This window comes from Vitis vinifera, chromosome 7, assembly GCF_030704535.1.
Source record: "Vitis vinifera cultivar Pinot Noir 40024 chromosome 7, ASM3070453v1".
NCBI lineage: Eukaryota > Viridiplantae > Streptophyta > Magnoliopsida > Vitales > Vitaceae > Vitis > Vitis vinifera.
In genome coordinates, this window is record NC_081811.1 from 3410253 (window position 1) to 3682328 (window position 272076).

The 272076-nt window shown below is 35.1% G+C and overlaps 30 protein-coding genes, 1 long non-coding RNA gene, 1 other non-coding gene and 1 pseudogene across 54 annotated transcripts; 19 read left to right on the forward strand and 14 right to left on the reverse strand.

The window, feature by feature from the left end:
* The first annotated feature begins 3362 nt into the window (after window positions 1-3362).
* Window positions 3363-10763, forward strand: LOC100253698 (ABC transporter C family member 4). Of its 4 annotated transcripts, none has more exons than XM_010653878.3 (12): window positions 3363-3563; window positions 4554-6736; window positions 6900-7220; window positions 7303-7389; window positions 7483-8115; window positions 8208-8372; window positions 8477-8771; window positions 8896-9110; window positions 9222-9527; window positions 9629-9692; window positions 9776-10015; window positions 10298-10763. In XM_010653878.3, the coding sequence occupies exons 2-12, from the start codon at window positions 4634-4636 to the stop codon at window positions 10396-10398; spliced, it is 4530 nt and encodes a 1509-aa protein (XP_010652180.1). In that variant the 5' UTR covers window positions 3363-3563; window positions 4554-4633; the 3' UTR covers window positions 10399-10763. The 4 variants fall into 4 exon arrangements, with proteins under 4 accessions (XP_010652180.1, XP_002265012.1, XP_059593861.1 ...); XM_002264976.4 differs by having other exon boundaries at window positions 3421-3611; XM_059737878.1 differs by lacking the exon at window positions 3363-3563 and adding an exon at window positions 3612-4068.
* A 1363-nt stretch (window positions 10764-12126) lies between these two features.
* On the forward strand, window positions 12127-16533 carry LOC100248599 (nucleolar protein 16). Its single transcript, XM_002265330.4, has 3 exons — window positions 12127-12576; window positions 15953-16074; window positions 16159-16533. Exons 1-3 carry the CDS (start codon window positions 12222-12224, stop codon window positions 16273-16275), a joined length of 594 nt encoding a protein of 197 aa, XP_002265366.1. The 5' UTR covers window positions 12127-12221; the 3' UTR covers window positions 16276-16533.
* A 3455-nt stretch (window positions 16534-19988) lies between these two features.
* Window positions 19989-23125, reverse strand: LOC100243466 (probable E3 ubiquitin-protein ligase BAH1-like 1). The gene is made up of 6 exons (XM_002265400.5): window positions 22699-23125; window positions 21630-21874; window positions 21268-21522; window positions 20590-20727; window positions 20448-20506; window positions 19989-20324 (listed from the first exon to the last, which is right to left on the reverse strand). The coding sequence occupies exons 1-6, from the start codon at window positions 22868-22870 to the stop codon at window positions 20219-20221; spliced, it is 975 nt and encodes a 324-aa protein (XP_002265436.1). The 5' UTR covers window positions 22871-23125; the 3' UTR covers window positions 19989-20218.
* Window positions 23126-29515: 6390 nt separating this feature from the next.
* LOC100260568 (uncharacterized) lies at window positions 29516-38026 on the forward strand. The gene is made up of 8 exons (XM_059738802.1): window positions 29516-29820; window positions 30171-30265; window positions 30803-30924; window positions 31272-31352; window positions 36474-36685; window positions 37021-37115; window positions 37405-37526; window positions 37717-38026. The coding sequence occupies exons 1-8, from the start codon at window positions 29640-29642 to the stop codon at window positions 37802-37804; spliced, it is 996 nt and encodes a 331-aa protein (XP_059594785.1). The 5' UTR covers window positions 29516-29639; the 3' UTR covers window positions 37805-38026.
* Window positions 38027-38871: 845 nt separating this feature from the next.
* Window positions 38872-58107, reverse strand: LOC100250411 (DExH-box ATP-dependent RNA helicase DExH8). The gene is made up of 14 exons (XM_010653879.3): window positions 57697-58107; window positions 54812-54989; window positions 52528-52701; window positions 52168-52315; window positions 48259-48570; window positions 44292-44438; window positions 44037-44217; window positions 42164-42444; window positions 41947-42069; window positions 41691-41841; window positions 41283-41536; window positions 41020-41205; window positions 39977-40507; window positions 38872-39459 (listed from the first exon to the last, which is right to left on the reverse strand). The coding sequence occupies exons 1-14, from the start codon at window positions 57836-57838 to the stop codon at window positions 39244-39246; spliced, it is 3024 nt and encodes a 1007-aa protein (XP_010652181.1). The 5' UTR covers window positions 57839-58107; the 3' UTR covers window positions 38872-39243.
* An 8817-nt stretch (window positions 58108-66924) lies between these two features.
* LOC100255499 (serine/arginine-rich-splicing factor SR34) lies at window positions 66925-73440 on the forward strand. Of its 5 annotated transcripts, none has more exons than XM_003632377.3 (14): window positions 66925-67049; window positions 67526-67623; window positions 67911-67976; window positions 68053-68127; window positions 68236-68344; window positions 68438-68484; window positions 68610-68667; window positions 69789-69838; window positions 69985-70041; window positions 70149-70264; window positions 70348-70440; window positions 72276-72309; window positions 72833-72927; window positions 73115-73440. In XM_003632377.3, exons 2-14 carry the CDS (start codon window positions 67537-67539, stop codon window positions 73116-73118), a joined length of 891 nt encoding a protein of 296 aa, XP_003632425.1. In that variant the 5' UTR covers window positions 66925-67049; window positions 67526-67536; the 3' UTR covers window positions 73119-73440. The 5 variants fall into 5 exon arrangements, 4 of the variants coding, with proteins under 4 accessions (XP_003632425.1, XP_059593864.1, XP_002265998.1 ...); XM_002265962.4 differs by having other exon boundaries at window positions 66962-67081; XM_059737880.1 differs by having other exon boundaries at window positions 66976-67098.
* A 175-nt stretch (window positions 73441-73615) lies between these two features.
* On the forward strand, window positions 73616-75802 carry LOC100250321 (phytochrome A-associated F-box protein). The gene has a single exon (XM_002266123.5). It carries the CDS (start codon window positions 74455-74457, stop codon window positions 75601-75603), a length of 1149 nt encoding a protein of 382 aa, XP_002266159.2. The 5' UTR covers window positions 73616-74454; the 3' UTR covers window positions 75604-75802.
* LOC100267588 (beta-glucosidase 11) lies at window positions 75608-87928 on the forward strand. Of its 3 annotated transcripts, XM_019220978.2 has the most exons (14): window positions 76691-76802; window positions 76879-83763; window positions 83927-83990; window positions 84394-84449; window positions 84809-84884; window positions 84976-85047; window positions 85219-85306; window positions 85420-85672; window positions 85855-85970; window positions 86136-86356; window positions 86639-86667; window positions 86750-86837; window positions 87071-87161; window positions 87529-87928. In XM_019220978.2, the coding sequence occupies exons 2-14, from the start codon at window positions 83629-83631 to the stop codon at window positions 87761-87763; spliced, it is 1524 nt and encodes a 507-aa protein (XP_019076523.1). In that variant the 5' UTR covers window positions 76691-76802; window positions 76879-83628; the 3' UTR covers window positions 87764-87928. The 3 variants fall into 3 exon arrangements, with proteins under 3 accessions (XP_019076526.1, XP_059593862.1, XP_019076523.1); XM_019220981.2 differs by lacking the exons at window positions 76691-76802; window positions 76879-83763 and adding an exon at window positions 75608-75711; XM_059737879.1 differs by lacking the exon at window positions 87529-87928 and having other exon boundaries at window positions 76683-76802; window positions 86750-86950; window positions 87071-87160.
* Window positions 87929-88442: 514 nt separating this feature from the next.
* Window positions 88443-93188, forward strand: LOC100262435 (beta-glucosidase 11-like; annotated as a pseudogene).
* On the reverse strand, window positions 93159-93705 carry LOC132254057 (uncharacterized). Its single transcript, XR_009466006.1, has 2 exons — window positions 93470-93705; window positions 93159-93370 (listed from the first exon to the last, which is right to left on the reverse strand). It is a non-coding gene; the product is annotated as an uncharacterized LOC132254057 (long non-coding RNA).
* A 51-nt stretch (window positions 93706-93756) lies between these two features.
* Window positions 93757-98284, forward strand: LOC100257320 (beta-glucosidase 11). Its single transcript, XM_002267559.5, has 13 exons — window positions 93757-94084; window positions 94174-94237; window positions 94764-94819; window positions 95163-95238; window positions 95333-95404; window positions 95589-95676; window positions 95787-96039; window positions 96261-96376; window positions 96597-96817; window positions 97031-97059; window positions 97142-97229; window positions 97485-97575; window positions 97888-98284. Exons 1-13 carry the CDS (start codon window positions 93863-93865, stop codon window positions 98132-98134), a joined length of 1623 nt encoding a protein of 540 aa, XP_002267595.3. The 5' UTR covers window positions 93757-93862; the 3' UTR covers window positions 98135-98284.
* A 42-nt stretch (window positions 98285-98326) lies between these two features.
* Window positions 98327-101053, forward strand: LOC109122876 (beta-glucosidase 11-like). Its single transcript, XM_059738803.1, has 8 exons — window positions 98327-98927; window positions 99061-99124; window positions 99471-99526; window positions 99798-99873; window positions 99968-100039; window positions 100225-100295; window positions 100473-100540; window positions 100636-101053. The coding sequence occupies exons 1-8, from the start codon at window positions 98793-98795 to the stop codon at window positions 100892-100894; spliced, it is 801 nt and encodes a 266-aa protein (XP_059594786.1). The 5' UTR covers window positions 98327-98792; the 3' UTR covers window positions 100895-101053.
* Window positions 101054-107192: 6139 nt separating this feature from the next.
* Window positions 107193-111268, forward strand: LOC100252190 (beta-glucosidase 11). The gene is made up of 13 exons (XM_010653884.3): window positions 107193-107366; window positions 107487-107550; window positions 107779-107834; window positions 108137-108212; window positions 108306-108377; window positions 108579-108666; window positions 108776-109034; window positions 109221-109336; window positions 109559-109779; window positions 110023-110045; window positions 110128-110215; window positions 110640-110730; window positions 110904-111268. The coding sequence occupies exons 1-13, from the start codon at window positions 107232-107234 to the stop codon at window positions 111148-111150; spliced, it is 1536 nt and encodes a 511-aa protein (XP_010652186.1). The 5' UTR covers window positions 107193-107231; the 3' UTR covers window positions 111151-111268.
* A 616-nt stretch (window positions 111269-111884) lies between these two features.
* Window positions 111885-116639, forward strand: LOC100245197 (beta-glucosidase 11). Of its 2 annotated transcripts, XM_002268111.4 has the most exons (13): window positions 111885-112220; window positions 112371-112434; window positions 113619-113674; window positions 113956-114031; window positions 114122-114193; window positions 114404-114491; window positions 114598-114856; window positions 114959-115074; window positions 115242-115462; window positions 115699-115730; window positions 115813-115900; window positions 115990-116080; window positions 116226-116639. In XM_002268111.4, exons 1-13 carry the CDS (start codon window positions 112044-112046, stop codon window positions 116467-116469), a joined length of 1584 nt encoding a protein of 527 aa, XP_002268147.1. In that variant the 5' UTR covers window positions 111885-112043; the 3' UTR covers window positions 116470-116639. The 2 variants fall into 2 exon arrangements, with proteins under 2 accessions (XP_002268147.1, XP_010652184.1); XM_010653882.3 differs by having other exon boundaries at window positions 111942-112220; window positions 114598-115074.
* Window positions 116640-117211: 572 nt separating this feature from the next.
* Window positions 117212-131166, reverse strand: LOC100267498 (E3 ubiquitin-protein ligase RFI2). Of its 3 annotated transcripts, XM_010653886.3 has the most exons (7): window positions 130788-131107; window positions 130538-130693; window positions 122277-122449; window positions 119690-119748; window positions 118772-118797; window positions 118299-118680; window positions 117212-117906 (listed from the first exon to the last, which is right to left on the reverse strand). In XM_010653886.3, exons 2-7 carry the CDS (start codon window positions 130680-130682, stop codon window positions 117498-117500), a joined length of 1194 nt encoding a protein of 397 aa, XP_010652188.1. In that variant the 5' UTR covers window positions 130683-130693; window positions 130788-131107; the 3' UTR covers window positions 117212-117497. The 3 variants fall into 3 exon arrangements, with proteins under 3 accessions (XP_010652188.1, XP_002268579.1, XP_019076528.1); XM_002268543.4 differs by having other exon boundaries at window positions 130538-131166; XM_019220983.2 differs by having other exon boundaries at window positions 118299-118620; window positions 130538-131153.
* A 3514-nt stretch (window positions 131167-134680) lies between these two features.
* Window positions 134681-145060, forward strand: LOC132254114 (pyruvate kinase isozyme A, chloroplastic-like). The gene is made up of 3 exons (XM_059738804.1): window positions 134681-134783; window positions 144453-144569; window positions 144657-145060. Exons 1-3 carry the CDS (start codon window positions 134681-134683, stop codon window positions 145058-145060), a joined length of 624 nt encoding a protein of 207 aa, XP_059594787.1.
* Window positions 145061-148316: 3256 nt separating this feature from the next.
* Window positions 148317-154593, forward strand: LOC100241933 (uncharacterized). Its single transcript, XM_002268622.5, has 2 exons — window positions 148317-149219; window positions 154185-154593. The coding sequence occupies exons 1-2, from the start codon at window positions 148523-148525 to the stop codon at window positions 154295-154297; spliced, it is 810 nt and encodes a 269-aa protein (XP_002268658.1). The 5' UTR covers window positions 148317-148522; the 3' UTR covers window positions 154298-154593.
* Window positions 154594-155865: 1272 nt separating this feature from the next.
* Window positions 155866-157987, forward strand: LOC100262341 (complex 1-LYR domain-containing protein-like). Its single transcript, XM_002268708.5, has 2 exons — window positions 155866-156226; window positions 157579-157987. Exons 1-2 carry the CDS (start codon window positions 155989-155991, stop codon window positions 157656-157658), a joined length of 318 nt encoding a protein of 105 aa, XP_002268744.1. The 5' UTR covers window positions 155866-155988; the 3' UTR covers window positions 157659-157987.
* Window positions 157988-158833: 846 nt separating this feature from the next.
* LOC100252111 (peter Pan-like protein) lies at window positions 158834-162958 on the reverse strand. Its single transcript, XM_002269122.5, has 7 exons — window positions 162779-162958; window positions 162278-162457; window positions 161519-161749; window positions 160605-160697; window positions 160327-160514; window positions 159389-159582; window positions 158834-159227 (listed from the first exon to the last, which is right to left on the reverse strand). The coding sequence occupies exons 1-7, from the start codon at window positions 162794-162796 to the stop codon at window positions 159139-159141; spliced, it is 993 nt and encodes a 330-aa protein (XP_002269158.1). The 5' UTR covers window positions 162797-162958; the 3' UTR covers window positions 158834-159138.
* A 1614-nt stretch (window positions 162959-164572) lies between these two features.
* Window positions 164573-165794, forward strand: LOC100263994 (pectinesterase inhibitor 6). Its single transcript, XM_002267750.4, has one exon. The coding sequence runs from the start codon at window positions 164872-164874 to the stop codon at window positions 165460-165462; it is 591 nt and encodes a 196-aa protein (XP_002267786.1). The 5' UTR covers window positions 164573-164871; the 3' UTR covers window positions 165463-165794.
* Window positions 165795-171440: 5646 nt separating this feature from the next.
* On the forward strand, window positions 171441-175386 carry LOC100257232 (UDP-glucuronic acid decarboxylase 2). The gene is made up of 7 exons (XM_002268751.5): window positions 171441-172339; window positions 172467-172614; window positions 173014-173093; window positions 173426-173509; window positions 173598-173672; window positions 174573-174665; window positions 174920-175386. The coding sequence occupies exons 1-7, from the start codon at window positions 171722-171724 to the stop codon at window positions 175154-175156; spliced, it is 1335 nt and encodes a 444-aa protein (XP_002268787.1). The 5' UTR covers window positions 171441-171721; the 3' UTR covers window positions 175157-175386.
* Window positions 175387-175994: 608 nt separating this feature from the next.
* LOC100258827 (uncharacterized) lies at window positions 175995-179861 on the reverse strand. The gene is made up of 5 exons (XM_002268909.4): window positions 179666-179861; window positions 178547-178571; window positions 176847-176921; window positions 176451-176555; window positions 175995-176340 (listed from the first exon to the last, which is right to left on the reverse strand). The coding sequence occupies exons 1-5, from the start codon at window positions 179854-179856 to the stop codon at window positions 176224-176226; spliced, it is 513 nt and encodes a 170-aa protein (XP_002268945.2). The 5' UTR covers window positions 179857-179861; the 3' UTR covers window positions 175995-176223.
* Window positions 179862-180724: 863 nt separating this feature from the next.
* On the reverse strand, window positions 180725-184458 carry LOC100246971 (caffeoylshikimate esterase). The gene is made up of 8 exons (XM_002268868.4): window positions 184011-184458; window positions 183797-183887; window positions 183671-183703; window positions 182071-182217; window positions 181856-181986; window positions 181571-181708; window positions 181370-181468; window positions 180725-181234 (listed from the first exon to the last, which is right to left on the reverse strand). Exons 1-8 carry the CDS (start codon window positions 184029-184031, stop codon window positions 180845-180847), a joined length of 1050 nt encoding a protein of 349 aa, XP_002268904.1. The 5' UTR covers window positions 184032-184458; the 3' UTR covers window positions 180725-180844.
* Window positions 184459-187726: 3268 nt separating this feature from the next.
* On the reverse strand, window positions 187727-190364 carry LOC100253678 (outer envelope pore protein 16-4, chloroplastic). Its single transcript, XM_010653888.3, has 6 exons — window positions 190077-190364; window positions 189942-189993; window positions 189778-189809; window positions 189647-189680; window positions 188653-188720; window positions 187727-188272 (listed from the first exon to the last, which is right to left on the reverse strand). The coding sequence occupies exons 1-6, from the start codon at window positions 190146-190148 to the stop codon at window positions 188138-188140; spliced, it is 393 nt and encodes a 130-aa protein (XP_010652190.1). The 5' UTR covers window positions 190149-190364; the 3' UTR covers window positions 187727-188137.
* An 11170-nt stretch (window positions 190365-201534) lies between these two features.
* LOC100248573 (glutamate synthase 1 [NADH], chloroplastic) lies at window positions 201535-202209 on the reverse strand. Its single transcript, XM_010653891.3, has 2 exons — window positions 201966-202209; window positions 201535-201782 (listed from the first exon to the last, which is right to left on the reverse strand). Exons 1-2 carry the CDS (start codon window positions 202084-202086, stop codon window positions 201625-201627), a joined length of 279 nt encoding a protein of 92 aa, XP_010652193.1. The 5' UTR covers window positions 202087-202209; the 3' UTR covers window positions 201535-201624.
* Window positions 202210-210514: 8305 nt separating this feature from the next.
* LOC100258955 (large ribosomal subunit protein eL22z) lies at window positions 210515-212023 on the forward strand. Its single transcript, XM_002269809.5, has 2 exons — window positions 210515-211047; window positions 211638-212023. Exons 1-2 carry the CDS (start codon window positions 210818-210820, stop codon window positions 211780-211782), a joined length of 375 nt encoding a protein of 124 aa, XP_002269845.1. The 5' UTR covers window positions 210515-210817; the 3' UTR covers window positions 211783-212023.
* A 1626-nt stretch (window positions 212024-213649) lies between these two features.
* On the forward strand, window positions 213650-229174 carry LOC100250295 (uncharacterized). Its single transcript, XM_019221078.2, has 11 exons — window positions 213650-215404; window positions 217686-217876; window positions 218379-218466; window positions 218606-219063; window positions 221471-221646; window positions 223224-223342; window positions 223453-223601; window positions 226499-226623; window positions 228238-228454; window positions 228576-228705; window positions 228860-229174. The coding sequence occupies exons 1-11, from the start codon at window positions 213690-213692 to the stop codon at window positions 229155-229157; spliced, it is 3666 nt and encodes a 1221-aa protein (XP_019076623.2). The 5' UTR covers window positions 213650-213689; the 3' UTR covers window positions 229158-229174.
* Window positions 229175-230582: 1408 nt separating this feature from the next.
* Window positions 230583-233565, reverse strand: LOC100253809 (blue-light photoreceptor PHR2). The gene is made up of 4 exons (XM_002270212.5): window positions 232349-233565; window positions 231206-231426; window positions 230996-231094; window positions 230583-230832 (listed from the first exon to the last, which is right to left on the reverse strand). The coding sequence occupies exons 1-4, from the start codon at window positions 233309-233311 to the stop codon at window positions 230751-230753; spliced, it is 1365 nt and encodes a 454-aa protein (XP_002270248.1). The 5' UTR covers window positions 233312-233565; the 3' UTR covers window positions 230583-230750.
* A 1147-nt stretch (window positions 233566-234712) lies between these two features.
* LOC100245173 (O-methyltransferase 1, chloroplastic) lies at window positions 234713-237236 on the forward strand. Of its 2 annotated transcripts, XM_010653892.3 has the most exons (7): window positions 234713-235191; window positions 235565-235716; window positions 235806-235926; window positions 236062-236186; window positions 236299-236427; window positions 236519-236683; window positions 236937-237236. In XM_010653892.3, the coding sequence occupies exons 1-7, from the start codon at window positions 234999-235001 to the stop codon at window positions 237006-237008; spliced, it is 957 nt and encodes a 318-aa protein (XP_010652194.1). In that variant the 5' UTR covers window positions 234713-234998; the 3' UTR covers window positions 237009-237236. The 2 variants fall into 2 exon arrangements, with proteins under 2 accessions (XP_010652194.1, XP_059593865.1); XM_059737882.1 differs by lacking the exon at window positions 236937-237236 and having other exon boundaries at window positions 236524-236680.
* Window positions 237237-237324: 88 nt separating this feature from the next.
* On the reverse strand, window positions 237325-248925 carry LOC100248708 (gamma-tubulin complex component 4). Of its 9 annotated transcripts, none has more exons than XR_002030520.2 (17): window positions 248491-248925; window positions 247798-248089; window positions 246560-246696; window positions 246243-246341; window positions 245775-245895; window positions 244950-245222; window positions 244623-244703; window positions 244468-244551; window positions 243353-243439; window positions 241839-241894; window positions 241552-241731; window positions 241122-241347; window positions 240527-240615; window positions 239032-239185; window positions 238156-238231; window positions 237901-238065; window positions 237325-237822 (listed from the first exon to the last, which is right to left on the reverse strand). XR_002030520.2 is itself a non-coding variant. In XM_002270282.4 (16 exons), exons 1-16 carry the CDS (start codon window positions 248658-248660, stop codon window positions 238006-238008), a joined length of 2232 nt encoding a protein of 743 aa, XP_002270318.1. In that variant the 5' UTR covers window positions 248661-248925; the 3' UTR covers window positions 237325-238005. The 9 variants fall into 9 exon arrangements, 1 of the variants encoding a protein (XP_002270318.1); XR_002030519.2 differs by having other exon boundaries at window positions 238156-238234; XR_786202.3 differs by having other exon boundaries at window positions 237325-237740; window positions 237934-238065; window positions 238156-238278.
* Window positions 248926-249515: 590 nt separating this feature from the next.
* LOC100267476 (uncharacterized) lies at window positions 249516-255182 on the reverse strand. Its single transcript, XM_002268195.4, has 11 exons — window positions 254710-255182; window positions 254117-254282; window positions 253218-253696; window positions 252885-253106; window positions 252433-252756; window positions 251858-252202; window positions 251696-251776; window positions 251523-251606; window positions 251066-251437; window positions 250258-250389; window positions 249516-250094 (listed from the first exon to the last, which is right to left on the reverse strand). Exons 1-11 carry the CDS (start codon window positions 255025-255027, stop codon window positions 249930-249932), a joined length of 2688 nt encoding a protein of 895 aa, XP_002268231.1. The 5' UTR covers window positions 255028-255182; the 3' UTR covers window positions 249516-249929.
* A 2996-nt stretch (window positions 255183-258178) lies between these two features.
* Window positions 258179-258299, reverse strand: MIR164A (microRNA MIR164a). Its single transcript, NR_127749.1, has one exon. It is a non-coding gene; the product is annotated as a microRNA MIR164a (primary transcript).
* Window positions 258300-261847: 3548 nt separating this feature from the next.
* On the reverse strand, window positions 261848-269933 carry LOC100257212 (poly [ADP-ribose] polymerase 2). 2 transcript variants are annotated; one of them, XM_010653896.3, is made up of 18 exons: window positions 269793-269933; window positions 269541-269715; window positions 269248-269354; window positions 268947-269028; window positions 268373-268608; window positions 267968-268088; window positions 267646-267701; window positions 266127-266200; window positions 265901-265947; window positions 265701-265750; window positions 265356-265418; window positions 264607-264687; window positions 264274-264384; window positions 264044-264119; window positions 263814-263956; window positions 263302-263375; window positions 262706-262811; window positions 261848-262582 (listed from the first exon to the last, which is right to left on the reverse strand). In XM_010653896.3, exons 1-18 carry the CDS (start codon window positions 269874-269876, stop codon window positions 262490-262492), a joined length of 1779 nt encoding a protein of 592 aa, XP_010652198.1. In that variant the 5' UTR covers window positions 269877-269933; the 3' UTR covers window positions 261848-262489. The 2 variants fall into 2 exon arrangements, with proteins under 2 accessions (XP_010652198.1, XP_010652197.1); XM_010653895.3 differs by having other exon boundaries at window positions 267968-268106.
* Between the last annotated feature and the right edge of the window lie 2143 nt (window positions 269934-272076).

Below are 272076 nucleotides of genomic sequence, written 5' to 3' on the forward strand. Positions count from 1 at the left end.
AAAATATATTTATAAAATTAAAAATAATTAATATGTGATAAATAATAATAATAATAATAATAAAAGAATATTGAACCTGATTGAGTCAAAAAAGTTTCTTGTTGCATGTTAAGGCATGGCACCCAAATGACAAATTTCCTCGAGGTCATAGCCCTTTCCATGGAGGGGCCCTCTATGCAGACGGTAAGCTTTAAGTTTTGTACTCTTCTTATTTTAAAATATAGTCTTGCATGGCCATGCCCAATGACCAATATGTGGGGAAATTAAAATATGTAAAGCAACTAGCTCTTGTCTGCCTTGTCAGTTATGGGCTTAGGACAATTATGAAAAAATAAAAAAAAATAAAAATAAAATATATATATATATATATATATTAATTATTATTATTTTATTTTTTATTTTTTATTTTAAAGATTATACTATGTTATTAGAGGTCAGATTTTATTATTATTATTATTATTTTTTTAATGCTTTTCAACCTTTTAAAAGATGTGAAGATCTTGTGCATGGACTTTTCTCTCTGTTTAAAGATCGGTCTGGATGATCACGTGGAGACTTGGAATACTGTGCAGATGAAGTTACGTAACATATCTGACTTCCGGTGCACCATATCAGCTTTTTTCTTAAATTAAATATATAGCAATAATTCTCCCTTTAAAAAGTAACTTTTTTTTTATAACAAAAATTAGGAATTTAGTAATTTTTTAAAATATAGAGTATGAAGTAATTTTTGAACGAGATAATAACTCAAAATATTTTTATTTTGTTATAAGATAAATTGTCGGTATTAATAGTATGTTTGGATGCATTTGAAAAATAAAAAATAAAAAATAATAATACATTCTATATAAAAATTAAATCTTGCATGGAATTATAGATTTATCTTATGTTTTTAAAAATTTAAAATATGGGATATTTAAACTTTTTTAGACCTTAATTCTTCTAAATATATTTTAAAACTATTAAATTTTTGTTTTTAAAAGTTTTTATATATTATATAAAACTATTATTATTTTTTATTTTTAAAAACAAAAATAGGAAATCTCATTGCATTTGATGAAGTTTTTATTAGAAAAAATTTTAGGCAATGTTTAGTTCTCATAAAATATTAAGAAAAATGGTTTTTTCATATTTTTTTTTACTATAAAAAAAATCAAATATAATTAAAATTAATTTAAAATTTATATATATTTTAAATTTATTCAATGTTACAATCAAAATAATAAGTAAAAATATATATATAAAAATAATTTATTAGATTTAAAAAATTTAGACTTATATTTTTATTTATTTATTTTACTTTTTATATCCTTCTATTTTTTCTTTTCTTTTATTTTATTTTTTTCATTTTTTCTTTAAGTTTTTTATAAGTCAAACATAGGTATTTTTTGTTTTTTGGCCGAATAAAAAAAGTTAAAATATTTGAAATTTTTTATTCAGTTAAAAATAATTTGTTAACATCATCCAACATAATTAAAGTGAGATTTTTATCAATAGGTTCAATTTACTTATATTGGATAATGTCAATAGATTGCTTTTAACTTAATATAAAAAATCAAATATTTTAATTTTTTATATTAAATCAAAAAACAAATACCATCATAGTCTAGTCTTAGTGAAAGTGTTTTATTCAAAAAGAGTTTTTGGAACAGTGACCTATCAAATGGCACTACAAGTGATTTTTAATATTTTAAAAATATTTTTCTAAATTTGATCAAATGTATGACTTTTCTTTGAAAATGGTTTTACAATGCATTTGAATGTGTTTCTATTCAAATTGTTTTGAATAATTTTTTTTTAATATTAAAAAAAAACGTTAAAAGTGATTTTTCAAAAGTTTTAAAAATATTTTAAATTGTCTTTAAAAAAACATTTATAGCAAAGGTGTTGCCTAAGGATGACAATATACCGAGTTTTTTCGGGTACCCGCTTCGTCTTGTCTATAATGGGACGAGGTTCAATTTTAATAAACGGGTTTGAGATTTTTTTTAAAAACCTGGGGTGGGTTTGGGTATTGTCCCGTCCCACTCCACCTCAACCCAACCGACCCGATTATATATAAAATTAAATTTAATTTAAAATTTAAAATTAATTTAATTTAAAATTAATTTAATTCAAAATTAATTTAATTTAAAATTTTATTTTACTATTTTTAATGCATAAATTGTTTTGAATAACTAAGGTGGTTTGAATAAATAAGGTGGGGTTAGGATGTGGACGATCCATCTCGAACCTACTCGATTATCATTCCTAATATTGCCAATAAAACAATAGGTAACAAAACACGCGTCATCTTTGAATGACTCCCAGGTGAAAAACATTTAAAATTTGATTCAATGATTTGAAAAATCCGAGATATTTATTTGGTATGGATTACATCATTCAAAATTGCTTCAACGTTCATTTGATTATTAGCCTGAAAGTTCGGGCCTCCTTCGCCTAGTTCCAAAATATTTCCCTGGTGACCTTTATATAAGTCCATGGCAAATTATTTCCACAAAGATGATGTTGTCGTTGAACCAAATCCCAAAGACCAATTTTAATAGAAATTGGACATGTTGGTAATTTTAATAGAATTTTTTTTATACTATTAAAATTTTATTAAGATATTTGGAAAGAGACTTTCCATATAATAATAATATTTTTTTCTTTATTTGTTACACCATGAGATAATAGACCACGCAACATGAGGTGGAGAATTAAATTGCCGAGTTTCGTGGCGGCTATCCTTGGCATTAGTAACTATACTCGTCTAAATAGTTAATAACATAATATACTATGTACAAGTTTGCATACCCGTTCACACTCGCCGCCAAGGAATTCATTGATGAAACAAGGACAAGCTGACAATGTCACTATTGGGCCCCACTTCTGTGTCTATTACTTCTGGTTGACTCCCTTTCACCACGCGCTTTTCCGCGCTATATCCGAACTACGCATATTTTAGCTGACGTGGTTTAGGAGAGCGATCCACGATACACAGAGCGCGTGGAGTTGGCAGAGCTTTTTTACAAACAGCCGTCCATTACTGGCTCACGGGTCAATATTAACCACGTGTTACGAATAAATTTAATAAAAATTAAATATTTAATCAAAGTTTAAAAATTATATTAAAAATATTGAAAATCACTTGAAATTATTTAAATAGCTTCAATTTTAATTTTAATTTTTTTTATTGTATAACATATTACTAAAAAGTGGATTTAAATAATTTAATTTATGAAAAACAGTAGATTTTGCTAAATTTGCCTAATTTGTTAAGAGAAATAATATTAAATATTTGATTAAAAATAATATTATTGACAACCCATTTTCCCTGAATGCTACAAATTTGTATGCTGCCTCAATAGTCAATAGAAATGCGTTGATTGTTCATAAAAATATAAGATAAAATAATGAATCCATTTTTTTCCATTGCCGTCACTGTCCCTCCGTTATCTTTCCTACAAAGCTCGCCATTCCTATGGCCGATATTCCAGTTCTCTCCACATTCTCTCCTTTTCCTCCCCGCTCTCTTGCGGAAGCCCAGTGATTTTCTCGGAGGAGAGAGAGAGTACAGGGAGGTAGGGGCGCCACGTTTCCATTTCAATGCTCTACGTAGTTACACGTTTGTACGTGAATGAAGAATCCTTTTCTCAGCTTTTCTGCTTCTGCTTGCTGCTCTGGCTTTATTGATCTTCTTTGTGTTACCATTCTCTTAAATGTTTTCGTCTTTTTTGGTTTGTTTTTTGAGTTTTTTCTTGCTGCAGTACAGTTTTTGTTTACTTTTTCTCTTTTTTGGTAGTTTTTTTTCATTAATTTCCTGATTCTTGCCCGACACAAGCTTTCTTCTACTGGGTTGAACTTCTTTGACTGTGAAAACCCAATTGATATTGTTTTTTGAACGTCCGATCAATTCCCAGTTGGTGTATTGAACTCCTGGTGTGCCTCTTCTTTTTTCTTTTTCCCTTTTTTCTCAGAGCTTTCGTGGCTCTTTTGAGTTGAAGAAGAAGATTGTGGCAACCACAAAAGTCTAAACCAAAAGGGAAATTGATTTCTCTTTTCTCTACCCGGAGAAAAGTAGTATAGGTTGGTCTTTTTCTCCCCCATCATAGCTGGATTTAGCATTATCTTTTTAAATTTTTTAAAAATAAAAACTTTTCCTTTTTCAAATTTCGTAAAAGTCCTCATTACGTTCTTGATTATGATTCATTCTAGTATTATTTCTTCAAATTTAATGCTCCCCCTGGCTTTCCATATCGAAAGGATGCAATCCTTCATGGGGTTGGTTCAATCAAAGTGACTATTTACCATTTTTTTTTTCTAAATTCATTTATCTATTGGGTTTTGTTTATGGGGTTGCTTAAATGGAGTTGAATCATATTTTGCTGGTATGCCTTTTGAAATCTTTTTGTTTTTTTTGTTTTGGTTTTTTGTAAGAGGAGGTTGGTTGAGTCACGATGATGTCTTTTTTTTTTTTTTTTTTATCATGTGCGGTGGGTTCTTGTATTATGGCTGTGCTACTTTTTTCTTTTCTTGTGGGTTAACATGAATATTTTCCATCATTTTCTCAGGAATTGGGGGAATGGAGATTGGTGAGAACCAAAAATAAATCAAGGATTGTATTGTTTGGTTTCATTTCAAGTTCGTGAAGATGTCTTCTGCTTCTTGGATCACCACCCTCTCATGTTCCAGTTCAGTGATAGCATCCTCAGGGGAAACACCTTTTTCATTGATACTTCAATGGCTGAGATTCATCTTCCTCTCTCCATGTCCTCAGAGAGCTCTTTTATCTTCCATTGATCTCCTCTTCTTGCTCACCCTCATTGCATTTTCCGTTCAAAAGCTCTATTCTAGATTCATCTCCAATGGCCGCTCCAGCTCCGCCATTAACAAGCCCCTCATCAGAAATAACAGAGCTCGTCTTAGAACTACTCTTTGGTTTAAACTCACTCTCACTGCAACAGCTCTTCTAGCTGTCTGCCATGGATTTCTATGCATTTTGGCCTTTGCTAGAGGTGCCCAGATGCCATGGAAGTTAATTGATGCCCTCTTCTGGTTGGTTGAAGCTATAACCCATTTTCTCATTACCATCTTAATTGCCCACGGGAAGAGATTCCAAGCTGTCACCTATCCATTATCGCTTCGGATTTTCTGGGTTGTAAGCTTCATCATCAGTTCATTGTTTACCACTTCTGGGATTATTCGAATCTTCTTCGTGGAAGGATTCGAGGCTTCCAATTTGAGATTGGATGATATTGTCACTTTGGTTACTTTTCCATTATCAGTTGTTCTTCTACTTGTTGGTATCAGAGGATCAACTGGGATTACAGTTGACAGAGAATCTGAACCAGTAATGGATGTGGAAGAGAAATTGTATGAACCTCTTCTGGGAAAATCCAACGTAACTGGCTTTGCTTCAGCTTCTATTTTGTCTAAAGCTTTATGGCTTTGGATGAATCCTTTACTGGGTAAAGGCTACAAATCCCCACTCAAGATTGATGAAATCCCATCCCTTTCGCCAGAACATCGAGCTGAAAGAATGTCAGAGCTCTTTGAATCGAACTGGCCTAAGCCGCATGAAAAATTGAATCACCCGGTCAGAACCACACTGTTCCGGTGTTTCTGGAGGGAGGTTGCTTTCACTGCCTTTCTGGCAATTGTTCGTCTCTGTGTTATATATGTGGGGCCTCTTCTCATCCAAAGATTTGTTGATTTCACGTCAGGGAAAAGAAGCTCCCCTTATGAAGGATACTACCTTGTATTGATTCTCCTCATTGCGAAAACCGTGGAGGTTTTAACATCTCACCATTTTAATTTCAACTCTCAGAAGCTCGGTATGCTTATCCGATCCACTCTCATCACTTCATTATACAGGAAAGGCCTGAGGCTATCATGCTCTGCTCGGCAGGATCATGGGGTTGGACAAATTGTGAATTATATGGCTGTTGATGCTCAGCAGCTCTCTGATATGATGCTTCAGCTACATGCCATATGGTTGATGCCTTTGCAAGTGACTGTTGCCTTAGTGCTTCTTTATAATGAACTTGGTGGTGCCATGATCACAGCAGTAATCGGAATTTTTGCGGTTCTTTTGTTTGTTCTGATGGGCACTCGAAGGAACAACAGATTCCAACACAATGTGATGAAAAATCGTGATTTGAGAATGAAGGCAACTAATGAGATGCTCAATTACATGCGCGTTATCAAGTTCCAGGCGTGGGAAGAGCACTTCAATAAGAGAATTCAATCTTTTCGCGAATCTGAATTTGGATGGCTTACCAAGTTTATGTACTCGATCTCAGGCAATATTATTGTAATGTGGTCAACACCATTAATGATATCGGCTTTCACATTTGCTACTGCGATCATGTTGGGCGTCCAGCTTGATGCAGGGACAGTGTTCACGACAACTTCAATCTTTAAAATCTTGCAGGAGCCAATCAGGGCCTTCCCACAGTCTATGATCTCAATTTCACAAGCAATGATCTCACTGGCCAGGTTGGATAAGTACATGACAAGTAGGGAATTGGTGGAGAGTTCAGTGGAGAGGGAGGAGAGTTGTGATGGTAGAATTGCTGTGGAGGTGAAAGATGGGGTGTTTAGTTGGGATGATGAAGGGAAAGAGGAAGTTTTGAGAAATTTGAATTTTGAGATCAAGAAAGGGGAGCTTGCAGCTATTGTTGGGACAGTTGGGTCGGGGAAATCTTCTCTTCTGGCCTCAGTTCTTGGTGAGATGCATAAAATATCGGGACAGGTATGAATTCCAAATTGTTGAGTGTCCATTGTCTTTTCCTTTCCTCAGTTACCTTTTTCTGTCAATAACTGGTTTGTATTGATGATCATTCACAAAATGTTGATGGTTACATGCCTCTATTTGATGGTTCTATCATTGAATTGATCTCCCTTTTCTTTAACAGGTCAGGCTTTGTGGGACAACTGCCTATGTGGCACAGACATCATGGATCCAGAACGGGACCATTCAGGAGAACATCCTGTTTGGTTTGCCAATGAACACAGAGAAATACAGGGAAGTTATCAGGGTCTGTTGCTTGGAGAAAGACTTGGAAATGATGGAGTATGGAGATCAAACTGAGATTGGAGAGCGTGGCATCAACCTCAGTGGCGGCCAGAAGCAGCGCATTCAACTTGCAAGAGCTGTTTATCAGGATTGTGATGTCTATCTTCTCGATGATGTCTTTAGCGCTGTGGATGCTCACACTGGGACCGATATATTCAAGGTGACAACGTTTACAAATAGAAACAAATTGGTTGCTTCTTGTAAATCATGAAATGTAACCAACTTCTTCATACCCTTTGCAGGAATGTGTTAGGGGAGCTCTCAGAAACAAGACCATCTTGCTCGTCACCCATCAAGTCGACTTCCTGCACAATGTTGATCTTATCTTAGTGAGTGTGATTTTGTTTTCAAATATCCATTTTATTGTTCAATCTTACAGGAAAAAAATGACGTAATTTTCTAAATTTGCTACTCAAACCCAGGTGATGAGAGATGGGATGATCGTCCAATCAGGAAAGTACAACGATCTACTAGAATCTGGCATGGATTTTAAAGCACTAGTAGCTGCCCATGAAACCTCCATGGAACTTGTAGAAGAAGCAGGCCCTGCCATCACCAGTGAGAATTCACCCAAACTACCACAATCTCCTCAACCCTTTTCCAACCATGGGGAAGCCAATGGTGTAGACAAGTCTGGAGACCAATCCAAGTCCAATAAAGAATCTTCTAAGCTAATCAAAGATGAGGAGAGGGAAACCGGAAAAGTCAGCTTTCAAGTGTACAAGCAATACTGTACTGAGGCTTATGGGTGGTCGGGATTAGCAGGAGTGTTGCTACTGTCTCTGGCATGGCAGGGGTCTCTCATGGCCAGTGATTACTGGCTAGCATATGAAACTTCAGAAAAGCATGCTAAGTCATTCAACGCATCTTTGTTCATCACCAACTATTCAATTATTGCTGCTGTTTCTGTCCTGTTGATAGTGATCAGATCATTTACTGTCACAAAGCTGGGGCTTAAGACAGCACAGATTTTCTTCTCGCAAATTCTTCACAGCATTCTGCATGCACCCATGTCGTTCTTTGACACAACACCTTCGGGAAGAATCCTTAGTCGGGTAAGAATTTGGAGGCTGAATTAGAATATGAACTTCTGATTATGTTAATTGAGGAAGTTTAGACTTATGAAATGTGTATTTTTCCATTGCAGGCATCGACAGATCAAACCAATGTCGATCTCTTTGTACCCTTTTTTATGGCCGTAACCCTTGCCATGTACATCACGCTGCTCAGTATCATCATCATCACTTGTCAATATGCCTGGCCAACGATATTCCTATTAATTCCACTTGGTTGGCTGAATGTTTGGTACCGGGTACGAGCAATTTTCTTGGTTTGCCACTAGTTCTATTGGAATCTTGGAGTGATGAAACATATAAAAGGACCCATCATCAAAATTTCTGTTTCTTTAACTTGCAGGGATACTTTATTGCATCATCTCGGGAAATAACTCGCCTTGACTCAATCACGAAAGCGCCTGTTATCCATCATTTCTCAGAAAGCATCTCTGGAGTTACGACAATCCGCTGTTTCAGGAAGCAGATTGGGTTCACACAGGAAAATGTTCACCGGGTGGATAAGAATTTGCGCATGGATTTCCACAACAATGGATCCAACGAGTGGCTTGGCTTCCGTTTAGAACTGATTGGAAGCTTCATCATGTGTCTTTCAACCATGTTCATGATCTTGTTGCCTAGCAGTATTATAAAGCCAGGTATACGCTTATGCTACCATTATGGGAATTATATTATTCTCATTAGCTGAAAGAAAATCTCTGAATCACTTCCCAATGGTTTCGGTTTTTCTATAATGGGAACTGACACATACTAATGACACAGAGAACGTTGGCTTGTCACTCTCCTACGGGTTGTCCCTCAACAGTGTGCTGTTCTGGGCCATTTACATGAGCTGCTTTGTGGAAAACAAGATGGTTTCTGTTGAGAGGATAAAACAATTCACAAACATTCCATCAGAAGCAGCTTGGCAGATCAAAGACCGTCTTCCTCCTCCAAATTGGCCCACCCATGGCAATGTGGAGCTCAAGGACTTGCAGGTAACTAGCTAAGATCATCATTCTGATTATATATTTAGCAAAATCTGGACTTGTCATTAGTTTATGAAAGGTGTTGGGGTGTTAAAAGTTTCTTGAATTTTCCGGGAACAGGTTAGATATCGTCCAAACAGTCCTCTGGTGCTCAAAGGCATTACTCTGAACATTCGAGGGAAAGAGAAGATCGGGGTTGTTGGTCGAACAGGGAGTGGGAAGTCCACTTTAGTCCAGGTGTTCTTTAGGTTGGTGGAGCCTTCAGGGGGGAAGATTATCATTGATGGCATTGATATCGGCATGCTTGGGCTTCATGATCTAAGGTCTCGCTTTGGCATCATTCCTCAAGAACCCGTTCTTTTCGAAGGAACTGTGAGAAGCAACGTGGACCCAGTTGGGCAGTACTCAGATGAAGAAATATGGCAGGTAAACATACCATGCCCTTCTTCTAACAATGACCATGTACAGCCTATTTTACGATACTTGATGCATGAGTTCATCTGTTCCTGTGATTCATCCTTTTGCAGAGCCTTGAACACTGTCAATTGAAAGAAGTGGTGGCTGGAAAACCCGATAAACTTGATTCACTAGGTACTTGTATTTCTACTCTAATTTTACCTCAACATTTCTTTTCAATGATTGATAGTTACCAAAACGCTTCTACTTCTTCTCAGTGGTCGACAATGGAGATAACTGGAGTGTGGGGCAGAGGCAGCTTCTCTGCTTGGGGCGTGTAATGCTGAAGCGCAGCCGGATTTTGTTCTTGGATGAGGCAACTGCTTCTGTTGATTCACAAACAGATGCTGTGATTCAAAGGATCATCCGAGAAGACTTTGCAAACTGCACAATCATCAGCATCGCTCACAGGATACCCACAGTCATGGACTGCGACAGGGTCTTAGTCATAGATGCAGGTGTGTGCTTTTTTCCCTTACCCTTCTTCTTCACGTAAATTTTATAACCAAGATTGTCATGCCCTAAGACCCATTCTGAGGGCATGATATGCTCATTTCATGCCTTAAGCATGGAGACTCGATATCATGATGAACTCCCATGCAGAACAACATCCGCAGGATTTGAAGTTGTGTCAGGAAAACTCCTTAAACTTAAAACGCACAATATCTACACAGTTAAGAACGGATCCTAACAAAAATTGTAGCTGATGGCCCTTTATTTCTTCATTTTTTTCTGAACAGGTAGAGCCAAAGAATTCGACAAACCATCTCGCCTGCTGGAGAGGCATTCCCTGTTTGGGGCACTGGTTCAGGAGTATGCAAACCGCTCAGCAGGAATGTAAGCAAACAAGCATTCAGGCTGTCCAGACATCTTCATGGGGATTCCTTCCATGGGAACTCTGTGTACCAGCATGTGGATCAATTACTAATTAGGTGGAAAATACCAGTCTCTGATTCTTGGAATTTGGCTCTGAGCATCCCATTATTCAAAGCTACAGAAATTTTATATGATCCATGTTCGAAGTCAAACTACGTAGCTTTGTTATTAATTAGTGATGTTGTACCATATTGATATCTATAAGATACTTTAGTATCATCAGTTGAAATGGTTCTGATGAGTTACGGTATTATTGTGAGCTTGTTTCCAGAATTGGGTGTCTGCTAACGAGCTAATTAATAATAACAATGTTGTTGTCACCAGTTTAAATCTGTTTGCTTCTCATGAAAACCATGATTCCTGGGAAAATTCGTGATGATGGAATAAGCAAAAGCAGTGCTTCCATTGGAGACATAGTAGTTGATTGCAGAGTACAAATTGTTTGGATCCTATCAAAGACCATGAACCTGTTTTTAAAAAAGATTAATGTGATAAAAAAATTGTAAATAATATTTTTAAAATTTAATTTTTAGAATGCAATGGATACAAGGTTGATTATAATGTTTAATATATATATATATATATATATATATATATATATATATATATATATATATTTTATCAAATTAGAAAATGAAAGTTCTAAGGTGCTGTTTGGAGTTTCAAAGTCTTTAACAAAGAAGATAGCAAGGAATTTTTTTTTTTTTTTTTTTTAAGTGAAGGTAAATAATATATTTATTCAAACTTAATCAACTTTTGAGAAATAAAGGGTTTGAAAATGTCTAATTATATTTAATTTTTTCTTTGTAGTTTTAACCATGGGTCAAAAATTCAGGGAATTGTTAAACCCAAAAGAGTTGAATCTAATAAAACTTATTTAAGTCCGTTCTCTTAAAAAAATTAGAAATTTATTGATTCAATATGAGTCCCAAAAGGAATGAATGAATTAAATCAAACTTATTTTGTAATAACACATACTCAATCATGTAGATAAGATCAAAGGGGCTCTATTGTAACCCGTGGAACTACACTCAAATCTGTAACCAAAGGTGTAGATAGGATCAAAGGGGCACTCAAACTTATTTTGTAATGACTCACACTCAAACTTACTAAACTTATTTTATAGGAACTGCACTCAAATTTGTAACCAAAGGTGTAGATAGGATCAAATGTGCATTCAAATCTATAACTAAAGGTGTAGATAGGATCAAAGGGGCCTTCACGGCTTTTCCTCATCCAACTTTATAAATATTATTTACTTTGAATCTAAAGGGATTCTTACGATTTTAAAACACATGTAAAAAGCCCATATTTGTACAACATTATGAATTTTCTTCTTATCCGATGTGGGACATCACACACTATATGTTGGTTTAATTATTCAATTAATTATAATTTAATAATAATTCTCAAAAATTGGTTTTAAAAATAATTGATAATCATAAAATGTTGTTAAGAACAAGTCTCATACATAGCCTTACATAGCGGTTTTTTTCCTAATATTTATGAATCAAAGACATTCTTATTATAATTAATTTTAGTTGGTATCTATTAAAATTATTTTAGTTATATAAGCTTCTAATTTTAACATTTTGTAACTAACCGGAAAATAATTTTATAAGACATGCTCTTAACCAAATAATTTGATTAAAAAATCTAATTAAAGTAATTTTTGTTCCCTATTATGTAATAAGAAAAGAAAAATGGCCTGATAAATATCTGAAAGCCTTAAACCCTGCTAAAGCCCTCGTCTTCGCGCTTGCCCAAGAGAGAGTTTGAGAGAGGGAGATGGCAGGGTCACGGAGAAAGTACAAGAGATCGAAGTCCAAGGTGCAAGTGGCCCTGCCGAGGAAGAACCCTAGAATATTCAAGCCAGCCTTCTCTGTCCCGCCTAAGCTCCGTGCCCTAATCGGTGATTCCTCCGATCCCAAATGGGACGACCAAGGCACTGTCATTCGCAACTACAAGTCATACGGCGTCGTCTCGAACCCCAATTTGCTCGGCGTCCGATCTCGCACTCCTCAGATTATCGAAACTGACTCTCTCCAAGTCCCTCAGCCGCCGCCGCCGCCGTCAGATTCCACCGATGCGGCCGTCTCGGAGTTCGAGCCTCTCGATTCTGGCAGCGATCAGGAAGAGGATGGTGAGTTTCTTATCTAAGTGTTGCTATAATGGGTATTACTATTTAGGGCTTCGAATGTTTCTGGGTTTATGGTTCTGATGGAAAACTTCTGGAATTTGTTGAAAATAATCTGGGTCTGGGTTTGTTTCGAGGGGAAATAGTTTTCAAATAATTATTTTTTTAGGAATTCATTGTTTGTTTTACATATATGAAACAAAAATTTTGTAGAAATTGGTTTTCTCGGATAATAATGGAGCCAAAGAAAAATTCTGATTTGATACCATTGGAATTCAACTTATTGGGATAGAATAGTATGAAATTCAGCTTACTTTTCACCCTTTGGTTAGTCTCACCTTTTCTTATTACTATAATCCTTATTGTAGTTTGTTTCGAACGTATGGTAGCTTGTTTCAAACGTATGGGTTACAGAACGCCTGATTCTCAATTTTACTATATTCCGAACTGATTATTCTAACATGAGAAGCTAAGTTGAAGCTCAACTCCCATCTCTTTGGCTCATATTTGAGATGCTGAGATTCAATCTGTCAGTAAAAGTGTGGTGTGCCTTTTCTTGGTTAGTGCTTCATTTGCATTTAGGAATTAGGGTGTCCGAGAAAAGACTGTCTAAACATTAGAATAAAATGAAGAATCACTTTCTGTCTCCTCATTTCTGATTAAACCAAGTCTGTGGACAAGCATTCTCTGTTTCATGTGATTGAAGAATTTTTTGAAGAATGGTTGCAGAGGGAAATATTTGCTTTTTTACTTAACTAATTTGTTGAGTTACCACACACACATACAAACACACACATATTGATAGGTAAGCCAAATAAATATATATTATAAGTGCTAGTTGAAGGTGCACCAAAGTTATACAGTCTGGAAAGCAACAAGAAAAGGGCAACAAAAAACAATAGCCCCTTCAAGACAAATCTAACCTGTCTATAAAATCTAACATTGTTAAGGAGCCTCCATCTATGTATGCCCGCACCCATAACAAAAGATTATAAAGAAATGAGAATTTTAGTGAAATAACAGACATTTCTTTACTTTTAAAAGATTTTTGGTTCCTCTTCTTACACATTGTCCAAAAAATATACAATGCAATAACCCTCTAAACCTTCTTCGATGCTTTACCCACAAAGGATCCACACCACTTTAATAGTCTCTTTTACCAAACATCATTACCCATGTAATCCCAAACAAGGAGAATTCCAAACTCCATATGCCTTGTGCTTGGGCACAATGAAGGAGAATGTGGCTAACCATGTCTTTCTATTCCATAAAAAGAAAACATCGGTTCACTAGAGATCATCCTCTTCTTTACAGCTGGTTCAACGTCAAAACCTTTCCTCGAGAAGCTTCCTATACTAAAACACTAACTTTGGCCAGGACCATCGGGTTCCAAATAGCCTTCAAAGGGAAAGTAGCCGTTTTTTCTTGCTCTAGAAAAGAGTGGAAGGATTTTAGTATAAGCTTCCCTTTCTTATTATCCTTCCAATCTAGCTTATCATTTTCATTCCTTCTCACCACCTTTCCGTGGAGCCTTGAGATAAACTCCTTAATCCTTTCCAACTCCCAATCATTTAGATTCCTTGAGAAATGAGGATTCCAAAGCCCACCCTCTTTGTGATGGTCCCAATCATCCACTACCCAAGTTGTCTTTCTCAAGGATATGGAATATAATAAGAAAGATTCTCTTAGAGTTGAATCATGACACCAGATGTCTTTCTAAAACCTCCCTTCTACCATTGCCCACACTGAAAGAGGTTCTTTTGCTAATGATGCCTTACCCACTTCTGATGGCCTTCCACAACCTTACCCTAAAACTCTTCCTACTTTCCTTAGAACACCAACCCTCCTCCTCATCCCCATACTTCCCAACATAATCCTTTTCCAAGGAGTCTCGTTTTCGAATGCAAGCCTCCACAACCACTTTCCCAATAGCGCCTTATTAGGATCGAAAGCTTTCTACTTACTACCAACTACTCTATCACTTTTCTCCATACAAACAACATCTCATCTCATTGGATGCGGCTTTTTCTCTAAAGAACCCCCATCTCGCAAGAAGTCCCTTTGAATCCTCTCAAGCCTTAAGCTTACTCTTTTGGACATGACATGAAAAGACATTTGATGTATGGGTAGACTTGAAAGAGTGCTTTTGATAAGAGGAAGCCTCCCACCTTTAGAGAGATATTGTCTTTTCCACATGAACAAAACCTCTTGTGGACTCTCTCCTCCCTCAAATGCCAACAAGTCATCGATTTACAAGATGCCCCTAAAAGGAGGCCCTAATATATATTAGGTGGCTTCCCTTTCCCAAAACCCATTTGAGACGCAAATTCCTTCACATTAGGAATATTGCTTGCCGAAATTAATTCCCTCTTTTGCGGATTAATCTTTAAACTTGATAACGCTCCAAACCACATACATAAAGATCTAACTAAGATAAATCACTTGTTCTTGATTCTTTTCGCAAAAAATAAGCTTATTTTCTATGAACTCACTTTTGCCTCTTTTCTTTGCCCCTCTTCTACAAACAACTGAGCCCCTCCATAGCTAAAACAAAAATATAAGGGGATTTGGGATTCCCTTGCCTTAAACCCCTAAAACTTTGAAGAAACTTGTGCAAGTTTCGTTCACCAATACCAAAAATCTCACTATAGATACCAATTGATTCAACTGATCCATTTTTTTACCAAACCCCATTTTGTCAAGAATTTCTAGCAAATAGGCCCAATTCACATGGTCATAGGCCTTTTCTATATCTAACTTGTATATTATGCCATTCAAATCATTCTTTGTTTGAGTTACATTATATTTTATCATGCTTTTGAATTTAGATGAGCATGAATCTATTGAGTACCACTTAAACTTTAAAATGGAATGCCATAAGCAACGTCCTATTTTTATATTTAGTTCCCAAAAAATACTAAGAAAAGAAAAAAAAAATGTTAAAGAAAATGATTTTCTTATATTTGATTGTACTATGAAAAATACAAAAGAAAGTCAAATATAATTAAAATCAGTTAGAAATTTATGCATTTTCAAATTATTAATCTTTATATACAAAAATTAAAATAAGTGAAATGGGTTTGAAGTAGCATGTAAAATTAATTTATTGACTTCAATCTCTTTTTCTTTACTTTTCTTTTTCCTTCCTATTTTCTTTCCTTCGCATTTTTCGTCAAATTTTTGGGGAACCAAACATAACCTAAATCTTTGGATTAAATCTAGAGCAATGCTCCCTGGCTATTGGCCGCACTCTAATATCCTTATGCTGGATAGAAGTGGGAGGGTCAGTGTTGTGTTGACTATACAGTCACCTCTTTTGTGAAACTGTGTCTTCCTGGCCTTTCTTGCTCATTGTTGATAACATTATACTTGGGATGTATAGATTTGAAGTCGGCACTTGGGAAGAAGAGAAGAGATGGAAAAAATGCGGCTTTGAAACCACTAACCACCATACAACGTCTTCATGTCCTTAAGCTGGTTGAGAAATATGGGGATGACTACCAGGTAGGCTGTGAGTTGTTTATTTCAGAGCTCCTGACCCCTTGGGAGGTTTTAGCTTCGGAATCTCATGTACTCATTGTTTTGCAGAGCATGTTTATGGACACAAAGCTGAATTCAATGCAGCATTCAGTTGGAACTCTGGAGAAACTATGCAAAAGATACCACTTGCATAAGGATAAAAACCCCTTAATCTTGACAGGATGAGCACGGTGCAGCTTCAGGCAGGGGTCATTTCAGGACACACCAGAACTGTGATGCTATATGTTTGATTTTGTGGCATAATTACATTATTTTTTGCCAACTTGGGATTAGTAGAACTGCATTTTTGTTGAGTTATGACTGGGATTGTTTAGATGAGGATGTGTTTTCTCTACCAGTTTTGGCACTCTATGGTGTTTTTTAGTTAGAAGTATGTAGTTGATTCCTCAGGAATGAAATGAAAGCAGTCATCTCCATTCATTATATTAATTAATATTAATATAATGAAATTAAAAATTAATGATATGTTCTTCAAAAATAAAAGCATATTGATATATTAAATTACATGATTGACATACATTAAGACTTATTTGATTATCAAATTTTATACACTTGTAGTTGAAATTTTGTTTTAGTTGTATAAGCCTGACATTCTTGCATGGTCAAAATGTAAGTCATTCTCAGTCTTTACAAAAGTTATAATTCTGTCGATTTTTAAATTCTTGATTCTGATTTCTTCTATTTCATATTCTTCTCATATATTTTCCCTTCATATTTTTTATTTTATTTTTTAGTTTTATAAAAAGGTTTAGTAAACATGTGATTAGTGAAATACCATACAAGGTTTCCTATTGGGAAATGTGTGAAGGGAAGAGGAACACAAGAATTTATGAGGATGTTTGCTTGTCTAAATATTCCAAAATACCAAAATTTATTATAATAATAAATATTTTATAATGATTAATTATGTAAGTGTTAGAATTTGATAATTAGATAGTAATTAGGGTTTTAGTTATGCTTAGTTAAATAAGAAAATATTAGAAAATTTCCAAGTTTCATTGAATACTCCCTGGTTTATATGTGGTGTATCTTTGCATTTTCCTCTGTAATTCAAGTTCAACCCCTAACTCAGGTTGAAGTTCTAGCTCAAGCCACACTCTAGCTGTAGTCGTCCTTTGGCTGGGAACTCCTCTAATTTCTACTCAAGCCACACTCTAGCGCTAATCGTCCTTTGGATAGGTACTCCTCTAAGTTTTCCATCTTTCTAATTCAAGCTCTAGTTTAAACCACATTTTTGCTCTTATCGAGTCCTTTGGATAGGGACTCCCCTAATTTCTCCTCCTTTTTGTTCAAGTTCAACATATAGCTTTGGTTCAAGCTTTAAATCCAACCCCACTCTAGCTTTAGTCGTCCTACAATGAGAACTTTTGCTTCGAGCTCTAGTTCAAGCCTCATGCCCCTCGTTTAGTTTTGAGTGTTTGGTAAAACTTAATTTTTATTATTTAATGATTTAAATTCAATTAAAATTTATTACTTATTTTTATTATTTTAAGTGTTAAAATCATTTGATAAAATTAGCATATTTACCCTTATTAGTTATAATTAATATTTATTATTAAAATTTTTAATTAATATTTATTTTTATTAATCTTAAACAATAAATTTATTTATTAAACAGTCATATTTAAAATATTATATATTTACAAGATAATTTTAAAATAGAGTCATGAAGGTAAAATTATAATTGTTAAATATATTTTTATTAAATGTGCGCAAATAAGATTAACCAAAAAATGAGATTAATAAAAATAAATTAATTTTTTTAAAATATTTAAAGTAATTTTTAACTTTAAATGATGATATTAAATTACTTTAACAAACATATTTAATAAATTTAATAAAGTTTTTAATTCACTTTTAAGTCATGAAGTTGATTTATAAGGTACCCTCTGAGCGTTGGTTCAAGTCATTCTCTAGATCTTGTACAAGTTCAATCTATAGTTCAAGCCCCACTTTAACTCTAGTCGTTCCTTGAGGTAGGTGCAAGTTCACTTGTAGCTCTCGATCAATCTTTAGTCCCAGCCCCACTTTAACTCTAATAATCTTTCGAGGTAGGTACCCCCCTAGTTGCTCCTATCCATTAAGTACTTCTCAGTTCAACTTATAGCTCTTTCTCAATCTCTAGGTCAAGCCCCACTTCAACTCTAGTCATCCTTTGAGGTAACTCTAATCATCCACTTGGTGGGTATCCTAACTTTGGCTTTTTTTAAAGGTACCCCACCCTTACATTATATTTGGTTTTTGAAAAATATTAAAGAAAAAAGAATGTTAAGGAAATAATTTTTTTATGTTTAGTTTTATTATGAAAAAAATAAAAAATAATTAAAATGATTTTAAAATGTATATATTTTTAAATTATTTAATTTTTATATAAAATATGAAAAATAAGTAAAAATGAGTTTGAAGAAAGTAAAAATTTATGTATTTTCAAATTATTTAAAATAAGTATTTTTATTTTCCTCCTACCCGAATTCAAATCAAATGTTCAGATGCATGTATGAATGAGAGGCATTCAATCTGCCAACTGTAGTAGAAGTAAGCTTGAAGACTAACCAGACCCTGTCATTTAAAAACAACAATGGTGCTGATGATAATGGCATTATGGCAGCTTTTAAGGCAGTTTTTCTGGATTATGAATCTAAAGCAATCCACCACAGCTGGCATCACCACCAACCATAGTATTGCTTCTGCTTTGGAACTCCTTAGTACACCTGGACCAAGTCAATCCAAATTATGTCCAAATTTTTTTATTAGATTTAGTAAGGTTTAATAATATTTTAATATCTAAGTGGTAAGAGAAATAGTTTCTAAAGTCAGAATCTAAAAAATGGGCTACAAGTTTCAAAACTTTCATATTTTATCCTAAACAAACCATATAAAGCTCCAAACTTTAAATTGGTCTTTTTCCCACAAATAGTCTTGAGAGTTATCCAAATAATCCCATAAAGAAAGATAAGAAAAGTTGACATTTTCCCACAATGGATGAGAAGTTTTTCATCATTTTTTGGACAAACAAACATCAATTCACTGGAGAATGACCCCTCTTCTTTACCTTCTCTCATACTGCTTTCCAACCCAAAAAAACAAAACAAAAAAAAAAGCAACCTTTAGGACCCCACACCTCCTCTGAGAGAGACTGCAAAGAAGCTCCCATGGAAATAAGTTCTAATAGGGGGAAAAAAATCCCTTTACCTCCACCTAGCCACACCATTTCTACTAGGGAATGCTTATTGACCCTCACCAACGACCATCCAAGCATCCTCTGAGAAGCCAGAAAACAGCCTTAAAGCCTTTATGGTGCCTCTACAGCTCTTGCAAGAAAATAACCTAGAACTGCCATCACTAATGTGAAACAGATAAGAAGAAATAGAACCTCCCGGAGAGGAACCCAGTTGGAGATCCATTCACTAAAACTGAAATTCTAACTGTTGGAGTCATAAAGATTGAATATATGTGACCTTAGGCATTTCAATGCAAAAGTTCAACCAAGACATCCAACTTATTTGAAGTAATCCCACTCTATGGCAAACTATTGGTTTCTTAAAGAAAGAAAAACGAAAAAAAATGCAGTCTAATCCTCTGTACCAAAGCAGTTGTCGATTCCATAATCTTACATTCTACTGAAACAACGACAATGAGCAACAAACAAACAAATCTTCCTCCTTACAACCCTTTTGCCATGTGAGTAGCCTTCTTAAATCACTAAACCCCTAAATTTTGACATACCCTACTTAAAACTTGAATGATAACAGCCAAACTCTTCATTTACCTCTTTGTTGAGACATACATGATCCTAAGAAATGCTTCACCAAAAAAATGGGACAAATGTAGGCCCTGATCCTTGGTACAGGTCTACCTAGAATTTAAAGTCTTCATAAACAAAAATTTTGAAGTTGTAATGGTATTTCAACTCAACCAAGCTACAGAATCACAAACGGGTTTTTGTATCAACAATACATCATAAACTTGGAATACAAAATGCATATATACAATTTTCTACAGGGAGAAGATATGTTCCTGAAACAAACATTGAGAAACCTCAAAATACATGAAATGAATTTCCACAGGTACCTAGTAATAGGCACTACCGAAGAAAGATATTTCCTGTTCAGACACCCATGAATGCTCGACATTGGGATTCCCAGTGCTCCTTTGCTTGTCGAATCCTCTCTGTTCTCTCTGTTTGAAGCCTCTGCTCCCAATATTCATGGCAGCTGTCAAAGTATCAAGAATAGAAAACTTACATAAGTCAGAAGAAAGAAAAGATTTTCGGGTATGTGGTAGGACTATGAATCTCAGCAGACATGAAGTGAAAGATGTCATAGATTGAGATATACCTCCGACTTAATAGAATGTTTAACTCCTCCAAATGTACAGCACCTTCATAAACTCCTGCCTGAAATCAATGCAAAGCATTTTGAAATACTGAAGTTCAATAAAAATGAAAGTAATTTGATCATGACAAAGATATAAATTTACCTCTCGACAGAGTGGGCATTTTTCTTTAGGTTCGGCTATCTTCAATCCATCCACAATAGTCACTGATGCAGCAGAGCAAGCACACATGTAGCAGAAGATATGGCCACACGTGAGAGATACTGGGTCAAAGACTGTGTCCTGTTACAAAAAGATTCCCTGTTGGCTTTAAATAGTTGAGATGATCCTAAACCAAACATAAGCTTTGCCATTCATCGCATTAATGCTACCCTCCATTAAAATTCAGTATTGCATAAACAGAACTCTGACTTTTAATATCACAATCAACTTTTTTCTACTGTTCAGATTGTGGGCTGGGGATCTTTAGTTCAGAGCATCCTTCACCATGATTAAAAAAGAAAAACCTAATTCTTATTGCTACATGTGGGAGCTCATTTCAGTCTCCAGTATTGACCCCCAAATTCCAAGAGAAAAAAAACTTGAAATATTTCCCAACCTAGTTACAGAGAGGTTCATAGTAAGCAAACTATAAGAACATCCAAGCAATAAGAGTGCCACCAAATAAATTCCCACAAAAAAAATGAAAAGAATCGGCACCCAAAATCCATCTGGTCTTCTACTTGTTTGTAGTGCTTGTTTTGTAGTTATTTATCCCTGTAAGCTACGTGTAAAAAATATACAAGGCTTCTTTGCTTAACAATATAAAATATGGCAAATTACCAAGCATATAGAACAAGTCAAGTCAATATCGAGCTTGACTGAATCAAAGAGTTCACAAGAGAGTGATGGTTTGCCATCGTTGAATGTGAGGGAGCATCCATCAAACAAGGCAGGGGCCTTTCTCGACTTGGCTTTGGATTCCCGTAAATTGATATGAAAAGCCATAAGTTCACATAGCCAAGGGGACTGAAGGATCTCCATATGCATGCTTTGAGCTTGTGACTTGAATGCCTGCCCTTGCTTAGAGTAATGAACCTGTCTTCAACAGAAAAATAAAAAGGGTAAAAACCGGCATATTTCCCTTCAACCATTCACCAAAACGAATAAAGATCTACAAACCATAAGGTGTGTGATGGACATACTTTATCATACTTCTTTAGTATTTTTCGAATTGCAGTGGCATTGATCATTGCATAAGTGACCAGGTCTTTGCCTTCTTGAATTAAGGCAACATGGTTTCCTTGCAGCTTCCCTTTGAACCATATGTAGTACTTCCTAACACCCGATGCCAAATGCAGATCCAGCAATTTCTGTGCTCGCTCATTGAAGCAGCCTACTATTTCAGACATTTCCTTGAGAAGTGAAGGGAAGAAGGTTCCATCACAAACTGTAAAAAAATTTTCTATTAGAATTCAACTAAAAATCCATAAAAATTAAAGCTAGAAAACGTAATGCAGGATGGTTCTATCCTATATGTAGCTTTAAGAAATTTCAAAGTGCATCTATAGGCAAAAATGGGTTTCTATTGAATCAAAAATTATAGCTATTCAGCTGCCCAAACCTGTAGTTCATTGCCGTGAGGAAGGAAAAACTGGAAATCACAGACGGTTACAAACACAGAATAATTCAAGACACGTACAAAGGGACAGTAAGAAAACTGTATAAAAAGAAAAAAAAAAAAAAAAGGAAAGAAATTATGAACTAGAGAATGTTCGATTACCAAAAACACAGCAGAGGGCCAAGAGACAAGTATATCAGAAATGATCAAATCCTGGAAGTTACTATTAAGATTTCAGATTCAATAAAAAGGAAACGTGATTTGCAGAGGAAAATTAGAAATGAGAATTCAAAAAGGAACAAAAAGCAAATACAATTATGATGCTGCTTCAGACAGAAAGAGGGAAAGGTTCATGGAAAAAACAGAGACCATACACATTCCTGGGGTTTTACCAATGGAATCAATGGTCGGAATTTGAAAACTAATACAAAAAAACCCAGAAAATATGATCCCATATCCAACCCAAAAAATTGAATCAAACAACACTTCTCCAAAGGAAATACACATTCTTGGGGTTTTATCAATGGAACCAATGGTCAGAATTTGAAAACAAAAAAAAAAGAACCCAAAAAATATGAACCCATATCTAGCCCAAAAATTGAATCAAACAACACCAAAAACACTAAAAATAAATTATTTTTTGTTCTTTCTACCTTGGCAATGGTGGGGGCAAGTGGGGATATCAACAACACCCTCGAGGCCTTTCTGGATTTGAAGGTCTCTCCTACACCTCTTCAAAATCTTCTTGAGCTTCTTGAACCCAACCCCAGGAAGTTTCTTCTCCTGGGCCTGCATGTACTCCTGATATTTCTTGCAAAACTTCATCTTCCACACCCACCACCTTTGATCATATACAATGCAGAAAGGTCTCTCCCCGTACAGATGCTCTGCTGATAAAACCTCAACAAAAAGGCCCTGAATCCTAAGACCTCTACGTTTCTACGCCTTTTGCTATAACGGTTTTTTAGCAACCAAAGGCGAATTTAACTCAAAACTCTGAAACCACAGAGAAAAGGTCAATTTATGGGAAGTTTCCCCAAGAGGGAGACACCCCTTGGCTGGATCTCTTCACCTTTGCTTTGTATAATTAAAAATATTTTTTAATTTTTCTATAAAAAAAAAATCAAATATAATTAAAAACTTTTATATTTTAATTATTTAATCTTTATGTAAAAAAGTCAAAATAATAATAATAAAAAAAAAGTTTAAAATAGTATATAAAAACAATTTAATTTTTTTATTTTTAAATATATAAAAATAATATATAAATTACTTAAATACCCTCGTCTCCTTTCCGCGAATCAACCAAATCATGGTCTATATAATTCATCTCTATCCACTCTACCTCTACCCCTCTCAGTCAATTCCCATATCTTTCTCTTTTTCACATGATTTTGATTTAAAGTTATTATAAAGTCTGATGTGTCACCATTGACGTGAAGATCCATGTGAATTGTCAGCCAAACTTTCTCAACTTTTTGGGAATACCCATCTATGGTTTTAAAAAATTCACGTATTATATCTTTTTTTTTTTTAATTATTTGTATAAATTTCAGCAAAATTCATCAAAAATTTAAAAATTAAATTTCAATTTTAATCTAATAAGAAAACGTTATTTAGAAGATTTATGATAATGACCTATAATTTAATGAATAAAATTCCTTTCATGCGGGAGGTGACGTGGGCTGGTTTGAAATTCTGGCCCTTGCCACGTGGATATTAATATCATGCCACGTCATCCGATAAGCTTCGGTGAAAACAACGTGCCGTGTCGAGGCTTGTGGCGGGAGTTAAAAGGGGAAGATCGTGGGCAACTCGCTCTCTTTTTGCTCAAAACTACCAAGATGCCACCTCAACACTACAAACGGAGCAAGACATAGATGGGCAAAAACGTAATTTTGGGGTGCCGCACTAAAAAAAGTTGCTTGTCGTCTACGAAAGTGGCGTGAATGGCACTTTAGTTTTGAGGTTCCTTGGTGAATGGTTATTTTAGAGATTATTTGGAGTTTTTGCAAATTTTAACTTTTAGTGTTTAACTTTTTCTTTTCAATATACAGCAATGCAATGATTTTTGTATTGTCACTTGTGGATTCCATTCTCGTAACCTCCAATCGGTTTGATATGATTTTAAGAAATGTTTTTAATATTTAAAAATTTTTATCATTTAAATATTAAAAATATTTTTTAAAGCGACTTTCAAACACATTTTTAATTTCGATATAATCTGATTTAATATTTTTATAATATTTATAATTCATATATAATAATATTTTTTAATTTTTTTAAATATCAAATTATACATATATTTTTATAGATATAAATCTATTTTTATATATTTTAAATATATAACCCAATTAACCAAACAAATCCAATCAACTCAAATTTAATTTATACTTAAAATAAATAAATTTATGTTGGACCTAGATGGAACTCAACTGAAAAATTGGGTTAGATTGGATTTTACTTTATTGTTTTTTAATTCGGGTTAATATCCAACTCAATTACAATCCCCAATCTTATACTTTAAGGTTAAAGTTTAATAAATCAAATATCTTTCACCCTAAATCCTAGACTTTCAAGTTAAAGTTTAATAAATCAAATATTTTTTTGCTTAATATGGTAATGCATATGGAAGGATCTTTAAGTAATTTTTTTTTCACCTGGAAAATAAAATTTTATTTTAATTAAAAATTTACTTAATTTTAATATAGTAATTTCAGAAATAGTTTATAGTAAGTAAAAATAATATATTACTTAATTTTATTTCATCAGCATTATTTTTTTTTTATCACAATCACTAAAAGAAATATAATAATGATTTTTTATTTATTTTTACCTTTTAATAAAAAATTAGTTTTTTATAAATAAATTAAATAGACTTTATTTGGAATTTTAATTTTGTTATGTTAAATAATTAAAAATAAAATATTTTATTCTAAAGGAAATTCAAATTTAAAATAAATAAATTAAAAATCAAATTTTATTTAGTATAATTTCTAGAATAGCTAAAAAAAAATTTCTTTATATGAAATAATGAATTAGAAAAAAGTTTGATTTAAAATAAGATATATTTTAGTATAAAATTATTTAATAATAAAAATATTAATTTAAAATGGATAAATATGAAATAAAAAAAAAATTTAAAATTCACTTACTATATTTTATTATAATTACAATAAAAAGTAAGCACCACTATTTTTCACTTATAAGTGATTAACTCTTTTATCAAAACACTCCCTACATCAACAAAATTATTTTTCATATTTAAAATCCCCAAACATAATTTTATTCTTAAAAACAATTGACTAATTTTTTTTTCAAAAAAAATTATTTTTTAAAAACATTATATAACAACAAATTTTGAGTTTTGAAAATTTATTTTATAATTTTTTTATATAAAATAAATATATTTTATAAAAATTAAAATATTATAATTTTTAATAACTTATTTGATTAAAAAGTATTTATTATTATTATTATCGTTATTATATATTAAAAATAGATAAAATAAAAATTTTAATTTAATTTAATTTAATTTTATATATAATCGAGATGGAGCGGGAGAAAGCAAGATGAGACGGCACAAGATAATACTTGAACCTACCCTTCACTCGTGCTAAACTCGCTTGTCCCATTAAGGATATGACGGGGTGTCAGTAAAAACCAACCCCATTATCATCCTTAAGAACGACCTAAGAATGCCTACATATTTTTAGCCCAAATTTAAATTGATTTGGTCATTGAACAAACTCACACTCACCAATGGTCTCTAAGAGTGAATGTGATGATGACGGCACACTACAATGCTGATGCCAATACATTTATCAAACAATTTTGTGAGCCCTTCAAAAGCAAGTCAAATTGCAATTTGCTCCTCCCACATTCCTTTTTTCTTCTTTGGTCTGTCCAATTGCCCATTTTTTAAGGTCAATATTTTGCTAATTTCAAAGTTTGTGCCATATCCACATTACTACATTTGACCATATTACATTGCCATCTTTCCCTATTGAATTGGTATGTGGCTCTGAAATCTTTCAAAAGAACACACTCCATCTCTCCTTTCAAATACACCATCATTGGGGGACAAGAAATCTTGCAATTCCATTTTTCTTATCATCACTTTTGAAAGGCTTGAATTGCAGCCACTCTAAATGGAGTACCCACCATCACCATGCTTTGTCCATGTTTCAATGTAAAGCTTTTGAATTATTTCTTCAACTAATATAATAATATATTAAATCTTTTCCTTTCGGAGGGTTATTCAAACGGGGCTTTATGTTTTCTTTTTTAATTATTAATAATTATATCACAAAATAATATAAAGAATTAAATAAAAATCATATCCCATTTAGTTCTTTTATTATCCAGGTTAACCCCAATCAACTTCAAATTATTGCTAATTAAAATAATAATGAATAATTAGACTTGGCCTCATGATTCAAGACATACCTTCGAGTGCTTTAATTATTTTGTGATTTAACCTTCATGATTAAAATCACAAAATAATATAAAAAATTAAATAAAATCATATCCCAATTATTATTATTATTATATATATATATATTTACTATCTAGACTAACTCCAATTCAAGCTATTGCTCGTTAAAATCATATTGAATCATTAGACTTATTGCCCTTATGATTAAAGACGTGCCTTCAAATGCTTTGTGCTGAAAATATCATACAACATGCTGTTAGGAACAACATGGCTTCATGATTAATGGGTGACTCCTTTTGTTCTTTACAATAAAAAATTTTAAGTCTTAAAAATTTTAGTAATGTAGTTTAAAAGTTTGTTTGACGGTATTTATAATCATTTATCCAACTCTCCTAAAAATAATTATAATTAAAAATGATGCATATATCATAAACTTATAATGCATTACCAAAGTGTTCACGATATTCGAATACAAGAAGAGATGGACACGGTTAGTCAACTCTGATTCGTCAAGAATCTCCTGCCAGTGACACTCCTAGGGACAGGACAAATGACCTCGATTTTAATACCACATGTGGGACCTTAGACACTATCAACTTTCTTAAAAGCAATTACTGTTAGGAAAAACGCATACTCTAACCCTATAATGCATTCATCCAAGCACCCGTGATATTTGAAGATAAGGGGGTTGATGGATGCAGTTACCTCCGATCTATCCATACAAGTGATTTTTTATATTTTTAAAATTGTTTCCTAAATTTTACAAAAACAATTCATTTAAATATATATATATATTTTGGGTTAAAAGTATTTAACACATTGTAGACCCTCGTTTTGGTCTATAAGTTTTTAGGATATTTTGAGAGCATATTTTCACCACTTTGAGGACTTTTTGGCCGCTGATATGAGAGAGTGGCATGGGAGGAGTGATTTTTTAAGTAAGAAATCAGAGGTTAACACGTTGCATGGGGATATTCTGGCCGTTAAGAAGGAGCGGATGGGTGCAGGAGAGGGGGTAGTGTTTTTGAGAGGCAATGAGAGGTCGACACGTGGCAAAGAGATTCCAGAGAAAGGCTGCAAGCCGATAGGGTGGAGCGGATGCTGCATGGGCAGGGGGAAAAAAGAGATATTGGAAGGTGATTTGGGCAAGTGAGAGAGGGTGCTTTTGTGACCCTTTTTGGTAGGATCTTTTTGCTTTTTGGGGGGGGGAGCCAGAGGAGAAGACTACTGAGGAGCTTTCTTTGGGCAAAGGGAGGTGCGTTTTGGGGAAGGGTTGCTCTGGAGATATTACGAATTAGGTACGCATTCATTCTGGTCATTCTCTATGCTTGTTTTGATTCTCATATATGCATGATAGTTCCATATATTTATTGATTTTCTCATCAATTACTACGTCAACTTCATTTTATTAGTAGAGACCCATTTTTAAGGATTTAGAGGGGTGCTACGGTTTTTACCGTACTTTCCCGATAAATAACCTGACTCTCGAACTCGATCCGATTTTTTATAGACCACTTTTTTCAAAATAAGGAGTCACACTTAGGGTTTTCTTTCTTATTTTGTTTACCATTTAAAAATAAAACAAAAATAAGTGACGATTCCAAGTCATTTTCTAAAAATAAAATCATTTTTCAAAATAAAAATCGAACTTACCATCGACTGGAAAACACATGAGTCGAAATACGGAGTCCACACATATATTCTTAATTTATTCATTTAGTTTGAAAAATACTTTTTTCAAAAACTGAGAACAACTTGCACTCTGAAAGTGAAAGTACATTTTTTTCTTTTTTTTTCTTTTAAAAAAAAAATCATAAAAGCATTTTAATTTTGATATTATAATATGTATGAGTGCACTTTAGGTTGGCATTCCATGTAGATGGAGGGCACTGAATACGCCAGTGGATTTGAGTGCCCGCTGAATTAAGTTAGTGGATTGAACTGCCCACTGAAATTTCCATCCATCGAAGCCCAGTATATTATTCATCCTCTTTTCCATGTATTACATACTTTCTCTTAACTTTATATATATATATATATTGCAACATTTGGAGTTGCTATTGGCCACTGAATAAGTTTATGTTTTGATTGCTTTATTGTTATTAACTTCTATTTGCATTTTATTTATTATTATTTTATTCATGTGTTTGGAAGTGATTTATGTTTATAATATTTTAATTTTTAATTTTGACGTTCTAAATTATATGTAATTGATTTATTTTTATTTTTTTTTAAAAATACCAACATGCCAAACAAATAAAAAAATTATTCTAAAAAAATAGTTTTTTCAAATTTATTCTAATAGCAAATTGTAGTTTGTATTTTTAATTTTTTTTTATAGATTTTTTTTAAAGTAATTATAAAAAAAGCAAATTAAAACTTTTGTACATGTAAATGTATGATAGATATTTGGTTTATTTTATTAAGAAAAAAAACAAACACCATTAATTTTATCTATTAAAGCACTCCAATTTTTTAAAATAAAAAAGTTATTTAATATATAAAACATTTTAAAATTCTAAAAATAATGATTTTATAGGTTAATGGTAAAAATTATGCTACATTTTTCATAATTTTATATCTTAATTTTAGTACAAATTATGTTACAAATATAAAAATATAAATTTTAATATTTTGATAAAATCTTTCATGGCTTTTCCACATCATATATTCATATTTTAGGTGACGTTTTTCATTTGATGCACTAAAACATTCATGCTAGACGTTTAGATGTTGAATACAAAAAATATATTTGAAAATAATTTCTGTTAATAATGTTTTAAATTATTATTTTTATTTTATTTACTAGACCTACAAAATAAATTATATTATCAAATTAAATTTATTTATTTGGATAATGTGTTGTTTGTGACACCGACCATCGACGTGGCCATCGACACTCCCGAGGCGGTTGACGGCTCGACTCTCCCACACGCTTCTAAAAGCTTCCAAGGAGAGCCAATCATTTTGCGATCATAAAACGACGACGTTTTTACGAAGGAACTTAACAATTATAAAGTTGTGATTATCGATTATCCATTCGATTTCCATTTCCAGAAGAGCATCCAATAAATAGAAACGGTTATCCTCTGATTAAGCATTGCAAAAACAAAAGCCCTCTCAATCGTTGACATTGAAAAACGAATCGGAGTTCCAATGGCGACGGAGGAGAAGTCGGTGATGGTTGTCGGGGTCGACGACAGTGAGCACAGCTTTTATGCTCTTCAGTGGACTCTCGATCACTTCTTTGCTCCTTTCCCTGGTACCGCTCCTTTCAAGCTCGTTATTGTTCACGCTAAACCCTCTCCCACCACCGCAATCGGACTCGCCGGACCTGGTAGTAACCTGATTCCGATCGTTTTTCTTTCTTGCCTTGTGGATTTTAAACGGTTTGATTTTGTGAGGTTTTCAGTTGTTTGTTCGCTAGGGAGTACTGTTTGGTCTGAAATTTTGATTTCCTGCCTCCTAACTTAGTATTCTTGCCAATTTTGCTTTCAAAAGCGAGTTAACGCGTCTCTTATTTGCTTGATTTGAAGTGGTGATATTGATGAGGTTCATAGTAGTTCTGCTTGTTTGCTCGGAAAGTTTGAAAGTGAAATTTTTCTGCTGAAAGTTAGAAGTTTTCTAATAACTTTGTGGTCAATTTGTCCTGGAGGAAGAAATTAACTGATGTTTAATTGTTTGCAGGAGCCGCTGATGTTTTACCATATGTGGAGGCGGATTTGAAGAAGATAGCTGGTAGAGTTGTAGGAAAGGCTCACGAGATCTGCGCCAGCAAATCGGTAACTGCCATATATATCAATTTGATTGTGATTACAGCAAAAAAAAAATTAAAAAATATATATATAGAGAGAGAGAGAGAGAAAGAGAGAGAGAGCGATAGAGAGATATCTCTACATGCGTATAAGCTTGAACCATTATTCCTTCAGTCATGTCTATATATTATGATTTAGGAAAAACAAATCTGCATAAGTACCTTATTTTTATTCAAAATCAAAATTTAAATCAAAGCACTTAAGATTCCGTTCGAGTGATTCAAGAGGTGTTTTAAGCCTCAAAGGTATTTGAGATGTTTTGAAAAATCATTTGAAGTGTTTTTTAGAAAAACATTTTATATGTGATTATTTTATATATATATATATATATATATATTTAGAGAAAATACCTTCATTTAAAGGAGTGTTAGACTAATCCTTAAACTAAAATTCCAATTAGGCCATGCGAATTTCTAAATTAGTTTAAAATATGTTATTGAACGTCTTTTTCATAAAGCAAATGCAGATCAGATTGCTTTTCTGATGATTCTATTTCCAATGCAGGTTACGGATGTAATTTTAGAGGTGGTGGAAGGCGATGCTAGGAACGTTATGTGTGAGGCTGTGGAGAAACACCATGCATCCATTTTGGTTGTGGGTAGTCATGGCTACGGTGCTATCAAAAGGTATTCACTCTCATCCTATTTTCCAAATTTCACACATAATCACGCATAAAAGCGTAGAATCGCTGTCTTTATTGTAACTATAGATTGTGAAACTGCCTATTTTTTCTGCCGTCGTGATATTTTTCATGTTATTTTATTTTGTTTTTAACTCCAATCCAACGATATTGAAGTTTGTGCCTTTAGTAACCTTAGTTTATTGGTAGGTTATATCGAAATTAACCATAAAGAATCTTTTAGTATAGTATATAGCTTTGATCTGACAACAAACTGAATGATTTCAAGAAATTTTATTATTTCTTTTTTAAAAATTTATTTATTTCTGATGGTGGCGCCAACTTCCGTTGCAGGGCGGTTCTAGGGAGTGTAAGTGACTACTGTGCCCACCATGCTCACTGCACTGTGATGATTGTGAAGAAGCCTAAAATTAAGCACTAAGGCTGCTACTTCTAAATAAGTGAATAAATATAGCAGTTGTACCAAACAGGTTAGCTCAGCGCACCATTGTTCCATCTGCATCTTGTGTCTATGTTTATTAATTGTTATGGCAAATGCTACACATGTTTCCAGTAAATTCTTCATTTCTGATTAAGGAGTGCTGTGTTGTTATTTCTTTTCTGCTTTATTTGATCAAGTTTATTCAAACCTAATGATCATAAATATTCTTCACCCTTTTTTATTAGTGTTTCTTTTGGACTGTAATTGTTGGGATTGAATGACCCAGTGTGTGTGATTGTAAAAAGTGTTTTTAGTATTTTTAATATTTAAAAATATTTTATTTTTAAATATTAAAAACACTTTTAAGAATCACTGTAAAACGAATTTTAATCTCTAAATATCCTTATTTAAAATCTTGGAAACCCTTGCATTCTCGGAAATTTCATGATTGTGATAAAAAAAAAAAGTCATAATCAGATCTCTTCTTGGAAAATAAAAAGAAATGAGAAATGACTTATTTAAAAATAATTTTAAAAACAATTCTATGATATTTTCTAAAACAAGTGTTTGTTAAAAGCTTAGAATATTTTCAACTAGATCATTTTCAAATATTTCTTAAAAATAATATTTATTTATCTTATTTTTAATTGTTTTCCATAATTTTATATTATTTTTAAGAGCAATACAAAAATTGTTTTTAAACATCACGGAAAAAATTACTAAAATTTGAAAACACCTTATTGAACAAATTCTTAAAGAATTATTTATTGGAAAAAAAATTATCAAACATGTTATTGAGCTTGAATAATAGTTTTTTTGCATTTTAGAAAAAAAAATTATTTTTAAAAATTAGTTCACCGAAGAAGCTATTAAGAAAGAAACGAGGAAAACAATGGATATAGTTTACATTTTGCGAAAAAAGAAAAAAGGCACAGGCCCAAAGAATATGGTATGAAGACCCAAACAACGGATATAATTATTATTTTTTTAATTTATTTAATAATTATTTACAAAAAATAAAAAAATCGTTTTGGAAAAAACAAAAGAAAGATGACTTGTAAATAAAATTAATTTAAAAATTAACACAATAACAAAATTATTTATTTTAAAATTTTAAAAAATAAATTGATTATAAATTTGTTTTTTTTTTTTCTAAACTTAATTTTCACATAAAATTGATAATTTTTTTTTCTTTTTTAAAAACAAACAAAAAGTAAGAGATAAAATTTAAAACTTAAAAATATTTATTATTCATCTTATACGTAAAAAAAATAATATTAAACTAAGTATGTTTAATTTATAGTCATAATTAATTAAATTAATTTAAAGATAAAATTAAAAATAAAGACCAAAATATTTTTTAAATCAATATCTAATTTAATATAAAATAATATTTTTTCATATCAAATTCTAAACATAATTTATACTTTTATAAATATTATTATTGAAAAAAATATATTCCAATAATTATAATTATTTTTATATATTAAATTTAGTAGATAAAAGTAATTAATTTTATAATACATATATTTATAATAATTATATCATTGTATAAATCCTACATGTTTTTTAATTTTTTAGGATGAGCAAAAAATGAATAGAAAGAAGAACACTTCGATATGAAAATCAATAAAGACTTTGAAGAAATCCCCCAGTTAAATCTGGAGTAGTCACAATGGTCTCGCTTAAAACTCATATAACTTTAACAGAACTTCTAGAAAGCACATAGACTTTCAAAGAGGCTTTTTTTATATGTACAATAAAAACTTAATGCACAATTGAATTTGAAATCTAAAATTTCATTCAAAACAGTTAAACTTTACAAAAACTTTGAAAGAAATAAAACTTACAATCTTTAAAGCAAGCTTTACAACAAAACTTTGAGCTTTTTCAATACAAGGCTATCTTTCAGAGGGAAATCTCACTTTTCTCTCACTAGAATTCTCTCTAAAACTTGTAATGTCTTACCAAGAGAAGTGGAGTCCTTTTATAGACTTTTTGAATGGATTTGAAGATTTTTGAAATCCACGGATTTGAAATCTTTCGAATCCATCGAAAGTTAATTGTCTTTTTGTGCAGTTGTCTTTGAATTTAAAAGTTGGTTTTGAAGCCCACCGTTTTAGTCCACCGAATTGGAGAGCGGTTTTACTGACTCATCAGTCTCACACCCACTGATTTGATCCATGGTTTTGAAGAGCGGTTTGAATTATGGATTTGAATGGTTTATGAACATGTCACTTTCATTAACCCATGTGATCCCTTTCGGATTTAAAAAAATTTGAAAGCCGCAAATAGTTGACATAATTGGAAACACCTGAGGTCTGCAAGTAGTTAAGACTTCGTGCTTTAAGTTCTTTGAGGAGGAGAAGATCCTTTGAAAAACTAGGATGCGAGTAACCCATGTCTCTGGTAACATCATCATATGCCAGATCACGAACAGAGCATTTGATCGGTAATCCGAGTTGTCGTTTTTGAAGAACTTTGAAGACTGAGTTTGAAGAGGTCTTGGATGCATCAACCCAAGGGTGTGTATGGGAGTCCATGGCACATGTCTTCGTTGACATCCCCTAAGAAAGCAAAGGATGCAGTATCATCATCAGAACCAGAGTCAAAAAACCAAGACAAAGTTTCTGAAGCTTTTTCCTTTAAAAGTTTGAGATGCTTCTTATACTCCTTATTAGAAGGAAAAGAAGTTTGTGACAAATGAATAGCATCAGGAGGGATTGGCATTGAAACCTTTGAAGAAGAAGGCTTTGAAGGAGACTTCTTTGAAGATATCCATTGACAGATATTAGGAATCTATTGTGAATTTGAAGGGACAAAGTTTGTCCACCATTTGACTTTGAATTCCCTTGTCAAATGCGTGGGAAAAACAATACTTTGGAACAAGAAGTCGTAACCAAGTGACTACCATGTTCATCAAAGTAGTTATATCCATCAAGAATTTGAGGACATAAAATATCTTTAATGGAGCCAAAAAATAGCCACCATTCTTGGAACCAATTTGGAAAATCAATTTGATTTTTGATTTTGAACATCCTTTTGAAGGATTTCTTTTGCACTTTTGCAATCAACACGAAGAATAAATTTTTTATTGAAAACATCTTCTTGAAATTTTTGAATGCATAAGACAATTGCTAAGATTTCTTTTTTGATGGTTGAATAATTTTCTTAGGGTCCACTCTATATTCCAGAATGAAATCGGACAATGGAGATTTGATTTTGAAATTCTTGTTTGAGTATACCACCATATCCTATATTAGAGGCATCTGTGTATAATAGGAAAGGCTTCTGGGTTAAGAATACCTAAACAAGGAAGACTCTTAACTTGTTTTTTGACTAATTTGACTATGTTTGTGTGTTCTTGTGTCCAAGGCTTTGGATTTTGTCTAGGCCTAGCAAACAAAGGTTTAATAGTGGTTCTAAGGTTAGAATAGAAGTCTGACACATAGTTTAAGCTTCCTAAATACCTTTGAAGTTGAGTTTTATCCTTAATTTCATCGGAAAATTTGCTAGAAAACTCTATTGACCTTTGAATAGGTTTGATAGTACCTTGGTAGATTTCAAATCCTAGAAATCTAGTCCTAGTTTGAAATAGTTTAATCTTAGGGGCGGAGAGAACTAAGCCATTTTCCCTAACAATTTTTTGAAAATTTTTTAAGTGTTTGAAGTGATGTTCAATAGAATTTGAAAATATAAGAATATCATCAATGTATACTAAGGAAAAGTTAGTATAAGGATTGAAAACATCATTCATTATATTTTAAAATTCTGAAGGAGCATTCTTCAAGGTATAAGGCATCACATTCCATTTATAATGCCCAAATGAAACAGTGAAAGCAGTTTTATACTTATCTTTTTCTTGAAGTTGAATTTGCCAAAATCCCGACTTCATATCAAATTTTGAGAAAATTGAAGCATTATGAAGGCGTCCTATAAGGTCTCTCTTATTAGGTATAGGATACCTTATCCATTTGAGAACCTTATTTAAAGGCTTGTAGTTAATAACAAGTCTTGGAGCACATTTTTCAATTTCTGAGGGTTTTTAAACATAGAAAATTGCACAACTCCAAGGAGATTGACTCTTTCTAATTAGATTTTTGTCTAATAAATCTTTTATTTCTTCTTTACAATACTCAAGCAATTGAACGTTCATTTAAATTGGTCTTGGTTTAGTAGGAATTTGATTTTCATCAAATACATCAACATAGGGCAAGGAGACTTTATGTTTCTTTCTATTCCAAAAAGCATTGGGAATAGAAGAATATAAATCCTTTTCAATTTGATTTTTAATCTTCTCCACTCTTGTTTGAATATCTTTTTGCAAAAGGTTTTCTTCTATTCTTTTGTAATATATTTCTTTTCTTAGAAATTTGATTTGTTGCTTTTTCTTTTGAATTAAATTTACTTGATTATCCAAAATATTCAATTCTTTTATCTTTGGAGAACTAATAAATTTAAAGCAAATTTCTTGTTGGTCCAAAACAGTTTTAATTCCTTCTTCGTCTACTCTAAAAGGATAGAGGAGAGAAAGGAAGAGGGGTGCTAGAATTATTTCTTTGTTCACGTCTTTTACAAGTAAAATACATTATTAATATATATTATTAGTTAAAATATTATTAAAAATAAGAAAAATGAAAACAAAAATATTTTTGGAAACCTTTTGTTGAAGAGACAATTTTTTCCATGAATTTTTTTGTTTTTCCTTGAGAAATGGTTTCTTCCAATTCCTTCATCTTATGAAATCGTTTGTTTCTTATGTATAATTTTATTTTATTTTATTTTATTTTTTGGATAAAAAATAAATCATCCTCTCCAAACACAATTTATAGTCTTCCAAAAAGTAGAATAGATTGAATTGTTTTTTTATAAATAAGTTTACACTTATCAAAAATCCTATTCCTGAGGCGGTTGACGACACCTTTCTCAAAGCATCTAAGGAGAACCAATCATTGTGTGATCATAACACGCCGACTTTATTACTAAAGGCCTTAATAATTATAAAGTGATGGTTATTGATTATTCCTTCAAATTCCATTTCCAGAAGAGTATCCAATAAATAGGAACGGTTACCCTCTGCCTGAGCATTGCAACTCTCTCTCTAGAAGTCTCTGATTGTACACTGAAAAACGAATCGGAGCTCCAATGGCGACGGCGGAGAAGTCGGTGATGGTCGTCGGGATCGACCACAGCGAACACAGCTTGTATGCCTTTGAGTGGACTCTCGATCACTTCTTTGCTCCTTTCCCTGGTACCGCTCCTTTCAAGCTCGTTATTGTTCACGCTAAACCCTCTCCCGCCACCGCAATCGGACTCGGCGGACCTGGTAACAACCTGATTCAGATCCATTTCCTTTCTTGCCTTGTGGATTTTAGGCGGTTTGATTTTGTGAACTTTTCAGTTGTTTGTTCGTTAGGGAGTACTGTTTGTTCTGAATTTTGATTTCCTGCCTCTTAACTTAGTATTCTTGCGAATTTTACTCTCAAAAGCGAGCTAACATTGATGGTTAGGTTCATAGTAGTTCTGTTTGTTTGCGCGGAAAGTTTTGAAAGTGAAAATTTTTACGAGAAAATTTTTTCTGTTGAAAGTCGAAGTTTTCTAATAGCTTTGCGGTTAATTTGTCCTGGAGAAAGAAGTGAACTGATATTTAATTGTTTGCAGGAGCCATTGACGTTTTACCATATGTGGAGGCGGATTTGAAGAAGACAGCTGATAGAGTTGTAGAAAAGGCTCGCGAGATCTGCTCCAGCAAATCGGTAACTGCCATATATCAATCAAAAAAGAAAAATCTTTACAAGCTTGAACCATTATTCCTTCAGTATAGACCTATGTATATATGTTTGAAGAACAATATTTAGGAAAAACAAATCTGCATAAGTATGAGATTTTTATTCAAAAACAAAATTTCAATGGAAGCATTTAATCAGAAATTACAATTACGCCACACGAATTTCTAAATTAGTTTAAAATATGTTATTGAACGTCTTTTTCATAAAGCATGATGCAGATCAGATTGCTTTTCTGAATATCGTAATTCCGATGCAGGTTACGGATGTAACAGTAGAGGTGGTGGAAGGCGATGCTAGGAACGTTATGTGTGAGGCTGTGGAGAAACACCATGCATCTATCTTGGTTGTGGGTAGTCATGGCTACGGTGCTATCAAAAGGTATTCACTCTCATCCTGTTTTCCAAATTTCACACATAAATCATGCATAAAAGCGTAGAATCGCAGTCTTTTAGTGTAGTATATAGCTTTGATCTGACATCAAACTGAATGATTTCAAGAAATTTTATTATTATTATTATTATTTTTTAATTTATTTATTTCTGATGGTGGGCGCCAACTTGTGTTGCAGGGCGGTTCTAGGGAGTGTAAGTGACTACTGTGCTCACCATGCTCACTGCACTGTGATGATTGTGAAGAAGCCTAAAACTAAACACTAAGGTTGCTACTTCTAAATAAGTGAATAAATATAGCAGTTGTACCAAACAAGTTAGCTCGTACACTGTTGTTACATCTGCGTCTTGTGTCTATATGTATTAATTGTCCTTGTGCAACTTTGTTTCCAGTAAATGCTTCATTTCTGATGAAGTGCTGTATTGTTATTTCTTTTCTGCTTTATTTGATCAAGTTTATTCAAATCTAATGATCATAAATATTCTTCACCCTTTTTTATTAGTGTTTCTTTTGGACTGTAATTGCTGGGATTGAATGAACTTAATCTCTAGCATCTAGCGTACCCTTGTTTAAAGTCTTGGAAACCCTTGCATTCTCGAGAAACTTCATGATTGTGACAAAAAAAAGTCGAAATCAGATCTCATCTTAAAATAAAAATAAATAAATAAATTAGGACCTATTTGAAAATATTTTTTAAAAAAAAATCTATGATATTTTCTTGTTAAAAACTTGAAATATTTTCAACTTAGGTGTATTTTCAAATTCTTCTTAAAAATAATATTTATTTATCTTATTTTTAATTGTTTTCTATAATTGTCTATTATTTTTAAGAATAATACTAAAATTCTTTTTAAAATAAGGGGAAAAGCAACTGAAATTAAATAAAAAATGTTCTAAAAAACACCTTGTTGAACAAATTCTAAAAAAAAAATATATATCAAACATGTTTTTGCAACCTAAATAATAGTTTTCTGCCTTTTAGAAAAGAATATATATTTTTAAAAATTAGTTCTCCGAACAGGCTCTTAAGAAACAGATGAGGAAGACAATGGGATAAGCTTGCATTTTGCAAAATAAAGCAGAGACCCAAAGAATACGGCACGAAGGCCACCACAATGGATGTGCTTCCTACGCAAAGTTGCGATGACGTACAGAACACAATAGGCATCATTTTAATGCCTATAAAAGAGAAGGGAAAAGAAAGAAAAAAGAAAGTGCGCTTTGGGACCCAACAGAAGATGAGGATCATGAGAAAACAAGACCTAAAAACACAAACATGAGAATCTAGCCAGTGATGACATATGAACATGGAATCAAAAGGCAAGACAATAAATGAAGAGTCCAATTAACATTACCTATCATTATCAGCCTAAATGCTTCCATTGTTAGGTTCAACAAAATCCACTCATCAGGCAATATTTTCCCATTCACTGAAGATTTAATAAGGGAAGCATCTCTCACTGTTTGCAGCATCCTTTTCCTGCAAAAGCAGCATAATATTTACAAACCAGTATAGCATTTTCCTCTGCCTTATCAGTTTCAGGAGGCCTTTAAAAAGCACCAAAATGAAACGTCTGCGAATATTAGTTTCTGAAGAGCGCCAATATTAAAAACCCTTACTGCTCAGATGAAAGAATCCTTCTAATCGTTTTACAGCCAATGATATCTAAGCAATGATCCTATGCACACATCAGCAGAAAATATCCTACTTGGTACCATGTAAGCGCTTGTTAAATGCAGTAGCATAATCGCCAAATAGAATGTCTGTAGGGGGTTGCAGGTTGAAAACATAAGAGGTGGCCCTTGATACTAACATCGGCTTCTTGGTCGTAACTTTGTCTGTCAACTCCCCAAAGCTTGATTCATCAAATGGGAACGAACACTTCAGGAAGAAGAAGCAATCTCTACCCAATTTTTCCACCTGAAAATGTAAATGATTAAACTCTCAAATCAATCATCCATGATCACCATAATTATAACAGCTGCTAAATCAGTATAACAGTTATTAAAATAGCAGCCGTTATTCGTGGAAACTACAATCACTATATGCTTTAATTATTTCAAACCTCACTTAACATTTTTTGAAGTTGTTGTAATAATAATATTTTTATAACATCGAATACAGAAATATTTATCAAAACTGCAAAGGTTACGTTGGTCCTATAACCTCTGTAATAGCAATTCAGCATACCAAAATTTTATCTAATTCCTACCCTTCTATTGTTCTATACATACGAGCATGTTGGGCACTCTATGCCCATATCATTACTCATGCCCATGAAATAGCCAAAAGATGTTAGTGCACATGCATTTGTAATATGAATGGAACCCACTGCAAACACGTGGCTGGGTAGTTCTCAATCTTGAATGACTTAGTATAGTACAACTCAGGCAGTGACGAGCATAGTATGAAATTTTTTAATATCAACAGTGAATACCTGCAATTGTGAAAATCTGATGTTCTTCATGGTAAGAATGACCTGCACTTGATACATGGCGTCTGCCAATATCCGGACAGCCAGACACTCAAAAAATTTCTGGATAAGATTTTTCTGTCCTTCCAAATTTCCACCATAGCTTTCAAAATTAGGAAACCATAAAATGCATTCAACTTCATTCCATGGGATTGGATTTTCCCCTTCCGTAGAGATGATTGCCTTGTATGGTTCACGCAGCCCCCACAATATTTTAACAGCTGTGAGTGATGGGTCACATATGGAAATGTTTGGCAAACATGTTGTGGAAATGATCTTGAAAGGATTAAATTTGTGAGCAAGATTTATGGTAAAGTGCAAATCAGTATCATCCAATACAAGAACACGTCCTCCTAAAGCATTGGGGAAGAATTGAAGAAGCAATACAGCATCTGCATCACCATCTTCTGGAAGACATTCACCTGATCCACTAAATTCTGAAACTGATGGATCCAAATCATGAGAAAAGAAACATGAATCTCCATTTCGACAACCCTGCAGACACACTTTCACAATTGTTAAAAACACAACAAATTCACTGCACAGAGCAGATAAGCAATCTGCTGTTTCTGTTTGAGTATTACTCTACTGAGAAGCAGACAGGGACATGTATTAGATCTGAAAATGCTGAAGGGCACGGCATTTTAAAAGAAATCACGATGATTCCATGTTGGTCAATTGTAATCATGACATTAAAGGCTTAGAAAATGATTTCTCCACCAAAATCAAGATGGAGAATATCACACTTTGCATGAAAAAGAAAAAATGCAACAGAAAGCAAAACAATGCAGTATAATAGAAGGAAATGCCATCAATTCCAATAGCTCATGGCCAATTTCCCCAACAATTCAGTCCTGTTGGTATCTGGTTCGAATAGGTTCTAGTTGGTTCAACTTTGAGCCATTGCTATGGGAAGTGATACCATGTACCTGTTATACTAACTACTAAAAGAGACTAAATGAACACTAAAAAAAATAGAAATTATAGAATCCCATTGAGTAAGATACCTGCAAAGAAAAGAAGAATTTGCATGTTGGTCCTTTCACTTCGTTGACTGGAAGTGAATGAGAAAAGGGGCATTTGTTACCCCTATTGCATGATCCATTGACAAAAAATCTACATGGAGAAGCTTTCCCATCATTAACAACTTTATGCTGATTGCTAGAATTTTTTTCTGTATATTGAACTCTAATCTGTGAAAAATGAAAAGGAAAGGAGCGATCATTACTTATTTCACAAATAACACCAAGGAGGCACATGAAAGAAGTACCTCTTTGATAACAAGGGCCATTTTTTCAGCTATAATATCATTCTGAAACTGATTGGGACTAACAAATGGCACAGCCAAGCATTTCCTTGCTTCACTTGGTGGCTCAAATTGATCATCATCTGTATCTCCATCTGGGAGTTGCGTGATAAGGCAAGTGTGTTCAAATTCATAAGGTTCATAGTAAGATGGTGGGCCATCAGATTTAACCAAAAATTTGGGCCGAAACCGGTGCACTGAATTCAGCACATCTTCATCTGCAAAGAAAGATACCCCAACTTGAAGAAACAAAATGAGGGTGCTCATAAAATAACAAAAGAACCATGAATAAAAATTTAAAAAAAGAATAGTATACTTGAAGAAAAACTTAAAAAGAGAGTGCTGATATGATTAAACATTGAATAACCATACAAATTTCAGAGACATGATTCAGTGATGATTGCACAAGCATGTGGAAAGTGCACCATTCTTCTTCAATCTTGGCCAGAGGCAGCTGCTTTTGAGTTGTGTCCATCTCATCAAGCTTCAGAATTTTTTTCAACCTCTCAAGACGGTGCTTATCCTTCAAAATAAGGTGAAATGTTTGAATCATCTGAATCGTCCCGAGGACAACATAAGTTCAAAATCTATAAGGATCCAAATATCCCAGCAGAACATGCTATTTTACCTTGAAAACACGCTGCCAAAACTGAAATGCACTTAGGTTTGCAATGAATGCCACCTCCCTTTTACCAGTTAGGACAGACTTGTCACTATCTCCATGGAAGTAGCAGTCAGTATACTGTGCAGACTGAAACAGAATAAATTAATCAGAAAGGAACAATAGTTTGAGCATTCACATGTATGTCAAATTTCCAAAGTTCATTCACTTAAATAGGTAATACCAAATTTTCCTTCCCAAAAGGATGGAGAATGGGTAGAGGCTGTATGTCCATCAATATACCAAGCAAAATTCCTTCACGTAGCATTCCAATGTCCCCAAACTTGAGTATAAGCACTGAAGCATCAAAAGACAATGAGAAACTGGCAAGCAATCGTCCATAAAATGAAGGCTCATACCGGCCCCTAGGCAATGTTTTCTCCAGTGCATTGATGCGAACAAGGAATCTCAGCGCATCTTCAACAACTACTGGATCTGGAGGATCAAGAGCCTTCTGCAACAGGACTGGAATAAAAATTTTGCAAATAAGGATTCAAGGTAGAAACTTGTAACAAAGAAACACATTCAAGCAATTGCCATATATAGAATTTTGCAGCAGTAGGCAGAATATAGAAGACAAGGTGTCAAATTGCCTGTTCTTCTATACTAACAACTAACAGTTGTACCACAAAATTATTTTAAGCAGGCTTTACAAGTTGATTGATCTGGAAACAAAAAGGGGTAGATTATCTAGACCATCATTGTTCCTTAGTGAATATCATAACTGCCAGCTATAAAAGTAATGAACGTGCCGGATACCATTATCATCATCTGACTTAGGACCAGTTCTCAGGTGGTATTCATATCTGTTGTTGAAAGCCAACTCAAACCTAAACCTAAGGTTTGAAGAGGATGCCTTCCCAAAAACCCATCCTTACATTGGGTTCAAGATGCATGCTCAACCAAGTTTGGTTAGATCAGGTTGGTTGGTTGATTGTTTGGGATTGGAATGAAATAATTGCCTTTTTCCTAAATATTTTTATTTTTGTCTGCTTTCAGTACAATAGACTTTGCCATGAGGCTTATTAATCAAGCATGCTGAATGGCATGGTTTACAAAGAAGGAAGAAAAAGAAAAAGGTATCAAGCGAAAAAAATTTGAGACAACTTCCAAAGTTAAAAGGAATAAATTTCTTACAAATATCAATAAAATTCACTACAATGCCAAAGTGGGAAACACTTGAAGTCAACTAAGATTAGCTTGTCAATTACAACTGCAAAATATGTTGTACACTGTGGCAAGTAATTGTTCTCAACTTCTTAATAGGAGACAGCTTATTGAGAAAGACAGAAGGGCATTGAGGAGAAAAGGTTTCCTCAGAAAAATAACATAAAAAAGCATTCAGAAACAAACCAAAAATAAAGAAATAAAAGAGGATAAGCATTGCAATAAACAACATTTACACCTCTACATTCTACACTTTCTTTCTTCACCTTTATAACCAACTTAAAGGGCTAACTGCCTAACACACCATGTGTGGGTGCAGTGCTAAATGTAGATGTAGGCAGTAGTGTGATGAATCACTTCAGACGAGTCGAAAAACAGTGTCCAATTAAAAAATATTGCATAATCTTACATGGGTTTTGGTGGCAAAATTTGTTCTGACACCTCAGTGGTAGGGATGGGCCACTCTTAATGCAATATTACAGTAATTGTACAGATAAGCATTATCATTTTAACCACACAAAGCACAACAAATTAAATATTATATGAGTATGACGATCTAGCTGTCCATTAATCCAGGCTTGACTTGGGTCATTTTACTCGTTTTCAATTTAAGCAAGAATCAACTTAGGTTGATACGGACTTTCAGCACAAGGCCAATCCAGTGTGTAAAAACTTCATTTCATGCTCACCCCTTGCTCAAGGTTAGACTCAGCTTGATTAGATTTCACTCACCAAAAGTGGAGCTATTACTAAATCCTGAATTATAAGAAGATAATTCAGTAGTTTCATCTAGGGCCATATATTCAAGGGAGTCATCTGTGAGTGAGATACACTCTAGCCCTTCCTTTAAAAAGCCAACTTACAACAAAATCAGCAATATACCACTATACCTTTAGGGTCATTAATAGCTCTAGGTTCAGCACAGCAGATCAGAAGCACTTGCTGCCTCAACGATAACCTCAGTATAGCTGGAGGCTCATAATCCTGCAGCTTATTGAAAAAAGATCCTGTGACTAATCGAAAAACCTGCCCATCACAGGTCCGACCAGTTCTTCCTCTACGCTGCTCAGCCTACAGCATAACTTTGAATTTGTCATATCTTAGTAAGAAAAATTTAAAATCAACTACTAGGACTCCCTCAATACCTGAGACTTGGAGACCCAGGTAAGCTCTGAAGCTTCCTTTTTCCGATTACTGTCCCAAAAAACTTGTAAAGATCGGCATGAATCAATGACATATGCTACTTTGGGAATCGTCACAGATGATTCCGCAATATTTGTGGCTAATATTACCTGTATAAATTTGAACTCTTTAAAAATATCCACAAACATGCAAGATGTATGATTTAGGGTTAAGAATCACAAGAATGAAAAAGGCTTCTAACTTCTGTTAAATATTGGTAAAAGAGAAGATGATTACAAGTTACAACAAAAGCCAGATAAGCAGCAACAAATTCCAAGATATGTGCAGCATGACGTGTAAATGACAATGTCTCACAGAGCACTATAAAAATAGTTCGCACTTATATTCTGAAGAACATTATTATTTCCACCTTTTTTTTAACACATTTTTACCACCTGCTTATTTGGCAAGTGATGATTTGATGTGTTTTAAAGTAGTTAATTTGCATTAAATGCAAAAAAAAATTTGCATCCAATCACCACTTGGCATGTGAGCAGGTGGTAAAAAATGTGGTTAAATAGGTGGGAAGAACAACAGTACTCTTATATTTTCCTTACCGCAAAGAATAATTAACAGAAAAAAGCATCCGTATCAAAAGAAAACTGACAAATAATGAATTTGAAACATGATACAGATACCACACACAAAGTTCAAACAATAAATGGACTCATTAAAGAAATTACATAAAAAAATAACCCTAATGTTGTATTAGTCTAGAGATCATAAGGTCACAAATCGTTATTTGTCCAGAACTGATTTAAACAATTAAATCAGAGAAAAATTCCATAGCATCAGTATGTGTAAGACCCTCTTGCTTTTATTCACTATGACCCATAAACTTCAGCTATAACAACCACCTAGAAGAGGGACTGAGACAATAGCTAGGAAGAAATCCACGATCAATATGTAATGATTCATCACATAGACTTTATTCACCATCTAGGTGAAGTTAATAAGTTCTTAGTTGAGTCCACAAACAGAATATTCTTTCTGTTCATGTCCATCAGACCTTTTCCTGTAAATTACTACTAAGGTTAGTTTGAGACTAACATCTTTTTTCCTTTTTCTTGAGGATACACTCTCTGAGGGATACACTAGGCTACTAGAGCAAAAGGAAGATAAACTACAATGCCAGTTAGGAACTAAGATAGTCATATTTCATCCACTGGGAAAAAAGGAAGAAAAACCCTCACAGATAGAAGGCCCAGTCATTGCTAGAAAATCAGTTTCCTGAGCTTTGGGTCCATGAAAATCTATATTCACATCTCCAAAATTTTAGAAAGGTCTCAAAATATGGGCTTATTTCAAAGGGAAGCCCAAATATCACTAGACCATTTAGTACAGTAACATAATACCACTTAATACTCCTTATAATCACTTAAAAAGCCCCCTTAGCCTCTCCTAGTCCAAACAAGAAGGCACCAGTCTCTATTAGATTTTCAAGAGAGCACCCATGCAAACAAATCACAGCCCATTTGATACAATAACAAAGACTCCCTTAGTGATCACTTGTGATAAAAGAAAAGAAAAACCTTTAGGCCCTTCTAGTCTAACAAGAGGACACCAACCTTTGTTTGGATTTTCACAAGAGCACCTGTCCAAACAAATCAGAAGCCCATTTGATATAACAAAATGGTATGCCTTAATGCTCATCTAAGAAATCCCATTTAGCCTCTTGTAATCCAAACAAGAAGGCACCAAACTCCTGAATTTTCAAAAGAGCACCTGTCAGTTTCAAGCTCACAAAATTGCACATAAGAAGAAATCAAGGATCTAAATGGAAGTTCCCTCAATCTCTAATAATTAAAGGTAATAGGAAGGCCTTTAAAAATTCACACCAGTTCCCAGCATGAGACTGTTGCATAAATTTTCTATCTAGAAGAATCTGCTAACCAATAGTACAGTGGGACAATCAAGAAACAAGCCATAAAATGAACTGAAATGAAGGTTGAGATGGATGACTGACCATACAGGAAAAAAAGAATTGATGCATTTTTCAAATTCTGAAGATAGCAATCAGAGATAAGATGAGACATGGGCTGTCCTGGGTGATTGGTTATGTGCAGGAGACCAGCACTGCACCTGTAAATAGAAATAACATGTTTGTTGGAAAAGATTCAAGTAGATACTTCATGTCTTCTTGCCCTTCCCAGGGCTGTGGGGGTTACGATGGAAAAGATACAGAAAGATTTCCTTTAAGGGACGGTAACCAGAACAGGAAAATTTCATTTAGTGAAGAATTTGACAGCCTGTTTTAGTAAGGAGAAGGGTGGGTAGGTATTGGGCAGTTGACAGTTGTCAATAAGGCTTTGCTGGGTGTGCAGACTCTCTATGGAGTGGAGAGTTTGTGGAGAAGGGTCATAGTGGGCGAATTCAGGGAAAAGGGAGATGGTGGTTCTTTAGAGAGGCAATAGAGTCATTTGGGTGGGTCTTCAAAAAGCTATCAGAAAAAGGTGGGTAACCTGTTTTCCTTCTTTCATGAGTATCTTAGTGGTAGATGGCAGTAGCACAAAGTCTGGACTTAATGTGGGGTGTGGATAGGTTTTTTTGAGGGATCATTTGTCAAGGAGGAGACAGGTCATTGGAATCTAAGTTTATGAAGGAGCTTCCAAGATTAGGAAGTAGATCTGCTGGTCTCTTTTGCAGGTTATCCAAAACATTGCCCATCAAGTTGATAGCATGTGTAGATTGGTGGGGCAACATTGTAGGTCTAGATGCTAATGAAATCTTTTTGTAAGGCTTTAAGTACAGGTTTTTGTTCTCAGTTGAGTAGATGGGGGAATCCTGGGCTGCTTTGAAAGTTGGCTTCCTTGTTTGGAAAGCCCTAGGGAGCAAGATTCTTGCTTCAAATCAACTCCTGAGTTTATATTGTGCTTAGTCTTGGCAACTATGGATTTTCTGGTTCTTTGTTCATTGTTTGTTGGGTTTTTCCATGCTGTGTAAATGACATATTGCTTGGTTGGCATGGTAGCTTTGTGTGGAAACTCGTAAGATATGGAGGTTGGCTCCTTGAGTTGTTTTGGTGCATGTGGAAAGAAAGGGATGAAGGATTTCAAAGACTTAGAGCCTTTAAAGTAAGGGTTGAAAAACTTGTTCTTCAAATCATAATGACCTTGATCTAGTGTGCTGTGGGGAGTTAATAAAATGTCCTTAGATTTCATTCACAATCAGGAAGATTTATTTAGGCTATGAGATGGTTTCTCTTGTCCTTATTTTCCCCTTGTATACTGTCTATGTACTTGGATTGACCCCTTTTTATTATAGGTGCATTTAATAAATTTCTCTCTTGTTTGCCTATCACAAACATGCCAAATGGAAAAGAAGAGATGCTTGTGCTTTAATTGAAGATGTCATCATAAATTTTTTTTTTTTTTTGATAGGTAAAGTAGAAGATCTATTAAAAAAGAGGAGCCAAAAGAGCAACTCAAGGTATACAATACCTATACACCCACTGCCAAAACGGCCAAAAGAGGAAAAGAAAACATCCAAACGGGACTAACATTGCTTCATGGGAAAACAGAATTCCTTTATCAAACCCACTTAGGACATAAAGCTCTAGTGATGGGACTGCTGAAAACAATCCCAAAGGTGTTCTCAAATACACCACCACCCATCTAAGAAGCCACCTGAACCTGGACTGTGAATGCCAACTGATACCATAAAAACTGTGATCACGATATAGATGAGGCCCTCACACCAGTCCCCACACACCAATTGAGAGGATGGTCTAGAAGTACAATCACTATTGTCCACATAATGAAAATGTGCAATGGGATGACCTAATTGTTAAAGATAAATGTTTGCATAATGTCTACAACTGTCAAAGATAAATGGTTGCTTATGTTATGAAAGTTAGGCAAAACCATTCAATGTTAACATGCAGGAGATCACAGTGCAGATTTAAAGAGGCAAAACCAATTAAATGTATACCTTACGATGGGACTTCCAGATTTTCATAGCCATAAGAGCTTGTTCAGTATCGATGCTGCGATGTAATATATGAATTTTGAAACATGAACTGAGGGGCTTCAAAAGGTACCATTGCTGTTCCAGTGATTGGTATGTAGGAAGAAAAACCAAAATACTTTTTTCAATGTCCAGCTCATTCTTGTGGATTTTCAATACCAAATCATGAATAAGCTTGTGCACTTCAGGCTTGATATCAGCATTGTCCATGGAAGGGCTTGGCCCAGACAAATATCTTGTAGACAATTCTGAATTTATTCCCAGAAGTTCGGTTACCTGTTCAGCAAAAAGTAAACAGAAATAATCATCAAATACATGTGAAATTATGCATTAGCATCAGAGCATGACAATCAACTAAAGTTGAATTTACAAGAAGAATCATGAACAAGTAGAGATATAAAGAATCATGAACATTATAGTTATTCTAAGCCTGTTTCTTTTCCCTTGAGAAGAATCATGCCTTGGATGATCAGTGGCAAATTGGTAGTCTGCAGTCTGAACTACCTCATCTCTAATTTCTACCTCAGAAATAAGTGATTTAAATGTCAAATTACCACTTATTGCTGCTCAACAATCTAATTTAAATGCACATGACTCAGTTACCAGACTATATAGCAATTGTTTATTTGCACATGAACTAATAATGTATAACTATCATGGAGGAAGAGCATGTGCAAGTGTGCCTAGAAACATGAATGATGCATTATTTGCACATGAACTAATAATCCTGAACAAATTTTTTCTTCATCTTACCATTGACTGCCTCAAAGTTCTCCAGGGCTTGTGACTAGCATGATTCTTATGCATATTAACTACAAGGCCCATTGACAGTGTTTTTAACAATTCAATCGGTCTACCTTTTCCAGAAAATGATAAAATCATACAATGCTTATTTACTTTACAGGAATATCTAGGACTATAATTTATTCAAAACTGCAAGACATTGAGTCCTAGGTTTCCAAAAGTTATGACATCTGTATCAAACCTTCATATTGACCATGTACAATTTGAGTTCTATTCAAGAGTAAACTGCTCAGCTATGATTTTTTGGCAATGTTTCCTGTTAGTGTGCTAATATAACTAAATTGAGTTGGCAATTTTAGTCCAAAAGCATTGGTCTGAATGCTACCTACTCCCAATGAGACTTATCATCTTCAGAGTGAGATTGAAAACACTGGTTGGTGAAGCAAAGTGAAGACAATGGTTAAGCAACGGTGGATTTCTGGTTAAAAAAGAAGTTTAAAAGTGTTTAGGGTCCCCTGACTGCTCAAGGGAATGCTTGAGCAACCTTGAAACATGGGAAATAGAAAAAGTGAAATGAGATCACTTGAATGCCCCCAAGTGTTCCCAAGAGACCATTCAAGTGTCCCTTGGGCTTGAGCCAAAATTATTTTTAAAATTCTTTTACCTTGTTGGTTTCTATTTTCCAATTTCGTTAAACTTCTTTTCCTAATCAACCTAAGGTTTTTGTGTCTATTAAAGGGAAAAAAAATTTCATGATGTAGGGGGCAAGGATTATTCTACCTAGGGGTTTTCTAAATGTGTCACTTGAGCACCCTTGAGTGTTCCCACAAGACCGTTCAAGCGCCCCTTGGTTTTTAAGACAATTATTTTTAACATTCTTTAACATTATTGGTTTCTATCTTCTGATTTGCTTAGACTTCTTTTCCTAACCTACCTAAGGTTTTCATGTCTATTAAAAGGAAAATACTTTTCAAAACGTGAGAGGGAAGAATTATTGTTTATTTGCCTATTATGCTGCCAAAATTCAATAGCGTAGAAAGGTAAGGCTGTCAAGGAGCATACCTCAGGAGGAGTTGAGGTGAAAATCATTAAGGTGATTGGGGGTGCCATGTCAAGGATGTGAAGATGTATGGGTCTTGGTCAATAAAAGTTCTTTGGAAGAAGTTTGTATCTCATCCAGGTAAAACCATATACTTTCTTGAGACTTAGAGAATTTTTAGTGTGGTAGACGACCTTGGCTTTACCTAAATGAAAGAATTCAAAGGGGGTTTTTACGTATATCATGTACCTCCTTTGTATTACTTTTCGCATGTAATTTTCTTATTTCATCTGAATTGATTTGAAAAGTAATTCAATATGGTTGGTAAAATTAAAATTTGTCATAATCAAGTTCAGACTACCCATGCACTTCACCTCCCTAGGCAGTTTTGTGTATTAGGAACAAACTTTCATTTCTCTTCACAATAAAATGCATAAAGGAAACAGCAAGAGATGAGAAAATATAGAAGGTAGAGCAAAGGGGAATTTTATAGTAAAACTCTCAATGAAACCATTCAAGGTACACGCTTCCCTTAATCAGAAATCCACCTTTGAACATACAACCTCAAAATTTTCACGAGAAAGCTTATGACATAAAATTGCACGAAAGTAGTCATCTTATGGCAACTAATTTACACCCTATTTGGAATAACGTGGTGACACTCCTCAATAAAAAGCATCCTTTTTTACTTGGCATGGATCCTTTGTTGGGAAGAAGAGGATTAAAGCTTGGAGAGCGGCTTCTTTGTACTTATTTTGGACTATTTGGAAAGAGATGAATAAAAGAGCATTTGAAAACATTGAAAAAAAGGATCAAAAAATCAAACAACCCTTTATGCGTGATCTTTTGGAGAGGGTTAGAGTGTACATTAGAGACTAATCAATGTCCATGGTGGAATTCATTAGTTAGTTGAGCTTTGAGGAGGGAGAAAGAATTGTTTTCATGTCTTTGAAATATTTTTTGTGTCCCTCTCTCCGCTCTATCTGGCCTTTTGGCACCTTTATATATGCCTTGAATGCATTTGCACACCCATTTGTTAAGTGCTTTTGGTATATCTGATCTTTGCCCGTAAGGAAAAAAGGGATCTAGATCATTTGTGCACTTGCCACTCTTTTTTTCGTACTTATACATGATTTTGGATTTTCTCTGCACTTGTATAGTGTGCTTAGCCACGATGCTGCTCAGGATCACCTCCTAATGAGTAAAGTAGTATTTTCTATTTATATAAAATTTCCTTATTTTTAAAAATTCTTAAGGAAGTTTGTAAAACCAAATTGGCATCATCTTCCATATACATTCAAGCCATACCTAAAAGGCATCTGGTCCTACAGCCTTTCATATCTCTCCTATGCATAAAGCATCTCACTACAAACCCCTTTTTTTTCTTCCCCTTTTTCAATAGGTACAATAAAGTTTTTTTATAGGGTAGGAAAAATGAAGTTCTATCAAAAAGCACCTAAGAAAAAGGAGGCACAACCCATGTATACAAGAAGCATACAAAGAGCACAAAAGAAATAAAAATTAAACACATTCACCTCTACTCCTGCCTAAGCAATCAAAGTTCATTGTAAACCCTTGTGCAACTAATAACTTGCACCACATGTGCTAATCTCACCAAGTCAAATTCAGTGATATGCTCAGAAAACCCCACTGAGAATATTAATTATATATAAACCAGAACAAGGTGATGGTCTAAGAATTTATGTGAGAAATCCATATATTTATGTTTGAAAACTAAAAACATCCATCTCTACTCCAGCCTAAGCAAATCAAAGTTCATTATAAGCCTTTGAGCTACTAAAAACTTGTGCCACATGTGCTAATCTCACCAAGTCAAATTCAGTGATATACTAAGAAAACTCCACTGAGGATATTAATTATATACAAACCAGAACAAGGTGATAGTCTAAGAAGTTAGGTGAGGTATCCATATATTTATGTTTGAAAATTTAACAAAGCGTAATGCTGGTAAACAAAATATGACTACCATACAAGAACAGAAAAGACAAAAAGAGCATTAATCAAGCCAGATGACTCTAGATGAACAAGAGCAAATTCCATCAGCAACTGTAAAGAGTTTGAGCAATTACCTGCTCAAGATATGAAACTTTTCGCTGAAAAAAGGTTTTTTGACTCGAATTAGGAATCGCAAGCACCTCTACTCTTTCACCCCTACCAAGATCCTTAAAATAATCCCTGTATCTTGCGATATCAGCAGTGGCAGACATCAAAACCACCCTGTGATATCAAAAATCAATCAGACCCTTAAGCTAAAGTGCCCCATAAAATTCAATTAAGGTTTATGTCATTAGTTAACATGCCCCTCTTGTATAATTCAACAAAAAAAAAACAGAAGTGAATATGACCAGATATGTAGAAACCAGAAACTTCAACAATATTACTGGCATCAAAAATAGAAAGAGAAGAAAATAACAGAAAGATATACCAACCTCAAATCATAATCCCTCAGCATAAACTGCTTCACACATACAAGAACAAGATCCGACTCCACCGATCTTTCATGCACTTCATCAAGAATTATAACTTTGTATTCAAGTGCTTTTGACCCCTTTTCTCGCATTTCATCCAACAAAACTCCAGCAGTTTTAAAAACTATTTTTGATCTGTGATACAATATTAAGAAAATTACTCAAATAGAATTGTTTAATAAACATGATTTTTATAAAAGAAAGTGATCAAAAAGTATTGAGAACACCAGGAGAAAACCTTCACTGCATTAATTTTTTAATATGAAACTATGAAAAAAATAAAGAGGGGAGAGAGATGATTCAAAACTAAACAAATCCAAATGACAGGTGACTAAATTGAAAAGCCCCATTGCAAGTTGGATCAACTCAGAAATTCCACCAAAACATCAAAAGAGAATTAATTTGGTCTTTAAGAAAACAACTAGGTAGGTGCCAAATAAATATTCTTATGAGGACCAAGGACATGTAGAACCATGCCATGTGCTGATAATGCAAATAATTTTATTTTTAAAAAAAAGGAAAATAAAGTTAGAGTATTAATTATGGAATTTTATTAAAAGAATGACAGATATACCTCTCTAGAGTTTGTTAATAGGAATTACATTAAGACCTCCAGCAATTTTTTTTCCTTCTCTGATGGCCAAACATAAATTCAAATATAAGCAGCTAACCAAAGGAGACACCCAATGTACACAGGGGTATACAAGAGACACGAGGCACTAAAAAAAGCAAAAAGACACCTCCAAAAGATAGCAAACCTATAACCTTTTATCCACAATTCAGACTATTTACAAAGGTGTCTTACAATGTGGAACTCTTTCCAAGACTATGGATTCATCCCACCTTCCATGCTAGCTACTAGCAGATCTAAGCGAAAGAGAGTCCAAGAGGGTGCCTACAACTTAGTGACATCCTATGATAAGGAAGTTCAGTACATCATGCTAGATCAGATAATATGGCAATGTGAAGTATGAATAACAACTAAGTATTTAGTAAAATGGAAGGGACTACCAAAAAGCAAAGCCAGCTGGGAGCTTGCAAATGCATTGTGGCACTGCAGACTAGGAGGGAAAGAGTGTCACAGCCACTCCCAATTTTGTGCAAATATGCAATTTTGTCATTCCCTAGTTCTTTCCAAACAACTCTAGAATATTCAAGAACTTTAAAGAACACTTTGGAGCAACTTGACATGCTTGAGTGACTTCATCTATTTTTATAATCATGCATCAGAAATTAGGAAAATCAGGACCTAGCTAATAGTCATAAATATGGAATCCCATAACCATAACAATGTCAAGGAATTGAGAAATGAGTTGTCTAGCAAAGCTTTCTAGTGTTACTAAACTTGCCTTCTTTAACATTCTTTTCTTATTGACTCTTAGTTTTGCTTCCCTAACTGCTTGAATCAGTTGATTTGGGTGCTCAAAGCTTTGAGGTGCCAAGGTATTACATGCATTGTTAAGGGAGATCGCAGTCTTTGACACAAGGGCTAGCCTTTCCCATGAATAATTACAGCTCATAACAATCTTCTCAATCCCCTTTTTCCTAAAAGTATGTTGCCAAACAAATTTAGGAAGTTTTTTCAAAGACAAGCAATCTTGTCGCAGGTCACTTGTTCTAAATTGAGGCCACTGAGTCGAACAAATCTATGTCAATCAATAAATACGCCAGTGTCATTTTATTTTATTTTATTTTTGATAGGCACAATGAATGGTGGAGTCATTGTTACACAGTGAATGGTGTTATATACACAAATACCTCCTAGTTAATCGAATGAAATGGTATGACAAATTTTATTTTATTTCTTATAACCGAGGAACCTTCCATGGCCAAGCCCTTAGGACTCTCCATGGGGACCCAAACCTCGGGGTGCTAACCACCCCACGACAACCAACACCAAGTAAATTCAAGGTATCATCAGTGACAACATTTGAACCCAAGACCATGTGCCACTTACTGGGACTGCACTTCCTAGTGTTCGCCCTGACCAACTGGGCTACCCTAGCAGGTGACAGATTTATTAATAACTCTACAAACCCAATAGCCATCTCCTGACTTCATAATACATTAGGATGTAACTAGTGTAACTTTTTCTCTCTCTAAGTTGATCAATTTTCCAAGTCACATCAAAGATAACATGGTTAAAGGGTGGAGCAGAAAGAAGTTTGACACTTGGAAAGTAATGGTGTGACATCCAAAATAATACAAAGATTAATGTATATGAACAGTGAGTTGACTGATTTACCTTTCTGACAAGAGCTTTGAATGGCCAATGTGATATCCAACCTCACCTCCCACTTCAGAATTACGAGCTTTTGCAACCATTCTGGCAACAGCAACAACAGCAAATCTCCTAGGTTGTGTGCACAATATGGGTGCCATGTTTTCTTCCAGAAGAAACTGTGGAACTTGTGAGCTCTTCCCTTCATTGCCACATGAGCATGAAAATAATGCAAGTTAAATCATCTCAGTTAAGAAAAAACTCTATCAATCCATATGGTGCAACGTGTATGATATGACAGCACAATAGAAGAAAGTAACAAATTCTCTTCCTTTTTTTTTCTGTTACAATTGCATAAGTCAAGAAAAAATGTTTACTTTTTATCTTATAACTTTTATTTCGAATGAAAAGGACAGTAATCAAACCTAGAACTAAATGGGATTTTCAACCACAGAAATAACTTAAAATAGAGAACCAACAAAGTTCCTAATAAAAACAATAGAATTTGATTATCAATAGACTTTACTATGATGCATGATATGGCATCCATGAGTAAAAAGTTGGCAAAAAAATCATTCACAACAACTAAAATGCAACCAACTTCTAGATATTCCAAGCAGCTAAGGAGTTAGACAAAAACCTTAAAAAATGCTCAACCTAGTCTTGCGCTCAGGGCCAAAACAAGCTGGAACCAAACACAACCACCAAGACAAACACAAACCAACCCAAATAAACCCCCTTCCTCCCCCTTCTTCTCCAGGCAACCCTCCAAAGATGAAAAATTTGGCAGCAAATCAAAATGCCATGGAAGTAGAATAATCCACTGATAAAGACCATGAAACATTTAATGGCAGTTTGTTCTACTTTCTGTTCATATCTAAATATTTCTTTTTATTATACATGATTATGGCCCCTCTGATCCAAAAGAATTGACAAGCATGACCTCCTCCAATATTTTGCACTATGTTACACTATCGATAGAGGAACTTGATATGCAAGATGGAGACTAGTGGTGGCAGAAGAAAGGACCGAGCAAGGCAACGAAAGGAAATTTCCATGGAAACAATAGAGTTTGATGATCAGCAAAACATTACTATAATGCACAATTTGAAATCCACAAGCAAACAATTGGCAAAATAATAAATGCATAGCTTTTGTCTACTTCAGATCGTTATGGAGCTATGCAAAAGCTTCAAGACTACAAACATTCCATGCTCAGGGCAACCAGTTGGTTCCAAACCAAACCCCCACTACCACCAACACAAACATTTTCATAAATCTTTCATTCCTATTAATATAAAAGAAATGGTACTTGTAACAGAAGACTATACCACCATGTCTAGTGGCACTTTTGCCCATATAACAGCATATTTCTTCTTTTTATGTGATCATGGCCCTTTTCATCCAAAAAAGAATAATTAAATAGGACCCACCTACACAAAAGGAGGAAAAAAATCCAAAAGAGGGAAGTATGATGGTTTTTATTTTGGCATATATATATATATAGGCACTCTTGATTCTAAATATGTATCCGTAGTAAATCCAATTTTCAAGAAAAATATTGGAGTTACATGCTTCTTTAATATATTTTTATTTTTGACATCTCTTTGCTTTTAACATTCATTTACTTGGTCTCAGTTTGCCAATTTAAAATAAAGAATCCATATTGAAAGTTAAAACCACAGAAGTAGAGAACTAATAGACAGGAGATTTTACATTTTCTGTTTTTCACCTCTAACTAAACCTGAACAACAAAGACTCAATTTTAACATTTGTTATTGAACCTGAGAAATTAGTCGTCATGATGCAGATTTGATTAAAATTAATCTTTTTAATTTTTTAAGGAAATTCATAATAGCTTCAATTGTTTCCTTTGTGCTTTTCATCCAAATCAGTTGTTTTGAGGTGTATTATTAAAAATTTGATTCTTGCCACCACCATAACCTATAGAACTAATTGTTTTTGTTTTTTTATCCAACCTTTATGTCAAATGTACAACAGTCCCACAGATTCCTAGTTCTAACATAATGTTGGTTGAATTGCAGAAAATGGAGAAAACTTTAGAAATGATAATTAAAATTCTAAGTATCATGCCCTCCGCTGTTTTTGTTTTTGAAACTTGAAAACTCCCATCAACTAGACCAAACAGTTGTCTTAGGCTCAACAGAATACAGCCTACAGCTTATAATTTTCATCTGAATTAATGAAATATTCAAATATCTGAGGAACAAAAAAATTTTTATTTCCTTTTTTTCTTTTTACCAGCAGAAAATGCAAAGCAGAGTGGACTCAAATTCCTCACCACCACTTTGGAACTAAAACCCTAGCTCACACATTCATGAGAAACAATACCAGCAATATACACCTGGTTTCAGTAGAAAAAACAACAACAAAGACCAAAAAAAAAAAGAAAATTGGAACCTCGTATCTTTCATTGCTTTTGTTCATTAGCAGTTCATCATCCTTGACAACAGGACATGAATGATTTCAAATATTTCAATTCATTCTCGTTGTCCTTATTTTTCAACACAGCCTTAACCAGAGAAGGGGACTATTCAGAGTATTTAGCTAAGTTCAATTTCTTGATCAGTGTAAAATTCCAAATTTCTTTTCTTATTCCCTTCATTTCCTCAGCTTTCTGCGCAATTAAACTGAGCCCTAAAAAGAAAGGAGATTACTATTTATACTATGCTCGGTTTCCCTAATGCCCGAGAACCAAACAGAATATGAAGCAAAATTCCAAAAATCGTCTCATTTTCCTTTGCTCGCTTTCATCACAAAAACGAAGGAACCAGCAATGGGAACCGAACTCCAACCACAATCAGAAAGAATCACACTCAAACTCAAAACTCCAAGACAATCAAACAACTAAAACTCAAACTATTTGCCCGTTTTGAGTATCGAATTACCGCAGCCAGTTTCGCCGACGATGAGAGTGACGCGATTCTCCATAATCTTCTCCACGATCTTCTTCCTCAAAGCCATTACCGGGAGGGTCGAGAAATCGGCCGAATAATCCGAAGACTCGCACGACGAAGACGATTCCGCCATTGCGCAAACTCAAAACCCTCTCTTCTTCACTGAAGTAAACTGAAGAACGAAATAGACTCTTCCGAGTTGTCTTCTAAATGCAGCATGGATTCTTTAAATGATAAAATCTCCTACACCCGTCGCAAAGGTACGCTTTTGCGCCAGCCTAACATGTTCTCCAAAGAAGGATACTTCGAACTTAGGCATGCAGTGACCTAGGATTTCTGACACGTGTCAAAATGGCATGGGGGAAATGAAATACAGCCAGCGTCATTTTCTTCGCGCTCTTCCGTTGCTTACGTGTTCGCGCGGCGTCAGAGGGGTGTCAAATAGATTACTTCCGGCACAAGTTTACGAACAAAGTTGCCTGGTACCGTCTTCGATGGGGATGTCTTGATAGAGGAATTTTGAGTCAAATTGGACCAGTGAACTTATTGATGGTCAAAGTTATCCCTTATATTACGTATTATCTTTAATAAAAAAAATTAATAATTATTTTATATAATAACTTAAAATTTGTATTTTATAAACTGAAATATTTATTTTATAATTTTTTTATATAAATATATAAAAATACACCTTTTTTTCCTTTTATAAATAACATTAAATAAATGTTTTTATGAAAAACTTAGGTTATATTTGGTCTCTCGAAAGTATAAAGAAAAAAAATATAAAGAAAAATAGTTTTCTTATATTTGGTTTCATTATCAATTTTTTTAAAAAAAATTAAATATAATTAAAATTAGTTAAAAATTTATATATTTTAAAATTATTTAATCTTTATGTAATTAATGAAATTAAGTGAAATAAGTTTGAAGAAATATATAAAAATAATTTATTAATTTTAAATTTATTTTTTATTTTCATTCATTTTTTTATTTCCTTCCACTTTTCCTTTTTATTTTATTTTCCTCGCATTTTCCTTCAAATTTTTACGGAAACCAAATATAGCATTAACAATTAAAAAAAAACCTAATTTTATCTAATTAAATAAATAAGTCAATGTAATTACTATAATTAGGTTAGAAATAATGAAGGGAAAAGTGAGATTTGATTCATTAATATGAAAATATATGATAAAAAAACTTTAAATTTTTTTAAATTAGTATTATCTTCATCTATTTAAAAATAATTTGAAATACATGTATTTTTTATTTCCTAAAATTTTAAGACGAAATATTGTCAAACAAGCCTCATTTAATCATAATTACTAATTCAAAAAAGTAATAAGGTTGCTTAATAAATAATAAATAATAAAATTAATAATATATAATTAATTTAATTATGATTTTGTGGACCCCGCATTTCGGCTCAATGCGTTTCCCACTCGATGGCGAGTTCGATTTTAATTTTGAAAAATGATTTTTATTGATTAAGAAAAAATGACTTGGAGTCGTCACTTATTTTTGTTTTATTTTTAAAGGGTAAACAAAATAAGAAATAAAAACTCTAAGTGTGACTCCTTATTTTGGAAAATGTGGTCTGTGAAAAACCGGATCGGGTTCGGGGGTCAGGTTACTCATCGGGAAGGTACGGTAAAGACCGTAGCACCCCTCTAAGCCCCTAAAGTCGGGTCTCTACTAATAAAATTAAGCAATCATGGCAATTGATGAGGAAAACAATGAATACCCGAAACTATCATGCACATAGGAGAATCAAAACATGTATATGGAAATACCAGAATGAGAATAGATACGTACCTGGGTGACGAGCCACAATGCGCTTATCAAAAAGTGATATTAGTGCACAATTAAAGAATAATTTCAAGCATGTCATAGGGCATAATAGAAACAATCATGCATGACAACTAAATCAATCAGTTATAAAGTCGCATATGTCGGGCTCCCACCAATACCCATTTATTTTGCATGGACCAAATCCGTAAATTCCATTATTCAGAATTACAAAATTTGATTATTTGCTTATTTCAAAACATTTTTAAAACAGGGGAGCAGAAGATTGTTTTGAAGACCATAATGGAATTAAGTTATTTGAGATAAAATTGGACTTTTGAAATTTAATTGAAAAATTGGAATCTCGAAGATCACTAGAAAATTGGAGTTTTAGAGTTTATTTGAAGATCAGACTCTTAGAGGTTGAATGTGAGAATGTGAATTTTTAGAAAACTGAATTTGAAAGAGGTTGGAATTTTGAAAACGATTTGAAGGTTCGGGATTTTAAGGAAAGAATAAGTTGCAAAAATTGAGACTTTGGGAGTTGAATTTTGAAAGAGATCAGAACCATAAGTTAATTGAGAAGTAGAAATTATGAAAGTTGATTTATGAAAATTGGAAATCTCGAAAATCATTTGAAGACGGACTTTTTAGAAATGAACAAATAAAATGGTAATAAAAATAATGGTGATAACAAATGAGTGACTGGGTAAATACGGTAATCAGAACATTAGGAACTGAAAATTAAGTTTGAAGATAGGACACTTGGAATTTTAGATAGCTAAATTTAGAAATCGGAATTTTGAAGAATTAGACTTTAATGATTGAGATTTTTAAGAGAAATAAATGGGTAAATATGGAACAATGTTATTAATTAATCGAAACGATATTTGGACGGATGAATAGTTAATAGTGAGGTTTGTGAGATTAAAAATTAAATTGGAAAATCGGATTTTGACGAAAGTGATATTTGAACGGATGAAAGTGAATAGTGGGATTTTGAAAATTAAGTTTGAAAGTCGGATCTTTGAATAATTGAACTTTAATTATTGGAATTTTTAGAAGAAATAAATAAGTAAACGTGGAATTTATAATAATGATTACAAAAATGACATTTAAATGAATAAAAGTGAATAGTGGAATTTTTTAGGGTTTGAGAATTAAGTCAGGACATTAGGTTTTTGAAGAGTTGGACCTTAAAGGAATAATAAAAAAACACAGGGGATGAGGATTCTAGTTAACGAAAATAACATTTAGGCGATTAATAGAATTTCTAAGGTTGAAAGTTAAATTGAGGCTTTTGAAATATCGGACTTTAAATAAATAGGGATGATGGTTCTAATTGATAAAAAGGAAATTTAAATGAATTGGTGAAAGATTAAATTAGGATTGAAAAATTAAATTTAAAAAATATGGAGTGTTTGAAGGATTAGAATTAAGTTTTAGCGAATGAGATTTTTAAAAGGTGATAAATAGATGCATACGAAATAATAATAATAATTAATAATCATAATATTTAAGCTAGTGAAATCGAATAGTATAAATTTCGAAATAAAAATACAATTAATAATTTGTCTTTAAGTTTGAGCTAACTAAATTGGTGAAGATAAAAAATAAAATAAAATAAGTAAAATGACAATGCATGAATAAGCTAACAATTTATTAAAATTAAAGACTTAAAACTTGTTAGGATATGAAGTAACTAAATGGGCTCACTCATCATGGACTTGGGCCATGAGAGTGACTAACATAAGGAGCAAATGGGGCCTTCCCTCAGCAAGCTTGGGCTCCAACTTAAACTCAAAACTAAAGCCTTCATAGGCAAGCCCAAAACCAACATAGGATAAGCCTAAAACCTATCTCCATCACATAATTGGGTCTAGTGCCCCAACTAAAGCCCAAGCCCGAGCTTCATCTTCCTCCCAGCTTATTCCCCCTCTCGCCTGGCTCCAGCATGATCACCACCTCCCCGCGGCGGCAGCGGCGACGCCAGCCAGCACCAGCACCAGCTTCGAAAAAAATATTGGAATCCTCTTAAGCGCCAGAAAAACTCATTTCTCCTTAGCTTCTCATACAACTGCATCTATGGAATGGACTTGAGCTTTCACATGAGAGCCTCAGCCCAGATGACCAGTACGAGGTGCGGCATTCAACGTTTCGAAAAAAAAAAGAAACTTGACAGGAAAATAAGAGCATGAAAAAAACAGAGCATGTACATATATGTAAAAAAGAAAGCTGCCAAGCCTCACCCCGTTCCACATATGTCTATATGAGGGGTTTGGGTGGAATCAGAAGAAAACATGGGCATGACATCTAAGAATAAATACAAAAGCAATGAAAAATCCAAACTCAGGACATCCCAAAACAGAAAAATAGAGTGCACAAGCGGTCTTCAAATGTCAAAGGAATCCACAAGTGATTAGAAACAAGGGAGGATAGTTCAAAATAGGGGAAGCAAAACAGACTAAAAACTAAAAAAAAAACCATACCTGGACCAAGAGAAACTAGCTGAATGGATCTTCTGATCCCTTTTAGCTTACTCCCCTTCTCCCTCAAATTTTTCTTTTCCAGCCGCTCTCCTGGGATCCCCCGTCAGCTTTTTATCTCCTCTTCTTTCCCTCTGTTTGTGTCTTCCTCAGCAAGCCATCCTCGGCTCCACTGCTCTTCTCGTCAGCCAGGATGGAGTCTCTGACCATCAACATGGCCTGTGGCATGCCCATGCAGCTGATTTCCCGGGCGTAGGGAAAAGGGGGCCCCCCACTTATCCCCGATGTTGCCCAGCTCCTCTAATGCTATCTCAAAAAAACTCAGATCTCTTGGCTCCCCAAATGGGGGTCTACAGATTCATTTATCTAATATGAATATTTATTTATTTATTTATTTTTATACTATATATCAAAGTACAACCATATTATAAAACATTTTATATTTTAAAAACTCTTACAACAAAATTTATTTTTTATTGTATTAAACAATTATTAATATTATATAATAAATTAAATGTATTATTGATTTATTTATTATCAGTCATATGAATTTATTTTTAACTTATTAATACTATAATATAAAAAAATCCAAATTCTTACTTTATAATGTTTCTAGAGAAAGAAAATTATCAAATTCCCAAAGAATAATAATAATAAAATATCTAAAAGGAAGTGAAACGTCTACATTGAGGAGTCTAGTTGTCAATTGATTTAGATGATATGGTAAGTAAATGAACATTTTTTGGAATAAATTGATAACTCATTAAAAAGTGCATGTATTTCAAATTATTTTAAATAAATAGATAATACTAATTTTTAATTTTTGAGGTCCTTTTTTCCATATATTTTCGTATTAGTAAATCAAATCTCACTTTTTCCAATAATTAATGCATTTATTTTGATGAATAAAGTCATTGAAAATAACAATGTTACACTTAGGGCTTGTGAACTCGGTTTTTAATGAAATACGTTATTTAGCTTATCCCAAATCCATTCTTGCTATGACCAAACTTTTTCGCTATAGTTAATTCCACCAAAAGATCTTTGTTAGTTGAGGGAAAAATCCACACGAATCATATTTTTTGAAGGACGTGTCAATAGATAATTGAATTTGGTTAAACAATATGTGGTTGGTAAATGAGGATCGGTTTTTTAGTATTGTACATAATGTATTATTAAATATTCAATATGATTCAATGAGATATAGTTTCGTTCAAGTAATGGATTCTAGTCAATTGAAATGATCTTCTTATCAATCAATATATCATTTCATTTCCGCTAGTAAAGAGGATTCGAAATATCATACATTGATCAATCAAAAAGAGATTCGACAACTAAAATAAATATAAATTCTTATACAATAACTTCAACCTTGTCAACTAGTAACAAGAGAACGAAATATGGGTAAATACCAGTACTTATTATGGATAGAAAGATAGAAATCAAAACAAATAACTCTCATGGTTCAAAATATATAAAAAATAAGAGTTTGGCGCATTAAATAACTTGTATCCATAAAACATCAACGTGGTATAGATGATGAACAAATGTGAGTTAATATCATTCCAATTGTCATTACAAAACTAATTAGTATTTTTGGTTTTTTGTTGGTAATTATTCCAATAAGGACTATCATCTCCACCTCGTATGAACTATGAGATCACTCCAAGGGCGCCTTTGGCATCCAAGATGGTGGATCGATCATATAAGCTTATTGAATATGTGGAATGTATTAGCTGTCTGCTATCAAATTAGGTAATAAGGATCAAAGAAGGATAATACCAAATACTCGGATGAAAAATGGGGGAAAGCTCTTCGTGACTTTCCTATAGCTAAGTCCTCTAGAACCACAAAAATCCTTAGTTATGATGGGATTCCAACTCAATACCTTTTGAGATTTTGAGAAGAGTTGCTATTTGAATAGTAAGTACAAAGAAAGTTGTAAGTTGTGTTTGATAAAACTTAATATTTATTATTTAATGATTTAAGTTGAATTATTTTTAAATTATCAATTTAAAACATATTACTTAATTTTTTACTTTTAGCTATTAAAATTGTTAGATAAAATTAACTTAAAATTTATTTTAATTCATTGAATTGATATATTCACTCTTATTGATTTTAATTAATATTTATTCTTATTGGTTTTAACTCTTATTAATTTTTAATAATGAATTTATTTATAAAATATCTATATTTAAAGTATTGTAAATATATAAAATAATCATAAAATATTTATTATAAAAAATGAGTCATAGTTATGGAATCATAATCTTGAAATATATTTGTAGTGGACAAATGAGGTAAAAAGAAATCGAGATTAAACATAAATCAACTTAAAACAACCTAATAACTTAATTTAAGTTGTTAAGTAAATTTAACATATTTGATAAAATTACTTAATATTATAATTTAAAGTTAAAAATAATTTTAAGTATTAGTCAAATAGGGTGTTCGGTGAAACTTAATATTTGGTACTTATTAACTTAAAGTAATTTTAAGTTAAGTTGTTCTTAAATTATTAACTTAAAACTTATTGTTTAATTTTCACTTTATCTTAAACGATAAATGGTATGTTTGTTAAATATGGATCTGCATTTTTCACGTGCATTCTCACTCGAATTGTGAGACTCACTTTTTTTTATTTGTGAAAATTTGATTTTTTGAAAAAGACTTTAAGTTGATACTTATTTTTGTTTTATTTTCCTTTTAAAGGAAAACAAAATAAGAAATAAAATAATGTGTAACTCCTTAGTTGGAAAAGAAAAGATACGGTAGTGAGTCATAATATCCATCTAGACCCGTACTGTTTATACTAAACGAGAGAATTAATTAATTAATAATGGATATAAAAATTAAAGGTACGAATAAATATGTACAAATTATGGTAAAAATTAAATTATAAGAATAAATAAAATAAATAACATGAAAATTATACAAATTGATTTATTAAACTGATTAAAAAAAGAAATTTCAAATGATTTTATTATTAAAAAACAAGTTTGAATGAATGATTTCAATTTAATCATATACAAATAATTTTTTTTAATTTATTTGCAACAAATTATCTTATTGAATTTTATTTGGTTTTATTTAAAAAAGAAGAAGTTATTTACACATATTGTTATTAAAGGAATTTATTAAAAATAATTTCATTAAAAAAATATGATTTACATAAGTATTTCAATTTAATTTATATCTAGAAAAGTGTCTAAAAAAAATTTCAATTTGACATTATTTAATATTTACAAAATAAATGATTTTTTTTTTTTACAAATTTTATTAAAAATCCAATTTTATTAAGAAAATACTTTCTACTTGAAAATAAAAAGATATTTAAAACCTTTATCTATAAAAATTACTTTTAATCCCATTTTAATTAAATAAAACAAATTTTATTTTTAAAAAATGTTTTGGGGCAATTTTATTAAAAAATAACGTTTTGGCCAATTTTATTTAAAAATCAAAATTTTGAACAATTTTTATTAAAAACATTTTTTTTATATTTTATTAAAAATAATTTTCTAGATTTTCCTAAAAACATTTTTCTGAATTTTTATTAAAAAAACTTACTTTTATTAAAAATAATATTTTTTTAATAATTATTTTATTACAACGTAATTGATGAATTGTTTCTTTTATTATAATAAAATTATTAGAGTATCAAGTGTTGAATTATGTATACAGCAAGGAAATATATACAAACAAATACTATAGAACCAATGTAAACAAAATAAAGTAAAAATAAAAAATAAAATGTGTACTCAAACAAACTCAATGCCTTTCTACATTTTTCTAAGTCTCATTTTCTTTTATGAAATTTAATGCTCTATGTGTTATAAATTTGTGTTCAACCAATAAAATGACAATAGCATATTGAAATGGGTCCATGCAAGCAAATGTAAATATATAAAATAAAGGAAAAAAGAACAATAAAATAAAATAACAAAATACAATATCAAAATAAAACGTAATAATAAAAAATAAGATGTAAATGGCCCTAAAAATCAAATTTATCGGGTTTGAAATAAAAGAATAAAGTTGGGCTTAAAATAAATATAAAAATAAATTTGAAACAAGTTTTAGGGTCTACACAAAATCCTTATATATATATAAGTTAGTTTTATTGATCTCCTTAAGATTTTAATTAAATACATCTAACATCCATTAATTTGAAATTTTATCAAATATTTTTCTCTCTTCCCCATATTATATTTTCACTTATATCATGCATGAGTTCTAATAATACTATTTTAAAATTGATTCATCTATTGTGACATTAGATAATTAATAATTCATCTTAGATACATAAAATTTTGATTAAAAAAATTAAATTATTTTTAAAAATAATATAATTTAAGATAATAATGTTTTATAAATTAAAATTCAATGAAATAAAAAATAAAAACAAATCATTGATTAGTTGTTAATATTCATCTTCATCTTGAGTGTAAAGATGGTATTACACAAATTATTTAACAACATATTAAATAATTTAAAGAATCATAAAAAAAAATTGATGGAAAAATGAGAGGAAAAAAAAAAGAAAAAGAAAAAGAAAATATTTTAAATTAATAAATTATTTTAAATTTTTTATTTAAATTTATTTATTTTATATAAATATTAAATAATTTTAAATTTGAAGTATATTTAATAATATTTAATTGTTTATCCTGGAAAATCCAAATTCAACGCCGAAGTAGGTAATAAAATGATTAAAAAGGAATAATTTATTCTTTCATTCATTTTGACCTTTTATTTTATAATCAGGTTGATGAGGTGGCAACGGGTAAGTGATGATTTTTAAAAAATAAAAGGAAAATAAATAAAGCAGGCCATCGACGATTCAAATCCTAGCATGGGTACGACGTGGCGGGTCGGGTCATATTATGGATCGAGATCCGATTCCGAATGGGTTGCCATTGGTCAAGATTCAAGAATCCGCAACTTATTAGCGTATACCACACAACACATTATCTCAATTCCCTTATATTTACCACCACCACCATTCCCAAATATCAAAACCCTAATCTTCGAAGTAATCGTCTCTTCCCGAACCCTAGTTTCTCCGAGGTATGCATGCATCTGTTTTGATAACGCTAAAGGTCGGTCATTTATTCTGGTTAGTAGCTTTAGATGTGGTGTTTTTACTCTTTGTTTGGTTGTTGAGAAATTCAGGGGAAAGGAATAGGAAAAATTTTGACTAGGATTTTATTTTCGCATTGTTTGGTTTCCGGAAAACGAGAAGCTAGTTTTCACTAAGTCAGATACTGATATATGCTCTGCTGAGTAGTGGGTCTTGGTCTATCGAGTCTGAAATGATCAAGAGCCTAGGATTTTATTTTATTTTATTTTTTAAAATTTCATTTTCTGCATTTCTTGGCTGCCAAACCGGTTTAGGGATTTTGGCCTCTATATATATATATATATATTTTGTTTAATTTATGTTGACTATCTGCTTTGTGTTAGTTCCATCTTCCAATTGGGAATTTTATTCGTAGGGTGTGTAAGGTAGTATTTTAGGATTTTAATCTTGACTTTGTCAACAGTTTCAGGAACAATGAGTAGTCGTGCGAGTAGAACTCTTTATGTTGGCAATCTCCCTGGTGACATTCGAGAGAGAGAAGTAGAAGACCTGTTTTATAAGGTAATTTCATCTGTCTGTGATTGGATTGGATGTATGCATGTACACATTTACACATGTGTGATGCTAATGTCCAAAATCAGAATTGTATCATATCTGGGTGCAACAACTATTTGTGCAAATTGAATATGCAATTTTAGCCGTGTATATATGAGTCAGAGTTGACATATACTCTGAAAATGCTAGCTTTGGTACTAGTGCCTGCTAAAGGCCTGCCTTTGAATATGATACATAGATTTCATATTGCCTTTGAAAATGATTGAATATTGTTTGTTTCATTGGCATTGCAGTATGGGCCTATAGCTCACATTGATCTGAAAATCCCCCCTAGACCCCCTGGCTATGCATTTGTTGAGGTAAATTCTGAGAGCTGCTTTGTCTTTTTTATCCTATTTGTGTCTATCTTATTTTTCCACTAATTGTTTTTTGTAGTTTGAAGAGTCTCGTGATGCTGAAGATGCTATTCGAGGTCGTGATGGTTATGATTTTGATGGGCACCGATTGCGGGTTGATTATCCTTTTATATATAAACATTAAAATAGCTGGCTTTTTTACAAGTTAGAACTATTTATTTGTGAGACTTCTTAGATTTCGCTTTTGTGTTCTTCCTCATAGGTGGAACTGGCACATGGTGGGCGTGGACATTCATCATCAATAGATCGGCATAGTCATAGCAGTGGTCGAGGTGGCCGGGGTGGAGCATCTAGGCGCTCTGAATACCGTGGTATGGATGCCATTTCATGCGTATGATGGTTTCTTTTACTAAGCTGCATTTATTTTTGTGAACAAATTGATCTCTTTTTGATCCATTATGCAGTGTTAGTCACTGGATTACCCTCTTCTGCTTCGTGGCAAGACTTAAAGGTAACTATGAGTTCATGTGATGAATAAGTGTTTCCCAACTAATGCCCAGTATATCTTGTTTTTGTTTTGAAATTATTAGATTATTTTGAATTCGGTGAATCCTGATAAGATGCTCTTTTGTTTAGGATCACATGCGCCGTGCAGGGGATGTTTGTTTCTCTCAAGTTTTCCATGATGGTGGTGGTAAGATATATTAGAGTGTAATATTTGCAATTTAGAATTTACGATATCTGTGAGTAGGAGTTTACAATAGAATATCTGCAATTTAACACTTGTAGGAAGGTTATGCGGCCAGGCATGGATGTAGATTTGCATGTTGCCATTTTAAATTCTCTGGATGTTAACTCTGTTAGGTATCATTTAGGAGTTTGGTTGGAGGGGAGGGAGGAAGTCTGTTTGGGAGAGGTAGAGGGTTTAAATTTTGAAGAATATGCTAATAAGGAGTTTGAGCTTTTGCAGCTTATATAACCTCTGGATGGGATTGTTGGTGTTGGATGTTTATTTACAGTTCTGATTGAACAACTCCAAGCTCATGATCATGACAAATTGGCCTTTGCCATATTTGGAAGCCAATGGTTAAAGTATCATATTCCAGGGTTCTGCATAACTCTGGGCTTTGTGCTGTCTTTGCTTTAACAATTAAAACCGGTAAAAAGTCTTGGATGACAGCCTCTTTGCGTGTCTTTTAGATGGTGTCGAAGGAAAAGAACTGCTAGTGTTTAATAATGTGGAGTTTTTGGTCCAAATGATGAAAGATTCTTTTGTTTGTAATTTGTGGTCTTGGTTTAGGGTATTTGTAGATATGAGCCCTAGTTCTCTTGTTAGCTTTATTGATTGACTGGGTTCTAAGAGAGGGCTGGTGATGTTTTTTGTTTCTCTCCCTCTCCCACTTGGATGAGCCTTTGGGCAGCTGGTGTATACTACCTATATACTTTGGGGCGCTGTTTTGGCGTTTCCCCTTTTTATATATATACTCTCTTACCTATCAAAAGAAAAAAAACAATTAAAACTTTTGGAAAGTTGAAGTTTGATTTTTTTTTCATTTATGCAATTCTATATAATGTAACCATTTTCATTCTCCCATTATCTGTATTTCACTTTCTTCCTAAGAGATTCAGTGAAGCTACAACTATGTTAACTGATTCCATGTATTGTTTCAGTCTGTTATAGAAGTTGCAGTATCCCATTTTGGATGCCACCACAAAAACTCTTGCATTTGGATGTAGACATTGGCAATTTTATGAGTTTCTTTTTATTTTTGCAGAATTTGATTTGTGTTTTGTTTGCTTTATTTTGTCTTGTAGGTACAGTGGGGATTGTGGATTACACAAACTACGATGACATGAAATTTGCAGTGAGTTATCTCTTTGTGTCTTGTTTCTCCCATTCCACTACTTGCTAATTTATATTACCCATGGATTTTGTCTGCATATCATGATGGTTTTGATTGTCATCGGTTATGAGATGAAAGTCTAACTGACTCGTGATTTGCCCTTGCAGATCAGGAAACTTGATGATTCTGAGTTTCGGAATGCATTTAGTCGGGCATATGTTCGAGTATGATTCAAACTTACCATAAAGAAACTGTTTTTTCTTATTATAAATATGTAAAAATATGTGTATGTGTTCTATTTGCATTCTGTTTAATGTTGTGTTATCTACAGGTGAAGGAATATGATTCGAGCCGGAGCTTTTCTAGGAGTCGCAGTCGATCCTACTCAAGGGGCAAGAGCGCTAGTCGCAGCCGCAGCCGAAGCTATAGTCGCAGCAGGAGCCAGAGGTTATATTGTTTTATTTGGGAATATTAATCTTGGTCTGTGGTCTGATTGTCCATGGCTTATATTGTTTTAAACTGTCGTGCAGCAAGTCTCCAAAGGCCAAATCCTCCCGTCGATCACGTTCTAGGTCTGTTTCTTCACGTTCTCACTCTGGGTCAAAGCCACGCTCTTTGTCAGGGTATGCCTTCTTTTATGCATTATTTACTGTGTTTGTCTGATGACTAAATTTTGTATGATGCTTGATGTCTTAAGTTTTATTTCTCATGGTGAATTTATTATGGAGTATTTGCATGGAGTGCTGTCATTTTTTCTGTTGCAAGAGTGGTTAATGGCTTGACTGTTATGTGAAATTTCTTGGATTTTGTTCTCTTGGCCCTGCTCCTCTCCTCTTTTTGAAAACATAGCCCGATGAAATTAAGAGCAAGAGTACCACTCCCTCTTTTAGTGCTTTTAACTAAAGGCTGAGTTCTTGTTTTATTTATTTATTTATTTATTTTTAAAAAGCTGAAGGTCTTCACATTGCATAGATAAAGAAAAAAACCCCTATTTTTTAAATTGCATTTACCTCTCCCTGAGGCTGGGATGTGTCTGGATAAAAAAATTTGAGAATCCTGATATGTATAAGATGTGTTTAGAGTTGTTTTGGATGGATACATGGATGTGTTAGGCGCATTATTGCTCCTTGAAGATGCGTCTGCTCCATAAATCATGGAGAATTGCAATAAAGAACTGGCATTCATTCTTCAGTTTCTGTGCTTACATTCTCGTACACACTTTGCATTTGTAATGGCATTGGTATAGCAATCAAGTCTGATCCTCTTTGAAGGTATAATGGCATTGGCTTAGCATCAAGTCTGATCCTCTTTTAAGGTATAATGGCATTGACTTAGCAAACCAAACTCCGATCCTTCTAGTTCCACAAACTTGTGGAGCACAATCATTGAAGAAATATGTTTTGTGGTCATACTGGTAGAGGCGCATGAATACTTGCTAGTACTACAAATATTGTTATATTTAACTCTACGTTAGTTTTATGTTTGTTTTGGTTTAATAAAAGGGGATGTGGTGAAGCATTCTTGTGCGTGCTTTTGATTTATCGCATTGGTTTGGGCAAACGTTAAAGATAATCTAGCTTCACCTATTTTCTGACATAATTATCTACCGGAGGGTTTTCTTGCTCAATTTATTGTCTATTCATTATCAAAATTTGGCCTATTTTCTTTTTATTCAATTGCTAAACTATGTTCAATCCACTATGGGGTAAAGGGTAATAGAGAAACTGGAGTGGATCATCATTTTCTTCTTGTCCTTTTTCATATGAAAATTACCTTGTTTGTTTTTTAGATATGGATATATGCAGCGATCTGGGATTGCATATTAGGATCTTGATGGGATATGATTCAAATGCCTGCAACTCTTTTGGTTGTGGAGGTATGCTGTTTTCTGGATGAGCAGCTTTATAACCTTCATGGTGTCTCTATTCTAATACAACAAGTATCACATGTCCATTCTAATACATTAAGCATCACATGTCCATGGGTGCTAGATTGGGAACAAAGGAGATCATGGATTGCGATAGTAAAGCTGGATTACTGTGAACTAAGTGCCATTGGGATTTGGGAATCCACCTTCAATGAGCGGTAGAACAGTTTCATTGTCATTTTCTTCTCCAGCATTTGCAAGCTAATAGGACATGCTATGTGGGATCTCTGGATTTTTGTATTACAAGGGGAAGCATGCTCCTATCCTGCCCTCTGGTGTCTTAAGAAACATATTGTGATGTTTTTACAAAGTTTCTTTTTGTTCAGTTAATTATTTTACATATTTAGGTAGGAATTATATAACTCGGGCCTGATACTTTTCTCTGTTGAACTTCTAAAGATTTATGGCCATTTCTTTTATCCCTTTTGAATATGGTAACTCTGACGTGGAAGAGGCATCAAGGCTCTTGGATCAAAGTTGTTAAAAGGAAGGTGTGGATATTAAATTGGGTTGTTTCTGGAACTTTTGCAGATCTCGATCAAGATCCAGATCTCCATTACCCACTGTAAGTGTATCTTCTGATGATTCACTCAATGTTCTAATACTTTTAAAGGACTCTGGTCCCACTGCCTCAGTCAGCAGATGCCCTTGGGGTTCATGTGCTGCTATATTTATGAGGGATTGGGGCCCTTGAGGCCTGGCTTAAGTGGTAAAGGGATGGGGGGAGGGTTTGTGGGAGGTTCCAGGTTCAAGTCCCAATGGGGACAAAAAATTTACCTATCAAAAAAAATATTGACTAGGGATTGGGCTGTTGAACTATATTGGCCTCACTTATTCAATGAAAGCCTTTTATTATCTTTTGATTGAGCAGTTCAATTGTGTTGGCCCCTTCAATTCAATGATAAACCTTTTATTTTATCTTTTTCATGTAGTATAAGATGCTTTGTTTTAGCTAGTTGGCCTTCCAATCAAGCAGGTTTGTCATTGATGGTCTGCAGCCTGTGTAGGATCTGAAGAGGGGACTATCTTTGCTAGTAAACATTGTTTTTGTTTATATAGCTTTTTAGATTTAATTCAATAATCTGCAGCGTCAGAAACGAGCTAGCAAAAGCCCAAAGAAGCATAGTCCCAGCAAGAGCCCGAGCAGAAGCCGCAGCAGAAGCCCAAGCAAAAGCCTTTCCCGGTCTAATTTCCATGCTCTTACCTTTTTAGTTGTTGATTTTCCCTTCTCAATATGGGGCTCTAAAGTCTGTTCTTTTGTTCATTGCAATTTTTTGTGTTCCTAGCTTTGAAGTTGGCAAATATTAGTTAGGGCAGGCTTTTTTTTTGTCCTTTTCCTTCCGGATTCTGATTACAAATTTGATGAACAGGTGAGATTTAATTGTGCCTAATGTGTTGACTCCAGAAGCTGCCAATGAGGGAGGGGGTTTACTTTGCCTGATAAGTTCGTGGTGGAGCAGTGGAACATCCATCAATCAAGTCCATAATCAGACTCTTATGGAGCATTTTGAACAGAAGATGTGTGTTAAAACATTTGTTTTTAGATACATGTTTGAACTAGGACTTAGTTTGGTACTTACTAAATCTGCTGCATGTTGTTATTTACATGTCTTTGCCAGATCTGCAAAGGCCTCCTTACGTTTCCAGTTGTTTTGACGTTAATTATTTATCCATCAAGCTTAGTATTTTTTGGTCATATCGTTCTCCATGATGGTGAGTTGCTGTAGTAGATGCACTAGACTAGAGCACTGTATAATCACGAATGGTAACCAAGCTGGTAGTTGCCCATATAAGATTAATAAAAAGGAAAAGAGATTTTGTCGATTGGCAACTCATAAAACTCTGAAAGCTTGCAAATTCAACCCAGAAGGTGGAGAGCTCCTGCCGGGTTGAACTCTCCAGCAACTGATGGTAGCTTCAAGAAGTCACAGTTATGGTTAAAGGGGGGATCCAGTGAGAGGGTCAATCAAGGCAAGTAGGAAATGGGACAACCAACCATTGAAGTGGAGTGTGTGACTAGACAGAAAACACGTCCTTGCGTTGAAGGGACAAGAAGATAAGGGCGCACATGAGATGCCTACAAGATCACCAGCCCCCCGAGGAGTGACGTGCGTTGACATAAAGTTGGAAGGCTTCCCAACACAAGTTGTCTTGCTCCTTGTGTGGCTATGTTTTGGTTTGTACCAAAACCATTATGTACGAAACATAGAGAAAGGACTAAAGGAATACCTCTACGCCACCTTCAAACTCAACCCTCCCCCACCACCTAGAAATGAAAAGACGACCTCAATAGACGCTTTATCATCCACTAGAACATATCTCATCTCTGACTCAATTCTCATGCTCAATCATTCACTCTTGGTATCCTAGGAAAAGCAATGGTTTTTTCTATTGTAAATTGGGAATTAAATATTTTTATAATATTTATTCATACCCAAGTGTCATTACTTTGAATCTTTGCTAAATTTCGATATGGTAATGAATACAAAGGGGAAGAGATTAATTTGGGTTTATCATATACCATCAAATATAGTAACAAAGATTGTAATGAGTTGGATGAAACTGCCGACTATTTTTGATATGGACCCCAATTTCAGAATAATATACAACTCAAGTGATGTATTAAATTATTAAGAACCCATTATTAATAGATTGTGGGGTTGGGCCTTGTGGCACGAGGAAGCATTCACACGTAAGGAGCACATAGGATATGCACAAAACCACAGAATACCATAAATTTTGCAAACCTCGATCCCAAACGACGTGTGTTGAAGTCCAAAGGGTTGGAGAGAGTCCCAATCCCGGAGGTTCGTCTGTTTTTGCCGAAGGGAAAATTTCTGATACCCATTTCGCAAATCAATCAGCAATGACTATGGGCAATGAGACTGTGTTCTCAAAACTATCCGACGACGTGGTTCTTAGCATATTGTTCAAGCTCGAAGACGACCCTCGATACTGGGCACGCCTCGCATGCGTCTGCACCAAATTCTCCTCTCTAATCCGCAATGTTTGTTGGAAAACCAAATGCTCCCAAACCATCCCTTCCATTGTCGCCGATCTCTTCTCCGGCCCCGGCGACTCATCCCCGCCTGGAGGCTGGGCGGCGCTGCACAAGCTCTCTGTTTGTTGCCCGGGACTCCTCCACTCTGGCGTCCTCTTAGAGAATTCCGATTTTGGTCTGGAGCGCGAGCTCGGGCCCGATGAGGATTATCGGAAAGCGGGTTCGTTTCAGATCACTGTTGGAGATGCGACAACCCCAGCTGTGGCGTCTTCGAGCCACCATGATGGTAATTCAGAAGTTTCTGATTCATGTTCTTGGTCTTTGTTTGACGATCTTTACTTTGATACTTTGTACAATGTATCTGAAACCATGGATGAGACTCAAATTGGTGTGGAGGTTGAGAACGGTGCGGTGAAAGTGGGTGGAGATTTGCCTGTTTCTAAGACAGTGAAGAGCTGCAGACCTCTGAGGTCACATTTGGCTTCTGGAGTGTGGAATTTGAGTCGTGAACAGGGCAATAAGCTTCTTGCGAGTCGCTTTCGGGGGGATTGTTTGTACATTTGTGACTGGCCTGGGTGCGTTCACGTGGAAGAGAAGCGAAACTATATGCTCTTTAGAGGGGTTTTTAAGAATTTCAAGCGGTCTAGAGTTTGGAGGACCATAAATGATGGGAATCGGAGCAAGGTTGATCTGAATTGTGCTTTTTGTCCATGTAAGGAGACTTGGGATCTGCATTCTGCCTTCTGTTTGAGGCGAGGTTTTGGGTACCATGATGATGGGGAGCCAGTTGTTCGAGCTTATGTTTGTGAGAATGGGCATGTCTCTGGGGCATGGACTGAGTACCCATTGTACACTTAGACGTGGTATCCTCAATCTGCCAGTATGATAATATTTTCTCGGGTTATTTGTTGCTCTGCCATCTCTATTGGGCAGAGAGAGTATTTAAGAAATGTTATTGAATATTAGGTATGTTTGAACCTTTTTCTTATGTATGGTTTTATCATTGCTGCTTATCTTTCACTTGAAATGGATTTTTAAGTTCTAGTTGTGCTTTCAATTTTTGGCACTTATAGTGTGGTCTGCTCGATCTTGTTTTTATTTTTCTTATTCCATATTATTGTTTCTTGGACTGGTGATGTCTAGAGAAGATATGCACTTGAAATGGTGCTAAATCTGATTAAGATCAATAATTTTTAGGTCTCATTATTTATTTTTCCCAAGCGAGCTTGTGCATTTGTGAATTTGTGAAAGCCGAACAACTGCTTAAATGATGTAATAATGTGAATAAAGATAGACTTCACAGATTGAATTTCTACAGCAGTAATTCAATTATTTATATAATCACTGTTGAATTCACTGGGAAAGAAGAAATGTTAAGAGAATGATTAAACTTCATAATTTTCACTTGAATCATAAGATTCCTAAAAAGGGTTTCATCCCTATTATCATGTCTTTTAGTTAAGTTTGAAATTGTTGTAAGTTTAGAACTCCAAAGTGAAGTGTTTCAACAGTTTTTTTGTGCGGCAGTATTGATCAGTTGGTTAATAAAACTCAATGGAAGGATGCCTGTTTCTTGCTTTATCTTTTCATATATCATCAAATTTGAATAAGTTGGAAACCAGCGAAAGATAGAGGTGATTGGGAAGATCTTATGTGTGGGAGGACATCAGATGTCTCTGTTTGTTTCCAGATTGATCTAAGGTGGCTTAGTAGGAAGGAATTTTGGTGTAAGGCAAAGTTTTGTTTTTTGGTGCCCTTGATTTAGATTCCAATTTGGAGTTTGATTTTTTATCTTATGATTTGTCTTAATTTGATTAGCCAAGGATGCATTTTGCATATGTTGACTAATGTTTACTTAAGTGGGTCATTTGAAAGTACGTGCAGTTTGCAAGTACGTGCTTTAAGTGGGTCACTTATAACAAAAGTTGTATTTGAAGGGGGATGTATCTGGCTGCTTTCATGATTCTTCTGGGAGTGTATAGGGCTTTGTGGATAAAACTGGTTTTGCCTAGGGCTTTATACAGGCTCAGCCATGGGTGAAATTTTGGTTCTGAAAGGTGGGTGGTTCTTGCTTGGTTTGTTATGGAAAGTAAGGATTTGATTTATTTATTTATTTTTATTTTAATTTTATAGGTGAGCATTTTTTTCTGTCCCCAAGGACTCATGCATGGAACCTCCGACTCCCACTCCCACTGTGCTTGAGCCAGGCCTTGAGGGCTGCAAGTAAGGATTAGAAGGTGTGAATGAGAAGATATTGCATTATATCTTTACCTTATCTTTATGCTCCTGTTTAGCCCTAATTAGGCACCATGACGAGTAGAGTTAAACCCTGGCTTTATCTTTTAGAGCTTGGAAGAGGACAGAGTGACTCTAAAGAGGGTTTTTTTTTCAGGTTCTTGGATCACTTGTAAGGAGATAAAATAACCTGTTTATGATAAATTCAAGTCATTGATGGGGATAATGTACTATCATAATTTAAGAGCTGTGTTTCATGTTTCATCTGTTGTCATTTTAGATCATACTCACAAAATATCTGTAAATTGTCCAAATGAATTTCATGTGCAGGTGGTTCATTTAAGAAAATTGGAAAAATGCCAAATGACTAATAGTAATTCAGTAACTATTTCAATAGGCTACAGTCTACTGGTGGTGTGGTTGGTGTTTGAAAAGACAAAGGAAAACATCTGCAAGGGAAAGACGAGCCCAAATTCATGAAAGCTACTTATCACGATTTAACAGATGCCTAGGTTCTGTTAACAAGGACTTTGCCACTAAACACTTGATGAATCAGGCTCTTAACAAATTTGTAGGTTCCTGTTAAGCAAACGCATGATATCAGTTAATGTGAACTTTTCAACCTAATGCTTGATTGTACATTTGTACTTGAATGTTTCTTTCTTTCCCTCCTTGATCAGGCTCCTCGGTTATCTTTCTATGCTTAACCTCCATCTGCATGAAGGGAAAAAATTAGGTTACGATCTTTGGCATGTCCTTGCTCACACAAAAATCTTCTTTTCTTTTCTGTACTGCATGCACATCGGTTTTACATGTGATTCCAGTTCATATATGGATGTAATTTGATTCAGCTTCAGTATTTGGGTTTTGGGGTGGGGTGTGGGGGTGGTGTTTGTGCAAGATTTAAGACAAATTTCATTCCATTGCTCTACTAAATCAATTATCAGTAGCTTAAAACTCCCTTCTTCTACAATCCAAGGTTCCTTGTTGGACAGATATGTCATCCCTTTCCACTATTCTCATTTGCATTTAAACAAATTGGTGCTGATGTTTAACAAATTATTTTGTTGCAGTTCCAATTTCTCTTCATCAGTTCTAGGACAGTTTAATGATTGGTTTTGTGAAACTTCCTTCTGTAAAAGGTTCTACCATTTGATTGATTTATGAGTATCTATTGTCTCTCTATAACTTTATGAGTATCTATTGTCTCTCTATAATTTCACTGAATGATATCTGTTAGGGACCACTGTGGCTTCTTAGGACTTAGAGATGGTCACATGGTGGACCACCACCACCATGGTTTCTAGGTTACATTTTGCTGAACTTGAATTTTTCTCTTATCTTATTAATCCTAGTCTTTTGATATCTTAAAAAATGGGATTCAGAATAATGTTATTGAATCATATTGAATTTATCAGTTTTTTCTATGAAGCATAGAGAGAAGATTTGCCCAAGGTATAAAAGAATATAACATGTAGCATGTAGTTTTAGACCTACATTTTTAGCAGATTAATAAAATAATAATAAAGATGGATGGCAATTCCATTTCTTTTATTTTGAAAAAGGGTTCATCTTTTTTGGGTTGGATCAACCAATTTGATGTATTTTATGTGAGTCATCCTTTTTTTTTTTTTTTTTGACAAGAAGATAATATATATATATATATATAAGCACTTACAAAAAGGTGCAATAAAGTACACAATATATACAATCGTTACCAAAAGAATAGGCAAGCAAAAGAAAGAGAGAAGAAACAAAACACAGACCCTTTCTCATTTGAGCTAATCCAATCTATGCCTATCATGGTTATGGAATAATCACCTATATATAGTCTAACCCATTCCAAAAAAGTACTTATAAAAGAGAGTTCAATTGCTTGTTGTGGTGGTTCTAAATCTTCAAAGTCCTTTCCGTTTCTTTCTTTCCACAACATCTAGAACACACACAATGAAGTGAACTCCCCTCTCCCCCAACCCCGTATTGCCCTTAAAACTTTTTTCCGTTTCTTTCTTGACCACGAGAATTCCATGCCATCTTAACAGAGTTCCTCTTACTATTGAATGCATCGCCTATACACCAAATAGAGAGAAAATCAACTACCACTTGATTCTCGCTTTAGGGAAGTAAAGGAGTAAGTGATCAACCGATTCCTCTTCCTTTTTACACATATAATCTATTTGGCATAATCCTTCCTTTTCTTTAAGGTTGATCAGTCATAAAAAATCTGCTACACGATGCTTCCCAAGAAACAAAAAAAAAAAAAAAAAAAACCCACCTTCATGGAAACCCAGGGATTCCAAAAACATCTTGCAGGAAAAAGCTCGCTTATTCCTTGAACTAGTGAATGGTTAGAAGGATTTGATGAAGAAACTTTCCACCTTTGGATTCCTTTGACTCTAAACTATCATTTTCCTCTTTCCTAATTGAGCATGCTTGGAGTTTTTGGAAAAAGACAGTCACTCCTTCAAGTTCCCAATCGTGAAACTATCTTGAAAAGCGAGGGCTCCACTAACCTCTTTCCTCATATTGCTCCCACACTTCCACTACCCATGCATATTTAGCGATGATTGTGGAAAACAATGACGGATAAGATTCTTCTAAAGATGAATGACCCTACCATCTATCTTTCCAAAATTTGACTTTTCTTCTATTGCTAATGGTGAAAGAGAAATCTGCCATTGATAGGGTCCCACTTATCTTTTATCACCTTCCACACACCCACCCTATAACCATTTCTTACTCCCCTTGAGCACCAACCCCCTTCTTCTTCCTTGAATTTATGAATGATAACTCACTTCCAAAGGGATTCCTTCTCAATTGTGAACCTCTAACACCACTTGCCAAGAAGAGTTTTATTCAAAATAGGCCTCATTTGTCCAAATGAGGGAGGTTGACTTTGGTAAAGAGCACTCTCTCTAGCCTCCCAATTTACTTTATGTCGTTGTTTATCATTCCTCACCAGGTGAGCCTAAGGTTGGAGAAGATTCAAAGAGGCTTCCTTTGGGGGGGAGGAGTTTCCCAAAGTAGGCCACATTTGGTGAATTGGTCTATTGTTTGCATGGAGAAAAAGGATGGGGGCTTAGATATTAGAAATCTATCTAGCCTAAATAAGACTCTTTTTGGAAAATGGTGTTGGAGATTTGCTTCAAAGCAAGATTCTTTATGGAAACAAGTGATTGTAGGGAAATATGGAGAGGAAGAGGGAGGTTGGTGTTCTGGTGCTTCAAGGGATGGTTATAGAGTGGGACTTTGGAAGGCGTTTAGGAACGGGTGGATGGAGTTTAGCAAAAGAGTGACTTTTAAGGTGGGGGATGGTAGAAGAGTGTGGTTTTGGAAGGATAGGTGGTATGGAGAGGATTCCTTGGAAGAGGCTTTTCCAAGCTTGTACTCTCTTGCCTCCTCTAGAGATGTTTGGGTAGCTCAGTTGTGGGATCAATCTGGGGAACTAGGTCACTGGAACCTTGTATTCACAAGACTTAACAATGATTGAGAGATGGAAGAGCTGGAAGCTTTTTTCAGAAGGTTACATGGTCAAGCACTTAGAAGGGAGGATGAGGATGTCATGTCTTAGCGGGTTTCAAAGAAAGACTTCTTTGCAGTTAAGTCTTTTTATTCATCCTTAGTTCCTTGCATCGGTAGAGAGTTCCCTTCAAGATTAGTTTGGAATCCTTAGGTTTCGAAGAGAGTCAACTTTTTTGCTTGGGAGGCTATTTGGGGAAGAATTCTAACCATAGATCAACTAAAAAGGAAGGGTTGGATTTTACCAAGATGGTGCTATTTGTGTAAAACAGATGAAGAATCAACAAATCATGTGCTTATTCATTGTCCCAAGGCAGCTATGATTTGACACCTTATTTTTGCTCTTTTTGGGGTTTAGTGGGTTATGCCCAATTCCATCAAGGAAACCATTCTTGGTTGGAATGACTCCTTTGTTGAAAATAAAAGAAAAAAGGCGTGGAATGCAACTCCTTTATGTTTATTTAGGATTGTATGGAAGGAGAGAAATAAAAGAATCTTTGAAGATGCCGAATTAGCGGATCAAGCTATTTTACGGTCTTTTTTGTACATGTTTTCGGATTGGGTTAGGGTGCATGTAGATTGTACATCATGATCCATTTTCGATTTCATTGATTGGTTGGGATGTAAGTAAGGGGATTATATTTTTGCTATTCCTTTTCTTTTTGGCCTTGTTGCCTTGTATACATCGTGTATACTTTCAAGTGTACATCAGGCTTTCTTAATACGATTGCTTTTTCTTATATAAAAAAAGTCTTGTTCAAAATAGAGAGACTGTTAATGCTAAGGCCCCTATACTTTTTGTCCAAACAAGCTATAGACCAAATAACAAGATGAGGTTTTTTGTGAGCTTTGCCCTGCCTTAAAGGAAATATCTTTAGATCTACTCCAGCCTTAGACTGACCTTTTTCGAGATAACGACTTGAGATAAATTGGGAGATTGGAAAGGCTGCTTCTAATCAAGGTGAGTCTCCTTCCCTTTAGAAAGATATTGCCTTTTTCCACATAGAAAGCCTATTTTGAAATCTCTCTTCCATCAAGTCCTAGATACTTGTTGATTTGAACGGAGCTCCCAATGGTAGGCCTAGAGAAATAGAAGGTAGATGCCACACCTTGCAACCCAAAAAAGCAGCTAGCACCTCCACTCCATTGTCATCCGCAACTGAGATGAGCTCACTCTTCTCCAACTTAATTTTTATTTCAGATATTGCCTTGAACCACATCAATGACCAATTCAAGTATTCTAAGTGCTCTTGACTATGTCACAAAACATAAGTGGCATACAACATATGAATCATTTCCTGCCCCTCACCATCTATACCCCCTACCTTCGTCCTCAACAAAATCTGACTAAGCGGTTCCATGGCTAAAATGAATGACTAAGGGGATAGGTGGTCTCCCTGCCTCAACCCTCAAGAACTCTAGAAGAAACCAGCTTACAAGCACCAAGAATTGTGCTTTAGGAATACACCATATCATCCATCTTATCCATCTCTAACCAAAACCCATTTCTCTAAAACAACCATTAGAAAGTCCCAATTAATGTGATCATATGTCTTCTCAATATCCATTTTGCAAATTAGTTTGTTGATGCCACTTTTCATCCTTGAGTCAATGGCCTCATTTGCTATGAAAACTGCATCCAATATTCGTCTACCCTTCACGAAAGCATGTTGGTAGTTTGAGACCACTTTTCACACCACCTTTTTGAGTCTATTAGCTAAGACCTTTGCCAAAAGCTTATGTAACCCCCCCACTAGAGTGATGAATATGAAATATTTCAAGTCCTTTGCTCCACCTTTCTTGGGGATCAAAACCAGAAAAGTGACATTAAGATTTCTTTTGAAGGAGCTATTAATGAAAAATTCCCTGAGAAAACCCATTTCCTCTTGCTTAACAATACAATAGCAAGAAAGGCATGGTAAAACCATATGGCCTTGGGCCTTTATCCCTGCACAAACTAGACAAGGCAGCCCCAACATCCTCCTTAGAGAAAGGATTCTCTAAGCTCCTGGCATCCTCACTCTCCAAAGCCATGAAACCCAAACCATTGATATTGAGTGTCCAGTCCTCTGCATCGGATAAAAGACTTAGGGAAGCTCTTGTTACCCCCTCCTTAATATCTGTCTCCTAAGAAAACCAAATTCCATTTATTCTTACTCTGCCAAAAAATTCCTTCTATGAGAATTGGCCGTTTTAAGGAAAAAAAACTGGTATTTCTATCCCTCTCCCTTAACCATAACTCTCTTGATTTTTGTCTCTACATGGTTGCTTCTATTGGCGCCCACTTGCTAAACTCATTCACTGTTGCTCTTCTAGCTTCTGCCTCATCAACAAAGAGGGCTGCTTCCCTCTCCTTGGAGTCCCTGAATCCAAGTTGCTGTAAGGCCCCTCCTCTTTCCTGGTGCTGAAATTTCCAAAGATCTTGTTCAATTTTTGGACATCCAGCTTTAGAGCCTTTAGCTTTGCTGCCAGAATATGACTGAAAGACCCTCTAAAATCATACCCCATCCACCAACTCCTCACTAAATCTTTTGAAGCCTTCAGCTTTAAGCCACATATTCTCAAATCTAAAAGTCTCTTCTAGCTTATGTGAGTCATCTTCTCACCAATTATTATTTCTTGCGAACAAAATTGAACCATTTAGAACCATGTTATGAATCATCAGTCCCTAACTAAATAAATAAAATTCTAAATTTATATTTTTAAAAGAAACCAACAATTAATTCTATTTTACAAAATTTTAAAATACATAAAAAATATTAATCCAATTACCTTGTTAGGTAAAAAGGCAAATAAAAAATTATAATAGCCAAGTGTTCATGCATTATATCTTATCACATAGTATCAACTAAATTAATGCAAAAAAAAAAAAAAAAAAAAGGAAAAAGAGAAAGAAAAGAAAAAGAAAAATCTTTCCTTTTATATGAAGACAAGGCACCAAAAGAAATCTATGCCAGTTCACTTGACAGCCAGGACTAACATGCAATTTCAGAAAATTTGTGGGGATGTGTGCTGGGACCTGCCAAATCTATGGAATTAGTATGAGAATAATAATGAATGGAGGACAAAAGGAGTTTATCAGAGTAGAGATAAAGAATTTTTTTAAAAAAAAACTGGGTTGGTGAGAGCATGGTGGGGCATAGATTCTGTCTCTCTCTGTTTTTTCTGCTAGCTTTAGCAGTTACAGCCTTCAGCACCCTGGAGTTTAGCAGGGATGACTTCCCACCTGAATTCATTTTTGGGTCTGGTACTTCTGCTTATCAGGTTTGTTTATTTGTGGGTTGATTTTTTATTTTTTTTGTTTTTTTATGCATGAAATTGGGAAATCCTTAAAGAGAGAGAAGAAGAAGAAGAAATAATTGGACATAAAATGAACTTTTTGACTAAAGAATGTAATTGTGATTGAGTTTTGTATTATTATATAAAGGTCGAGGGAGCAGCATTCCAAGATGGGAGGACCCCTAGCATTTGGGACACTTTTACTCATGCTGGTCAGTTTCTACTATTTTTTTTTTTTGTTTTTCTTTCACAGTTATTATCTATTTTTTGTACCCCGGCTTCTTATGCTACCACCACCAGTGATGAATAATTGATTGCTATAGTATAACATTGTTCCTGGAAATGATTTTGTTGTATGGTAATTATTATTACCCTTCCTGTTTTGCCTTTAGTATAAAAAAAGTTTCTATTTATTATAACAGAAGTTTCAGATTACGAGACCTCTTTCTAAAATTTTTTCTATAAAGAATAACTTACCCTAATTTGATTGGAAATGCATATATCCTTTCAAAAGTTGGGTAAAACATCTGTGAATTTATAGCAATGTCTGGGAGATAACTATACATCTACCTGATGTTTGATTTGGATGACTGCTCGTTCAACCCAAAATTTCAGGAAGTGCCCATGGAGCTACTGGGGACATAGCATGTGATGAGTATCACAAATACAAGGTTAGCTTACCTTTTTTTTTTTTTTTTTTAATCTTTTTGTTGGAATAATCGTATAATATGTTCTTCTTTCTGATTAGATCACCACTGGAATGACTCTTAATGTTATAGAAATATGCATTCTTAATGCTTGATGCAAGCTAATCTGTTGGACAAACCAGAGTTCCTACTGCATTTTTATTTTTTATTTTTATCAGAGTTCCTTCTGCAATTGGACCATTTTGCTTGTGCAGATGATAATGTTAATTGATCACGAAACTCTGTTTCACAAGCTTTCTTGTAGATCTTCGTGCCTTATCCTACATGAACTAATGCCTTGCAAAATTGTTGGTGTTTCCTATATGTGCATGCATTTCTTGCAGGAAGATGTCCGACTTATGGTGGAGACAGGCCTAGATGCCTACAGATTCTCTATCTCATGGTCTCGACTCATCCCATGTATGATGACTGAACTGTGACTCATATAGAAAATAAGATTGGACACTTTTTGATTTTCTGTCTCTCATTCATGCTGTTATTGTTCTTTCAGATGGAAGAGGCCCTGTCAATCCAAAGGGTTTATCATATTACAACAACCTCATCAATGAACTTATTAGTCATGGTTGAAGCCAAATTTTTGTCACAAAGGACGTTAATATTGTTTGGTTACTATTTTGGAAGTGCTTTTCTCTTCTTTGGAAACAGAGACTTCCGAGAAAGTCCTTCCAAACTGCTGTCTGAACAAGGCCTTTTTGAACTCACTTGTACTGACGTTTCCCTGTTATTGAATCAGGAATCCAACCACATGTTACTTTATGCCATAGTGATCTACCACAGGCGCTTGAAGATGAGTATGGGGGATGGCTTAGTCGAAAGATTTTGTATAGTTCTCATCTTTATATTTCAAATTTCACATTTTATGCTAGGGCAACATGCCCTCCACAAATCACAGAATAAGGGATGAATGGATGGAGTTATTTTTATGTGGATGCAGGAAAGACTTCACCGTATATGCTGATGTATGTTTCCGAGAATTTGGCGACAGGGTTTTGTACTGGACCACTGTGAATGAGGGCAATACATTTGTTTCTGGTGGTTATGATGTTGGAATCACCCCACCTCAACGATGCTCTACCCCATTTGGAAACTGTACTGAAGGCAACTCTTCCTCTGAGCCATACATTGCTGCACATCATATCTTGTTGGCACATGCATCAGTTGTAAAATTGTACTGGAAAAAGTATCAGGTATCACCTAAACTTTTCCAATCGTCAATCAATGTCACCCTATAGATATTCCAGTTTGTTGAAAGCCACATCTATAGATAAGATTTGAATCTCCACCTTCACTTCTTTTATTTTGGTAACCGGCAGTTATGATTAAAGATATGAGACATGTTCATGGTTATTTAACCAATGTGCTGTTGCAGAACAAGCAACATGGATTCATAGGGATCAATGTCTTTGCTATGTGGTTTGTTCCTCTAACAAACACAACAGAAGATATAATTGCTACTCAAAGAGCCCAAGATTTCTATCTTGGATGGTGAGTTATGAAACTGTAATAGACATACTAGTACCAATATGGGTTGAATTTTCATCATTTCCTTAGAAACTGTTGTTGTGGGTGTTGATTTATTTGTTATGTAAAATTGGCTACAGATTATGTTTGGAGGTTTAAGTTATCTTTTCTGTCTGATTCTTATTGCAGGATTTTTGGTGCCTTAGTGTTTGGAGACTATCCTGAAATAGTGAAGAAGAGAGCGGGAACAAGAATTCCAGCCTTTACCATTCAAGAATCCAAACAAGTAAAGGGTTCATTTGACTTCATAGGAATAAACCATTACTTCACTACATACATCAAAAACAACCGTGAGATGCTGAAGATGGATCAAAGAGACTTCAGCGCAGATGTTGCTGTAGACATGATACGTATGTTGCCTTCAGTTTTTAGATAACCTTGGTAGAGAATCCTCAACTGCTAAGTACTTCCAGTTTGATTCGATTCAATTGATCATATGTAGTCAACTTGGTTAAATTGAACCTGATTCTACTGGTCGCTACAGTAGTTCTTGAAAAGATGTTCAAGTTTGACAAACTGACTTGGATGAATCAAGTTTCAGTGCAGCTCACTGAGTCCAAGTCAGTCTGATTATTCTTTAGCTAATTTAAAAATGATGGAACTGATATATATAATTGATTCCATTGTTGCAGCTATACAAGATGATTCACCACCAGATCAGGCAAGAATTGAAGCATAATGCTATTGACTTGCCTTTTGCACAGGTTAAGTTAGTTTATTACTGACCAGCTTGCTTGATTCAGTTTTCTGTTCTGCCCTGGGGTTTGCAACAATTGCTGGAATATTTCAAGCGAGTTTATGGCAATCCTCCAATCTACATCCACGAAAATGGTCTCTCTCTCTCTCTCTCCCTCTCCCTCTCTCTCTCTCTCTTACTCACACCGATAGTTTTTCCTTTGGAGAATAGTGGTTCAAGTGGACCATGGTGCTGCAGACTTGCCCCTGTGAGTATTTTTCAGGGGACAGTTGACTAGGGAAGGTTGAGTAATTATAGATTCAATTTTCTTTTGCACGTGCTATTATCTAATTGTTAAAACTTTGCACTGGACGACATCTCTCACCAGGTCAACGAACACAACGCAACTCAACATTGAATGACACAGGAAGGGTGAAATACTTGCAAGGTTACATTGGAGGGTTGCTTGATGCAGTAAGGTATGTATATGCATGTCTCACTAACAACCTTGACATAGCTTGCACCTTCTCTTATAAAATGTAAGTTTGTAAAGGATCATAGCCCACATTTGTTAGATACTCAATCCAGGGTTATCCAATTAATTCGAAGATTACTTTTCAAACAGTGGAATTTGATAATCAAGACTAATGTTAATCATTACATAAGTTAACTTCTAGTTCAGTTTGACTGAATGAGAATGTATAGTAAGTTGTTCTTCTCTCCATAAACTTTTCTTTAACTGATCTATTAGTGCTCTGATGTGGTTTTCTAATGTCATTTTTTTCTCCTGTTCTTCCCACCCCCTTCCCCCCACCCCCCCTTTTTTTTTCTTTTAAACAATTTCAGGAATGGATCCAATGTAAAAGGATATTTCATATGGTCATTCTTAGATGTATTGGAGCTGTTGGATGGCTATGAATCAAGCTATGGTCTGTACTATGTAGATTTAGATGACCCTGATTTGAAACGATACCCTAAGCTCTCTGCACATTGGTACTCTGGTTTTTTGAAGGGAAGAAACATCACTCCAGATGGGCCCATTGAAATTCAGATGAATAAAACACCTCTTTCTGATGCTTGAGCCATGCAGTGGGCTCTGCATTGAATTTTTGTGTTGGAGTTGATTCCCTTGTAACTGGCATGATCCTTTTGAGGTTGACACAATATATATATGTCATCATTTACAAGAAAACAGCAAATTTTCTTTCTTTAATTAGATGATCATTGATGTTCATAGTTCACATTATTCAATTGTGCTCACAAGCTTTTTTCAATTCATGGATTTTGTGTCAAGTCACCTACTTTCTCTCAGGTGCATGCTTTTTCTTCACTATAAAATTAGAAGGGTTTTTTTTTTTTTTCATTTAAGCTGTTAGGATATCTAGATAAGATGTGGCAAATGATTGACAATTTAAAAAAAGGAAAAAAAGAAGTGGGGGAATTCATTCAACTAATTCTTCTTTGCACATGAAGTCAAATAAAACAATATGAGAACTCAATCTGCGTTTGGCACAATAAGTATGAAATCTCATTTATATCCAAACACAGCCAAGAAAAAGAAAGTTGATACACCAAATTTATTGCATCTTACCCAGGATGGAAAGGCAATGGCAGAACTGAAAAGCATGGAGAGAAGGGATGAGAACGATGGTCCCAAATTCGATCCTGGACTGGGTTACTTTTATTTATCATTAGGATTTTTTAATGGTAGCCAAAAGTTTTGGGGTGATCAATAAAAAATAATATATATTCCATCATTCAGAATTTAGTGCAGAGAGATGTGATGGATGTGGACTGTTCCTTATCATTATGCATGGAATATTGAAAACTGGTTAACAGACAATGCACTGCTATGTTTTGAACATTTCGCCCTCTGATCGTCATCACTAAAAGACACCAAAACTGTGGACCATTCTCTCAACAATCAGGACACCCTTGTATTTTCACAAAATTTATGGGGATGTGTCTCGAATCTGGATACTCCTGCCAAAGCTATGCAATATAACAGTAATAATGAATGGACAACAAAAAGAGTTTATTGGTGTAAGTATTAGGGAAAGAATTCTGGGTGGGTGAGTGTGAGCGAGCATGGTGAGCCATGGATTCTGTTTCTCTCTACTTCTGCTAAATTTAGCTCTCCCAGACTTCAGCTCCCTCAACTTTAGCAGAGATGACTTCCCACCTGGCTTCGTTTTTGGGGTCTGGCACCTCTGCTTATCAGGTTTGTTTAACCCCCTTTTGTGTGTGTGTGTGTGTCCTTGGATGAACAGAGGAAAAGGAAACGAATTGAGAGTTTTGTATTATTATAAGAAAGGTTGAAGGAGCGGCGTTCCAAGATGGGAGGACCCCTAGCATCTGGGATACCTTTACTCATGATGGTTAGTTTCTAGTTTCTGCCCCTTCTTCATAACCCCCATCACTTCATTACCATGTTGTGTCGGTCGAGGGGTACATCTACCCTACCACCACCAGTGACTTACAACTTCTTCTTCTTCTTCTTCTTCTTCTTCCTTTTTCTTCTTCTTTTAAGATTGGCGCAGCTGAAATTTACTGTTCAGGGTAGACACATGAAATAAAAGCTTTTAATTTTATGTCTTGTCATTGAGTTTTGCAGATAAGTGCGCAATGAAACAGTTCATGTTGTGGAACATTTTCTTTCTTCTTCTTTTTCTTTTTCAGTAGGATGCTCTATAATCATTAATTATGTGACTGAAAAGAAAATCTCCAAAGGACTTACTCTGTATGGCCTTTGGTTTTAGGGAATATATTTAAAATGAAAAGATACGGATTACGGAACCTGGTTCTGAAAGATTTCCTATCAAAGTATCTTGCCCCCAACCTTTCTGAAAATGCATTTTGACTTTCAACAAGTTGGGTAAAGCATATGAGTTTAGTAGCAGCTGCCGCGAGATAACTAACTGCATCACCCTGATATTTGATTTGGAGGGCTGATTGTCCAACCTAAAATTTCAGGAATTGTCCATGGAGCCACTGGGGACATAGCGTGTGATGAGTATCACAAATACAAGGTCAGTTCACCATTTTTGTGATCTTTCTGTCGGAATAATGATATGGCATGTTCATCTTCCTAATTGGATCCCAGCTGGAATGATTTTTGTAAGGGGTGGATGTTATAGGAGTGTGTTTTCTTGATGCTTCTACATGCCCATGTATTTCTTGCAGGAAGATGTTGAACTCATGGTGGAGACAGGCCTAGAAGCCTACAGATTCTCCATTTCATGGTCTCGACTCATTCCAAGTAAGATTGCCAAGTAGAACTCATGTTAAGGAAATAAGAACTTGGGCAGTTTTTCATTGTGTCTCAGACTCAGTCATGTTGTTATTGTTCTATCAGATGGAAGAGGACCTGTCAATCCAAAGGGTTTAGCATATTACAACAACTTCATCAATGAACTTATCAGCCATGGTTGAGTCATTTTTCTGTCAGAAATGGAGTTAACATTATTTGCTTACCATTCTGGAAGCACTTTTCTTGTCTTTGACAGAAAACTGAAGTAATTTTTCTGTCAAAAGCAAGATGCCATCTGAACAATGCTTTTTCAAGATCACTTATTCTGATATTTCTCTCTGAATCTAGCAGGAATTCAGCCACATGTTACTTTATTCCATAGCGATCTACCACAGGCTCTTGAAGATGAGTATGAGGGATGGATTAGTCGAAGGATTGTGTATGGTTCTCATCTCTCTTTGTCAAATTTCGCATTTTATGCTTGGGCAACATGGCCTCGACCAAGCACAAAATAGGCAGTAAATGGACAGAGTCTTTATGTGAATGCAGGAAAGACTTCACAGAGTATGCTGATGTATGTTTCTGAGAATTTGGCAATAGGGTTTTGTATTGGTCCACCCTGAATGAGGGCAATATATTTGCTTTGGGTGGTTATGATACTGGAATGACACCCCCTCATCGATGCTCTCCCCCATTTGGAAACTGTCCTAAAGGGAACTCCTCAACAGAGGCATACATTGCTGCACATCACATCTTGTTGGCACATGCATCAGTTGTACAATTGTACAGGGAAAAGTATCAGGTATCCAAACTTTTGAAATCAGTCAATGAATTTGTGCATTTCCTCTCAATCATATTGCATTTGGCTATAGGACTCTTGGTCCAGTATTCCAGTTTGTCGAAACCTATCTTCAGACAAAGTTTGAATCTCCACCTTCATTTTTTCTGTTTTGTCACCCATCAATTACATAGAAACATCAGACAAATTTTCATGGTTGTTAAACGAATGTGGTGTTGCAGGAAACACAACAGGGGTTCATAGGGATCAATGTCTTTGCTTATTGGTTTGTTCCTATGACAAACGAAACCGAAGATATCATTGCTACTCAAAGAGCCCATGATTTCTTCCTTGGTTGGTGAGTGATGAAACCTATAGTAAACAAACCAGTATCTAAATGTCTTGAATTTTCATGATTTCATTATGGTTTCCTATCCACTAGGATGTTGAATCCCAAATGGTTCAGAAACTATTGGTTGTTCCAATATTAGTTTATTTTTTGCCATGGAGAAATGGACACTTGTTATGTTTGTAGATTATCATTTAAATTCAATTCCTATTACAGGTTTGTTGATGTCTTAGTGTTTGGAGACTATCCAGGCATAGTGAAGAAGAGGGCAGGCACGAGAATTCCATCCTTCTCTAAAGATGAATCCAAACAAGTCTAGGATTCATTTGACTTCATAGGGATAAACCATTACAGCACGCTATACATCAAGAACAGCCCCAAGAAGCTAAATATGGATCACAGAGACTTTCTTGCAGATATGGCCGCAGACATAATGTGTATGTTGCCTAGGGTCTTTAACTAAACTTGGTAGAGATTGCTTTACTGTGCTAAGTTCTTCCAATATGACTCAACCCAATTGATCTTTCCTAGTCAACTTGGTTAAATTAAGCTTGATTCTAGCATTTCCTCACAGTATTCCTTGACAGTTTATGTTTTACAAACTTTGAATGAATCAAGTTCAGTGTAGCACACTGATCAAGTCAGTGTCCGATTATTCTTTAGCTAATTTGAAAATGATGGAACTGATATATGGATTCATTCCATTGTGGCAGCTAAGCGAGATGATACCCAACCAGATCAGGTGAGAATTGAAGAATAGTATCATTCAGTTTCCCTGTGACCAGGTTAACTCAGTTTATTGCTAACCAGCTTTTCTGATTCAGTTTCCTGTTATGCCCTGGGGTCTGCAAGAAGTGTTGGAATATTTCAAGCAAGTTTATGGCAACCCTCCAGTCTACATCCATGAAAATGGTTTCTTTTTCTCTCTTTCACACACATGAGTAGTCACACATATCACAAATGCGCACGTGCACACACACACACACACAAACATATTCAGGTAGTTTTCCTTCAGAGAATAATGGTTTGAGTGGATCATGGTGCTGCAAACTTGCCTCTGCGAGTATTCTTTAATTGTTAGTTGATCCCCATCCTTCGGGGTTTAGGACACAGGGAAGAGTTGGCTAGGGAGGGTGGAGAAACCGTAAATTCAATTTTCTTTTGTCATATGCCACATCTAATTGAAAAAGCTTTGCATGGTATCTCTCCAGGTCAAAGGACACAACGCAACACATCATTAAATGACACAGGGAGGGTGAAATATTTGCAGGGCTACATTGGGGCTTTACTCAATGCAGTAAGGTGTGTCTATTTCACAACAACCTTGATACAGACAGCTTATCGAAGCTGACACTTTTCCTCATGATATGAGTATATAGAAGGATCATAATTCAACATTTGATAGAAGTTCAATATTAAGAGTTCTAACTATCAGATTGATTTGAATGTTCTTTTCCTTAAAGTGCAATTTTATAGAACTTGATCAGAATTAAATTTTGAATCATTATATGAGTTGATTCCTAGTTCACTTGATTTATTTCTAAATGAGAATTTAGAGTAACTTCTCATCCTTCTACATGATTTTGTTCTTTTTAATGATATCAAGTTCCCTGATGTTGTTTTCCGTTGTCATTTTTTTTTTTTTTTTTTAAATTTCTTCCTTTGCTCTTTCTTTTTTTCATTGTAAACTCTGGCAGGAATGGATCAAATGCAAAAGGATATTTCATATGGTCATTCTTAGATGTATTGGAGTTATTGGATGGCTATGAATCAAGCTATGGCCTCTACTATGTAGATTTGGATGACCCAGATTTGAAACGATATCCAAAGCTCTCTGCACATTGGTACTCTGTTTTTTTGAAGGGAAGTAATATCAGTTCAGTTGGGGCCGTTGGAATTGAGAAAAATAAAACACCTTTTTCAAATGTTCAATCCATTCTATAGCTCTGCTTTGAATAGTTGGAATAGTGTGGTTCCCTCTTACTGGCATGTTGCTTATGAGGGGTGCCACAATATGGCAGTTGTTATTTCCAAGTACAGGCAATTTTTTTTTCTTCAATAAGGTTGTCTATTGACTCTATTGGTTTCTCATTAGAATTTTTAATCAATTGATCTCATAAGTTTTATTCTATTCAGCAATTTCACAGATAAGAAAACTGGCCATTTTCTGATCTAAATTTAATAGAATTTGGATAAACCTAAGTTCTAAAATGTTTAAACAAACTTGAATTAGCCAACCTGATCAAGGAGGAGATGGTAGGTATCAACCAGCTTCAGGGACTTGGTGTTGGTGCATCTGTAATCAAGCAACCTGTCTCAGTAAGAATGGGAAATTTTTAAACACATGGTTGTCAAACATGGTTCTGAAAAATGAAATGAAATAAGATGGACTATTATCCCAGAATGTTACCCGGTTGAAGAAGAACACGGTTTGCAGCTTGTCTTGGGGTTTGTTTGGAGCTAAACAAACTGTGTGTAACTGGGATTTTTTCCTCAAGTTTTTGTGGCATATCCAGAAAACATTCACTAGAACTCATTTTTCATTTAGCACCCAAAAAAAGAAAAAAAAAAGAAAAAGAAAAAGAAGGAATTTCATGCATGTCAAAACTCAACCAAGAAGAAAAAGATAGATTTTCCAAAATTCTTACAGCTTACGCATGACCAAAGAGAGAACAAAAGTGAAACTTTGATATTGGGTGTTCACATGCTAGACTTCAATTGGATGGGATAACCTCTTTTTCTCATTACGTGTGGAATATTGACAAACCGTTTGATAGAGACTGCATGTTCTCTTGTCCAATATATGGAGTATAAGAATAATAATGAATGGGCAGCACAAGAAGTTCATTGGTGTGAGGATAAGGAGAAGAATACTAGGTGTGTGAGCATGGCGAAGAATAAACTCTGTTTTTTCTCTCTATTTCTTGTGCTAAATTTAGCAGTTACAGCCTTCAGCTCCCTCAAGTTTAGCAGAGATGACTTCCCACTAGACTTCATCTTTGGGTCTGGAACCTCTGCTTATCAGGTTTATTTACTTTTTCATTTTGTCTTTGGAATCACCTTTTGAATAAAGGAGTTATGATTGTGAATGAGTTTTGTATCATTACATAAAAGGTTGAAGGAGCAGCATTCCAAGATGGGAGGACCCCTAGTATCTGGGATACCTTTACTCATGCTGGTAAGTTTCTACTCACTATAGTTTTTATCACTTTTATTATCATGTTTGTGCTCAGACTCTTGCTTCTTTTACCAGGGGAACATCTACCCCATCGCCATCAGTGATGAACAAGGTTTCCTTTTTATAGGCCTTGTCATTGAGTTCTCTAGTAGAAGTATGATATTTCATAATAATTAGGTATAGGTGATACTGCTTTGGAAACTGATGGGTTGTGATATTAAGTATGTTACTAAACATGCTTTTTATTTGTGATGCTAATTATAAAAGAAAGTTTCAGAGTAATCACTTCTTTGATCTTTAGTAAATAAAAGACTTATTTAATATAAGAAGAATTGCAGATCATGAAACTTGGTTCTGAAACCTTTTCTACCAAAGTATCTTGTCTCCAACTTTACTGAAAAAGTATTTTGATTTTTGACTTCCAAAAAGTTGAGCAAAACATGAGTTTAGTAGCAGTTGCTGAGAGATAAATACAACTACTAGATATTTGATTTGTATGACTGATTGTCCATCCCAAAATTTTCAGGGCAATCCCATGGAGCTACTGGAGACATAACTTCTGATCAGTATCACAAATACAAAGTCAGTTTCCCTTCTTTATGATATTTCTATTGGAATAATCATATCGCATGTTCATCTTCCTAATTAGATCACCACTGAAATGACTGTTCGAAGGGGTGGATGTTGTAGGAGTATGCACTCTTGATGCTCCACTTGAGCCAATATGTGGCTGTTGAACAGCTGGTTAAAGAAAATTCAGACTTCTGCAATTGAACCATTTTTCTTGTGCAAATGATCATGAAACTGTGAATATGAAATTCCTTTTCTAGGAACTTTCCTGATGACATTCTTGCACACCCCCTACATGTCCCAAATGCCTGTAAACTTGTTTGTTGTTTCCTCCATGTGCATGTATTTCTTGCAGGATGATGTCAAACTCATGGTTGAGACAGGCCTAGAAGCCTACAGATTCTCCATTTCATGGTCTCGACTTATCCCAAGTAAGATCACCATACTATCATTTCTGTTATGAGAACAAGAACTCGGCCACTTTTTGGTTCTGTCTCAGTCATGCTATTCTTATTGTTCTAACAGATGGAAGAGGACCTGTCAATCCAAAGGGTTTAGCTTATTACAACAACCTTATCAATGAACTTCTCAGCCATGGTTGAGTCAAATTTCTGTCATATATGTTTTTCGGTTATCATTCTGGAAGTACTTTTCTTGACTTTGATAGATAAACTAAAGTAATTTTATCAGTCAAAAGCAAGAGAAAGTCCTTCCACACTGCTATCTGAACAATGCTTTACAAGCTCACTTATTCCAATATTTCTCTCTCTGGATCTAACAGGAATCCAGCCACATGTTACTTTATTCCACAGCGATACACCACAGGCTCTTGAAGATGAGTATGAGGGATGGATTAGTCGAAGGATTGTGTATGGTTCTCATCTCTCTTGGTCAAATTTCACATTTTATGCTTGGGCAACAAGCCCTCCACCAAGAACAAAATAGGCCATAGATGAACAGAGTCTTTATGTGGATGCAGGAAAGACTTCAAGGAATATGCTGATGTATGCTTCAGAGAATTTGGTGATAGGGTTTTGTATTGGTCCACCATAAATGAGGGCAATATATTTGCTTTGGGTGGTTATGATATTGGAATCACGCCCCCTCAGCGATGCTCTCCCCCTTTCGGAAATTGTCCTAAAGGGAACTCCCCATCAGAGCCATACATTGCTGGACATCATATCTTGTTGGCACATGCATCAGTTACACAATTGTACAGGGAAAAGTATCAGGTATTAACTAAACTTTCCAAATCAGTCAATGAATGTATGCATCTTCTCTCAACCATATGGCATTCAGAAATGGTAATCTTGGTTCAGCATCCAGTTTGTTGAAACCTATCTTCAGATAAAGTTTGAATCTCCACCTTCACTTTTTCTGTTTTGGAATTCACCACTCACATAAGAAACATCAAAAGAAATTTGATGGTTATTAAACTGATATGGTGTTGCAGGACATACAACAAGGTTTCATAGGGACGAATGTCTTTGCTTATTGGTTTGTTCCTCTAACAAACAAAACAGAAGATATCATTGCTACTCAAAGAGCCCATGATTTCTTTCTTGGTTGGTGAGTTATGAACCTACACTAGATGAACTGGTATCTACATATCTTGAATTTTCACCATTTCCTTTTGCTCCTATCCACTAGGATGTTAAATACCAAATGGTCCAGAAACTATTAGTTGGTTCTAGTACCAACTTATTTTTTGCCCTGTAAAATGGCTACATATTATGTATGAGAGTCTATATGAGGCTTAGTTATCTTTTATGCCCATTTCCTATTGCAGGTTTGTTCATGTCTTAGTGTTTGGAGACTATCCTGACATAGTGAAGAAGAGGGCAGGCACAAGAATTCCATCCTTCACTGAAGACGAATCCAAACAGGTCAAGGGTTCATTTGACTTCATAGGGATAAACCATTACACCTCACTACACATCAAGAATAACCCCATGAAGCTGAATATGGATTACAGAGACTTTAATGCAGATGTGGCTGCGGACATGATAGGTATGTTGCTTTGGGTCTTTAACTAAACTTGGTATGAACTTGATTCTAGGGTTTCCTTGCAGTAGTCCCTGGACACAAGTTCATGTTTTAGACACTGACTTGAATGAATCAAAGTTCAGTGTAGCATGCTGAGTCAAGTCAGTCTCTGCTTATTCTTTAGCTAATAAAAAAAAAAAAATGGAACTGATGTATAGAATCATTGCATTGTGGCAGCTATAATAGATGATACAGCACCAGATCAGGTAAGAATTGAAAAATGATATTATTCAGTTGCTTTGTAACCAGTTTAAGTCAGTGTATTACTAACCAGCTTCTTTGATTCAGTTTCCTGTTCTGCCCTGGGGTTTGCAACAATTGCTGGAATATTTCAAGCAAGTTTATGGCAATCCTCCAATCTACATCCATGAAAATGGTCTCTCTCTCTCTCTCTCTGTATTTTTCCTTTAGAGAATAATGGTTCAAGTAGACCCCATGGTCCTGTCAACTATTGGAACATGATGTTGTCAACGGCCTTTATGGATATTCCTCAGTTGTTTGTTCGTCCCCATTCTTTGAGGTTTAGCCCACAGGGTAGAGTTGGCTGGGGGGGTTGAGAAAACATAAATTTAATTTTCTTTTATCATGTGTTATCATCTAATTGACAAATCTTTCCATGGCATGTGGCCAGGTCAACAGACAAAACGCAACACAACATTGAATGACACAGGAAGGGTGAAATATTTGCAGGGCTACATTGGGGCTTTGCTCAATGCAGTAAGGTATGTCTATTTCAATAACAACCTTGATACAGAGAGCTTAGAGAAGCTAGCACTTTTTCTTATGAAATGTAAGTTTATAGAAGGATCACAATTCAACATTTGATAGAGGCTCAATCTCAACAGTCTATTAGAGATTAGCTTGAACATCTTTTCCTTTTGAATCATTATGAATTCATTTCTAGTTCACTTGAATTACTACTGAATAAGAATTTATTTTAAGTTGTCATTCCACTACACCTTTTTTTTTTTCTTTCTAAATGGTCTCTTTTGATGTGGTTTTCTGTTGTCATTTTTCTTTTTAATCTTTGGCAGGAATGGATCAAATGCAAAAGGGTATTTCACATGGTCATTCTTAGATGTATTGGAGTTATTGGACGGCTATGGATCATGCTTTGGCCTGTACTATGTAGATTTGGATGACCCAGATTTGAAACGATATCCTAAGCTATCTGCACATTGGTACTCTAGCTTTTTGAAGGGAGAAAACGTCAGTTCAGATGGGGCCATTGGAATTGAGAAGAATAAAACTCCTGTTTCTAGTGCTCGATCAATTCAGTAGTCTGCTTTGAATAGTTGTACTGGTGTGGAGTATGGTTCCCTTTTACTGTCATGTTGCTTATAAGGGTAACAGATTATCAGCTGCTATTTCCATGCACAAGCACATTTTCTTTCTTTAATAAGCACATTAAGATGGACTATTATCCCAGAATGTTGCCTGGTTGAAGAACACACTTAGCAGCTTGCTGTGGGGTTACTGGAAAGAACTCATGTTTCAAACAAACTTTAAACAGCTAAATCATGAATGTAACTGAGATTTTTTTTTTTCTTTTCTAAAGGGAACTCATCAAGTTTTTGTGACATAACCAGAGAACATTTACCATAACTTATTTTGCATTAAGCACCAAAAAAAATGTGGAATTTTCATGTATATCCAAACACAACCAAGAAGAAAACTGTAGACTCTCCAAAAGTATTACAGCTTTCCCATGACCAAAGAGCAACAATAGAACTGAAGCCTGGTGGATATTCACTGGTTAAATTTCAATTGGATGAGGCGATGTCTTTCTGTCTTTATGTATGGACTATTGACAAAACTTTTTGATAGAGACCGCATGTTGTCTTGCCCAATATATGTAATATAAGAATAATAATGAATGGGCTACAAAAGGAGTTTATTAGTGTAGAGATGAGGAAAAGAATACTAGGTGTGCGTGAGCATGGCAAGGGATGGACCCCTTTTCTCTCTATTTCTTGTGCTAAATTTCATGGTTACAGCCTTCAGCACCCTCAAGTTTAGCAGAGATGACTTCCCACCTGACTTCATTTTTGGGTCTGGCGCCTCTGCTTACCAAGTTTATTTTTCTTTTACTTGTATTTGCATGAACATAAGGAGAAGAACTGATTGAAGAAAATAATTGAAAACTAAGAAGAGAGTTGGTGAATGATTTTTGTATTATCATTATTATTATTATTATCATGTAAAAGGTTGAGGGAGCAGCATTCCAAGATGGAAGGACTCCTAGCATTTGGGACACATTTACTCATGCTGGTCAGGTTCTAGTGATGTTTTTTATTTTCTTGCTTTTATTATTATTATTATTATTATTATTATTGTTTGAGCTCCTATTTCTTTCATAGCGGGAGTACCTATCCTACCATTCCCCACAATGAACAAGTTTTTTCTAATGGTGGGAGTGAGTTTATACATTGTTTTAGCACCATTAAATCTTTTGAAGAGGTATTTCTTGGGAGCATTTTGTACTGCAAAATATTTCTCATGTAAAGGTTTTTTAATTTTTATAACTAAATACACAAACTCCTTTTAATCTTTAATAGTTTTAAGCATTTATCTGATATCTGATCTGAATGACTGAATTTTTCCAACCAAATTTCAGGGAATGTTCATGGAGATACTGGGGATATAGCATGTGATGAGTATCATAAATACAAGGTCAGTTCCTTTTTTTTGTGATCTTTTTTGTTGGAATAATCATGTGGAATGTTAATCTTCCTGGTTAGATCACCTCTGGTATGACTAATATAAGAGGTGGATGGTATAGAAGTATTCAATCTTGAAGAGCCAATATGTGGCCTGTTAAATGTATAGAAACATCTGAGTTACTTCTACATCTGAACCATTTCCTTCCCTGACAGCATTTATTTTTCCATTCCACTTTTTCCAAGTGCCTATAAATTTGTTTATTGTTCATGTCCCATTGCAGGAAGATGTCAAACTCATGGTGGACACAGGCCTAGATGCCTATAGATTCTCCATTTCCTGGTCTCGAATTATCCCAGGTATGATCACTAAACTGTAACTCATATCAACAAAGTTAGTACCTTGCAATTTCTGATGCTATCTCTCATAGTTATGTTGCTATTGTTCTTTCAGATGGAAGAGGACCTGTCAATCCCAAGGGTTTAGCTTACTACAACAACCTAATCAATGAACTTATTAATCATGGTTGAGAGCAAGTTTCTTTCAGAAATGAACATACTGTTTGATTGGCATCTTTTAGAACATTTTTCTTGCATTCTATAGCATAAAGCAAAGCAACTTTTTCCATCCAAAATGAGAGAAAATGCTTCCATTTTCCATTAGAACTCTGCCTTTTCTTATTGATTTACCTTCATCCCTTGATCAGGCAGGAATCCAACCGCATGTTACATTATTCCACATTGATCTACCACAGGTGCTTGAAGATGAGTATGGGGGCTGGGTTATTTGAAGGATTGTGTATAGTTCTTAGCCCTCTGTCTTTTAACTTATCCCCATATTAAGCTTGGGCTACATACCCTGCAACAGGCACAAAATAAGCAATGAAAGTTATCTTATGTGGATGCAGGAGAGACTTCAAAGAATATGCTGATGTTTGCTTTAGAGAGTTTGGCGATAGGGTTTTGTAAGGATAATAATAAATAGGAAGCACAAGACGCTTATTGGCTTAAAGAACAGGGAAAAAAGGTAAAGAAATTCATGTGAAATGGATGGAATGTAAGGATAATAATAAATAGGAAACACAAGAAGCTTATTGGGGTAAAGAAAAGGTAAAAAAGAAGAAGGAAAAGAACAGTGTGTGAGAACCTCAGCTTATATTTCGGGTCTGATTCCTGTTGCATGTTTGTCGATGCCTTGGTGTTTGGAGACCACCCTGACATGGTGAAGAAGAGAGCCGGCACAAGAATCCCAGCCTTCACTAAACAGGAATCCAAACAAGTCAAGGGTATCTTTGACTTCATAGGCATAAACCATTACAACACAGTACCATCCATCAAGAACAACCCTGAGAAGCTGAAAATAATGAAGATGTGGGCGTAGATACGATATGTATATTCCCTTTTTTCACCTAAACCTGGTTCTCAAGCACTTCAACTTAACTATCTCACCTTTTACGAACTGACCTGGATGAGCCGAGGTTCAATGTAGAAAAATGAGTCATTGCAGTCAGCTTAGTGTATTCCTCTTCAAATTCAATGAACTGACCATAGAAATTCTGTATTTCTCTCCTACCTCCCTTAATTTCCCTCTCTATAAAGTGGGGATCATTATTAACTGGTTGCTTAGTGTGAGGAAACAGAATTCAGATTGGCAGATTGATATGCTATATTTCAGGGTTTTCTGTAATTTTAGTAATAGAATTAAAATAGGAAAGATAATACAAAGCTTGAGGGAGTGTAAGTAGGGGTGACAAGGTTTAATATGGTTGACCAACACGACTTAGTCCAATTTTTTGTAGCCTGAGGAGTAGAATTAAGGCAAAGACATGAACAACAGCCAAAATGAAGATACAAGCAACACATAGAGAGAGATGCCTAGAGGGAGAAACACTAAGTCATATCAATGTAACACCTGCAACCAATGCTGGTTTGGCAATAAGAAATACAGAAGAACAAAACTCTTCTCCACCTCAGTTCTCTACAACTTAAAAGAACACACAAGATTATTCAATTCAATACATTTGCATTATTATTATTTTTTATTTTAATTCCATTACTAAAATTACAGAAAAACCCTAAAAAATTACCAGACATTCTGATTCTCACATTAGGCAACCAAACTAGGATCCCCACTTTCTAGAACGAGAAAAAAAGGAAGTAGAAGAGGAATACAAACTTTGTAGGGTCAGTCGATGTCCATGTTACCACCTTGGCCTTGGTCTTGGCTCCGCTGATTCGCAAACTGAAAACCAACCCTGCTCACGGATTCTTGAGTCAATGCATGACATAAGACTACGTTTGATTCTCAGAAAATTTAAAGTCAGAAACAGAATCTTGATTTAGGAAAATACAAAAAGTCTAATATCACTTTCAAGAACTAATATTCTTTCGAAGTAACAAGAAACTATGTGATGTCATGTTTCAAAAGGCATCCCACCTCAAAAACAATACACGAAACAGAAATAAATGACATAAACTATGAACTCCTGGTAATGTTCTTGAATTATTCCAAGAAATAAAGCCTGAATGACCCTCAAGAATCTAAAGATTTTAGACGCAAGGGCATTCTTTCTTGGAAATTTTAAGACGGTACAATGAGTAGAGAAGTAGAGCTTACTCAGAGAGAATTCTGGTGATAAGACAATGAGAGCTTGGCATACTCGACAGAAGAAGGAATTGGCTCCAAGATTTTGATGGAATTCAAGAAGAGACATTTCAAGCTTCAACTTCCAAAGAAAGTCGAAAAGCTATGGAATTCAAGGTTGAAGAGGAGAGATCGCAGGTAAATATGGTGGAAAGAGAATGGAGAGTTGGAATTGAAGAAAGTGTAAAGAGTAGTTGAATGGGATTTTAAAGCAAGGAGGTCTCTTGGAGCTTTATTTTTTCCTTGTCGCCTATTTGTTTTTAAACTAAATTTAATGATTGAAGTATAACCATGCTCTATTCCTATAGCTTGGCTTCAAAATGGCCTTTCAACCAAATAAAAAATTCTATGTACTTATCTTTTGAAACTTTTGTTCAAAATGATTTCTTTCTGTTTTATTATCTCTTAATTTTTTTTATAAATAATGTTAGAAATCGAAGTTTCAAATTTTTGAAACTACGATTTCTAAATTTACACTAAAACCATATTTTAAAATGGAAACTTCTAAATAATTTAAAAAATAAAATATGAAGAGGATTACTTTGACCAATAGTTTGCAAATAGGCCTAGAATATAGATTTTTTATTTTTAGTTGAGGGCCTAATTTGACATAAAATTCCTATTCCTAAGCATATAGAACGTTGATACTTCTACTTAATTAAAGATTATGAATTATCATATTTCTTGAATTCCATTATATTGATTAGGTGATGTAAGAGCCATGCACATTTACGAATGAAGCCTTGTTGGCTAAGACCATTTCTAGTCCTTGCTCACCTATTTCTTAATTGTAGAATTATTTCAAAACTAATTAATTTGTATAAACATTTCCCACAATCTCTCTATTAAATTATTTATAATTTAAAATAAAAAATCAACTTAAAAAAACAAATGCATGTTTCAGAATATTTTCCAAAACACTTATCTTAGGATATTGTGGCTCACATGACCATTTCAATATCTCTCTATAGGTTTAGTGATGTTGATTAGACAAGTTGTCCTATTACAAGAAGGAGCACAACGGGTTATTATGTTTTTCTTGGAGCAAATTGTATCTCTTGGTGTGCAAAGAAACAATCAACTATTGCTTGCTCGAGCATTGAGGTCAAGAATTGCTTTTTGCCCTTCTCCACAATTGAATTGACTTGGATTACTTAGTTTTTATGAGATATTGGTGTGTCCCTCTCTAAACCACTATAATTATTTTGTAACAATATTAGCGCTTTTTACATGCCTGTTAATTCTATGTTTCATGCTTGTTCTAAAGATATTGAACTTGATTATCATTTTACACGAGAAAGTAACTATAGGCACTCTTGTCACTCCTTATGTTTTCACACATTCTCAATTTACTGTTATTTTTATCAAATCTTTGTTAAAAGACGTCTTCACCATGTTTTGGGATAAGTTAGGTGTCTATATACATTTTTACTCTAGTTTGAGGAGGCATGTTAAAGGAAATATTCAATAAGGTACATTGAATCAAACACATAAAGGATAGGAAGCACATAAAGACACTCTCATCAATATTTTCATAAATTCAGAGAAATCAAAGAAATCGAATATTAATTATATTTTATTTTATTTGATTTTAATATATTTTCTAATATGTTAAAAATATTATTTATTTATTTCCTTCTACAACTCATCTATATTTTTATATAAATTTCCAAAGGAAGTAGTAGAAAACATAGCTTTTATTACCAAAGTATCAAACTTTACACCATCAACCTAATAATTTCAAAACAAAATTTTACCAATTGAACTATAAAATGATTAGACAAAATTTACGTTAAGCTACATTGATTACGGAGATGGTAAGTATCAGCCAGCTTGAGAGGCTTACGGTTTATACAAATATTCAATGCAACAGGTAATCATATTCCTAAATTTTAGAGACTACAATGAGAAATAACAAGACCTCTCAGTCGAGTGGGGTTGTAGGAATAGACCTTCAGGAGAGTGTCTTCATCCTGAAAGAGTTCAATTCCGCAACAAGCCCATTCATGTAGACTAGATTTCTTTCATTTCTTGGAAATGGGTTTACAATGATATGTGGTAAAGTCAGTGAAATACATCAACATTTATTGCTAGAGGAGAAACTTAAGTTATGTTTGGTTACAAAGAATTTGAAGAAAAATGCGGGGGAAAGAAAATAAAGAAAAAAAGTAAAAAAAAATAAAAATAAAGAAAAATAAAATAAAATTTTAAAATTAATAAATTAATTTTTTATCCTTTTTTTTTTTTCATTTATTTGATTCTTTTATATGATGGTTAAATAGTTTTAAAATACATCATTTTTTTTTAATAATTTTAATTTTATTTGACTTTCTCTCATTTTTTTTATTATATTAAAATCAAATATAAAAAAATTATTATTATTATTATTATTATTTTCTTTCCTCGTGCTTACAGGACCCAACATAGTTAGAGATTTTGCCCAAATAAAAAGCTTCTAAATGTGAAAAAAAAACCAAGACAAGCCAGCAGCTGCAGTGGTCAGTTGCAAAGGATGAAAACCAACAGTTCTTTCTCAACTGATTTTGTATGGTTTTCAAGCCCCATCACAGCTTCCCTTTCTCCTCACCTAAAACCCTCTTTTCTCTCCTCTTCCCCAACCTTGTTCTGCTTGTCTCTCTCTCTCTCTGCTACTGTCCACAAAGACGGCCAAATTTCTTTTTCCAGTTGGACCCCGCATCTTATCAGCTTCTGTGTGTATTTTATGGCACTAAAAGGATGCTCAAGAACAGCCAACTTGATGGGCATTTAGCCAATAAAGAGAGGTCCACCAACTCATGGACTGGACCTCATGCTCCAACATTATCATTTTCTACTGAATTTTGACAAAACTGTTTGATAGGGACTTCTCGTGGACTGGACCTCGCAGTTGGCAAGGGAAGCCAAAAATCAAAATCACTTTTCACAAGAATTGGGACAGACATGTATTTTCACAAAATTTATGGGGATGTGTCCAGAAGTGAAATAGATGGAATGTAAGGACAAAAAGCCCATTTCAAGGGTATGATGGTCATTTCACACCTCAAGCCCAAAAGCTTAAGGTGGAAACGACACAAACATTCGTATTGTAATTGAAAATTTACCAATTATCAAATTCTTATTCAAAGTAGTATGACAAAATTCTAAAATCTCTAAGCATCAACTTAAAAAAAAAAACTAATACATCAACCAAAATGTTATTGTCTAAATAACTCCAAAATCAAAATAATTCAAATGATAATTAAGTTTTAACATCTAAACAATGAAAAAAATAAAGAGAGTTTAAATAAATGTTCTAATAAAGCCGAATTTCCCTCCTAACGATCACTCCTCGCCCGAAGTGAGGTTACCGAAAAGATTATCAACAACTGAGGATGAACTCAAAGCCTAATAAGGAACATTAATACAGTTTTTTGGATCAAACATTTTCAATCATGTTTGTAAATAGGAGATATAACATATATTTATTTTCATAAAAACTTTTGAGTTTAAAATACTAATACATTTAAATTATTCAACAAAACTTTTTCATATCCATTTCAAAACAATTTCTCATAAAAACCAAATCAAATGCATTCAAAATATCTTTACTTTGGTTATTGTATGACAAATGGTGCTCAATTATGTAAGACTTCACAATTGAGTAACTAGTTTCAAATTTGTTCCATTTAAGGTGAGCAAAACCAAATGTTAATAATTATAACCCGTTGACTAGAACCATAAGGTCAATTATTATAACTCATTGACTAGGGTCATATAATATCAACTATTATAACTCGTTGATTATGGTCGAAAATGTCAACAATTATAATCCATTGACTAGGGTCATATAATCCGGAGTCAAAACACTTTATTTCATTAATTCAAACTTACAAAACAAAATATCATATCTCCTCAAATTTTCGCTTTTCATAAATAAACAAAGAAAATTCTCAAAAATGTTTTCCATACAAAACACATATTTGATCCATGCGAAAAGATAAAAATAATATTTTTACACATTTCAAAATATAATATAAAAAGAAAATTATTTTCTTTATATAAAAATCCGTATTAATTTCTCTTATCTTGAAAAAAACACTCAAAATCTTGAAGTATTTAACTCTAAATAATTTCCTTCTCACCTAACATAATATCATACACAAGATGAATTATTGATTATTTATCTAAATATATAAATTTGATAATCTTAAAAATATTTTATTTAGTATTAAGGATCCTAATTAATTTTTCATATTAATATTATTACCATCCAATATTATTTTCAACTTCTTAAACAATAATTTATTTCTCTTTTCTAATTTATCTAAATTAAATATTTTAAGAATATTTATTTGAATTAAACTATTATTACTATTATTTAAATCTCCTAACGAAAGTTAACAAATATCCCATGCAATTTTTTATTTTATTTTCCAACAACTTCACACCAACTCCATTCATTATTATTGTTTCTTTTATTATTATTATTATTATTTTCAGTACCCAACAACACCTTAACCGCCAAATCCTTCCTACGCATCTTTCATCATTTTTTTTTTCTTCTTTAAAATCAAAACTTTTAACCTTCATACTCACAAATTTTATGTAATTTTCACATCCGAAACTATATAATTTTTTTAATCTAAATATATTCATTTAAGTAATCAAAATTTATCGATTTCCATTAATAAATCAAACTATGTTTATAAATTTTTAATCTTTTTGACCTAGAAATTAATTAAACGAATTCTAATCAAAATTAAAATATTCCAAAGAATATATAAAATATTCAAAACTAATTAATGAATGTAAAATATTAATTTAAGGATTAAAAATTTTACTTAAAAAATTGATCTTCAAATCCTAAATCTCCAAATCTTCAACCTTATACTCTCTGAATAGAAAAGATAGGAAAAATCTAATTTATATCTAGGGTTTTAAATATGAAAAAGACATTTTTACCCTTATTAAATTACTTTAATTAATTAATAATTTCGAAATTACGATTTTAGGTTCGGGGCATTACATCAACAAATGGGCGTGATAAGAAGCTTATTGATGTAATGATAAGGAAAAGAACAGTAGGTGTTTGAGCATGGAGGGGAGTAGGCTCTCTTTCTCTCTATGTCTTGTGCTAAATTTATCAGTTACAGCCTTCAGCTCCCTCGAGTTCAGCAGATATGACTTCCCTACTGACTTCATTTTTGGGGCCGGTACCTCTGCTTACCAGGTTTGTTTATTTTTTACCTGTATTTGCATAACACTGACAGAAGAGGAAATGATTGAAGAAAAGAATCTAAATCAAAGAAGAGAGTTGATGAATGATTTTATCATAATTATTATGTAAAAGGTTGAGGGAGCAGCATTCCAAGATGGGAGGACTCCTAGTACTTGGGACACCTTTGCTCATGCTGGTCAGTTTCTACTGTTATTCTCTCTCTCTTTTTTTTCCATGTTGGTGATTGAGCTCCTGCTTCTTCTACAATTGGAGCACCTACTTTACCACTAATTAGTGATGAGAAAATCCTTTTTACACAATAAGTTTTCTAAGATCCTTCTTTTCAACAAATTTCTGATAGGGTTGCCAAGACTAATATCTGATATTTGATTTGAATGGCTGATTGTCCAACCAAAAACTTTAGGGCATGCACATGGAGCTACTGGGGACATAGCATGTGATGAGTATCACAAATACAAGGTCAGTTCACCATGGGAATGTTCATCTTCCTGGTTAGATCATGATTGGCATGAGTATTGGAAGAGTATGCTTGCTTGATCAGCCAATGTCCGGCTTGTGAAAAAAAAGAGTGGTTAGACAAACCCAAGTTCCTTCTACCGGTGCAAATTTGAACAAAAGATTCTATGTTCTGCCCCTTAATTTTTCTTCTTTGATGATATTCTTGCATGTCCTGCAAGTCCCAAAGGCATCGAGAATATGCTTCTTGTTTAAAACATTAGAGACTTGATTTAGCATCCTCTGTGTGCATGTATTTCTTGCAGGAGGATGTTAAACTCATGGTGGAAACAGGCCTAGATGCGTATCGATTCTCAATCTCATGGTCAAGGCTTATTCCAAGTATCATCACCAAATTGTGACTCTTGTTAACACAATATGAACTTGGGCACTTTTTACTTCTCTGTCTAAGTCATGCTTCTATTGTTCTTTCAGATGGAAGAGGAGCTGTCAATCCAAAAGGCTTAGAATATTACAATAATCTCATCAACGAACTAATCAAGCACGGTTGTAGAGGATTTTCAATCAGAAATGAAGTTAATATCGCCTGGTTAGCATTTTGGAAGTGCTTTTCATCGCTTTGGAAGCAAATAACCAAAATAATTTTTTCAGTCAAAATCAAGAGGAAGCACTTCCAAATTGCTATCAGAGCAATGCATTCAAATTCTCCCTTCTCTTGGTGATAAATCTCATCTCTTGGTCAAGCAGGAATTGAACCACATGTTACTCTATTCCATATTGATCTGCCGCAGGTGCTTGAAGATGAATATGAGGGATGGCTTAGTCGAAGGATTGTGTATAGTTCTCATCTCTCTTCTTGCAATTAGTTTTTGGGTTAAATATATCCCCTCCACCAGGCATAGAATGGACGATTAATGGGTGGAGTTATCTTAATGTGGATGCAGGAAAGATTTCACAGAATTTGCTGATGTGTGCTTTAGAGAATTTGGTGATAGGGTTTTACATTGGACTACCCTGAATGAAGGCAATATATTTGTTTTGGCTGGGTATGACATGGGGTTTATACCACCTCAGCGATGCTCTCCCCCATTTGGACTGACCTTTTGTGCTAAGGGTAACTCCTCATCAGAGCCATACATTGCTGGCCATCATCTCTTGTTAGCACATGCATCTGCTGCAAGATTGTACAAGAAAAAGTACCAGGTATTACCTAGTATTTCCTAAACTCTTCAAGTATAAAGCTCAATCTCATCCCACTTAAGTGTTGAAAGCCATAACTTTGATAAAATTTGAATTTCCACCTTCAGTTTTTCTGATTAGGAATCTAAACTATAAAGAAACACCAAAGAAATTATCATGGTCATTACAGTAATGGGGTGTTGTGTGCAGGACAAGCAACATGGATTCATAGGGATCAATATCTTTGCTTATTGGTTTGCTCCTCTAACAAACACCACGGAAGATATCATAGCTACTCAAAGAGCTAAAGATTTCTATCTTGGTTGGTGAGTCAAGAACCTATGATAATAGACAAAATGCTGTCTGTGTTTTGAATTTTTCGCCATTTCCTGTTGATTCCCCTTGGCTAGGATGTTGAATCCTAAATGAGGCAGAAACTATTTGTTGTTTCTGGTATTGGTTTAACTTTGTTGTGTAAAAATGGCTAAAAGCTTTGTTCAAGAATCTAAATAAGCATTAGATCATCTTTTCTGTCTGTTCTGTTGCAGGTTTCTTGACCCCTTAGTGTCTGGAGACTATCCTGAAATAGTGAAGAAGAATGCAGGTGCTAGAATTCCAGCCTTCACCAAAAATGAATGCAAACAAGTCAAGGGTTCATTCGACTTCATAGGAATAAACCATTACCTGGTTGTACACATCAAGGACAACCCTGAGAAGCTGAAGACGGATCAAAGAAACTTCGCAGCAGATGTGGGTGTGGACATGATATGTATGTTGCCTGCAGTCTTTTAACTAGATTTGGTAGATTACTTGCCTGTGCTTAAGTAGTTGAATTGAGTTTCATTCTAGTGTTTCTTCACTGTAGACCTTGAAAAATGGTTCATGTTTTACACACTGACTTGAATGAATCAAGGTTTGGTGTAGCATATGGAATCAAATTTGTTAGTCTGATTGATCTTTAACCAAGTTATAAATGAAGAAACTGATATATTCACTGGTTCATTTATGGCAGATGCTCTAGGCCCGTCAGGTCAGGTAAACATTCAAACATAATATCATAGAGCTGTCTTGTTTGTGCGTTAAGTCAGTTTACAACCAACAAGCTTGCTTGATTCAGTTTCCTGTTATGCCCTGGGGTCTGCAAGGAGTGCTGGAATATTTCAAGCAAGTTTATGGCAACCCTCCAATCTACATCCATGAAAATGGTGTATCTCTCTCCCTTCCCTCTCTCTCTCTCTCTCACACACACACACATACACACACACACACACACACACACACATATTGGTAGTTTATTTTAGAAAACAACAGTTCCAGTGGACCATCAAGAAACACACTGGCCTTCTGGTAAAACAGTCGTTCCATGGTCCTTGTTCTCTCTCTCTCTCCCTCTCCCTCACACACACACACACACACACTAAGTAGTTTTACTTAAGAAAACAACAGTTCCAGGGGACCATCAGGAAGCACACTTGCCTTTGAGTATGGTACAGTTGTTCCATGGTCCTTGTTCTTGGAGATTTGCAGACAGTTGTGGGTTTGGATGGGAAGGAGTGAACACTTGTAAATCCAATTTTCTTTTCATCATTTTCCTCATTTAATGAGTGAAACTTGTGTGGATTCTGGCAGGTCAACAGATGAAAAGGAACACAACATTGAACGACACTGCAAGGGTGGAATATATACAGGCCTACATGGGGGGTTTGCTTGATGCAATAAGGTATACCTATTACAGTAACAATCTTGATGCAATAAGTCTCGATTATTCTAAGTTGGGTTCTTCTTAAACTTTTCACTGAAATGAGAAATGCATTTTTGTCTCTGATGCAGTTCTCTTATTGTCTTTCTTTCCTCCCCCATTTCTTTGTCCCTTTTGTTTAAAAATATTGGCAGGAATGGATCAAATGCAAGAGGGTACTTCATATGGTCATTCTTGGATGTACTCGAGGTAACAGATGGCTATAAATCAAGCTATGGCCTCTACTATGTAGATTTGGATGACCCAGATTTGAAACGATATCCTAAGCTCTCTGCACATTGGTACTCTGGTTTTTTGAAGGGAAAAAACATCACTCCAGATGAGGCCAATGACATTACCAAGAATAAAATGGCTCTTTCTAATGCTCGACCCATTCAGTAGGCTCTGCTTTGAATAGTCATCTATTGGTGCCTTCCCTTTCAACTGGCATGTTGACAACTTATCAACTCTTATTATCAGAACATTTTCTTTCTTAATAAGTATATTCAGTGATTTCTCATAGCTTGTCACTCAATTCAGAAAATATTATAGGTAAGTAAACTGGCTAGCCTTGGGTGTCAACCTAATATTTTTTTCAGAACAAAATCTGAATCCAACTTTAGCTATCTTGATTCAGAGTATGTTATGTATAAGCCATCTTCAGGGGCTTACCGCCTATACATCCTTCATCAGCCTCCCGATTCCAACAAAAATTCGCCACTGAACTGTAAAGTAATCTTGGTTGCAAGAAGTAACATCATGTTCTCAAAATTTCAGACAGATATGAGCAATAACAGTTAATTGGGACTGCCCAACTTGTTTCAGCAAAAGATAGAAGCTTTAAACAAGATTCTCAAAATAAGTACATGTCTTCCAGAGGGAAAATTACAGCAACGGTCCAAATTAGCAGTAAAGAGAATCCACAATGAACAACTATTTGAATAGAAATCTCCTAGTCCAAGTCACCAAAGACGGCCGAATCAGTATACAACAAAGTTGACAATATTGGCATGCTAGAGTTCAATTTGATCAAGCAACCTCCATCATTATGTTTTCAATGTCGACAAAAATGTGTGATGGAGACCGCCCATTCTCTAGAGGGAGGAAAGTTCCACCCAGCACAACTTTCGAGGATGCTGAAAATCAATACCCAATAATAATAATAAAAAAAGAAAAAAAGAAAAACCAGGACAGAAGTATTTCCACAAAATTTACGGGGATATGTCCAGAAGATTATTGTGAAAATATATGGAATGTAAGGATAGTAATAAATGGGAAACATGAGGAGTTAATTGATGGAAAGACAAGGGAAAGAAGAATACAAAAAGTGTGTGAGCATGGTGAGGCATAGACTCTCTTTCTCTCTGTTTCTTCTGCTAAATTTAGCAACTACAGCCTTCAGCGCTCTCAAGTTTAGCAGAAATGACTTCCCAGATGACTTCATTTTTGGGGCTGGCACCTCTGCTTACCAGGTTTGTTAATTTTCTTCTCTTTTCTTTTTTTGTACTCATTTAGATGAACACAGGAAGAAGAAATGATTGAAGAAAAGAATCTAAAACAAAAAGGGAGTTGGTGAATGATTTTTTTCTTTTTTTATCATTATTATTATTATTGGATAAAAGGTTGAGGGAGCAGCAAACCAAGATGGGAGGAGTCCTAGCACTTGGGACGCCTTTGTTCATGCTGGTCAGTTCCTATACTGTTTTTTTTTTTCCTTGATATAATTTTCTTTTGCTGTTTTCCATGTTGTTGATTGAGCTTTGCTTCTTCTACAATTAGAGCACCTATTCTTCCACTGACTGGTTATGAGCCAGCCCTTTCTAAATGATGAGCTCTTTTCAATGAATCCAAGGGCCTGACATTTTTTATTTTTTTTAAATCAAGATCATTTGTATATTAAATGTTGATAGAGTTTTCGAAAAATTTAGATATTTTTTTTCCCTCTTTTTGGTGGGGTTGGGGGGTAGGATTTTGCAGAAATGGAGATGCTTTTGTCTTCCAAACCATACCATATTCACTACTCTGGAATTTAATCAGCCAACTCCCTTTCTCACCTTGTCTTTAAAATTTTGTTTGTTTCTCTTTTGCTGAGTAGGATCTGCTATCATTTTGTAACACTAACCAATTATAAATGAAGAGTTTCAAGGAGAAAGTATTCAGGGTCTTCCATGACATCAATCTGATGTCATGGCACTACTGTGCTGTCGTATTATACCGTATCAATATTAGATAGTAGAATGCTAAAGTTTTGAAATAAATAATTTTATTTACCAAAGAAAGATTTTAAAATTTATTTTTATAGATCTTATGAAATCTTCCAGTTAAAGGAAAATTTCAAAATTTTCTTTCCTCAGAAAGTTCCCTGCAATGATGCTGTCCCTCTCTTTCTATTCCACCATTCTTTAACACCCTCATAAGCATATCTTCTACAAAAAGCAACATGATTATTCATTTGTACATTTTGATAACATATATATAGAGATAATAAAATTGAATATAAATCATATAACCAACTTATATTCTTATAGATCTAAGAAAATTCCTTCTGTAGGAGGGAATTCACCTTGATGGGATCATGGGAAAGTAGTGAAAGATGACAAGGAGCTTGTATTGATATGACACAATAAGTAGATGGTTGTACTATGTCAAAGTCCTAATATGGCATCAAAGACCTACTGAATATTTTCTTAGTTTAAAATTCTTTTAACTTAAAATCACATGAATTCTAAAACCTTTTAAAGATGAATAAGGGTTTTTGTGACATTTAAGATTTATGCCAAACTGGGTATCAGTTCAACAGATTCACAGTTGCTGATACATGTATCAGATATTTTGATTTGGATGGCTGATTGTCCAACCTTAAATTTCAGGGGGTACCCATGGAGCTTCTGGGGACATAGCATGTGATCAGTATCACAAATACAAGGTCAGTTCACCATTTTTGTGATCTTTTCTCTGGGAATAATCATATGGCTTGTAGAAACAGAGTCGTTAGACAAGCTCGGGTTTCTTCTACATGGAGCCATTACATATCAGCAAATGATGTTGCAAATTTGAAGACAAATTTCTAAGTCATGCTCCTTAATTTTTCTTTTCTAATGACATTTTGGCACATTCTGCATGTCCCAGATGTCTTGAGACGTTAGTTGTTGTTTCAAACATTTGGAACTTGGCTTAGCATCCTTCCCGTGTATATATTTCTTGCAGGAGGATGTCAAACTGATGGTGGAAACAGGCCTAGATGCCTATCGATTCTCGATCTCATGGTCAAGGCTTATCCCAAGTAAGGTCACGGAACTGTGACTCATGTTAACAAAATAAGAACTTGCACTTTTGGTTCTCTTTCTGAGTCATGCTTCTGTTGTTCTATCAGATGGAAGAGGACCTGTCAATCCAAAGGGTTTAGCATATTACAACAACCTCATCAATGAACTTATCAGCCATGGTTGAAGTGGATTTCAAACAAAAATGAAGTTAATATTGTGTGTGTAGCATTTTGGAAGTGTTTTTCTTCTCTTTGGAAGCAAAAACTAGAGTAATTTTTTTCATTCAAAATCAAGAGAACGTACTTCCAAATTGCTATCACAACATTGCTTTCAAATTCTACATTCTCTTAATGGTAACTCACATGATCCATGTTCCATTGGTCAAGCAGGAATCCAACCTCATGTTACTTTATTCCATGTTGATCTGCCACAAGTGCTTGAAGATGAATATGAAGGATGGCTTAGTCGAAGGATTGTGTATGGTTCTCAACTCTCTTCGAACTTGTTCTTGGGCTAAACATGTCCCTTCCACCAACCAAATAATAGAGAATACATATGACAGAATTATCTTGTGTGGATGCAGGAAAGATTTCACAGAATTTGCCGATGTGTGCTTTAGAGAATACGGAGATAGGGTTTCACATTGGACTACCCTGAATGAAGGAAATGTATTTGCTTTGGCTGGCTATGACTCGGGAATCCTACCACCTCAGCGATGCTCTCCCCCATTTGGACATAGGTCATGTACCAAAGGCAATTCCTCATTCGAACCATACATTGCAGGGCATCATCTCTTGTTAGCACATGCATCAGCTGCAAGATTGTACAAGAAAAAGTACCAGGTACCACTACCTAAACATATTACACCTGAACGAACCTATACTCGTAAGGAAACAGCGAAAAAAATGGTCACAGTCATTACAGTAAGTGGTGTTATGTTGCAGGCCAAGCAACATGGATTCATAGGGATTAATGTCTTTGCTTACTGGTTTGCTCCTCTAACAAACACAACAGAAGATATCACAGCTACTCAAAGGGCTAAAGATTTCTATCTTGGTTGGTGAGTACTTTTGATTCTTTTTGGCTAGGATGTTAAATCCTAAATGATCTCAGAAACTGTTTGTTGGTACAGGTATTGGTTTCCTTGTCAAGTAGAAATGGCCAAAAGTTGGGTTCAAGAATCTAGATAAGCCTTAGGTCATCTTTTGTGTTTGTTTTCTGTTGCAGGTTTCTTGACCCCTTAGTGTTTGGAGACTATCCTGAAACAGTGAAGAAGAACGCAGGCACAAGAATTCCGGCCTTCACCACACCTGAATCCAAACAAGTCAAGGGTTCATTTGACTTCATAGCAATAAACCATTACTTCGCAACATACATCAAGGACAACCCTGAAAAGCTGAAGATAGATCAAAGAGACTTTGCATTAGATGTGGGCACAGACATGATATGTATGTCACCTGCAGTCCTTTATCTAAATTTACTAGACTCCTCAACCGTGCTCAAGTGCTTTCAATTTGATCTCAACTCAATTGATCTTAAGCAGACAGCTTAGTTGAATTGAGAGTTCCATTCTAGTGGTTTCCTCACAGTAGTCCTTGGAAAATAGCTCATTTTTTACTTTGATTAATCTTTATCTAAGTCAAAAATGAAAAAACTAATATATTGAATGTTTCATTTATGGCAGTTAAGCCACAAAACGATGTACCGGTAGGTGAGGTAAAGATTGAAACATAATCTCATCCAGTGGCCTTGTTTCCAGGTTAAGTCAGCTTTTAACTAATACGCTCGTTTGATTCAGTTTCCTCTCACGACCTGGGGTCTGCAAGGAGTGCTGGAATATTTGAAGCAAGTTTATGGCAACCCTCCAATCTATATCCATGAAAATGGTCTCTCTATCCTTCTCTCCTTTTCTCCCACCCCACATTTTCCTTTCATCATATTTTCATGAACCTTCTTTCATGGCATGCCTCACCAGGTATGCAAACACAACGCAACACATCGTTGAACGACACATCAAGGGTCAAATATATGGAGGCTTACATTGAAGTTGTGCTTGATGCAATAAGGTATGTCTATTTCAGTAGCTATCTAGGTAAAGTGTCTTGCGGATTCTTTCCTTTGCTTTGATTTACCACCAAACTAGAATACATGATAAGATCCCATTATGTCTCTATTATTCTTTTTATGTTTTGTTTTAAATTTTTTTGGCAGAAATGGATCAAATACGAGAGGGTATTTCACATGGTCGTTCTTAGATGTACTGGAATTAATTGATGGCTATGGATCTTGCTTTGGCCTCTACTATGTAGATTTGGATGACCCAGATTTAAGACGGTATCCAAAGCTATCTGCACATTGGTACTCTAGCTTTTTGAAGAGAAGAAACATGAGTTCAGATGCGGACATCGGAATTGAGAAGAATAAAACACCTCTTTCTAATGTTCAATCCTTTTAGTAGGTTCTGTTTTGAATAGTTATGTCTTGGTGTGTTTCTCTTTCTGCTGCCTTATATTGGCAACACAATTTATCAGTTATTTACTTGAACACAATTTCCTTTGATGACTGTTGGGATTTGAACCTGAACCCTGCCTAGAGATTTCAAGGTCCATTAGGACATTTGAACTATTTTTCCCTCCTTTTTTTGATTTTTTTTCTCCGAATTTCCATTTCACTCATCTTACCATAACCATCTACCATAACCTAATACTTCAACACATGCATATCTCAAATGAATTTGACTTTGAACGGCTTAAAGTAGAATGCAACAGGTCAAACCCTTGAAAGGTATAATGCATCAAATTTAGTGCAATACTGGAACAAAATTTTCAACCTAATTGAATAGGTTAGCATGTGGGTAACACAATCCATCAGTTACTATCAACAAGCAATTGTTATTCTTAACAATGTTATCTACTAAGTTCACAAGTTGTATTCAATTCAGAAAAATTTATGGATAGGCAATCTGGCCTTCCATGAGTTTCACCCTAACATTACTTCAGAACAAAACTTGATAGAAATTGAATAATACTGAATGCTAAAAAGTGATTACACAAAATCCACTTTAGCTGTCTTGATAAGCAAGATGGTGAAAACCTTAGATGCAAGTATGGTCATGTTCTCAAATTCCACGACCAGCAAAACCCAATGCATTTGGTTGAAAATTCAGAAAAAAGCTTGTCCCAACTGTGAACCATCCATTTCAAGTTATCCCATATAAACATATTTTATAAAGAGGGATTAAATGTCATTGCATGGCCACAAGATTGCCACAAAAGTGTTTTGCCAGCTTACCTTAGCCAAATTCCAGGGCCATATGACTGGACAAGTTTGCCGAAATTTACAGGAACAGACAATTGTTCACCAATTGTCAAATATATTTTTTTGGTTCCGGAATTGAGAAGTTCAGATGCAATTCAAATGAGAAGTTTTCAAAAAGCTGGGATGAATTGACTGACAAACTTTCTCAACCAACCTGGTGGGCATCTAAGACCAGTGCCTCCAAAAGCTGCTAGACCTGCTGCCAGAATCAGAGCCACCGGTAGCCTGATGAAACGATCCCCAGCCTGAGTCCCATGCATGAAAATGATTCAGTGATGGGTTTTCTGCCTCATGTATGTTTCGGATTGATGCTCCTGAAGGAGGAAAGATGTAGAAACCAGCACTGTGATCAGATTGTGAGGCTGCTGGCACTACAGGAGGCAAGGCCCTTGGACCATTGAATCTCCTGACACCAGGAACAATAGAAGTGGGCATGCCTGGAGAATTAGGAGGTGGATGTTGATGAGGTAGGGCATGGGAGATATGGATTCTTTCATAGGTTCGAAGAACACTGTTTCCTGGATGATTAGGGACAATTGAGGAGACAAATGCACTCCCAGCCCTATGACCAGACCTATGAAAAGTACAGGCATGCATATTAATATCTAATTGCTCTAATAAAGCACAACCTTGTTGATTTCTCAAACATGTTATTTGAACATGTGTTCTTCTAAAATGAATCAAAACGGGCTATGCTATATCAGAATAATGTATAGTTGAATGAAAAGAACATAGTTCACAGCTTTTTTCGAAGATTGCAATTTTTAATGGCTAAACAAAGTATGCATGTAAGTGGGTTTTCTTGAAAATTCATTCAACTAGTTTTTGCAATCCCTGTTCAATGAATCTTGCAACCAAAAAACATTTACAACTCATTTTGCATTTAACACAAAAAGATGAAACATCATGTACATCCCAACACCAAGAAAAAAAAAAGATAGATATTCCGAACTGATTAGAGCTTACCCAGGACCGAAGAGCAATGGATGCACAAAAGATCCAGACCTTGTCATAGCATCAGATTCACCTCTCATAGATCTCAGTGTTGCAGGTAGAGCTGGAGCCTGTTCAGCACCGTTAATATGGCTGCTGGTTGGTGAGAAGGGAGGGGAATGATGACCCCAACTTTGATATTGGATATCAATAGCAGGAAAAGCATGGGAAGAAAAGATCTCACTGTGTGCAGAGAGGCTATTCCAGTGATGATTGAAGTTCAGATCATCAACACTTTCAGAGGAGTTTGAGTGGGTGGGTGGAATGGGTCCAAAGTAAGCAACATATGAATGAGCTGCAGATGATGCAGCAGCATGTTCAGATAATATGGCATGGTGTCCCTGTAAGTCATGATCTGCATGGAAAAAAACTCCTTTCTTGTATATTTAATCACCAAGGCACGACTGAATTTTGATCAGGAAACCAATAGAAAAGAAAACACTTACGTGTAGTTGATGGAGATTCCACTTCCCTGAAAGATTTGAGGCATCAAAAGGTCAGAAACAGCAACGAGCAATAACATTTATGGGACTGCCCAATTTGTTTCAGCAAAACATAGAAGCTTTAAACAAGATTCCCAAAAGAAGTCAATGTCTCTCAGTTATTTTCAGAATCCATAAAGGAAGTTGCAGCAGTAATATCAAAAGGGAAAATATTCCACTTATAATTTAAGAGAACCCCCATGAGCAATCATTTCAAAAAGAATCTGCATTGATACTCACCGAAGTTATACAGATCCATATGCTATCCAACACAAAAAAGCGTTTTTTCTTTTTCTTTTTCTTTTTCTTTTTTTCCTTTTCCTTTTGAGGAGTGGCATGTTAAAAAGGAAAGAAATAAAAATAAAAAAAATAAAAAAATGTGAGGTGTGATACAAGAATGGAATATATTGCACTTAACGCAGGGGTGAGACTTAGGAACTCCATAAGCATGAAGCGATTAGAAATGCCAGAAGAGCAACCAAAATAAAATTGAAAGCATTATGAAGCAGGCAGCAAACCAGCAAGGAAGAGAAGGTCAAATAAAGACATAAAATTGGGTCCAGTAGAGATTTGCAAATTTAATAAATTTCCAACATGATCATGCAATCCTGGTACTACACAAGTAGTTCTACTAAATTAGTTATCAATTTACTAAATCTTGAACATTGAAGAAACAAAGAATAAATAGTAGAAGGATGACCATATCTAGAGACACAATAATGCTCTAGATTTTGAATTGTTAAAGTGCATACTCATGTAAACAAATAAAGCTTGCAAACTCCCACCAGAAGTGATGTTATTCGATGTGAAACAGGAGCACTTGCAAATCAACATAGAAAATGTAGGAGAAAGTAACTCAAATGCAAGTCCATCTGTGCTTACTCAAAAGATGAACGAACTTGTGTAAATCCACTAAATGGACACCATTGCACTCTAAATGGCTGTAAAAAAGATGAATGACACAAGTGTTATCCATGAGGTAAAATCCAGAGTGTCTGTCAATAAACACAAATAGCTTCAATAGATACATAAAATATATGTACAGAAAAAGTACAGAAAAATAAATGTACAATTGCTTCAATAGAAACATAAAATGGTAGAAAGATTTATACTCACTAAAGGACTGCTAATGGTCAATTTTGATATAGCTTAACAATAAATTTAGTTTTTTCAAATGATAGGATAGCACGAGCTTGATTTAAAAGAAATCTAAAGCACATGCATTCTAGACAATGTACTTCTAATTGTATCTCAAAGCAAGATATGATCATCATTCACAAAAGGTGGAATTATTAAACAACCCCTCATATTTTTTAGGGAAAAATTGATGCCCCAAGTCAAATTTAGGAAAAATGTAAATTTAATCATACTATCCCCAAATGCAAGGGAGTGCTGAAGCAGGTTTTGAATTGGCAATGAAAATTGAAAGTGACCTTCAGCACTGATGAGGGATTGGATACCAGCTATTGCTACTTGCGAATGATGGTTTTCCGGATGGCAGTTTCTCAAATTATTTTCAAAACTCTATAGTTCTTCCTCTGAGGAGTGAACAATCAAAGGTTCAGGCCCCTTCCCATTGCGCCAAATAAAACCTATGTGAAGATTGCCTCTAGATGTGAGAATTGCCTCATTTAGGGTTCTATTACATGTTAATTTTAGCATATCATCACTTGTTTAATAGGGGGCTTCTTCAGTAAGCGTAAATTACAGGTCATCTTTTGGCACCTAGACTTTTTTTTTTCTTTTGATAGGCAAATAAGAGTATATAAATATATATAGAAAAAAGTGTCAAACTAATGTGGTGAACACTGTATACTAGAAGTATACAAATGAGGAACAAAAACCAGCCACCATAACTACAACCCTACTTTAAGACTTGGAGCACAACCAATCTATAAAATCTAACAAAGACCGTGGAACTCTCTAACCATCACCAAGAAGAAACCCTTGAGACCAAAAATATAGATTAGTAATTAGGGAATCCTTAAGAGCTTGAATATTGCATTGGTCCCCTTCAAAGGTTCTTTGGTTTTGTTCCTTCCAAATTGTCCACAAAAGGCAAAGAGGGGTTGTTCTCCAAACCTTCCTTCTCTTCTTGCCCATAAAGTTATCATGCCAACCTATTAACAAATCCTTAACAAGATGCCAAAAAAAGAGAAGAGAAAGTGCTATAACTTTCTAGCTATTCCGCAATGGATGAGAAGATGGTCTACCGATTCATCTGCATCTTTGCACATACAACAAAAACCTGCCAAAACCCATCCTCTCCTCTTGAGTTGGTCTATAGTTAGGATCTGTCCCCAAGTCGCTTTCCATGCAAAAAAAAAAACCATTTTGGTAGATGCCCAAGATCCCCATAGTATCTTTGGGGGGAAAGTCACTTCACCCTCTACTTCCAATGCAACAAAGAAAGACCACACAGAGAATACCCCACTCTTGCTAGCCCTCCAAATCACTTTATCCTCCCCATCTCTAATTCTCCCAAACTCATCAAGTTTTCGAATAAAATTCTGGACAGCATCCATCTCCCAATCATGAAAACTTCTTGAGAAGCAAGGGTTCTAAGTGACCATCCCTCCTTCTACCTCCCGAACATCTTCCACCCATGCCTCCTTAGTAGCTGCCAGGGTGAATAATGAAGGAAAAGAGTCCTTTAAAGGTATATCATCACATCACATGTCATGCCAAAATTTGACTCTTCTCCCGTTGCCAACCTCAAATCTTATTTTATTTTGGCCTTAAAACTTCACCATCCTTTTTTGATTGACTTCCACAAGCCTACTCCATAACTCTCTCCCCTCTTGAGAGCACCAACTCCTAGGTCTTTTACAAACTTTCCCAATATAAGTTTTCTCCAAAGCATATCCTTTTCAAGGTGAATCTCCAACATCATTTACCCAAAAGAGCTATATTAATAGTGGACAAATCCTTAATACCAAGACTCCCTATTTTTCTATCTTTGCAAATCGTTGACCAATTCACTAGATGAGGTTTTTTCTCCAAAGCCCCTCCTCTCCAAAGGAAGTCCCTTTGGATTTTTTCTAATATTTTAGCCACCGACTTAGGAATAACGAAAAAGAACAAGAAGCAAATTGGTAGGCTGCTCAAAGTACTAATTCAACAAAGTGATTCCTCCTCCTATTGGAAGGCACCTAGACCTTTTTTTAATACTGAAAATTTGAAAATCATTATTTCTCCCATGTATCAATATCTGAAACCCTTTATTGCATAAGGGAGAACTGCAGAAGTCATCATTGACATTAACATGGATAATGTTCCAATTTTTGTCTGCATCATTATGCAGATGTCAATTGTAAGGGAATGCCATTTCTGAATTCATTATGTCACCATACTGATTTGCATAAACAGACTATTTCAAAGGTTCCTCTTAACAGGGATGGAATGTACTTCTAGACAAACAGTTAAGATTGGATTAAAACGGAAAACTTAATTAGTAACTGCCTTTTACCATTTCAGAATAATTGAAATCATATGTCTCTTCATCAGGAGTCCAGTCATCCATGCTAAACTCAGGAAATGAACGAGCAGAGCCATTTGCAAATAACCACCGACCTCTCTCAATCTTTCGGCAGTTGGGGCATTGCATTGCCCCTTTCATATTGAATGCAGAACCAATGCAATCTGTATAATACATAACAATAAGAGAACTAAGTTTATCATTAAAAATCAATGACCACAACCTTTACATGATTAGTTATATTTTACAAAACAGTAAAACATATGAATGCATTCTTTTAGGTGGAATATGTCATTTTTTTATAGGTCTTTTAGGTGGACTATGTTATTGATGAAGTGAGATAAAAAAACATCAATATCCTAAAAAGAAACCAACACAGTCAACATAGTTTATCATGTGATGCCATATCATATAAATTTTAAGATAGAAAAAAAAAACCTGTCTTAAATATGTGAAGGGATAAACACTGGCACAGCTAAACATCTATTTGAGTCTATAATCATATATGAACATCTGTGCAAGTGTATATTCATCATATGTAAGATCATACTGTTTGTGATCACTTCATATAACAGGCCATTTGGCACACTAAACCACAAATTTTTTATGACCGGTTGCAGAAATAAACCATGCTTAATACTAGAAAGAAGCCATCATAACTTTTGAACTACAAATATACGAAAAGCAGCTTCATCATTTAACTCTTACGCTCAATAATCACCCATTTTGTATCACACTTAAACCACAAATTTTTTACATGACTGGTTGCAGAAACAAAGCATGCTTAATACCAGAAAACAACCATCATAACTTTTGAATTACAAGTATATGAAAAGCAACTTTATTATTTACTTTGAAGGAGTCATCTCTTGGAACTCTAATGGTAGTCACCCAATAGCAACTACAAAGATATTTGCATCTACTTTAATGCTTATTTTAAATATTCAAGAGAATAATCTAATTAACTCAAGTGAAACTTTAATGTAGGAGACAAAATTCTCAGAGTGTAAAATATTGGGAGTGCAGAAGTCTTTGCCTTAAATTTCCTTTCTATAAACCATAATCTAAGCCATTACTAGAACATGAGAATTTGCTCCTAAATATTCTCCACAAAGGGGCACATGTCATCCTTATCCAGTAGCTCCACAACTGTCATTCCTATTTGAGTGTCACATGGGGGGCCCACTTGGAGAAATACCCAGTTCAGTTGTTAACTTCCCAATTGCACCCGGTTGACATCCACATGTCAAGTAGGCAAATGGCATAGTTGACAAATGGAGTCATGGTTGCCTAATAAGAACACCAACAAAGCATTATCACACTACTCCCCCCTTTCAATTGGATGATGTGTGCCATGTGTACAGTGGCAAGTTTGACATATCTTTACTCTCATGATGCGCATGTAAGATCTGCCCTTAAAGGTGACCCTTCATTATTGTGTCGCCACCATTCCAAGAGGTTCACCTTTTTCAAGATGCCCAATCTTAAAATTTGAAATGCTTCTTTAAGACCTTCCCCCTTGATTTCTGGGGTGCCATCATTGGTGGTTCTACAAACCAACATTTCGATATCAAACTATCACCAAGAGAGCTATAAAAAGAGGTCTCACCAGTGGCTTATGCTTCTTCTTCTTCCCCTCCTCTCTTGCTGCTAACATTGCTAGCACCCCTACCTGCTGAACCAAAGTTGTCTTATCTCCACTTTTTTTTTTTTTTTTTGATAATTAAAATCAATTGTATTAAGAAAGCCTGAAGTACACCTGAAAGTATACACGATGTATACAAGGCAACAAAGCCAAAAAGAAAAGGATTAGCAAAAAAAATCCCTTACTTACATCCCAACCAATCAATGAAATTGAAAATGGACCATGATGTACAATCCACATGCACCCTAACCCAATCTGAAAACATGTACAAAAAAGACCGTAAAATAGCTTGATCCGCTAATTTGGTATCATCAAAGATTCTTATCTCCACTTTCCTACTCGCTTCTTCCAAACTCTCCCTTCTCTCTTCTATCTATATTTCTGGTACTAGGGGCACTTTCTTCATCATTTTCGTTTTTTTGTCATTGTATCTCATGATCTGCCCATACTTTTCCTTTTTTTTTTTTTTATTATTTATCAGGACCCATACTTTTCCTTTTGATTTCTACCTTTTTCTTAATTTTTAGGTTCCTCTTCATATCCTTGTACACCGATTATCTCCTAGGATCTTTGTTGGCTCCTCTCCTATTTTCTAATTGTCCCCTTTAACATTTGGTGTTGCCTTGGTAGTATCTCTTACTAACTTCTCAAATACCTTATCATGTATCCATTCAGTCCTTTTTCATTTACCATGATGGCCCCCCTCCAACCAAGACACCCCCAAAGCCATGTTTCATTTTCTATACAATACCATAAGAGAGTCCATGTCCATCTACTTTCCCACTCTGAAAACCCCAACTTGAGGTGGATGACCATAACAAGATAACCCTGCACTATTCCCACTTCCAGGCAGGGTTGAGGTTGCCTTTTCATCCCCTTATGTGTCCTCTACTTCTTTCAACTCCACACCTGCCAAATCCATTCCAACATGATCAGGTCACTAACCAGGTGCCTAGCACACAATCACTAGCATAACTTAGATGTTAGATTAGGCAAGATATTATTTGTGTACATTTTAAAGATGGACAAGGAAAGAACCTACTTCCCCTCTCCTCTGAAGAGGTCCCAGTCTCTGGTTCTCAATTTCCATGACCGCAACAAAGGTTGGGAGAACAAATACATCAAAGTAACCAGGGATTAGGAATTTGACTCTAGAGATGAGAAGTTATGGGATATTTCGAGGATATGTGGCCAACTAATTAGGTGTTTCCCATTCATAAAGTATTCAACTTCTTCCTTTTATTTTTTTAAAATAGAGTAGTACACTAACAAACTTGTCGGATGTTCAGAGTAGCATGGACACTTTTGCTACTTGATTAGCAATGAATGTGTGAAAGTATTAGTGGAAGCCCTCAAGAAGTCAAGAAGAGAGGACGCCTGCTTCCTCAGAAGGAAATTAATTAATAGAGCTCTCGGACACTTTCCACCCACCAACTCGACAAACTTTGAGAATTGAAAACCTCTGCACCACAAAAAATAGTGCTTGCCAAAATTCAAGGTTCTAGATTCATTAGATTACATAACTCCTTTAGAAGACATCAGCCTGATGGAAATGGAGAAATTTCTTCGCCCAATTATGACAGACATACAGTCCAGCAACATCCTAATAAGAAGCCAGGAGGTAATGGGGGGCATGAGTAGGCAGCTAAGCACTCAAGTGTTGGGAGAAAAAAGGACTAGAAACTCTACACTGACTGGAACTCCTGATGAGGTGATCCTTATATCTTCTCCCACCGATCCAATAGAAATCTCAAATGACAGAAACCAGTAAATTGTGTCACCCCCACAACAAAGAGCACAGACTGAAGAAAGCTCCCTAACCTGAGGAGTGCATGGAAAGAAGGTTCTTAAGGCAACATCAAGTTGGCAAAGCTGTTTGAATCCATCCTTAGCTCTTCCTCTCCTGAAGTTGTAGCTAGTCCTATGTCCCTAGAGGAAGAGTATAGGGGGAGACTGAAAAATATTTCTTTATCAACCAATAGCACTGGCTTCAACAGGGCTACCAATAAGGTCATTCACAATAACCAAACAATCACATCATAAAACTTCTTGTCTTCATTCTTTCTAGTCACTAATTGGATTGCAAATCCTTGTCATATTTACACATAGGTTTTCAAAGTTGATGAACCATGAAGTGAAGCACCTGACTAAGGATAAGCTGGTAGCCAACAAGGAGGCTCTTTTAACCAAGTTTGGGGAGGGAAGAAAAGTGGTAGAAGAAAGTTGTTTAAAATTGAAAGAGAAAGCAAGTGCTATGAAAAAGAAATTTATGGATTTGTAGGACAGATCCTTAGAAATATTAAGAGAAAATGAAAGGTTCTAGAAAAAGTTAGTGAATGCTTCCACTAAGTTTGAGAAAAAGAAAGAAGAAATTCTCAAAATGGGGGACTTGTTCATCCAACAATTTCAACAATTAGGATACATTATTGGATATGAGGAATGTTATATGAAGTATGATATTCCACCTTCCTTAGAAGCAAATATAAAAGGATAGGAAGGGGTTGCTGTTAAAAGTGTCATTGAGAATACAGAGGGAGATCACAACACCAATTGAGAAACGAAGTTGGCTTCTCTTTAGATCCCCTATGTGGGATAGTTTTTGTCTCTTGATTACACAATCCATTAACTATGTATTGCCCAAGTTGTAGGAAAATGGGGCATGTCAATTAATATTTTTTGGATGCTTATTGAATTCTCTTTTGTTTACTTTCACTTGGATCCACTCTTTTTATGGTACTTCTTAGGCCTTTGTCTCTTTAACTACCTGTATAGTTGGTACCTTTATTTATGAGAGTCTTTTGCTTTTAAGATACCTTAATAACTGTCTATATGCATGTATCTTTCAACTTTTGATATATATCTTCTTCTTTCTACCTTCTATGATATGATGCCTTAGATGCATATTTTGTGTTTGTCAGATTCTTGCTCTGTCAACTTCTATAAAATAATAGAATATTCAGCTGTCTACCATCTTGACGAAATTTTAATCTGTTAACTAGACTACATTATGCCTAAATTATAAAATATCAAGTGATTAAATTAAGAAAAGCTAGCAAAGGATTAGGTCAAATGATAAAGGGACAAACTCATAATCCATCAAGCAGTCAAGTTGTCATTGACAGAATTATTTACTGTCAACCTTTATTAACACTATTGCAAGCAACCACTAAAAAAGCAACTTAAGAAAAGTTGACTATGAAACAACTCAAGGATTCGCTGCAAAAAAAACTAAAAATAATATGTTTTAAGTTTACAATATTCCATGGCCTCATGAACTATTCACTAGATAGAGTTTGTAGTCAGTATACTCTAGGTTGGCCTCATTGCAAACCTAATATGGACCTTTCTAATTCAACCTTAACTTTCCTTCCTTAGGATCTAGTGTACTCATAAAAACTTGCTTGAGAACTAGGTCCCCAATGTGTAGAATCTGCCTCAAGCCTTCTTGTTGTGATCTTTAGACACCATTTGTTGACAAGTGGCCATCTTTACACAAACGTCCTCCCTTCTTTCTTCAACCCAGTCCAGAGAGCCTGACATATTGATTAGAGTCACAAATTGTGCTCTAATGGCATAATTAGAGAGCAAATTATATAATAAAAAGGCTTAACTCAAATTGTTGCTAAGACCTTAGCCATGAGTCTAACGTATATCTTAAGCTAAAATCCAGGTTTAAGAGATGAAAATGATGCAAGTCACAAGAATATCTTTCACCCATGATAGCGAAGGAGCTTAATGTGCATACAAGGAGCTCCAAGAGTTCTCAAGCATGATGAGAGTTGCAACAAATGAAAATGGAGTAATTCATAACATGATAGATGAGAAATGAAGACTATGGAAAGATTTGGAGAGCAAGCAAAGACAAGAAAAAAGGTCGAAGGCCATAGCTTAAAGTTCATACATGGGAATTGGAATTCAAAATCTGGTAGTAGCACATACCTTCACTTTAAAGTGAATTTTGAAAGACTTTCCGAGATTAATTTTGTGCAAGCTATATATTATTTCGAAGCTCAGGAAATCAGGAGTCCAACGCTTCAAATGGTGTACAAATCAGAGCTGAAACAAAGAAGCTATGGCCATTTGAAGGCAATTGCATAGAACTAAAGGACCATTTCGAAATGATTTCGAAATTCAACTTATGATTTTGGAATCCTTTTAGAAATGACCCTAATTTCAAAATCATACACTGCCACTTTGAGATTTCGCCTCCTCCACCTTGGAAATTGTGTTGTGGGCACTCCATCCACTCTAAGTGGGGCCCCATGCGATTGGAAATCATGATTTTATTTTATTTTTAGTCATTTTTAAGTAATTATTTGTAAAATAAGTAGTCAATAGGAACGTGTCATGTGTTAGGTTTTTTTGTGGAAACTATAAAAACTCAATTTTTAGATTTTATAGGGAGTTTTGGACTTTTTTTTGTTGGAAAGAACAAAACGGAGTCCAAATTTTGGTTTGTTCTCTTTTCCATTATTATTAATTAATATATAGTTTTTTATTTCTTTAATTTTCAAGAATGGTTCTTTATCTTTCTTCAACGGATTGTGCTTGTGATAACACACCCATGAGAAGCTAAAAAGCTTTCTTGGAGTGTAAAGCATGAAAACTTAGGGTTAAGGCTTGCAAGAAAACAATGGGAAATTGAACTCAATAATGGAATGAATGATTGGTTAAAGGCATAATTAATGAGAATAGAGATGCCCTCCTAGATTGGTTTGAATTAGAGAATGATACAATTGTTCATTCCTTGATACTAGAGATTCTTGATAATTCTTTATTCTAGTTATCTAAGATTTAACCCTTGTTATCTTCCCTAAGGCAAATCCATACGGAGTGGTAAAGGCCTACAAATCCTAAACGTAAACTAAAATCTCAATTCCATTCATTTAATAGATAATTCAAAAGTAAATAAAATGTTATACATAAGGAGATGGATGCAACTCTAAGTTATTTAAGTTGATCTCGTTTAGCCCACTTTTTGAATATCACCAGATTTACACAAATAAATACCCTTGTTTAACCTAAAACCCTAAGCCCGAAGTTGGATTGTGGAAACCCCATTCTTGAACATTTGAATCAAAAATCAAGAAAATCTTGCATTTTTAATTTAAATTTATTTAGCAAATCTAATTTTATTCAAATAGATTTTCAAACATTTTCAATTTAAAGAATTTGATTAAAGTAATCCTTTAGACCTAGTTTGACAAATTCCATAGGTTAGTTTCTAAAGACGATACCCGGAATACTACAAAAGCCATAGTGACTCTTTCTCTAGTTTTTCTTGGCCAAAGTCGCTATGTACAAGGCTTAGTATTCAAGACTCCTTTGATGTTTGCACCTATGCAAGCTTAACTTCAATTCCTTGGATGAGATCTTTAGAACTAGAGGCTTACACCTCGTTCTATTGCGAGACTTATACCTCACCTCATTTAAGCAAACGCCTAAAGACTGCCTTTAGCCTTTTAAAACATCATTTAAAATGAGATAGGAATTTGTTCTTTTTAATAAATGTCAGGTAGTATCTTAGAGATAGGCATAAGCATGTCAGAAACATATCCCGTGCCCAAACTCTTGCCACGTCATGTCTGCCACAAGAATTCACATACTTCGAAGTTTCCATCTAAGTTAGGAGTTCAACATAAATCCTACTATGCCAGTTTAGCCCATCATAAGTTATATTTCTAGCGGAAGTGTGAAAATCTAGATGCCCTTTTATGATATTCATCCATGTTCTCTTGGTCTTTCACCCAATTTTTAGTTCTTACTACCACAAAAGCATACATTTTCTTCACATGACCAAAGCTTCCAATTTAGGATCTCGAATGCACTTTCGCCAATTAGGCCCAGTCCTAAGATTTCCCAGCTGTTCTCTTACCCTAAAAATTTGTTTCTTCAAACCTACTACTATTTGTTGAGAAACCAGGGGAAAAAGGAAAACCAGACTAGAAATCTTCTGTATTATGTTGTTTTTCATTCCACAAAACCCAGAAACTCACCCCAATCCCCAAATACACTTAGTTGAGACACTGTTTTTCTTTTCTGTTTTGTTCTGTTTTGTTTTCTCTTTGTTACAAATGATGGACAGAATTGTAGTATGTTCCTTTTCCCTGCTTTTCTCAGAAACCAAACTGCACAAATAGAAGAAAACAATAGTCCCATATAGGGATTCACACCCAAGCTGGATTGGAAAAACAATGCAACAACACTCAACCCACAAACCCGCCATATCCTGCTGAGCAAGCCCACAAAAATCCCCAAAACCCTCCATTTCAAACATCCATTCACTAAAACACCAAAATTGAAACCAAACCCACAACCCTCCACCACCCACACACCCAACAAAAAAATCCAGAAACCAAATTCCAAAAATTTCAAACCCATTGCAACAACACTAGCCCTACAGAGTCACCGTATTCCACTCATCCAACGCAGAAAAATCCCAAAAACCTCCATTTCAACCACTCATTCACAATAAAAATCCAAAAATTCAGACCAAACCCACCACCCACACACCCAACAAACAAAACCCAAAAACCAAATTCCAAAAAAAATAAAATAAAAATCCAAACCAAACCCAACAAGAACAAAATTGAATGCATTAAATTACCAAGATGAAATTCATGGCCACATTGCAGCTTAGCCCTCGATCTCTCTCCATTATCAGTGACCAAATCAAGGCAAATCGAGCAGGAAACAAAGGAAACTTCACCATGGGAAGGCGGTTCCACACCCCCAACATCGTCATCATCCATAACATCACCTCCTTTAGTCCCCACCACCATCCAAACAAAATCCCTTTAATTGAACAAGAAAAAAAAAAAGAAAAAAGAAAAGGTTCTCTGGTTTAGGAGAAAAACCGGAGGATCAGAAGCAGGTGATTCCCAATCTGTGTGTCTGAGCTGTCAGATTACGTGGTTCGAACCTTTCATGGTCTGTCTTCGAATGCAGTAGAATCACATGATGAAACTGAATGGACGGTTTGCATTTGTTTAACGTTAGGGGTTTGGTTGGTTGGAGTTATTGCCACCAAACGCTGCTATTATTGGAGAACAAAATCTGCTGGTCCTACCACCACTATTTCTTTATAATTGCCGTTCTGATTTAGTGCCCCACCATCTGGATAATGCTTCATTTTTTGGACTATTTTTCTGGATTCCATCATGTTAATTTACAGCCGGTTCTGGAAGAGGAGAGATTGATTGGAGAGTTTTTATTTAAGAAAAATCATATGCTTTGTGTTTGATTCCTAGGAAAATATTAAAAAAATATTTAACAATATTATTTTCTTAGATTTGATTTATCATGAAAAGATATGAAATAAAATAAAACTTAATTAAAATTAGTTTTAAAATTATATATTTTTAAATTATTCAATTTTTATATAAAATAAATAAATTTAAAAAAACATATAAAAATAATTTAATCACACTGAAACTTAATTTGTTTATTGCTAAGTCGAGTAATTTATGATACCGTGTTCTATTTTTATATTAAATTCTTTGTGTTTGAGCGAAAAACTTCAATCTTATATTATTTTTTTATCTCATTTAATATATTATGTAATTAATGTTGTGTTAATATGATTATGACTTGAATTATATACAAGTGATCATTTGAATGTAATACTATCTTGTCATATTTATCGCTCAACTTGAAGATGGTCACTTATTCCAACAGTAGTAAATTTTAATTTTTTTTTTTTAAATAAGACTCTTATTAATAAACTATTTTAATTTGGTTAATTTTTAATAAATCATTTAAAAAGAAGTTAATGTTTAAGTTATGTAAATTTAAAATATTGTATAAATTAGATGAGTTATAATCATACCAAGTATCATAATCCTTTTTGAATAATAAATAGGTAAATGAATTATTCTTATCGGCTCGATCTTAATTTAATGGGTAAATTACACAATACATGTTTGTATTTTTACTCTTATTATATTTTTGAATATAAAAATACTAGTCATACCAACATTTTTATTATCTTATCGAGATGAGGGTTGTGTGGACCCCGCATTTCGGGCACTCGAACGCGTTTCCCACTCGATGGTGAAACTCGATTTTTATTTGAAAATATTGAATTTTATTTATTCAAAAATGACTTGGAGTCGCCACTTATTTTTGTTTTATTTTTAAAGGGTAAACAAAATAATAAAGAAAAACCCTAAGTATGACTCCTTATTTTGGAAAAGGTGATCTACGAAAAACCGGATCGGGTTCGGGGGTCAGGTTACTTATCGGGAAGGTACGATAAAGACCGTAGCACCCCTCTAAGTCCCTAAAGTCGGATCTCTACTAATGAGATGAAGCTAACGTGGCAATCAATAAGAAAATCAATGAACACTTAAATCGATCATGCACAATAGGGTGATCAGAATATGCAAATAGAATGATCAGAACGAGAATGAGTGCATACCTGGACCTCCAGTCACCCATGCGCTATCAATGAAATAGAGTTAGTGCGCAATGAATATTAAAATATAGCACATGTGTCACTAAACCAAGTAATAAGCCATCAAATGTCACACTTCAATTCACTCAAATTCATTTTCAGAATTTTGATGTGGGGCCCCCACCAAAGCCCGTTTATTTTGCATGAATCAATTCCATAAATTCCATCACTTGGAATTACGGAATTTAATTCTTACTTATTTAAAAAAAACATTTTAAAAACAAAGAAAATGCAAAAGTGGCTTGCCGGAAGGAAAATGGCAACCAAATTTTATTGAAAATGGGATTTCGGTATCCAAAAATTCTAAGGATGAAAGCTTTGGAGACTTGAAGTTATTTAAAAACCGGAATTTAGGAAATTATTTACAAAATGAAGTTTGGGAAAATCTTTTTCAAATTCAAAGAGAATTGGAGAAAAGGAAACTGACACGTGGCTCCTGAGTTGCATGCCAAAGGTGGCCATGCAAAACAGGTCGTGCTTTGAGGAAAGAGAATAGGCCTGGGGTGCAAATGAACTGGCCACTGAACCACAGTATTGAACACGCAACTGCAGGTGATCAACTTGTTGGCTGAGATAAACCATTGATGTCAAAGAGGAATTTCCATTGGAGTTCACGTCCCTCAACATCCCCTTTGAGCTCAGATTATTGAATATTGGGACCCGCTTTGAGATGATGGACCTCCAGTGGTAAGATAGGAATTTCCCAGCATAGAAATCACCTGTAGAAGTGCTCATCATAGAGGATCCTCCACCAAAGTTGATGCTCCACCACATGTCACCTGCAGCCAGGGAGTGTACTGAAGCCTGCTAGCGTATCAGACGCACCAAAACCACGACAGTCAATAGCTTAGACAATCTGAATTTCAGCCAGCATCACCTTATCTCTCGGCTGAATTAGCTATCCCATGTAACTTTCCTCAGTTTCGCTCTTCATGGAACATTCTTGGTGGGCATAGGCTCATAAGGTTCCATCCTCTTTAAAGTTCCAGATTTTCCGGATCTCATAAGAGAACAACAATAACCACTTTCAGCAGAGGAACGCAACATTCAAGCCCATAAGCTTTACCCCATCATGGTTCCTTGCCCAAGCGACAAACTCTTGCAAGCAACTTCACAGAAATGAGTTACTGTAAGGACCCACGCGACAGCAAGTACAAAAGAACCACTCGCATGTATTACCAATTCTCCTCTGAAATTCCTCAATATCCTATGCACTTCGCATTCGGAGCATACCCAGTGGAGTTGAACGAAGTGAGCTCACAGTTCCTCATTAAAACCAGGTTCAAAAGCCTCATTATTAACGCGGAACCTCATTGTATACCTTCAGCTTCTGGCGTTTTTCCAAACAGCCATGCGTGTTTACTTCGATCACGCTGACGCCTAGAAAGAGTCATCCCCTTGCAGACGTACTAAAAAAAATCCATTGGTGCGCACCGGCAAATGCTTCGAGCATTGAGCTATGTGTATACAAATCTGACATGGGGAAAATACCGCCACCATCCATGCATATACTAGAAGCAAACAACAGCATCATCGGTGGTCATACATTGACACTTGGCTGTCAAATCTGAAAGGAAGTCTGAATATGAAGCAGGTTGTTTCCTTATGAGCTTTCCGGTCTTCTCATGCCATGAAGAAGAATTATTTAAATGGTGGTCAGGGGAATGAGTTCATAGGATGATGAAATAAATGGGTTTGGGGAAGATGAATGAGGAACGGGTTAGATGGCATTGGGCTTGGTGGATGAAGCATGGAAGATGAGATAGTGTATGATAGACAGCCATGCACGCATGAGACTCCACGTACGTGACAAGATCGAAGGCAAGCGGGTGATGAGAGAATGATACAAAGGGTAATGGAAAGTGGTGAAGGAAAGTGGATTCAATGATAAAACGGCTGCAGCAAGGGGCATATTGAGTAAGTGAGAGTGATGACATAGTGCATGGTGGTGTAGAGAGAGAAACGGGTATGGGATGTGACCACATGGGTGTATGTGTGAGGGTATGAAATATAGGTGTGGAGACGGGTATGATAGGCAAAAGAGGTGGCCATGCACATGGGATGAGTGTGAAGCACGGCCACGGGTAGTGAGAGAAAATGAGTGGTTATGTGTTAAGTATGGGGGGTGATGAACTGTGTATGAAGGTTAGAACAATGGGTTTAGAGGATGGAGAGAGGAGTGAATGGAGTGGGTGGTTGGACGAGTGGTAAGGCTTAGAGAGATGGTAGTGGGTTTGGAATAGGTGCAAGAGAAGATAATGAATGAAGATGAATGAAGAGAGCGTGAGATAGAAGATGGATGTGATGGACAAGAAGGTGGCCACGTGCCTGGAGCTTCGTGTATATGGGTATGGGAGCCATGGAAAAAGAAATGGTGGGGGTATGCATGAGCATGAAGGTGTGCATGAAGACAAAGACTATGAGATAGATGTCACAAGTGGTAGAGACTGGTGAGATAAAATAAGTATGTATAGGGGCATGGTGGGTATGGAACGGGCATGCATGGTGAGAGAAATAAGGTATGGGTAGGGTGGAGTGTGAAAAGCATGTGGTGTAGAGAGAAGGACATGGTGGGTGCCATGCATGGCCATGCAAGGAGCTGTAATCAACACCTCGTTTTTCACTAGGCTTTTCAGAAACTCCAAGCAAATAATCTGCGTATCCATTGGCATTGGAACCCATGTTTATATGAAGCTTCTTTGGCTGACCATTTAGCCTTCCGGATTTGATTTTTCATTCACATAATCACCACCCAAGGAGGTCTTTGTCAACATGACGCAGAGGACCCGTCAAAGCAAGGGCAAAGATAATGTTTCCAGTGAAGATCAGGCCCAGAATCTAGAGTCCAGAGTGCTAACATGATTACCCATTGAGTTACCCCGTGCCAATATAGTTAATCCAAGGAGAGATGGATTAACCCCAAAAATAACACCGAATTCCACCAACAGGGCTACAAGCTCACTTGCAATTATGTAGAACCAGATGATACTCATTATAAATCCTCCCAAAACCCACAGAATTAAGAACCTCTGAGGTGGCTGATCAGATACAGTATAACGATATGCAAGAATGCCAAGACTACAACCAACTGTTACACCAACAAGATATGCGGCGTTCATGCCTTGAGAACCCACATCGTCTTAGGAATTCCACAAAAATGCAAGAAGAACAGGAGCCAATGAAGCACTAGCTACAGCATATACCCTTGACCATCTTTCCCCCTCAACTATAGGGATTGTTAACCGCTTTGGCACTGTCAAGGGCATCTTCACCAGTGAAACAAACTTAGAGACTGAAAACAATGGTTGGTTGTTTTCCATGCCCTCATCAGTCCAGTGATTTCAAGTAACGGTCATCCACGGGTCAGGAGCAACCAATATTCCACCAAAAGATGATACACAGATCAAGGTATTTTCACAAATGGAAGTCCACATGAGCAGAGGAGCATAGAAAATGAAAAAGTTAAAGAGGAAGAAGAAAACAGAGTGAAAATGAGGGACTCCAGGAATTATTAGTCAAAACCTCATTACATGAATGATAAACGGGCGTGAGGCAAATGTGGGACAAGCCGAAAGTTCACAATACAACTATCAATCGTCAAACCCGAAGAAGAATACATTTATTTACAGAGGAGAATATGAAGTATCAAAGAGGGACAAAACAGAGCGTTAGGTGCGCAATAACCATGTTCAACCAAAGCAACCTGTGGCCCTTGATGTCCACAACAAACAACAAACGAATGCACGAAAAGCAACAAGGAAATGAAGCAGAACATCAAGAAACGAAAACATATCAAGCTCGAGATAGCTTTACCTGGTAATCCACGATACGATTTCCTTCTGCTCCTCCTTCAGCTATTCTCCCAAGAAAAGATCTCCTCCAAACTCAGCAACTCCCAGACACCACCTCACCCAAAATATCTATAAAACACTCACTCCAACGACCTATTTCCCAAGAACTCCGCCACCTCGGCAGCCCCCACTCTCAGAAAATCTCTCTAGCAGCAAAACTTGACTCCTTAGCAAGAAAAACGTCCCTCTAAAAATGACCAGAAAAAAAAAATCACCTTCTCCCCAGTTCTCACCCTCACCCAGAAAAAATCCTCTCTACTCCTCCAAAAGAGATGAACTCTCCTCTCACTTTTTCTCTCTCTTCCACCCTGTAATGCCGATGAAACCAGCAACTTCCCTCTCTGTAGATCTCTCTTCTCTCCTCTCTACCGCCAAACGAGCCCCTCTTTCTCTTTTTCTCTACCGAAAATAACCAAACCAAAGCTCTGCCCCCCCCACTCACTCCTGATTTTTCTACCACCTTCCTACCCCACTACTCCGCAGCCTTCCAAAAAGCACTCCTCCAACGGCCAGACGACCTCCCCATGCAGCTGGTTTTTCTCCCTCAAATAACAGCCAAAATGATTTTTGTTTGATTCCATGATGACACGTGTCAACCCCGGATTGGCCTTCAAAAGCACTACTCTGATTCCATGATGGCCAATCAGGGATTGACACGTGGGTGCTTAGGAGCTGGCTAAAAGCAAACTGCAGAATGACTCCCAAAATGGGGGTCTACAGGGTGACAATTTGATTTTTAACATATTTTAACATTTAATATAGAATGTCACCTTTTTATTTATTTTGTGCTCGTAGGGTGACTCCCTTGTGCATCCCAACTAAGGTCTTATCGTCTTATAGCTGTTCTTTTTTAGTAGCATTAGTAAAAGTGATTGTAAGGGAATTGGACCAAAGCTTTCATGGTCTTGCATCATTCTTCCTTAACTGGATTCTAACTTGCATGGTCCTTTTTCTACGACGAGTCAAGTGACTCTTGAAATCTCTGGATTACTCCATTTCAAGCCTTGGAATGTTGGAGTACATGCTACTACAATTCTAGGGATCTTTAAATCTACATAGTGGAAAACTATAACAAATATAAAGCGTAGATTTATGTGTATACAAAAAAAACATGTTTGTGATCTAGATATTCCTATATCAATTTCAATCAGTAAAAAGGATCATGTAGATCTCAAAAATCTCGTAATCTTTTATCCAATGGCTCTCTCTTGAATCTTGGCACATAAGGATGGTAGAATCTTATTTGTAGGGATGGACATTATATTTTATCTCTCTAAAAGAGAGGAGGGCAAAACTCTTAAGCTTTAAACCTTTAAAAAAGTCTTTAAAGGCTTACTTGCGAGCTTAAGTGACTTAAGCTCATCGGGCTTGAGCCACTTAATCAAGTCCACTGAGTTTTAGTTAATTAATTAGATCTATTAGGCTCCAATTAATTGATTAGCTCAATCATAAATACCACTCAAAAGCTTTTATGCAACCTTATGTATTAACCAAAATTCCTTTATGCATAGATATGAATAAAAAACTCAAATATCTCTTAAATAATGTGTCACCAAGGAATAAGAGTTTGTGTAGAGAGTCTAGGGATGATTGAGACTCATAGGAAAATACTAGTTCTTTTAAAATCTAATTTTGAAGTTGAGTCAACATCCCACGACAAAGAGTTAATTGCATTCCAATATCATATGATATTAGATTGTGATAAAAAAAAACTTATGTCCATTCCCTACTATCAACCACATGAAAGCTCCCCATGAATTGATGTCCATAATTTGACGAAATGGATGTTATCAACCTCTCAAGATTAGTTATACCATATTTGAGTATCAAATCTTCATATTATGTAATCAACTAACATACTTTAACTCTCTAAAAGTATATGTCAAATTCTACTAAACGATTTACTACAACCACAAATCTTATGATCACATGCCCTTAGAATCACTTAAAATGATACATTGTCTCAAACCCATAAGATATCATGGTGTTTTTCTTGAGAATATATGTTACTACATGCCTTGATAAACATTGACTCAATCCATAACAATTATATGACTACCTTAAGATCTTACTTATAGGCCAAAACTACTTTAAACCTTATCACTATTTCAATATTCTCTTAAGGTTGAGAGTTCGTGCAACGTAGTAGTTTGGTGATGTCATGACTACTTGATAGTCAATATCATAATTAACCATAAGTTTTCTCCAATGTGTAACCAAATATAATAGTGCACACATCATAAAAACTTCATCTTGATAACCAAGATAAGTCACTCATTTAATTAAAAGGTAGTGCTCTACAACATTTATTAAATTACCTAAGTGCATGAACTAACAATGAACTACTCATCAACTTGTAAGGAATCAATGATTTGAATATTTCATACAACTCCTAATACATCAAAGTCATGTGCAATGTAAATGATGCAAATTTGAATGTTCATCATGGATAATGCATAAATAAGATAATGAAAGAAAAAACTAGAATCATTCATATAAATAACAATGAAATTAATTTATTATTACATCATGTCATGTTTTTAAAGGGTTAATATTGACATCTTACATCTAAGCAACAGAAATAATGCTAATTTTATAAATAAATAAAAAATTGATCTTTAAGGTTAAAGTATTAACTTTTAGATTTGAATTTTCTAAACCTTGAATTCCAAATGTTGAAGAATCAAATCAATTTGAAAGTCTCGTAGACCCATGATCTTCTGCTTGATCACTCTTTCTTCATTTTGGCACACTTCTGGTGGGAATAGAAGAAATGGTGGAGGTTGTGACTTTCTTTCTCTCTAGAGGTGGAAGACAATTCTATGGAAAAACTATAGAACCCTAACTCTAACCTTAAAGGGGTATTTATAGGGTTCCCCAATGGGTTTAAGTGATTTGAACACATGGGTTTGTGTCACTTAATATAACCTAAAACGGATTTTAATTGATTAATTAACCCAATATGATCTATTAATTAATTAATTAACTCAATTCGGAGACCTTATTCATTTACTCATATGCAATCTTGTATAATTACCAAAAAAATACCTTTATGCACAAAAGTGAACTTAGAGTCAATCCAACTACAAAAAACTATGCCAACAAGGTAGATGAACTCAAACGAGGAACATTGGAATCCATATAATAGTACTAACTCCCTTAGAATCCAATTTTAAAGTTGATTCAACATCCCATTACAAATAATCATTTGCACTCTAGTACCCTATATAAATAACAACGAGACACTAAGTGCTCGGGTTTATAACTTGTTATTCATTACATTTAGTCTCCCCATGAACCGATGTTCGTAGTATAATAAAGTAAAAGTTATTATTCTTTCAAGACTACTTTTACTACTCTTGGGTTACAAATCCTCCTATTATGTATTCAATTGACATGTCTTAGCTCTTAAAAAAGTTTATGTCAAGTTTCACTTAAAGAACTATTATGATCATAGTTTTCCTGATCACACCTCTTTAGGATCATCCAATGGAACACTTTGTCTTAATCCCATGAAATATCATGGTGCCTTTATTAAGAATATCTATTGCTACCAATTTCTATCAACAGTAGCTCAATTCATAAGGAATATATGATCAACTTACAATTTCACTTGTAGGTCAAAGCTACTACTAACTTTAACACAAGTTCAATATTCTCTGAAGGTTGAGAAATAGCACAATGAAGCAATTTGGTTAGGGCATGACTACTTGATAGCCTTAAGTTATGATTCATTGTAGTCCAATGTGTAATCACACACTAATGCACTCACCATGAGAAACCTATTCTAATAGCCAAGATTAGTCATACCTCCAATAGGAGGTGGTGCACTATAGTCTCTAATGGGTTGCTTAAACCTACGAATCGGTTATGAACAAGTCATCTATTTGCAAGGAACTCATGACTTGAATCTTTTATATAACTTCTAATGCACCTATATCATGTACAATGCAAGAAATATTAGGCGAGAATGCTCATGAAGTATAATGTATGAAATGAGGATAAACAAAAGTGTAACTAAAATATCATTAAATAAATAATTAATTTCAAATATATTATATCATGTCATACTTTTAAAGACTATATCCTAATACTTAATCTTAACAACGACTTGTTAGTACCACTAATTGAATGTCAACACATAGTTGTACTATCGGCAAACCCAAATAGTGCTAGGAATCAATGAATGACCATGTACTCTTTCCCTTACATGATGTCCTAGGTACACTTGCCACTTGACACAAATCCACATGCACAAATGATATGCAAAGAGAGGATTGCATCCCGTTCTTACCTAGCTGGTATCAAGTTTAAAGCATGCCTACTCTACCATCTCTCAAAGAAAATGGTGTCATTTTTAATCTAAGTAACTCTAAATTACCAATTGGTCTTAGGTCAATAAGTGACTAGTCAAATATGAAAGAAAATACAGTTTACTTGTGTGTTGCTTTATAATTGAAATATTGCTCTAAGTTGCAAGCTAGTTGTAGAACAACAAGTCACTAGTGGAATATGAAAGAAAATACAACTTACATGTTTGTCCACTTTGTAATTGAATAACCATTGGTGTTCATTCTAACCCTTGTTTGTGTAGACCCACATTTTTCTCATGTATCCTCACTCAATAGGAAACTCATTTTTATTTTGAAAATTTTGATTTTTGTTTTAAAGTTTGAGTCGTCACTTATTTTATTATTTTTTTAGAAGAAAAATAAAAAGAAAAAAGAAAAACCTTAAGAGTGACAAGGAAAAAGACAAGTCTACGAACTAGGAATGGCTTTGATGATCAAATCACCTATTAAGAAGGTATCGAGATAAGCTATAGTATCCTTCTAAACTTGCATACCTACAACCTTTAATAAACAAGTGGAGAAAATTTTGACATTAATGAATTAATTAATAGATATTTTCATCAAAATTGTGTGCAAGACAAATATACCAACAAAATATATATAAGAAGAAATAAATATATACAAATAAATTTACAACCAAGCAAGAACTAATGGGCAATGAATGAGCGGATGAATGAACAAATAAATAAGCATATAACTATCTTGGAAGAATTTTTATGGAAAAAAAGTGAATTAACTAATAAAATTATTTTCTTTTCGAATAATGCAATTAATGAACTTTGAATGGCTTATAATTTATGGCTTTGCATGATTGCATGATCATGTCCGTGTGGATAGCGGTGGAAAAGGTGCGGTATATGGTAGCAGCATGGTGGTGGGCAGACTGTGGGTAATGTGGCCATGGGTGCAGTTGTGAGAGAGAACGATGACTACAATGGAGAAGACCATGATTGTGGCCATGGATGAGCAGTGGTGGTGGTGATAAGGCATGTGGATAGTGATTATAGTTACCTTCCCCCATGCACGTGTACCCCGCGCCTCTAGCTACGTGGCAGTACCCTTGCTGAACCACGTATTACCTCATCCATTACTACCCGAACAACCTTTGAGGCACCCCCGGAGTATTCTATTTGGACCATATGGGCCCACTAAGCGGACCACATCTTCCTGACATCCCAAAATCCTTTTTGGTATGTGAGACTATGAGTATCTAACACTAGAGTGACTGATGGGACCCTTCCCATCCTTACGTATACACCAATGGACCATCACGCCCAGTCACATACCGTCAACAGGCTAAAACGACGACAAATTATGTCATGACGCACCACTTGACACAACCACCTTGCAATTGTAATGATTGCCCTGTCACTTACTGCACAACCATCATTGTAGTATTAGGTCAAGGCGTCAACTCAACACTATAGTGTTTTCTCCCATTGAGTACTATAAAAACCCCATTAAAACAAAACTCAGGTATGCAACACTAAGGGTTTTCTCATCTATTCTCTCTCAAAGGGTTCCTACCATTTTCAGTATCTGATTTAGGTTTCGGAGAGTGTGTTCGGACAGGTTGTCCGAGCATCCTTTGTACAGAGAAAAAGAATGTCCGGTCTTCAGTAGTTGGGCAGAAGCTTTTGTTGTCACAACCAAGGGAGGAATCCATCCTCAGTTGACTTGGTATCAACAGTGATGGCATAGGTTATAGAGAGAAAATGAATGGTTTTGTGGTGGTGTTGCTGGAGATGGAGATGAGGAAAGAAAGTGGCGGCCATGCATGATGAGGTCGGTAGTGGGGGTACAGTGGCAGGTTTTGGAGATTAGAGTGGACGATGGTGAAGATCTGGGTTGTGGGCATGTTGTGTGATGGTGTTGATAGAGGTAGTGGTGGCGGTTGTGGATGATGATGATAATGGTAGTAGAAGTTGGTGGTGTTGGTGGGCGGCGGGTATGATTATCGGCAGAGGGTGGTGGCCTGGGCAAGAGTAGAGACTGTGGATGGAGTAGTCGCGGTGCTGGAGTGTAGTAGTGCAGATTGGATAGTGGAAGCGTTCCCATTGTTGGTGTCGGAGAATAGATCAACGATCAAGATGTCCATGATAGTGCGGCAGTGAAAACGTGGAGGACAATGTCAAAGATCAAGAAAAGAAAGACCTTGTAGACAGCCCTCATTTTAATTTTATGTCATTGGTGTCTTCCTGAAAATATTTTATTTTATTTTCTTTCCAAAAATAAATAAATAAATAAATCTACTGACAACATTTTCCTTCCTAAAACCGTCTTAGGACGGAACGGTCTTCTGAATAAAAAATATAAAAAATTATGTTTGAAAACTAAAAATTATTTTTTATTTTTTATAATAGAAGAATAGAGTATTTTTAGATAATATTTTTTCATTATTTTACTTATTTTTTTAGAATTTTTTTTCATAATTGTTTTGAAAAATAGTTGTCATACAGAGCCTTAAATTCTAATTTCCTCTTTTTAAAATAAAATTTCAATTAATAAAAAATAGTTATCAAACAAGTTCTTAAATTCTAATTTTCTTTTTTTAAAACAAAAGCTCAATTAAACCACTCTCTCATTTTCTTTAAAAGGAACGGGTTTTATCTTCGCAATCCTAACTTTTCATAAAAAATAAAGTAAATCAGGTAAAATAAAAACAAAATAAATTAAATAATAAAAATACAAATAAAAGTGTACGGGCTAGAGGTAAGAGAAATTAAAATCCCTAATGAAATAGACATAAGATCTATGAATAAACATGGGCTTGAAATGTTAAAAAATAAAAACGGATGACAAATTTTAGGGTTTACACTTTGCATTCAACTTTTACCTACATTGCAATACATTAAACACCAACAAAGTCCCAAAATGATTTGATTCAATTGGCTCGTTGATTATAAGCAAATATAAAATAAGTAAGGTGTTGATCTATACTGAGAAAAACACAACATGCATTTGCATCAACAACAAATGAAGATGACATAGGCAAGAAAGAGAAGTGTAGACCCCCATTGTTTGGGTTTATTTTTGCAGGTATTATTTTGTCAGGTGGAAGACTCTTAGGGGGCCATGTGTTGCCTCAGGATTGGCCATTGGGGAATCACTGTAGTGGGTTAAAGGTGCAATGAGGGAACGACATGTGTGATGAAATATGCAGAAACAGTTTTAATTTGAAGATTTGAGAGTTGTAGGAGGCCGTTGGAGGGGGGCGTGTTTTTTGGGTTGCTAGAGTTGCAAACAGCTCGATGGTAGAAAAATTTGAGGGGCCTTGGGGAGAACAGGAGAGATGTGGAGGTAGGGAGTGAGAGAGAGGTTAGCAAGAGAAGAAAGGTTTTTTGGAGAGAGCTTGAATGGGAAGAAGATTGGCTAGAAGGGAAGGGAAGAAGAGTGAGAGAAAGAAAACTGAATGAGAAAAATAGAGCATAAGGAGGAAATCTTGAGAGGATTAGCTGAGCAAGAGAATGGGTTTGTTGGGATTTTGATGTAAGCTTAGGAGAATGAAGTAAAGCAGCTTGATACCTAGCAAGTCCCGCTGAATGGGAGCCTTTTTAGGTGCCTTTACCAATTAAACCATCTATTCATGGCAGTTGATTTTCTCTGTGTTGTTGTGATTGTGTTGTAAATAATTCATGCCTTGTTCTTTATATCAAATTTGATTAAGAGTGATCTAATTCATTTTTTAGTTCTCCTTTGTGTGTTTGAGTCATATCCTTGGATCTCATTTCCACCTGGTTTTTCCCACCTATACATGAGCCTATTGACTTCAATATGAGATGGGGCTCGGACCAATGTTTTCTTTAGTTCATTTGATACTCTGTTTTTATGCTTGCCCTCTTGCTATTTACTCTTTGTTCACAGTGACTATTTGTACCTTCGAGGAGAAGGGCTTTGTTGTTGCGATCATGATGGACACTAAGGGGAGTGAGATTCACATGGGGGAACTTGGTGGTGCTCCGTCGGCCAAAGCAGAGGATGGTGAGATATGGATTTTTAGCGTCTGAGCTTTTGATTCACCTCTCTCAAAATGCACTATCAACATCAACTATGATGGTTTCGCCGAAGATGTGAAAGTTAGTGATGAACTCCTTGTGGATGGTGGAATGGTGAGGTTTGATGTGATTGAGAAGATTGGTCCAAATGTTAAGTGTCGGTGTACTGATCCTGGACTGCTGCTACCAAGGGTTAATTTAACGTTCTGGTGGGATGGGAGTTTAGTGCGAGAATGTAATGCCATGCTCCCCACAATTTCTTTAAAGGATTGGTTGGACATAGATTTTGGGACTGCAGAGGATGTTGATTTTATTGCAATATCATTTGTCAAGTCTATTGAAGGGATTAAGCATCTCAAAGGCTATATTGCTGCAAGATCTCGTGATAGTGACATTATTGTTATTGCAAAAATAGAGAGCATTGACTCATTAAAGAACTTGGAAGAGATCATTCAAGCGCGTCAGATGAAGCTATAGTAGCCAGAGGAGATTTGGGTGCTCAAATCCCATTGGAGTAGGTCTCATCTGCTCAGTAAAAGATTGTTCAGCTATGCAGGCATCTAAATAAACCTGTCGTTGTCTCACAGCTACTCGAATCCATGATTGAATATCCTACACCAACCTTCATACCTGCCCAGCTCACCACCCTCATCTCTTTATATCCTTCATACCCACCAAAGTCAATAACCATACCCATTTTCCCATCATGTATACTCACCAAACTTATCATCATACCCATCGTCTTTCACTTATTTCCAACACCATATCCACCATAGTCAACCGGTCCCCATCTTACATACCCACAAAACTCGTCACCTTGACCACTCCTCGGCAAAATCCGCACATGGGTTTCTTTTTATCAGCTTCATTTGTGCCATTGCTCTTTCTCTGAAGAAATAATTCGAAAATTATGGAGCAAAGTTCAGACCAATCATGACAAAAGAAGCTTCTTGCAGCTTAATGACTGTGTTGAAACGTCTTCCTTCATTGATGATATTCCAATGGTTGTTTGGGTCACCCCATGCATTCTCTGTGATTTCTGATGATGGAACTCCCCCAAAGGTCACAAAGGAAGTAGAAAACATTCACTCTTGATGCTATGGCCCACACAAATACCGGTTTTTTTTCCAAGACCACCACTTCATGTGCTGAGCATAGCTTTGCGTGTCCGTCACCATCCTTTCCCATGTTCATGAGACCCCTTTCTTCATGGCCATCTCAGCGCATGTGCTGAGTATTTCCCAACGTGCAATTTACCCCTCTTTTCTGTCCCCCCTTTCTTTGTTTTCTCTATGAATTCAGCAGCACCCCGAAGTTTTGCCCGTCAACCAAGAAAGACATAGATCATGCCTTGAGGTCGGAAAAGACTATCGAGTTTACGGATTTCATTTTTTGCCGCATCCTAGAACTGTTATATGCCAGCTCTAAGTTGATTTATCAACCCTAAGAGTGAACCCTTTTTTTCCAATGTTCCTTAAGGTCCTCAAAACCCGAGTGGTTACCCAGATTCCTGTTACGCAGAGCATAGTGATGATGGGCCAAATGCAAAAATGGGAGAGATTTCCAAAAAAAGCAGGCTTGAGCAGAGGTTTCCTATCATGCCTCCGAAGCACAATCAATAGTCCAAGTGAGATAGAACCAGAAATTGCATGTTCAATGATGTGGTTCAGTGACCAGCTCAAGACCCCAAGCTTAGGATTCCCCTGTTGCATGGTTTGCATGGCCACCTTCCTAGGTCCATTTTCACAACCCATAGCTTCATGCATGTCTTCAAAAACTGATTTTCAAAAATCTTGTTTTCAAATAATTTTAACCCACAACTCTTCATTCTTCTTTAGTGTTTTAGGTCCTAAAAATCGATTTTCAATAAAATTTTGCTACCATTTTCTTTTCGGCAAGCAATTTTCACATTTTCTTTGATTTTTAAAATGTTTTGAAATAAGCATGGGTTTAATTTTGTAATTCCAAGTGATGGAATTTACAGAATTGATTCATGCAAAAATAAATCGGGTTTTGATGGGGCTCAACATGTGTGATTTTCTTGTTGATTGATTGATTGATATGTTGTATTGACTTGCCTGACTTTATGACATACATGCAACTATTTAGTATTCGTTCACTAACCTTTGTTTTCCATGAAACAATCAGCTCATTACTCATGTACACTCTCTATTTTTCTTGTTCATTCTTACTATTTCTAGATTGATATTATTTTGGTATTCATGCTTAATCTATCAATTGTCACACTTGTTTTAGTTTAATTAGTAGAGACCCATTTTTAGGGGCTTAGAGGGGCGTTACGATCATTGACGTACCTTTTCAATAAAACCTGACTCCTGAGCCTAGATTTGGTTTTTCATAGACCATCTTTTCCAAATAAAGAGTCACACTTAGGGTTTTCTTTATTATTTTGTTTTCCTTTTAAAAATAAAACAAAAATAAGTGGCGACTTCAAGTCATTTTCTAAAAAAACAATTTTTTTTCAAATAAAAAGCGAGTTTGCTATCGAGTGAGAATGCATGAGCAAAAATGCAGGATCCACAAGAAGAAAAATAAGGATCAAGATGTGTTTTATTATTTTATATTTTGATGTCATTTTTTATATGTTAGCCATTTTTTTATAACCTTGTTTCATATGTTTGTATTTATAATATTTCATATCGAATAAGGTATAAGAGGTTTCTTACACTATATATATATATATATAGTGAAATTATTTTAATTATGTAAACATATTTTAAAGTAATAAAGATTTCTTTAACCTAAAATAAACAATATTTATATAGGATGAAATAGATTGTTACAAATAGTATCAAAATCAAAATTGATTTCGATATAAGACTAAGAGTTTTGTTGACAATGATTTGTAGGAAGCGTTTTTACCCTTTCTAATACTTAAAAATAAAAAATGTCAAATGTTAAAAATGCTAAAAATGTTTCCTATAATTACTATCAAACGACACTATAAGTGTTCAAAGTGATCCTACAATCCCAAACTTGACAACATACCAAATTGGTACCACAAATTTTCCTTTTAAATTATTATACAAACTAGTCCACCATTTAAGTGTATTTTCATTTTTATATTTCAAAAAAAAAAAAAAACACTAGCTTTTGTATATGTGCAAAACCACATTTTCTAATTTTCTTGACAAATTAGAGATGATAATACGACGGGATTCAAGCGATTCATCCAAATACAATCAAGCCTCTTTATTTAAATCAATTTTAAGATCAACCAATAAATAAAAATAAATAAATGAGATGAGGCGAACCATTTAATTTTTAAATTATTTTTTATTTTTTAAATACTTTTTCTTATTTTATAACAAAATGTAACATTAAACTAAAATATCAACATATTTGATATGTTATACAATTTTTTTTTATATATATAAATAAATATATAAATTTGAATTTTTATTATAATATTATTCTCCCACAACGTTGCAATAGAATTCTAATCTTGGGACATGTAGCTCCTAATTCCTAATATGGTCTATTTACCTTTTTAAGAAATTCATATTTTTCTTTTTAAGTAAATTTTTGTTTAATTACATAATATTTATAAAAATTTAAAATACAATTAAAATATAATTTATATTTCATTTAAAAAAATAAAAGGATTATGGCGTATTAATATGGTATACCTTAATTATTTCAAATTAATTTATATTCATAAGGGAAGGTTAAATTAAAATTTTTAAACACATAAATATATTCGAAATATTTAGATATTTTGAGAGCAAGTAGGTGAATTATATACTCTCTCGCGAGTGAGGACAGAGGTCAATTGTATTGGTCCTCAGCTTTCAGGAAAAGATCACAGCTCTTTCTCGGATACGGTACGTGTCTTCTCCTATTCTCTGCAATGATCCAAACCTTAAACCCTTGATTCTCCGGCAAAATTGCACATATACTCCCCACGCTCTAAACCCCATGTCCCCTAAGACCTCCATAGAATCTTGTACCTTTCAGTTGCACAGTTGGAGACCCTTTCAGCTCCCCACCACTCCCAAAACCCTAGAGCCTGATTCCCATAATTCGAAACCCTACTCCATTACCACCTCCAGCAATGGCCTTCACAGCAAGAGACCTTGCTTATCCGATAGAAAGACGTCGTTTCCGATCGACGCCCTTGACATTTCGAAGCTGAGCTTGCTGGAAGACGACAAGCCCGCGTCCTCGGCGCCGCGCAATCGGGGGAATGTTCGATGGATCGACCGGAAGCGCCGCCGCCGTGGGTCGCGGTCGGTTTCTGGGAGGAGTAGTGACCGCAGCGGGACTCGCCGGTGCTGCTCGGTGGGGGCGTCGGCGGCGTACGCGACTTGCTCCGATTTTCCGGTGGCCGCCGGGACAGATTCGAGTGGGGAGCTGTTTGTGAATGGAGATTCTAATTGGTCATCGGATGTAAGCGAGGCAAAGAATTCGAGGAAAGATAGGGATGGAGGGAGTGGCGAGAAGGAGAATTTGGGTTCTGGGTTTGGGCACATTGGTATTTTTGAAACTCAGGGGAATGAATCAGGATACGGAAGCGAACCTGGGTATCGGGGCGATGCAGAATTCGGGTATGGAGATGAGCTTGATGAGGAAGAGGACGATGCCCGGTTGTTGTTTTGGGGCGAACAACTTGGAGGTACATATCCTGGAATTGCTTTGAATGTTTGTTAAATTGAATTTGATAGATTAGTTTAAAATTTGATGGGTTTATAAGCTATGATCTAATTTATTCCTTTTAAATTTCATTATTTTTTTGAGTTCTTCAGTTAGTACTTGGTCTGTGGGTGGTTTTGCAGTATTGGATTGACCTAAAAGTATAGTTCTATCTTATGGCATTCATCTATTTTGCTTTTGGATTGGGTCAGTGAAATCTTAATTCATTTCCAAAAGTGAATTCTTTCCAATAGGAAGCTACAGATCCTCTATGAGGCATGCCCATACAGCCGCACACGATATTGGAGACATTTGATTATTTAGGTTCTTAGAAAGTGAGATATATTAGCAATACCTGCAGCATTGTGGATTTCATAACTTGTTTTAAGCAGTTTTAGAATGCATCGGAACAGTTTGATTGCATGCATGATTAAATGTTTTTATTTGCATTGCAGCTAGTGATGAATGCATTTTATTGTGCCTATTTAATTTATTTAGTTACAGAATGGAGTTTGAAAGAATTTATCGGTATTCTCAGTTTCATGTCTTCTGGGAAAAATGAAGCAACCAAAGAACAACATTGGGTTGTAATTGTAAAACATGAAAGTGGAAAATGCAGCAGATGAAACACTTTGATGGTTAGAGTCTGTTTGAGAGTAATTCTTGTTAAATTGTTTTTATTTGTAGTGGTTTTGTTAGTAGCCCTTTCATTAGAAATGCTTTTAAAGAGAATTGCTTTTGTGTTTGGATATAAACTAGAAAAAGTGTTTTGATTGTATTTTTGGTCATGTAGTATATAATAAAAAAGCTTCTTCTTTTTTTCTTTTTTCTTTTTGAAAAATCACTTACCAAATAATTGTCTGAGAATCACTTTAAATGATTCTCTAAATTTTTAAAAGTGATTTTAAACAATTTACCAAGGACCTGATTTTTGTTAAAAAGCACTTCCAAGCATTAGGAAGCCCTTTTAGCGCCTCTCAAAATTACCTCCAAATGGGCTCTTAATCATTTTGAAAAGGTAAACATTCAAATGCTTTCCAATTTCCATGGGCTTCCAAAATTGTGGTAGTCATCAGTTATGCCAGTTTCTGGAGCTAGATGGGGTACTGATTAATTCTCTTGCTGGTCTTGAACTCACTGAAAGCTTCAGATGCTTCAGAAATTGGTATTTTCTGATTTATTTGGTTGATGATATGTTTCTTGGTGCCTTAAATCTCCAAATACCTTGTTACTTTTCATGTGCAATACACACCTATGCTTAAAAGTGAGAGACTTTAACTTGGAAAGCCTATAGCAATATCTTGATTGAAAACCTAAAATGAAGGTCCATTTGAAGAATATCCATTTCACTATGGCAGGAATGGGAAGTTATTATTCTACATTCCTCAAAATTGAGATATGATATTAGTTTTCCTGCTGAATGGTTTGGTAATCTGGTTGTATAGATCCTTCATGTCAATATAAATCTTTATGTGAAGTATATCTGCCTGAAACCTGAGCTTTTAAAACGAGTTCTTTCTTGATTGGATATGTCATTATTCTTCATGAACCAAAACTAAGTCAAGCAAAGGAAATATGCAATTCACATGTTTTATTGGCCATTTCTTATTTAAATCAAACTTAAAATTCTGTTCAAATAAACTTAAGTTATCCAACTCCAGAAACCCTTGTCCCGATTTGTTATTTTGCTCTATATAGCTAGTACTTATTCCCTAGGGTAGCTAAGAGGAGTGGGTTACAAGGTTGGCAACCATACTCTTACTTATTAACAACTTGACACTGAAGAATAAAATATTTTTTTGATCAGTAATTTTTGTGTTCTTTTGGTACATGGAGTCAGACAAGGAACCGCCACCCCAACTGCTTGCTATGTGAGAACAAAGGAATGAGACATCTATTTTGACCATCATATTAAGGTTCTGAAAACATGATGATATTGGTCAAATATCAATTTCAATTTTAAAAAATAGCAAACTTTTGCTGCAAAAAGGGAGATTTTGGATAAAAAATCTTGGAAAATATCTGTCTTTACTTGGTAGATGTTTTGAGATATGGAGAGAGATTTAAGATCATGCTGACATTGACCATCTTGGCTGAGTTATGGAAGGATGCAAAGCAAAGCCAAAAAATTTGGTGGGTGTGTCAGTTAGGAGTCTGAAGTACTAGGGGGTTAAGGCAAGGAGATCCCCTCTCCCCTTACCTTTTTGTCTTAGGAATGGAGGCTTTAAGTAGCCTCATTAACAGAGCAGTAAGAGGGGGTTTTCTAACAGGCTGCATGATAAGGGGAAGGGATGGCAGTGGGATCCAAGTTTCGCACATGCTGTTTGCTGATGATACGTTGGTCTTTTGCGAGGATTCCCAAGAGTAATTGGCTTTTTTAAGTTGGTTGTTACTGTGGTTTGAAGCCACTTCTGGTCTGTGTATTAATTTGAATAAAAGTGAAATTTTGTCGATGGGTAGAGTAGAGAATGCTGAGTTATTGGCTGCTGAACCTGACTGCAAAGTGGGATCTCTCCCCTCCACTTATTTGGGGCTCCCTTTGGGTGCTCCGCATAAGTCAGTGGTGGTGTGGGACGGAGTGGAAGAGAGGATGCGGAAGAGACTTGCCGTGTGGAAGAGGCAGTTCATTTCTAAGGGAGGAAGAATCACTCTCATTCGGAGCACTTTGGCGAGTATGCCAACCTACCTCACGTCCTTAATGCGAATGCCAAGAATGGTTAAATTAAGACTTGAGAAAATTCAAAGGGACTTTCTTTGGGGAGGGAGAGCGTTAAAGAAGAGGCACCATCTTGTAAAGTGGGCTATTGTTTGTTCTCATAAAAAGAAGGGTGGATTGGGGATTAGAAATCTTTCTACTCTCAATAGGGTCCTTTTGTGAAAATGGAGTTGGCGTTTTGCGGTTGAAAGGGATTCCTATTGGAAGCTTATAATTAAGTAGGAAGTTTGGGGAAGGAGGAGAGTGGAGTTATCGTGGGGTAAGGGAGGGCTATGGGGTGGGGTTTTGGAAGGAAATCAATAAGGAAGGTTCGTTGCTGCTCAATAATGTTTCCTTCTCTGTGGGGGATGGCAAAAGGGTGAGGTTTTGGAAGGATGTTTGGTGCAGGAGTAATTCCCTTTGCGAGGCCTTTCCCTCCTTGTTTGCATTAGCGGTTTCTAAAGAAGCGTGGGTAACGGACTGTTGGGATTCAATGGGGGAAGAGGGAGGGTGGACTCCCCGTTTTTCTAGACCTTTCAATGATTGGGAGGTGGAGGAGATGGAGAGATTCCTTTCGACCATTTCGACCATTCAAGGAAAGAGGCTGAATGCTAATGTGGAGAATAGGATGGTGTGGAAAGGGACGAAGAATGAGATTTTCACAGTAAAGTCTCTTTATAATTCTCTTGATCATTGTTGTGCAGTCCCGTTTCCATGGAGAATCATTTGGAGCCCGGATGTTCCTACAAAGGTGGGTTTTTTTGTTTGGGAAGCCTCATGGGGGAGGGTTCTTACTCAAAATCAACTCAAGAGGAGGGGCTGGATTTTAGCTAACAGATGTTCCTTGTGTTGTGCTGAAGAGGAGATGATAAATCACATTCTTCTTCATTGTTCCAAGGCGAAGGTTTTGTAGGATCTCGTGTTTTATTTGTTTGGTGTTAATTGGGTTCTCCCGTTTGCCGTTAATGACACTCTTTTAGGTTGGTGTGTTTCCTTTAAGGATAAGAAGCATAGAAAGATTTGGCGGGCAGCTCCCCTTTGCTTATTTTGGACAGTTTGGAAAGAAAGAAACAGGATAGCTTTTGATAATGAGGTCTTGTTGATTCAAAGAATGAAAAATTTCTTTGTTTGTAACCTCTTTTCCTAGGCTAAGTCTTCTATAGTTGTAGGTCCCTTATATTTGATTAACTTTGTGGACTGGTTGGGTTCTTGTTGAGGGTTGGTGAGTGCTCGTCTCTTTGTTTTCTTGTTTTTAAGTGACTCTTGTATACTCCTTGTATGCTTCAGGTCGCCTTTCAAGCACCCTTTATCTAATATATTTTTGTGGGTTTATCTATCAAAAAAAAAAAAAAAAAGTACTATGCAGATGACCAGAGCAAGTCTCTTAATCATCTCTTTCTTATCATGCATCAGAATGGCTACTTATGATAGCCTGATAGGGTACATTTATGGTGTTGGATATTTATAGTCATTTTTTTTGGAGTTGCTTTGACAGAGTTTGTAAATAATTCCCTTGGGTCTATCTAGATTAAGATTTCAGAATTTTGATTGATGATGTACTATGTAAGAAGGCAACTCTGGCTTTTTTATTATTACTAGTGATCAGGACAACTACATTTTCTTGGCATGGAATATTATCATGTAACAACTGGTGGTGGTGTGGCAGAAATGACGAAGGTTAGAAAGTTGGTGTCTTTTGCATGAAGTTTAAATAACAGAGATTGGGTTTAACAGGGTGTTATTGGGAAAAAAAGATTTAGCAGTAATTATTAAGGACATAAAATAAAATCGGAGATAGGTTGAGTAAGGGAGGTTGTAAGAGAGAATATTTTCTTTGGGATAATGAAAAGGAATGCAATAGTGTTGAGGAGGTTTGGCATTATGACATCAGTAGTAAATTAAAGAACATTAAGAGGTATAGAAGGGCAAGTAGTTGAACTGTGGTTTTGGCATTATGACATTAATAAATGTCCAAGATCTTTGTATCTCTCAATAAACCGGCACTGCTTCTGTCTTCATGGTCATTATGGCTGATTTTTCATTTTAGGGACTTCATCTTTATTGGACACCAACACTTTGTTCATGTCCTTGTTACATAAATCCTATAGCCAACATCAAAAGGACCAATGAGCTAAATGAACAACAGGAACACATCATAACCCTTTTCATTGCTTGATTGTTTATCTATGCAACCGTGTATTTTGGTTCATGAAATTTAGGCGATATGCTGATTCTTGTCTCTGCATCAAGCAGATAACGATACTAATATGGAGATGGTTGGGGAGAACACATTCTCAGAGCAAAAAGCCCATCACAGATGCCGGCGTAAGAAGCACGATTATAGAATGATTGATGCGCTCAGATAACCAAACTGCTGGCAAATTTGAAGCATAACTTACTTTGCTGTTATCACCCTCTAGGTGTTCATTGGCAAGGTGAATCCGGTACTGGAATTCTTACTTATTTTGCCATATGTGTAGATGTTTCAGAGCAGCCATTTGGTTTCAAATATCATGTCTATTTAATCCAAGAAAGGTTATTTTGAACATGCAATTGCCAGAAAATGCTGTGAAAATGTAAGAAAGAGACTCTGTTTGCTTCCCCCAAACATTTTGTTTGGTTTGTGATGGATATATTCACACCTTGTTGACAATTGTATAAATGTGTTTTGCTGAAAGAGATAACAATTCCTGAATGGCTCCTGGGAAAATAATCTCCAATCTTAATTCCCATTCAGAATGCTTGTTTATTTAATATGCACTCAAGGACAAATGTTGAGTATTAAATAAAATATATTTTATTGTTAATTAGTTGATAATTTATTTCTAGTTTTTTCCTCAATAATATGAGTAATAAAAAATTTACTACTGTTCATACTAAATAAATATCATATTATTTAATATAAAATACTAAATTGTAAGTTATATCATATCTTAAACATATGAAATTATTGTTGAATTAAATAGGCTCCACCTTGGACCTCTTGTCCCTATTTTGGTCCCAAATTTTATTTTTGTAAATGATATGTTCTCCTTTTAAGGTGTTTTTTTTAAATTTTAGCGCATTAAAATAACGTGAGAATATGTTTGTGGGTATTTGGTAAACCAACTTAATGATATGTCTTAAAGTCAAAAATCATTTTAAGTAATAAATAAAAATAATTAACTATTAAGTCCACATCTTTATTTTACTTTGTTATCTCATTTGTCCTAATTATTTTTATGATTTTTTTTGTTATTTTATGAGTTTCGTTGCTAATTGATTATTTTTTACCCTAATTATAATTTATGAGGATAAATATATCTTTATGATGATTTAGAATAATTTTTAAATTAATTTTATCAAATAATTTTAATACTTAAAAGTAAAAATTAAGTAAGAAGTTTTTAATAAATAATTTAAGTATAATTTAACTTAAACTTGTTATATTTAATTGACAAACTGAAATTATATTATGTATATTTTATTAGGACGGGTGAATTTAATGACAATTTTATTCTATTAATCACATTACAGATATTAAAAAAATAAAATTAATTGATTAGATTACCATTAAATTGACCATCAAAATTACTATTCCTTAGTTCATCAAAAATTGAACTTAATAAGTTATGAGTCGTGCACATCCAACACGTGACGTGTCATTCAAAATGTGACATATGAAAAAATTGAGAAGGTTATAAAATTAAGTCTAAAATCTATAAGTAAAAGAATTAAAGTAAAAAAAAATAGAAATAGATATTATTTCAAACTTATTTCATTTACTTTATTTTTTATATAAGGATTAAATATTTTAAACGAAAACAAGTTTTGAAATAATTTTAATTTTCTCCTTCATATATATTTTTATATTAAAATCAAACACTAAAAAAATTATATTAACGGTCCAAATATGTATATATTAACGGTCCAAATATGTATAAATTAACGGTCCAAATCTTGTATGGCGTGGGCACTTGTAGGGTAACTTAGCATTTTGCATTATAATTTATAAACAAACAAGTAACAAATCGAATGCGAAGGCAGGGACTGAGGGGAGAGAGAGAGAGAGAGAGAGATGGGAGGAGAAGCACTGAGCGCATACAGAACGCTGCTGAGAGCGACGCGTAAATCATTCGCTGGCGACACGGTTATGCTGAAGGCTTCGGCTGTTGAGATCCGAAAGCATTTCGAGGACAACCGAAACGTCACCTCCCAATCCGAAATTCAGGGTCTTCTCGAGTCTGCTCGCGAAGCTTCCCATTTCATATCCAACATGATCGTTCAAGCCAAACTCAACTCCCGTGGCGGTTACGGTATCTTCCTATTAACTCCATCTGAACGCCCACTATTTGTTTGTTGTATTGCCTCTCTTCTGCCTTCTCAATTTCAACTCCCCTCTTTCCGTGTGGTTGCGTTTTTTATTTCTGTTTTTTTGGGGGGGATTGAATTTGATTTTTTTTCAGTGAACTTGAATCCGTAAGTCTTAAAGACGATTTCTCTATAATCAAATGTTGCTTGAGTGATAATCGCTTATTTAGAGTAGGTTTGGAATGCATTGGCTCAGTGCTTTATCGGGTCTAGGGAAGCTTGGTACCTGAGTACATGTCATCGCCCTCCTTATACGAAGGGGTTTTGTAGTCTAGTCGTCTCTAATCCAGTAGAGATCGCAGGGCCTGACAGAAATGTGAATATTTTAGGTGGGTTGTGTATTAAAGTTTTGAGATATGTGCATGTTTTCTCAGGTCCTAGTATAGGGTTCTTTTCCTTTCGCTTAATGTCACATTCTGAATCAAGCTCAATTCTTTGGATGAAATAAAATGTTTCGAGTATTGAGAATATGTGTATGAGCATTTGCATTTGGTGCCATCATATGATCAATCATTTTTTGGTAATTAATCTCAGTCAATGGGTTTCCAGTACAACTCTGGAGATGATAGTATGATTGTAAAAATGATCTCGCTTGATGGGACTTGATATTATGGTAGCAGCCATGACTTGATATTATGGTAGCAGCCATGCTTTTGGTACCCTTGTGTGTGCAATTCAGAAGTTAGAATCATCAACCATGTGCTATACTAAAACTGTGTACCATATAAAAAGAACATGGGTATTCTATCAAGAGCGAACAAAATTGTTACAAGTGGTACTAGAACCAATCTTTTATCTGGTGTGGCACTTCGTTTTCTCTACAAGGATTGTTTGCTTGTCTAACTGGCTCCGCAATCTTGTGTGATTCAATTAAGGATGTTGTGTTTATATGAAGTAATTGTGATATCCCACATCGGTTAGGGGAAGAAGTTCTTGACACTGTATGTGTAATGGACTCCTCTTAACCATGTAGCTGCATTTTGAAGTCATGAGGTCCCATTGAACTTAGACGGACAATATCTATAAGGGAGCAGGTCATTACCATACACTCCTACAAAAACCAAAAAAAGTAAAAGGAAAAGGAAAAGGGATATGAATTCTATATAGGAAGCTGCATCTTTCTCAGCTAGATGAGGATATTGAATAGTTGCTTTTATGCAATTCTTTCAGCTCAGTTTTGTATTTCTTCTTGGTTGCAAGTACTCAGTAGTACTAGAAAAATGTCTCAATTTTTGTGCTTGGAAGTGGCTCTATAAGAACGTCCTCTAATGTTTCATATTGCTGCTGGTTGCTGCAGAAGTGAAGCCGAGTAAAGACCATGCAGGAGGAACTCTTGAGATTCCTTCTGAAGATATTCTTAAAAGCTCTGGAAAATGAGTGCAGATGGGAATACAAAAGGTGCTGAATCATCTCAGTTCTTATATTAGATAATTGATCTTGTGATGTTTCTATTTAGAAACCTGTCAGGGATTTTTTTGCCCCTTTCTTCAGGTCTAATCAATCTTTTCATTTTTGTTCAAGTAACCTTTTTTTTTTTTTTTTTTCTGTTTTATGGCTGTTCCATTTGGCTGCTGAAAAACCTACAAAGTAGCTATCATTTGTTGTTATGTATCCTTGCTTAGCCATAACTATAAGGGTTTTGCCTTGTAGGTTAAACTTCAATCTTTTCATATCACGTGTTTTATGGAATAACTTTTTCTTGATAACCACTGCTTGTCCCTTGTAAATCCCATTTTCCTGCTCAAAGCCAAGAATGTTTGAAGTCCCCATGTTATAGTACCTCATGAATGCCAGGGGCCAAATCTGCGGAATGCTCTCTTTGATTCTTTTTCAGTTGCTTTCAAAAGGCTATGCCTGTTAACTGAGAGTACTGAGAAAAGACAAGAAAACAATACCAAGAAGATGATTTTCTCATATTTAATTTTACTATGAAAAATAATATAATTAAAATTAATTAAAAAATTTTGTCTTTTAAAATTATTTCATCTTTATATAATAAAGAAAAGTAGAGTATAAAAAAATAATTTATTAATTTTGAATTTTGAATTTTTTTTCACTTTTTCTTTCCTTACACTTTTCCTCCATTTTCTTTTTCTCAACTTTTTCGGGACCAAACATCACCTAAATCTTTGTTTTGTTAAAATGATCATTAGCTCATCGTGATGCTATACTACTTTCTAACTGTTTGAAAGGGCTTTTTAATTGCTCTAGTGTACCTGTAAAATGTGGGGAAGAAATTACAGGGTTACTAGAACTTCTCTCTTTCTTGTTATGAAAAATAATAGGTTATGGCATGGACAATCACATAGGCTCAAGTCCACCCTCCTGTGTGCTATGAAGTTAAGCCTTTGATCCATTCCCAAATGATAAAGCTCAAGAACCATGGAAATATCTTGATCCCAACACCCGTAATCGAATGTGGCTCCAATTCGCGATCAACTCAGAAGGATTCAGGTAGTCAGGTCAGGAAACGGGACGGAATATTAACTTATTTGCATATGTTTGTTGTCTTGAATTTATGCTCACCTGGCAATAGCTTTTGACACAAACAATTGGCTGCTGAATAACACGTATAAATACGAACAATTCTAATCCATTTCTTTGCACATTTGCAAGTGAACCCGTTTCCACTAATCATAAATAATTAACAGCTCAAGCTCAACAACACTTTCTCTGAAGCCAAATTTAAATTTGATTATCTAACTGACACAAAACAAAAACAAAATTGGGATTGGGATGTAGGAAGTGTAAGAAGAATAGAAGGGGAAGAAAGAACAACCCCATGTCAGAAGGCCATTCGTCTTGGAACACTGACAGAAGCCTAGTTCTTGAATCATCATAAAAGTGGCATTGGGAACTAATCTTCCTCAGCATCTTCGTCAGCATCTTCCTCATTTATTTTATCTTCTTCCTCTTTTACTTCCTTTTTCTTCTCAGCTTCATTTCCTGGAAAGGAAAAAAATGGAGAGGGAAAAGCAATGAGGGTTGTGATGGAGAAGAAAATACTACAGAGACTAATCTGATATATGATTGTAGCCGGGGAAAAAATGAAGATCAGAAAGAATAGATTATGAAGGATAATAAAATGTTGTGTAAGATGAAGATACCATATGCATTGAAGATAACTCCACCAGAACACAATCCTTCCTCAATTTTGATGAGCTGAAGTGTCATCCTAGGTCCAATCTCTTGAAGCTTCACAGCACTTTTTGAAGAAGCCTTGTTAATCCTACCAAGATCAGAAGCAAGAGTAACTGTTGCTGCTTCATCGTCTACTTCACTTTCTGATCCATAGCCAGCCCTTCAGAGACACAACCGAAAAAGGGGGAAAACACAGTTAATTGATGGATATTAGTACATACACTAAGTTCTAAAAAAAAGAGAAATGATCTGCACAGGGTGTTGGTGACGTGCATTTGCTTTTTTTCTCTTCCTTTTTACTTAAGTGACCCTTGTTTAGAAGCAAATGTTCAGGATAGTTTAAGAAATCATGCCTTGAAAATTTTCTGAAACAATATGAAAACATCTCATCGTGTAATTAGTTAACACAGAAATCCAAGATTCAGTATCCAGTTAGTATGGATAATTCTTTTTCTTAGCCACTTACTGCTGCCCTTCCCCCAACTTTTTACTTCTTGTTCCTAATTAGAACACAACAGTACTGATACTATAAATAACCAGAGAAAGTTCATGATGGAAGTTTTCAGTTCTATTGATTCATTATTTCAAATACAAACATAAATGCAGGTTATAGCAACTCTTTAGCTACACTTTCTTAAGTTTTTCTAATATATAATCCAATAACAGTTGTTATTTGAACTGATAAAATGACAGCATGTAGACCACAGGAACACTTGAATCATTCAACTAATCAGTGCTCTGCCCACAGTATTCAAAGTAGCAAAAGTCAGTAAGATAAAATCTTAAATGCATATATTCTCATACACAACATGTTAACTGTACAAATTTGCATTCTCTTTATGCCACAGATGAATTCACTTTTTTTTGTCCTGAAAAAAAAAATCAATAAAAAAGGATTCCTTACTTTGTAATAAAGTCACTGACATCCTGCAGATTCTTTAGATCAGGAACTTGATGGTTCTGCACAAATTTTCTAACTCTCTTGGAGACACCAACAGGTTGTAATCTAATGGAATAATGCCGAAAATCAATAAGCTTTGTGTCTTTATTGTAATTAAGCAACACAATTCTTTGGCAGGAAGAAAGCTTCACCTGCAAAATTTGCATCAAGATAACATTAAGACAGGGAAAAGGTATTCCAGCTGGTGCCAGAATTTGATTGATATTTGCCTAAGCACTCACAGTGTTAACGTCAATGGCTGGAAAAATGTTCTGAAACATAACAGTTGTGAGCTTTAGATGTTGCTCTCCACTCCCAAAACCAGAAAGGACAATCTGCCAGAAATTTATTCAAAATATTTCAGAAATAACAAGAGAATATACAATTTTAACAAGATGTCATAGATAACAAAGAATATAGAATCTCATGAATCTGTTGCTCAAACGGTACACATTATCCATGGAAAACAATTTAGAGGCAAACCCATATCATGAAGAATATAGATAATTGTTTTTCTCTTTTAAGGAAGTTCAAAAATCAACTAATAATATAGAAACTAGAATTAAGGGTGTAAAGTAGGCATGGAGTGGGACAGAATCCACCATTCAAGGGGTGCACCTATAAGTTCTGTAACAAAGTACCAATGCTACCCTCTTATGTCAGTTACTGGACCAACTGCATCTATCAAATGAAAGAAACAACATAATGAAGAAGTACAAAGAAACATCTGGTTTGGATGATTCTGGTCAACTGATCACGATTATCTTCTTAGTTATGAGGTCTTAATATATAGTCTCTTAGAGGGTGGATCCCAAACCCTACTTTAGAAGCCATGTCCTGATATTCCATATGGAAACTACAATAAGCATCTACAAACATATGGAAGCACTTTATTTTTTCCAAGAAAATCTTCTATAATTCTATTCATTCACAGACTCAAGAGGATGATAAATCAAGATAAAAATTGATTTTGACAATGAGGAGAATGTATCTATGCATTTATTTTTATGCTTGTGGATGCCCTTGTGCATTTTTTTTTATGGGTAAAGCAAGAGAATATTATAAAAGGAAACAACATCAAAATGCCCCAAAGTACATAAGATGTATACAATGGACACTTAAAGATGCCCTTGTGTATGTGTTTATGGAAAGTTACCAAAGGAGAATTCTTGAAAAGATCTTGAGGACATCTAGGGCGCAATTGAGATTGTGCAACATCAACAGCCAATGAGTACTCATGTATTTTGAATGTCAGTGTTGGGCCTTGTGGAGTCCTGGCAACCTTCAGGTAAGGTGCAGTTTCAGTTTTTGATAACATTAGAAAATGTGTTACTCCCAAAGGCCCTGCAATATTCAAGAAGTCTTTGAGATTATTTCGCCTCTTCTCCTGCAACCATAAGCATAAAGCACAAACAAGCAGGAAGTTAGTTAATACAAAATATGATATAACATATATTAGGGACTTAAGATTAAACAGAAACACCCTATTTCATTTATATTGCTGGAACTGAAATCCATCATCACAGAAGTATCACACAATTAGCCCTTTCTGAATTGAGGTCCGCTCTTTCAACATTGATTTAACTTAACCCTAAAAATTTCCCATGAACTTAGTTTATATTCACATTATCTTCACAAAATAACAGGTTTTACAAACTAAACAGGTCATCCTAAACAAAACTATCTTCCATCAAAATTCAACTTATGCAGAACTTCATCATATGATCGGCCTTTTGCTCTGATGGAAACAGAATGATTGCCACCACTCCAGACAATAACATAAGTTCCCATCTTCATTTACATGAAAAGCTGTGTTGAACAAGTTCAAGCTTTTATCTTATCAATATATCCCAACATCAGTGTATTCGTTAGGCAGTGATTTTGAGAAAAAGGTAAAAAGAGCTCCAGAGCTTACCTTGAGATTGACGGCAGTATAGGGAAGCATTAACTTTCTTAAGTCCATCTGCAGTTGCTTAAGAGAACCCGGTAACTTCCCCCTTGAAAAAACAATGCTGTGAGGAATCTTCTCTCCGGTGACATGATCAACACCCGGCTGCTTCTTCCCTACCGGCTTAACAAATCCCTTCTTCTTATTCTAATTCAATTCACAAGTACATAAAGCACATATATTAACCAAATCCAAACAACCACATAAAGAAAGGGCTAAACGCTAAGAAAAGCACAGAAGAAATCAAATTTTAAAAAAATAAATAAATAGATAAGAAAAAAATAAGGGAAAAAAAAAAAAAACGAGAAGGCTTCAATCCACTACCCTAACATTGATTTGGACGATTTGGGTTTTTATTGTTTCCAAAAACAAAACAAACGAAAACTTATATTCTCTTCTCTACTTTCCTACGCTTTCTCAGCAACCAAACAGGATGAATTGAAATTGAACATGAGATAAGTGGCTTACATTCCGGAAACGAGCCATAGTTGCGAAGGATGTTTGAATCTATGGAGCTGTCTTTTAGACTTTGATACGAAAGGGTTTTAGGACGAGGGTTTAGGGCTGACTGCTGAGACGCGCCTCTATGCCCTTCGGATTTTTCCGTCCTTTTCTCTCTCTTTCTGTGTCTTATAGGAATGGAGCTTTAAATGAGGGATTTTTCTTTATTGACTATTGGATTAATAGAATAAAAAAATATTAATTAAATCATCATTTTGATTCAAACCAATCTATTTTTTTATGAGTTTAGAGAACTTAATTTGTAATTTGGATAAAAAAATATCATCCGGTTGTAGCTATTGGATTTATTAAGCAAATTCATTTTTTTAAAGAATAACATATAACATATTTTTTACATTTACATTTTCATATATTAATATTAAAGTTATTATAGAAAGACCAGCAAACGCTCATGCTTTAAGGTGTAAATACAAAGAATTCAAAAATTGTATATAGTTTATATCATTTATGATCCGATGAAATGATCATCTTTGATTTGAAGATGTAGGAATGATTGGTCGAACAATGTTAAAACTTCGAGTACTTTTATTTGAATTATTTTATCTTTTTGTTATTGAACTAACATAATTATATTGAAACTTCTATTGATACATTAATATATTCATTTGTAAAAACTTTAAAATATTAATTAAATTAATGTTACTAATAGTTTTCATTTATAAAATATAGATTAATCCTTAAAATATTTAAGAAAATGAATGTTAAATTTATGCAATGTTTATTAACTTGATTAACTCAAATATATTTATTAATTCAAGCTTAATATGATTTTAATTTAAGTTTAGAAAAATAAGTTTGAATTAGGCTTGGATTGAGCCTCTTGTTGAGTTGGATTGGGTATACGGAAAAATGAATTTCATGTATATTTATATATATGGTATGAGCACATCAGAAAAACTGTTTTATAATATTTAGATTTTTAAATAAAATTATAATCTTAAAATAATTTTTTAAAATTATTATTATTAAATAGTTGAATTATTTACAAATTTACCCTTAGTTTGGATTTGTTTTTGAGAAGTTATGGGCTTGTTCCATAATCGAAAATAATTATGAAAAATAATTTTATAGAATAATTTTTAAAAATTATTGTCTCATAATTTATAAAATAAAAGTCTGTTTGAAAACCTAAAATATTTATAATTTATTTTTAATATTTTTAAATATATTTTAAAAATAATTTTTATATATAATCCTTTATTTTTAATCATTGTACTTGTATAATTATTTTTTAAAACAGTCTTAAGAAAACAAGTGAAAACAAAAAAAAATTTCTTTGTTTTTTTTATTAAGAACAAAAAAACAAAAACCAGTATTTGATTGTGAAGTAGTTTTTTAAGAAAAAAAAAACAAAAGTAAAAAAAAAAAAAAAGAAAGAGGAGGCAGCAACTATCTGACACGATACCTTATTATAGGTAGAATGCATTAAGAGAGGGCCCATGGCTCGACAGAGGTAGTTAATATTCCACATGTATTGCCTCTTCTCAACACTCCCGTGAGTTCAATTAGAAAGACTAAAGATTGCGATCTTGTATAGTGCGAAAGTTGCTACTCCATTAACATGCCATCAGCCAAACTAACCCTTTTTCTCTTTTCACGCTTCATTTATACTGTGCACAGTCCACTTCCATCATCTTTCTCTTACCCCAAAATCAACCATTTTCAGACACTCTAAGGTCATGTTTGGGGGCTAAAATTATATTTGTGTAGAAAGTTGAATTCTTCCCTATGAAAGAAGACCCCGCGCACCCCTACCCCCAAATTTTCATGGGTGATGGGAAACTCACCCGGAATTCACATGTTTTCTTAATTATCATAACCAATTTCAGCTCAAATTCACATCCCACTTTTCCCTTTTCTTTATTGTCTTCACCACCCTCTTGCTTTTTTGTAACAAACACTTGTGATTCTGTGAAAAGACTCCATTCTTCCGAACACATCCAAAACCCCCTTTAAAACCCTAGTCTCATAGCAGAACCCTATGGAAAAACCAGTGTAAAGTCCTCATCTTCTTTCTCTGATCAATCCATAGAATAGTAATGGCAGGCCTCCATGTTTCTCTGTCATTCTTGGTCCTCGCTGGGCTGATGAATCTGGGGATGTTATCAGCCTCTGAAAATGGGAACAATTACCTTAGAGAAGCATGCAGTGTGACAAGGTATCGTGATCTTTGTATCCATTCACTGGCATCATTTTCCCACACTGCCAAACGAAGTCCTAGCAGGTGGGCAAGGGCAGGGGTCTCAGTTACGATAGGTGAAGCCAAGCATGTAGCTCAGTACTTGGTGAAGCTAAGGAAACGAGGCACGATGAGGGGAAGAAACGGAGCTGCCCTCTCGGACTGTATAGAGTGTTTTCAGGACGCCATTGACAATCTTCTCAACTCACTGGGGATGCTAAGAAAGCTTAGCAGCAAGGCCTTTGACAGGCAAATGAGTGATGTGAGTACTTGGATGAGCGCTGTGCTCACAGATGAGGACACTTGCTTGGATGGCTTCGATGGCAGTAAGGGGAAACGGGCTAAGTTGATTCGAAATCAGGTCCAGAATGTCACTTACATTACTAGTAATGCACTGGCCCTTGTTAACAAACTTGCAACTGCTGGTGCAGGAAGCCTAAATATTCCGTAGTAAGGCAGGGTAAATTGTATGTGACATGTAGACTAGTTGGGAAATAAGGAACTAGCTGTGAATCAGCTGGCTTCTCTTTGTATAAGACTTATGTAACCTTTGGACACTTCTCCTTTGATAGTGATGATCTAAGCAATCCTATTGCAAGGCCAAAAAAAGCATAGCACTTCTGACATCCTACATACGATTAAGCAAAGTTGGTACTACTGTCAATCCCCCATCCCACTATGGATCCAATCCCTTTTTGTCACTATGTATGTAGTGAATTTCTCCTCATTATATAGATCATCCATTCCTTTCTGTCACTATATATATAATGAGTTTCTTCTAAATTTATAGACCATCAATCCTTTCCCAAGAATATATATGTAGTGGGTTTCTCCTAAATTGTATAAATGAGTTTAAAACCCTAGTTCAGGAGGAAGGCTTAGCAACTGAAGTGAAACAAGTTCAAGAAGCAATAATGGGACATAACCATTTTTCAAGTAGTACATGCCCTTGTTGTGTCATAAAATTAGCACAAAAACAATGTTAGCAATGGCCACTTAACCACTCTTTTGGGGTTGGGCCAACACCTCTGATGATCTTTATGAGACATTCTTCAAACCCCATCTGCAATACCATGTGCTACATCTAGGTCAGCAACCAGGACAGACAATAGTTTCTCCAAAAAAGGGTAATGCAGCATTTCAAGTGGAAACACCCCAGGAAACTTTTGAAAAGATGTTCATGATGCCCAAATTTCATCCCCGTCCCATGTCAACAGATTTTTAGGTCAGTTAGGTGCACCAGAATCAAAAGGGGCCCAAGCACCAAGCCGCCCTACACCATGAAACAGCCCATTGTCTCATATTAATTTAAACCAAGGTTGGGTGGATCGCATATATGATATAAAACATACGTTGGTTTTGCTGCAGATTTCACTTCAAAAGGACTCAAGTTCCCCTTCCACCCCCTATTGTAAATCAACTACTTCCCCAGCATTTCCAGACACAAAACCCATATCATCTAATTCTTTCAAGAGTCTCAAAAGGCGTCTTAATCGCGCTTTTTAACACATAATGGTAGTCATTATCGACCCTAATTATAAATCATGATCAATGTTAATGGTGGAATGCTCAACTCTCTACTCCATTGAAGATTGCAGTTAAATTTGGTGACTACATTTTTCATATGCTTCATTTAAAGTTAGGTGATTTCCAAATCTTGATTAGACCATATTTTCCATGCAAAATCATTTTCTGGGAAATTTGTGATGGGGGAATGTGATTAGTGGACCATGTGGCCCTTTAGGTAAAAAGCCACTTAATCATGAGATAATGTGTAGAAATTATGTGGTAGCCATTTCTGTGACTTCCATTCAAAGTCTTGCGTACGTGCCAAGATAAAATTGTTTAATTTTCCACGAAACAGAATTTCTAAATTTCTTAGCCATCCCTCAATTTTCCTCTTCTGGCCTGGTCTCCAACGGAAATGTAAATTTCACGCCATTTCATTTATGGAGACTAATTCAATATCATCTCATCCAAAGCTTTATAAAAGTGCAAGCTTGCAAGATTTTGGCTCAATATGCATATCATATTCACTCACGCAGAGAGACAGATCATGGGAAAAATACAAATTACAAAAAAGAAATTGAACTTTAAACATCCTGTCTAATACCATGTTGAATTACTAATTTTTATAAAAACTTAAATTTGTAATATTTGAACTCAATATACAAATCAAACTCGTTAACACATAAAAGAAATATAAAATTAATTATCATTTTTATATAAAAAAAATAAGTGAAAAAAATATGTAAAAGAAATTATTATCTTTTAAATATATAAATTTCATCCCATATTTCCCAATTTACCAAACAAATCCTAGAATTTTTCAATAATTGAAATCTTGAGTAGTTTTTATTTGATTGTATCTTTTCAAAATAGTGCTTCCATGCCGTATAAAACACCACCATTATCTCAAATTCATAATAAGAAAGAAGAAATACATTTTTGAGTAACAAGGAGAAAAAAATGAATATGAGGAAAAATAAAATATGATATACTAATTTAATATCATACTTGGATCATTAGATATTTCAAAATTAATTTCAATAAATAATTAAAATTTTGAATCTTAAATTTGGTTAATTTTCCATGGTAAAAACTTATTGGTGATCCAATGGGAACTATATTATTTAATAGTATAGATTACCTTTGATTCCTCCAAAATGGAAAAATAATAATTTTTTATATTTGATTTTATAATAAAAATAATAAATAAAATCAAATATAATTAATTTTTTATATTTTAAAATTATTTAAATTAAATGAGTTTTAAAAAATATATAAAAATAATTTAATAATTTTAAAAAAATCCCTATTTTCTTTCCCTAATTTTTTCAAAAAAATACCTTGATAAAAATCTATTTTCTAGATTAAATTTAAGAAACTTTAAACACTTAAATAATTCAAGTCAAAAAATGTTTAAAAAAAACCCTAATTATTAATGGGTTTTATTATAATATTGTGGAATATAAATTATAATATTTAAAAAGTTTAATCGTGAATTACTTTTTTTGAAAATTATAAACAGAAACGTGATTATAATAATTAGTAATTTTAATTTTATAACAACATCAAAAAAAAAAAAAAATTTGAAAATGTCGACATGTGGATGTGGGGTCGGAAGCAATGGGGCCGTGATGGAGGGTGGTGAGTGAACACTGCAGAAACGTGGGAAATGGTCAAGTGCCACGTGTATGGCCCATAGTCAACGTTGCTTCCATATCAATGAATACTCTATGCGACGTGCAAACGAAGAACTCCTCTGGCGGTCGGGCCCCCACACCTCATCACTTCTCTCCTCCTTTTTCTTCGCCTCCTCCTGGATATTTTTTCAACATATCTATTATTATTATTATTATTTTTCTCATTTACCTAGCATCCTGGTACGGCCGGTGACACCCGTCACGTTTCGGACCGTTACACGTCATAGCATGAGTAAACCTCAAAGAAATTACATATATTCAAAATGTAATTATTAAAATAGTGAAAGGTAATATCTGAATTGTCAAAAGTGTTAGGGTAAAAAAAAAGTGTGTATAAAATATTAATTATTTTTTTATAATCGATTGAAATTTATATTTTTTTATGATTTTTTTCATATAAATATATAAAAACACATTTTTCCTTCAAATTTGTAAATTTTTTTTATGCATATATTTTTGTTTTTCTAAAATTGGCACTATTTTTTTTAATGTCAAGAAAGGACAAAAAAAAGTTAAGGAAAATAACATTTTTCATATTTAATTTTATTTTTATAAACAAAAATAAAATATAATTAAATTAATTAAAATGAATTAAATAATTTTAGATTAGTAAATAAAAATATTTTACTAATTTTAAATTTATTTTTTATTTTACCTTAACATCCCATGTGAATGAAATGATTCTTTTAGGTTGAGATGAATCATTTCCAACGACACCAATAAAAAAATTAATTTAATCTAATTTTACAAAATTAAAAAAATAAAATAAAATTCACTTCTGCTTATTGGGTGCATCATGTAAAGCCCCAAACCCATACCACTAATGACCAAAACATGGGTTTGTGCCAAAATACCAAAAAAGAAAGAAAGAAAGAAAAAATATGGCTCAAGACCATATAGTAAAAGGCAATTTAGAATTTTCAATGGGTCCAAATTGGTGGTATGGCATGGCGTCTCCATTGGCTAACATAAACCCATCACGCCATTGACTTCGTCCATTTTCTTTACTAAGACTTGCTCAAAACTAAACCCAACTACTCTTCAAATAATAATATCAAAATCATGAACAACACCCTCCATTGATGGACAAGTGAGTCTCACTTTTAATTTAGTACAAAGTTGCATGTGCCAATCCCACATCGACTAAGATCCTAATAATAATAATAATAATAATAATGAAATTAGCATAAGGTTGTAACCTTATTTTGTGATGGACGGTTGGTTCGAGGATTGGGATATTACGTAAAGGGACAAGTGAGTACAAAGCAACAAAAGGGGAGGTGTATGTTTAACTAGTCAAAATTATGAGCGTCAAAATCACTCAAAGTCCCACCAAATTTGCTGACCCGACCTCCTTTTAGGGGCAATTAGGGTTGCTGTTATCAGTGGGGCAATGAGGCTTGTGCTCTTCTCCAAATTACATATCAACCATTTAACTTCACTTAAAAGCTACAACATGTGTTAGAATCGGTTCTAACTCACTCACTTTTTCTTTAGAGAAAAATAATTATTTTTGTTGCCTATAATTCAATGATAATATTTAGAACACGTGTCTAAGGTATAGTGCCAAATGCCTAATCTTAACTCATTCACTCTTTTTTTTTAAAAAAAAAAATATGAATTTTTGTTGTGTATAATAGTATCATTCTTTAACCCGATAATAAGTTATTCAAATAATGACGTTCAAAATAAGTTTATAAGGTATAATATCAAATGTCGTAAACGATTTGATCTATCCTTATTAGATATTAATTGTTTTTTATATTTTTTTATAAGTAAAATTATTTTTATTATGTATAATAAAATCATCCTTGAACAATAAGTTATTGTAATAAGTTCATAAGATATAACGTGGAATGTTATAAACGAGTTGATCTATCCTTATTGGACATTGGTTATTCTTCAGATGAAATGGTTAAAACCCAATCTTAGAAAGCAAGTCTGCCTATCCTTATTGGACATTGGTTATTCTTCGGATGGGATGGTTAAAACCCGATTTTAGAAAGTAAGCCTAGGTTCTTTTTGGCTGAATGAATAATTAAAAAGTTTTTTCTTACTCTTTTGGTACGAATGTGGTGATGGGTCTTGGCTTGTTTTTGAAGTGGTCCAGAGGACCCCCCTGAAGTAGCTGTGAGTAGGGAAGGCATTGAGGAAGAAGCAGTGGACCAGAAGACCAGTTCCTGATAATCATGACTCTGCTCTGTGATTTATGTTCATTGTAAAACCAATCTGTAATGGTCAGTTATTAATTAATCATTTAATCGTGCCAATTTATTTTGTATTTATTACAAAATAAAAGAAAAGCTGACCCAATTGTACAACAATCTCTTACTTCATTGGCAGAGCAGTGCCACAATATTAAACATACCCTTTTTAAGCAATAAAATGAAATAAAAATAAAAATAAAAATAAAAGAAGAAGACAGGAGATAAACTTTTGGGCGCTAGATAAATACGATTTTTTTTAATTATATAAACATATTTTAAAACTATGAAAGTTGATCCTGACCTCAATATATCTTGATGTGAAGGTTTGTTTAATCTCCTAAAAGGTGTTTGTCTGTTTAATCCCATTATCTCATGAAACACAATCTTAATCTGCATTATATGAGAGATGTTTGTGATATCTTATATCGAATATAAGAAAAAAATTATATGTATATTTTAAAGTCGTAAAAGTGTTTTTGAGTTCAGAAGAGATAATATCTATATGGTCTATATCATTGATTGCATGTGATTATAAAATTTTTATTATTATTTTATTTATATATTTTATTATAATATCATTGATAATATTGATTTTTTTCCTACTTTAATTACATTATTATTTTATTCATGTAAATAATGGAAAAACGTTTTTCATTTATTTATAATATTTTTTAATTCAATTATTAATTGAGTTGTAGAACTTAATTACTATTAATATTATTAGATTTATTAGAAAAAAATTATTATACTTATATTATCAATTGGAACGAATTAATGACTCATAATCCAACCAAATCTCAGCGCAATTATATGTCTTAATCGATATTAATGTCTTATAATTAAATTTCAAATGATTAAAATTTACAATTATTTTAATTAAAAGAAATAGGATCATGATTTTATATTGTATTTGGAAGTAAGATTATTTTAAGATTATTTATCCTTTTTGGAATCAACAAATTTAATTTCCACTTCACATTTGAGTTGTGACGAAGGAAAGGGAAAAGGTTTGAACACATGGAAGGATAGTAAGGAGAGGGTGGTGGTGTAATATTATGGAATACTAAGGTTCATTTGAGAGGAGGACACAGGTTAAATAGGCCAAGCAGCAAGAGGAGGCAAACGCATCAGTCACGCGCCGGAGAGCCAGAGTTTCCGGCAAGTTTTCCTGGAAAGCAACGGATGTGCCGGCGACTGCAAGTCACCTGATCTTTGTTTCTATATAACGTATTCGCCGTCTTGATCCAACCTCCTACTCCTTCTTGGTTGTGTTGTTTGATTGGAGTAATTGAGAGAAATGGGGTCGGAGCTGATATTCAGAGGCCACGAAACGCAGCCCATGGCTGATGGGTACTCGCCGAAACCCCCCAAGCCGTGGCTTTCCGTGGTTCGTCCAATTCGCTACATGCTTCGCGAGCAGCGCCTTCTTTTCACGCTCGTCGGCATTGCTATCGCCACCGTGGTGTTCCTCCTCCTCCCATCTTCTCCTGCTCCGTACACCCACCGGTTCGACCCGATCTCGGACTCCTACTTCCCCTCGGAGACGACGACCCAGCTGGCTCACCGGGTGGCGTACGCCGGGCACGGCGGCGGAGGGTTTGGGTTTGTGAATTCTGGGGGGAAGGTGCCGCTGGGGCTGAAGCGGAAGGGGCTGAGGATAGTGGTTACCGGGGGAGCTGGTTTCGTGGGGAGCCACCTGGTGGACAGGCTGATTAGGAGAGGAGACAGCGTGATTGTGGTGGATAATTTTTTCACGGGGAGGAAAGAGAACGTGATGCACCATTTTGGAAACCCTAGGTTCGAGCTCATCCGACATGACGTCGTTGAGCCACTCCTCCTGGAGGTTGATCAGATCTACCACCTGGCCTGTCCCGCCTCCCCCGTTCACTACAAGTTCAACCCCGTCAAAACCATCATATCCTTTTTCCATTTCAGAATCAGTATTTGGCTTTTCTGTTGCTTATTCTTCTTTCATTATCAAATGGGTTCGTTTGTGTCGGTGTTGGTGTTTATGTTTGTGTTGTCCTTGATTCGGATTCCACAAGACCAATGTGGTGGGCACCCTCAACATGCTAGGCCTGGCCAAGAGAGTCGGTGCGCGCTTCCTGCTAACCAGCACCAGCGAGGTCTACGGCGACCCCCTCCAACACCCCCAGGTGGAGACCTACTGGGGCAACGTCAACCCCATCGGTAAATTCTCTCTTCTCTCCTCACTTCTCACTTTCGCCGGAATCCGGCAACATTAACCCCCTGAAATGGCGCAAGTTAGCAAAACACGAGACCCTGGGCTTAACTGTCCGCGGCAGACCCAGATCGGCCCGGGCCTACATGGTCAACCGGGACCCGTAATTGACGGGTCCATAATCCGCAGACCAAGCGTCTCTTTGATACCTATTTTTCTCTTTTTCATTTTTTTTTCCCCTTTTTTGAAAAGGGAAAAAAAAGGAGGTGGTGGAGGGTAAAATGGTAAATTAGGATGGAAAGCGTTTGTTGAATATGAATCTGAACAGTGGCAAAACATAGAATTGGTGGGTTACTAAAAAACATCAAACGTGAAATGAAAGAAGGTGTGGGTGGTGTTTGTGACAGGTGTCCGAAGCTGCTATGATGAAGGCAAGCGTACTGCCGAAACCTTGACCATGGACTACCACAGAGGAGCTGAAGTCGAGGTTATTACTTTATTTTATTTCCTTAGTATTATTATTATTATTATTTAGTCTAATCCCATTAACCCCATTATATCTGTTTGAGGAAGCAATTACTTCATATTTCTTGGGAGTAGGTATATCTTCATTTGGTGGGATTCTTTCTAAGATATTTTTATGATAGATATTGTTTCTATTAAGAATATCATTGAAGTTAACTGTTTTGTCATTCTGAATTTTTTAGTTATGTGGAGAATTAATTTGTGAATTTGTCATCTTTTCTAGCTACTATTGGCTTGAGAAATTCAAAAATGGGGAAACACTAAATTTATCTGCAATGGGTTTATTTTATGTAGGTTAGAATCGCTCGTATTTTCAACACCTATGGGCCTCGAATGTGCATTGATGATGGCCGTGTTGTCAGCAATTTTGTAGCTCAGGTAAATTTTGCTGAAAGTGTTAAAATGGGCTGTGAATGTTTGTGTTTGTATGATTATTATAATGGGGATGATGCTAATGATAATGCAGGCATTGAGGAAGGAGCCACTGACAGTTTATGGTGATGGAAAGCAGACCAGGAGTTTCCAGTATGTTTCTGATCTGGTATGGGACTTTTCTTATCTCCCATTTTTATTAAATAACCATTGTTTGTTCCTTTGTGGGGGTTTGTGATCTTTTTGAATTTTATTACTTTGTGATGCTTGAGTGCTCCGAATTTGAATTTGAATCTGTTACATTTGCAGGCTAAAGTTATTTTATTCTAGTCTTTCCTTTTAAAATCGATGAGACAACAACTATGTCATTGTCTCTACCTTTTTAATGTTAAAAATTAAGTTTCACAACTACTGCATTTCTAGGACCACCTTTTTCCTCATGAATAGCCAGATTTATGGGAAAATAGGTACTTGTACTAATGGCCATTGGAGTGGTCTGGTCCTAGTTTAATGTAGACTGGCCTGGTGGCAAAATGAGGTTGTTGCCTCTCGCTTTCTTCTCCCAAGCTATTTGGTCCAAAGGGCATATGCCATGTGATCGAAGGCTATTGGAGGGCGTTGATCTTTTGGTTGGCATTGTTTACTTTTCCACGCTCGAATCCAAGGAAAGTTTTTCGAAAATGTTAATTAAATGTCACTAAACTAATGAAAACAGGATCCAGGTTGTCACCTTCTGCTTTTAATTGAAAATTCCAATCTATTTTGTTAGAGGGAGCTAATAGTGAGGTAAATAATGAGGGAGCTAATAGCTGGTGTTTTCTCTCTCTGGTGGTGGTATGTTAGTGATTATAGTTGACTTCTCAGGGTAGGTTTATCCCAAGTTATATAAATGATAATTGTATTTATGGATATTGATTATATTGAGTGTCTGGGGTAGGCTTTTCTCTGTTATGTATGGAACTCTGCCCCAAGTAATAAAATATAGGCAAAAAAAGGACTACAATTACGGGTAGTTGCTTTTGCTTGGGATTGTTAAATGCTGAGTTAGGATTTGTGTTTGTTTAAACAGGTGGAGGGCCTGATACGCCTCATGGAAGGGGAACATGTGGGTCCTTTCAATCTTGGGAACCCTGGTGAATTCACCATGCTTGAACTTGCTCAGGTATGAATGCCACTACTGTTCTCGATAGCATCCCTCATGTAATATTTTCCAGGTTGCCTGGTTCTTTTATTTATTTATTTTTATTTGTCTTTTGCCTCAGATTTAAAAAAAATTGTTTATGTTATATTTGTCTTTTTAGGATTCTATCAAGCTTATGCTATTAAATTTAGATAAAGAGAGTTGATCTTATCAGTGGCTAAAATTGTAAATGCAATCATGATACCTCATTGATGGGCATATTTATGCAAGTGCAGGTGGTTCAGGAAACAATAGACCCCAATGCAAAGATAGAGTTCAGGCCCAACACAGAGGACGATCCACACAAGAGGAAGCCTGATATCTCAAAGGCCAAGGATCTTCTTGGTTGGGAGCCAAAGGTGGCTCTTCGCAAGGGTCTCCCCCTTATGGTATCCGATTTCCGAGAACGCATCTTTGGTGATCACAAGGAAGATGGTGCCACTACCACCACATCCTCATCCTCCTCGTCCTAAGCTAACTACACACCTTACACTAGAGTGACAAGGGGAAAGACAATTTTCGATGGAAAGTAAATCCCTACTTCCACCCAAACGGTAGAGCAGCAGCAGAGCACAAGCCCCTTTGTTCTCTTTTGAATAGTTTTGGAGGTGTTACTTTTTGCAATTTGTGTTCTTTGTCATCTTTGTATTTTCCTTGTTACTACCCCTTTTTAATCTTAATAGATGGTAAGCTCTTTGAATAACCCCCCAAATTTTCATTTTATGCAATGAGTATTGGTAACAGTGGCAGCTTTCTTTCTACTTTCTCATTCTGGTACCTGCATATATGGCCTATCCTTGTTCTGCCAAAGCAAAATTCTTAGATGTTGAATGGTGAGCCGTGGCCAAAATGGGCACACCAGGAAGTTATCATGGTACAAGTAGGGCCATTAATTATTTTCTGATATGAGACATCTATGCATGGAACTGTTGCTCATGTTAAGGCACCTGCATGCTGATTGAACATGGCCTGACGTTAACTGTCTCCCAAGACATTAAAGACATTAATGGGTGGGTCTCATGTCAGTGGGGTGACCTAATTTTATCATAACCCCTCATTATAAAGCTTGATTTGGTACCACATCATTAAATCTTTTCTAAGGTAGATGCTTACCTTAAACCCCCCACAAAGCAAACTCTGCCTAAAATTGGATACCATTGATGAAGAGCAGATCAAAATCTCAATGCATTTTTCTTCTTTCAGGATGTTATTAAATTCAATTTCTCAACGCTGTTTCTTTGTTCTCTGGTACTAAGAAACTAAGGCAGAGAGCAGTTTCCTTACTGAACAACCCACCAAGTGAACAAGCAGTAGGGCAAATTGAAAAGGTCATTTGATTGTATTGATTAAAGCATTTCTTGTAAAGCAAAAGCCAGCTCAACTCAGACTAGTTTCAGACTATCCTAGAAAAGACAAATTGATTTAGTCACATACACTTCCTCAAAATGGTTTGTGTCGTACAGTTCCTCAAAAGAAGGCATAACATTCAGGCCACTGACTACTAATACTTGTTAAACCTCCGTACAGAGCCACTACTTTCTCACTTGGGATTCCTAAGGACAATGATAACAGAATCTCCTCGGAGGAACATCTTACTGATGAACCTATCTTTGTTAACTGGATTAGCCTTTTTCTTCCCTTTCCCAGTCTTCGGTACCTGAGCCAAAACCAAATTTCATTTACTCCGTGAAGAAAACTCTAATGATAGACACTACAGCATTAGATTGAGGAAACAATGAGATAGAATTCTCTGTAAATAAAACTAACCTCAGTCCACATCTCCCTGACGTTCTCAAGAACCATGTTACAGTGCCGATCAAAAGCTCTCACACGACCCAGAAGCTTCTTGTTGTTACGGCAATTAATGAGTACCTGAGTGGATGGCAAAAGTCAAATGTTTCCAACAGCCAGATTGACCACAAACCTATATAATGCAGCTAAGCCAAACATATCCAAATATAGATAACTGAACACTATCACAAACCACAGCTAGGGGAAACACAAACTAAATTTCATTATAATCAAATTTGCTTCCGGAAGCGCAAACCTTAATCAACAGTTTTAACACCTAATATCAGTTTTAAAAACCTTCTCTGTGAACAATTGCATCCAAAAAAAATACTTCCAGGCCCCTATGAAATACTACAAAGATTCATCAATTACCTGTGTGTTATTTTTAACACTCATCATCAGAACAGAAAGTGGCCCTGTGCTAAATTCCTCTCCCTCATTCTTGGCCTGTCAAAACTAATTTGGATTAGTACTGAAAACTTCAATATATGACAAAGGAGATCCTTTCCAGTAATCATAAACATAAACAGAAATTTCAATTCAAAGTGAAGGAGATCTTCTCCAATAATGGAAAAACTAGAGAAGCATCAATAAGTGGTAATCTAAATCCAATTTAACAGGAGAAAAAATGAACATAGAAACATATCAAATTATAGTGCATGTTTTCTTAGAAAAAGCTAAACCATTAATACAATTATACCTAGACACTAAATTAGAAAAGACAGCTAATGACGAGCTCTAACACAATACTATCTTAAACAAAACATATCTCTCATTACCCTAGTGCTGATGCCACAAACACCCAAGCATGGAGTACAATATTGAAGATGATTTAAAGAAACTACTTTGACATAGTGAAAGTTTGAAAGAGTGCTCCCATCCAAAAAAGAATGTAAAGAAAATCCATTTATACAAAACTATAACAAAGATTGCTTTCTGAACATTGTCTATTGGTAGGTATGGGCTAGATACTATGGCCAAACTATAGCTTGAGCAATATGCTTGAAGGTTCCTGGAATTCAGGACACCAAGGACATATTCAGAAACCATAAATGGTCAATCAGTCAGGGTTAATAAGAAATATACTGAGCAAGTCTAGCTAGCTTGCAAGCTTGGCTGGTAATGAAAAAATCCTGAGCTCAGTCAAGTTCACAGGCCAAGCATGACCATGAAAGATGGTACAGAGCATTGACCAGTGATGGATAAAGGGAGTCTGTCCTTATGCTGTTATATGCACTTGATGGATTCCTAGTAGTTTTTACTCAATGATGATTAGTGGCTAATTACAAACTTTATCATGTAGGTTATAAGATGAACTTATTGAAAGAAATATCATACCTAGTTTAATTTACTCTATCTGGCCTTCAATATTAAGTTTGCAAGTTCAAAGAGAGTTTACATGAAATCTGCACTTCAATTTCTAAATAGCTAAATTGGTAAAACAACATCAGAGAACATGTAAAACAGTGTAGACATTCATAAATAATTTATTTTTCTTTAGTCAAATTTTTGTCCCCATTGGGACTTGAATCTAGAAACTCCCACAAACACTCCCCATCCCTTTACCACTTGAGCCAGGCCTCAAGGGCAGCATTCATAAATAAATTATGATAATGTAGTGAATTTTTTTTTGATAGGTGATAATGTAGTGAAAAAAAATAAATCTTTAAAGTAACCATTCAAATTCTTGGGCCTGTAAATTTGCCAAGTGGTAAAAATAATAAGGCGACAAGTGAGAAATAAAAATAAATAAAGAATAATCTAAAGGTGAAGGACCAACAATGAAGGCTACTGATATGTAGGACTATCATTTCACTTTTGTTACAAGATTCATGACATATCATGATCCTTTACACAATTCAAGATTTCACAATATCAACAATTAAATTGATGGAGAAAATGAACAACATTTTTTATTGTTGCAGGAGGTCCTAGATAATAAGTAGAAAAACAACTTTAACAGAAAGAAAATGCAGAATTGCACAAAAGTACAAAATAAAGAACATGACAATAGAAGGCCAACTATCTCGAGCTGTGTAAAAACAAATCAATAAAAGAGAGAGAGAACTCACGGTGGCATCATCCTCCATTTGTAGACTGAAGGAGAAGAAAAAGAAGAAGAAAAATATTAGAACATTCTAACCATATTTATTAGAAAAAAAAAAATAGCAGACAACACAGCCAATATGCATTTCACATACATGGATGAATAATTATTTTTCACAAAAAAAGAAGTTATCATGGATATATCCGTATGTTAATCCAACATTCTACTGATATTCCTCATTCAAATTATCAACCAATACAGAATAATGAGTCTTTTCTCAACTTCCATATGCACCCATAACACAATATTGTTGATGAAACAATGCTATTAACTCATAATATACGACTGAATACTCAAACAGACGGACAGATGGCTTCACCAGAAGAGAAACCCAATTCCTTAAAAAAAAAAAAAAAAAAGGGTAGAAAAAGAGAGGAAATTGGCCGAAAACTTTGCAAGTATGTGAGAGAAGTGCAGATGGATCTTAAAAGAGCTTTATAACCTGAAAGCGCAAGAGTTGTAGGAATAATGCTCATATGCATATTGATATGACATGTTCATAGGAATCTTTACATAGAACTCATAATATCATTCAACAGAGAAGAAAACCGAGGATAAAATGAGGTAAATGTTTGGATTTTATAAGTGCCCGTGAACACTTTGAAAGTTAAGTAAGTGGAGCATACGGCGAGAAACGAGTCCGACCGAAAAAGGACAATTTGTAGCAGTATGAACAAATACGATTGTGAACGCGCATAATGCATCTAACAGATGTATGCGTTTAAATATCATAATCCAACATGCTAATGAAGAAAATGGTTGAATTTCAACACAAGATGAACTAAAACCCTAGTCACAGAACAAGTTGAACTTTAGACCTAAAAGTTTCAAAGTCAGCCTCTGGAGCTGTTTTCCAACTGGATCGAATCCATAATTGGGAAATGATTTGCTCCCCAAGCCTCGATTCAGACACCAAAAGAAAATACAGACCTCCAAACCCTAAAACCACAAAAACCCTAAAAACCACAAAAACCCTAAAAAACCCAAAACCCTAGACAAACAAAGAAAAAATTAGAAAACCTCCAAAACCCTAGAGTTGCGAAGTGTAACTTCAGAGAAAGAGAGAGGGAGAGAGGATACTTACCGGAGCTTCGGATCGTTTTCTCGTGCGAGAGAAATAGAACAGAGAGCACTGGGATTTGATTTCTTTTCCGTTGAGAAGGGAAAAATGCGAAGGTATGACCGTTTGGGACAGTGAGAGAGGGAAGTATTCGTTATGTCATGTCGGGCCGGGTCGGGTCGGGTTTGTTGTAGGGCATGTTTGGCTGGGGACATTAATGGGTCCGTTTGGATACACGAAAGCATGAGATATATATCATTCTATTATAAAATTAAAAGTTTTTATGTAAACATAAAATATAAATATTTTGATACGTAAATCAAGTTTTTATTTCAAGAAATTTTTTATTTTTAATTTTAATTAAAATTGAAATAGAAATCAAGTCATAAATTCCAAAAAAAAAAAAATCTCTAATTCAACTTAAAAAAATGTATTTTCTTTTTAATTTTTCAAAAGTCAATCGAATAAATCACGTGCCTTTTACTAGGACTACATCTCCCAACATTGGTATCGACCAATTGGGAAGTTAATCAAACAAGTTTTACAACATACTTCTCGGTTATTAACTAAAGTTTCTTTTTGTTAGAAGCTAATTAAGAATCTGATAATGATTTTAGAAACATCAAAAACATTTCCTAATATTTGAAAATATAAAAAAAAAAATCAGTTTTTAAGGATCAAAAACATTTTCTAATATTTGAAAACTTATTTTAAAAAAAATAATTAAGCATAACAATATAGGAATATTTATTTTTACAATGATTTAGACAACGTTTGATAGTTTTAGAAATGGTTTTTAGACTTTCTTATACTTAAAATTTTTTATCTTTTAAGTATTAAAAAAACTAAAAACACTTCCTCACCAAACACACACTTTAACACATGATCAAAATCACTTTTTTTTCTCCATGAGATTTCACTCTTAAATGGGCCTTACCTTCATCTGAGCAAAGAAAATCGTTAATCAATATGGTTAACATAATTCAGTCCAATGTTTTTGGACACCATTTTTGGGAAAGTGGATGATCACAACTATACCATGAACTAGTTCCAGAGTCTGCCATGAGAATAACCATATAGCTATGCAAGAAAAGAAACCCACGTCTTATTCCACTTTCCCAGTATATTTCATATACTTTAATTCACATTTACAAGGAAAATGAAGAGACAAAGCCATAGACACCCTCAGGTGACCGGAGTGTACTACATTGCTGAATGATGGAGTGTTCGACGTCCGTTAAACCCGCAAAGATAGCATCCAGGTGATCGTGTTCGCTGCAACTTTTCTCTGTTTACCATCTCCGTTGATGTGCTGGTGGTGGATGTTTTGATCACAGGGTCAGTGTAGTGAAGTGGTTGAAAGGTAAGGGCGGCGCTGTCGCCTGTGCTGCGCTTGTCCAGCCAAGTTATGATGTCGGAAAACACCATCTCAATGTTCTCATCAGGCTCTCCTGATGTCAAACCATGCCACATCCCAGGATACAATTTCATGGTCTTGTCTCTGCTACTGGCTTGTCCATACAGTGCCCGGCTCACGTCTGGGTCAGTCACTGTATCTGCCTCGCCGTGCAGCACAAAGAATGGCAATGTAACCTGCCAAAAACCACCTCAATCAACACTGGGGAGATAAGGGGAAATCCAAAATCAATGAGGATCTTTTGTTTCCTGTAATGCTGTCCTGATTATCTTATGTATGTGTTGACACCAAAGAAGAAGAAAGGCAATGACCTCATGTAATGAGTCCTCGAGGCTCATGCTGGTTCTGAGCATTTCCAGCGCTGTCTTCAGCCTCGGCTTGTCTTGGTATATCAACTTATTGTTTCTTATCTGCGCATTATTAACGACAGAAAGCAATGCTGTTCAGAATCCCACGTTTACATGAGAGAAATATATGGGACTAGAAGTTGGAAAACAGATATATATCATCACCTCTTCTCTCTTAACAGGGTCCTTGAATGCAGAATCTATTACATCCTTTGTGGGCACTATCTTCCACTTTGGTATTATCTCTTCCACTTTTGTTAATATATTCACAACTACAGGATGTGGCTTCACCTTCTCCGATATCTGACCATTTTCATACATTAATTAGGAATACCCAGGGTTCAATTTCTTGGTAGCAAAGCTGGAAAAAAAAGATGTTTTCCAAATTCCAACCAATAGAAAGCATGTTGTGGAATTTGGGAGTTGATCACACAATCATCTTGCATTTACCTTACACATGGGTGCAACCAGAACTGCACCATTCCAGAAATTGGGGTCCTTTTTATGAAGTAGTAGGGCCACTGCTCCACCCATGGACTCTCCATACAAGAACCTGTTCTTATCCCTATACTCTTCCTGCACTGATATACATCAGCAAACAACTTGAGAGACTGTGTTACCATCAATAAAATGCATGCTCAGGCCAAAAGCGACTAGTAACCTACCACAAACAGATTTGAAGAAGTCGTTACAGTCACTGACAATGTTGTTAAACTTCTTGATATAACATCGAGCGCCTCTGGACCGTCCATGTCCTTCATAATCAATTCCAATCACAGCATATCCAGCACTTGCTAGTCTGGTCCCACATCCTAGAAACATTTCATTTTCATGCATCAGATCAGAAGAATGTCGGTGTGGGGCACGTGATATATGGCTAAAATCAGGATACACCCTATAGGCCTCATACCCACTTGGTGATTCGGTTATTATGTTACTAGAACTCTAAGCATCCTGGTGTGGCCCAGTTGCTAATCATGCCTATTAATTGACTGTTTAGCAACCCAAACCAACCACTCTGACCAGCATTTCCTCAGTGTAATAGACTTAATAATTCAATGGTGGCCTCGTTTTCTTTTGAAAAAATGGGAAGCATGATTTGACAGGATAGCTTATTCAATCAAAGATTACCCTATTTGTAAACTGCTATTGTCCCACAGTTCATTGTATAATAGACCAAAAAGAAAAGAACAATTAGTGAACATACACCCAACTCAATTATGGGCAATTTTTTATACGACATGTGAATTATGCAACTAGTTTAAGGCCCTAACTTTATGTAACAAAAAGAATAGTTGGGTGCTAATCACAACAGGAGGTGATTTAGGCTTTATGCCAAACGAAAGATAAGGCAAAAGGTGTGCCCTTTATGGGTTTTGTAAGATATCACAGCAGGGGTGAGAAAAAGTGCGATAGAAGGTATGGGCAGACTGTGGTGCCAAGAAAGTACACAAAGAAGAAATGTGATGGCAGTTAAGAGCCTTAAAACCCAAATTTCCTTGTGCCACAAATGTGGAGAAGCAAAATTGCATTTATTTTGCTTCTAAAACTAAGGATAGCCTCTGTTTAGAATAAAACAAAGGCATCTTTAGACGGTTCACGAAAATTAATTGCTGCCTATGGTTGGTATTAATATTCCTTTTACAATTGCACCATCAAGAATAGGACCATTACGGATAATGTGAGCAATATGGCAAACTATAGAGAAAAAACCAAAAAGAAAAAAAAAAGAATGGATTTGAACATTCAAATCCTAAGGAAAAATGGAGTTGAATTCCAAAGGAATATCCAAACAAAGATGCCTTTACCACTGATCAATGTCCAAAATGGCAGGGCATTGGAACTCGAATTTATTATGTTGCCCTAGGGAATTCATTGCAGGCTGAGGGACAGTTAGACCATATTGACGAATAATAGTTAATCAAGCTTCCCCTTTCTGGTGTAATAATAATACATACCAACAATTTTCTGCAGCAAAATCTCTCTCTTTCAATGAGTTATAGCTATTAAAATCTCCACAGGGGAATCAAATGAATGAAATTGGGAGATTTGCCATAAATGAAACTTGATGAATGAATGAACCCATGGCCCCAAAACTAGGGTTGCTGTGAATGACGATTTTTGTGAGTGAGGTTTCAGCAGAGAGAGTCATTGGTGACCACAGGCTAAAGAGATTAGCCCACTTGATCTAGGCACTAGCAGGCATTTGACTGTTGAACTAAAATGGAAAAATTAGAAGAGAGCCCATTTAAGAACACTTATTACCTCTCATGAAACTGCTGCACTCCATGCCATACCCTGCAAAATCCATTAATGTGTGAATAGGATTAAAGTAATCATACAGAGAGAGAGTCACAGAGAGAGAAAGAGGGAGAGAGGAGGAAGAGAGACCATGGCAGAGGAAAACAAGGGCCTTTGGAGGAGAAAAGGGCAACCATCTGCAAGTAAAGAGCTGGACTCCTCTGGAGTTTCTTATATACTCCTAGCATCATTCAAAAACACACACAAAGTTACAAACACAGAAAACCCACACCCCAATCAGCAAAATAATCTCATTATAAGAACTCCACACAACACAGAAGAAGAAGGAGAAGACGCTACTGACCTCTTGATACTCAACCTCCATATCTCCCAATACCCACCTACAGAACAGCAGCAGCAGCAACAACAACAACAACTCCAACACTGAATTCAAACAAACAACAACACCAACTTCCCCATGCTTTCATGCACAACTCCAAGCCAGATGCCCAATGAAAAAAAACCCTCTTACCAAAACCCAACAAGCAGCAAGAAAGTAAAGAAGACAACCAATTCCAGAGAGAGAGAAAAAAAATTGGTTTCCCACAAAAGGAAAGGCAAGAAAAAAAGGAGTTTAGAGAGAGGGAGATGAGCTGAAGATGAGATGTGCAAGAATGGAAGATGGAAAATGGGTTGATGTCAACTGGTTGGTTTGTTATGGGCATAGAAAAATTCCAAAATAAATGAGGTGTCGTGTGGGGAAAAGCCCATACTTTGCAGTCATGAACTTGAAGAAAGCCCTGAGATGTGGAGATAATATACATTATATACTCTTATCATTATGTGCCATGTCCACGCCCACATTCCCACTACTGTCTCCAATCTCCATCAAGCATCAGCATCCTTATCAATCTACGTATACCAAATGTCTTCATACATAACCATTAAAATCAGTCCCCCATTCCTCCTTACCTTCTATTACTCACCACATTAGAGTATGTTTTAAGATTGTTTTTCCTTTTTCCAAATTAGTAATATTAAAAAGGTTTTGTTGTTATAATACATGGAAGCTGATCCATCTGCATATCTTGAAATCAAATGGGTCATGGTACAAGAATTTTCCAAAAAAATTCTAAGATTCCTTAAATTTAAAAAGAAAAAATTATTTTTTTCAGTGGGTTGAAAGTCAAAGAAATTAATATATGATGTGTTGATTAAATTTATGTATCTGAGGATGATCCCATCTGAAACCACAGTTGTTCATTAGATCTTACTCATCTGACTTGTGGGCTCTTGGGGCTTTTATGAGCCTCTCATAATCTCCTTTAACTAGCAACCACCCATCTCAGTTCATCATTTATTTTTATTATTATTATTTTAAAAAAAAGGAAAATATATTTTTCATAATTTTCAAGCATAATGTGGTTTGAGAAACAATGAATAGTTGTGTGGATGGATAGGTTGAGTGTGATTGGGGGGGCTTGTTTGGAGTGTTTTGATATAAAAAGACAAGAAATTATATCAAAATCATAAAGGCTTCACCACTATTCCAGAAAGGGAAAAGAACGAATCAAACAAGCAAAGCATCAATTCAAATGCATTTATCTCACGTCCCAACCCTGATTTATTGCATACCTATCAAAATACAAATTTACTGTGTAAGTATTGAATGAATAATAAATTTTCAACCAGCCAAACACAACCCTAAGTGGCCCAGAGTTCACCAGAGCAAGCATTGGGGAATGTTGTGAACACCAATTTCACAAATTAAAAATCATGGAAATATTCTGCATCATGGTTTTCCTTTTCCTTCTTATTTAATTATTTGGAAACTATTTCGAAAACAATTTTTAAGAATAATTTTTTTAATATTTTCTAGAATAAAAGTATAAATGTTCTCAGCTCACTTTCATTGTTTTTAAATATTTTTTTTAATATAAATGAGCTCCCATTTCATTTCCAATGTTTCAAAATAATTTTTTAAAAATAACTTTTATTTATTGTGTTTTATTTTATGTATAATATTTGAAAAAGGAGTGAAAATAATTAAAATATATTATAAAAAACATCACGTTTTTATAATAAGACCATGTTCCATAATTATTTTTTAAACAATTTTATAATATTTTATATAACAAAAATATATTTAAGAATATGAAATGTCTTTAAAATATTATTATAAAAAGAAAATATTTTATTTTTAACAATTCTTCACATTTATATAATTATTTTTTAAAACAACTTAAAAAAATAAATAAAAATAACTGAAAATAATTAAAAGGTGTTTCTTAAATATTTTTTCTTTTTAAATTATCCAACGTGTTGTTTTTTTTTTTTTAGAATAAAAAACTGTTTATGAAAACAATTATCAAATAAAACTTAAATTTTCAAAAATTGTTTTTTATAAAAAAAAAAATGATGAAATGTGTTTTTTTTTTTTCATTTTTCTGTAAAAACATAATCAAACATGTTTTTAACATTAAAACTTCTACAATAGCTTTGATCAAGATGGTCCGAGAATGTGCAAACACAATATTTAGAATTCTCCCACGTGATCTACTTTTGTGGGTAATGTTTGGAATTGAGACTCAACCAGTAAGAGTCCGAAACAGTCAATTTTCAATCCAGTCGCGGTGGTGTTCGAAATCTGAACTGAATTTGAAGCTGCCAGTTCTGAAATAGGAAAAAAAAAACAATAATTGATAATAATTTATGAGAACCCTTTATTGGGATTCACAAATTTCTCCCTCCCCAAGACCCAATTAAGATCACAGTTCACACAGCCACAGAGAAAGCTCAGAAAAGCATCACCACAGAGCCATGCCCACAACGTGTGAAAATTCAAAGGATATGTATTATGTAGTTCATCTGATTTCTCATCTCAAATCCTTGCCTAAATTTATTGAATTTATATCTGGGCAAGAACCCATTTCTTTTTTCCTTGTCTTTTCCTGGAGGACGGTAGAAAGTGAAGAAGGATGAATGGCTTGAATGCAATGGATACAGAGATATGGTATTGAGATATATAAATGAGAAATGTCACCCAGAAATCAAATCAAATGAGGTTGAACTAAAAGAGCAGACTATGAGCTAATCGAGCATAGAGATTCCAAAAAGATGGTTCCCTTTATGGAAACACTGAAATGGGTGCTGGTGAGCCAATAAATGAGTTAGTTGAAACAAAAATGAAAAATTTAGTTCGCTGCTCATACCTACCAGCTTCAGGTCACCTAACTGCTACTGGTTTAATGGGTCCTAGAGGATGTCCTTCCTTGACTTTGAATCAGAAAGTTATTATGATTTTATGGACTGTTTATGAAAATAGAAGTGCATGAGCAAGCAGGGAGGATCATAAAGTGAAGATTTTGTAATTGACCCATGGAGGCTCCTTTCCACACTATCAAAGTTGTGTTCACACCTGACCTAAGAGAGATGGTCACATGATACTCAGGGCATTTGATGTGGAAGTGACAACAATTGGTCAACTAATGGCTTTTATGAAAAGGTTCAGCAAAATATTGGGAAAATGACATTGTAGTAAAAACTAGAAAGAAAAGAAAAGTGATTATAGGACATGACCAACTGGGGGAAATGTAAGAGTAGATTAATAGTTGATAACTGATGAGAAGACTAGATTGAGAATGTTTCCTGTGTCCAAAGAGGAGGAGAGATATTGATGTGAAGGCATGAACTAGTATGATCTTATTAGCTGAAGGTGATCAAAAGGGAAGAATGAGAACAAGTGTACCTGGACCTCTTTACACTGCTGGACTTCCCAGAAGAGGTGGTAAGAAACTGCAGAGTGGCATGGCAGATACTAAAATGAGGCATATTCTTGATGTCTATCAGCTTTATGTTTGGTCCCCTGCCTTTGATGTTGAGGGAGAAATTGACAGCAAAGCTAAACTTCATAACTTAATGATTTGCATTAGGGGTTTCTCCATATTTGAAAGAGAAATGAATCTTGGTAGCAGGCCCTTATTCCAGCATAACTCTAAATCCTCTGACATGAGCATATGTCCAATTTGAAATCTAAGATCATTCCCTTCAAAATCACTGCACAGATGTTTGACAAGAATATAACTAAATAAATAAATAACATAGATTCTAGTTGAATAATCAGAACAGTGTTGAGAACAATACAGCTTCATCTGCAATCCTCCCCCATAAACATTCTGGTGAAAGATGATTGGCCGATGTTCGTTCTATAAATCCACTCCTATATCGTTTTAGCTCAACTTAAAGATCATGTGCCCACTTGTCCCAAACCAACCAAGGAAGTGAGCATCGGTTGGTGGCTTGACTAGTTATTTTGAATCAACTAGAGAAGCAGAGCCAGCCTAATCTCACACCAATGCAAATGATTATGATAACAACTTTCATATGATCCCCAGAGGAAAAAAATCAAATGTGTTGCATATACACTGATGGTCAATGTAAGAAGAGACAGAAGGGTGAGGATCACTTTTCTCCTGCCTGAGGCTTTCTACTTCAAATTGCTTTATAGTAATCTGCAGCAGCACTACAAGCAGAAACCAAACCAGCCATCCCAACAACCTGTTTCCAACTCCGCGTCCTAGCAGCAACAGTTGCCCCAGCTACAGCACCAGCAATAAAACCATTCACCTGTAAGAAGGGAAGAAAAACCCTTGATTCCTTGACCAGTACATTACTGAGATATGTCCATATCACAACACTTCCAAGATATAGAAATATCAATGTTCTTCTAATGCTAAAGAATGCCTAAATACATGACTAATGACCCCACTGTATGATAAGTGAAGTGAACAACCAACACACAGTCCACTGTCCAAGAATGGCGTAATGGATACACAAATAAGTTAAGATTTTTATCTTTTAAGCACCTTAAGATTCACAGGTCCCTAAAGTACGCTCAAAATTTAAAGATGTAGATCTCGAGTTTTGTACTGATATGCTTGATTGTCTTGACATGATCAAGCCATTCCTTGTTGAAAAGGTTTGAATATAAAAGATATGCGACTAACCCAATCATTCTGCCTCCGGTGTCTTTGAACCACACAGCGAGTACCGGAAAAAACTCCAGCAACAAGTCCTAATGATTAAGAGAAAATAGAAATGCATGCCATGAGATTGAAATAAGTTGGAATAACTAGCAAATGCTCCAAGAAGCACCAAAACAGGTGATGAGAGGGGCACTTAGACATAGAATAGATAAAAATAAAGCACAATTAATGAGAGAACCTGAGATGGGAATGACCAAAAACAAGTAAAAACAATAAAGAGAATTAACAGGAAAAACATTACCACAGATGCCACATGGGTTAAAGAAAACTTTGCAATGCACTTTGAAGAAAACAAATTTGCCATTACTAATTGCAAAAACGTGTTTACAGATCAGATGGTCATGTGGTGCAGTATAATAAATCAAGTTAATCACTTTTATCTTTAAATTAATCATTTCCCAATGACAGCACTGCCAACTTGGAAGAACAAATTCCAATTGCAAAGTCACACACTCAACATCTTCCTTAGTAGCATGGTACAGAATATCCTAAATGCATACCTAAGATAGAGCTACAGTAAGCTATCTATAAGATTTCCTTAGCTTACAGGATATTTTTACATGTCACAAACACCACACGGTTTCCCCTGACATCAACAATCCATTGACATCCGCAGACAAATCAAAATCATCACGGATAGCCAAACAAAGCCTTTCTAAGCTTTTATGATAATAAAGCTCAACCGTTCAGTTCCCATGTGAAGCAGTTAAAGATGCCATAAACAGACAGGAATATCAATATCAAGAAGGCCTAAAACTCCATGCACATTTGATGCATTCAATTCCTGCCAAATGCTCTTATCAATTTGATTACTTGGCTTGCAACAACATGTATAGCAAATGTAAACACAAATGTGCAAGTTTTGATCATGACAGAAAAGACCTCTAGAGGGTTTATATAATTTTCAACGAAATTGAAAAACCACAAACTCAATCAAAGATGTGCTTATAATTACCGCACTGAAAGCTGATTTTGCCTACTGACTTTGCCTGCAATTACAAGTAAAACAATGAAACAATCAGATTGAATTCCAAAATTTGCACTGAAAAATGGACTGAGAATCAACTTCAGTTAAATGTTTCTAACCACAAATGCAGTGCGAGAGAGACCAGTGAGACCTGTATTTGAAAAAACGCAAAAACTAAAGCAGGTTCAACAGATTTTAGCCCAAATTAACGAACTTGATTGTAGCAATTATTCAAATTCAATCGAACCCTTTGATTGATGCAATAAAGGGAGAGATTTATCACCTTTTTTACTTGCATCGTATGGGCTCATACATAACCCCCAGATTGCTCCAGCCTGAAATTTTGAATCGATTCAACGTAAAGAGAAGTTCTGAGAAAAATGAGAATGACGGGGGTGAGTACAGAAGAGTTTGTTACTGTTCCAACTCGGAGGATGGAATCGACGGCGAGAGAAGAGCACGGAACGAAGCCCTCGAAGTCTCCCTCCATTCTTCAGTCAGGGAAGATGCGAACAAGTCATGGCCGCCATTGGCGTGGCTTCTGGGGAAAGTTTGAAGTGATGAAGGAATGCTAAAACGACGTCGTTGGCTACAAACGACACCGTTTCTACGTTCCCCGCCTTGCTCCTTTTTCACCCAAGCGCACCGTTTTCCAAATTTTCTCCTTCTGCACCCGCCCCTAAAACGACGTCGCTTTGTTCCAAACCAAACGACGTCCTTTGATTTGGATGCATCCAGAATTTTCGGTATAAAAATTAGAAGCTTTTATTCAAAAAAATATATCTATAAAAATTATTTTAAAATTTGAGGAAATAATTTTTTTTAATATCTTAATTTTTAAACAATTTTAAAAATCATTAGTTTCCATATAAACTTTACATTTTAGATAAAAGTTACTATGGTTTTTTATTTTTAAAATTTAATAAAAAATATTTTAAGTTAGCAAAGTTTTCCATGATATTAATTATTATATTTTGAAGTTTATAATATCATATTTCAAGAGGATTATTTGTAGATTCGAAGATGAGTCACGAGGATGAGGTGGCAAGCAATGGGGGAAAATTAAGGCGAGTCACGAGGATGATAAGGTCTCAAGCGATGAGGGAAAATTAAAGCAAACGGCTCTCCATGATATTAGGCATGACAAGAATGTTAATATTAGGTGTGGATTGTTTTTTATTTATTTATCTATTAACATTAAAATTAATTATCAAAATTATCTAGTAAATATTTAGATAAACATTAAATCCTAACTGTCATTTTTCAAAAATTGATTGAAATAATCCATTCTAGTAAATATTTAGATTAACATAAATTATGTTTTGAAGTTCTAAGTGGAGAAAAAAGAAAAGGAAAAGGACCTTTTTTTATTTGCTATATTTGATGTCGAACACGGTAGATTAAATAAATGAACATGTTGCAAGAAGTAAAGCTTTTAAGAAGAGTCGAAAAAGAAGAGTTAAAAAGTTATGTGACAATAAGTCTAATCTAAAAAGTGGATGTGTGATATCTCACGATAGAGGATAAAGTTATTGAGTTGTATATCTATAAATTCATTTTAACCTTATAAACGTATTTTAAAATTGTGAGGATCTCTTTAGTTCTAGAGTATCATAGCAAACCCGGGGATGATTTGTAATATTTCATATCGAATAGAGGAAAAAATTACTGAAATTATATATGTATAAGTTTTTTTTAACCTTGTAAATATGCTTTAAAGCTCTAAAGACATCTTTGGTTTCGTAGTGGCAATGAATAATACTTACACGGTTGGATTCTATAAAATGAGATTTTGGGAAATGAAATGATAATGAGAAGTTCAAGGAAGCACCAAGGCATTCACTTTCATTATTGACTATTTCAATGTCATAAGGAGTGGAAAGATCACCTCATGAGGATTCTCCCATTTTCAAAAGAAGAAAAGTGAGGAACAACATTATTCATAAAGAGTTTTATAAAGATCCAATTCAACGAATTAAAAGCTCACGTGGATTTCATGAAAGGGCAAAAAGGGCAAATTGGCGAGCATAATAGTCTATAACTTAATGAAGAGTCCATTTTCTTTAAGGTGATTTGGATGCATGATTCAAAATAACTATGAAATTGTAAAAATAATCATCCTCCTTAATTTTGTTGATAAATAACCATCTTTGGACTCTTTCACTCCTTGTTACCTTGTTTGTCTTTCATTATACTCATTTTAACATTTCTTTATAATAAATTTATCTATACATTGAAGTTAAGTTTGATTTAAGAAAAACCTAAATCAAGTTTAAGTTTTCAATCATAATGATAATTTGAATTATATTATAATTAAGTTTCATTTATAAATAACTCAATCGAAATTTCCCTTCCATCTACAAAGAATTTGATTATAATGCTCTGATCTATATTGTGGCTAAGTTTCATTTAAAAATAACTTAAATAAAGTTAAATTTCCATTTTATTTGTAAATCTCAATTAAAATGTTTATCTATTTGATCTTATTTTCAAACCTAACTGCAAAAAAATCTTGATAAAAAATAAGGGAAAACTGATCAAAAGGGACAAAAATCCCTCAATATTGTAAAACTAACCCCCCACTTTTAATAGCCTCCAAAATGACCCGAACCGGACAAAAATACCCCTCAGCTACATCAACTCCTTTTTCCCTCCCATTCTAATTTTATTTCCCTCCATTCACCTCTTTTTTTATTATTTCTTCCACTTTCTCCTTTTTTTCATTTTCTCTTGTTATTCCATTTCTCTCTTTTCAGTGCATTTCTTCAAGTTTCACACAGTTTCTCTTCAGATTTCTTCAACTTAAAGCACTTTAAGTTGTGGTTGGATAAATAGTGTACGTTTATTTTTATTTTTCCATATTTTTTTCTTTCATGTTTTATTTATTGAATATTTTCAAACATTTAATGAGATGTAGTAAATATTTAAATAAGTTTGAAATTGTTGTAATTTTTTTAATATCATTTACAACCATGAAAAAATGGATTAAAAGAAGGAAACAATCAGCTTAAAAAGTGTAATGTGGAGAAACATTGTCTGTATGGAAAAATCAAATGATGGTAAGTAATAAAACTTTTGGAATTTTATGATGGTTTTGGTATTGTTTGCATATTTGTTCTTTATATAGATGTAAATATGTGTTAATAGGGTTTTGATATAATATATAAAGTTATCTTTTTTAGTTATATATCAAAACCTTACGGATATTAAGTTGAACTTGACGTAAGTTAAGATTGTATATAGTTATTTTATAGTAACATTATATTATTGTTATTTTATTTAATTATACTCAATTTGAGTTGAATTATTTACAAATTACTCTTGACATTAAATGAATTACAACATAACCAATCTTTTAGTAAATAAATATATTTTTATTGTTTAAAATAGTTTAGAGTTACAATGTCTGAATTTATTTAATAACTATATACATTGTATTTCTATAGCATTATTGGTATTATTTGAGGTAGTAAAGATGATTAATAATGTTATTTAGTTGTTGTTTATTAAAAAAATAAATATGTGTAATGAAATAATATGTATTTAATAATGAATGAGTTTTTTAAAATTAATACCTACTTATTGGTGCTAATGCTATGATGTAACTAAAAAATATTCTAATATTGTTTGTTGATGCCACTAATTGAATTATTTTGTTATTTCAGTGGTTGATGAAATAGGAATAATGCTTTTATATGAAGGAGAATGGCTACGAGATGGAAATGTTTTCTATTTTGAAGGAAGTAAAGGTAAAGGCATTGAAATCCCGAAAACTATATCATATAAAGAGTTATTAGGGGTTGTCCATCATATTCTGAAGCTAGATCTAACAAATTGTTTTCTTTCAATGAAGTATGTATTCAATGCCAACATTCCCACAAGTCCTATACAACTAACTGATGATGGGGATGTGAAATTCTTTATTGGTTTAAATTGTACAAATGGTAAGCTGCATGTTCCATTGTGTATCACAGTTGAAAAGAGAATTGATAATCACAATCAGAAATCAATTTGCAATTCTTATTTTGAATGTCATATGTCTTCTAAGATTGATAAAGAATTGAATGGGGACTCAATGTTGATGCAAAAAAATAGACACATTCATTGTGATTTAGTTGAAACCCTTACTGTTGATGGTGAAAATGGACCAAGATTTCAAAATGAGTCACTTGAAGGGTATAAAGTTCATGATTGGAACATGAATGAGACTACAATTAATGAGGAGGATTATAGGATGAATACTAACCCTATTAGTGATAAGCAAGTGACCCAAATTGGCTCATTCAGAACTGGTTCAGCTCAAAGTGTAGAAATCTTGACCATGATTGATACAAATGATGGTTTCATACATGACAATCCCATTATAATCGAAGATGTAGCAAATGAAAGACAAAACATGATGCAACAACCTATAGTTAGTGGAATTAGTGATGACCATCTAGAAGAGCACCAAATATACTCAAGTAAGAAAGAATTACAAAAGAAGTTTTATATGATGACTCTGAAAAGGAAGTTTGAGTTCAAAACAACTAAATCCACTACTAAGTTATTGTTTATTGAATGTTTTGATAAAGAATGCAAGTGGCGAGTTCGTACTACCAAGTTCGGGATTTCCAATATGTTTCAAATAATGAAATTCTATTCAATACACACTTGTCGGTTAGATATGATGTCTCGTGACAATCGACATGCAAGTAGTTGGTTGATTGGTGAGAGTATAAAAGAAACTATCAAGGGGTTGGTTGTGAATTTCGACCAAAAGACATTGTAGCAGACATTCGAAAGCAGTATGACTTTCAAATAAGTTATGATAAGGCGTGAAGAGCCAAAAAACTTGCTATAAGTTCTATTAGGGGAATCACCTGAGGAGTCTTATAACACTTTACCATCCTATTGCTATGTTTTAGAGCAAAAAAAATCCCGGTACCATTACTGATATAGTTACTGATTGTGATAATCAATTCAAATACTTTTTTATGTCGATTGGTGCATCTCTTGCTGGGTTTTACACATCAATAAGGCATGTGATTGTAGTTGATGGGACATTTTTGAAAGCAAAGTACTTAGGGACTTTATTTATTGCAGCGTGTAAAGATGTCAACAATCAAATATACCCTTTAGCCTTTGGGATTAGTGATTTAGAAAATAATGCCTCATGGGAGTGGTTTTTACAAAAATTGCATGATGCACTTGGACACATTGATGATTTGTTTGTGATATCAGATCGACATGGTAGCATTGAGAAAGCAATACATAAAGTATTTCCCCATGCGAGGCATGGTGTTTGCACTTATCACGTTGGACAAAATTTGAAGACAAAGTTCAAGAATCCTGCAATTCATAAGTTGTTCCATGATGCTGCCCATGCTTATCGTGTTTCAAAGTTTAATTTTATATTTGGGCAACTAGAGATGATTGACCGAAGATCAGCAAGATATTTGATGGATATAGGTGTTGATCGATGGACACGTTCATATTCTACTGGAAAAAGATATAATATCATGATGACAGGGATCGTTGAAAGCCTTAATGCTGTGTTAAAAAATGCTAGAGATTTTCCAGTTTTGCAATTGGCTAAAGAATTGAGAAACTTACTTCAAAAATGGTTTGTGACTCGTCTACAACAAGCAATGTCAATGTCAACTGAACTTACCCTGTGGGCTGATGGAGAACTTCATTCGAGGTATAATATGTCAGCAACATATCTAGTGGAACCTATCAACTCCAAGGAGTGTAATGTTAACTATGTTGGCATTAGTGCTCAAGTGAATTTAGACACTCGTTCATGCACATGTCGACAATTTGATCTTGATCATATTCCATGTGCACATGCTATTGCTGCTTGTAGATTTTACAACATTTCATATTACACTTTGTGCTCCAAGTATTTTACTACTAAAGCATTGTTATCTTCATATTTAGAGTGTATTTATCCAACTGAAAATGAAATAGATTGGGTAGTACCTAATCATATTCGTGACAAAGTTGTGTTACCACCTAAAACGAGACGTCCAACAGGAAGACCAAAGAAAGTAAGAATTCTTTCTGGTGGAGAGGGCAAGCGCACATCTCGTTGTAGTCAATGTGGTCAATATGGGCATAATCGGAAAACATGCAAACGACCAATCCCTTGATATCATGATAGCTTTGGCACTCTATGAACTTACATGGAATGAAAATTGTAATAGTGAGCTTTTTTGTTTTTTTGGTACCCATGTGAACGGAAATGTAAGTTACTTTTTTGTATAAGGTGATAGGATAAGCACATAGATGAATATTGTAATAATGATCCCTTTTTTTTGCATACCCATAGAAATGGAGATATTTGTTACTTTTGTACATATATGTTATGATGAGTTATGTATAAAGTATGAATGAAAATTACATGTTTATTCTCAAACTATGGATTCAACTGTTCTCACGTTTATTGATAAGGAACTTGACAATAGTTAAGTTCAGGTTTTGTCTGAAGACTATAGACTTAACTACCTTCAAGTTTGTACATAAAACAACTTGACAATGGTTAAGTTCAGGTTTTGTCTAAAGACCGTTGACTTAACTGCCTTCAAGTTGGTACATAAAACAACTTGACAATAGTTAAGTTCAGGTTTTGTCTAAAGATTGTGGACTTAACTACCTTCAAGTTTATACATAAAACAACTTGACAATAGTTAAGTTCAGGTTTTGTTTAAAGACTGTGAACTTAACTACCTTCAAGTTTGTACATAAAACAACTTGACAATAGTTAAGTTCAGGTTTTGTCTGAAGATTGTGAACTTAACTACCTTCAAGTTTGTTCATAAAACAACTTGACAATAGTTAAGTTCAGGTTTTGTCTGAAGACTATGGACTTAACTACCTTCAAGTTTGTACATAAAACAACTTGACAATGGTTAAGTTCAGGTTTTGTCTAAAGACCGTTGACTTAACTGCCTTCAAGTTGGTACATAAAACAACTTGAAAATAGTTAAGTTCAGGTTTTGTCTAAAGATTGTGGACTTAACTACCTTCAAGTTTATACATAAAATAATTTGACAATAGTTAAGTTCAGGTTTTGTTTAAAGACTGTAAACTTAACTACCTTCAAGTTTGTACATAAAACAACTTGACAATAGTTAAGTTCAGGTTTTGTCTGAAGATTGTGAACTTAACTACCTTTAAGTTTGTTCATAAAACAACTTGACAATAGTTAAATTCAGGTTTTGTCTGAAGACTATGGACTTAACTACCTTCAAGTTTGTTCATAAAATAACTTGACAATAGTTAAGTTCAAGTTAAAATGGCAATTGTAGACACAACTTCTTATGAGTCTATAGAAGATCAACTTGATACCTGTTAAGTCCAGATTAAATATGTTATTCTGGAATAGATTTCGACTTAATATCTGTCAAGTTTGTTCATAGTTAACTTGATAGTAGTTAAGTTTAGGTGTTCTATTAAGACTGTGAACTTAACTACCTTCAAGTTTGTACACATAACAACTTGACAACATTCAAGTTTAGTTTAAAAGGTCAATTGTATACATAACTATCGAACAACATTTATCAAAATATCCAAGTAGATATATCAACCTGTCCAACTACATTTATCAAAATGTCTAACTACATATATGAAGCTATCCAATTACATATAACAAACCATCCAACTACATTATCAAAATGTGAAATATCAACATGCATTACATAGGCAAGTATTTCATATAAAATAACTATGCTGTCATCTTTTCCCGAAACCAATCCATTCAAGCACTTGTTAATGACTTCAATGGATGGTTGTGCATTAAGTATTCAACATATTTGATAACAAACATGCCACAATCACCACTGCATGGTACACAGATAATCAATGTTAGGGCTATTATTAAGGATTAAGTGTATAAGTTATGAAAGTAAATTGAAGATCACTTACTCATTTTCCTATTGAGGAATATCTTGCAGCCGTTCAATTTCCCATTCCTAGTAGTTAACTTTTGTGTCACCATGAAACCCATAATATGCTATTGCATTCAATATATGCGGCAACAATTTGCTAATGGTTTAATGGCAACTTGCAATCTTGCATTATTATTGATGCCCATCAATGAGTCATATACATATATAATCCTTCGATGAAGATGGACAACTCCTAATACCCAGTGACTAGCCCGAACATTGATGGGGACATACACAATGTCAACATCAGGCCATTTGACAGAATAAAGAGGTTGCAAACCATTGACATAATCAATGAGAATGTCATTCTCTGGTAATTTGAATTGGTTCCATTTCTTGCCATGCTTAATCCATCTTCAATTTTTTTTTTCTTATTTTTTTTCTTTTTCTTTTCCTCTCCTAAAGAAAGAAAAACTTTCTCCAACTCATCATTACGCACCTTGTTTTCTCCTTTAAAGTATGTGTCCCTTATTCGTAATGATTTTTTTATCACATTTTGTAATATGACCAAAACTCAAGCCCGTAATCAATGCAAACTCTTCTTTACTAAATCTTAAGCCCTTTGACTTTAATAAAATCCATATTTCATTGTCTTTTTTGGTTTCACATTGACGTAACAACAATTGATGAACAATTTGGGCTGAAAATCTAAGTTCGGGAAAGAGTAAAAAATGACCAAAACATGATTTTCTAAACATCTCCAATTGTGGTTCAATCAATTTCTTCTTAATATTTTCAATGGTTACCAAGTGAGACAAACATGCAATTTTTCTAGGAAAGTACTCCTCTTTAGGTATTTTAGATATAAAAGATAGGAGAGGAGGAAGAATGTCAATCTGCAAGATAATAACAAATTATAAAAATATCAATATAAATTGAGCAAAATTATATTACCAAACTAATCCAACTATGTTAAATCCATCATTTCGTATTACTTCTTAACATAGACTTTATTTTCCTATTATTTAAGGATGTCATGTCAAATGCTAATATTCTAAAGATATTATTTTACTAATGCAATTGAAGCTATTATATTTTACTAAGTTGCAGCTACAAAAAATTGGAGACATTATTCTAGTGTTTATTGAAATTTGAAACAAAACCAAACCATTTTGAAATTGCCACCTGTTGACAATGAACTTGATAGCAGTTAAGTTCAGTTTTTTCTTAACATATATATTTAAATCAAAATTTTAAATATTTGGATAAAATAATTTCATAAAAATTATATTCAAATACGTTATAAATTCATAACAAATAACTTCATTACACAAAATTTCAAAACCTTTTGATGGTAAACTTGATAGTAGTTAAGTTTAGTTTTTTCTAATCATTCAAATATTGCTGTAAACCTTGGACTATAACCTCACTAAGAAAATTTTCAACAATTAGATTATCAATTCATGAAAAATAAATTCATAAAAAAAGGATAATAGATTAAAAATGATAAAATAAAAAAAATCAAAAATCAAAATTTCAAGTAGAAAATTAATGCTTACTAAATCGGTTGTGTTAGCCCAAGGGTTCTCCTAATCAGGTTTTGATGATAACAAACCGTGGTTAAGTGACTAATTGCTTTAAATTGTTAAGAATCTCAGGTATAATCTCAAGGATCAAACGAATACGGGATAAAGACCATTTGGAAGACTTGTGATCATAGGAAATGAATGTAAGATGATAGCATGAGTGCACTTAGGATGTTCATACATTTTCATGCATCTTAGAAAACTCGGTTTATTCTTTAAAACTTGATTTTCTTTAAAACCCGAGTTTTATCAAATATACCTTAGGCAAATTGACTCAAAATTGACATATTAACTCTCCTAAAGACCTTGCCTAAGTATTGGAAAAGAAAGAAATAAAAAAGGATAGGTTTTCAGGGCCAAAAGGCTCATCCGGTCGAGGCTATGGCCAACCGGCTCAACCGGTTGGGGAACCGGTCGACCGGTTTCCCTTGTCCGGTCGAGGTCCGGTCGAGGGAGACACAAAAACTTTCTCTCTCTCCCAGTAGCTTCCTCTTCCCGGTCGAGCCTCACCCTTTGTCCGGTCGAGGTCCGGTCGAAGTCCGGTCGAGGCAACGGTAACCTGCTATGCATTAAATGCTCCAACGGCTAGTGATCCGGTCGACCCTTTGCTCGTCCGGTCGAGGCTACTTTCTGCTGTTTTTGTCTCCCGAGCTTAGAAACCTATAAATTGAGAGCTCCTATTCATTTATGACCAAGAGAACAATTGCATTCAAAGCCTACCTACCTGTTCTTGATCAAAAAGCTCTCATCTTCTTTCTTAGTGCATTAAACCATCAATTGCATATTCTTAGTGCACTCTTGCAATTCATCCTAGCTTTCTCTTGTACTTGAGCCTTCCTTAAGCTAGGTTGAGAGTTTCATCCTTGTGTAAACTGAGTGTGAAAGCCTTCAAGTGGTTCAAATCTTGAAGAGATTGTGTAAGAGCCCATTGGAGCCGGAATCCAAGTGTAAGACGATTGAAAGCTTGATTGTAACTTCAAGTTAGTGGAACCCTCACTCGGTTAGGAGATTGAGGAGAGTGGACGTAGGCAAGGGTGTGCCGAACCACTATAAATCTGAGTTTGAATTCTCTACCTTTATCTCTTTCCTTTATTTATTTTGTGCATATATTGTTGTGTGGAAAAAGATTTTGAAAAACCCAATTCACCCCCCCTTTTGGGTATTTTCCTTAATTATTCATAGCCTTTGTTATATCAGGTTGATTTCTTCTCATTTTCTGATGACGATGACGAGGTTTCAAAACTTGGCTTTCTTTCACTTCTTTTTTTCCCAAAATTTTATACCTCTTTTGTTTCGTATTTTTCATCACCGATTTTTTTTTTCCTCCATTTTCATGAACTAAATCAACACACAATATCAAAAAGATGAAAAATAGGGTTTGATTGAAAAAAAATAAAAATGAACCAAAATAAGACACTTAGGGTTTCTTCTCATTTCATGGATGAAGATTCATATGTACAGTTCGAAAAACTAAAATCAAAACAATGAAACTTACTTTCTGTTTTTTCTTTATGTTGTGTTGCCTTTTTGTTCTCTTGCAATAAACGAAAAAATCCTTCGTGATTTCTTTCTCGCAGGTTAATAGATGGAACAAATGGGTTTGCAGGGTAAGGAAGAGACACAACACAAGGGAAAATTGGAGTTAGAGGGAAAATGGGCTGAAAAGATAGCTAAGGGGGTATTTTTGTCAAAATTTGGTCATTTTTTAAACTTAAATAAGTGAGGGGTTAGTTTTGCAATATTGAGGGATTTTTGTCCCTTTTAATCGGTTATCCCAAAAAACAATCATAAAAAACTCCATTTGAAATCCCAACAAAAAACAAAAATAGAAATCTCCAACAAAAATTCGAAACCTTGATCAAATCCCAAAGCAAAAACCTAATAAAAACCAAGTGCAAAAAACTCTTGAACAAAAAATAAAAACAAAAATCTCCAATAAAAAATAATTGTAAAAAACTCTCAACCATAAAAAACCCTCCCAAAAAACATGAACATAGATATATTAAAGAATAAGTTTTATATATTTAATTATTTTTTCTTTATACCAAAAATATATGTATGTTATGTGTTAACATATATGATTTCACCCACCGATTCACGACTAGGAATGGCAACGGGCGGGTTTGGGACGGGTCACCCCTATCCCATTCCCGTCCCAAAATATTTAGTTATTTCCCAAACCCGTCCCAAACCCGGGGCGGGGCGGGGCGGGGCGTTCCCATCCCCGTTATGGAGTTAAAATTAAATCCCATCCCTGGCCCGTTCCGACCCGGGTATGTGTTGGCGGGGCGGGGCGGGGCGGGGCGGGGCGGGGCTGTGCTGTGCTGGGCTGGGCTGGTCTGTGCTGGGCTATGCTGGGCTGGGGTTTTCATCTTTTGTTGATTTGAAGATGTACGTCAGATTAATTTGGATAGTCATAGGAGATGAATTTGCATGATATAAGACTAATATACAAATGTGTTCAAAATTCTATGGAAAGCCATTTACATGATATAAGAGCAGGCCCATCCTATGGCTCCATTAGAGCTGAGAAATATTCATACAAGGCCTTTCGATCATGATCCATATTCTTGTCATTTTGCCATGCTTCAGGTATCATCATCATGACAGCTTCGGGGAGACTTTTACCTGCTCGAACCAGAAGCTCAAGAACGCCATCAAAAGCTCCTATAAAGCAAACAAAATTCAAACACAAGCCAGTTAAAAAAGGCATGAAAATGCACCTGCATGCTTCCACCAATGATTCATGTATTCATAGGAATTAGATAGTAAAACACATGGATTCATACTTGTATTGATATATATCAATGACTGTGCATATATATACAAAATGTTGAATTACAATCTAACCTGAATCAAATGAGCTGGCATCTACAATGGGTAGAAGCTTCCTCATCTCATTCTTTGATAGGCCAAGTTCCTTGCACTTCAATAGACCCTCACGTGCCTTCATCCTGAAAAAAGAAAACATGCGGCATCAACCCAACATTTCTTCAATTGTTCTAGAATGGAAAATTAATTAATTAGACTAACAAAAAAATACAAAGAATTGACAAGGTCACAGAGACGCAATGTGCTTCAATTGTTTAGAAATATATGTTTGCTCTTACAAGATAGTATAATATTCTCAACAATTATCTCAGAGAATATGTAGCTAAACTACCCCAAACCATTGTTGTTGTTGACAATCAAAACAAATATCATGGCACCAACAGTACAACACAAATAAATTGATTTACTACTACTGCTGGAAAAAGAGCCCTTTCATGTCATTCTTTCCAATTTATGAAATTTTGAGCAGCCTTAGTTTATTATAGAGAAAATTTTGAGGCAAAGTTCTCTGAGACGCAAAATAAGAAATGGAATTCTCCTTATGATATCATATTACCATGTAATGTTTGGCATTTCAGAAGCAGACTCCTCCTTGAGATAGAAAATCAAGGCCATTTAGTATCAAGACCAAGAAAAGCAATAACTTTTGCAAGAAAATGGTATAACATCTCAATTGTTGGTATTAAATCTATACTCAGGATTATTAACTTTTTAATGCAATTTCAAGGAAAATATAAGATTTCTACCGCAAGGATTCTTCACAAACTTTTTTAGAGTACAAAGAAACAGAAAGAAAAGAGAAAATGTGCAGGAGCTCTTATAGCCTACCTCCTTGTGACAACTCCAGGCTGAGTTCCTGTAACTAGCAAATCTCGTATTTGCTCATTATAAACTTCTAGGACACTAACAGATATATCATATCGGAATTGCTGCTGCCGCTCCTTGATAATGTGAAACAGCTCTTCAAGAGTCCTAAAGTTAACTCCACGAGCTTCATCAGTGCCCTCCATTGTGAAAGTCTTCCCTGTTCCAGTCTGCCCATAAGCAAATATACAGACATTGTACCCATCTAGAACTGAGGCTGCAAATGGTGCAGTGTCTTCAAAAACATCAGCTGTTCAAACATCCTGTGCGAAAACAGAAACAAATCCAAAAGATAAAAATTCAAATAAATACATTCTGAGCATGGGTGGCAGCATGGGTATTAGGAAGTTTGGGGTATGAAGAGATGGATGTGAATGAGGAGTAATGAAATAATGGAATGGGTAAGGAAAAAACACGCAAAGCAGATCAGCCTATTCACCAAGAGTTTTAGCACTAGGCACTGATATAAGGCTGATATTATGGTCAGCACAAAGCGCTTTGACGAGTTTAATATAGTCAGGCTGGTTGCAGTCCTCTGCCAATACACAGAGCTGGGCAGCATGTTTCTCAATCGCCTTAGCACCTTCATGGAGGCCTCGTACAAGTCCACCATTAGCCAATGATTTCCTCAGGACAAGTTGCAAGGCTGTCATGAGGTCCAAGGTCTCACCTGGAGGGGCACCAGCAGCCTCAACCATAACAGATTCATCTCCAGACATTTTTCTCAGTGTAAGTTCACAGATGAGAAGCGTCCTTCCTAGATGATCCTGGTATGCAAGCTCTGAACAACAAAATACAGATAGAGTAGCGACGAAGAATACTTCTTTTGTCCCCTTCAACTCATTTTCCGCTTAGACACTTTCTCCTCCTCTCATCCTCAGATGACCTTTCTTCTTTCAAGGGTATCTCTTCTCTTAGAACCCGTATAATGGATAGAACAGAGGTGGCCTCAACAATGAAGAAAAAAAATGCATGAAAACAGAGCACGGAGGGAAACAAATAAAAAGGTCTTCAAAGGAAGATTCACATCATGAGTCATCCGTGAACTTACCTCCCATCCAAAAGACATTCTGAGCATGCCACAGAACTTACCTCCCATTAAACAACACATCAAACCAACAAGCTAATCCATGCACTCGAGCCCACAAGGGATATGAACTTCAGTGGGATTTCAATTTCATACAACTCTTCTTCCTGCAGAACAAATCAAGAGATACCTGTGATGACTAGTGGAATGTTGTCAACCAACAAGCATAAAAAGGCAACCAACCTTTTTCCAGAGAAAATAAAAATGAATCAAGCAGCTCACTCCAAAAACACCAAGGCCATGGATCCAAGGCACTCCACTATGCTCCCATCTTTCTATTCAGCTTGATATTATCTTAAGATATTCAAAACTATGGGGGATAGGAGTTCACATGAAGTCGAGATAAGGCTACAATTCTGTCTATATCAAAACAAAATCATTTAAACCCATAAAGATTTTCAGTAGCAGCAACACATTTGAATGCAACATAGATAAAAAATACTAGCACATATAAATATACAGGCAATGCATTTGGACCCTAGGATATTTTAAACGCAGCCATTTTCCCTCCTGCTCTGTTGCTGTTTGATTAAGACAGTGCACACTTCTTTGATCATTTATTCCAATTGAAAAAGAATCATGAAAAATTGTTAAACTATAACATGACTAGACATGTACTGGTTCAATTGCACAGTTCCTCAATACTATACAGCAATACTTCTAGTATGTAACCAAATTACAACTGAATTGGTTTCACAATTGATAACACAACTTATCTTCTGATTTCACACATGCATCACACACAAGGAAGAAAACCTGATTGTTATACTTTGAAAATTCACATAGATACACATTTAAGTGACTTCAAGCATTAAATCAGCACCAATCTCTACCTCAACCCAGTTCTCTTAAAGCATCACATGAGCATTTGTCCTACAAGCTGTTTGACAATTTTTACTCTAGGGGTAAAATTTCAAATCTTATCAGACCAGGAAAAACAGTCTTCATTTTGGAAGTAAATTTTGTTTTGGATAAACATGAAACATAAGAACTAGCACCATATGTTGCCAGGACCACAAAATTTTTTCATCTGGGCTCAATCTCGAAGAAGGGAAATTCACATATAAAATAGATATGTGCAGTGAATAACAAGCTCAAAATTTCTTCATAAAGTAATCTAATACCTTTATTTTAGCGAAATCTATAGTGTGAGATATAGAAGGGGCCACCAATAACCTTGGATCAAAAGCATCTACTACTGGCTGTAGAAAAGTAAATTAAGACACAGTAAATAATTAGGCGGAAAAACCTAAATCATTGAATAGCAGTTACCATGAAAATATAACAGAAGAGCAGCATAGCAGTGATAACAAAATGTCATCCATGCACACCCTGCACCAGAGATTGTCAGTGATCACTTGCCAAGAACTTCTGCAGAAATTTCATTAAGCTTTGGAAAACCACCATCCAAAATAAATCTCCAAACTAATTTCATTCCAATTTTTCTACTACTGACAAGGGGAAAATTTATTGAAAACTACTGCAATTGGGATCCATATTCTGATCAACTAAGCCAAAATTTTCTTCAATTTTGACAGTTAGTATGCAATATAAATCTAGCATGAAGTTTTTCTTCATCGATGTTACTACTAATACAACTCAAATTCCTAAATCCCCTTTAACCAAGCTGGACTTAGAAGGCCTGTTAATGGCCTTTGGACTAGGCTGACCAGACCCACTTCCTATAACACAGGATGTCAATCTAAAAGAAAAGACCAGGTTCATTTGAGAATTTGTACCTTCCTTTTCAACGCATTGTTGGCTTCAATTAGCATATGTTCCTGCACCCACATTTCCTTACAAGGACTCTACCTTGCAAGTCTTGAACTTGATTGTAAACAATGTGGTTCTTAGTTACAACCATGATAATTAACATCATAGAAGACATGCCAAAATATAATATCCAAAATTAAAATATATCCATAAGCTTAACAACATTGAAAAAAAAAAAAAAAGGACATTACAAAGACATTGTTAGCAAAAAAGAAAGATAAAATGTCTCTAACATCATCTTAAGTAAAAAATCTAAAGCACAAGTAAATCATCATTTTCATCCATCATTGTGAGTTGGGGCTGCGAGTCATGAATTGATGAATCACCTAGTAAAAAAAAAAACACCAAAAAAAAAATTAGAAAACTTTACTAAATATTTTAATAAAAAACAATTCATAAAATTGATAATTATGTAAATTGGTTACCTTCTTTTTCCTTCCATAACCAACTTTGAGCACACATTAAGGCCTCCAAAGTATCTGGATGAAGCCTACTGCGATGTTTTGATACCACCCTACCACCCGTGCTAAAGGCTGACTCAGATGCAACTGTAGATACCGGAATAGCATAGATATCACGAACAATCATTTGCAAAGTCGGATACTTTATACCATTTGTCTTCCACCAACTTAAAACATCAAAATTTGAATTCCTTGGCAGAATAGACTCCTCTAAGTAATAATCTAACTCCGACTTCGTATGACTTTCTCCAGTGGTACTATGAACAAATAAGTCAAACTTTGAAAGAGGATCTTGTTCATCATAGTTTAACTCCAAAAGAGTTGAACCTGATGAAGTACCATAGGATGAAGTTTTTTGCCCCAAATTAGACTTTGATTGATACTCAGACAGCAACTCATAACACATTCCACGGATTTTTTCTATCTCATTTGAAGCTTCAGACCCATACATTAGTGGAAAGTAAAACTCTAAAATCTTTATCTTGTATCTTGGGTCAAATATAGCTGCTATTGCCATCACAATATGACACCCACTCCAATACTTGTCAAACTTTTGCAACATACTTGATGCCATCGTTTTCACAACATCATTTGAGCATATCAACCAATCATACAATGCCTCTTTGATTTCACACACTTTGATGAAGAAAGTATTTGCAGTGGGATAATTTCGTCCTGAGAACAACTCTGTTATGTTGTAAAACAATTTCAATCTTCCACATATTTCCTTTGCCATATTCCATTCTTCCTCTGATGGCACAACCATGTAGTATTTTTCACGTTGCTTCAAACGTGGGAACACATCTTTATATGTTATAGCAATTGATAACATCAAGTATGTGGAATTCCATCGTGTCTTACAATCAAGACTTAACTTCTTAGTGCATGGAATACGCAATTGGCGAGCTGCATCTTCAAACTTTTCCATTCTTGATGGGGTTGCTGACCAATATGCAACACTCTCACGAATTTTTTCAATTTCTACTTCAATGACATCCAAACCTTCCTTAACAATTAAGTTCAACACATGTGCCGCACATCGCATGTGGAAAATTTTTCCATTCAATAAGAGTGAATCGCTCAAAGATAATTTCTCCACCAAGATATTGATCATTCCGTCATTACTTGAGCAATTATCCACAGTGACTGTAGAAACTTTTCTATCCATATTCCAATCCAACAAGAAATCCATTAATACATCTGAAAGAACTTCTTTTGTGTGTGGAGGAGGCACATAAACAAACCTAAATTAAGAATAAAAAATATCATTAACACAAACAATATCATTAAAGGATCAAATAAAAAAACACTTTGCAAGTTAAAAAAAAAAAAAACATAACTAACCTTACAATATGATGGTGTAGTAACCAAGACTCATCAATGTAATGTACAGTGATAGCCATGTAGCCTTTCTTTTGATTTGATGTCCACATATCAGTTGTGATAGCAACTCTACTTTGAAGTTTCTCTAAGTAGCTAATCATCTTATCTTTCTCAACCTCATAAATCTTCATTATATCACCCTTAATCGTATTGCGGGAAACCATCTTAAACAAGGGTTGGAGACTAGTAGCAAATTCTCTAAACCCCAGATGGTCAACGATTGAAAGTGGGTACTCATGCAATATAATTGCACGTGCAAGCTTCTCTCTTGAGATTTCTTGATCAAAGGTAAAACCACCAATTTGAACTTTTCCATGACCTTTTCTCTCTATTGCCAAGAATTGTTGCCTAATATCAACATTTCTTCGTTTCATGCACCTATCTATGTGTACATGTAAGTGTTTTGTCCCATTCTTGCTATCGGCCTTAAGCTTTCCCTTACAATGCTTACAAATAGCATAATCTTGTCCATCTTCTATGATTTTATCAAAATCATTCCAAACAACCGAAGTCAACTTTCTTCTTTTAGATATCAAGGTTCCATCAGTAGTTGAAGTACTGCCTGTAATTGGAGTTGAACCCGCACTTGGCATGGAAAAGTTTTCCCCTTCTTCTGATGTCATTTTTCTTAATATAAAATAAAGTCTATAAGTAAAACATTCAAACCTAAATTAATAACCTAAAGCTTGGATAAGGCTTGAAGCAAGGGTATTTAGGTTAACCTCCAAGAATTGCAAGATGTCAACATAGTTTCCATTAATAGGAAAATAAATGTAATAGAAAAGCATTGAGGGCAGTGCAACCGAAAGACACATGCAGTTTATATGGACAGCCCACAGCAAGTGAGAAGAAAATAAAAAAAACAGAAAACAAAACAAACAAAAGCAAACAAAGAATATTCTAAAAAGTAATAACCAGAAAACAAAACAAAACATTCCAAGAATCATTATACAAATTATCATGAGGCCATGCAAATAAATTCTGCAAAACGAGATCACAGCACAACAGCTTTTGGTGCTGCAAAACGAGAAACATGAGCTTTTAGAGATGAACCGGCAGTTGGGGCTAGAAGTGAGCAAGAGAGACCACCTGGAGGGAGTAAAGTGTGATGTGGAGAGTTTATGTAAGAAGCTGGTAGACTTTCAGAGAGCCAACGTAGAATTGAAGGAAGAAAATTCGAAGGAGATTGAAGAAAATAGATATCTGTTTTAAAAATTATCAGATGTGAAGGAGGAGAAGTGCATGTTGGAATAGGAAAACAGTGTTATTCTCCATGAAACTGTTGCCCTCAGTAACCTGTCTTTGGTTTTGAACAACTTTTGGTCTGAGAAGGTAGGAGAACTAAATGCACTTGCTGAAGATTTTGGCAATCTCCATGGGGTTAACAGTGACATTGGGGAGGAGGTGGGAATTTTGACAGACAAATTGGGACTGCAAGAAACTGAAAATTTACATCTGAAAGGGCTTGTTGAGAAGTTGGACAAGGAGCTGCATGAAGTTACAAATTTAAGTGATCAGTTGAACAATCAAATTTCAGTTGGAAAAGATTTGCTAAGCCAGAAGGAAAAGGATCTTTCAGAAGCAAAACAAAAGCTCAAAGCTGCACAAGACTTGACTGCAGAATTATTTGGCACTATTGAGGAATTGAAGAGGGAATGTGAAAAATCAGAAGTTCTAAGAGAAAATTCAGAGAAGCAGATTCTTGAACTATCTGAAGAAAGCATACAAGAAAGAAGGCCTATCAGGTGTGCTGAACTTCTGTATCATGTTCCAACTAGTAAGTCAGAATGTCAGGTTGCTTAAGGACCAATTCTCCATAGGCGCCTTTGCCCTTGAAACCAACCTAAGATATGACCCCTCTTTCTTATCCTTATCAGATACTTGTTTTGCACTTTAGAGCTCTTCATTTTCCCTTTTAAGGTAAGAGTTTAAATGTGCTCTTCCTTTTCTTCCAAAGGCTTCTATTTTCATAACATGGTAGGTACTTAGTGAATTTTATTCAAGCCAAATATTTTTCTTTATATCAAATTGTTAGACCCAAGTCTACCCCATTAATGGTTAAATGAAAGGATGAAAGGATAAAGCATACAGAGCATAGACATTCTATTGTTAATAAATCCGTCCAACTAGGAAAAAGAGTTAATAATAACAATACCATGTATAGATGGCAAACTACCAGTGAAATAGTGTAATATACAAGAAATTTCATACATCACATACTTTTTTAAATTACTTATTATCTTACAAATGAAAATGTGTTCAAACTCTAAAAATAAGTTTAAATATGTAACCATTCAACAGCAAAACAAAATGAATTGATTACCAAGATGAACATTTAGCGAAATTTGATACTTACATCACCTAGGGCAGGTTGATGAACTTGCTTGGATGCTTAAAAGGAATCCAATATAGGTCTCACAACAGTCGGAAGGAAGAGGCCTGAAATTTTCAGAATAGAAGACCAAGTAAGATGAGATTTTCTCCACCATAAAGGATAATATACACTCATATAAGATTAATTATAGAAACGGATTCAAAACCCTAAATAGCAACCCGAAACCTAATAGAAAAAAAAAATCCTTCAATAATCTGAAACTGGAAATGGAAAAATCCTAAATCTCGTATCTCATTCCCGAATTAGAAACGGAATACAACACCAAATCAAGGCATCATTCAACCAAAAAATCAACAAAAAATCTTACCGGTTTGTAGATACGTGAAGATAACAGGTGTGATTCTTGATTTCTTGTGAATATGGGATAAACAAGGATGAATCGAGAGGAAATGGATTTTCGAATGGATTATCTGATGGATTTCTCCATTGAGTGGGAGGAAAAACCCTAGCGTCGACAGGAACGAGAACGGAGAAGAAGACCTAAAATGAGGAGAGGAAACTAATATTTATAAGTGGGGGGTAAAGTAGTAATTTCATATTCGGGGCGGGGCGGGGCGGGTCAAATTATAACTACACCCGGCCCCGGCCCGAACCCGATTCGGGTTTTTAAAACAATCCTGAACCCGGCCCATCCCCGACTGCCATGTTCCTATACCCGTCCCAATAGGGGCGGGTCGGGGCGGGTGACCCGGGAAACCCGCGAATTTGCCATTCCTATTCACGACTCATTCCCGACTCACGAGTCACAGTCCCCAAAACCCTAGCTCCTCCAAAAACCCTAAAACGCCCCTATCTTCAGCCGCTTCATTTTTCTCCATATTATCACTCGCGGCACAAACCGAACCCTCTCTCTATCCCTCTTCATCTTCGTTGTTGATTCTGTGATTCGCAGAGCAGAGGCACAAGAATGAGTCGCGGCACAGCATCTGGGCCGAAGGGCAAGAAGAAGAGTGCGACGTTCACGATCGACTGCTCCAAACCAGTGGAGGATAAGATCATGGACGTCGCATCACTAGAAAAGTTCCTCCAGGAGCGAATCAAGGTCGGCGGCAAGGCCGGCGCTCTCGGTGACTCCGTCACCGTCACCCGCGAGAAGAGCAAGATCACCGTTACCTCCGATAGCAACCTCTCTAAACGGTACCCTTTTTCTATTCTTGTTGTCATGCTCTGGTCTTATAGTTTTAGATGGTAAAAGAATGCGTAACTCTGTTTGGTATTCGGGAAAATTGGATTTGAGAGAATGGTGGATTGTGCGGTCCAAAACACGATGATTAGTCCTTTTTTGGAGAATGAATTTCATAAGCCTTGAAAATGAATCGAGTTTATTTGCTTCCTATTATGCAGTAATTGCTGACATGTCGGTAGCCACGAAACATACCTCATCCAGTAGAGCCAGCAATGTTCATTTGTGCAATATCATTGTTTCATTTCCGTTTCTATATAATGATCTGAGATTTTGAGATTTGATAGTTGTTGCATGAACCTGTGTGATTATGCCTCAAATAGATTGTTGTCTCTGATGAATTATAGGATTCATAATCTTTCAGATTGGGGCTATTTCTCAGTAAGGAAGAGCGCCTTTTTTAGGGTTTCAATGCAATCTCCCTGCTGGGTGGATTCGTAATTTTTTCCCATCCAAATGGAGAGGCTTGGTGCTTTCTATGATCTGACCTAACTAACATATTGTTATGATTTGCTTCAAACTGAGCAGTTTGTTTGCTTTTCAGGTACCTCAAGTATCTGACTAAGAAGTACTTGAAGAAGCACAACGTGAGGGATTGGCTTCGGGTGATTGCCTCCAACAAAGACCGCAATGTTTATGAATTGCGCTACTTCAACATTGCTGAGAATGAAGGGGAAGAGGAAGAATGAAGATCTGGCCCCCATGTTAGTTTAGTTTATCCAGAGCTCCTTTTATGTTTTCAGCTCCCTCCTCTGCCCATTCATCATAGATGGTTTTGTGACAACACTTGAGCTGTTTTCCCGAAATTTTGTTTGCTGATGATTGGATTTGTCTGGGTTTCACAAAATTAAATCATATTTGGTTGAACTAATAGCAATAGAATTTTCTTTCTAGTGGAAAATTAATGAATATTGTTGAGCTTTATTGCCATATTATGCGTGATTTGATTGAGGTTATTAAAGAGTTTAACTCTTCTTGGGTTTGTGCCTTCCCAGCATCTTAACCATCAGTTATTAGATGCATGGGCAACTGTTATTGTATCACTAAATGCAACATCTGTCATGGCTGCCATGGTTTAGTTTGCTTCTTTGGATCTTTGGTTGAATGGAAGCCATAAATATGGCACTGCGATGCTGATGGGCAAGCAGTGAGAGTGCAGGTAAAGCTGTGCTCTTTAATCAAAACTTCTTTAATGTCTATGGTAGCCAAAGTTTTTTAATGTACATTCCTAGGGAGCCTTCTATTTGATCTGCAGGTCACAAAGTTTCAGTGTAAAACTCTGCTTGGATAGAGTTTAATGTGTGAATCTAAGTCGTAGGTTGTTGAAAATTCATGGTAAGATCTGAGTTGTATCTTGCTAAAAATGCATGGTGAAAACTGAATCTTTGATAAAATTTGAATTTTTGAATAATAGTAAAAGGGATGAAACCAAGTACAAAGAGGCAAGATTTAAATGTGATTCAAACTAATGAAAACTTCGTGTGAAGAGAGAGGAATGTTAGGATTTTTGAGGATACTAGGAAGCCTCAAGTTATTTTTAGGGCCTCTTGTGCTGACGTTTCTAAAGCCATTCCCTGAATGTTATTTAGCTTAGTTGGCTTTCCAAATGTATCCCTCAGGGTTAGGCCTGTTTTGTGAGAGGCTAGATGAGCTTTTGGAGATGAAATACTGGTGTGGTCTTTTTTGTTCCTTTTATGCAAATCTTGTTGTGAAGTGGAGATTCTTTTTGGGTCTTTTGATCATGTTTGTACTTTATGGAAGGATTTCTCATTCTTTTATTAGGGTAATTAATACATTTTTTGGTTCTCATAAGAAAAAGAAGGGGGAGGGGAATGAAAACTTTGGCATAAAGTGATGGGATCCCATTTGTTCACATGACATTAATTGATTTGTTACCTAAAGATCTTTTAGGTGTTGTAGAAGCTTTCGAGGTTGTTCCCGGTACTGTGAATAGTGAAGTTGGTATTGATCCAAATTAGGATATCCTACATTGTTTCTGGAATTCTCGGGTGTGTTTACAACCAAACTCCAGGCACACTTCACATTGTTCTACTGCTGTGGATCGAAATAGAGCCATTTCTTAAAAGTTCTCCAAACTTTTGTCATTCGACTCAATTGATTAAGTTGATTGATAATGTGCGTTTGATGCATGGGAATAAGAATGGAGGGGAATCATAGTATTACTTAGAAGAGAATAAATCTCCAGAATACAAATGGAGAATCATAATACTACTATGAATTTCTTATTGTTATTTTTATTTTAAAAACGTAAACATAATATTACCTAGAAGAGAATAATCTCCAGAATAAGAATGGGGGAGAAAATCATAATACTACTATGAATTTCTTATTGTTATTCTTATTTTAAAAAGGCAAATCTAAAATTATTTTTTTTCATTCCCATTTTTTTATTTGAACGTTCCAAACATGGTTTGATGGTCTTTTTCTTTCTTTTTTTTGGGGATGATTTTTAGACATGATTTAGTTAAAGTAAGCCTAATTGATTGAAGGGAGTTAATTGGATAATTTTAAGCTCACACTCTGACCAGAAAAATTCGTCACTTGACCTGGCCTTCCTAGGCTTGCTCAATCAGCAATGCTACTGCCCACAAGGCTCATATCCTCCACACACCCAACTCTTCATTTCTCCCATCCGACGCTCGAGTCCTTTCTCTGGAACACGCTCATTCGAGCCCACGTCCAAGCCAGGGCTCAGCCAACTGGCCCCACCCATTCTCCTATCTCCATTTTCGTTCGCATGCGCTTCCATGGCGTCCAACCTGATTTCCACACCTTCCCTTTTCTTCTCCAATCTTTTGCTTCTCCATCTCTCCTCCATTTGGGAAGAAGTGTTCATGCTCAAATTCTCCGCTTTGGGCTCGCTATTGACCCTTTTGTTCAAACATCTCTCATCAGCATGTATTCCTCTTGTGGCAATTTGGGTTTTGCCAGACAAGTGTTTGATGAAATTCCCCAACCGGATTTGCCCTCTTGGAATTCCATCATTAATGCCAATTTTCAAGCTGGTCTAGTTGATATGGCTCGGAACTTGTTTGCTGTGATGCCTGAACGAAATGTGATATCTTGGAGTTGTATGATAAATGGGTATGTCAGGTGTGGCCAATATAAGGAAGCGCTTGCTTTATTTCGAGAGATGCAAATGTTGGGAGTGAATGACGTTAGGCCCAATGAATTCACGATGTCTGGTGTTCTTGCAGCCTGTGGACGCTTGGGGGCGCTGGAACATGGGAAATGGGCTCATGCTTATATAGACAAATGTGGGATGCCGGTTGATGTTGTATTAGGGACTGCTTTGATAGACATGTATGCGAAATGTGGCAGCGTTGAAAAAGCAACGTGGGTGTTCAGCAATTTGGGTCCAAACAAGGATGTAATGGCTTGGAGTGCCATGATCTCTGGCCTGGCCATGCATGGGCTTGCTGAAGAATGCGTTGGTTTATTCTCGAAAATGATAAATCAAGGCGTGAGGCCTAATGCTGTAACATTTTTGGCTGTTTTCTGTGCTTGTGTACATGGGGGTTTGGTGAGTGAAGGGAAGGATTATTTGAGGAGGATGACTGAGGATTACAGTATTATTCCGACCATCCAACACTATGGTTGCATGGTTGATCTTTATGGGAGAGCTGGTCGCATTAAGGAGGCCTGGAATGTTGTGAAATCTATGCCTATGGAGCCTGATGTGCTTGTGTGGGGAGCTCTTTTGAGTGGGTCTAGAATGCATGGGGACATCGAAACATGTGAGCTTGCTCTCAAGAAACTAATTGAGTTGGAACCCACAAACAGTGGAGCCTATGTACTCCTATCAAATGTGTATGCAAAGAGAGGTAGGTGGGAGGATGTAAGGCATGTGAGAGACCTCATGGAGACAATGGGGATTAAGAAAGTTCCTGGGTGTAGTTTGATTGAAGTTGGGGGAGTCCTTCATGAGTTTTTTGTGGGAGATGATTCTCATCCAGAGACAAGACAGATACACATGATGCTTGAGGAGATCTTGGAGAGATTGAAGGTGGAAGGTTATGTAGGAAACACAAAGGAGGTATTGCTGGACTTGGATGAGGAAGGAAAGGAGTTAGCCCTGTCCCTTCATAGTGAAAAGCTGGCCCTTGCCTATGGCTTTCTAAAAACAAGCCCAGGTACACCAATACGTATAGTTAAAAACCTTAGGATATGCCGTGATTGCCATGTTGCCATAAAGATGATATCTAAGGTGTTTGATAGGGAGATCATTGTCAGAGATTGCAATCGGTTTCACCATTTTACACAAGGATTATGCTCCTGCAGAGACTACTGGTAAATTGGATTATGCTCTTCTGTCAATGGCCACTGGCAAGATAGTCAAATCCTATACATTTCAGCAGGCTGCACTCTAGGCGAAGTAAACTTCCAAGAAAAAACCCGGGTCCCTCGTTTTTTTTTTTTGGCTTTGGGATGGTGTCAACAAATTTAGAGATGGCTGTTTATTTTTAGCATTGAAACTTCATAACCCCCACACATGAAGTGTATTTAGCAGAAGAAATCTTTGGAAAGATCCCCATTGTTAGGCTGGAGCTGAAGAATCCATTCAAGTGTTGACAAATATCTGAAAATTTCAATTGGAGGTAGATTCACTTCACTTCATGTACGTTTGCTTCTCTCTGTTAATCATTTGTATCATGGATTGGACTCCCTCCATGTGTGGTACAATTTTTTTTGTCTATTTGTTCATCATTCCTGTCATGTAAAAGGTCAGCACACTCGCAGAAAAATGATGCTCGTAGCCGGTTGACGAGCCTTTTCCTTCTCCTTTATTGGAAAAATGAGTTTTCAATTACTCATATAAAAATAATCATAAAATAAAAGTTTTTTAAAAATAATTTGAATTTCATGTATTCACCTATTAAAGTTGGTATCTAAAATGATTAAAGATAAGATTGATATCATTAAAAGGTAGTATATCAAAGTTAGTATCTAAGATGATTAAAGGTAACACTGATATATTAAAAGGCAGTATCTGAATAGTCAAAAGTAGTACTTTTGATTAAAAAAAATATAAAATGCTAATTATTTTTAAATATCTACTTAAAATTTATATTTTACAAATTTGGGTACCTATTTAATAGTTTTTTTTTCATATAAGTGTAAGAAATTACACTTTTCCCTTCTCTTTTTAATTTTTCTTAATTTTTTTTTTTTTTTGAAAAAACCATAACTGCACAAATATTTTTTTAATCAAAATTTGAGGGGGCATGTTCAATGTGCCCCCTAAGCCTACCCTCCTCCACATTTTCCCTTTGTCTTCACCCTTTTTCTCGCATCTACAACTTATATATATAAGTTCTGAAGTCGACCCTCTCCCACCTTTGTTTTCACACCAATACATTTCTTTTATGCATAGGGATAGTATTCACATTTCCATCTGACCTTTGAATTGAGAAAATGAATGATGGATAGAGACAAAAGGGTGGTGCATAAGCCGGAAAAAGCCAAAACCATTTGAATCAAGTAATGCAGTGATTCAAATGGTTGTTACAAACGGATTCAATCCATTTAGAGTCAAATAAACTAACATGACCCCTTGTAATGGAGTAGAAGTCTACATCCACCTGTCATTTCACGTGCCATGGTGGACCCTTATGACAACGGCGTAACGTATAAAAATCTTCCATTTGAAGATGGCATTTTCACATGATTCATGCTCCCTATGACTTGTTATCCAAAACTTATTTAATCATTTCCTAATTCACGCGTGTTTGAAAGTAAATCAACATTTTTTGCTTTTCAAATTTTCATCATTCTTGTACCGTATCCGATTGGCTACAAAATGCATGAGATTAGAACTAAGGTGCAAAGATTCTATGAGTTTTTTGAACTCTTATTTGAAGCCGTATAAATGGGTTAATGGAACAATTAATATAGACAAATGTTATAGATTTATCGAAAATAAGTCTAATAAACAATAAATTAGATCACATGATGGAAAGTTATACAAAAGGTGATAAGAGTTTTTTTAAACTTTGTTTGTATTACTTTTAGGTATATATCAAAAAACCGAGATCAATTTCAGATCTTATCAATTTATTTATACTTTATATCATATATTTATATTATATTTATAATATTATCAGTTTCATTTTCAAGACTCTAAATGAGATGAAAAGATAAAAAATAAAATAAAATAATATATAGTAAAAGTTGCTTCGGATTTTTTGGTTTCATTTTCAAAAACCCAAGTCTTAGTGGAGTTGTAATATAAATAGGATGTATTCACAATTTTGTTTATGAGAAATATATACCACATTTGCCGATTCTAGATTGTTGGAGACACTTAATCCGGTTCCCGAGGCCGTCGCATTCCGGGCCCGGCGAGTCTCCGCTGACGTTGGGATCGCTTTCTTACCTCTGGGACTGCACTGGGGAGGCGGTGCGTATTCGTTGTTAATCTGTTTTCTTTTAGTTTTTGTTCAGATGAATGAGCGATTTTGAGTGTCCAACACTCGATTTTGGAGTTGGGTTTTCTTTTTTTTTAGATTTTTTGAAGGTGAATTGTCCAATTTTGTAGTGATTTATGTGGGTATTGTGTTACTTATGTTAGGAAGCTGAACAATGAAAGTATTGAAACATGTCGAGTGAGTGAAGGATTGGCTGCTTTGGCTGGTAGCCCTTGTCCTTCTTGGGATAGTTTAGGCTATACTCGAAGAAATCTGGGTAGCGACCCTTTTCCTCTTTTGGTTTCTCCAGAGTTTGAAACTGTGAATTATGGATTTCTCCCCATTACCAGAGATGGTATTGAGCTTTGATGGCGAGGCTAATTTTGGAAACTGGAGTATAATTGCCATGTTTGTTGATGTTCTTGTTATTACCATGTTAATGATTATCTAGACTATCTGGTGTTGATATGATTTCTGAAGTAGCATGTATAGAATTTTTATCGGTCTCGAGGAAGGACTCAGATTTATTTTCTTAGAACGAGCTTGTTTCTGAAATCAGCTGGTGAGGGTGCCATTTGTTTTGGCCAAAAGTTGTTTATGGGAGAGATGGAATAGTTTAAGTTGTACGAAAAGTGCTTTCTTACTGCTGATTGAAGAGACAGAATTGACTTTTCCCAAGCTTTACTGTGAAGTTCCTATTGTGATTGACCCCTTTTCACTGGTAAAGCTTGTGAAAGAAGTGAAGATTTGTCAGTAACATATAAGTGTTTCTATATTTAATTAAGCTGCATTTGTTAAACAAAGTGTGCTCCTCAAAGAATGTTCCTAGGGTAACTTCATTTAGTCTTGATGCATTAATTTGAAACTTGGGAAAGTTTTATCACGTCTTTTTTGCTGGATTCTGGATAGTTATCACTTCATCCCTGAAGTTATTTCCTTGAGAAGGTTTCTCAATTCAATAATTCTTTCCCAATGATCAGAGCTTTTGTTGCTAACTGGATGTTGTGGCAAACCATCTTGAGTGATAAAATTTTGTTTATGCTTCTGTACTTGGTTTTCTGATGCTTTATCTCATGTCTGTCAGGGAATGTAAATATTTTGCAAGAAGGTCTGTTGTTTCATTCTTGAACTGTGATTTGGGAACACTTAAGATGGCTTGGGTACATGAGCAATTACCAGGGAACATTCTTGAAGCTTATAATATTTCTGTGCGTGAAAAATGTGAAAGCTACTTACTTTTTTCTGGTGAAACGTCCCTTGGAGATGGATTTCGAACCTTCTTGTATTTTCTTGGTCTCGCATATTGTTTTATTGGATTATCAGCTATAACTGCCCGTTTTTTCCAGTCTATGGAGAATGTTGTTAAGCACAAACGGAAAGTGGTGAAGATAGATCCTAGATCAAATACAGAGATTAGACATGAGAAGGTGTGGAATTACACAATTGCAGACATCACTCTATTAGCCTTTGGCACTAGCTTCCCTCAGATCTCTCTAGCTATTATCGATTCTATACAAAACCTTGGGAGCCGGTATGCTGGAGGTTTGTTTTCACTTTTCCCTGCTGTGAAATTGTTGAAACTAAGGTGCTGATTTTATGCAGATGTTTGTTATGTTTTTTCTTTTGTGTTTCTCCTGAGACTTTAATTCCTGCACATACTTACCTTGTCTCATAATCATGTTTTGCTTCTAAATGCCTTTACCTTTTTATTCTTGTTTCATTTTTATGTTTTCTTCTCTTTTATCATGATTTTTTTTCTCAAGTTATTTAGTTCTCATAATTATAGAAGCTATGCTACCAGTACCCATTGTTAAATACTTTACTGTTTTCTTTATCTTTTCATTTTATTTTGGTAGGCAAGTGATTTCAAAATGCCGGTTGCTTTCATTGGTGAAGAGTTTTCACCCTGGTCTGTTGGTTTTCCTCAATAAATGTTGCCAATTGGGAAACAAAATATCATATAAGGTCACCCATTTTGATATTTAGTACTATAAAACATTCACTAGGCTTCTCCATTTTAGTATTTGATATCATAAAATGTTCACCAACTTCCTATAGTTCATCTATCCATTTGTTTTTTGCTTTTTGATAAGCTAACTTCCTGTGGTATATTGGTTTGTAAATGAAGATTCTCTTCTGCATTCTATCACTTCTTTTTCACTAACAAAACTACCATCCCAAGAAGTAAGGTTGGATTTAGCATGATTCTTCAGGTAGTATTTACAGCTATATATTTCAATGATCCTTTGAAAGGAATGGTAGGTGAGGGGTACAGGCTTGTGGTAGGAGAGTAAACAATCATAACTTGAAGAAATAGTTAAGTACAAAGGTTGAGGTTTTTATTAGAGAGGGAAATTATCAGTATCTCACAAAAAATCTCTCTACAAGGAGATGGTGAGATGGGGACCAGACAATTCTCTTGCCTAAGAGATTTGGGGTCCTGTGTTTCCTATTAAGGTGACATAATTTTGCAGGGGCAGCTGCTGGGGCAGAATTTTAACCGTTGACCAAGAAGACAGTAAATCATTCAAAACTACTGTTGCATGTGTAGTTTGGATGGGTAAACCCTGGATCATTGGTTACTTTATTGCATGATGGCTGATGTCTTGGGTCCAATTCTTTTCTATATTAAGGGTTCACTGGGTTAGCTGGGAAACAAGCAAATGTTAGTGGCTTGGCAAGGCTAGTTCGTTGGGAGAGGGAGGAGATTCTAGATGTGAACCTCATGGGTATTTCTTTTGTAGGAGGAGGGGAGTATGGGTGGGGGGTTGGTTGGCATGGAAAGAGAAGTCCCCTTTTTCTGCAGTTCTTGGCATTGATTGAGGAGTGTTGAAGCTATATTTTAGATTTTAATAAAGACATGGAAAGGATTCTGCTGTAGGACAACCTCAGGGTGGCTCTCTTCAATTAAATGAGGTAGGCTAAAGCTTCACTCTTTTATGAAAAATTTAGGATTTCAGGAAACATGAACCAGGGTTATGGCAGCAGGAAAAATAAAATAAAAGTGAGAAAAATAAAGAGATGAGAAATTACAACTTATGCATAAAGATATGTATTATTCATCATGAATCTCATTTTGCAGCAGTTACCATGAAAAAAGAAACTTGACCTATATAAAAACTTATTAGGACTCTTAATGCTTTCCTAAAACTCTTTAATCTTCCAAATAATGAAATTGAAAAGAAAATAGAAACTTTGTTTTCAGAATAAAAAACTTAAACCTTAATAAAAACTTCTTGTAATAAGCGTTTATAGTAAAAATGACTTTCTAGATTCTAAAAATGATTCAAATAGAAACTTTAGAAAAATAGGATTTTAGAAAATGGAAAGTTTAGAAATATTCTGCTTCTTTTAAGGAGAAATTTTAAATAAAAAAATTCTCAAATTCTTAATGAGACTCAAATAACCAACTATGTACTAATTACGACCCTAAAGAACCTAAATCAGAAAAAAATTTCCTTTTCTTCCTTTCATGACTGGAGGACTCATTTCCATCAAGTTTGAATTGTAGTTCATTGTTTGGAGCTGTGTCTTTTGTTTTTGTTCCACTTTTGGATGTTTCTTTCTGTTTTTACTTCCATTTTCCCTTTGGGGGTTTCTTGTATACACTGTGTGTACTACCACTGCCCTGTCTGCTCGTTCAGTAATGTTATTGTTATTTTTGCTTGTTTGAAAAGCTCTCCATTTGTTTGTGAAAATGTAGTGCAATCCTCACTTTTAATGCATTAAGACCTGATAGCCAATTCCTCTTTTGAATCTAGGTGTTAATGGAATGCATTAATTCTTGCATTTAGATGTTAATAATACATCATTTAACCTTGTGATTTGTTTGTCTCCTAGTCTAGATACATCAGCAAGTTACGCATGTGTGATCTCTACCAATTGGTGCACTTTCTCATACATCTTGTTTACATATTTCTGAAATTCTGTATTATCATCTAACCTATAGGTTTGGGTCCTGGAACACTTGTCGGTTCTGCTGCATTCGATCTATTTCCCATCCATGCTGTTTGTGTTGTAGTTCCAAAAGCTGGGGAATTAAAAAAGATCTCTGATGTAGGAGTTTGGCTTGTAGAGCTCTTTTGGTCCTTTTGGGCTTATGTCTGGTTATACATAATCTTGGAGGTAACATAATTTGTTTAAATAATGCATTTGCTTTTCTCCTGTACATCATGATTCTGTAATTCTTTGCTTTGATGTGAAGATGCTCATATGTTGTACCAATAAGAAACAATGATGATAACACTTCTCTAAAAAATGATGATGAAATTCATCTTCTAGTTCCTCCTAGGAGCATAAGTGACATGATGACTATATCCTTTGAAGGTTTGGGAAGTAAAACTAGAGGCAAAATTGCTTGCCTCACTTTGATTCTCAATATAATTTAGCTCAATTGGAATTCTGTATGTGAATCATAAGGGTCAAAATAGTTAAGCTTTGAGCAAAGTTTTAGTTATAAGGAGTGGAGTAGCCTTCTAGCATATATTTCTTTTGGAAATATATTAAGGTATAAGTTTTGTATCGTACTTTGGGGAATTTATCCATGTGCTCTAATTGACCAGAGTTTTGTGTCTTCGTGAAATATATTTGAGCTATGTTTAGTTTTGGAAAATTTTGAGGGAAAATGTGAGGAAAAGTAAAAATAAAGAAAAAGCGAAGAAAAATAAAAAATAAATTTAAAGTTGATAAATTATTTGTATATACCACTTTAAGTTCATTTAACTTATTTTAACTCTTTTATATAAGGATTAAATAATTTATAAATGCATATGATAAATTATTTGTATATTATCAAGCTCATTTAACTTATTTTAACTATTCTGTATAAAGTTTAAATAGTTTATAAATGCATAAGTTTTCAACTAAATTTAATTATATTTAATTTTCTCCCATATTTTCCATGGTAAAACCAAAGATGAGAAAATAATTTTTCCTTCACATTTTTTTTTATTTCCTTTGCACTTTCTGGAAACCAATCATAGTGTTGAGAAATATTCCCCCTTTTTTTGGAATGTTCCATTTTAAACAATTAAATTGTTCTTTTTAATGTCTTAATTTTTTTTTAAAAAAAATTGATTTTTAGCTTGTTTGGTTTTCCTTTTTTGTATGGCAGAAATGTGGTAGCACAGATCACATGTACACGTAGATCATATGGTTTATTTATTCCATCTTTGAGCTTTTAAAACTGTGCTGTGGACAAGAAATTGTCACTTGATATTGCTGAAAAATGCCCCTTTTTTTTTAAATGCTCTGAATTTGTAAACAAATATGATTTGTGGTAATTTTCAGTTTTCATACTCAGCATTTCATTGCCTCTGTGCCATTTAATAGTACTTGGTTTCACACAGCTTAAAACAACCAAAGAGGGGAGTTTAGGTCTCAATTAACAAAGATAAGATTGATCCTAAAAGCCTTTGTTTTGAAGAAAGAAGGAAATATAAATGAAGTATTTCTGGGCAAACATATGTATCTTTCCATATGATTTAGGACCTCCTTAGAAGAAATTTCTTGATGCATTTCTTCCTAGTCCGTTTGAATTAAGTCATGCTTGATGGATCAGAGAATAATGATCCACCTAACTTATTTCACCTTCTTGACATAAACTTGCTGCTAACTGCAGATACGGGAAGTGGATTATCTTGATTATGGTTTAACCACACATTAACAACTTTGTCATGAAAAGGTTTTCCTTTACTATCCAGGTATGGACCCCAAATGTGATTACAATTTGGGAGGCGTTGTTGACAGTGCTGCAATTTGGATTACTACTGATACATGCTTATGCTCAAGACAAGCAGTGGCCCTACTTATCTCTTCCTTTGTATGTTTTTGCTTTAGACTATTGCTTTGGATGTAAATCTGGCTCGGGTTAAGCCTGAAAAATGTAGTCTAGTCTTGATACTGAGGGTTGATGCTTTTTGTATATCTTAGGCCAAGAACTGAGAGGCCAGAGGACTGGGTTCCTGATGAGGCTGCTTCACGCAAACAAGACAAAATTGCTGGTGATGAGTGCTCTGAGTTATTTCAAGAAAATGGGAACATTGTTGATATTTTCTCCATCCATTCAGGAGATGGGTCAGGTAACACTCTCAGTCCTTAATGTAGGGATATACAAGTCTATCTGAAGTAGTGGAAATTTACTTACATAGTAGTCTTTTAGTTGCCCTTTTATGGAAGCACCCATATGAAGTGGACCATACTTATTCTAGAAATTCTTGTGATCATTCATCAAGAAATTATAACTTGTGTGTAAGGATGGCTGTTAAGATTGTTTTTTCTATTTTATTCCTTGTTTGGGTTTTGGAGCTGCTCTAAGATATTGATGATATTTTTATGTTCAATAGATTATGGGGTTGTATTGAGGATGCCAATGACTAGAATGAAGTGTATTTGAATTGTGTGTATTCATAAGAAACAAATTGCCCTTGAGGCCTCTTAAGTGGTAAAGAGTTGGGGTGGGTTTATGAGAGGTTCCAGGTTCAAGTCCCAATGGGGACAGAAAAAAGGGAAAAAAGGAAAAAGAAAAAATTACTTATCAAAAAAATAATTTGTAAGAAACAAATTACTGTCATTTGCAGCCAATGCAAATCACTTGGATTTAATATATGATCATGATATGTATTACAAGAATGTGAAGGTAGCGTCCGTCTACCACTATTTTGTTATGCACATCATAGATAACTTCTTAAAGATCGCAAAGAGTCTGAATGAAAAGAGTCTTGAGAAAGACATATATGTGGCGTAAGTGGAAATAATAACACAGTAATTCATAGCTTTCAAAACTTCATTGTAAGTTAGGTACAATGGACTGAGAGAAAACTGTCTACTGACTTATTAGGACCAGGGAGTTTTAGCAGAGCATGATGACACTAGTTAAAAGTGGGAGCATTGCTTTTAGAGCTCATAAAAGCTGTTCAATAAGAAAATAAAAGTGTGAAGGCAGAAGCCATAGTATGACTGAAGAATTGAGGACTGTGAAATTTGGGAAGCTTAGATGAAAATTGTAAAAGGTGCTAAATGGTATTCCTCTCAAGGTTGGGAAGTTTATGGACTATGATTGTGCAGTTTGGTTAACCATCTTGTTCAGCAAGGTTGTACACCCTAAGAAAAACAAGATGAATGGAGAAAAGCATCTTTTTACATATAAGATTAACGGAGATATTCAGGTTGCACTATCTACCATTTCATCAAACTTGAGTCATACCATGAACTGCAGTTGCAAGTAATTAAGCAAAGATGAACAACTGAAACTAGAATACCGGAAAATTAGTTTGACTTCAAGATTGAGACCAATTATTAGAGCTATTTACTTTTGGATTTATGGAAAGATTTGGAGAGGACCCAGGCAAATGAGGTGGTGCTGATATGTTCCTAGTTTTCTAGCAAAAGTAAAGACGTCACACATTGATGCATCAATTATGCATTGCATATCATATCATGGGGTTGAAGAGCGTTTTCGTAGAAGGCTTGCTATGTGGAAGAGGCAGTACATATCTAAAGGGGGAAGACTCACCCTAATTGGAAGCACTATGTCCAGTATGCCTATTTATTTGATGTCTCTCTTTCATTTGCCTAGAAAAGTGAGGTTGAGATTGGAGAAAATTCAGAGGGATTTTCTGTGGGGTGGGGGAACTCTAGCCCATAAACCTCACCTTGTAAGATGGAACTTGGTATGCTTGGAGAAAAGAAAAGGTGGACTAGGGGTGAGAAATTTATCTTTGATGAATAACGCCCTTTTGTGTAAATGGAATTGGAGGTTTGCTAATGAGAGAGAGGCGTTGTGGAGGAGTGTAATTAGCCTCAAGTATGGCATAGAGGAGGGGGGCTGGTGTACTCGGGATGTGATGGGAAGAAACAGAGTTGGGCTTTGGAAAGCAATTAGGAAGAAGTGGGGGCTGTTAGATGGCAGGGTAGCTTTCCATTTGGGTAATGGGCAAAGAGTGAAATTTTGGAAAGACAAGTGGTGTGGTGAGGGGCCTCTTTGTGAGTCCTTCCCATCTCTTTTTTCCATGTCCATGTCGAAGAATGCTTGGGTTTCGGAGGTGTGGAATCCTGTTGGTGATGGGGTTGGTTGGATTCCTCTCTTTGCAAGGGCGTTTAACGATTGGGAGATTGATTTGGTGGAGCGGTTGTTGCAGAAGATCCAAGCTTTCAGGGTTCAAAGGGAGGAGGAAGATAGAGTGATATGGACATCTTCAAATGATGGGGCTTTCTCAGTTAGGTCCCTTTATTCTATGATGGAGCCGGGGGGCCTTTCTATGTTCCCTAGCGAAAGAATTTGGAGGGCAAGAGTGCCTCCCAAGGTAGCTTTCTTTGCTTAGGAGGCTTCTTGGGGTAAAGTTTTAACACAGGAGCAACTTCAAAGGAGGGGGTTCTCTTTGGCAAACAGGTGCTTTCTCTATCTATCTGAAGAAGAAACAGTGGATCATCTCCTACTGCATTGTGTCAAGACGCGAGTCCTATGGAACCTCCTTTTCTCTCTTTTTGGTATATCTTGGACTCTCTCGTGTACAGTGAAGACAACCCTTCTTGGGTGGAATGGAGGGTTTGTGGGAAAAAGACGTAAGAAGGCTTGGCAAATGGCGCCTTTATGTATTTTTTGTTCAGTTTGGAAGGAGAGAAATAGGTTAGCGTTTGGGGATGAGGATCTTTCGCTTCAAAGGTTGAAATATTCTTTTGTATGTAATCTTTGGTCTTGGGTCAGGGGTTCCCTAGCAGAGAGTCATTCTTCTCTTGTAAGTTTTGTAGACTAGATAGGCTCCTAGTTAGGGAAGGTGGTGTGTATACTCCTTGTATACTTAGAGGGCACCGGTTTTTGGTGTTTCCTCTTCTCGTTTAATATACTTCTTTTACTTATCAAAAAAAAAAAAAAAAAAAAATCACGTTATGCTTTATAGCATAATGAAACTTTCTGCATTACTTGGATCTTCACATTAATTCTGATCATCTCTCTCATGATATAACTTTGCGGGTCCAGTGTATCACAGGATCTCTGGCAGTGAAGTTGCTGAACCCTCCAATGAACATTTTCAGAAAAACATTATTTTAGAAGATTCTCATTTGCTATCACTCTGGAAGCAGCAATTTGTGGATGCTTTTACGGTACTATATTTCTTGATGCCATCCTCTATATGAATTCATTTGAACTTTTCTTTTGGAATGAATCATAGATTACCTTATGCTTATGAGATGAATTATAGTAGGCACTTTTGGAATGAATCATAGATTACTTTATGCTTATGAGATGAATTATAGTAGGCACATACTCTCTCTGTCACGCGTACTTGCACATACACACATAGATCCACTCTATAGGTGATGATTTAAGTTTAAGAATGGCTTGGGAAAATATACTTTCGTGTTTACATCATTTATGTAACGACTCACTTCCTTCCATGTAGATATTGTCTAGTTTGAGCTCAAGGCTTGTATCGCTTTAAAACTCATCTACACATTCATGCAGATATTGTCCAGTTTGGATAGAAAGTCTGCATTGCTCTAAAATGCTCATACACTGTTAAAAGGAGCATACTACATAGAAAGTGCCAAAAACTTCTCTTCATATCCAGTGTGGAATCTGAAAATCATCCCTCCATATAGGTACAACATCCTCGTTGTGTCTCATGGGATTGTCGGCTAGATAGACATTTGGCCAAAAGTCAACTTTGATACAATTTATAATGACTCACTCTCTTGCATGGAGATATTGTCCACCTTCAACCTAGAGCCAATGATCTGCATTTTCCCATGTAGATATGTCTAATTTGGGTCAACGTCCACATGACTTTTCATGCATTTATCACAATTACCTCTATGCAAGCATGACCTGCTCCCTCTTATATAAATGTTGTCTCTTTTGGGCCTAAGATCGCATAGCTTTAAGACGCATCTACATAGTTAATAGGATCCCACTACATATAAAGTGTCAAGGACTTTTCTCTCTAGCCAATGTGGGATCTTTCAATCACCTTTTTATAGAAGCATCGTTCTCGTTATTTCATATGGGATTGCAATCCAAATAGAGTCACACACCCGATGGATTATTATTAATGGCATCAGAATTGATCCTTGGCTATGTGTGTGTCTATCTAGCCCACAATCCCAAGAGACACGATGAGGACACCATGCCTGCATGAAAAGAGGAGGCTTGATAGTAGGATCTCACATGGACAAGAGAGAAAAGTTCTTGACACTTTATATGCAGCGAGCTCCTCCTCTTAACTATGAAGACACATTTTAATACCATGTTGGACTTATGTCCAAAGCATACAATATCTAAATGAAAGGGAGAGAATTGTTACAAATTATTTGTCTTTTCCTTGTAGTATGTCCTTCTTTTGGCATGCATAGCATCTCCTTGTTTCCCCTTAAATTATGTTTTTCAATTACATGACAAAAATTAAATATTTCTGCACTATTCTAATTTTCAGTGTTATTAAATAAAAATAAGAATTTTGAGTTGTATGCCCCTGCATTAAGAGGTTTAACTCCCTTCTTCATGCTTTTGCCCTTTAATTTAAATCTTGTACAGCTTGTGCAAACTACATCAGAATATTATTACCCTGGAATCCTAGTTAATTCTTCTTCTTTTTGCCTCTATACAGTTGAATTCAAGTGTATCTGACTTGTGGAACTTCACTGCAGTATTTCAGTTTTTATTTTTTATTTCTGGATTGGCCACATTGTGTTGGGAATAATTTCTAGTCTTTTTAACAGTTGGAAAGCTCAGAATCAAGAAAATTGGACAACATCTATCTATGGGTAGCTAGAATTTTCTGGCAGTTGCTGCTTTTGCCTTGGAGATTTCTGTTCGCTTTTGTGCCTCCTCCTCATATTGCTCATGGATGGTTTGCCTTCATTTGCTCTCTAATTTTCATCAGTGGGATAGCCTACATTGTAACCAAGCTTACAGATCTAATAAGCTGTACCTCAGGTTCACCTTGTCTCTTGAAATAAAAACCAGCTGTCTCTCCAGTTAACCATGATATCATTCTGCCAGAATCTTGTTAGTAATCCGATGTATGCTTTTTGTTCATACACTTATTTTGTTGCAGGAATAAATTCTTATGTCATAGCATTCACAGCATTAGCAGCTGGAACTTCATGGCCAGATCTAGTGGCTAGCAAGATTGCTGCTGAACGCCAAACAACAGCAGATTCTGCCATTGCAAACATCATTTGCAGGTTCTATTCGTCAACTTCTGTTTCACTTAACAGCCTTGTTCCCCTCTTACAGTCGGTGTTATTATAGTATAGAGTACCTGCATCTTTTAGTTGTGGACTAAGTGAAAAACCTTGATATGAATTTTCTTTTCTTGTTCCTTTTTTTTTTTTGTAGCAATTCTGTGAATATATATATGGGCATTGGCATTCCATGGCTGATTAACACAACATACAATTTCATTGCCTACCGGGAGCCATTAGGGGTTCAAAATGCAGAAGGGCTTAGCTTCTCTCTGCTTGTTTTCTTCTGTACTTCTATATGCTGTATTGGCGTTTTGGTACTCAGGCGTCTGACATTGGGTGCCGAGTTGGGAGGGCCGAAGATTTGGGCCCGTCTCACATGTGTGTACTTCATGTCACTTTGGATTATTTTTGTTGTGCTCTCCTCCCTCAAAATTTATGGCATCATATGATTGATTATGCTTTTTCACTTCCCCTTGGTCATTTGTTTCCATGTTGCCCTTTTCTTATTGGCATACAACCAATTGTATTTCCCTTCCAAGTAGCGTATGGTGGTAGGAGCTTCATTGTAAATTGAACTCTACATATTGGGCCCATAATTGTTAGCATACCGAGCTTAACAGACGGTAGATCGACCCATAAAATGAGGTTTGGGAGTTTGAAGCTGGAATGGCAAGAGGTATAAAATGGTTTGGGGCTTTGTCTGAAAGAGTCAAGTACACTATGGATGTAAGATGGATGAAGATCTGAACCCTTTGGTGATTTATGATTTCCAGTGAAACTGAAAAAAGAGATGAATTTGTGCTTGTTCCTGGAATGGGCCGGGCCAGGTGGAGTTGGAAGTCTTTATTGTTGCTTTCTTCATCAACTTTGGCGAGTCTGCTATTATTCATATGGCCCATGTACTTTGGGCCTGGTTTCAAATAAATTATTAGAAATTTTGTATTGAAAACATTAAGCCCTCTTTTGCCTCTTAACACTGCTTCTGTAAATTGATGATGTACGTACACCTCAATTCCCATTTCTTAGGAGAGATGAATGGCTTTTACTACTGACGTATTGTTGGGTTGGGGTTTCCATGGGCATCCCTCTTAATCATAATTGCAGGATATTCAAAAATTTGTTGTAAAGATAATTAAAAATAATAATAGGAATAATTTAGAAGTGTTTTAGAAATCAAAAATTTTATTAAAAAAAATGGAGAAATTAAAAAAAAAAATGTATATTTCCTGATGTCAAAAAATTGGGTATGGAAAGTATGTTTGGAAGAATAGTTGTAAACACATTTAAGGATATCCAATAAGGTTTAACATTGAAAATATGTCTGAAAGTATAGCTTTAAACAGCCTTAAGGTTATCTAGAAGTATATTTTTAGATATTCTTAAGTATAATCAAAAGTATAATTTCGAACGATGCTAACAATGCTACTACAGATCACTGATCCTTGCAAGTCTTTCCACAAGACTTCAAGTTTGGCATTTGTTGCCTCTTTCCAACACAGTCAGTCCATCCCCCAACCACCACAAAAAGAAAACACGCAGGGAGATTCCAACTTTAGGTGCTCCCATCTATTTTGCTTGCTACTGTCTCAAACAGATGAATGACCTTAGATTTTGACCCATCATCCTTCTTCCATTTTTGGGACTTGGCAGAAGTAAACATCAAATAGATGTTGAAAGCTGCAGTTCATCTTAGTAAAGTTTAAATGGCAAGCTGATATGCTTGATTCCAGGGAACAGTAGTAATAGTAATTCCTTTAGAACCATTAATCCTAACAACATAAGAGTATAAACCAGGGGTGGAGAAACATAAAGGGTCTGTTATTCTCACAGGAGGGGTGATGACAATGCACAATGATTGAGCCAGAAACTGGCCATTTCATGTAAAGGGACAACGCTTTATATTTATTTAATAGTGAGAACAAAGTCCAACAAGGAACAACCCTACTTCAACATGTAACTGCTACAGCTTGGAAAACCAAAAAGAAAGAAAGCAGCTTGCCTCCTGAAACAATTTCCCGTCTCACCTTCAATTAAGTTCTTGCCTAAGCAAGGGCACCCGTACAAGCTGTAGCTGGAGCAGCGTCAACCTGCTTCGTGGCAGAACTATACTTCTTGGTGATGAATCTGAAATGGACAGTGGCACAAGACATTAGTGAAACAGTACCAATTGAAAGTCAAATTATGTAGTATGTGTATCAAGAAAGCAGGGGAAAGAAAGATAAATAAACCTTTAATACAGGAACTACTAGTTCTAGTGTGACACAAGCTCTATGATTTTTCAAGTTACCTGAAGAAATCCCTCCACATCAATTCAAACATCAACCAGTTCATTCCGGTGTCAGATTGGCCACTGCCACCATCTTTGGATGTTGAGGCAGAAATAGTCCTACAAATCATATAATTTCACTCTGAAGTGAGAGGGCAATCTTATAAACAAGAACACTGCTTAAAAAAAGGATAAGGAAAACAAACTGATGCGTAAACTTAAGCATACTACCTGCTGGCAGATTTCTTTATCTCATCAAACATCGAGCGTGGAGAGAGACATCCCATAGCTAGCCATGGAGAGATTTTGCAAGAAAAGTTTGCACCATATATGCTATCATTTGCAGCTCCCTTAGGTGGTTGTGCTTGGCATTCAGCTGCAAATTTCTTCAGCCTCTGTAGCGCTTCGGTCTCCCCTCCCACAAGAGAACCATTAGCAGTTGACATCCCATTCTACATGACAAGAGATGAACATATTGTCAATCAAAGCATAAACAAGCAATGCTCCAGAGGGCTCACTTTCCAAATAAAAAAGCAAAGGAATATTGATGAAACTAGATGCTCTTTTGATACAAAAAGGTGCACTACCATCTACAGGCAAATGAGAATGGCTGGAAAAACAGGCCAGTTGGAGATGAGAAATAAAGGTGACACAAAGCTCAAGTGTGCATATCTACAAATAGTTTTACCAATATTCATAGGTACATATGCTTAATGGCAAATGAGTGAGTACATGGAGGCTTCATGTATGAATATAGATTTCCATTAAAATGTTAAACATTGCTGCATATCTTCAAGAATTAAACAAATATAAATTTCCATTCCAATTCTAATTTAGCAGCCCAAAATCTATTCCTAGGCCTTATATTCTCAAAAGGTTAAAAGGCACAAGAACTATTGAATTAAAACCTAATAAAATGAATAAATGGTTAGAGTAAAAATGAAGGCAGGGCCATAAAACATCAAGAGTCCAATGGAAAGCCACACCCCTGCATGATTAAGGGTTTTCAGACTATTAACAAATTTATTCATTTATAGGATAATTTAAGTTGTTTTCCACTAATTGGAAACCAAAACAAGAAGCTAAATGGCCTACTGCATTCCTAATCTACTTAGAATTCGAAATTGATAAAATATGTTAAAAGGATCTCCATGTCTCTGTTCTTTAAAGTATTCTTGTACAGCCCTCAAAAATAAATCCAACTCAAACTTTACATCTCCCAATATAGAATATCCATCCTAAAACTGTTTTCCCTAAATTTTTTATCCAATTCAATTTAGCAAACCAACATGGACTCAAAATTTTCGACAATGTCCAAAACACAAACAGACAAATGCAATAATCAAAATATAAAATAGCCAAACGAAACCAAACCTGAGGTAATGTTGCAGATGGGCTAAGACCCAGATCCAACAGAGATGGAATCTCCCCGGCCTCAACATCCCCTCTCGCCGGAAGCCCCCTCAACTGGTCCAATGTGGCGATAGTCTTCCTGATTTCCAAACCCTTCACTTTCTCCTTGAACCCGCCGTAATTCGTGGGCATTTGCTCCATTTTGAATGGCAAATCATCAACATGGTACAATGTACTTCCCCAGAAGTACTTCAACTCCACGCCCTCCTCCTTCATGGCCGCCTCAATCTTCTCCTCTCCCTTAACCTCATCGTGAGAAACCTCTCTGTGAGCATAAATGGCATCGGCACCGACTGCCTTCGCCAGCTCCACTAGCACCGTCTCAGGCTTCCCAATTCTGACCACCAAATCAGACCCTCGTTTCTGGAGGTTCTGGCGGAGGTCGGAAACCGACTCAATCAAGAACGAGGCACGGTACGGCCCGGTCTTATCGAACCCAGACGACGATTTCCCGTAATCCCTCGGATCGAAACAGTAAACGGGCAACATCGACATGGACTCATTGCTGGCAGAGTTGAGGCACTCGTTGTCGTGAACACGAAGGTCATTTCGGAACCAAACAATGCAAGATCGACGGATTCCAGCAGCGTTGGAGGGATCTGAGGAGCGGCGAGGCCCCAGAAACAGAGGACTCTGGAGAGGGGAAGAAGAGATGGGGGTAGACTTGAAAAACGACTTGGGCTGGTTTAGAGACGAAGAAAGAGAGAGGTGAGCAAGAGAAGCCGCCTGGGATGGAATTCTGACCTTGCTTGGATGGTGGGCAAGTAGGGAAGAAATCTTGGGCGGGAGGAGAAAGTGGGTAGGTAGAACCGCAGACAGAGAAAGAGAAATAGAAGCAGTGGGAGGAGCGATAATGGCGAGTTGGGTTTGCTCATCTGACGATTGGGTTTCTGGGTTTTCAAGGGTTTGAAGATTAGGATCCATTTTTTTGTGGGTTGAAGAAGATAAGCTCTGCTTGAAGCTCCTCCTTTCTCTTTCTCTCTATTTCTCTCTGTGCCGTTTGGGTGAGAGAGAGTGCGTGGGGGGGTTTTAAAGCCGTTGTGAGTATTGTCTAGCGCATTGCCCCAACGGCTGCACCTAACATCTTCTTCCACTAACTTTCAAGTTTTCAACCCTTCTCCTTAGCCTTCAGTCCAATTTTGTAGGTTCTTTTGGTATTTTCCCCTTCAGGGTTGGTGGATTCCTTTGTTTATTTGTTTCGTTTTTTCCTTTCTTTTTTCTTTTCTTCCGAGGTATTTGGTAATTTCCAAAATGCCATTACCCAAAAATAAAAAAGCCCTAATTTAAAGGATGGATTTTTATGCTTCTTACCAAAAATGACAAATTTCCCTTTACCCTTATTACATATCAAGTTTGATACCCTTGGAAGTAATTGAGATTATGGTGATTAGAGCACTATCAAGCTTTAAAGAGCAAAAGTTTAATCATTTTTATTTGTTGCCTGAAATTTCTTCTTCCTTTTCTAGCATAAATGGGTTTTCTCATTTTTAAAACTTAGGGTTTTTAAGCAATATTGTAAGAACGTTAATTTTTATTAGAATTCCGAATCCTAATTCTATTACAATTTAATTTTTATTATAATCAGGTTTTTATAATTATTCTTATATATATATATATTCCTTAGGAATTTAGTTTTTATTAAGATTTAAATAAATTTTTCAATAATAACCAAAAATAAAAAAATTCATAAAAAAACTACACATCGTATAACAGTACAAACTTACGAAACTCCATTAAAAGATATGTCTTTTATATGTATCTCTATAAGAGTTAAAGTAATTTTAAAAAGTGTTTTTAATTTAAAAATATTTTTATGAATTTTAAAAAATCGTAAAACACTATCAAATGCACTTTTAAACCCGTTTTCTACTTTCCCCGATATTTTATTTATAATTCTTTTAATTGATTATACATTTACTTATATTTGGGTTTACATAAACCACATGACATTACATTACCTAAATAATTTGGACGTGTGTCACGTCACGTTCCCTATTTTTGGGCAACGAAACACACAAACTCTATTTTCCTAAATCAATCTTAGTATCCAACTAACCATGTCGAATAACAATTCATCTTTCTTACAAAAGCGTCCTTTTTTCCTAGGAGGCTAGTTCAACGAGGGCCTTTGAAACTTGGCTGCACCCCCAAATTTTTTTATCCACCGGAAAGCACGTGACGACGTGACGCTGGAGACCCTTGGGATATTGTCTGGTCCATGGTGTCAACATTTTGTTGTGACTTGTGAAAAGGTTATCAACACACAACAGCCGTGGCACTTTTTCTTCCTCACAAATGTTGTAATCAAGTACAGACGTTAGGGAGCTTTCTAGTGTTCGTCCATTAATTTCTTGCATGACTAGAGAATGAGATTCCTTGGTTATTTGTATCCTAATATGGGATATTTATTCATATTTATTTACCATATATTTTTCAAGATGAAGATTTAGAAGATGAATAGGGACCTTTTTCCGTTGGATGTAGGAAACAAAGTTGACGAGGTCGTAAGAGGAAGGCCTTAGATTATCATATGACGTGACGTGTGATACAGTTTATCCATTTCTTTCAGCAAAATACAAGGGACAGGGCTTCTTCCGTGTTGGAGCAAATTATGGGAACCAGCGTTTTCGTGGTGGGCATTCCACTGGCGCGGCTCACGGTTATAGTGCATCCATCACTAGCCAGGACCTGTAAGGCAAAGAAGACTGGGCGGCTGAGAGCAAAACTCAAAGACGACGATGACCCACTACTTCAGGCCGCTATTCATGGCGCTTCTCTTCGTTTTCAAGAGACCTTTCGGCCGGGTAAGCCCACATTCTTCCTCTCTGTTATGTATTCGCGCTGAAAATTTAGGGACTTTCGGTAAAGTTCGTTCAGGCATTTTATCGAACAGTTAACTTAGATTGAAAACTATGGTTAAGTGTTGAAATTGGCTCAAGACTAGTGGGGTTGGTCCAACACATTTGGTTGTAAGTTTGAGTAGCTCATAGGGTGTGTGTTGGTACAAATTGGCTACTGGGCATTCAAATAAAAAGACAACTTCTATCATTGTTTTTCACCACCTCCTCTTTTTCTTTTATTATCGATTCATGGATAGGTTTTTTCATTGATGTGGCAGTTGTAATGAGGTGAGATTATTAGTGTTATATGATGGCAAGTTAATGCTTCAATTTGCAGAGCCTCTTTTTATTGATCCATATGCTGGGTGCTTTCTTCCTCCCAATGTTGAGAAGGACATGGAGCAATATCCACTCCATTATTGCCTTGCAACTAAGTTCATTGATGACAAATTGCTCAGTACCATGAACCATATTGATGGACTAAAGCAGGTATTTTTGCCCATATCCAATCATAGGCTACTTGACTAGTATTTACCATTTTTGCTTAGCTCGTATTGGTCTCTACTCATATTGGGCAGGTTGTTTTATTAACAGATGGCATGGATACTAGGCCATACAGACTCAGTTGGCCAACTTCAACCATAATATTTGATATATCCCCGGAAAGTGTGTTTAAAAGAGCAGCTCAAAAGCTCGAAGGTGTGTGGATATGGTTTAAGATATCCAAAGGAGATTAAATTTTTCAATGCTGTTCACCATGAGTATTTCAAAATACCTGTGGTTGACATAAGCAATGCATCAAGTTCTAACAGTATTTCTTTGATAAACCCTTAGGTGTTGGGGCTAAGATTCCTAAAAGTTGCCTGTTTCTTCATGTTCCATTGGAGTCTTCTGATATACTAGAAATTTTGCGCAGAAAAGGTTTCAATGGAAATCGACCTAGCATATGGGTCTTCCAGGTGGTTTAAGGTTTTTTAATCTCTTCAATGTTAATGTGTAACTTCACCAACTAGACATAAATTTGGTGGTTTCTTAAATGGCTGATGAATTTGATTTGTTACCTATTTGCAGGGACTCTCCGTGACGACTTTGGCGGATTTTGACGAGCTTGTTTCTATTGTAAGTAGTTTAGCCATGAAGGGATGTCTCTTTCTGGGAGAATTGCCTGTCTGGTTGGCAGAAAGTGAAGTTGGAAGCAAGGTCAGTTTGCTTTAATATTTAGTTCTTATTTGTATTAACTTCAATCCTTATGTTCATTAAGAAAGGCACGTCTGTTTGATCTCTTGCACAGTCCAGTACAAAGCAATGGATGGACAAGCTTTTCATGAGCAACGGTTTCAAGGTGGAAATGATTCATTATGGTGAAGTAGCAACGAATTTAGGCAAGGAACTAGCATCAAGCGAGTGCGAGTACATACTTTTTGTTGCAGAACATTTGCGGTTTTCTGATGATCAGGTGAGACAGATTCAGTGATCAGAGTTCTGGGAATTTTGGATAAGAAGTTCCTAATAATTTGTTTACTTTTCAGTAAGCAAATATAACTCGGTTCTTGTTATATCTTCCAGTGATTGAACCCACAAATATTGGAAATGATTCCTCAATCATTTACAAAATGCCCTTATCATTCTGAGCCTTGTGGTTTCCCAGATACATTTATGGTTTTTTGTTATTAATTTTCTGGGTAGCTTACATTTCATCATCTTCACAGATGGAAACTTGGAGGAGAGAATTTCAGAGAATAGAGGAAGACGCAGATGAAGATGGGTTCGAGGAGCTCTAAAACACAAAAATTCTGTATTTGTCCATCGGAAACTTGCAAATTTTCGGTCTCTGTTTACTTTCTTTGTTGATTTTCCTAACGAAATTCCACAAGAAGCCTGTGTGTAGGCCTCCACACCATGATGTCACGGATATACATCCTTGCCCTCGTTTGAATACTGCGATGTCCTTTCCTGGGTTAGACTGTTGGTATACTACAGAACAAATAAAGCACCATTTTTTCTGTTTTCATCGAACTCCACACTTTGATAAGGAGAGGGTAGGTAAATGGAAACAATAAATAAATAGTATGACATAAGCTCATCTGATCATCCTTCTTTTCACATAATCATGTGTTTAATTTTAAATAAAATAAGTTAATCTGTTCAAATCCCGATACAAATACAAAAATCATATATTTTACAGATAAAAAAACTTTGGTAGACGAAAATATTAGCACAGACCAGCCGCCTCAAGGCAGCTACCATATTCGCTACCTAAATGCCAAGGGATGGTCAATGGACAGTAAAAAATGTGGAATAGCAGACACAAATAAGCATAACCAACTACCACTACCATAAGCACAGTCTAATTGCGAAGGCATCTGGGAGTCAAACAAGCTATAAACAGATACTAAGAGACCAGCTACCAAAAGCAAGCACCACATGACTGAGGTGATGGTGACTGGATGGTCATCATGCTGAGAAGCTAACAATAGACTGGAAAACCTCAATACAGCTACCAACAGCACCACCTAATTTGCCGGGGATGGTCAGTGGAGAATCGTCAAGCGGAGAATGGACATGCACATTCAATATGGCTACCAAATACGCAACCTAATTGTCAAAAACAACCATGCAATAATATATGCTCATATATTATTGAACTGGTTCTGGTTAACATTTTTTATTTACCCTCTCATGAACAAGCGATGACAGAGTGCTCACATGGCAGTTGGCTAGATTGGATCACATTAGCAGCTATGAGGCTTTTTTGGTAAATGAATGCTGCTGTTGCTACTAAACAGGAAGCGATGATGGTCGTGATCTAACAACATTAAGAACACCTCTTGCAGTTGCCTATTGATATAGAAAAGAAATTATCTTTCAGAATGCTTAATTGTGGAGCTAAAATTAGAGGAACCATCTAGATGAGCCTTTGGAGTTTACCTCAAAGTAGGAATTGAAGTTAAGACGCAGAAGAAATCGCCTGAGAAATGGGGCGCGTTGACTCCCAGCAAGCCTGCTGCTGCGCAGTATAGTATAAAGTGAGTTTGATTTCTTGTTGAATTCCTGGAAGAAGTTAAAATAAAACCAGAGAAATAAGGTGACAACAGAATAATAAGAAATAAGTTCTGTGATAACGATAACAATAACAAAGAGGAGATGAAAGGAAACAAAGTGCACATTCATCGTGTCAAAGATTCAAAGACAGGCATGACAACCTTAATTGAGATAAATGCATGACTAGTAAATTTGATGATCCATAATGCTCAATGAGTGGGCCAGTTTTGGAAATGCTATATTACAAAGAACATATGACAGAACAATTGCATTGATATGTGGAGGTTCCTTTAACCAGTGTCCACATATATGATGAGAATGCAATCAGTGAAATGGTAGTAAGCCCAAGAAAAAGAGCTGCCTATTTTCTTTCTCAAGTTGCACTAAGAGGTACTGTACTTCTCATGCGGGATATTTCATTAAGTATTACATATGGGAAATATCTATATTAGAACAATTCTTAAAGTTTCTCACTTATTTTGGAGCAATTCTCAGTTTCTTTCACTGTTATGCTTCGCACAGCTTTAACATCAAAGATTGAAGTCTGTTAAACAGCTAGAACTATCAGGTATATGGAACAGCTTAACATATCTCCACTCATGTAAGAATTAAATGTTTCAGCAAATCGGTTCAACTCAATTTTATGGAAACACCAAGATAAGAAGATCCACAATGTCTTTGAAATGCTCACATATGCAGTATAAATTAGCAACAAGTGCAATGTCCAAATAATCATATGAGATAAAGATGAGAAAAAAGTACCTCTGTTATACGTTCCAGTTCAGACGTGTTTGAACTGCTTTCTTGATTCTCAATGTTCCAGCAGAATTGCAGGCAAAGTTTCATTATGCTGTCCAGTATCCGTGACACAGAACCAATGTCCAGGAAAGACTGTGAAATCAGAGCAGATAAATACCTGCAGGCAATGTTACAGACAGACAAGTATTTTGCCACTATTAGTTATGTTTAAACTGTTTATAACTTGGCAATCAGAAGAGTGCTAGCCACAGATTAATGGAGCAAAAATAAGAATCACAGTTTAAACTGATTATAATCTGGCAATCAGAAGACTGCTACCAGCAGGTTAATGAAGCTAAAATAAGAATCACGGAGCTGCAACAATGAATAATCTCATAAATTCTATGAAGAGGTAAAAAAGAACTTTCTTAGATTTGATTAGACTGTGCAAGATTCCAGAAATGTGTCTCACTTGATATGAATTTTCCCACACTCAAAATGTCCATCAACTTGCATCATTTCAGTGCAACCCAGTAGAACACCAACCTTTTATAAATTCTTGGTCCTCCATGTAAATTAGTCTGAGATTTGGTCTGATCAACACCTTATGTGGTCAAAGTTACATATGCAGAAAAAAATAAAATAAATAGGGAGGGCCAGTGTAGGGGGCTCAGAACAAGTATAACTGCCTGAAGTCCCTAACATGGCAAACCACTGGTGATCCATCAAAATCTGCATCATAGATTACAAAACATAAAATATAGGAGGAACTATGTTTTGCCTGTTTTGAAAATTCAGTTACTATGCATGCATTCTAACTGAAGTCAGATTTAGATGGTCCCCAAACTGAATCCAAGTAATGTGGAAAGTTGGATGACAATTCCATAACTGCGCAAAATTTGGGTAAGATAAACTGAGTAATAAAAATATCTGCAAATCAAGGGCATAAAAGTTCATATTTGCGTCAAAATATTGGCTTGTTAAACCAAAGGAAAAGAGGGGAAAAAGAGTTACCCTGTAGATATGAGACAACAAACAAGCACAGACTATGAAATCATGAAATGTAATTGACACAAACAATACAATTTGTCTGGAATTTTTTTTTTAATGGATTATTTTGAATTGAAACCAGGAACATGCAATTACAAAGGATAAAATTTCTCACAAAATGGAAATCCTACTTGCTTTGTACTTTTTCCACTAGGCATTCAATAAATATAGTTTGAAAAGTTTCTAGACAGAACTAGACAGCATAAAAGGATTCATGTAGCCACCCCCCTGTAGGTAGGATTAAGGCTTCATTAAGTCAAGTTAGTTGAATAAGTTGTAAAGGTTCCTGCTATAGTCAATCCTTCATTTGATTACTAGTAAGTAATATGAAGAGACTAGTTACCATGAATTTCAACAGCTTATGCAGAGGGCATAATTCATTGGACAATGGCAAACCATGGTTTTGATCTTAACAAACCATGTGAGGATTGAGAAGCCAGATGCAGTCAGAAACTGTTATTTTACTTACTCTTGATGGAAGCCTACAAGTTCAGTGAAATCGTGAGACTCTTGAATATGAGCTTGCAGTACATTCCACTGAGATTCTATCACATCCACCTGAGAAAGAAGACAAGGGTTTTTAAATGGGAAACAGAATCAACAGTGCAATCAATGGAAAGGGAATTTATGAAAGAAAACCTAAAAATAAATAAATAAAAGAACTAAGAAGCATTTTTTTTTTTGATAGATTAAAAACAGAACTAAGAAGCATCTCCACAATTGTTTGGAATCTATGCCCACTCCCCTAAGTCCCCATGAAGAGCTTTCCAATACATCTTGGTTTCTATTTCTCCTTTAATTAATTTATATGTATTAACATTATTTTAATATGTAGTTTGCTCATTTCCATGAATAAATATAGAGAAATAAATTATATGTATAATATAGTCATGTCCCTATGCCAGGATTTTCAGGACATAGACACATGATAAAAGTGACCTTTACCTCTTGCTACAAACACCAAGAGATTAAGATACTGCAGAATAGCTTTTCATGCCTGGATTCTATAAAAAAATTTCCTGAAAGTAAACAAAAACAAAGTGCAGTTATACAGTATCAATTACCTGGATATAAAATTGAAGGTTTCTGATCAAGAATGCCATATGCTCTCTAATGCGCCACATTGGCCTAGATCGTTGCCGTCGCTGCTGAGATACTGTGCAGTTTATATGGTCATTACGATGTTGGGCAAAATCTGTGTGATCTTGATGCATCACAGAAGCCCAGGACTTCTCCAATTCCATTTGTGTTCGCTTAAGTCGAAGCAAATATTGGAAGACCCTGCGATACCTGGAAAGGCCAATTGTTCAACAACTATTAACCATTTTGGCAGCTGCGTTCCCCTGTTTCAATTGGAAGCTTTCCAGGAAAAAGATTTTGTGGGCTAGGTCCAACTACATCAGTTCGAAAAAAGAATGGCCTGAACAAGTACCAGTTGCAATAGAGTTGATAAAAGAATGGTCTTAAGAAGTGATGATAGTAATAAACACTTACTTAGAGAGAACTTCTTGGGTAAAGAACAGCTGTAAGGGCCAATCAACAGAATATTCAAGAGCAATACCATCCCAGCCTTCAAGGGACATCTCTGAAGAACCCAAGATTCCATCAGCATAAGTTTTTTCCTTTGGTAAATCTGCCTGAGATGATTTTACTGTGATTCCAAATGAAGGCATCCTATTGTATAAACAGTTATAATATTAATAATTGAAGCAATATGTAAAATGACTATATACGACACACAAATTAAAGTCAGACATTAAAATACCCAACATGGCTCTCACCTCAAGGATACTCTTGAATAGTATTTGTCTTCATCACCAATAGTTTTTATCGCAGCCTACATTGCAAGTAATGCCAACAAATTCATTTGGATATCTTTAGTATGTAACTATGCAAGTTGACATAGTGCATTCACCACATCAAGGACTTGGCATAAGGAAATAAAAAAGGCCCACACAAAACAAAATTCACATTGCATGCATTTAAAACTAATTTAAAGGGAAATAAAAATGAAAAAGGAAATAATGGAGTTGATGATAGCAGTATAAATTCCGAGCATTGGCCACAGCCACAGCCATACAATCACCCATTCAATAATCCTAGTAATTAATGTTAATTCTTGGCTATTGCATATTGTTGAATGTATGGTTAAATGATCCAATAACATAATTTACCGTCAGCTTCATAATTAAAAAATGCAAATGTGCTTCTGAATGAAGAATACAATATTATAGATCTCTAGATTAAGACAGTCTAAGATATAGGACAGTAAAAGAAACAAGGAGATGAATCCAATCATGATTCCTTTCAATTAACAACTCCTTTACCACAAGGTTTTTATTTGTAGGGTAACTGTCCAGATTCAATTGAGTAACAATGTTCGGGTTTAAAATGGCTCTTTTGGACATAAATATATATTTGAGGCAAGTTTGAAACATTTTTTGGAAGTTGTCCGTTTCATTCTCATGCTTCATTTTTAATTTTCTTTTAAAAAAAATTGTTCAAAATCGCTGTTTGAATTGTGATTCCAGTATAGACTCAGAAACCATATTTTGAAACTATGATTTCAATATATATTTTGAAACTGTGTTTTGAAATTAAGGTTTCTAATTTATGTAGAAACCACATTTGGAAAATGTGGTTTCAAACTTTTTTTTTTAAATAAAAAATATCCCCAAAATCCATGTTTTGTTTGAGTAATGGGGCCAATTTGAACCAAAATTTCTTGAAGCCCAATCTTCCAACAGGATATGTAGGAACAACCTAAGCATGACCCTTAATACTACACAACACTTGCTCAATGAGGTCAAATAGTATCAGGAATTTACTGTACCACATCATGGAGTTATCTCTGTGTGTGTGTGTCTGTGTCTGTGAGTGAGTGTGCGCATGTGATACACGAGAACAAGAAAAAGTGGAAAAGTTTGAAATCCTCTGTGATACTCCAGTCAACAAGAAAAAGTGGAAAAAATTCAAATCCAATGATTCCATACAAGCCATGTAAGGGCACTTGTGAAAGCATAAAAGAAACTTTCAATTAGTTGCTAACACAACTTCACTCTAAATCAGATTATACCTCCTTGACAAACAAATATAAACATGTAAAATCCAGAAGATAATTTATGGAAAGGAAAAAATTAACAAATACTCTCTTGGCATTTTTAATTGATTTTGGATAAGATACATTAACGAAATTTGAGCAATTCCATCATTAAAAACACTAGAAATGATGAAAGCACTAAAAAGATAATGAAAGCATTCATATCCATAAGGAATCATCTCATGTTAAACTTACCAGCTGAAATGGAACCATAAGATCAGCTTCAGCAGTTGATTGGCGAGGTGGTAAACGCATCATCTGGCGACTCTCCTCAAGGAAGCACTGGCATGGTAAATCGTCTCTTGTTAACAATATGTTCAATGTTCATAAGAGTCTAGAAGCATTAACAATATAGACAGTGTTTCCTAAACACACAAACTAAGGATTAATTCAAAAACAGCATATTCCCATTTTCCAAGCACTAGATGAGAAACACAATCTTCACCAGTAAATACCCAGTTCAATGGACACAAGTTCAGCAAAGGAAGGACCCAACAGATTTTCCTAGAATGACAACTTGAAGTCAAACTTGACAAAATAAAATAAAATAAAATAAAAATAGGAGAATACAAGCATGACTACAGAGTCCATTATTTACCATTAATTTTGTGTTATTTATGTTCATCAGCATGTGTTTGTGAAACACATGAGTTTACAGTGGGGGTATGCAAAAAAAAAAAAAAATCCTGTACAAAATCAAACAGTCAAAATTTGGGTTACTAAGCAATTAGAAAATAGGGAAAACCACACAAGCATCATACACATCTGTATGCATCTCTTTGGAGTCTATACAAATCCATATCTGACAATATAAAGGTAGATTGCCTAGGAACAGTTTAAAGTTTAGTAAGAGCATATCTTTTCCCAAGAGTGCATGTACATAATTATATTCAAGGTTCACAGAATCCACAGAAACCAAGGAAACTATTCCTACCTAGATGGTAATAGTCATCTCTAATGGCATAATCCTCTTAATAAAATGGAAGTGAATCTGAAGAAAATAGGAATCAAAAAATCTGAGGACAACATTATCACCGAAAGGCCCAAAACTATTGTTGGTTCAATGGTCATCCAAACTGACTGAATGACACTCGGAAGAAATGGAAATGGAAATAGCAATAAAGGTCAGGATCAGAGTAATGATCTTTTCCAAATTTAAATATGATATTTGTCAAAACATTTGAACTTGAAGCAGTGGTCTCCCTGACACTGAAGTGAATTTTCCCCACTGAGAGATTAAAAAGGCATTTTAATAAATTTCCTTTCAATAAGAGATAACAAAGCCAAATTTATGCATTGTCCATCCCTACCTGGAAAAAATCTCCTTTTGCTAAAAGAAAGTAGTCTTTAAGGGCCTTCAGGTGTCCATTCAAGTCAGCACGTACAACCACGAGCTGCAGATATAGAGGGAAACAGTGAATAGAAACTTTAGGAGATGAAGGAACTAATTTGTGACATTCAGCACCTGCCAAAGATGACTCGCTGCAATGGCCCTAATAGAGTCAACAGCACACTCGAATGATCTTTTGTGGAACTCAGATGATTCCTGCATGCAATTGAAACAAAAAATTAGCCCAACAGCTCATGCTGTAGTTCTACATCAAAAGAAACAGTTTTTCAGGCAGGAAATACAGAAGAAGTCTGTTAAGTGTTAACTCAGAGTGAAGAACTAAGTTTAAGTACAAATATTCTTCCCTGCAGCAGATATAACACAGTAAAAAAATTGCATAACATGGATATCTCCCACAAAATGGTTAAACAAGAAGTTATTTATAATGATAAAAAGTGAAACCTTCAGCTCTTGAAGCATAGCTTCAATCTTATCAGCCTCGGATTGTGGAAGTAATTCTTCTCCAATCAGTTGCATATCCATAAAAGGCTCTTTCTGGAAAGAGAATCTTCCTGTAAGTCCTTGAACTCTGTGTGATCCTTTTGGTATCTGCTGATGATTTAAAGTATCCTGAAATCGAAATGCGGAACTTGGATTCCGAAGAACCCTGATTGCTTTACCAGCAAAAAGAATTGATTCTGCAACACGCATATGAATATAATCTGGAAGCATATCCTGAAAAAATAACATGGAAATGGATAATAACTGGTAACAGAAATAATGTTTCAAAGGTCAGCTTCCAGACAGCAATCCAACTTAAAAACAAAAACAGCTGCATGCATGAAAAAAATAAAATAAAGAAGAAAAGGAAGAAGAAGAAAAAACACGCAGAACACCTTAAGTCTTGCAGAATATGAGACAGTACTTGTAGAAATGGCATGTATTTGATTGTTCTAGAGAGGGTCACAGGAAGAATATAAGCCAGAAGTGGCAGAGATCATCAATTTAATAATCAATATCAAGTATTCTACAATGAAGTATTAAAATATATTAAGAAATGGATTACATGAAGAATGTAGAATCACAAGCAATGGACCCATCATCATCCATATTGTACCCTAACTCCCAATCTACAGTCAATCCAGATAGAATGATGAAAGACTTAAAAAGTGTTGCCTTTTTTGGACTTTCAATTTAATACACTTTTACCTATTAAAAAAAAATTGATGAAAGACTTAAAAGAGGAAATTTAAAATGAACAATAAGAAAATTGTAAGAGGGATATACCAAAAATATATGAAATCCCAAGTGCCAATCTGTTAAAGATGCATCATCAGTTGACATGCGCGCCAGCTTTTCAACCATATCTGAAGGAGATGCCTCATGCTCTACATCCCTATCTTCCTGCCTGAAAAACAATACAACCACAAGGCCATTTCAGAAAAGTGTAATTTAAAAGCAAATCCAGAAAATCAAAATCAAATCATAAATAAGCGATCATCATCGAAACTTTACAAATTCTCATACCCAATCACTAGAAGAACAGATGACATCTTATAAAGTAAAGAAGTATGTTAACACACTATTTCATCATAGACATAACTTTATGAGGCCCATGGACTGCTCCTACATCCATCTATTTCATTTTCTTAAACAAGTAGAGTTGAATGATCATTATAGCAACATTAAATTGAAGGTGTAAATTTGAGGTCGAAAATCTTATCAGCCATAATAGGAGTGTATCTTAGTCATTACCTCCTAATAAAAAACTCTCCATGCTGGTCTTGAAGAATTCCATAAACCATCCAAGAAGCAAGTTGGTTATACATGACTTGATGCCCATGCCAGAGAAGCCTATGCTTTGAGCACAGAAAGATAAATAAAGAACAATTAGTTTGGGTTTCATTTTCCCATCCAACAAACAAGAAGTTTTATTCAGGTAGCATCCCTCAATATCTCAAGTTAGTTTCTAATAGGTCACTTGTGTATTTTGTCCTGGCCACTCCAAAAGGTACACATGACTGGAAAAATAGAAGAACATCACAAACTATAGTAAAAAATACAGTACATACCTTTGAATGCATGCCTGCAGTTCAGGCACCCCACAGTGGCACCGTTTGTGCAAAAGGTTAAGAAGTTGTCCTCCACAGATATCATCACGCTCAATCTCCAAAATAAGCTCGTACAGAGGTGGCAAAAGAACAAAGAACTGGAGAACCAGGCATTTATAAATTATGAGAACATTAATAAAGAAAAAGTACAAATATAAAATAATAAAAAATAAAATGTGACGATCCAAATAATTCACAAGCCAAGTGTGGTAAGAAGGTCATTTTTGGCAGTCAAAATGGTATCTCCAATGCAAATAACCAACTCCATCTTGCAATAAACATTAAAATCATCACTTTCATCTTGAATTGAATTAAAACAGAGCTACTTTAATCATAATTTTGTTATGAATCAATATGATTTTTTACATTAATAAATAAAATCATAAGCATCAACAATCAAGAATATGAGAGAGAGATTATGTGAAAAGGGCCAAATAATCTAGGTTCAATTCCAAGCAACTAGACACCAAGACCACCAATTTAACCAAGTGTCTCCTTTAAAAGGCAATCTTCTCTCAATAATGAAATTTCAGATAGGTAGAAAAGAGGAACTTTGAAACTAAGATCTAGTTACTTCTCCTCTTTCTTCATTTGCATCCTCATTGAGTATGCAAAAGTGTGGTTTCAAGTTGTAATATAAGAATCTGCAAACCTAAACTATAAGAAAACAAAGAGCATAAAATTGATTGTATCTTCACAAGGGAAAACTTTACAAAAATTTTATGCTTGTTGATTGAGGTTTAGAAACCAATTATTCCATCTAGAACATATAGAAGGGCAAAAGAAATACGCTCTTGAAAGCAAATCAAATAAAAGATCAATTGCATTTAGAGTTTCTCTTAAATGATCTACAAGTGCCCTTCAGAAGTATTTCAACTTTGAATTTGAGGAAATAATAAAAATGAACACTAGAACCCTCATGTTCAAACTTAATTTCCACTCCTTGTCTCACACATCAAATTTATGTATTCAAGGTATTCACTCATGCTTTTTGGAGCACCAAATCGAGGAGAAACCAGAAATGCATAATCTGTATGACAATTGGTAGAACTTTAGAGCATCCATGCCTGTGAAACCTCACTTTAGGGAAATTGTCTCCCAAAAGTCAAAGATTTTTTGCAATGATGAAGAATATTTCATGATTGAAAGAATTACCGTCTCATCAAAACTAGCAATGGGCATAGAATTTGACAAACAACCTTATTAAGACCTTGAATGACAGTTGCCAAGATAGGTGTAGGGTCGGACAACAATATTTGCTCAATATGCAGAACAGCAGAACGGTATACTGACAGTATCTCAACAATGCCATTGGCAATGGCCCTCCCATACGCACTCGACTTCTGTGGTTTCCCTTTCAATAACTCAGATGTTCTCGACAAAGGAGAAACATTTGTAGACCTTATCCAACTCAAATCCCGAGACTTCGTTGCAAATCTATCAAGTTCCCTGTAGTAAAATCCTAAGGTAATGACCTTCTCAATAAGATCCCTGCATCACAACATATTCAACTCCAATAGTGAAAATCAAAGGTCCATTGCCAATACCTAAAAGCAGAAACCAAGTAAAACATGAATCCACAGCAAACATGAAGCATGTAGATATTTTACTTCATTTCTAAAACTCCTAACATTCTACATCAGGACATCTTCTCAAAATTTAGCCTCTTTTTCTCTCGCTGAGCTAAGTTTGGTAGCTGAGAAATCCGACGAAAAGAAAACAAAATAATTAAAATAAAAAAAATACTGAATCTTACGTTTTGCATTGCAACTGTAGTAACTAAGGCAAAACATTTCACTTTATTTTTTTCTCGGCAACCAAACATAGTAGACAAAAAGGGAAAAGTATGCCCTAACAATGAAGATGAATTTCTATTGATTAGGTTTAAGAACCTTTCGCTAGGGTGGATGAAGGAGAGATCAGGAGCGAGCTTGAAGGTGCGATCCTCTGAGACAGGAGCATCGGGAGAGAGGTTGATACCGAGAGATTTGTGCTGCTCTCGTTCGTCGATTATGAGATCACCGGTGTAGCCCAAGAGTGCCAGCAATAGTTCGTGCAACATCGCCTCCGATCTCTCTACAAACTCCCAACCAAGGCCAGAGGTTCGCAAATTGCCGCAATTCTATTGGATCCAAATTTAAATTCCATCTACTTTAAATTGGCGCAGTTCGCAGACGTTTTTCAAGGCTTGAAATAAAATTAGGATTAAAAAATGCTAAAAACATTATTATTATTATTATTATTATTATTATTTAACTCAAATTGGTTGGTTAGATTTCATATTATCCAAAACCGAAAAAAGGAGAAACACATTTAGCAATTAGAAAACAAAAAATAAGGTCTTGTTTTTCAAAAATAGTTCTAAAAATAATTTTTTAAAACTTGAAATGTTTTTAATCAATTTTATATGTTTTTAAATATATTTTGAAAATAATTTTTATATATAATACTTTATTTTAAATCATTATACACATTATATAATCATTTTCATTTGTTTTATAAAAATTGTTTTAAAAAATAATTATATAAATATGAAAAATATTTAAAAATAAAACATTAAATATAAATTCATTTTTAAAACAGATTTTAAAACATAAAAAACATACATTTAAAATGATACAGCAAATGAGACTCAAAACACAAACGATAGGATCAAAAATTGTATATATTACACCACCTAATGACTGATGCCTAAGCATTGAAAAAGTACCCATTGATACTGCAGACAGATCCGAAGGAAAAGCTTAGTTTTGATATTAAAGTCAAAACAAGGTTATGGCTTACGGCCAGATCAAATTTGTGCTTCCATTACATAACACAACCATTTGGGAAAAGGTTGTCTTACTTCTTTTTTTTTCTAGTTCTGCAGTGTCCTGTTCCACTGTTTGAAGCAAGCTCTGGGATACAAAAACAATCATAAATGTCAAAGAATCAATTTTATCCAACATAAGTAGGTTAGAATCGAATGTGAATCCAAATCCATCCCATACAAAAGTAGCCGTGAATCAACCTGGCCGGAATTAAAGTTAATCAACTCGAACTTCAAAAAAAAAAAATGCACAATAAAATTTGGGACATGGAATCATATCTCTATACCCACAAGGGTCCCATCTCTCTCAATATAGAAAAAAAAATTGTCCATCCCTCAATCAAAACTTTGCCCCCAATGAAAAGCAATGGAGCATCTTTTACACCATTTTGCAGCCAGTAAACAAAGCAGAGGTGAATCTTGAACCCCATGCAACATTTTGAACCAGCATGCGAAGTCGAGGTGAATCTTGAATTGAATCTAAAAGGCCTACAATGGCGTACTAGCTGGTGGGGCATGTTATCATCGCTTCAGATTGTTCGTCTTTTTTATAGTTTTGCCACCCATGCCTTTACTCTTCTTGGTATTCTGTTTTTTCCCGCCCTGCCCATGTTCTTCCACTCCTTCATGGGGATTCACATCTTTGTATTTGATTGGTTTTATAATAACACCAGCCTTCTTCACCACCTGAATTGGAGGCAATTAAGGTAAGAAAAGAGAAAAGGATAACCCCAAATCAAATTATTATTCAGGTTTTTCTTCTCCTTTCACACAAAGAGGTAAAATGATAATCAAATCTGCAAGAGTGAATCAAATATTCAATGCTGCAAAGTGGCTCTGAAACACTTACTTCTGGTCTATTAAGAGCTCCAAGGACTACCGCTGGATTGAATTCAGGTCCAATAGGCATTCGAATACTCTGTTCAAAAACTTCCTTAGATGTGTATGGGAAAGGCAAAGTTTTGGTATGTAGTTTCTCAGCCTGTCAAATCATCAATCAACATATGAAAAAAAGCAAAACACATTTAAGAAAACACAACTTCATAATAAGAAACAGAGTGCCAACATGATTTTAACAACTGATTTTCCATACTTCAACAAATGGCAAAGAAAAACCAAACAGAAAAAGTAAACCACCAAGAGTAGAATCTCCTAAACCACATATATTTCTTTGGCGAAGCAGCAAAAAAGGCACATCCCATCCTTTATTTATTTTAATTTGAGTCATCTCCTTATCAGAGTGTTCAGTTTCATTTGTCCATTTAAATATTTTTTTGAGCTTGTAAGGAAATTAAAAGAGGAAAATGAATTTTTGAAGTCCTTATCCTCCCAAAACTTCAATTCCATTCTGCTGCAAAATCATTCCACCAGTAAAAATTAATGTAGTAAAATTTATGTTGCACAAATGTCCCACTTTCAAGCATATTTCTTTTAGATTATGTGTTCTAAAACTTAAAACCTCATGACTCAGCAACTGTTTTATCTTGTCCAGTTGCCTGAGTTCCTCACTTCTGAAAAATAAACCAGCCATGATAAGGTTCGTCTCTCTTAGCACACTAATTCCTTGTATCCAAATTGGCACCTGGAATTCTAAATTCAATGAGGGGGATAAAGAAGCAATTAGGATGCATGATGAATCCTAAAGCAACATTACCAACCTTTTTATCCAACTTCTCAGAGACGATTACATGCTTAAGATGCGCATCCTTCCTCTTCTTAAGAGCTTCTTCCCTCTTTTTTTTGGCAATTTCATGCTCTTCAAGCATCCAAGAAGGTAACCCTTTCTTTTGCTGTACATGAGTCCATTGGCCCCAACCAGGAAGCAAAACAGGTTTTTCAGGTTCAGGATTTTCCCCTTTTAGAATTTCATCTTTATCCTTTTCAAAATCTTCCTCCACATCATCCCCAGCAAAAGCGCGGCGAATAAGCTCTGCTTGGGATGGAAGTTCATAAGTTGCCTTCATGCCAGAAGACAAAGTGCCATCTACCATCTGTCCCTCATCATCTGTATCACTATCCCCACCAACTTCCTGAAAGGTTTCCAAGAAAGAAGTAAGAGAAGAAATCAATCAAATTAGAAGTAGCACAAATTTAAAAGATGTGGAAAGATCATACCCCTTGATCCTTATTATGCCTAGGAGGTTCCACAGATTTGGGAGGCTTTATGATATTGCCATTTGCTTCATTTTCACTCTTCATCTGCTCATTAAACACATTCTGGTTAGTAACAAAAGAACCTGAATTTCTGTATGTAAAACAATAAAATACATAAATGGAAGGCAAACAACCTTTTTCCATGAGCCGGATGCAAACATTGCAACTTCATATGTTGTCTTGGGGCCTGGGTCTCTAACTATATCATTGAAACTCTGAACCACAAAACACAATGTCACACTTCTAGAAAGATAATAACTAAGAGGAAGTTTGGAAGTAAGCAAGGAATCCATCACCTTAAATATAGGATCCTGACCAATCTCAGACTCTTCGCGAAGTAGACCAGCATCTATATCAACATGCTTTGGCAAATTATTATTCTGGTCATTCGCAGCTTCAATATTTTCTTTGACCTTGAATTCATCTTCACTATCACTATTATTATAATGAGCATCTTTATTACTGAACTCTTGAATTTGCTTCTTAACTGTGCCGAAAACACGTCTACCACTTGAAGCAGTCTCTTTTAGATTCTCAGCCCCACCCCCAAGCTCCATTTGCTTTAATGATGCCTCAAATTCATTGATAGCAAGCTTACCTTCTTCATAAGCTGCCTCTTTTCTCTTCTTCAAGCCACGGACCTACACAGGGTCAAGCAGATACAACAAAAATAAATAAAACCAATTAATAGATCAATGATTTGTCAGTTTCAAGATCCAAAGGAAGTTCTAATTTATCACATGATTCTTTTCTTTTTTCTATTTCTTTTTTAAATTCCATTTTAAAACTTTCACCAGCTGAACTAGTCTTGCTTATACACATAAGTGAAGATCTTTGAGATTCCAATCAACAGGAATACTCTAAATATTACCATAAAAGGTAAAGATAGCACTCCTGAGTCAGGGATTTTGTCCTCTTCTTCCAGCACTTCGAGTGTTTTCTCTTTTGCTTTCGCTAACAACTTGGATGCTCCATCCTCATCTGAACCTGCTGAATTTTCATCAAAATCATCTTCATCACTACTTTCATCACTGCTAGTGTCCTTCATAGAGTGCATTTTTCTGGTCAAAAGAGCATGCTGATGGAGCTGCTCAGTTATAGCAGCTCGAGTTCCTTCATCTTGAACATCCAACCCACGCTTTAAAATGCGCTTTGCCCACTTGGAGCTGTTTTTGTGCTTCAAAGTCAAGCGTTCCTGTATCAAATCAAGTAAAGGAAAAAAAAGGAACAAAAAGTCAAGAACTTTTCTTTTGGTATAATCTAGAAGAGAACTTTTTTTTCAAAACTATAGGAATTATTTAGCCCAATGAGAATGTCAATTACCTCTGCACGCTTGAACTCTTGTTTCATTGCAAGTTCCTTAGCAGCTTCTGGATCCATTTGTATTTCAGCAGATGCAGTTTTCAATCTATCCTTCTTCAACAAGCGGTGATATGTTTTGGACTTGATTTTTTTTATGCGTTTTGCCTTCATTTCATGATTGAAAAGAAGACTACGCATTTTAGCAATGCGATTATGACGTTCCTTGACATCTTCAACAGATATCTTCAAAGCATCATTCACAGAAGAGAGCAGAGTTCAAAAAGTTAGGATATTAAGCCATGCTGACAAACCAATATTGAACAAAGAGGAAAAATAAACGATGAACCTCCGTACCTTGTTCAGTTCAAGAAGCCTGGAACCATCTTGTCTGTGAGCTTCCAAAACCTTGTCATCATGGACTAATGAAGCAATTTTCTTCTCGAAATCAGTTCTTGGTTCAAATTCAGAAGCTATGGCCCCTACAGTTGAAAACCCCAAGTCTACATCTTCGTCAAAATAAACCGTAGGTGCCTCCCTATTCTTCTTGACTAATGGCTCCCACTTGGTAATGTCCTTCTTTGATTGTTCATAAGCCACCTTCCTCTCCAACTTTTCCCTATCCGCTTTTGGAAGCGGAGCATGAACAGACATGGACTTTCTTTCCACTTGATGCATTCTCTTTCTAAGTTTGCTATATCCGGACTTTCCATGGAGAGGGTCCAGAAGATCCTGAATGCTAATGCGACCATTGCCTTCCAGAACATCACGACTAGGATTGTATTCAGACTCTGGGTATGCCTCGGACACAACAACATTATTTTTCCTTTTCTTACCTGAAGGTGACATACAATTCGATTTCAGTCTTGTTCTTTGAGTAATACTTAAAAGAATGGTCACTAAAATAATTCCTCATGGCTTATCTCGGGTTATAACTTTTGCTTCTGACTCTTTTGAGAACACTCAAAAACATGCTTTGTTATTTGAAAATGTTTCTTTCCAATAAAAATACAATGGCAACAATGTCAAAATCCATTTTTCAGTTGTTCTTATTCATAATTGCAAGAATTTCAGAGAGTCAGCATAGAAGGGGATTGAAACAGGTTGAGTAACTGTATTTCAGGGGTTTTCATCCTTAAGAAAGAAAAGGTATAATTTCTTCTAAGATGACCTTTAACATTGAATTCAGAGCAAATTGTGCAGTAAGCTTGGCTCAAAAACAATCCCATCAGGACAAGTTTAAATCTCGATCTTACCTTCAAAAGCCTCACTCGGCATTCCAGTGATTCCTTGCAGCATCCTCATATGCCTTCCATCATCTTCCTCTTCAACTTCATCACCAAGATGGCTCGAATTTTCACTTCGATTGTTTTCCTCATCTTCACCTTCAATGTCATCATCATCGGACGCAATGTTCTCATCCTACACAAGTAATACAACAACAAAAATAGCTTCATTAAAAAAACCAAAAATGCCATAATCATGCTATATTGAACAAAGATTATTAGACACACAAAAAAAAGTCATAAAATTATCGTCATATTGACAATTCAATCAATATCCAGAAAATCCCATATCAATAGCATTGGCCCTAAACCCTAAACCCTAGACCCTAACCCCAGAACAAACCAGGGAGGAATATCAAAACTACATGTCCCAACTAAGAAAAGGAGACTACTAAAACCATCACATGAATTTCTCACCAAAGCTTTCGCCTAAATTATAACTTTTTATATTCACTTTTCCACCCAAATCCATTTCCCCAATTTCTAAACCCACAAATAAACAAAACTTGCAAAATACATTCTTCAGAATCAATTAAACACCAAAAATTTGAATAGAAACTCACCTTGAAATCTTCCGGCAGCTCGTACTCGAAGTTCTCGACCGAGTCGAAACGCCGATTCTTCTTGGACTCCTCTTCCGCCGCCGCCTCTTCATACTCGTACAGATTATTTGCCAGCAACTCTCCTTCATCGGAATTGATCTCTTCGTCGCCGCCACCTTTCAAAGGATTAGGATTAACGAGATCGAGCTCCTTTCGTAGCTTGGACGGCAGGCGAGGGCCAGTCCTCTTCTTTAGAGTTTTGGGTTTCGAATTCTTTCTCTTCTTCTGCAATCTACCTCCGCCGCTTTCTTCTTTCGATTTTCTCTTCTTCTCAGCCATGGCTGCAGGGAGGGATTCTTCGCCGAGCGGCGAATCGTTTGGAAACAGGCTTGAGGTTGTTGATGGGCTGGTCACAGTCTATAGTCGCATACTCTCTGATATATATCATCGCCCTTACCGTCTATAGTCGCCTAATATATATGGGAGGGTCCGGAGGTTTGAGTTTATTAAAAAAAAATGCGTTTTAAAAATATTCTTTTTTAATATAATTTTTTAAAATGTTTAAAAAGGTTTTAGTTAAATAAAAGTTTATTTCTTGTATCCTGTTTGATGATCGAACAACCGTGTAAATATTATTTGTTTTGAACTAAAATATCTCTCACTTTAAAACACATCTATAAAGTTTAAAAGAACTTATACATATATAGTATTAGAAACTTTCTTCTCAATAACGATGTGGAACATCATAAGGGTGTTTGATAAAATTTAATATTTATTACTTGATGACTTAAATTGACTTTAAATTAAATTATACTTTATTAATTTAAAACCTATTTCTTCATTTTTACTTTTAAGTTATTTGATAAAAATAATTTAAAAATCATTTTATATCGTCAAATTGACGTATTTATTCTCATAAATAATAATTACGGTAAAATAAGTCAAATAATAATGAAGGTCATGGAATAACAAATGAAATTGTGAAGATAATTAGGGTAACCCATAAGGAAAAAAAGTAAAATGAAAATATAGACTTCAAATGAATTAATTATTTTTATTTATTACTTAAAATTATTTTTTACTTTAAGTTATACTATTAAGTTATTTTACACTTAATTTACTATAAAAAAATATTTTAGGAATATTACATCTTATAAAAGTCTTTCTAACTCTTGCAAATATATATATATATATATATAATACTAATATTATTCCTATAAAATTATAAACTTTCTTTAGCTTCACATTGAACTTAAAAAAAAAAAAAAAATATCCTATAGTAGACCTAATTATATTTTTAATTTAATTCCATAGTAAAAAAATACCTTCTTTTTTTTTCTTTTTTTTTTTACAAAAACACCCATTTCTTTTCTTATAAAAATAATCATTTTCTTTTAAAATGAAATATTAAATGATTTATGTTAAGAATTAATTATTTTTCATATTCAAATATTCAACGACTTAGAGGGTGTTTGTTTTTTTAGCTTTTTGTTAGAAATAATTTTCTTTCAAATTTTAAATTATTTGTTTTTTCATTTTTTATGACTTATTATAATTTTTTTGCTTAATATAAAAAATCAAAATATTTAATATTTTTTAAATGAAAAAAGCAACATCCTGGTTTTTCTTTCCTTTTTAATACTTAATAAAAATAAAATGTCACAAAAACAAACAATCTAATATTTGACATTATTAAATATTATTTAGTTTTAATTTCTATTTAGAATTAAGTAAAAATAACAAATACCCTCTTAGATTTTTAAATTTAGGATCACTTCATCCTTTTACTCTATTAATTCTAAAATGTATTTATGTTATGTATATTAGTTGGATATTTGTGTTATAACTTATAAGATATATTTGTGTCATCTCTTTAATAAAATATTATTACTGTGACTCCTTGCTTACCAACCACCCACTTATTGCTTAGCATAGACATGGGACAATGACAAACCAACTATGCATCTTATTTCTAATATAAGAAAGTATGTTGATTTTAGTTCATTTTGAATAAATCAATATGTGAGTATTCTAGTTATTCCAAAACAACACCATACTACTTATTTTTCAGCTTTTATAAAGCCAAATAATAATAATAATAATAATAAAATAATTTGACATGTTTCCACCAATTTAGTCGAATATCTTATGGAAATCGATTAAACACCGTTAGTCATTCTTATGTTTTTACTGATATGATAACATTTAAAATTTTTTATCATTTAAGTGTTAGAAAAAGTAGAAACGTTTTTTAGAATCACTTCTAAATACATTATTATTCTCAAGATTTTAGATGCACTATAAGTTTATAACGACTTGAAATTATGTTGATGGCAATGAAGATTAAAATTTACATTTTAGCTTTAAAGATCGAAAAAAATTACATTTTTCTATATTTAAGTCGATTGCTTTGTATATCATGTATAAATTTTTTGTACATGATGTGTTATTGCAAATTTATTAAACATGATATGCAAGTATAAACAAACATCATTTCCCGATGGTCCAAGTTCAATCATCAACTCCGATCACTCTTATGAGAGAATGATATTAGAAAAGAAAAAATGGGATGCATTATACATTCAATACAAATGAATTACCAATTCACTATTATTTTAAATATTTTTTACTCTACATTCTCTTTTTTACCTTCTTTTTAATATCGTAAATTTCTAAAAAATCCTGAACTTCTTTTATTTCATTGGTCACAAAAACACTGAAGCTAGCGTTTTTTGGTTGGGAGAGCTGCACCCAATTCAATTCTCATACTCTAAAATGCAAAGAAAAAAAAAAAAATCAACATTCAATTTGAATCTTAGGCAGTAGCTCTAACTATAAATGGTCTCATTACTCAGAGTAAATTCAGGTAGCTTAATACATTAATTCACTCTCTTTGACGAAGCAGTTGAAAATTTTTATGAATATTGAGATCATTTAATTGAAGACAGTCTCATACATACATGTGAAAACTGAAAACAAGCCAATTTGACAATGGGTGGGTTCCACATTTGAGGTTTTGCTTGTAGTTATATATGTATATATGTATATATATATATATATATATATATATTGAAGAAACTAACGAACAGAGTTGATGTGGTCCTGTCATCTGAGCTCAGTACTGTTGATCAACTGCGAATGCTTCAGAAAAATCAGACGCACGGAGCCCTGTTACAAAATCAAAAAACAGTACCATCTACTTTTTGGTTTTGCTTTCAGTTTGGCCGTATTGCTTCTCAGACAACATTACTTAAATATGAAATATCCAAGGCCTCCTGCAATTTATTATCTGCTAATTTCCATGGTAAATGATGGTTAGAAGTAGATAAAAATCTGCTTAATTTAAGTGGGAAATGAAGTGTTGTGCAACCAGAAGACAATACAGAACATAAATGAGGAATTAGTAAGAGAGGGGAGAGAGAAAATGAGAGAAAAGGGGAGAAAAGTGCATTACCCAAATGAAGCAATAGCATGGAAATGGAGAGGGGTGAGGAACCCATGTTGGAGAAGGGGAGCACGTGCAAGCCTGTGGGCGGTGGTGGGAGTAAAGAAGAAAAAAGGGGGAAAAGTGAGGCAAATCTGCACGTGCCCTGCTTCTCCAACAAGGAGCTACACACCCAGTGAAGAGCAGATAGTGTTTTCACCAATAATGGAGAGGGAGCGCTGCAAATTCAGTAGAGAGGAAGGGGGATGTATTTATAGGAGAAATGAGGGGGAAGAGAAAGAGAAAAAGAGAGCAATTGAGTAAGTTGGATTGGCGTGCAGTGAAAAACCCCTTTCTGCCATGCCATATGCCATCATCTCTGGTAACTGTAGGCAATTCATCAAGGAAAGAATTTCAAAGGGGAAGAGACCAGAACAAGGGCATGTGTCGGCCTTACTTTCGCAAGAGCCCGCGAACTTCTTTTGTTCCTTTCAGGATTTATTGCACTGAAAGACAAGCACAATTACAAAAACCCCATACATTTATATATATATTTATGATAAGTTGAATACTCCACACTGTGGTAGCTAGCCCATTGATCAAGAATCTGGAATAGTGATGATGGTGGGTAGGGTACTCACCTTGTGGGTCACCTTTTTCTTTGGAAGAATTTGATGGGTGCAATTTGCAGAGGGAAGACAGAGAGAGAAAGAAAGAATAATGTAAGAGATGCACGTATGCTTTGCGTGTTGGGGTTCAAGATTTTGATTATGGAGTGGAGGAGAGTGTTGTTGTTGTTGAGAGAGAGAGAGTGGCACGAGAGAGATGGGAGTCTTTCTAGGTAGATATGATTCCCTACGTGTTGTAGGCATCAGCTTTCTCCCCAAAACTTAGGTTAGTTTCTCTTCTAACTAGTAACTTCTGCCCACATCACTACCTCCTTTTTGGTCTAAAATTTACTTGTCATCTCTTTTTGAAACAGACTTTAAGTGTTTCCTAAACAGAGATAAAAGTATGGTCTTGTTTAAATTTATTTGTGATAGCATTTTGTCACGGGCCTAAGCATGAAACCCACTTGGGATAAGGGGAGAAAATAAGATTGAGAGCTTTTGTTTATGATGTTTTAAGCTTATAGAAGCTGGTGGGGGAATTTGAAAAAAAAAAAGAAGGCGAAATGGGGATGGGGAGATGTTGATTGTCTTGTGGAAGAAGAACATAGATTGTGGATGAGGTCATTTTCAAATCTAGAGATATAAATACTAGCGTGTGGAGCAGCACTAGAACCGTGGTGCAGTAAATGCTTTATTTGGTCATACACTCATACGTGTTCAAAAGAGATTTTTTTTCCAAACTCAAAATCATGGGTTTGGAGAAGCCAAAATTCTACTGCACTCGATGCATATATTTGACTCTGCCTCACCCAAAAGGAATAGCAACAAATCACAGGGGAGATGAGACCTGCATATTTATATATCTTTTATAACCTTTTGTCCAACTGTGCCCTGTTTGGGTACGATTACTCTTTTGCTTTTTGTGTTTCATTTTGACGATCAAATTTTGATCTCTGTGTCCCCTGCCTGTCACTGCCATTCAGCAGCTGATAGGCAAGTTCTTTACAATGACTAATACAACCTTTGATACAAGAGATATGTAAAACACCCCACCTTTTTTCTTTTTAAAATTTTTATACTTTAAAAAAAAAAAAAAAAAAATCCGTGACTTTTATTTATGAAAAGGAAAAAAATGTAATAACTCGTTTCCAATTGTATAAATACTATTTGCTTTGAGTTCAAAAGATTTTTACAACTTTAAAACAAATTTATAAGATTAAAAAGAGTTTATATTTATTTATCATCGATAATTTCCTATTTATTTGATGTAAGATATCACCATCATTTTTCATGTAAACATAATATCCTTATTATGTTTCATAGGATTACAAGACCAAGTAGATAAATACTCATCACGAGATCAAGCAAATCCCTATATCAAAATCGGGAATCAATTCTAATATCATTTATAATAACTAACTTTTAACTTAGGGCATGAAATCATCGTCGTACTTTTGCATATGACCATGCAATACAACAAGATAATAAGGTCTAACCTCGTGACCATATACTAATGCATGTGAGAAAACAATACAACAAATTCTTCATTCATAGTCTGATTTATATTTTGAAAAATCAATGGTCATCCACGGTCTGATATACAACCCGTGAAAGAAAGACAAGGACAGCCATGTTAACCCACAAATGTAGCCTGTCCATCAAACCTAATGGACCACAAATATAGACTATATTTGTCCGTCAAATCTAATGGTTATCCTTGGCCTGAGGCATTCCACCAACCAGGGAAAGGGATGTTTCTCATCTTTTTAAAACGGTACGGGTTATGCATCAGAATAAATTTTTTTACATGTGACGCCATTTTTATTTTCATTAATAGAAATAGCAGTCAAGATAAATTCAAGCACTCAATCGACAGTTATGGTGATTAGACAAATTTTCGATTGAAAGTTATATAAAATATGAATTTTTTTCTTTTAGATATTTGGAAAAAAAAAATTTTAAATTATATATTAAATTTATAAAAAAATTAATAGAAATCTTTTTATAATTATTTTAATTTAATAATGAATGAAATGTCTGTTTCACTCTTTATTTTCTCTGTCCAATAATACCTAAATTCAATCATCAAACGATTGTAAATAAATTTTAAATATCCATGGCTTGTCAGTCACTATTTTTTTTGTTTGTTTTTTTAGGATAAAAAAAAATTTGTTAATTTAAAAAACAAGTTTGGAAAATTGGGATTGAAAACAATGTTTTAAAAAAATTTATTCTAAAAATATGATAACTTTTAAAATAAAGTAAAAGAGTTTTGAAATTTTCATGGGTATGTATTGTGTTCTAAGGAACAACCGAAACATTGAAAATAAGTTGTAGCATTACACTACACATGATGATGTAATACTTCCTTAGAAAGCAGGTCAAAAAAATTATTTTTCAAAATAAAATTCCTAAACAAAATTTAATACATAAAAACAATATATAACTCTACAAAATTAAGACCCATTCTCAAAACATTAGGGCCCATTTGAAAACTATTTCTCTAAAACAAGGGAAAAAATAACATGAAAACACGTCTGATTTTCTCTATTTTCTGTCTTTAAAAATTAAAAATATTATATTTTAAAATAATATTTTTTAATTGTTTTCAATAGTTTTTACGGATTATTTTAAAAAATAATCATATAAATATATAATATGATTAAGAATAAAACACTAAATATAATTTTTTTTTTTAAATATTTAAAAAGAAATAAAAATATTTCAAGCTCCTAAACATATTTTTGTTTAATAAAACATCATAAAATAAATTTTAAAAAATATTTTCAAAAACTGTTTTTTTTATAACCGTTTCGAAAACAGTAACCACATAGAGCCATTTTTTTTTAAAATAAGTTTTACTTTTTACTCTGGCATACCTGACAATGTAAGGAAGTCAACCATTTAAAAGCTGACTTTAACCAGAGAAACAGCACAGTATGAAGTAAACCTATGCCATTTCATTTCCTACGCCATCATCCTTCCAATGTGTACATGAAAATTGGGAGAGATAACTAGGGAGGGAGGCCATACAAGACATGTAACCAACCCATTGTTCCCCTGAGGGTCCAAAAACACAGCAAGACAATCAGAAGCATTCAAAAGAACTGGCCTTTTTTGATCAAGAATGTTAGAACCCTGATACTGCACCCACTAACTTGTCGCACAGCTAGAGCTAGGTCACCCATCTGGGTGGGACCACCATGAGAGGGCAGGGCTCTCAGCCTCTCTCTCACCATTTTCTTTGGAAATTTTGATGGTGCAAGCACAGGAGAGTGTAACAGAGGTTAGGCTTTGCGTGTTGAGATCATGGTGTGTGCTGTTTGTGAGACTTGGGGCTGCCCCTAGGTAGATATGATTCTTTATGCAGTAGGTTCAGCTTTTTCCCCCAAAATTTATGGTTGTTTTTACCAGAATCAAGACACCAAAGTTTCAGAGCCCATGATAGCTAGGTAGATCATGTCCAGTGAACAGAGCAAAGCATGAAAGCATAGATGCACAAGATGGGTCCAGACCCCTATAAGTCTTTTTTACTCTAGTTCTGGCTAGGACTCATTTATCACCATATTTCCACTGGTTTTGAACCAAATAACAATGAACACATTAGACTTCATAATTTAGATGAAAAGCCCATTTTGATTTTCATAAATTATGATACATGCTACATCCTACATGCGATATGAATACTCTTTCACTAATTTATATGATTAATAGAAAAACAAGGAAAAGTAGTGAGGGAAAAATGGAGAATCGGTCGTCATACTGGTCATCTCTTGAAGTTGAAAGTCACTTGAACAACATAGCGCATCCTAATCTGATCCACATTGTAAACTATGTACTCATTGTACAATAAACCACCCTGCAAGAATTTGAATGAGGCTTATTATGACAAAATCTGATAATACAATGAAAATTAGGTAGTAATACAATAAACCATACTGGAAGTGATTTGAATTAAATTTCTTAAATCCATCCTGCCTACCTTAGGGTCCGATCGCAGCTTTGGCTTTCCTAGGGGGACAACAATACCATTTTCAAATGCTTGAGCTTCTGAGGGATCTGGTGCGGTTGCACCAATTCCTTTTGTGCTGCAGTGTAGGAATTATACTCCCATTAACTTTATAGCAATTGACAGGGAAGAGGGATACCACTTATGATTGGTCATGTGTCAAGCTAAAAATTAGATAAACAGCAAATTTGAAATCACTTCATAGGGAAGGTTCTCTTTGTTCCCAGCTTACAAATATTATCAAGTTCTGATCGAACTATTTTAATGATGAATAGTTTGTGTCAAGAAAATCAGGTTATTGTGACCCTGCAGGATTGGCAGGGAAAACTGCTGGCTTTCCTACGAGCTTTCACCTTCATGGTGGTAAATTAGAAAAGTTGTGCATGAAGATGCAATTCAGAACAGTGGTTACAAGAGCTTTTAGTATAGTGAATTTTCATGAAATTTAAATGCTAGCAATGGTACTGGGGAATTAACCATTAGCTCTTGCATTGAGCAATTTTACTTTATCAAAGCACATCAGATAAACATTATCCAATGGCAACATCAAGAAAAAGAGTGAATGATACCTTAACTTTCCCTCTGGTAACTTATCAGCATTACAATTTGCAGTCAGAAGTTCAGCCATATCACCCAGTGCAACCTGAAAAACAGGGTTCAATAGTTTTACAAGAGCATCCAATTATGAGAAAGATGAGAAAAATCATTTGCCACATCAGTACAAGAAAAGCTAGATTTTTTTCTTGGAAGAATATCTAAGCAATAATCAATGTATAATCTAGATGAGCATAACATCATCCTGATCAATCTGGAATGTGAGGCCAATCTTTTGCGTGGTTATCAAGTGGAAAATTCTGACTATTTCCTTCGGGACCTAAATAGCATGCATTGAGTGAAAACAGACGATTGATTGGGGCAATTTTATCTTTGTCAGGTAAATTTCTGTCACAAGTTCAATCACAGTTTTTTTTTTTTTCGTTTTTAATCATTAATGAGAAAAGACAATTTGTTTAAATTGATAATTCAAAATCACATTTTTTATACTCTGTAATAAAAATAACTCTGCTGGACAAGTAACAACCTCGCATAAAACCAGCACACCAGTAGTCATAGCACAGGATGGGTAGGAATAATTAGCACTTTTGGAGAACATATCGGCAAAATAAACCCCCTTTCCAAACATGTAACCTGTTGCAGGTGCCTCAGGAGGAGCAATCCGCAAACCTGGTGGTTTGTTATGGAACAAATTGCATTTAGATCTTTTGCAAAATTCATGAGTATATACCAAAACAAAAAGACAAAAAGAATAACCTTGGGATAGAATGCCAGTCCAGTTTGTGAGTCGAGAACCATGCCATAGTAGCATTCTATTTTTTGTACTAGAAAACTGCCGACAAGAGTAAAAGGAGAGTTACAGCAGGCTTAAAACACTTGAAGTAACATTCTAGAAGCAACTGGAAAAACTATCACGGCTGTAATTATCCATAAAGATTGAAATAGATTATGAAGGGCATATTTCATCTTGGACTAGCATTGTTCACCTTTCTGAAACGTTCAACTTCACCCTCTCTTGAAACCCTGAATATTTGGACAATATCAACAGTATAATTTGAATGTGTTTCTGCATGAGTGTTCTCCATATACTTGGCAATCTGATCACAGACACGAATAGTTTAGCAAGTTAGAGATAAAAGTGTCTAGCTGATTAACAAATGAATTCCAAATGATAAAGCTTTCTTATTTCATATAATTTGTTGATCTATTTCAAGATCAAGAATAAAAGGCTGAACAGTAACATTCAACATTCCTATCACCACCTCTTCCCAAACTTTCAACCCACACAATTTCTAATACCATACAAATAATGAACATACCATAGAAAATTCCTCAGAATTGACTTCAAGAGGAATCATTTCACAATGAAGGCGTTGGTAATGCATATGTAAGGGATCTTCCTACAACAGTAGGGAAAAAAAAAATTAGAGAACCTGAAACAGAGCCTTTAAGCAGCTTAAATGAGATAAGAGTGTATTCAAGAGGCTGTGTCTAATGAATCTATTTGTGATGTACAAGAACTAACATATCAAATAAAAAATGTATTAAGGAAACAAGACTTCAACAGAAAAGGGGCAAATTTATGTTACATGTCAAGTTGACATTCCAAAAACTTGATTAAGAACTAATAACTTTAGAACAAAATGAAATGAATGTGGTACAATTCTTGATTGTCTAAAAAGTAAATGATCAAGTAAATTCAAATTATCATATGAAGTTTTTCTGTATTTAAGAGAAGGATGTGCTACAATTTTCAGTTAAAAGTTGATTCACGATGAAGTGCAAAAACTACTTTCAGCAATTTAAACTAACAAAAGCATTGCACGCAATAATAGGCACATCCATAAAATATTTCCAACAGTATATCTTGGATCCTGACATCCTGGATATCAGCAAAAAAAATAAAAAATAAATAAAGAGGTAAATGATATAAATATGCATTTTGCATCTGATAGAATGGTAGGTCTTTTACTCCTTGCAAACATGTTCTCAGGAGATACCTACAGAAGCAATATTCAGAATGCCACATAAAATCAGTCAATATGATAGAAGCATAGATAAAGAATACCTGTGTCCCAATATCATCCTTCAACAACTTTGTCGCAACCTCAATTTCTCCAAGGGCTTCAACCTTCATGGATAAAAGTAATTGAGCACAGTCTCTAATAAAATAAAAATAACTAAATAAATTTGCATTCATGAATAAAATCCACTAATAGATTGCTGTGGGAGATTATCAACTAGGATGGTACATAAAATCAGTAGGATCCAGAGATAAAGCTAATAAAGTTGTCAAGAAAATTACAATGGCAGGAAGGATTGGAAACACCACTCACAAATTTAAAAAGGTAAAAAGAAGCATGGATTTAATAGAAACAGTATCAACACATGGCCAAAAAGAAAAAAGAATTACCATTTCCAACTTGTGTTTCAACTTCTGAGGGGTGTCAATGACAAAGTCACCTGCCAGTATTTACATTTTTATATTTATTAGATACTGTTTTCTTTTTAATAAGATATATACCACCAATCACAAATTCTTATAATCCTCAGTGTATGATTTGATAGAAGGATCAGAAAACACACACAAAAAAAAATAGAACGAAGACTCACGCATTTTCTTAAAACCAAAGTCATGAGGGATAACTGTGTAGAATTCTCTGCAAAAAAAACAACAATAAAAAATGGGACTCCAAGTATCTTTGAAGCTAGAAATTAGAATTAAGCGAAGCAGAATGGGAATATCCACATGATGAATATCAGCCCAAAGATGCAGTTAGAAATGTAAAGAAAATAGTATCGAGCAATCAAAGCCATGAAGCAACAGACAAATTCTTACCCACTCAATTGCTCAAGTGTCTTCCTATTTGACTGGCTAATCACATCAGCAATCCTCTTCAAAACATCATACCCCTATATATATGTCCAAAGAAAGGTAACACGTTGACTGTTAAAATGGGATGGTAAAGAAAAAGGAAGACGCCACATTATGCAAGAAAAAGGATCATACAGTAATAAATGTCTGAAACAAAGAAGTTAAAATTTCATTTATCTATTTTGATCCATAATCAGAAACTCACATCCAGAAAATTGTGTTAATGGGTAAACAGAGAAATACAATTCATTAGAATCTCCACAACGTTGTTTATGTATGTTCTAAAAAAGACCACAATACAAGCCAACTACAGTTTTTCTTTCTTCGGTAAATAGCAAGTCATTTAGAAGTTGGCTCACTCTTTGTTTTCCCTTTTCAACAATATGCTCTTTTAGGCAGAAATCATAAGGCTGTATAGATTCCAAGCTTCCATTTAACAGACTACACCTTTGAACTGGTACCTCATCTTCAGCTTATCAATTTTTGGTTTTTGTGAAACCCTAATTCACATCTTACATTTTGAGGGGAAAAAATAGAAGGAAAAGAAACTCTCATGCTGATTCTCTTAATAGGCAGACTGGACATAACTAAATTAGCCTGATAAATGATCGTAATAAAATTCCAACCAAGCCAAAAAATGGAACCAGAGATTGCAAAATCAAAATACATTAAGTTCAGGGAACCAAAATAGCTTCCCTATGTATTTATATAAGCCTGAAAGTGCAGACAAAGAGAAAATTTCCATAACTGGCTGGCATCTTACAGGTCCTATTTTGATGCAAAAACTTCAATTATCAGGTATACATGGAGTTACAGTGAGTGAAGGAAGCACGAGCTTTGATGTTACAGAATAAGCGCAAACTGGACTTTTTTTTTTCTGCCCTTAAAGTGCAGATGAAAAGAAAACTTCCACAACTGGTTGTCATGTCACAGGTCTTTTTTTGATGCAAAAACTTCAATTATGAGGTATACTACTATGGCACAATGAGTAAAGGAAGCAAGAGATTGATGTGTACTGAATAAGAGCAAACTGGACATTTTTTCTATATCAGAACTCAAAGCACCTTGCAATTCTAAAATTTCAAACAAGAAAATAGCCTGAAATAATTCATGTAACTGTATAAGAGGTTAACAGTTTAGCAACCAAACTCCAGAGCAAAGGTCATCATTACAGGATATTATATTTCCTTTCTTCCTATATGATCGATTGACAAAAAGAGGAAGTCAGGAGTGTGTCATCAAAGGTGAGAGTTTCATTGATTGTGCTAAACTGATCCAGTAACAATCCATGCAACTTTTGTGCATTCTAATCTGCCAAAGAAGCTTTCTCCAATATCGTTCTTAATGTGATTACTTTTAAATGTTAAAACACTTTTAAGTTCATGAACCAGAATCTCCTGTTTTTTGCTTTCATTTCTAAACTAACTCACACATGACATCATAATAATCTAGGAAAACTTTCAAGCATAACACAAAGACTTACCTTTGAAATTGTTGATTTGCTTAGTTTACCAAGTGGCAACTTGTCAGCGTTGTATCCTAAAAGATACAGTTTCCATTAAAATAATTCATAGATGCAACAAGTTAAGACGTAAACAAAATGACTATATTATGAAAATTTCGGATACATTACCTATCAAAAAAAAAAAATGAAAATTTTGGATGCAGTTTCTGTTAAAAGAAATTAATGATCTAACTAAATCAACTGACATGATGGGGTGGTTTAAATTAAATAGCATGTTCAACTTTTTAATTGTTAACTATCAATAGTTATTTAGCAGCAAGTAATTGGCTGAACAACTAACCTATTTCCATCATTTGCTGCTTCATCATGCTGACATCGCATATGAGAGAGATGAACTTTGCAATGCGGGGCTCAAGTTTTGTCTCCCGAAGTTGAATGGTAGAATTAGGCTTTTCTTGGACCTGACCATGACTAAACACCTTAAGAGCAAAGGACCATGTGGGGTTCAAAGTTTAAATATTGGTTTGGAAGTTGATAATTATTCAAATACAACAGCTGATTGGGAAACCGCAACTTATAGTAAATTGGATATTGCCTATCTGCTCATCAAGAACCCTGGAAATCCAAAAACATGGTAATCATACCATGCACCAACAGGGCTGCCCTGATAATTTTTTCTCCATTTCACAAACATTTGGCTATTAAAGCAGAAAAGAGTCATAAGTTTAGTAATAGAACAACTCACATCTGATTTTTGTTCCTTGTCATTGTAGTCCATTTCCAACCAAGTATAGCACTTTGGATGACCAATAAAATCTTTTCTATTGGACCAATAGTTTTTTGTCTTAGCATAGAACTTCTGTTCAAACTCATGAATAGCGCTTTCTCGCGATGTGAAGGGCCCCTGTAGTTTATCTTGACCCTTTACACCAACTCTACCCCATCTAGCGTAAGCCATGAATTTATCACCGTCATCAGATTCTGCAAGTAGTTTATGAATAGAAAAATTCAAATTTCAGTAAGAAGTGGTGCAATGCACCAGTGAGAAAAATATATGTTTTGATAAATCAGTTATGAAAACTAGAATTGTGAATTATGAGACTGAAATGAGCATTAAAATTCTTTTTCCTTGAACAAACACGGAAACTAGAATTCAATAAGCTTCCAAAGTCCCTCCTATGTCTCATCCAAAAGTTCAAGACCAGTCCGGAATACTAAATTCATTTATGACCAATTCATCCTGATAGTCACATCTAATTTTTTTTCCAAATAACTGGTCTACCAATGCTAAAATACAAATCAATAGAAAGAAAGATAACCTAGAACTTGAATCACATAGAACTTGTTATTATTGTCCCCAACGTTTGTCTGGTTCAACATGGCATCATAGATATCATCACCCTGCATCCAAAAAGAAATGAAAATTCAAGCTGAAATTACATTTACCAATAATCAAACTGCATACAAAAAAAAAAAGAAAAGAAAAATTCTCATTTCCCTTTTCAGCAAGTCCAAACGCCACAGCACAAAATCAAAAATTGCGCGATTTCTTCCTATTCAACCAAATGCAATGCGATTAATTGAGTGCTCAATGCAACCAAATCAACGACTAAGTTTCACCTGTTCCAGCACATGGTAATTCGCCTTTATCTGATCAGGCAGCCACTGATCCAACACCGCCCCTCCTTTTTTCGTTGCAGTAACCAGCTTCTCCTCCTTGCCACCATCTAATACCACAAAAGAATGCCCTAATTAAATCACAAGAACTGCAAAACCGAGGAGCATAAACGAGACAAACATTTCGAACTTCATTTTCCATAAACTAAAAGTTTCTCAACTCAACTCCAAACATCTACATTCTCAGGAACCAAACAGAGGAAGAGAAAATCCGAATGCATCGAAAAGCTGGATACCTTCATGAACTTTGTCAACGCCCTCCTCATCAACGGCCTTGCTTTTCTTGGACACATGTGAGTCGTTTCCGTTTTGAGCCTGGCTCGGTCGCTTCTTACTGGTTGAAGAAGAATCAACCCCGTCCGTTGAATGCTGTTTATTTTCTTTGCGAAGGGCGGATTCGAGCCTCCGGACCTGCAAACAAGAAAAAATGGATGAGAAGTCTATGAATGGATTTGGAGGGAGACAGAGGAGGAGGACGAGGGTGGGACCAGGGTGGGCTTGGGTCCGGCGGTGCTGAGCCCACGCTGAGCCAGCTGGGCTCGGAGTTCGTCCACTTTGAGCTTGCTAGCCATATTGTCAGAGAACACTGAAGAGCAGAGCAGAGAGTGATGACTGGTGAGCTCTTCAGAGGAGGGAGGGGGTTTTTAAATAAAATTTGGTGAAAAGCTTTCAGGAGAAGGAATTCCTTTACATGTCCTTTGGGCTTTGAAGTGTGGGCTTTTAATTCATTTACTGGGCCAAAGTCTAGATTTGGGATGGGCCCCTTGATATGCAATATTTATATTTTAAATTTATCGTATTTATTTCAATTAAATTATATGCCCTCTTCATGCATCTAATTGACTTATACAAGACAAGAGGAAAAAAAAGATTAAAATTTTGGTCAGGTAAAAAGAATATTAATTTTTTTTTATTTATATATTTTTGTAGTTTGGAAGAAAAGGTCAATCTCAACCTTACAAAAAAAATAATAAAAAAAGAAACCATACATTGGGTTGGGCCAACAACAAAAATTAAAAATATGACAAAGTTTAAATTGGGTTGGGCCGACAACAAAAATTAAACATATGACAAAGTTTAAAAGTTTCGATTTAGAAGAGATTGTAAACTATTTTTGTTAAAGGAATCATATTTACATCCATCAAAATTAAGTTTGGACTCATCCTATTTACACGTCAATTGAGAAATTAAAAACTTATTAATACATCCATAATATAGTTTTAAAATTCAAAATATCTTTTTCACTCTTTTCTCCCTAAATTTATCTTTTCTCGGTTCTCTCAACTTATTTCTTCCCAATCATAAATAGAATCATCTTTTTTTTAAGCTAATTTGGAAAAAAAAATCTTGTTGAAAAATAATTAAAGAAAATTTATAAGTGAAAAATCATGAAAAAGTACAATAGAAATGAAAAATTATATATATTTTTGAGTTTTGGTAAATATAAATATAATTTCCCTGTGACAAAACTTCCATTTTTTCAAAAAAAAAATATATATATTTTAATATAACACATTATTAAAAATAATCTTTTATTTATTTCTAAATATTATTTGATTTTTCTATAAAAATATTAGTGACAAAAATAATACGAGTTAAATGACACATCATGAATTGAATAGGTGATGTATAAAATTTTTAAAGAATGACCTACAACGATAATATTTTCTTTCTTTTCTTTTTTTTCTTCTTAAATTATTAACAAACAAATAAAATACAATTTTATTACTACAACAACATTTTCCCAATAACTCAAAAATACAATTCACATGCTTGAATCAATTCAACACTCTTCCAAACCATAAACAATAATTTAATCTAGTTTTTATTCTTTACCACATATAAAAGCATCTTAAATGCAATGTGTGAGGGTTCCCCTCCACGTGTCCTTTTTAAGCTCAAGACCCCTTGGCCGTCTAGGACAAGTGTGTAATTTGTTTAGGATCATTCCGTCCAGGCGAAAATAAGTTCAACCCGATCCCAAAAGTGAGAGGGTTCCCTTCTCCCATAGGGCCAGATGAAATCAACAGCCTGAACTCTCATATGGGAAGATTTGTCCAATCAAGTCTTTAAGACTTCTGGTATGTGTGATCAATCGCGTATGACATCTAAGCGATCGATGGGACTCCATTTAGCCCATGCACACAATCTCAGACGTTGACAGACTAAATGGGCATACAGTTGCACGGTCTGAGATCTTAGCACGTCAACAGATGACCTCTGTCAGCCACCCTTATTTGAGATAATTGTTCAACCGTCCTAAGGACAACCATCATTACAGGGAAGGTTAGAGTGCAGAGTCAGCACTATAATAACAATACCATCAACTTTATATAAATCCATCCGAAAGGCACAAACAAGGTACACGCACACACATACACTTACTCTTTCCCACAAATAGTTAGAGTTACTCTTGTTTGACTTGAGCTTTAGAGGGGTACGCTCGTACCATCCATACGGACATCCTTTTATGTAGGAAAGAAGTCCATTTGACTTTAAGGCAGCTGGATGGATTTATCAAGAAGCACAAAGAATGGAAGAAGTTCATCTGACTTCAATAAAACTAGATGGATTTGACTCCAATTGACTTAACATCAACACAAGGTATTGTTGTTTTTTAGCTTATTCAGTATTTTTGGATTGATAAAAAACCAAGAAAAATGGGTTTAACTATTTTCAAAATACAATTTTAATTTTAAAAATAAAATAATTTAGGGTAAATCATTTTTCCCAATATACTTGAACCCTAATTCAGAAGGGTTTTTTAAATGT

Excerpts from the sequence above, each read along its gene's own strand:
- LOC100253698 (XM_010653878.3), top strand. The coding sequence starts at position 4,634 with ATGTCTTCTGCTTCTTGGATCACCACCCTCTCATGTTCCAGTTCAGTG. Across the intron at positions 7,390-7,482 it reads ACAATGTTGATCTTATCTTA|GTGATGAGAGATGGGATGAT; the intron begins GTGAGTGTGATT and ends ACTCAAACCCAG. Across the intron at positions 9,111-9,221 it reads TGGAGCTCAAGGACTTGCAG|GTTAGATATCGTCCAAACAG; the intron begins GTAACTAGCTAA and ends TTCCGGGAACAG.
- LOC100248599 (XM_002265330.4), top strand. The coding sequence starts at position 12,222 with ATGGCAGGGTCACGGAGAAAGTACAAGAGATCGAAGTCCAAGGTGCAA. Across the intron at positions 12,577-15,952 it reads CAGCGATCAGGAAGAGGATG|ATTTGAAGTCGGCACTTGGG; the intron begins GTGAGTTTCTTA and ends TGGGATGTATAG. Across the intron at positions 16,075-16,158 it reads AATATGGGGATGACTACCAG|AGCATGTTTATGGACACAAA; the intron begins GTAGGCTGTGAG and ends ATTGTTTTGCAG.
- LOC100243466 (XM_002265400.5), bottom strand. The coding sequence starts at position 22,870 with ATGAAGTTTTGCAAGAAATATCAGGAGTACATGCAGGCCCAGGAGAAG. Across the intron at positions 21,875-22,698 it reads TTGCCCCCACCATTGCCAAG|TTTGTGATGGAACCTTCTTC; the intron begins GTAGAAAGAACA and ends ATTTTTTTACAG. Across the intron at positions 21,523-21,629 it reads TACTAAAGAAGTATGATAAA|GTTCATTACTCTAAGCAAGG; the intron begins GTATGTCCATCA and ends TGTTGAAGACAG.
- LOC100260568 (XM_059738802.1), top strand. The coding sequence starts at position 29,640 with ATGGCGACGGAGGAGAAGTCGGTGATGGTTGTCGGGGTCGACGACAGT. Across the intron at positions 29,821-30,170 it reads AATCGGACTCGCCGGACCTG|GAGCCGCTGATGTTTTACCA; the intron begins GTAGTAACCTGA and ends AATTGTTTGCAG. Across the intron at positions 36,686-37,020 it reads AATCGGACTCGGCGGACCTG|GAGCCATTGACGTTTTACCA; the intron begins GTAACAACCTGA and ends AATTGTTTGCAG.
- LOC100250411 (XM_010653879.3), bottom strand. The coding sequence starts at position 57,838 with ATGGCGGAATCGTCTTCGTCGTGCGAGTCTTCGGATTATTCGGCCGAT. Across the intron at positions 42,070-42,163 it reads CTTTTGGGAAGGAAAATTTG|TCTGCACAGTATACTGACTG; the intron begins GTATTACCTATT and ends ATTCTGTTTCAG. Across the intron at positions 41,842-41,946 it reads TTTGGCAGCGTGTTTTCAAG|GATAAGCACCGTCTTGAGAG; the intron begins GTAAAATAGCAT and ends CTTATTTTGAAG.
- LOC100255499 (XM_003632377.3), top strand. The coding sequence starts at position 67,537 with ATGAGTAGTCGTGCGAGTAGAACTCTTTATGTTGGCAATCTCCCTGGT. Across the intron at positions 69,839-69,984 it reads ACGATGACATGAAATTTGCA|ATCAGGAAACTTGATGATTC; the intron begins GTGAGTTATCTC and ends TTGCCCTTGCAG. Across the intron at positions 70,265-70,347 it reads AGTCGCAGCAGGAGCCAGAG|CAAGTCTCCAAAGGCCAAAT; the intron begins GTTATATTGTTT and ends ACTGTCGTGCAG.
- LOC100250321 (XM_002266123.5), top strand. The coding sequence starts at position 74,455 with ATGCACAAAACCACAGAATACCATAAATTTTGCAAACCTCGATCCCAA.
- LOC100267588 (XM_019220978.2), top strand. The coding sequence starts at position 83,629 with ATGGTGGGGCATAGATTCTGTCTCTCTCTGTTTTTTCTGCTAGCTTTA. Across the intron at positions 85,971-86,135 it reads CAAGATTTCTATCTTGGATG|GATTTTTGGTGCCTTAGTGT; the intron begins GTGAGTTATGAA and ends TTCTTATTGCAG. Across the intron at positions 86,838-87,070 it reads AATCTACATCCACGAAAATG|GTCAACGAACACAACGCAAC; the intron begins GTCTCTCTCTCT and ends ATCTCTCACCAG.
- LOC100257320 (XM_002267559.5), top strand. The coding sequence starts at position 93,863 with ATGGAGTATAAGAATAATAATGAATGGGCAGCACAAGAAGTTCATTGG. Across the intron at positions 95,405-95,588 it reads CAATGAACTTCTCAGCCATG|GAATCCAGCCACATGTTACT; the intron begins GTTGAGTCAAAT and ends TGGATCTAACAG. Across the intron at positions 97,576-97,887 it reads GCTTTGCTCAATGCAGTAAG|GAATGGATCAAATGCAAAAG; the intron begins GTATGTCTATTT and ends AATCTTTGGCAG.
- LOC109122876 (XM_059738803.1), top strand. The coding sequence starts at position 98,793 with ATGGCAAGGGATGGACCCCTTTTCTCTCTATTTCTTGTGCTAAATTTC. Across the intron at positions 99,125-99,470 it reads GGACACATTTACTCATGCTG|GGAATGTTCATGGAGATACT; the intron begins GTCAGGTTCTAG and ends ACCAAATTTCAG. Across the intron at positions 99,874-99,967 it reads CTGGTCTCGAATTATCCCAG|ATGGAAGAGGACCTGTCAAT; the intron begins GTATGATCACTA and ends TTGTTCTTTCAG.
- LOC100252190 (XM_010653884.3), top strand. The coding sequence starts at position 107,232 with ATGGAGGGGAGTAGGCTCTCTTTCTCTCTATGTCTTGTGCTAAATTTA. Across the intron at positions 110,046-110,127 it reads CTCTAGGCCCGTCAGGTCAG|TTTCCTGTTATGCCCTGGGG; the intron begins GTAAACATTCAA and ends TGCTTGATTCAG. Across the intron at positions 110,731-110,903 it reads GGTTTGCTTGATGCAATAAG|GAATGGATCAAATGCAAGAG; the intron begins GTATACCTATTA and ends AAATATTGGCAG.
- LOC100245197 (XM_010653882.3), top strand. The coding sequence starts at position 112,044 with ATGGAAAGACAAGGGAAAGAAGAATACAAAAAGTGTGTGAGCATGGTG. Across the intron at positions 112,221-112,370 it reads CTGGCACCTCTGCTTACCAG|GTTGAGGGAGCAGCAAACCA; the intron begins GTTTGTTAATTT and ends ATTGGATAAAAG. Across the intron at positions 115,731-115,812 it reads ACGATGTACCGGTAGGTGAG|TTTCCTCTCACGACCTGGGG; the intron begins GTAAAGATTGAA and ends CGTTTGATTCAG.
- LOC100267498 (XM_002268543.4), bottom strand. The coding sequence starts at position 130,712 with ATGGTGGTGGGGACTAAAGGAGGTGATGTTATGGATGATGACGATGTT. Across the intron at positions 118,798-119,689 it reads CAAGTTCGTTCATCTTTTGA|GGAAGTGGAATCTCCATCAA; the intron begins GTAAGCACAGAT and ends CAAATCTTTCAG. Across the intron at positions 117,907-118,298 it reads CCATTGCTCTTCGGTCCTGG|GTCTGGTCATAGGGCTGGGA; the intron begins GTAAGCTCTAAT and ends TACTTTTCATAG.
- LOC132254114 (XM_059738804.1), top strand. The coding sequence starts at position 134,681 with ATGGATGTGATGGACAAGAAGGTGGCCACGTGCCTGGAGCTTCGTGTA. Across the intron at positions 134,784-144,452 it reads GGGTATGCATGAGCATGAAG|TGACTATTTGTACCTTCGAG; the intron begins GTGTGCATGAAG and ends CTTTGTTCACAG. Across the intron at positions 144,570-144,656 it reads GTCGGCCAAAGCAGAGGATG|ATGTGAAAGTTAGTGATGAA; the intron begins GTGAGATATGGA and ends GTTTCGCCGAAG.
- LOC100241933 (XM_002268622.5), top strand. The coding sequence starts at position 148,523 with ATGTCCCCTAAGACCTCCATAGAATCTTGTACCTTTCAGTTGCACAGT. Across the intron at positions 149,220-154,184 it reads TTGGGGCGAACAACTTGGAG|ATAACGATACTAATATGGAG; the intron begins GTACATATCCTG and ends TGCATCAAGCAG.
- LOC100262341 (XM_002268708.5), top strand. The coding sequence starts at position 155,989 with ATGGGAGGAGAAGCACTGAGCGCATACAGAACGCTGCTGAGAGCGACG. Across the intron at positions 156,227-157,578 it reads CAACTCCCGTGGCGGTTACG|AAGTGAAGCCGAGTAAAGAC; the intron begins GTATCTTCCTAT and ends TGGTTGCTGCAG.
- LOC100252111 (XM_002269122.5), bottom strand. Across the intron at positions 161,750-162,277 it reads ATACTGCCGTCAATCTCAAG|GAGAAGAGGCGAAATAATCT; the intron begins GTAAGCTCTGGA and ends TTATGGTTGCAG. Across the intron at positions 159,583-160,326 it reads GTCAGTGACTTTATTACAAA|GGCTGGCTATGGATCAGAAA; the intron begins GTAAGGAATCCT and ends GTGTCTCTGAAG.
- LOC100263994 (XM_002267750.4), top strand. The coding sequence starts at position 164,872 with ATGGCAGGCCTCCATGTTTCTCTGTCATTCTTGGTCCTCGCTGGGCTG.
- LOC100257232 (XM_002268751.5), top strand. The coding sequence starts at position 171,722 with ATGGGGTCGGAGCTGATATTCAGAGGCCACGAAACGCAGCCCATGGCT. Across the intron at positions 172,615-173,013 it reads GGGCAACGTCAACCCCATCG|GTGTCCGAAGCTGCTATGAT; the intron begins GTAAATTCTCTC and ends TGTTTGTGACAG. Across the intron at positions 174,666-174,919 it reads CCATGCTTGAACTTGCTCAG|GTGGTTCAGGAAACAATAGA; the intron begins GTATGAATGCCA and ends ATGCAAGTGCAG.
- LOC100258827 (XM_002268909.4), bottom strand. The coding sequence starts at position 179,856 with ATGTCCCCAGCCAAACATGCCCTACAACAAACCCGACCCGACCCGGCC. Across the intron at positions 176,922-178,546 it reads AAATGGAGGATGATGCCACC|GCCAAGAATGAGGGAGAGGA; the intron begins GTGAGTTCTCTC and ends TAGTTTTGACAG. Across the intron at positions 176,556-176,846 it reads GTGTTAAAAATAACACACAG|GTACTCATTAATTGCCGTAA; the intron begins GTAATTGATGAA and ends CCATCCACTCAG.
- LOC100246971 (XM_002268868.4), bottom strand. The coding sequence starts at position 184,031 with ATGGAGGTTGAGTATCAAGAG. Across the intron at positions 181,709-181,855 it reads TGGTTGCACCCATGTGTAAG|ATATCGGAGAAGGTGAAGCC; the intron begins GTAAATGCAAGA and ends GAAAATGGTCAG. Across the intron at positions 181,469-181,570 it reads ACCCTGTTAAGAGAGAAGAG|ATAAGAAACAATAAGTTGAT; the intron begins GTGATGATATAT and ends AATAATGCGCAG.
- LOC100253678 (XM_010653888.3), bottom strand. The coding sequence starts at position 190,148 with ATGGAGGGAGACTTCGAGGGCTTCGTTCCGTGCTCTTCTCTCGCCGTC. Across the intron at positions 189,994-190,076 it reads CCATCCTCCGAGTTGGAACA|GCTGGAGCAATCTGGGGGTT; the intron begins GTAACAAACTCT and ends TCAAAATTTCAG. Across the intron at positions 188,273-188,652 it reads ACCGGAGGCAGAATGATTGG|GTGAATGGTTTTATTGCTGG; the intron begins GTTAGTCGCATA and ends CCCTTCTTACAG.
- LOC100248573 (XM_010653891.3), bottom strand. The coding sequence starts at position 202,086 with ATGTTTTCTTTTTTCAGGATGAAGGCACGTGAGGGTCTATTGAAGTGC. Across the intron at positions 201,783-201,965 it reads TGCCAGCTCATTTGATTCAG|GAGCTTTTGATGGCGTTCTT; the intron begins GTTAGATTGTAA and ends TTTGCTTTATAG.
- LOC100258955 (XM_002269809.5), top strand. The coding sequence starts at position 210,818 with ATGAGTCGCGGCACAGCATCTGGGCCGAAGGGCAAGAAGAAGAGTGCG. Across the intron at positions 211,048-211,637 it reads GATAGCAACCTCTCTAAACG|GTACCTCAAGTATCTGACTA; the intron begins GTACCCTTTTTC and ends TTTGCTTTTCAG.
- LOC100250295 (XM_019221078.2), top strand. The coding sequence starts at position 213,690 with ATGCTACTGCCCACAAGGCTCATATCCTCCACACACCCAACTCTTCAT. Across the intron at positions 217,877-218,378 it reads TCTCCCCATTACCAGAGATG|ATTTGAAACTTGGGAAAGTT; the intron begins GTATTGAGCTTT and ends CTTGATGCATTA. Across the intron at positions 223,602-226,498 it reads CCATTCAGGAGATGGGTCAG|TGTATCACAGGATCTCTGGC; the intron begins GTAACACTCTCA and ends TTGCGGGTCCAG.
- LOC100253809 (XM_002270212.5), bottom strand. The coding sequence starts at position 233,311 with ATGGATCCTAATCTTCAAACCCTTGAAAACCCAGAAACCCAATCGTCA. Across the intron at positions 231,427-232,348 it reads CATCTGCAACATTACCTCAG|AATGGGATGTCAACTGCTAA; the intron begins GTTTGGTTTCGT and ends CTTGTCATGTAG. Across the intron at positions 231,095-231,205 it reads ATAAAGAAATCTGCCAGCAG|GACTATTTCTGCCTCAACAT; the intron begins GTAGTATGCTTA and ends TATGATTTGTAG.
- LOC100245173 (XM_010653892.3), top strand. The coding sequence starts at position 234,999 with ATGGGAACCAGCGTTTTCGTGGTGGGCATTCCACTGGCGCGGCTCACG. Across the intron at positions 236,428-236,518 it reads AAAGTGAAGTTGGAAGCAAG|TCCAGTACAAAGCAATGGAT; the intron begins GTCAGTTTGCTT and ends TCTCTTGCACAG. Across the intron at positions 236,684-236,936 it reads TGCGGTTTTCTGATGATCAG|ATGGAAACTTGGAGGAGAGA; the intron begins GTGAGACAGATT and ends TCATCTTCACAG.
- LOC100248708 (XM_002270282.4), bottom strand. The coding sequence starts at position 248,660 with ATGTTGCACGAACTATTGCTGGCACTCTTGGGCTACACCGGTGATCTC. Across the intron at positions 244,552-244,622 it reads CAGCGAGTCATCTTTGGCAG|CTCGTGGTTGTACGTGCTGA; the intron begins GTGCTGAATGTC and ends CTATATCTGCAG. Across the intron at positions 238,279-239,031 it reads AACTGGAACGTATAACAGAG|GAATTCAACAAGAAATCAAA; the intron begins GTACTTTTTTCT and ends AACTTCTTCCAG.
- LOC100267476 (XM_002268195.4), bottom strand. The coding sequence starts at position 255,027 with ATGGCTGAGAAGAAGAGAAAATCGAAAGAAGAAAGCGGCGGAGGTAGA. Across the intron at positions 252,757-252,884 it reads AAGAGTTCAAGCGTGCAGAG|GAACGCTTGACTTTGAAGCA; the intron begins GTAATTGACATT and ends GATTTGATACAG. Across the intron at positions 251,438-251,522 it reads GGCATAATAAGGATCAAGGG|GAAGTTGGTGGGGATAGTGA; the intron begins GTATGATCTTTC and ends GAAACCTTTCAG.
- LOC100257212 (XM_010653895.3), bottom strand. The coding sequence starts at position 269,876 with ATGGCTAGCAAGCTCAAAGTGGACGAACTCCGAGCCCAGCTGGCTCAG. Across the intron at positions 269,716-269,792 it reads CCGGACCCAAGCCCACCCTG|GTCCGGAGGCTCGAATCCGC; the intron begins GTCCCACCCTCG and ends TCTTGTTTGCAG. Across the intron at positions 262,812-263,301 it reads TTACCAGAGGGAAAGTTAAG|CACAAAAGGAATTGGTGCAA; the intron begins GTATCATTCACT and ends CCTACACTGCAG.